The 288,358-nt window shown below is 40.1% G+C and overlaps 2 protein-coding genes across 5 annotated transcripts; one reads left to right on the forward strand and one right to left on the reverse strand.

The window, feature by feature from the left end:
- Window positions 1-36,418: 36,418 nt before the first annotated feature.
- MSH6 (mutS homolog 6) lies at window positions 36,419-58,273 on the forward strand. 4 transcript variants are annotated; one of them, XM_026486296.4, is made up of 10 exons: window positions 36,419-36,796; window positions 46,692-46,891; window positions 49,512-49,681; window positions 51,065-53,609; window positions 54,970-55,232; window positions 56,256-56,373; window positions 56,679-56,768; window positions 57,528-57,682; window positions 57,791-57,990; window positions 58,106-58,273. In XM_026486296.4, the coding sequence occupies exons 1-10, from the start codon at window positions 36,540-36,542 to the stop codon at window positions 58,185-58,187; spliced, it is 4,080 nt and encodes a 1,359-aa protein (XP_026342081.1). In that variant the 5' UTR covers window positions 36,419-36,539; the 3' UTR covers window positions 58,188-58,273. The 4 variants fall into 4 exon arrangements, with proteins under 4 accessions (XP_026342081.1, XP_057165459.1, XP_044234131.1 ...); XM_044378196.3 differs by lacking the exon at window positions 36,419-36,796 and adding an exon at window positions 37,584-37,628; XM_057309476.1 differs by lacking the exon at window positions 58,106-58,273 and having other exon boundaries at window positions 36,435-36,796; window positions 57,804-57,968.
- On the reverse strand, window positions 58,243-142,814 carry FBXO11 (F-box protein 11). The gene is made up of 23 exons (XM_026486309.4): window positions 141,819-142,814; window positions 83,616-83,743; window positions 83,399-83,480; window positions 82,851-82,995; window positions 81,603-81,732; window positions 80,799-80,882; window positions 80,588-80,720; window positions 78,566-78,672; window positions 78,364-78,475; window positions 78,171-78,277; window positions 77,954-78,091; window positions 68,508-68,725; window positions 67,483-67,568; window positions 66,296-66,390; window positions 65,144-65,266; window positions 64,972-65,057; window positions 64,147-64,223; window positions 63,912-64,055; window positions 61,520-61,630; window positions 60,776-60,883; window positions 60,358-60,466; window positions 59,650-59,748; window positions 58,243-59,566 (listed from the first exon to the last, which is right to left on the reverse strand). Exons 1-23 carry the CDS (start codon window positions 142,036-142,038, stop codon window positions 59,437-59,439), a joined length of 2,772 nt encoding a protein of 923 aa, XP_026342094.2. The 5' UTR covers window positions 142,039-142,814; the 3' UTR covers window positions 58,243-59,436.
- Window positions 142,815-288,358: the final 145,544 nt, after the last annotated feature.

Below are 288,358 nucleotides of genomic sequence, written 5' to 3' on the forward strand. Positions count from 1 at the left end.
TCATCTCATGTCATGATCTCTGGGCCATGAGATTGAGCCCTGCGTTGGGCTCTGTGCTGGGTGTGGAGCCTGCTTAGAATTCTCTCTCTTCCTTTCCCTCTGCCCTTCTCCCCACCCATGCATTCTCTCTCTCTCAAAAAAAAAAAAATTGAAATAAAAAAATAAAAAGATTGGTTATTGTGCAAAAATTTTTGACCGCCTTTTGCAGCCAGTTTTCTCCCCCAGCAGGACATTTGTATAATTTTAGATAGAAGTAGAAAGGAAATTATTTAGTTAGTTAGTTTGTTTGTTTATTTATTTATTTATTTTTAAGTAGGCTCCATGCCCAGCGTGGAACCTAATGAGGGGCTTGAACTCACAACTCTGAGATCAAGATCTGAGCTGAGATCAAGAGTCAGTTGCTTAACGGACTAAGCCAGCCAGGTGCCCCAGAAAGGAAATTATGATTCCATAATTTTAAATCTAGTTTTAGTAATACACCTACTTCACAGAATCTGAACCTCCCTGCAACATATTCTGGGAGCAAAGAGCAAAGACACAGGATTCTAGCAGTATTTGGGCAGCATACTCACAGGATTCTGGCAGATGATGGTCTCAGAACTGAGACATGTTCCTCACTTGGAAAAGTAGAGCTATGGACAGATCTGCTGAGTGAAAAGTGTATAGACAGATGGGGCATGACTAGCATAATCATTCAGACATTATTAGTTCATGATCATTCCATTTTCTGTGGCAGCTCATCTTCCTTCTGGGTTTCCCCCCACCTGAAATCTTGTTGTGGCCACAGCCATGGCCAAGGCCTCACTATGTCCAGAAACCACAACACCATCAACACTCATGGAAACTGGCTGATGCTTTTCTCCACTTTGGTGGTTTCCCATGACCAGCCAAGGGAAGGACCCAGCAACCATTCTCAATGTCCATAGGCTGACCTTCAATTTTTGTGTTATTTTGTCATTATTATTACCTTTTCCCAGGAGGAAAGGAAAAGGACCTACCTACTATTCTGAATTGTGTCCTGTTCCCAAATAAAGCCTTTACAAGGTCATTAAGGTTCAGTGAGGTCATAAGGGTGGACCCTAATCCAATAAAGCTGGTGTCCTTTTAAGAAGAGGAAGAAATACCAGAACGCTCTCTCTTCCACCATGTGAGGACATAGCAAGATGGTTGCATTCTGCAAGCCAGAAAGAGAGCTCTCACCAGGAACTGAATCAGCCAGCACACTGATCTTGGACCTCCCAGCCCCTAGAACTGTGAAAAAATTAATTTATTTTGTTTAAGCTATTCAATTATGGCAGCCTGAGTAGACTAATACAGGGCCATGCATTCATTCATTGTCCATTTACTGAGTATTTTTTATGAGACACTAAGGACTAGCCTTACAGTTGACAGGTATGGGTTTAGTCTTATAGGGGAGAGAAAGTCTTTTTCTCTATCCTCCTAGGTTCTATGGCTGGATCCCTAGAAATCAAACTGACAAAGGACAGTTGAATAAGAAAAAAACAGAGTTTATTGATTCATGCAGAATGCCCATATACGGGCAAAACTCAGTGATGAGTAATTCGAAGGGGTGGGTAGAACTTGGGACCTATACAGCATCTTAACAAAGAACAATAAATTTGTAGAGAAGTAACATGGCAAAAAAAAAGGTGGAGGTTAGGCTTTTGGGGGTGGCAAACTGTGGGAAGATAAATATATGGAAGGAAGCTAATAGATGATAAGAGGGGTTTTTCGTTTTTGTTTTTTGTTTTTTTAAGAGTTACTTTAGGGGCTCCTGGGTGGCTCAGTCAGTTGAGCATCGGACTCTTGGTTTTGGTTCAGGTCATGATCTCAGGGTCATGAGATTGAGCCCCATGTTGGGCTCTGCACTGAGCATGGAGCCTGCTTGAGATTCTCTTTCTCCCTCTGCTCTCCCCCTCCAGTGCCTCCCCTCTGTGTGTGTGTGTGTGTGTGTGTGTGTGTGTGTGTGTGTTTATGCATGAATGCCCACGTACACGCACTCTCTCTCTCTCTCTCTCTCAAAAAAAAAAGAGTTATTTTAGAAAGGTTTGTTATGTAGATTCCTCTTGATGCCTTGGACTGATAAGAGTCTAGCCTTGTCTCCAGTGCCTTAGGGTCTCAGAGTTGTCCTCCTCTTCCTTGTATGGAAGAGGGAGATACTTTAACAAATGGAAATTAATATCCTGCCTTCAGCTAGCTAGGGGGAGGGCAGACAGCTTTTTTTGTTTTTTTCTGCATCTGTTGTTTCTTAATTGCCTTCAGCTCAAAATAATCCTTATGCCGAAGTGACACATTTTGGGGTGGTGTATTCTGGTTTCCTTCACTCCTGACTCCACCAGCTAAGTGACCTTCACCAGTTTCCCTGGCCTTTCTAAGCCTAGAGAAGCTTACAAAATGGGTTCAATGAGAGTATTTTCTTCTTCACAGAGCTGTGATGAGGATTAAATGAAGTATTGCCTATAAACTCTGACATAGTTTGTTATTTTGAGGAAAAGAATGGTGCTGAAGTTAAGAACACGGACTTGGAAGCCACATGGCCTGCATTTGAATCTCACCTCTGTTGCTGTGTGAGGTACTTATCCTGTCTGGGCCTCAGTTTCTTCATCTGTAAAATAAGCAATATAATTCATAGGGTGTTGAGTTACAAAACATAAATATTCGTAAAGCACTTGCAGCAGGGCCTGAGGTATAGGAAGTTTTATGTAAGTTGTAGCTGTTCCCATCACCCTGGGCTCAGGGCAGGGGGAGTAACCCATCAGCAGCAGCAGCCTGACGACCCTTTCTGGCTGCGGTCAGTGGAGTCGACAAGGCCCGCTTCTGGGAGTCTGGGTCTCTAAGTGAGTGTTCACACCTGCTCTCCAGGTGTGACCTTGAACAGTCCCTCCATCTCCCTGGGTCTCATTTCCTCCTCTGTAAAATGTGGCACCTCAGAGCTTGGCTCTTGTATTCATGATGGGACAGAAGCAGAGGCAGGGAGTAAGATGACAAAGCAGAAATGCAGGATGACCTTTCGGAGCACCGTAAAGGTGGACTGGTGAGCAGGAATCCTGCTGGCCTGGTGACAGCCACCCACTCAGACTGCTGGGGCAGGTTGGGTGCTCGGGCGAGGGACGTAATTTCTGCATTGGATTGGAAGGGATGAGAGGCCCATCCTCACCACCACCTTCACACCCCAGACTCCTTGCCAGCACGCAGCAGTGTGGCATAGACGACTCCTCTTCCTTGCCTTAACAATCTAGTTTACTGCAGAAGTGTTAAATATTCATGCAGAGAAAGGCCTGGGAAGCTTTAGCAAATGCTTCCCAGGGGTTTATCTGTGCCAGGGGCTTGAATTCAGGGGAAAATGAACGGCTGCCTCCTCCTGTGAAGCAGTGCTGGGAAGAGCAGGACCCGACTGGCAAGATGACATGGCAACACCTAAGAGTCCGCCGAGCCCTGGCTCCCTAAAGGAGGGACTAGGGAACAGCTGACTGTGGGCCACGGGGAGGGGCCAGGCCCCCAGGAGAGGAGTCTTTTGAGACCACATTTCCATGGTGAACTAGAGGATCCAGGGGTTAAGCGGGAGGTGGCAGCCTCTGAAGGCGTAAACCCGCCAGCTGAACCAGATACATTAAATTTGGGAGACACTTCTTTGCTGGTGGTCCTCCTGGGGAAGGGTCTCGGGACAGGTCTTTGTAGGAGCAATCCTATGGACTAGAATTCAGTTCGTGGCTTTTACAACATGCCAAGGTGGAGCCAGTTGCCAGATAATACAACCAAAAATGAAATGCAGCCTGTGTCGGCCTCAGTTAGGTTGGAAACACAGTCCTGGACAATTAAAATACAGCTTAGCCCTGTGGTGAAAGACAACACACCTCAGCAGACTAAATGTCAGAGGACTGAAGTCATAACCCTTGGTGCCTCCACACAAAGGAACCCCGAGCAACTGTTGAAAAGGACGAGGCCTTTCTTGGAGCACCTGGGAGGCTCAGCCAGCAAAGCGTCTGACTCTTGATTTCAGCTCGGGTCCTGATCTCAAGTTCGTAAAATTGAGCCCTGTGGGCTCCATGCTGGGCGTGGAGCCTGCTTGGGATTCTCTCTTATCCTCTCCCTCTGCTCTTCCTCCCCCTCTCCCTCTGCTGCTCCGCCCACTAAAAAAAGAGAAAGAGAGAGAGAAGCCTTTCTTCATGTACTGATCTGTAAAAATGTACAAGATACATGAAGTGGAAAAAGCACTAGATGCAACAGTCCGTAGAGCAAGGTGCCATTACATAAAAACAAAGACACACATGTGGTATGTGTGTCTATGTGCACATGCTGGCCTATGCGTGTATGTCTTGGAAAAAGACGCAAGAAAATTAAAATGACTCTCTCTCTTGGGTGGCACTGGATCAATGACGGAAGGGAACTATAACTTCCCACTTGTACCCTTTTTCATTTCTTGAATGTTTCAGTCATAAACATATTGTCCTAACCCATTTGAGCTGCTGTCATAGAATTCCATAGACTGGGTGGCTTTGACACAGCAGAAATTTATTTCTCACTGTTCTGGATGTTGGGAAGTACAAGGTCAAGACACCAGCAGATCTGGTATCTGGTGAGAGTCTGCTTCCTGGTTCATAGATGACTGTCTTCTTGCTGTGACCTCGCATAACAGAAGGGACAAGAGAGCTCTCTGGGGTCTCCTGTACAAGGGCTTTAATTGGGGAGGTAGGGGGCATGGGGTAACTGGGTAATGGGCATTAAAGAGGTCACATGATGTGATGAGCACTGTGATGAGCAACTGATGAATTGCTGAACTCTACATCTGAAACTAATGACACACTATATGTTAACTAATTGAATTTAAATAAATAAGTAAGAAAATATATATAAGGGCATTAATCCCATTTGCAGGCTCTACCCTTTGGCCTAACCATCTCTCAGAGGCCTTCGAATTTAATACTATCACCTTGGAGATTAAGATTTCAACATACGAATTTGGGGTGACACAAACATTCAGTCCATGTCACATATATTAATAATTGTAAAATTGGGGTGCCTAGGTGGCTCAGTCATTAAGCATCTGGCTTCGGCTCAGGTCATGATCCTAGGCTCCTGGGATCGAGTCCTGAATCAGGCTCCCTGCTCAGCGGGAAGCTTGCTTCTCCCTCTCCCACTCACCCTGCTTGTGTCCCCCCCTCTGGCTGTCTCTCTCTGTCAAATAAATAAATAAAATCTTAAAAAAAAAAAAAAAGAGCTCATTTATATTAGGGGATATACTTAAAAAAATTGTAAAATTGTTCAAATATTAAAATAACGTGATAAATACAACCACAGATATGTACACAGAACACATTTTGGGGGTATAGAAGTAGGAGGTAAGGGAAGTCAGAGGCTGTAGAAGGATTTACCTATGAAATTTAAGAAGTTGGATGAGAACTTGAGGAAATTTTGTCTTTTTTTTTTTTTCTACGTACGATATTGAAGAAGTTGGGCAGGCAATGACATTTGGAGAAGTTAGGAGGGGAAATGGAATAGGTGAAAGGTTTCATCAGGTGAAAGGTTGTTGAAGGTCCCAAAAGCACAACTGAGCCAGAGTTGCAGATATTTGTAGGAGCATCAGGATGCTGGTTACAGTCTGGGCAAGGAATGCTAGGGCTTTCTATTTTAATCCCTATAATAACCCTTAGAGATAGGTAGTATCATCTTTGTTTATAGATGAGGAAGCTAAAGCACAGAGAAGTTAAGTGACCTGCCGGCAGGTGGTAAAATTGGAACTCAGATCAAACCTAACTGACTGCAAAGCCTATGCTTTTGCCACAAAGCTCTGCAGAGGTGCACTGGAACCCCTCCTCTGGCCATGTGGATGCACAGATCCCCAGTAAACAGTGATCTAGCCTCTACTTCACCACCAGCACTATGTCTTCAGGCAAAAGTTCTGATGCACAGAGAATTCTTCCTAGTATTTATGCTGATACTTATGCTGCTTTCCTTTCCCTTCATTGAACTAAGTTTTATCCTCTGCCACAGCTACTTTCTAATATGAAAAGATACCCATTACAACCCACCTCATCTTCTCCAGAACAAATGTCTCTACTTCTTGCAACTCTTTGATACGACATGATTTCATCATCCTGGTCTGTTATATACAGTGTTCAGCATACAGCAAAAAAAGAAAAAATAATAAAATAAAATTAAATTAAATTAAAATAAAATAAAATAAAATACTACACATTCAAAGAAGGAAATGGGGACCATAATTCCAAGGAAAATCAGTCAATAGAAATAGAACTTGAGGTGACAGAGATGATGAAATTAGCAGATGTATCAGTCAAGGGTCTGATCAGGAGACAGAAACCAGTAATTTGAACAGAGAATATTTAATGTAAAGAATTATTAACTATAACAGGAGAGAAACCATAAAGGTAAAAGGTGAGGGTGGGGGAGCATTCTAAGGAATAACCTAGTGCTGAGGAAGAAGGACTAAAGAAGAAACTACTTGAGATGGGGGTCCCTTCCCAAAATCAAGATTCAGATCTAATCTCAATCCACCCAAAGGTGGAAAGATTCTCTGGGCTGCCCAGGTCGGAGCTGGTCCACGATGGGTGGGGAAGTAGGAAATACTTGCTCAAGGGCTCAAGCGGACCAAAAGTGGTGGGTGCAGACGGAGCCAAGGCATTGGGAACCAACTTAGCAGCAGGGTGGTGTGAAACCTGGTGTCCATGTCAGGAGGGCCAGGGGAAGCAATCACCTGGGTACAGGTGGACCAAAGCTAGTAGATGGGTGCATGGAGGGAGTCAAGATGTAGGGAACCCACTTGCTGACAGGGCAGCCTAAGGCTTGGTATTCATGTTGTTGACATCAGGAATACTACAGTGAGGTAGTTAGTGGACTGGAGCCAGGCCTGCAAGTTTGCTGAGGGACTAAGTGCTTTGGACACAAGGCTGGCAGTCATGCAGCAATAGCAAATAAACAAAAACAGAAGCAGTGGAACCAGGAGAAGCTTCTTCCTCCCAATAAGTGCTTCCAGCTTCCTCTCCTCTCCTGACAAAAATTAACATTGTAGTTACTGCAAAAGAAATACTTAAAGGGTCTGGTTCATTATCATAGCACAGCTCATGAAAGGTTGATTTAGCACTAAAAGGCAGTAAATTGATAATTTGCACAGCAGCCAAGGACTTTAAAATAGCTATTATGAATATGTTTGAGGATGTAAAGGAAAAGACAAATAAAATGAATGAACAAATAGGAATTCTTAGCAGAGAAATTGAAACTTTTTAAAAAAAGATTTTATTTTTAAATAGTCTCTACACCCTACTTGGGGCTCAAACTTAAAATCCTGAGATCAAGAGTCATATGCTCTACTGACTGAGCCAGCCAGGTGCCCCTGAAGTGGAAACTATTTTTAAAAAGCCAAATAGAATTGCACTTCAAGGTGGGAAGCAGACAACTGATTTTCGACAAAGGACTCAAAGCAATTCAAAAGGAAAGGAAACTTTTTCAACAAATTGCACTGTAACAACTGGGCAAACATATAGGGGGAATATTAACTTACCATCAGACTTAAAAATTAATTTGAGATGGTTTATGGACCTATAGGGAAAAGCTTAAAGTATAAAGTGTCTAGAAGAAAGCATAGAAGAAAATCTGCATGCTCTTTCTTAGGCAGGACTCAACAGTAACAATAAAGATTGATAAATGGGACTTCACCACAATTAAAACCTTCTGTTCATCAAAAGATATCATTAAGAACATGAAAAAGCAAGCCATGGACTAGGCTATATCTGTATCCTACTGTATATTTTGATGAAACACATATCCAGATTCTATAAAGAATTCATACATCAATTTAAAGAAACACAAGAGATAATGAAAAGACCTGAACAGACACTTCACAAGGAAAGATATTCAGATGGCCAATAAACACATGAAAAGATATACATACAGTACCACTAGTCATCAGAGAAAGACAAAACCACAATGACATATATCATTCACAGCCATTAGAATGACTAAAACTTAAAAGACGGACAATAACAAGTGTTAGCAAAGATGTAGAGCAACTGGAATTTTCATAACTGCTCATGGGAACATAAAATGATAGAACCACTGTGCAAAACAGTTTGGCAGTTTCTTATAAAGTTAAACATATACCCACTCTATGATCCAGCAATTCCGCTCCTAGGCATTTACCCAAGATTAATGAAATTACTTGTGGCCAGATGTTCACAGCTACCACACTGCTGCTAGCCCAAACCTGGAAATAACCCAGCTGTCCTTCAACAGATCAATGGACAAACAAATCATGGTAAATCCATAGGCTGGAATATTACTCAACATTAAAAAGGAACAAAATGCACCTGAAACTGATGTAACATTGTGTATCAACTACACTTGAATAAAAAAATTTTTTAAAGGAACAAAATGTTAATACATGAAACAACATGGATACATCTCAGAAACAGTATGTTGAGTGAAAGAAGCTAGAGACAATGGAGCACATTGTATGAAACTATCAAATGTGCCTGTTATTCCTAAATTATACTTGAATAAACCTGATTTTAGAAAAAGATTTATTGAGCATCTCCTAGATGCCAGGTTTGTAAACTGTGAAGAAAGAGTGAACAAAAAGGAAATAGTTCAAAATATACAAGAAAAGCAACCCTGGGGAAATGAGGAGGAGGAAGACCCAGAGCCCAGATGGAGGTGCTAGGCGTGGTCAGCGCAGAGGACACAGAGACTGGAGAAGGGGGGCAGTGAAGAGAGAGCTGGAAGGATTGTCAGGCGGCGCCAGGGACCCAGCTGAGCCTGCCGACCTCAGATCCGTGAGCTCCCCAAGCCTGAGATTTTGCCAGCATTGCTGTATAACCTGGAGGAAGGGACAGGAAGAGGTAGCATGGAAGGAAAAAGTGGTTAGAGTTGAAGGCATGTACAAGTAGTTGAAATGATACATCAGGGCTCAGGAGGGGGCAGGAAGTGAAACCAGAAGGGGAGAAGATAGAGGAAATGGAAGCAGAGGGAGGCGCAGGGGGAACAAGTGAGAGCCTTGAGGGGGCAGAGCTTGTGGTCAGGCTGGATGGGGAGCTGAAGATGGCGGATCTGCTTCTCTTTCCCTTGCAAAGCACTTCAGCTTGCTTTGGCGCTGTTCATTTCAATGAATTCCACACGTTTTTGAAAGCCTATTGTGTAGTAATCCAGACTGTCTTGTAAAGGAAAGTTTGTGTAGGTTGTCTCCACCCAGTAGAAGGTGAATTCTCATGAGGCTGTGTTCAGGCAGCCTTCTCATCTGCCCACCTTGGCAGTGCACTTGACACTCATTTTTTTTTTTCTTTTTCTCTTTAGAGGGAGGGAGAGAGAGAGGGAGCGGGCACTTGTGAGGGGGTGAAGGGGCAGAGGGCGAGGGAGAGAAAGAATCTCAAGCAGGCTCCGCGCTCAGGGCAGAGTTGGAGACGGAGCTCAGTCTCAGGATTCGGAGATCATGACCTGAGCCAAAATAAAGAGTCAGATGCTTAACTAGCTGAGACCCCCAGGCGCCCCTGACACTCCATTTTTGAATGGAAAAAGTTCTCATACCCTTTAGCCAGCAATTTCACTTTTATGAATCTGTTCTTACTGGTGTGTTTTATACACGGGTGCAACAACTTCTGTCCGAGGCTAGTCATTTTCAGGCCATTTGCAGCCATAAGAGGAATAACTTCATCAGGAGTCTGATTAAATAAAAAATGGCACTTCCATGCAACGATATACCATTGTACCCATAACAATAACAAGAAAATGTTTTAAGTACTGATATGAACTGTCTCAAATGTGTATAGTTTAAAGTGAAAATGGAAATAGGGTGCTAAACAGTGTATAGCGTTCATCATTCGTGTAAAAGTAAAAGCACATGTATCCGTAGAAACTGGAAGCTCGTTACTCGTGGGACAGGTGTGCAGGTTGGTGGGAGGAAGACTTATTTTCTTCCCCAGAGACCCTTGTGTACCCTTTTTATCTTTATGACTCTGTGTCATTTTACCCTTCGAATTTTGAGAGAACACTCACCTGTTACCATCTGGAGGACTGGGGGGGCGGGGCGGGGGGATACTTCAACCTAAGGAATGGTTGGAATTTTAGGACTTGACCGTCCCAGGGTCCCTCCGTGGTCACCACACTGCCAATCTTTCAAGCACATCTTGGAGCTGATGGAAGACCTGTCCCAGCTCTAGACAACTGGACTTCAGAGGATTGGCCTCTGGAAATGCAATCCACAGCTCATCTCTGTACAGATACCACCCCCCTCCCCCAGCCATTACCCGGCTACCTGGCAACCAGGACACAGCTAAGGATCAGAACTTTTTTTATTGACTCTGAAGTGTTATCACAGATGTCGCTGAATATGTTTCTTCCATCCTCACTCAGAGCCCATTTTCCCTTTGTGGGGACTCACTTGGCCCCACAGAATTGGGGTGGAGTTTTATTTTAAACCGAAGACATTTGAGATGCAGCAGATGCAGAAAGAAGCCTTTCGGGAGCTTCCCTTATCTGACCTAAAGACAGATCGCTTTGGAGAGTGAAGTCGCCACAAATTCCCTTCCCCAGGAAGAAGACCAGTCACTCTGACCGGATGAGAAATTGCATAAACCAACACTGTTGCAATCGGCCTACCTTCCATTTGTTTCCACGAAAAGTCCATTTGTCTTCCCTATAAAAGGCCCATTTGTTCTTCCCATAGAACTCCTTTCCCCTGTTAAGTTGGTATAGAGACCCCTATTTCTCGCTGTTCAGCGGGCCTGTTCATCTGAGTGCTCCCACATGCATGTGAATAAAACTTGTTTTCTTTTCTCCTGTTCATCTGCCTACTGTCAGTTAATTTGCAGGCCCCTGACTCCTGGACCTAAGTTGGCATAGTGAACGTTTTTTTCTCCCTTGCCAGGTTTCAGCTCCATTTGATTAACAGGTTTCCAAGCACATAGGAGAAAAGAGGTAGGAAATTATGAGGGGAGAGGAATGTTATTTCCGGCACTAGCCTTCCTTCAGCTTCACAGAGTGACGGATGACAGCCTAACCGTTGAAGGGGAGAGACAGAAACATCTATTTAAGAAAAAACAATAAGCACCGCAGACAAGTTCTGGTCGTTCACCCCTCGGTGCATTGGCTCAGGTGTCCCGAGGGCATCCCGAGTCGCCACAAAGCCCAGCCGCGAGCGTCTTTAACCAAGCCCATGTTGAGCACAGAGGGCTAGTTCTCCTTGGGCTCGGGGGTCCTTGGATGGAGAAGACGAACACCAGACACTGAATCAGGAGGATATAGACCCTTCAAACTGAGGCTTAAAGGGATAAGCTCCATTGTCTAGAAATCTTGGCTTCTACAGAATGACTCCTTGCCCCCAAGTTTCACTTCAGATAGAAGCAAGGGACAGGGTGAAGGGAGGAATGTTTGGACAATTATAAGATCACAGAATTCAACCAAGTAGACAAAGGAAGACCAGCAGCAGCTTGCCCCTGTGGTGTGCTTGAATGAGCCCCGCAGGGGTGTTGTCTGTCCTGCCCCAATGGCAGAAGGGCTCAAAGACAGGGTCCAAATTCTTGCTCTGCAAAAAACCTCTAGATACACGCAGTCACCTAACTCTCTGTGCCTCTGTTTTACCTTCTGTACAATGGGAATAGCAACTTTTAAACTCCAAGTGTTACCAAGTCATTGTGATGGTTTAAATCAACTCAACTCATTTTAACGAACATCTTTTGAGAAGCTGTATGCCCTGCGTGGTACAAGGTAAGCCCTGTGGAGAACAGAAACACGAATAAAACACAGTCTTTAACATCAAAGAGCTCATCATCTGAACTAATAGACGGTGTGAAATAATAGAAAATATTTATTGGTCTCTGCCCCCTGGTACCTGGCACAGAGCTCCTGAAACCCTTATCGTTTCCTGGGTGACAGGAGTGAATTTTGTCTTAATGAGGTGACTTAGGATGGGCTCCTGGATGGAAAGACCAAGCTGTGATTAGAAGCTTAGAATTTCCAGCCTCGCCCCTACCCCCCATTGTCTTGAGAAGCGAGAGGGACTAAAAGTGGAGTTGAGGATTGATCATGCCTATGTAATGAAGCTTCCATCAAAATCCCAGTAGCTTGGGGTTCAGAGAGCTTCCAGGTTGGTGAACACATGGGGATTTGGGGAGAGTGGCCCCTGAGATAGCAGGGAAGCTCCACGCCCTTTCCATCTCTCCCATTTGGCTCTTCCTGAGTTCTATCCTTTCATCATAAACTGGTAACCTAGTAAGTAAAGTGTTTCTCCAAGTACTGTGAGCCTTTCTAGCAAATTCATCAAACTGGAGCAGCGAGTTTTGAGAATCTCAGATATGTAGCCGGTCAGAAGTGCAGGTAACTTGTGACTGGTGTCTCAAGTCCAAGGAAGGGTTGTTGGAATATCCAATCTATGGCCTGTCGGTCAGAAGCACAGGCAACAGACTGAACTTACAACTCGAGTCTGAAATGTGGGGAGCAGTCTTGTGGGATGGAGCCCTCAGTCTGTGGCAGCTGATGCTGTCTCCGGTACTCGCTGTTAGAATTGAGGTGAATTGTAGCATACCCAGCTGGCCTCCTGAGAATGGCTTGTTGCCTTGGTCCCAGAATACATTTTAGATGTGAAAGTATTCTAGAGGGGCTCCTGGGTGGCTTAGTTGGTTAAGCATCTGCCTTCGGCTCAGGTCATGATCCCCAGGTTCTGGGATCAAGCCCCGCATAGGGCTCCCTGCTCAGCAGGAAACTTACTTCTCCCTCTCACACTCCCCATGCTTGTGTTCCCTCTCTCACTGTCTCTCTCTCTGTCAAATAAACAAATAAAATCTTTATACAAAAAAATAATTATTGTCCCACGAGACTCAGCGCTTCTTCAAGGCAAGGTCCGTGGTTTTGGTCTCAGTGATCCCAGCTTCCAGAAGACGGTTTGGCACAGAGCTGTTGCTCAATAAATATTTGATAAGTGAATCATGAGATGGGTGGAATCTTAACAGCACATCTCAGAGAGAGGATAATCTCTTTGATTACTAAAACAAACAAACAAAACCACACACAAAAAAAAAACCCACCTAGGCTCAAGACTCCCATTCCCACTCTGAAATCCAGGCCACAGCCCTGTCTTGAAGCTAAAGGAAGCCTGCTCGCCACTCACTCTACCCGAGGAGGACCCGTGAGCGGGCAATCTCTGATTCTCAATGATACTTTGACTTTACTGCATTATTTAGGTGTTATTTTAATTACCAAAAGCTTTAACTGCCTCTCTGTCTTTTTGGGAGCCTTCCCACTCCTGCAATTGGTAATGTGGAAATTGGTGTCAATATTTACAATCTGACTCAGTAGTTTTCAAAGCTGCCGTGATCCTTCAAGTTAACAAGAAACAACAGCCGGGCATGATGTCTCTTCAGCCTGTGTCTTTGACCTTGACAGAGCCCGCCTTGCAGGGAAGGGGAAGCTGGGAATCTGGCAGCTGCCGCATCATCCTACCAGGCCCTGTCCCAGGCCCACCACCCAAGAATCCATCTTTCTTGTACACCTTCCCAAGAAGGAGATGCGATTCTACCCTTTCAAGCCAAGAGACCACTGGTCCTGCTGATTCTATCTTCTAAAAGCCTCTGGAATCAGTGTCCTTCTCAATAGCCCTTTTGCATTTACCGTATTTCAGAGTCTCATAACTTCTCCCTCAAGCTACAGCTATACCCTTCCAACCCCAGTCTTCCTCTGTGCCACCCCAGTCCCTGGAGCCCGTGCCATGACCCAAGTTGCTTTTCAGTTTGCAACCCTCCAAAGACTTCCCACCGCCTACAGGTTAAGTCCACAACCCTTCACGTGGCCTCCATGGCCCTTTGCTGAGCTCTCATGGCCAGCTTTATCTCTTACGTTTCCTGCCTGACTGCACTACCTAGAGCTGCTCTGCTGTCTGGGATGGGAGCCACCAGCTGCATGCAGCTCTTTAAATTTTAATTAAAATGAAATAAAATTAAAAATTTAGCTTCCCAGTTGCACTATCCACATTTCAAGTGCTTAATAGCTGGAGCTTACATAATGGACAACATAGAGAACATTTCCATCACCACAGAGAGTTTTGCTGGACACTCCTCTAGAAAAACCCAAAGGTTTGTGTTTCTCTGCACACATCATGCTGTTCCACCCACTAGGGCTCTGCTCATGCTTCTGCTCAAAACACCCTTCCTCTGCCCTTTTCACCTGGGTGATGCTTAATTCAATTTGGCAGACATCTCCAAGATGCCCTGTTTGAAGCCCCAGGCTGGAGTGAGTGCTGGGCTTCTGGGTTCTAATAGCTTCTCACATTAGCTAACCTTTATCTGACATTTACCATATGCTGAGCTGTCTGTCTCCTCCATGAAGTTCCTCCAGGCCAAGAACTGTGTTTTCCTGGACCCTGTGTCCCCAGTGTCTGGCACAAAGCAGGTGTCGGTTACCGTTGGCTGAACTCATGTGAATGGAATTCTCAGAAGTGCATGACCACGGGGCAATATTTACCTGTGTGCCAGTGAAGACTCTCAGGTAGACGGAAAGCAGTCAAGAGGAAAGAGGATTTAATGGTTCAGTAACTGGGAAGCTCAGCAGTGGTTCTTGCTTCCTGCATGACTGGATTCAGGGGCTCAGAGCATGTTATCAGGACCCTGGCCTCGTCTCTCTGCTCTGTTGATTCCCCTCTCCAGGCAAGATGACCACCAGTAGTCTTGGTTCTAAATATCCCCAATTTTGTAACCTCCATGAAGAGAAAAATTCTCTCTCCCAACGTCTATCTAGCAGTCTCCAGGAAGATGCTATTTGGCCTTGCCTGGGTCGTGTGCCCTCCCTGGATGAATGATGGTGGCCTGCAGAAAGGAGTAGATGGCTATATTACCTTGGCTCATGCGTCTGTTCTTGGGGTGGGGGTGGGATCAGCAAATCTCATCATGTTTGACAGCTACCCAGGCCACTTGGAAAAGGAAGGCATCACCTAAAGAAACCAGAATGGGATGGGGGAATGCTGAGAGACAGGAGGGTCAGCTGGCCTGGGTGCTTGCTCTGTGAGCTGGACTCCAGCTTGTATTCTTATGCCCTCAGCATTTTCCCCATGTGGACCAGTGCCTCAGGGGAGTCCAGCCACCCTCAGGTTTTAAGTCACCAATTAGCAGGCAGCAAAGGGTCTGGAATTTGGAAGGTTTCTCTGGCCTGGAAATATATAATTGATGGAGCTTCTAAGAACACCAGCCATATTCTTGAAAGATCCCTCATAGAATTTGCCAACTCTGGTCAGTGCTCCATAATGGGGAGGAAAATTTTCCTCTGCCCTTCAAGGTTCTTTTGGTCTGGTCTAAGAATTAAACTGACATGAGACAAGTCAACAGGAGAAAATAAAATTTAATTACAAATAGTACATAGGAGGGCTCCCTAAGGATATGAGGCCCACGGGCAGTCAGGCAATTGAGGCTTATCTACCATCCAAAGCTAAGGAGGAGGGGGTGGAAGTCTGGGGCTTGAAAGGGAAGGAAGACAATTCACAGAAGATGAAAAAGAATAAATGTCTGGTAAACAAATGTTTGCTGTGCCATCCAGAAACAATGGGCCACGAAAAGGAACTGTAACAGACTTTGCTAGGTTCCTCCCTGTCTACCATCCCAGTTTCATAGATTGTAGTTATCTACATGACAGCTCCTTGCCTGGAGCAGGTCCTCCATCTAAATCTTTTAGGCAGTTGGGGGGCAGGCAAAAAGAAAAACCTCTTAAATCTTCTGTTTTTTTTTTTTTTAAATAATCAGCCTAAAATAATTTATATACCAAAAAGACACATTTTGGAGTTGCAAATTTTGCTCCCCTATACCCACAAGCTGTTGCAACCTCCTTTCCTCCTTCCTTTAAAAAAATTAATTAAGGTATAATTTACATAGAGTAAAATTCACCCTTTTTAGTGTTTAGTACTGTGAGCTTTGACTACAGTCATTCATCACAATCAAAATATAGAATAGTTCCTTCAGTCACAAAAAAATGCTGTGTCCCTTTGTGGTCAACCTTTCCCCCAACCCAGTCCTTGGCAACTGTTGATCTGTTTTCTGTCCCTATGGTTTTGCCTTTTCCCAAATGTCATATAAATGGAAACATACAGTATGTCGCCTTGAGTCTGGCTTCTCTCACTTAGCATAAGGCAATTAAGATTCATCCATCCTTTTCCAAACATCAAGAGTTCATTCCTTTTTATTGCTGAATAACATTTTGTTGCAAAGATTTATTTATGCTCTATTAGAGGGGTATTTGGATTTCTGGTTTTTGGCAATTGTGAATAAAACGGCTATAAGCAGATTTTCATTTCTCTCGGGTAAAAAGCTAGGTGTGTGTTCTCTGGGTTGTACGGTAAATGTTTAACTTTATACAAAACTGCCAAACTGTTTTTCTGAAAAGGCTGTGTCATTTTGCATTCCTACCAGCGATGTACGAGCATTCTGGTTGCTTTGCATTCTCACTGGAGCTTGGGTTTCTGGGTTTTTCGTTTTAGCCATTCTAACTGAGGTGTAGTGGATCTCACTGTGGTTTGAATTTGCATGTCCCTGATGACTAATAATGTTGCACCTTTTTGCATGTACTTTTTTGCCATCCATATATTGGCTTTGGGGAAGTGTCTGTTCAAATACTATACCCATTTTTAAAAGTTAAATTGGTTTTTTATTATTGAGTTTTGTGAGTTCTCTGTATATTCTGGATTCCTTTATCAGATACACATTTTGCAAATATTCTCTCCCAGTTCATGGCTTGTCTTTTCATTCTTTTAACAGTATCTTCAGAATAAAAGAACTTCTTAATTTTGATGAAGCCCAGGTTTTTAATTTTTTCCTTTATGGGTTATGCTTTTCACGTCATATCTCAGAAATCTTAGAGTAACCCAAGGATGCAATGTTTCCTCCTAGAAGTTTTATATTTATGTCTATGATCTGTTTGAGTCCATTTTTTATAGGGTACCAAGTATGGATCAAGGCTCATTTTTTTGCATATAGGTATCTAATTGTTTCAGCACTATTCCGTAAAAAGTCCATTCTTTTTCCATTGAATTACCTTTGCATCTTTGTCAAAAATCCGTTGGCCATATGTATGTGGATATCTTCCTAGACTCTGTCTCTTCTGTTCCACTGATCTACATGTGTCTCCCTTTTTCTGATACCACACTATCTTGACTGCGACAGCTTATGGTGAAATTGGAAATAAGGTGGTGTGGGCTCTCCAACATTGTTATGGTTCAAAATTGTTTTGGCTCTTCTGGTTCTTTTGTTTTTCCCCATAAATCTTAGAATCCACCTGCAGATTCTGCCTTTGTTTGCAGAACCCATAGGCTTACCGGCGCCGCCTGATCAGAATCCACACCGCTGTTCATGGTTTATCAAGAGGTTCTAGTGTAAGGGAGACGGTTAGAACAAGACTCTGGGACCCGATGGCTTAGACTCAAATCCTCGCTCCAAGTCTCACTAGAACTTGGGAAAGTTACTTGACCTCCCTGTGCCTCAATTTCCTGTTCTGTAAAGCAAAGGAAATGGTAATGCCTATTTCATGGGACTGTTGTGAGGATGGCAATAGCATGTGGAACACAGAACAGTGCCTGGCACATAGGAAGCCCTTGATAAGTGTTCGCTGTTAATTGTATTAGCTTTACGTACCTCAATCGTTCCCCTTCTCTCCACGCTCATGCTAACATTCCACAACCACTGAACTATAGATTTTTCTTTCCAGGACAATGTCTCAGGTTTATAAGCTATTTAATGGCCAGCTTATCACATGGCCATGGCCCTCCTGGAAGTTCAATATGCAGCTCTTCTTGGCTGTTTCACCTGAGCTGAGAGCTCCCTCCCATTATGAGATTTTGTAGAAAAGTGGCTTTGTAAGCCATATGATTTGGCTGGTAGTGAAAGGCCAAGCTGAGCTCTGCCTACTATGTCCCACACCACCGAGGCTGAGGGCCGAGCCACAGTCATGGACCCCCCACCACGAGCAAGCAAGGCCTGTGTCTCTCCTGTTGGACTGCTTCCATCCTTTCTCCATCAGCCTGGCATAGCCCCACAGGCAGGGGCTTGGTCTGTCTGGATCCATCAGGGGCTCCCCAACAGCGGGAACTGCTTCCCTCAGGGGACCAGAAGTTGTGTGCGAAGAAAGTCCAGTGTTCCTGATCTACCAGGGATCCCCCAGAGGGTTATTCAGACCTTTCCCACTGGAATGGGAAGGCCAAAAGCTAGGGGGCTACAGCTACTCCAAAGCTGAATACTTTTTTCCTAAAATATTTTAATAATTTTTATGATCATAGTTCTAAAATGGATTGCTTTTTAACTGCCTTCTTTAAAAGAACTCAATCTTGGGGCATCTGGCTGGCTCAGTCAGAAGAGCATGAAACTCTTGATCTCGGGGTTGTAAGTTTGAGCCCCACATAGGGTACAGAGATTACTTAAAAAAGAAGAAAAGAAGGAGAAGGAGAAGAAGAAGAAGAAAGAAGAAAGAAGAAGAAGAACTCAGCCTTCCCTTGATAATTCAAAGCCACAATCATATCCACCAATGGCTGTGGACCACCACAGTGATATCATGACTGGGGTCATTTAAGGCACCTGGGCTGTTTGCACCCTGCCCTAATGTCTCACGTACCTTCCTACAGATCAAGTGCATGGGCTTCCTCCTCTGCCAATGCCTACCTGTTTTAGGACCCATCCCTTTGGTTCTCTAAACTGAGAAATGAACCTGAACACTATCAATATCCCATTATTAATGGCAATAATGAGAAAGAGAAAAGCAGCCCCCCAGAGCCAGGAGCTGGCCTGACCCCCAGAGCTAGGCTGTGGCGTTCTGTCATTGGACATAAATGCTGTCACAGAACATCAACATCAGATAAGACCACTTTGTGATCTGAGTCAGAGCATGACCACAAACAAGACCATTCATCCCTTAATCGTGTCAGAACACAGACCAAACAACACAATTGGCCAAACCACGAAAATGGCCAAACGTCTCTCTAATTTGTCTAATACAAGTGGTTGCTGCTGCTTTACCAAGGAGAGCTTTCGTCTCCACTCCATTCCACCTGTCTTCTAGATCAGAGATGTGAAGATTCCCAATGATACAATAGTGGAGGTAACTCCACTTTCTGACACTGTCTCATTCAGAGCAATGCCCCACTTCTTTGAATACACCTTAAAATCACCCACATGAACCCAAATACTTAATAAGTCCTCAGGATACAGTTCTGAATATTGATACAGTGCCTTAGTTCAAAGAGGTCACCCATGGGATTACAGGAATATCTGCAGGGCCACTGGGAAGCTTTCTGTGTCCCTCAAGTCTCAAATATTTCTAGAAACCTGTGGGTGAGGATTAATCTGTGAATCTTTAAATATATATAAATTTTTAAAATTTTATTTATTTGAGAGACAGAACGAGCAGTGGGGAGGGGCAGTGGGGGAGAGAGAGAGACAGAGACAGAGAGAGATAAGCAGACTCCCCGCTGAGCTGGAAGCTGGATCCCAGAACTCTGGGATCATGACCTGAGCTGAATTCAGACGCTTAACTGACTGAGCCACCCAGGCGCCTCTCTTTTATATATTTTGAATCAACACAAAATCCATTTGGGAACACAATATCTCTCTCTTACCATCTCACCCCTGCCCCGGCTCCAGATTATCCTGAGAGAGGGATGCACTCAGTTCTATTGCATTAAGGAGAAGAAAAAATGTAACTGCTCAAAAAATTATTGGTAGAACAATGTCTGCCAACAGAGATTGCTTCCATAATGGAGCCCAAAATAGAGTGAGCAAATAAAGCTGTTGAGACGTCTATGGGTTTAGTTTCAGCAAGTGTTCCCGCTATGTAGAAGACATAAAAATGATCTTTGTAATGAGCAAGTAGTGTTTTATTTCCGTCGGGGAAGTATTTCTCATTTAGCCCATTTCATTTCCTCTATGAAACAGGAAGCAAACATCTCACTCTTTTGGAAGGTGATGGCATATAAAACCACATCTGAGTATAAATGTGAGGCTACTCAGTCTGTTATAGTTGAAAGTTTGAAATTTTCGCCAATTTTTTTTCTTTAAGATTTTATTTATTTATTTGAGAGAGAGAGAGAGCATGCGCCCGAGTGGGAGGAGGGGCAGAGGGACAAGCAGACTCCCCGCTGAGCGCAGGGCTGGGTCCCAGGACCCCGAGATCATGACCTGAGCCAAAGTCAGACGCTTAACCGCTTAACTGACGGAGCCACCCAGGCGCACCTTAGCGAATGTTCTAAATATAAGATAGGGCAGATGATGGGCTTCGTGTCAGTCTTCTGTGCTCCGGGTCATTTCAGAAAGACTTTAGGGCCCCTTATGCAGACAGGAAGTTTGCATTTCATCCTGAGTGGGGAGAGAGCAAGTCTGGACCCTAACTACAGGGGGTACTGCTCCCCACCCCCTTCTCTCACTTTCTCAAGAAGAAGCCCCAGTCTGGACGCCCAGAGTCATGTTCCATCCTCCTGCAGGCTGTCTTCCTAGCTGCCCTGCCTCTGCAGTGCCCGTGTCTGCTACAAGCGGGAGGAAATAATTATTTTCTCCTATATGGCAGAGTTTTCTTTTTTCATTCCTTATGGAGCTGTCATTAAGTCAGGCTTCTCTAGGGAAATCACTTTAATCTCTTTGGGGGTGTCTCACCATCCCCTGAGGGTGATTCGAGTACATCCAGGCAGTATTTCACTACTGAATCAGGGAATGAGCTGTTGGAAAAACGCATTTACTGTTTGACTTGCATGGCTCTGGCTCAGCTGACAGGCACGGCCTCCTCCCCCGGCCTCCTCCCCTCCTGCTGCCTCCTCCACAGCTGCACCCCCCATTTCTGCCCCCCACTCGCTCACTCCTAATCCCTGCTACCATCTTGTCTTCGCAGCTTACTGCCTAAGGCTCGGGAAGACCACAGTGGGAGCCGGAGACCCCTTTAGGGCGTTTCTACCATTAATGACACAGGGAAAACCTTCAAGGATCAAAGTCATTGCGGTGGGATCATGGGGGAGGAGAGACATCTCTTCCTCTAGGTTCTCTGCTGGGGCTCTGTAACCCAAGGCATTGATTAGCAAGAGAAAAGCATACAGATTAATTCAGTATAAATTTTACCTGACAGGAGAGCCCTCAGAAGGAAATGAAGCCCTGAAGAAGCACTTAAGCCAAAGCACCATTACGCCAGGTTCGATGAAGAGTGGGAAGGCATGGGAAAGTGTGACAAGGCAGTGGCTAGTAAGCTGGGGGATAGTTAGCAAGGCCTGTTTGTTCAGATGCCTCTTGGCTGTCCCTCCATCTTTGGAGATAGCAATGTTTCTTGCAGGGCGCCTGGATGGCTCAGTTGGTTAAGTGACTGCCTTTGGCTCAGGTCCTGATCCTGGAGTCCTGGGATTGAGCCCCGCATTGGGCTCCCTGCTCAGCGGGGAGCCTGCTTCCCCCTCTCCCTCCGCCCCTTCCCCCTGCTCGTGTTCTCGCTCACTCTGCTCTCTCTCTCTCAAATAAATAAAAAATCTTAAAAAAAAAGATAAACTGAGGCATATTTAAAATCTTTAAGAGTTTATTTGAGCAAAAATTGACTGGAATTTGGAAGTGCCGAGCTGGAAGTGTTTGGAGACTCCGTGGATGAGAACTCAGGGAGAGACCTTGTAGAGAAAAGGCAGAAGCAAAGTAAGCAAATTGATTGGCTATAGCTTAAAGCCTAGTTGGCCATTTGTGATTGGTTGTTCTTAGGTTTCAACTTTGTAACCTTGAAGCCTTTGCAGACTTGGATTTGGGTTTCCTTATACAGACCCATTTGTGGGAAAAGAAGGTGAATTGTCCAGGGGCTGTGATCATAGTTCACATGCGTAAGTAGAAGGCCACAGTGAAACACACCCAATGTTAACAGGTGTTGGGCACTGGGTGCTTCTGTGGTTGAGAATAGGTGCTTCCTCTTTTTTTTACTTTACTTTACTTCTTCCTTCCTTTTCTCTTTCAGTCATTTTGAAATGAGCCAGGCCAGGGAGTTGGAACTCACCTGATGAAGGATGGGAGCCATTCCTTGCCTCTGTCATCTTCAGAGAGCCTTGCGCTTTGTGTCTCATCAGACCTGCCAGAGCTCTCCCCCAGGCTTAACTGGACAGTCAGGGAGAGAGAGAACCCAGGTCTCCTACATGTTGGTCTGAATCTGGGTGGGTCTGTACAGTCTGAACACGGGGGCAGACCCGAGGGGTAGATGGGAGGCTGTGATGATGGGGTGTGCCCAGTCGGGGGTGGGGGCGGCCTGTCCCCAGAGACCAGGGCTGGATCCCCACCCTCCTCACCCTCCCACACAGGAACAGAGACCCCTGAGCTGCACGGCTTACAACCAGATGATACGGGGGAGGTGCCTGTGGGACGCCTGCTCCGTGAAATGACCATCAAAATGGTGGAAGTTCGGTTTGTTCTCGACATGGCAAGGCAGAACACTACCAGTCACAAATAGCCACCTAGGCTTCAAGCTGTAGCCAGTCAACAGTTTCCTGAGTCTCTGGTCTTAGGAGCATCTTGGCGGAGGAAGGGCCAAGGCTGGTTTAAAGTGGATATTTCAGCGCAGGGACTTGATGGAACTGGGTGAGAGAGTCATGTCACAGGAATTTAAGATGGACACAGCAAGGCAAGGGTTTGGAGGCAAAGATTTGGAAGAGTCTTGGGAAGCAAATTGTCTCTTGACGTTCCTATTGAAGAATGGAACAGTTTGATGTTCTTTTAAATCAGAAGTTTCTTAACCTTGGCACTTTTGACGTTTTGAGCTAAGTGATTCTCTGTGGCGGTCCTGTGCATTGTAGGATATTAACAGAATCCCTGGCAATTACCCACTAGATGCCAGTAGCCCTTCCCTCTACAATAGGGAAAACCAAAAATGTTTCCAGGTTGGGGAGGGGGGACTTTAATTAATTAATTTTAAAGATTTTATTTATTTGAGAGAGAGAGAGAAAGCAGGAGGAGGGGCAGAGGCAGAGGGAGAGGCAGAGGGAGAGGCAGACTCCCCGCGGAACACGGAGCTTGACCTGGGCCTGGATCCCAGTACCCTGGGATCTCGACCTGAGGACCTGAATGGAAGGCAGATACCCAGGAGCCCCAAGGGGGGATTTAAATTTAAATGAGCCTTCCAGGAAATTCCTGGAATGAATAATAAAATTATTTGCAACTTTGGCCATCTTTGGCAAGAGATTCCTGTAACAGTAAAGTCAGTTAATAAAGACAGTGAACGGAAAAAGTTAAAAAAAAATACAGTGTACGAGTAAAGTCATGCTAACATGGATTGCAAGCCTGGTGGGTATAGATGGCCTCCGTTCTCACCCTGGGGTCCAGTTCACCCTCCTGCTCCTGCCTCTCTCCCACTGCTGTCTTTGGTCTCTCGCAAGTCTCCTCTTTCTGGTCAGCTTTTAGCTAGACGATATTACATCTCTAAAGTCAAGAACCAATAGCTTCTGAGAAATGAGAACATGCTACGGTGTACTGACCCCTTAGCTGAAACAACAGACTTTACATAACTCCGTGAGTAAGTATCACTGCCCCTTTTACACCTAAGGAAACAGGCTCAGAAAAGTGAAGAACGTTGCTGGAATCTGAATGCAAGGATCTGACTCCAAACTAGGTCGACAAATTTAACGAAACTCTCGTGTGGGACATACTTAACTCAAAAAGCATTTGTTGTTTATCTGAAATTCAAATTTAATTAGTCGTTCTGTGTTTTACCTGGTGAACCTACTTCAACACCCCATCTGTAGCTCCACGGGCGCAAGGCAAGGGGTGTGGGGTGCTGGTACTGAATCGATGGATGGGGGGGCCAGGCCTGGGAGCGCAGGGAGTGGCGGTGGCGGAGGAGGTCGGGGTAAAGCCCGCACACGGTCCCTGGTTTGAGCGACTGACGAAGAGTGACCCCTGGTGGCCGCGCGCCGCCCTGCAGGCCCGGCAGCCCAGACCCAGCGGTGGGGCCCGGGCCTTTAGCGGCGAACATCTTTTCTGGGTTCTGACCTCTACCGAGAGCCGAGCGCACCGGGGGACTGTGGGGAAGCGGGGCGGGCCAGGCTCAGAGCCTCCTGCAAGCTTTTTGAATCCTTTCGGCTGGACAGGAGGTCCGCTCCCCGCTCTGGGTCGGCGGCTCTATCGCCCCCAAGCGGCTGACCTGCAAAGAACGGACCCTCCAGCTCCTAAATCTTCAGGGCGCAAAAGAAGAACGGCTGAAATTCTTCCCCCTCCTCCCTGCTGCCCCCCGGCCCCCTGACCCCCCTGCCCACTCCAACATGAGGGAAGTCAAATCCTACCGAGGGTAGCACCCGAGCAGAGCTCCTGGTTAAAACCAGTTTCGGGGAGTCCATTTCCAGGGTGGAGTTCTATGAGTTACCTTTGTGTAAATCTGCTTGGTTAGAGGGTCCGTCTGTCCTCCCTTGGAGACTCCTTCCTCCCCCAGATTTTCACTGTGTCCTACTCTGTGGCAGGATTTGTCATGTTCTGAAGGTCACAAACACGGTCCATGTGGGCCCCCCTTTCTCAGGGCTGCTGAGGAGGCCCGCCTGGCTGCTAGGCCCCCCACAGCACCCAGGGTGGCTTCCACCCCAGGCTGGAAGGAATCCCACCTGCTGGCCCTTTCCTCTGGGAACTGCAGAGGCCAGAATGTCCTGGGGTGGTCGTGAGGGGCTCTTCCCAGGGGCACCTCTGCTGACTGGACCCAGCTGACTTGTCATACTTTATTGTGTGTATGTTTGGCCCCGAAGGTGTCCCTGGCACTGCCAGCTTGGCCAGGACTCATTCAGGTCTCAGCGTGCAGCCCAGGGCCGTACAGAACTTTAGAGAGCCCCCACTCGGGTGCCTGTACAGCTCATTCTCCTTCTTCCCATCCTGTGTATTCTCTACCCACCTCCTCCCTACTCCGTGCCAGCAGGCCGACTGCTTCACCGGGGCTCCCTTGTCCCCCGGCTTCAGATTCGGGTCAGTCAGGAGGGGAGATAGAGGGGGAAGGGAGTTGCCTCCCACCCTCCCCACCACTGGTCTGAGGGTGGGCAGTGGCTGTGTTCCTCTACCCCAGGCCACAGCTTTATGGACACTTTCCTACAGCTGTAGGTCTCCCCCAGTTCCTTCCGAAAAGGCTCTTTTCCTTGACCTTTTAGGCCTAGGGCGTAGTGGCTTGAGGGAAAACTTTTCTTCAGTTAAGTACCTGGGGGCCTGCAAATTAAACTAACAAAAGACAGATTAACAGGAGAAAAGACACACTTTTTATTAATATTTGCATGCATGGGTGTTCCCAGAAAAGTAAAATTCAGAGAGTGTTTGACTTGGGGGCTTAAATACCATTTTAACAAAGGAAAGAGGGTTTGGGCTTGAAGGGATGATAAACTGTAGGGTAGTGACTAGGAAATATATGGGGGAAACTACTAGAAGATTCCAATTATTTTAGTAAGTTTTGTGTATGCAGATTCATCTCGGTGCTGATTCTGTCTCTGATGATAAGAGTTACTTCTGATCAGGAGAGGGGGACACTTTCCCTAGGTAAATGGATGCCCTACTTTGAGGAGAATTAAGGCAAGGACAGAGAGCTCTTCCCGCATCCCGATTCTTAACTGTCTTCAGCTCAAAATAATCCTTATGGCAAAGTGACATATTTTGAGGTGCCATCTCCTGGTCCCTTCACTTACTACTGCTTACCCTGGCGTGCTTCGTTACCATCCATCACTGATTGCTCTTAACCTGCCCACGCGACTGCAAACAGCCCGTCATGAAGCTGTGCTTCTTGCCCGGGCACCAGAATGCCACAGCCGGCCTCTCCTTTGCAGCATCAAACATATATATGTGCACCCAGGACATGCCCGTGTGGAGACCCAGACCCTCCCGGCCCAGTAGGGAGAAAGACCGTGACAGGTCCGTAGGCTATGGTGGGAGTTCAGAGAGCCACCCAGCCCTGCCTGGATGTCAGGGCCGCTTTCTGAAGAATAAGGAAGGATGAGCCAAGTGGAGGAAAGCAGACAATGCAGGGAGAAGGGCAGCGTGCACGACGGGCTGGAGGCAGAGATGTCATGCATCAGGCACCAAAATGGCCACAGGAAGGCCAGCCTGGAAGAAGACTGGTCATTAGGCATGACTGGAGCCCAGTTCTGGGCCCTGGTTCTCAGGCACTCACAATCTGCTCGGGGAATGGCATCTATGACACAGAGGGAGTCCATCTTGAAAGGAGCCAGATGAGGCCCAAGCAGTGGGTGCTGAGGATGTTCTTGCTGTGTGTGTGTGTGTGTGTGTGTGTGTGTGTGTGTGTGTGTGTCAGGGGAGGGGTCCAGCCAGACGTGATCTGTGCTTTTATTTTATTATTTTTAAAAGATTTTATTTATTTATTTGAAAGAGAGAGAGAGAAAGCACGAACCAGGGGAGAGGCAGAGAAGCAGACTCCCCGCTGAGCAGGGAGCCCAATGGGGGGCTCGATCCCAGGACCCTGAGATCATGACCTGAGCAGCCGCTTAACTAACTGAGCCACCCAGGCACCCTGAATTGTGCTTTTAAAAGGTCACTCTGGCTGCTGCCGGGGGGAATGGGTGAATGTTAGGGAGACAAGCAGGGAGACCAGTTGGGAGGACAGCACCAGTAATGGAGAGAAGGGAGGGGACAGCTTTGTGCTGTTTGGAGGTAGAGCTGGCGACAGTTGCTGAGACTTTGGATGTCTGGAGAATAAGGGAGGGGAGGTACCCAGGTTTCTGGCTTGCGCACAGAAATGCCACTTACTAAAATGGAGAGGAGGCAGAGGACAGGCTGGGGGAGGGATCAGGAGCTCAGCTTTGAATATGTTAAGTGTGAGATGCCTCTGAGACAGCCTGGCAGTGGGATATATGACTTTAGAACTCCAGAAAGAAGTCTTGTGAGCTGGGTCTTGCAAGGGAAGAAAGTGGTCAGGTGAGGAAGAATTTACCACTTAAAGGATTGGTGGGTCCTGGAAGCAAGGGTCTTGAAAGGGTCTTGGTGAACAAGCTGTAGTGAGACAGGGAAACTGAATGGACCCCATTAAAAAAGCTGTTTTTTTCTCCCTTCTCTCCAGCTTCTATTCTTGCTGGGGCCTGACCCCCCCCCCCACATATGCTTGTAATGCAAATAACGCATGTCCTCCTTGTGAGGGACCAAGAGATAATGCTATCTTTGGAGCCTTCCAGCATGATAGATGACATCTAAGGAGTGAAGTGGTAGAGGGGTCGTAAATGTTCGCTAAGACCACTGACTCCCAACACCTAGATGCCAAGACCTTGGGCTTCAGGGAATGAATGACTTACGAAGGACACCTGGACCCTGTCCTTGTTCTGTACCAGACCACAGTAGCCAATAAAAACTCCAGACCCTAAACAAAGACGAGATTCCTGGATGCTCCTTCTATCCATCTCCATCTCTCTCCATAGATAGATAGATAGATAGATAGATCAATCGATCTTCAATAAACCCTGCTTTCACCTTCTGCTGGCTCATGTCTGATCTCCCTCCTTCGAGAAGCCAGGAGTCGTCTTAGCTAGGACCCTCTCTCAGACCTGGCCTGGCTGCATCAGTAATCTTGATCAGTCACCTGCTTAGTTGGTTTACAATCTTATTTTTTAGTAGCAGATATTTCCTGGAGCAAACAGCCAAATTATTTTTGCTTGGTCCCGGTATTTAACACAGGGACAGAAAAGTGCATTCATTTCAGTTCTCATCATTAACTAACTGAGTTAGTTACCTCAAGCAACCACCTTAAAAAAAAAAAAAAAACAATTACTATATAGTGCTTACTCTGCTGGACAGTTGTAACTCATTAGATTGTCACAACATGAAAGACGGATATTGTGAGATGGGCATCGTTATTTGCCCACGTTATCGATGTGCCTCTTGTTTCAAACACAGACAAGTTTAAGTAACCTGTCTGAGGTCACATGGCTGGTTAGTGGTAAGTCTGGGCCCCAGGGCTTGATGCAGGGCTGGACATGGCTCGATCCCAGAACCCTGAGGTCATGACCTGAGCCGAAGGCAGACACTTAATCACCTGAGCCACCCAGATACCCCTCCTATTCCCTCTCTTGTTTAATTGCCTAACTTCTTAGTTTCTCCTTATATATAGTGAGGGGTTGGCCCAGAAGATAAGGGCTTTGGGTGGGGGGCGGGGGTGTTAAAGAATCATTCAGGACACTTGTTAAAGATGGCAAGGCAGACTTTACTCAAGAGGGGCTACTAAAGTGGGGTTTTGTAGTAGGAAGAGAGACCATGCTCAGTTCTGAATGCAATGAAGTAGGGGTTTATTGCCAAGGAGCAGGGGGTGGTCAGTGGATAGAAATTTACTAAAAGATAGGGTAATTCTTGGCTAAACTGACCCCCCAGGATTTTTGCTGAAAGCAGGCTGAGTGAACAGATATTAAGGGTGGTCAGACCAACAGTAGGGGATTTTCGCTAAACCTACCCAGCAGGATTCTTGCTAACACTGGACAATGCAGAGATGAGCATGAAGTCTAAAACGTCAGGGTCTCAGAGTTTGAGGAGGGAGTGCAGAGGAGCCTGTCTAAATTTGGTCAAGGAGAGAATCTCTATGAGGAGGGAAAACTTTTCCTCTCTGTCTCTTAAGTGAATGGAGCCTGCAATTAAACTGACAAGAGACAGATGAGCAAGAGAGCAGACAGAGCTTGTCTCCGCGTGCGTCACGCACACACGCACACACGTGGGAGTGCTCCGTGAGTAACTCAAAGGGGTGGTTAGAATTTGGGGCTTTCATATCTAATTTAGTAGGAAAAAGGGAGGGGGAGAAAAGGCTCCTATGGGAAGAGCAAACTCATCTCTATAGGAAAGACAAATGGGTTTTCAGGAGAACAAACCTGAGATAAGAAAGTCTGCAATGGTGTTTGTTTATGCCAGTGGTCTTTCTGTCTTCAGAACCATAAAACTTCCCGGGGGAGGGGACTGAGGCCATGTTTGCTGTCTGTCTGTCTCCTGGGAGCAGACCCACACCAAAGAGGTGATTTATGGCCGTCCTCAATTCTCAGGAGTTTCTGCTTTTAGTCAGATAAGAGAAGTTCTGGAAGGCATTTTTTTCTATATCTGCTGAATCTCATATGTCTTCAGCTTAAAATACTCTTTATACCAACTCCGGGGGCCCGAGCGGGTCCCCACAGGGCTCATCGAGTTCCATCATTCTGCGGCGCACCATGAAATGGCAAACGACAACCTGTGGTGTGTCACAAGGATCAAACGCACGCCACGGATGTTGGGCCCGCAGCTCACAGACCACCACATGGGGGCTTCTTTGAAACTGCAGCTCTCCTGATCTGGGGACAGTGTGTTCAGAGGAGGGTGAGGACTTCAGGTGAGCTGACAAAAGCTCCTGGATTGCGACTGGTGAAGAGAAGTGGGCAAGAGCTTGGCAGAGGCTGAGAAGGTATGTGGGAGGGAGGGAGTGGTATTTTTGTGCTAAGTGGTCTGTTGATCTTATCTCATTCCATTTTCCCAATAATCCTATGAGGTAGGAATGAGTTGATCCCCACTGATTAGATCTGGAGACCAACCTCAAGACACTGCCACGACTCGTATGTGGGGTCCCCAGGGTTGAACAGTGAGCAGTGAAGGCGGAGGAAAGGATTGCCGTCCGCTGGGAGGGGAGGCTGGGCCCAGACTGGAGATCAGAGGCTGAGGCCCTCTGAAACGTGCGAGGGCCTCTCTAGTTACTAGAAAAGCCATCCAGCCAGATGGCTCTGGGGGCCAGGGAGAGGCCTGCGCCAGCCCTCCCCACACTGCTGTTCCAGGTGTGAGAAGAATGCTGGGGCGGGGAAGAACCGGGAGCTGCTGCGGTCTCTCCCGGGGCGGGGGGGGGGGGGGGGGGGGGCTCAGCCCGGCTGTCCCCAGCAAGTCACTCGGTGCCTTTACACACCTTGGGCACTTGGAGGAATGCTCAGGTGCCTTTGATATCAAACCCCTTGCTGCCAGAAAGGCAGACCAGAGCCCCTGTCTCCCATCTGGCTGCCACAAAGTTCCTCCCCTCCTTATTTCTGGGAGTTGAGAAAGTAAAAATGAGCAAGGAATGAGAAGTGAACGATGTGCCCTGCCGTTCACAGGGCAGGGATAACAGAGATGAAGCCAGCTACAAAGTTCAAGAGGAAACACTATTTCTCTGAAGGCCAAGCTGCCCCTGCACGGTGGTGTGGGCCTAGCACTCACTTCCTCACGGACAGACCTTGTTCTCTAGCTTCGTAGTCCAGCAGAAACTCTGCTCTTTGAAATTGTACCCGTGGGAACGAAACAGCCCCGTCTTGCCTGGAGTGTCTAATTCACTTTGACCCCGAGAAGCAACTTTAACTTACAACCCAGGTGGACAGCATTAGATAAGGGCTTTTTGGACACACCGTTCTCCATCTTTCTTAACTTAGTGGTTTCCAAGGAAACACGGCCTTGGGCCCATTTTGCAGTCTAGATTTTGACTTTGCTTTGAGCCCGTCCAAATACCACTTCAGGGAAATGTCTCCTAACCTCCGCCCTCCCCCCTCCCCCATAACAACTGTAGCTTGTCCTTTGTTGGACCAGCCGCCCACCCCCACGGTCCCTGTTGTGCTAGGACTCTCCTTCCTTGCCACTGGCCAAAGAAACCTGACGTTGTCAGACTATAGGCACGGGCTATTGGGTGAGAAGTTGACTTTACCTCCCAAAGCCCAAGATCGTGGGCTGACTGGGTTAGGACTTGACCTCATCTCCCAAAGCCCAAAACAAAGGCAAGGATTGTTGAGTCAGTCTGCTCCTGGGATGGGCATGTGCGGAGAGGGAGCACAGACAGAGCATCCCATTCTTCTGGAAAATCCTTAGAGCTTTCTCTTTATAAGGGTCTCCTTTATCCGGTGTTCTGCCGTGGCAGGCAGGCGCTGGGCTGAGGGCTTCACAGTGTCATATCACTCAGTCCTCATCACACCCCATAAAGGACGTCCTCTTGTCATCATTCCCATTTAATAGGTGAAGAAATGGAGGCCCAGGGAGAGATTATATGGCTTGCCCAACAACGGCCTGCAGTTAGGAAGTGTCTTAGTTGGAATCTGAAGCATCAAGTTTGAGTGCAGAGCCCTTACCCACTAGGTCCTAAACCTCTAGTGCTCTTAACATCTCAGTACTGTCTTCACCGCTCCCCTCCCTATCCAAAAGAAATACTTAACAGTTCCATTTATTACGTCCATACACCGTAATGATTTATGTCCTAATAGTTTTATAGCTATTTGAAAACAATATATAAGTAATAACATAAATTTAAAAAAATATATTGTATTTATGGGAGGGGGAGAGAGAGAGAGAGCCGCGCACAAGCAGGGGAAGTGGCAGGCAGAGGGATAAGCAGGATCCCCACTGAGCAAGGGATCTGGCAGGACTAGAACCTAGAGCCGTGGGATCATGACCTGAGCCAAAGGCAGATGCTTAACTGACTGAGCCACCCAGGTGCCCCTGTGTTTCATTCTTAAATAACCTATACCAAGTGATGGGATATGTGTGCTGTTTGGGCACTATACAACTTCTCAAACTTTGGAATCAGATTTGGACACCATCATCCTCATTCCACATTAATTTTTCTCATGTGTTAAAAAAAGAAATTCAGGGGCGCCTGGCTGGCTCCGTCTGTAGAATGTGCAACTCTTTTTTTTTTTTTTAATATTTTAAAAGATTTTATTTACTTATTCGACAGAGATAGAGACAGCCAGCGAGAGAGGGAACACAAGCAGGGGGAGTGGGAGAGGAAGAAGCAGGCTCATAGCGGAAGAGCCTGATGTGGGGCTCGATCCCATAACGCCGGGATCATGCCCTGAGCCGAAGGCAGACGCCCAACCGCTGTGCCACCCAGGCGCCCCAGAATGTGCAACTCTTGATCTCAGGGTTGTGAGTTCAAGCCCCATGTTGGGCACAGAGATTACTTAAAATTAAATTAATTTTTTAAAAAAATTCAAGCAAGTGAATTTGAAGATCTAATTGGCTTTATTAAATGATTCGTGAAACGTGCAGCACCCTGTCTAGCAAGTAGAGGGGTGCTCTGAGGAGTTGGACAAAATGGAAAGGTTTTGTAGGAAGGGGGTGGGGCAAGAAAGTTCCCAGCAAAAGGAAGGATTGTTTCAGGCAAGACCACCTTTCCTTAGGGGGAAGGGCAGTGGGCCTTTTTGTGCAGATTACTTTTTCCTTTGAGTGGGTGGGGGTGGAGAGGGCCCATGAGGCAGATTACCTCATTGGTGCTTATTAGAACTCCTGGGGGTCTGGTTGGCTCTTTTGGAGGAGCCTGTGACTCTTGGTCTCGGGTTGTGACTTTGAGCCCCAAGCTGGGTGTAGAGTTTACTTAAATAAAATTAAAATTTTAAAAAAAGAAAAGAAAAGAGAAGAAAGAAAACTCCTGATTGATAAGTTGAAAATTTCTGGAGAAGGTTGGAACTGCAATTAGGTTAAGTCTTAAGCCCTGGTTTGGTGACTTGGCCTGGCCCAAGTAACACCATTTTCGGCCTGTTATATATACCCCAAAATTTGTATAAATATTTTAAGCTGAAGACATTTGAGATTCAATAGATGCAGAGAGTACTCGTTTTGGGGTTTCCTGTATCTGACTAAAACCAGCAACTTCTGGGGCGCCTGGGGGGCTCAGTTGGTTAAACATCTTACTTCTGGTCAGGTCATGGTCTTGGGGTCCTGGGATGGAGCCCCATGTGGAGGTCCCTGTGGAGCAGCCTGTTGGGCTCCCTGCGCAGAGTGCTTTACCCTCTCCCTCTTCCCGCGCCTCAAATAAATAAAATCTATAAAAAAAAAAAAAAAAAAAACTTCTGCGAAATGAAACTCTCATAGTCCTGCTCCTGGGGAGTTTCAAGGCCGTGAAAAAGGACGCTTGTAGCTGCATAAGTAATTACCACAGACTTTTTTGTATCCTCTTTGTTTTTGTAAAAACCCATTTATCTTTCCTTTTTTTTTTTTTTTTTTAAGTAATCTCTACACCCAATATGGGGCTTGAACCTACAACCCCGAGACCATGAATCACATGCCCTACCACCCGAGGCAGCCAGGCGCCCCTTCCTCTCCATTTGTCTTCCCTAAAGAAACCATTTGTTCTTCCTCCTCTCTTTTCCTCCACTGAGGTAGATATATAAACCCGAAACGCTAACCACCTCTCTGTTACTAATCACTGAGTACTCCCCCATGAATTCCCCCTGCACGCAAAAAATAAACGTTTGGTTTCTTTTCTCTTGCTAATCTGCCTTTTGTCAGTTAAATTCACAGACTCCCAAGTAGTGAACCTGAGAGGGTAGAGAAAATGTTGTTTTTCCTCCCCAGGAGTATTGCCACAAGCAATCTAACAGGATTTAATGTTCAAACTGTGAACTCCCTGAAGTCAGTAGTTTTGCATGGTATCTGACAGATATTGCTGAGTTTCCCGTGAAAATGTAGAATACCCGTGCCCCTGTGAGTCTGCTCTTGCCTCTGCCTTGCCGCGCGGTTTGGGAACCATGGTCCCAGCCTAAATCCCGACCGAAGAGGATGTAACATCACCTCCAAGTCCGCCGGGACCAGGCTTGCTTTCCCGGTGGTCTCCACCTCCTCCGGACATGGCCGTCGGGGTCCTGACTGTACCCCTTGTGCCAGCATCACTAGCCTGGCACACAGTAAGGACTCAGCTGGAAGAGGGGTCGCATGAGCTTGGGGAGCACAGGTGCCGAGCACACATGATTAACTCTGGAGGGACATCCCACCCTCCCCCACTCATGAGTTATCCCACAGTAAATGCATCCACAATTTTGGATGTAAGTACCACTAATTTCTCCTGCTCTCCTGGCTCTTTTTTCTTAAACTTTATGCAGACCACACCCTCCCTATTTCCACACTTTCTTCTGTTGAGAATAATAGAGCTGAATTAGGGTACTGTTCATCGGACTGCACTGTCTCATCAACATAGCAGTCTGTATCACATGAGTTCACCGGTCTGCTCTAAATCTCCAATGGCTCCCCAGTGCAGAGTCAAAGCCAAAGTCCCATAAGGGCTCAGGTGATCTGCCTTTGCCTTTCTTCCGTGACTTCACGTCTGGCTGCTCCTCCCAGCTTATTCTCTAGCCAGTCGGGCCTCCTTCCTATTTCCAAACTCAGGGTGTACTCTTCACTTAGGAGCTCTTCCCTTGGCCTGGAAGGTTCTTCTGTCAGACATGTGGAAATAGTTAGGACCACCCAAATGAGAACAAGTAAACACTATTTATTCGGTTTGCTACAGCAAGGCAGTCAGCCACCACCATGTACCTTCGACAGAGACTCAGAGGCTACTCAAAGGCTATAGGGGATGTTGTGTGGCTCCCTGGACTGGTTGCTGCAGATTGAAGCCCAACCCCGCCTCTTCCAACTCAGGATCAATCAGAGAAAACTAAATATGCTCCCAAATCAATCCCAAAGGATGTACCACTCCTAGGGAGCCCATCTCTAGCTTCCCCATGCAAGCTCCTCCCAATCAGAGGACACCTGAAGCCTAACCTTTGTTCACTGTGAAGCTTTCCTACGCCTTAGCCTGTCCTGGAATCGCTGCCCGATGATGGCAGCTGACTCTCTGGCTCTAGCAAGCTCTGCGTAAGTAGCTCGTTCTCTTTGTTCCTATTTGGGCGTTCTTCATTTATATTTACAGAGTATGTGCCTTCTGGAGATGGCTGGGTGATCTCACCTACTAAAAAATTGTGTTTGATGATTCTAAGCTGTGTGATTTCTTACTTTTTAAAGTCTTAATGGAGTTTGTGGGAGACATCTAACTGTAGCCTCCAAAATTCGGCCCAAAGTTAGTATCGTGCTCAATAACAATGAAGAAACAAGTCCAGAAAAGTAAAATTGTTCAGTTACCTGGCTGGTGGGCTGGAATGGAGCCCAGCTCTTGATCTAAGAGCTCTGGCACTTAAGTTCTGTCCCATAACTGGCTCATTCTCTCTGAGCCTCTATTTCCTTTTGGTAAAGCCATAATAATGATAGGTTGGACCAAATGAAATAGCATTTTCATACTTCAAAAAGGGTTCAATATTGGCAATTTCAAACAGTTCAACCTAATCCAAGTTCGTGAGGATTAAGTGAAATAAAATGTTAAATTGAAGGCAGTGTAACATTTCTGTTGATAACACAAGACTCACGAACAGCTTCCCAGGATTAAAATTCCTACTCCATCACTTTCTAGGTGTTTGATTTGGGAACAGTACCTGACCCATGTGTACCTTAGTCTTTACAACTATAGACCTATATATGTAAGGTCAATAATCCCTTACCTGCAACTCTGAAATGGAAAAATCTCTGAAAACCGAAAGTTTTGTGGCAAGCTCATTTGGTAGCAAATTTTCACCTGAGTTTACATGAGGCTATTGGTAGTCCATATTTATTCCACTTACTGTGAATAAATAGGTTTTGCTGCAGAAATACTGATTGCAGGGTGTTGCCCCACAATCTCTGGGGGTGTCACATATCGTACGCATGAAGGGAAGAGAGCACCTCTCAAATATATTTGAAACAATGCTGAGTTTTTTTTCTTGCCTAGCAAAGGAAAAGTTGTGGCACAACACGGCTTCCCTCAACAAAGCAAAGAGCTGATCTTACGTAGATTTTTACCAAAGCACAGCTATCGCTGATTGGGGCTGGTTTCCAGGATTCTAGATTCCAGTTACTTATTCACAATTTGGGATCAAGGCCAAAGAACTGTCAGTCTTCCTATTTCTTTTTTGAATTTGGAGAACGGGAACTTTAGTCACACCCTGTTCCCTTTCTAAGTCTGAAAAACCCTGCATCCTGAGACACACCTGGCCGGAAAGGTTCAGATGAGAACTGTGGCCCTGAAGTACTTCGCTCACAGCTACTGAGCAGATTTAATTAATCTATGTAAAATTGGAAAGCTCTGTGTAGCTGGCAGATTTATGAAAAACACGTAAAGTGCTTGCCACTTAGTATCCGTTTAGCACGTGTGTGAAGTGCCTACTAAGGGCAACGCTCTGAGAATACAAGATGAACAAGGGGACTTGATCCACCGCTGAATTAAGTCTGAACCCCCCCCCCCCGGAAGTGCTCTAACCACAGGATTTTTCTTGCAGGCGCGGGAAGGCGTTTCTCCGCAAGGGCCTCATTTCGCGACCCTTGGGTCCGCCTCCTGCAACCGGGCCACTCATGCCCACGCGGTGCGTGATGTCCGTACCGCACGGTCCCCGCTCGCAGTTCCACCACTGCCAGCCTCCCTTCGAGAGGGCCGGCTTCCCCAGAGCGAGGCTCCGCGGCCGCGCCCGCCTTCCGGCGCGGGCGTTCTAGCTCTGACCTGCCCGGATCAGCGCCACGGAGTGAGCGCGCCAGGCCCACCCACCGCCGCTCCGCCCGCCGGGGCCTAGGGCCCCGCGCGGCCTGGCGCCCCCTCCCCTCCTCACGTCGCCGGGCGCCCCGAGGGGGCGGGGCCGGGCGCGCACCGCCCGCGACGCCGCCGGCGCACGCCCCGGCGCCTGCCGATTGGCCGCCGGGGCCAGTGTTCCTCCGGCGCAGCGCGCCTCCCCCCAGATTTCCCGCCAGCAGTCGCCGCGCGGTTTATTCCGTGTCTTTAATCGCTCGGTCCGACTGAGCGGTTGGGCCTCGCCGGCCTTCGCTATGTCTCGACAGAGCACGCTGTACAGCTTCTTCCCCAAGTCTCCAGCGCTGACTAATGCTAATAAGGCCTCGGTCAGGGCGCCAGGTGAAGGCGGCGGCGCCGCCGCTGCTGCCACCGGGGCCTCCCGTTCTCCCGGCGGGGATGCGGCCTGGAGCGAGGCCGAGCCTGGGCCCTTGGCAGGCTCCGCGTCGCCGCCGGAGTCGAGGAACATCAACGGAGGGCTGCGGAGATCTGCCGCCCCTGCGGTCCCTGCCAGGTAGCGGGGTAGGGGGGAGTGTTGGGGGGAGCACAGCGGTGGGGCACAGGGAGCCTGGGGAAGGGAGGCTCGCTTTGGTGGACTTGGGGGGGGGGTTCGCAGCCAGGCCTTAGGCTCGGAGGAGGTGGGGCTGCAATACTTGGCTTGAAAGCTTGCAGGGCCCGAGTTTGTAGCCTTGGCATTAGGGGGCGTAGATTGTAAACAGGGTAGGAGGAAATGGCCTGCAGGAAGAAAGCGGGGGAGGAGACGCGGAGACTTTGGAGGAAGAGAAGGGTTCCACCTGGTGGGAGGCCGGGTTAGAGAGCGAGTGCAAACTGCTCCGGGTAGCGAGGAGAAAGGGGAGATGGGAGCGTTGGGGGTGGGGCAGGAAGAGAAAGGAGCTTTGCACACTCCGTGCGGGGTGCGCACCCAGGCCGGGGGGAGGGGGTGGTGCCTGCCTGCAGCGGGGGAGGGGTGGCGGGAAAGAGGAATGTCTGCGGGGAGGATGAACGCTTGTAGCCCAGAGGCTGTGGGGGCGCGGCGTGCAGTGAGTGGGATCGAGGAGGAGGTTCCTCGTTCAGATCTGGGAGAGTGAATTGAGGTCTAGCAGACGTTCGGGGAACACCCTTGGATCGTTGGCTTTGAGCCTGGGGCGCCTAGACACTGAGCGGTGGGCCCTAGGCCTGCTTGTGTGGGCTGTGCAGGAGGTGGGGGTGGGTCGCGAGCTGCGTGCACCGGGGGTGTGTCGCGCTGCAGACCGAGGAGTCTGATTGGTCCGAGTGAGGGTTGCAGGGGCGGGGCGGGGCAGGTTGGGGGAGCAGAAAGTCCTGGGATCGGCTGGGTCATCCCATAGGTAGGCCGAACATGGACCAAAACAAATGAATTTAGAAGCTATATTAATTTTGATACACGTGGAAGTATTGTGTGGAGTTGAAAAAGGTGCTATTTTATGATATAGTGTCTCTTTTGTTGACAATTGCACGGGAGGATGGGGCCCTGCAGTTCTTTTCCGAGTCGAGAAGGCTTTATCTAAAGGCCGTGATCTGGCCCTGGGGAGGGATATACGGACGCGACTGTGGTCCCCAGCCTGCCGGGAGGCGTCTCGCTCTCTGAGCAGTTCGGTGCCGTTCCACTGCTTGGCCGGCCTTTTGTCGGAGCAGCGGGCGACATTTTGAAAAGCTCGCATTTGCTGTATCCCAGGTATTGTATTAGGCACAAAGGGTAATCGTAGCCCTTTGAAAGGATGAAGAAATAGAGGTTTAGAAAAAGTGAAAAACTCCCTTCAAGATCAGAAAGTTGGTTAGTGGTTCTGAGTAGGCTGTTTCAAATGTCTTGAGTTCTAGGCGTCCTACACATTTTGCAAAGTCCTAAGTGTCATTACAGTATTACTTTCCTTTAAGCGACCCTTTCAGGCAGTGAGTTTATGTAGTTGTGTGACGAGCAGTAGGATATGCCTCTGGCTTACAGATTATTAGGAGCTCTTTTTTTCTTTTTTTAAGATTTTATTTATTTATTTGACAGAGCAGAAGCCAGGGGGAGAGGCAGGGAGAGGGAGAAGCAGGCTCCCCACTGAGCAGGGAGTCGGTCGTGGGGCTCGATCCCAGGACCCTGGGATCATGACCCGAGGGGAAGGCAGTCGAGGGGAAGACAGCCGGGTAGCCGACTGAGCCGCCCTGGCGCCCCTGAGCCCATCTTTTTGAGAAACAGTAGACATGAGAAGTAACCGAATGTTACCCTCTGTGAGGGGCATTTGAATTTGTAAAGGAAACCTCCTTTTGTAAGGATGTCTCTTGTTCTGATCCAGGAAAAGGAGGATGAAATCAGGAGAAACTCTTAACTAATGGAGCCGGTTCTGGCTTAAATCTGCTTAACAACCATAATCCTTGTTGGCTGTTCTTTCCCTGGTAGCCTCCCATACCTGTCTGTCCCCACCCCCCCATTTTTCTTTTGTCTTTTAGCTGCAGATGGTATTTAAGGTGGTGACTTGGGCTATCTCTGTGAGTTACTGTTTTCCTTAGTATGTCCGATGTATACAGGGGCTATACATGTTAAACTTTGGTTTTCTCTCATTAACCTTTTACTACTAAGGAGGTCTTAGCCCAGAGCTCAGAAGGATGGACGGAAAAACATTTTTCCTCCCCTACGTGCATTTGCATCCTCCATAACACTTTTTCATAAATTTTTCATCATTCATCATGAGACCTGCAAGATGTGTTACAACGTTTACTTGAATGTGAATTGATTATTCCTGCATCCATGCTAATAAATGTCCATGTACGTACTCCGCCAGCCACAGAATTAGGCATTGTGGATCCTGGATACACCCTTGAATAGGACAGGCAAAAAGGCAGGTCTTGGAGCGGAAGCCGTGTGTGTGAGCTCTGTGAGCTTTGGTCAGGGGAAGAGGGGATGTGTGTGTCAGGGGTAGGCTTTTGGCTCTTAAGGATGAGACCCAAGAGAGCGGTAGGAGTTAGCCAGGCTACAGGGGGCGTAGGGGTGTTGGGAAGCTGGTTCAGGAAGAAGGTCCTGCTGACTGTGGTTAGAAGGAAGAGAAGTGACAGAAGCCTTGGAGAGGGTATGTAAGGATCCAGCCACGAACAGACTGATGGGCCACAAAGACATTTGGATTTTGTTGAGGGTCAGTTGAAAGCTTTAAAAAGGAGTTGAGCAGCTTCTAATGTTGGTCATGTACATTTCCACTTGTGTTTAAGTGTTCCAAGCGTTTTGCCTCTTTTGTTTTTTTTCCTAGTTCTTTGCCGGTGGTGTGTGATGCAAAGTCTTTTTCCACCCTGGGTCCTCCTTTTTGCCAGCTTATGGCATCTTGTGAACAGAAGTTACCTAATTGTAATGTCAGATTTGTCAGTCTTTTCCTTTATAGCTAATACTTCTATAGGTTTTATTTAAGAAATCCATAGGGGAGATTGAGGTTTTAGAAAGCTCACTCTGTGGGTGCCTGGCTGACTCAGCCCCTAGAACATGTGACTTGATCTCGGTGGTGAGTTTGAGTCCCACGTTGGGTGTAGAGATTACTTTAAAAATAAAATCTTTAAAAAAAAAATCTCACTCCGACTTAAGTGTGTTTGGTGGGGAGACCTATTGATAATGGAGAGAGCATGTGGGTAGTGGCAGTGGGGGTAGGATTTAGAAGAGGAGTTGAGAGACCAAAGAGCTAGAATAGGCAGGTGTTGGTGATGATGTAGGTAATGGGACAGAAGAGCAAGGAGACAGGCAAGATGACACCAGTTGGAAGTAAATGGGTATAAAAAGAGGAGAAGGAAGGGCGCCTGGGTGACTCAAGTTGGTGAAGCATCCCGCTCTTGATTTTGGCTCAGGTCATGATCTCTGGGTCCTGGGACTGAGCCCCCGCACTGGACTCCACGTTCAGCATGGAGCCTGAGGAGTCTCTCACTCCCTCCACCCCTGCCCTCCCATGCTCTCAAATAAACCTTTAAAAAAAAAAAAGTAGCAGGATATAATGTACGCCCTGGGCCTGCTTCTCATACTTTATTTTTTCTGTAGTTTATTAAGATCATAATTGAGAGAGCTGTAAGGCTTCTGACCACTTAAATCTGGCTTATTATTACTACAGATCTTGGCTAGTTTATTTCTTACAATCTCACTTCAGTGATAATGGTCTCTCGTATGCCCTGTTCCCATTCACAGACAAGGAGTGGTCAGACCTGGCAGATCTTTTTTCAGCACCTTTATTTAAAGATAACTATCTGCACTGGTTGTAGGTGCTTTCCTAAGAACTTTCATACAGTTAAACATATTTATAGCAATATGTTTTCCAACTAATATCACGTCTAATATTAGTTATTGTAAGAGAAAAGAATTAAATTCAAGCTCTTTAAAAAGTATCCTGTGGACTCTGTCACAGACCTAACTGGTTTTAATTGACATAATTAAAACATATTAAAGATATTCACCTTGGGGAGCCTGGGTGGCTCAGTCAGTTAAGCATCTGCCTTAGGCTCAGGTCATGATCCCAGGGTCCTGGGGTGGCGCCCCGTTTAGGACTCCCTGCTCAGCGGGGATCCTGCTTCTCCCTCTGCCCCCCCCCATTTGTGCTTTCTTGCGTTGTGCTCTCTCTCTCTCTCAAATAAATACACAAAATCTTAAAAAAAAAAAAAAAAGACGCCCAACGTGTTATAATTTGGTCTGTGGGAGCCTCTTTTGAGCTGCTTTTGTGGCTTAACATTACTTCAGGGCTTTTGAAAAACCTTCATTGTGATGACGGTTTTCCCTGCTCTAAGGCAGGAAATTAAGCTGCTCCACAAAGAACCTGGTTTCTGGGCCCCTGGGGGGCTCAGTCGGTTAAGCCGCTGCCTTCGGCCCAGGTCATGATCTCAGGGTCCTGGGGTTGAGCCCACATCTGGCTCCCTCCTCAGCGAGGAGTCTGCTTCTCCCTCTGCCCCTTACCCGGCTGGTGCTCTCGCTCTCTCGCTAGCTCTCTCTCTCAAGAAATGCATAAAATCTTAAAAAACAAAAAAAAAGATTTAAAGAACCTGGTTTCTTTTAACTTTCAGGTTTCTTTTCCAGTGCTATTTAGAAAATAGTATTAGACGCTAGTTTGGATGATAGTTCATATGGTCACCCTAGACCCTAGTGCATAAATGATGGGCCATAGCTGAGCTGAAGAAGAGAAGAAAAAGGTATATGGGCAGAAGTGTACTGGTAGGTGGGTAGGTATTGTGGGGGCCTTGGAATTAATTGCTATGATGGAACTGCATTTAGTTATTTGAGGGTAGGGGAAGTCTCCTCTAATGTCCACCTTGAAAGTCAGGTGCAAACACTGATAGCTGATTTCTGAGGTTGGTTTGAGAGTGTTTCATGATATGACTAAATATTTATATGCACAAGTTTTTGTTAGACAAGCCCAGTTTATCTTTTATTGCTTAGAGAAGCAAATTCTAGTGGGGCTTTGGTATCTACTGATTTTTTTTTTCCCCTTAAGTAGATAGCCTAAAAAGTTGATTATGAATTTGGGGCACAACCAGTAATTGACACCAAGATTATGGACTAAAGAGAAAGCAAAATGTGATTTTAAAGGAAAATTTAAAAAATCTGTTCAGTGTATGTTTGGCTTTACTGAGTCTTTAGTTGTAGGAAGGCTTTATTGTTGTTGTTATTTTTAAAGTAAGCTCTACGCCCAATGTGGGGTTCGACTCCGAGATCGAGTCACATGCTCTACCCTCCGAGCTAGCCAGGTGCCCTAGTTGTATGAAGGCTTTTACATTTGTTTTTCTGAGCTGTCATCTTTTCCTTTTTTTTTTTTTTTTTTAACTGTCTTTGGAATCCCAAGAATAGCAAACATTTAAGATATATTAACAGTTTTGGGGGCTCAGTCGGAAGAGTGGGCGGCTCTTGATTTCAGGGTTGTGAGTTCGAACTCTAGAGATTACCTAAATAAACTTAACAAAAATTTTAAAATAGATACATTAACATTTTTAAAACACACTTAAAGTCAGAACTGGATCTTCTTTGTAAGTACATTGTAAGATAATTGCAATATTTATTTTGGCATTTTAGCTTGGGCTTTAGGAAGAGCCAGTGTATGTTACATTGTAATAAAATCCTTAGATATGAGGTGAGTTTTCAGCCTATGTATTTTCAAATTGGATTTACATAGGGTTAATGATCCTTGTTAATACAGTTATATGAAAAGAGAAAGATGTTAAGGTTGTCAGAATATGTAGCCAAATATTAAAATACAGTGAAGGTAATGTATGAGTGTTGTGTAAGCTGTAAGGAGAGCCGGTGGGAACAGGTGGGTGTGATTTTATAGGATGATTAGGCTCTTAAAAGGACCAGTGTGACAGATTATAGCACATTCCAGCTGTGACCCTCAGGCTTGCATTATAGTTCCATACTTTATTTTTTTAAAAGATGTATTTGAGAGAGCAAGAGAGAGCGAGAAAGTGAGTACGAGCAGGGAGCAGGGAGAGGGGCAGACAGAGAGAGAGAACCTCAAGCAGATTCTGTGCTAAATGCAGAGCCCAGCTCTGGCCTCAGTCTCAGAACCCATGAGATCATGACCTGAGCCAAAATCGGGAGTCGGATGCTTAGCTGACTACACCACCTAGGCATCCCTTCTATATTTTAAAATACAGTACTTAGTGTTGGTAGGAAAACTTGAGTATTTGCATGGATTAAAATAGGTGTTTCTTTTACTTCGGCATTCTTTGGAAACTATACAAATACTAGAAATTAAAATTTTAAAATTACCCATAAAGAACTTAAGTTTGCCCACATAATTAATAGATTTAAAAACTTTGTTAGCATTAAATGAAGGAAAATTTTATTTTTAAAGATTTTATGTATTTGAGAGAGAGCTCCCTGAGCAGGGAGCCCTGCGTGGGACTCGATCCCAGGACCCCGGGGTTATGAGCTGAGCTGAAGGCAGACGCTTAACCCACTGAGCCACCCAGGCACCCTTACACAGTATATTTTATTACCTGCTTAATTCTCATTTTGAACCAGAATTTTTAAAGTGTCAATTTTTAGCAGTAGAGGAACAGTGCTTATTACTAAATTTTTTAGTCTTTGCATTTTATACTGTACTGCCAATTGCTAACATCAGGAAAGTTAGGTTGTGTGTAAGATTCTGTAAGTATAAGATTACATTTAGGGTAAGGTGATGTTGAAAAACAATTTGAATAGCTCTTTTTAACTTTACAGATAAGGAATTTACTTCAAAACATGATTGTAGGGGCGCCTGGGTAGCGCAGTTGTTAGGTGTCTGCCTTGGGCTCAGGGCGTGATCCCGGCGTTCTGGGATCGAGCCCCACATCGGGCTCCTCCGCTGGGAGCCTGCTTCTTCCTCTCCCACTCCCCCTGCTTGTGTTCCCTCTCTCGTTGTCTCTCTCTTTCTGTCAGATAAATAAATGAAAATCAAAAAAATTAAAAAAAAAATTCTGATCTAGGGGCACCTGGGTGGCTCAGTGGGTTAAGTGTCTGCCTTCAGCTCAGCTCAGGATCCCAGGGTCCTGGGATCAAGCGCTGTGCGGTGCTCCCTGCTCAGCGGGGAGTCTGCTTCACCCTCTGTCCCTCCCCGGCTCATGTTCTCTCTCTCTCTCTCTCTCTCTCTCAAATAAGTAAAATCTTGAAAAAAAAATTTTTTTTTGATCTAGTCACATAGTTTCTCTGGGAGCCCCCAAGACAACTGAGATTCCTGCAAGTGCACTGTTGCCTCATACCAGGCAAAATAGAATTCCACTGGATTTGAGGCATCCTGCTCCCCTGAACTTCAAACGTACCACTAAGATGTACATTCTTGTCAGTCTCTTAGGCACTGACTCCATTCTTGAGAATTTGTAACTTTTATAAGACATGTATGTAACAAACAGCTGATGTCCAGTTCAGCACTTAGTCCTTCTGTAACTCTGTTCACAAAGGCAAGAAAAATAGCCATCTTTAATTTTACAAACCAAGAACACTTTGTAAACCTCACCCCATACTGGTCAGGCTCAGGGCTCATCCACATATATTTAATAAATTCAATACGTAGGGCAGGGACTGCCTCAAACTGGCCAGACGGGGTTTAGGCTTTGCTACGTACATATCAAAATGTTACCTGGGTCTCTATCTTTTAAGGGATTTAGTTGCCTTTAAGAAGGGCAGCCAGGGGGCACCTGGTTGGCTTCGGTTAAGTGTCTGCAGCTGGCTCAGGTCATGATCCCCGGGGACTGAGCCCCGAGTCGGACTCCCTGCTTAGCGGGGAGTCTGCTTCTGGCCCCACTCGTGTGCACTCTCTCTCATAAATAAAATCTTAAAAAAAAAAAAAAAAAAAGTCAGCCAGGTTGACAGTATCCCTACTGATAGAAAAATCTGCTTGGATAATGTAATTTGAAGCCTAATGTCTCAAGACTATATAGCCAGAGATTCGTCCCTGACAGGGGACATGTTCATTGAAGTAACGTGCCTATTACTCTGTTTGGCCAGTCTTCTAACTAAAAATTACAGGCAGCGTTCAGACTCAAATCTGATAGTGTCTTTAGGGAGACAGTTATTTCCCTCTGTTAGCAGCGGAGAAAGTACTGCTTTCAGGTACTTCATACAAAGAAAGCTTGTGGTTTTCTGATACTGGTGATAGGCTTTTTGTGGTTCAGTGGCTGCCTGGCCAAGAGTTAAGGGAAAGACCGACAATAGGGAGGCCTGTAAACCATTCCGCACAGCTATGAGGGTCTTTGTCTCCTGGCGGTGGATATGTTAGTAAGGAGGAAGGGCTTATGGTAGAAATTTGAATTGTGTAGACAGAGCTTCCTGTTTGAAGATGACCTCCGTGGTGAGCTTGAAGGCGGTTTTGATGGATTTTTGCTTGTGGAAGTTGCTGTAGATTTCTGGAAGAGTGCACATACCATAAAGGCCCTTGAGAAGAGCCCCAGCTGAAGTCATGCTGTTGTTTTTGTTTCTTTGCTAATTGTCTAGGCTAGGGGTTTTCATATTCACATATTTGAAGAAAGGAATACTTCAACATTGTGATTGGGTCTGAGTAAGGTCGTCCCAGTGTACTAATGCAAGCTGATCTAAAATGTTCTTGTTTGTAATGTACTTATTTTACTTTTGCAGTTATTCAGTGAAAACCTTTAAGCAAGTTTAGAAAATCTTGGTATATAGTACTCGAGCAGAATTTATTAGCTGTTGTGGAATCTCCATCACTAGGGGACTTTGCTGTAGTCTTTAATTTTTACTTTTTTATTAAGTTTTATTTATTTATTTATTTTATTTATTCGACAGAGATAGAGACAGCCAGCGAGAGAGGGAACACAAGCAGGGGGAGTGGGAGAGGAAGAAGCAGGCTCATAGCGGAGGAGCCTGACGTGGGGCTCGATCCCATAACGCCGGGATCACGCCCTGAGCCGAAGGCAGATGCTTAACCGCTGTGCCACCCAGGCGCCCCTTATTTATTTTTTAAGAGAGAACACGTGTGCAGGCAGGGAGGGGTGGAGGAAGAGGGGGAGAGAGAATCTCAAGCAGGCTCCCCACACCCAGTGCAGCACCCAGTGCAGGGTTTAATCTCCTGAACCTGAAATCATGACCGGAGCTGAAATCAAGAGCCAGATGCTTAACCGACAGAGCCACCCAGGCGCCCCTATTAAGTTTTAATTCTGGTTAACATACAGTGTTTTATTAGTTTCAGCTATACATCTGCTGTAGCCTTTTCAGCTAGATTCTTCCTCTTTCTCTCCCTTTCCCCTCCCCTTTCCCTTTTCAGGAGACCTTCAGGACCAAATTAATTTTGTTTTTGATTCTGCAGGCATATATACTCGTTATTTTTGGGCATGTTAGGCGCTTCTCTGTTTACTTGACTTTCCATAAAACTAGATTTTTAGGGGTGGAGGTTAGTAGTGTGCTAGGTAGCTTGGAAACAGATGCCAAGCAGAGTCTAATGAGGTAATATTTATTATCACTAGCAAATTGCATAGTATGTTTGGTATTTTATTAATACCATGGGTCAGGTCCTGTTCCCGATACATACCACATTGTGGTATACAGGTGCGATGCATAATTTGGAGAGCATGTACAAATGAGTCTGCCTTTCTCTTTGCATCAGTATTCTACCAGAATTTGGCCATAGTTTATAAACTTTGATTATTCTGAGAAATAGTTTCTCACCTTTATACCAGAATTCATTATATTCGCATTTGTCTTAATATGTTAAATAAGCATTGTGATATTTGCTTATGTTTTAAAAAAATGACTTGAACATATGATTTTTAAAAATTTTACTTTTTATTTTTTTGAATATCTGACTTAAAAAAAATAACTCTAGAATTTCTGTGCTTATTAATGCCAGAAGACTTCAAAGGAGTGTTAATGATGCCTTCCTTGGAATTGCTTATTTGTAGGTAATTGCAACTTAATGCAACTTAATCAAATATTAACCAAGTTATATATTTCCTTTTGGCAACAGTTCTTGTGACTTCTCACCAGGTGATTTGGTTTGGGCCAAGATGGAGGGTTACCCCTGGTGGCCTTGCCTGGTTTACAACCACCCTTTTGATGGAACATTCATCCGTGAGAAAGGGAAGTCTGTTCGAGTTCATGTACAGTTTTTTGATGACAGCCCAACAAGGGGCTGGGTTAGCAGAAGGCTATTAAAGCCATATACAGGTAAGAGTCTCCACTCTTGAGGAGTGTGTGTGAGCGAGTGTGTGTAAGAGAGCAAGCACGCAACACATGAGCACAAGTGTCTGCGACTCCCGTGCAGTGAACTTAAGTGTATTATGTCAGTTGCAGGAGTGTCCGGGCGAACGCTTCCAGCATGGGACAGAGATAAGAGGCAGCTGGTCTTCAGCTGGCTTGTTGTGGAGTGGAATTGCGGCCTTTTGAAGTTGACTTATGGCAGTATCATGCCCTCACGGGAAAAATGTTTTCATGATTAGATCTCATTGGGACCAGAATACCAAATTCAGTCACGAAAAGGGTGAATGAACAGTGCCCCATCTTCAGAGACCTGAGGAAGGCAGTGCAGTGAGGATGGGTAGCAGACGGGCCGGCGACATTGTCTAGGGCACATGGAGATGCGTGTTTACCTGGCCTTCAGAGTCCTCACTTAGGAGCACATCTGAGTGGAGTTTCACATCAGACTCCTGGAAGCGTAACGTTCTTTTTCCATGCCCAGCTTTTTTATGTCCTAGGCAGCAGTCCTGCCTGTGGAGCTTCACCTGGGCCGGGTGCACCCTGTCAGTTGCCTGAGTCACACGGTGCACCGTGCGTGTGCAGGGTTCGGCGCTTGTATGCGCGTGAGCCCGAGTAAGGCCTTATCCGGTATCCTCAGGTTCTCCAGGATAGGGTGCTGTTGAACTCTGTTTTGGAATCAGAATAAGGGTCAATTTCCCAGGAATCTCTGGGAATCCTGCCTTTTGGTCACAGCGCTCATCCTGCAAGGCGAGGAGAGCACACTGAGGAAAGTTAAGTTGCACGGAAATCTGACCTGCAGGGTGGAAAGAGAATCTGGAAATGTGGTTCTGTTTTCTGCACTAATTTGCTGTATAATCTTGGCCAACAAAGTAACTCAGATACTGTTTACTCATCTATAAAGTGAGAGTGTTGAACCAGGTAACAAGGTCTTTTTTCTAGGACTAATTTTGAGATTATTACCATTATTTTTGAGAGAGAGAGAGAGAATACGCCAGCAGGTGTGGGTGGGAGAGTGGGAGAGTCTTAAGCCCAGGGCTTGCTCTCCCGACCCGGAGGTCTTGTCCTGAGCGGAAACCAGCAGTTGGATGCTTAACTGATTGAGCCCCCAGACGTTTTTGAGATTCTAAACAATTTTGAGATTTGAGATTCTAAACAAAGCTTTGGCAACGCGACTTTAAGAATACCCAAAAAAGTTTACATTTATGTTGTCATTATTTTGTAAAGGCACCCCTGTTGTGTACTGCCTTTGCTCTTTAAAGTTCCAAATTGTTGCAATAGCATGGATGAGAAAAAGTAGGTTTTTAAATGTTCTCTTTTGGGGGGGGGGGTCCTTAAAATTGTAAAGTAGTTTGCATCAGGGGTTTTTTGGGGAGTGAGGATGCCCTTACATAGGTGTGGGGGTGAGTGCGCTGCGAAATAGCACTGGAGGGAGTTACGAGCCACCCTCCGTGGATTCTGATTGTTGCAGGTTGTGGTGTTGGCGCAGCTCTGTAGAAAAATGGGAAACCGCACCTTTATTTTAGGCAGCCCATGAGGTTGCTAATGTAATGGCACTTTAGGATGTCCCATCAGTTTTAGTATACGTGGAAAGAAGGAAGTAATGTAATGTTTGGATCTGTTAAATTTAGACAAGTTCAGGTTTGTTTTCTAATTATATTTGGTCAGAAGAAAACAAAGGTATTCCTACTTCTCTCAGAAAAAAACTAAACAGTTTTGTGCCATTAGACGTGCGTCATCTGCATCTAATCTCTTGCTCAGGGGATAGGAGTGTCATTTACAATTAAGCTCTTGGGGCACCTGGGTGGCTCAGTTGGTTGAGCGTCTGACTCTTGGTTTTGGCTCAGGTCATGATCTTGGGGTCCTGATATGGAGCCCCGCATCCCACTCAGCGGGGAGTCTGCTTGAGATTCTCTCTCCTCACCCTCTGCCCCTTCCCCCACTTGCAGGCATGCTCTCTCTCAAATAAAATCTTTTTAAAAATAATTTAAATGAAAGGAATAAAGGAAGAGTTTTACTTGAAAACAAAATTTGATTCAACCTAAAGAAAACAAAACCATTCAAAGTTTGAACTGGGTTACCCTTGCAAAATGTTAGTATCCTTACCAGTAGGGTTTTGTTTGTTTTTAATATACCCTATTTAATTACCTTGGGGGTAAACTTAGTGTCATAGCTTCATTTAACTGACAGTGTAGTTTCTGCCTTGCTGAAGTAATTTTTTTGTACAGAGGGTCGCAGAACAAACCCCTTTTACATCTCATGCTTTGCCTGAAGCGGTGTGCCTTCTCTGTTTAGGGCCACAGCCCCGGTCATTAGAAGAGAGATGAAGTAGTCCTCGGTGACCCAATAGTTAAGGCAATTTCAAGGAGGTAAAATAGGTAATTTAAGTTTCACTGGTAGTTTTCCCCTGGTAATTCCTTCTTTGTAGGCTTTATTGATCTATTATCAATCAGAAGTAATAGGACATTAAAAACTATCCTTGATTCTTGTTCATTAGGACAGGTGTTGCACATTGAGCCCATTACCTAGCTAACGGTTTTTATTTATAAATGAATAAGATTGCTTAATAAGAAATATAAATTAAATTTTTTAGGTTCAAAATCAAAGGAAGTGCAAAAAGGAGGTCATTTTTACAGTTCAAAGCCTGAAATACTCAGAGCAATGCAACGTGCAGATGAAGCCTTGAATAAAGACAAGATTGAGAGGCTAAAATTGGCAGTGTGTGATGAGCCCTCAGAACCAGAGGAAGAAGAAGAGATGGAGGTGGGATATTGTTAAACAGTCCGTTGTTAATTCTGTTGGGAAAGTGATGGGAAAGGGGGGGGTATTAGTGATATTCTCTTTTTTTATTTATATGTATTTGCATATTATATATACTTTAATACTCATACACATGTTTTATTTTTTATTTGTGAGAGAGAGCACGAGGAGGTGGGCAGGAGGAGAGGGGGGAGAGAGAATCTTAAGCAGACTCCACACTCAGCGTGGAGCCTGATGAGGGATTTGATCTCACAACCACGATCATCACCTGAGCCAAAATCGAGAGTCTGGATGCTTAACCGACTGAGCACCCAGGTACCCCAAATACTCCTACACATACTTTTCCGCTTCTGTAGGACTGTAGGCTAAGTTAGATTAGAATCTCAGCAGCCATTGTGCTTGAGTTCTCAAGCTTCAAGCCTGGTGGAAGACACATGCTAAGAGGTCGTACCATTTTGGTAACAAGGACATGGTGATAAAATTGGTCATGATGTCTGGCAGTAAGCCTCTGTATGAGGGTGTGGTCAACCCCTGGAAATTAATTACCAAATGCTCTCAGTACTTTTTTTTTTTTTTTTTTTTCTGTATTTTGGATAGGTAAGAAGGTTAAATATCCTTGAAATACAGCCTGGGTTTCAAATGTTAATGGTCAGTATTTGAAAAGTAAGTCATTCTTTGATTTAACAAATTAATGAACTGTGTGCTTAAGAGATTCATTTATGACTAAGCCTGATTTTATGTTTTATTCTATTATAGATAGGGAAAAAGCAAACTAATCTAATGTGTATTTTAAGAGAAATGAAAGAAAGTTTTTAATCTTATTTTTGAGGTTGAGGCCAGGGGTTGTAACATTAATGAAAGGTTTAGAAGTGGACGGTAATACAGAGATAATTTAACCTTATATAACTGCACATGTGTGGGAGATCCACGGTAAGTGAAGTGTGCCTTGCTCAAGAAGCCCCAGCTGGTTTGTGGAAGAGCAAGGATGAGAAACCCATATAGACCGCATTGCTTTCTTAACTAAAGAATTTATAAAAGGGCAAACTTCATAATATGTCCCTCTGGAAGAGGAGAGATGACCCTGGAAGAAAGATAACAGAGATTTAAAGTTATTTCCACAGATGACTGTTCATGAGGGTATTACCTGTGGATATTTGGGATGTATGGTCATGCTAATGGCTTCCTCCCTATTGTATAGGATAAAACTATCAGAATCATTTAATAGTGTGATACTACTGAAATTGATATTTTTCTGTTTCTCATTTCTGGAGCTGGATTCTTCTCTTGATACAGGATATTACAGCATTATTGAGAGATACTGCACAGCAGTACTGTAACTTTCCAGATTTTGTTTTGTATTTAAATAACTCTTTCTTTGCCTGCCAGGTAGGTGCAACTTACTCATCAGATAAGAGTGAAGAAGATAATGAAGTTGAAAGTGAAGAGGAAGTACAGCCTAAGGTCCAAGGATCTAGGCGAAGTAGCCGCCAAGTAAAAAAACGAAGGGTCATATCAGACTCTGAGAGTGACATTGGTGGCTCTGATGTGGAATTCAAGCCAGATGCTAAGGAGGAAGGAAGTAGTGATGAACTAAGCAGTGGGGTGGGGGATAGTGACAGTGAAGGCCTGGACAGTCCTGTCAAAGTTGCTTCAAAGCGGAAGAAAATGGTGACTGGAAATGGCTCTCTCAAAAGGAAAAGTTCAAGGAAGGAAATGCCCTTGGCCACCAAACGATCAACTGGCATTTCGTCAGAAACCAAGAGTGCTTTGAATGCTTTCTCTGCCCCTCAAAATTCTGAATCTCAAGCCCACATTGGTGGAGGATGCGATGATAGTAGTCGCCCCACTGTCTGGTATCATGAAACTTTAGAGTGGCTCAAGGAGGAAAAGAGGAGAGATCTACACAGGAGGCGACCTGATCACCCTGATTTTGATGCATCCACACTCTATGTTCCTGAGGATTTCCTTAACTCCTGTACTCCTGGCATGAGGAAGTGGTGGCAGATTAAGTCTCAGAACTTTGATCTTGTTATATTTTATAAGGTGGGGAAGTTTTATGAGCTGTACCACATGGATGCTCTTATTGGAGTCAACGAACTAGGTCTGGTATTCATGAAAGGCAACTGGGCTCATTCTGGTTTCCCTGAAATTGCATTTGGCCGATATTCCGATTCTCTGGTTCAGAAAGGTTATAAAGTAGCACGAGTGGAACAGACTGAGACCCCTGAAATGATGGAGGCACGATGCCGGAAGATGGCACATATATCTAAGTATGACAGAGTGGTGAGGAGGGAGATCTGTAGAGTTATTACCAAGGGTACACAGACCTACAGTGTTTTGGAAGGTGACCCCTCTGAGAACTACAGTAAGTATCTTCTTAGCCTCAAAGAAAAAGAGGAGGATTCTTCTGGCCACACTCGGGTGTATGGAGTATGCTTTGTTGATACCTCACTGGGAAAGTTTTTCATAGGTCAGTTTTCAGATGATCGCCATTGCTCCAGATTTAGGACTCTGGTGGCACACTATCCTCCAGTACAAGTCCTATTTGAGAAAGGAAATCTCTCAACAGAAACTAAGATGATTCTGAAGGGTTCATTATCCTCCTCTCTTCAGGAAGGTCTGATACCAGGCTCCCAGTTTTGGGATGCAGCCAAAACTTTGAGAACTCTCCTTGAAGAAGGATATTTTAAGGAAAAGTTAAATGAGGACAGTGGGGTGATGTTACCCCAGGTGCTTAAAGGTATGACCTCAGAGTCTGATTCTCTTGGGTTGACACCAGGAGAGAAGAGTGAATTGGCCCTGTCTGCTCTAGGTGGTTGTATCTTCTACCTCAAAAAATGTCTTATTGATCAAGAGCTTTTATCAATGGCTAATTTTGAAGAATACATTCCCTTGGATTCTGACATGGTCAGTGCTACAGGACCTGGTGCTTTTTTTGCTAAAGCCAATCAACGAATGGTGCTAGATGCTGTGACATTAAACAACTTAGAGATTTTCATGAATGGAACAAATGGTTCTACTGAAGGGACCCTGCTAGAAAAGATTGATACTTGCCATACTCCCTTTGGTAAGCGGCTTCTAAAGCAGTGGCTTTGTGCCCCACTCTGTAGCCCTTATGCTATCAATGATCGTCTAGATGCTATAGAAGATCTCATGGTTGTGCCTGACAAAATCTCTGATGTGGTAGACCTTCTAAAGAAGCTTCCGGACCTTGAGAGGCTGCTGAGTAAAATTCATAATGTTGGGTCTCCCCTGAAGAGCCAAAACCACCCAGATAGCAGGGCTATCATGTATGAAGAAACTACATACAGCAAAAAAAAGATTATTGATTTTCTTTCTGCTCTAGAAGGATTCAAAGTAATATGTAAAATTATAGAGATTATGGAAGAAGACGTTGACAACTTTAAGTCTAAAATCCTTAAGCAGGTTGTTACTCTACAGACAAAAACCCCTGAGGGCCGTTTTCCAGATTTGACTCTAGAGCTGAACCGATGGGATACAGCCTTTGATCATGAAAAGGCTCGAAAGACTGGACTAATTACTCCCAAAGCAGGATTTGACTCTGATTATGACCAAGCTCTTGCTGACATAAGAGAAAATGAACAGAGCCTCCTGGAATACTTGGAGAAACAGCGTAGTCGAATAGGCTGTAGGACCATTGTCTACTGGGGGATCGGTAGGAACCGTTATCAGTTGGAAATTCCAGAGAATTTTATCACTCGTAATTTGCCAGAAGAATATGAGTTGAAATCTACCAAGAAGGGCTGTAAGCGGTACTGGACCAAAACTATTGAGAAGAAGTTGGCTAATCTGATAAATGCTGAAGAACGGAGAGATACATCATTGAAGGACTGCATGCGGCGACTGTTCTATAACTTCGATAAAAATTACAAGGACTGGCAGTCTGCTGTTGAGTGCATCGCAGTATTGGGTAAGACTTTTTGAAAAGCTTGTTCCTAGGGCTTTGGTTAGTCATGCCTTGTGTCCCAGTTATGCATTAAGATTTAAATCCATTGGACATTTGCCATTGAGGTATATGTCTAAACACAGGTAACAAGGTATTCGTTTTGATGGGTTATACTGTATACTTGCCTCCTCACTAGACAAAATGACTAGTTTCCCTGTAGCAATTTAAGTTCACTTTTTGGCCTTAATCTGGAATAATTGAAAGATTGATAGGTTTTTAGTTTAGTTTTTTTTTTTTTAAAGCAGGGGCTTTTTTTTTTCTTTGTTTTTAATAGGGGCTTGAACTCACAACCCTGAGATTAAGACCTGAGCTGAGATCAAGAGTCTTATGTTCCAGATGCTCAACCGACTGAGCCACCTAGGCATCCCAGATTTTTAGTACCTTTAGTAGCTGATACTGGTTTTTTTTTTTTAATACTGTTTTCTTCAGCTGCTTTTTTGTTAGACTGAATTAAAACTATTTTGGTCCATCACTTCCTATATTTCAAGATTTTAATCTTTTTTCTCTTAGCCCAAATTACCACACTTACTTTCTTATAGTTGATTTCTAAGAGCCCTGATTTATATATTTGTAATTTGGCAACCTTTTCAGTTTAACTTTTTCCTTGAATTTCTGACTTATTTGGAGCCTTTGCTGTTTTACAGTTTGGTTTTTTTTCCTGTGTTTTAAAAATACAGTAACCGTAGTTTACCCAAATTTGTAACAGAACTGTTTTGATCTGAATACAGCTGTCCAGAATTGAATAGCATCCTTCGGTTTGTGCCACAGTTACTCCTTAGACCAATACAGCTTCGAATGGTTTGGTGGGTAACTTAAATCTTCCCTCAGCACAGGTGTTCAAAATTGGTGAATTTATTTTCCTCTTAAGATTCTTTTGTATCAGTGTGCCTGTTGTGTTAACATTCCATTTCTAAGAAGTGTTAGCTCCAGGTCAAGTAAAAGAGGTCAGTATAGCATTTCCCTGTTGGATCTCTTAGCTTCCCCTTGGTATTCCTCTGGTCCAGGTGTTAAGGGGACTAAGTCTTACTTTGAAGGGAGAGATGTTGGGATGAAAATGAGTTATCTCTCATTTCACAAGTGCTACAATGAAGACACATGAAACATTTAGGCTGGTGACTCATTTTCTGTTAATGAATGCATTAACAAAGCATTTTATGGATTCTAGAGTGCCTACTGTTAGGGAAAAAAATGTATGAAAAGCAACCAGAACATACCACCCTCCACTGAAAGTGTTTTTGAAAGACTTTTTATATTAGTTGGATCTTTGTGCTTCTCAAGCAGCCTCAAAAATGATGAAGCCTCACTTTTACCCTCTCTTTAACAGATGTGTTATTGTGCCTGGCTAACTACAGTCGAGGGGGTGATGGCCCTATGTGTCGTCCAGTAATTCTGTTGCCAGAAGAAGGCACTCCTCCCTTCTTAGACCTTAGAGGATCACGTCATCCCTGCATTATGAAGACTTTTTTTGGAGATGACTTTATACCAAATGACATTCTGATAGGCTGTGAGGAAGAGGAAAATGGCAAAGCTTACTGTGTGCTTGTCACTGGACCTAACATGGGGGGCAAGTCGACGCTCATGAGACAGGTAAACTGAACCTTAAGGTCTTGGTACACAAAGTCATTTGTATACTTCAGGAATATATTACCTATTTAGGCCACCCTTTTCCAAATAGCACATAGAGTCACCAGCAGACTAGGAAGCAAAGGGAAAATGCTTTGTATTGTAAAACTGGGAATTGTATTTATCAAATATCTGCTTCATGTTATGGGGAGCATACATTAAAAATTCAAGAGAGATTTCAGGTTATGATTTCTTTACAAACTCTTTGACTTGATTGGATTCATTTCCTCTGAAGGTAGATGTATTTATAATGAAAAAATGTTGGAGGTTTGTTACTCAGACTCATTTGTGGGAATCCTTGTAAAAGAACCATGAGAGACTTGGAGAGCAAATAAAATTCATGACCTCTAATTAAACTGTTGGAAACTGCTTTTAGGAAAGACAATATCTGTTTTCTCTTTATACATGAGGGGTTGGCCAGCCACTGAGCTAAAAACATGATTTACATTTTTTAAAGGGCTGTAGAAAGGAAACCTGACAGATATTGGGCCCTTGACTAAAAGTTTGCTGACCCCCTGCTCTCCTCCTGTATGATCTTATACTTAGGTTCATTAGATTTGCTAACTAGCTAGAGGCAGTATAGTAAAGTCCAGTGGTTTTCAATCCCATTTTTGTTTTTTAATACCACTTGGGAGAGCTTGACCAAAAAAGTACAGAGGGGGTTCCATCGTCCCAAATGGATGCATTTGGTTTGGAATTTGTTCTAGGCATCCGTAATTTTAAAGAGCTCCCAAGGGACTTCTTTGTAGTCAGCCAGGGTTGAGAATCACTAATGCAGTGGGTTAAAACCTCACAGGCTCTGAGGTTTTAAGGCCAGTTAGGGCCTAAGCCTCTTGCTCTTCTGGGCTTCACTTTGCCTACTTTGGATTGTGGACAATTTTTTTTTTAAAGAGTGCCTGACTCCTACATAATTGTTCTTATCTATATCTATCTGTATGTTTTTCTTTGATACCAATTAGTAAAGACCTTTTCCTCCTTCCTTCACAGGCTGGCCTGTTAGCTGTAATGGCCCAGACGGGTTGTTACATACCTGCTGAAGTGTGTAGGCTCACACCAATTGATAGAGTATTTACTAGACTTGGTGCCTCAGACAGAATAATGTCAGGTGAGTTTTCTTTTTCACCTAGGGCTTTATTATTGGACAGTTCATTTACATTATACAAAATGTATTTATACAAAAATACATCTGCCTTGAAATTTGTATGAGCCATTTAAATTTGATGTTTGATTTTTCTTGTGTTAGGCGAAGTGGAGTGCTTTCAGGCATTTGAAAATATTAAGAATTGCATAATCTCTTAGTGAGATGTAACCTTTAGTACTGGGTAGCTCATGATATGAACCAAAAAGATGAGCGTACTGTTTTAGGATTTTTAAAAAAAGATCTCCTGTGTGTGTTTATTTTCCCTTCAGGTGAAAGTACATTTTTTGTGGAGTTGAGTGAAACTGCCAGTATACTTACGCATGCAACAGCACATTCTCTGGTGCTTGTGGATGAATTAGGTAAGACATTACAATTTCCATTTGAAGGCTATTTTTAAAACTTTAATTTTTCTTGAAGATGGTCAGACCTTTCTTAAAGCTTGAATGTACTCACCTTTGTGCCAAAGACTCATAATTGGAGATAAAAGATAATGTGAAAAAGGTGTTTGGTTGATTATCAGGGCTCTAAATTTCTTCATCCTATTAATATACAGTTGTTATAAACTTTAATAGGACATTTCTGAAGATCATTGGTACCTGAAAAGTACTCTAAAAAGAGAAATGCAGGGGCGTCTGGCTGGCTCAGTCCGGTAGAACGTGTGACTCTTGATCTCAGGGTTTTAAGTTTGAGCCCCATGTTGGGTCTAGAGATTAAGAGTTAAAAATAAAATCTTTAGGGGCGCCTGGGTGGCACAGCGGTTAAGCGTCTGCCTTTGGCTCAGGGCGTGATCCCGGCGTTGTGGGATCGAGCCCCACATCAGGCTCCTCCTCTGTGAGCCTGCTTCTTCCTCTCCCACTCCCCCTGCTGTGTTCCCTCTCTTGCTGGCTGTCTCTGTCTCTGTTAAATAAATCAAATCTTTAAAAAAATAAAAAAATCTTTAAAAATAGAAATGCACCCTACTCCCCAGGGCTGATAAGTGGATCTAAACAGGGCCTATTATTTGGTTGCGCTAATTGATGTTACTGTTTTATCCTCCTCTTTTTGTCATTCCTTCGTGAGGTATATCCTTTTTGGTATAAGGCAGGTCAATAACTTAGGCATATTTTACTTTCACGTAGGAAGAGGTACTGCAACATTTGATGGAACAGCAATAGCAAATGCGGTTGTTAAAGAACTTGCTGAGAACATAAAGTGTCGTACACTGTTTTCTACCCACTACCACTCATTAGTAGAAGATTATTCTCAAAATGTTGCAGTTCGCCTGGGCCACATGGTATGTATAAATTGCTTATTTAGAAGTTTAGATTTTTGAGGGAATCAAGTCAGGTACTTCCACTGCTAGCACTTGAACAGAACATAATAAAGTATTTTCCTTTTTTAGGCATGCATGGTAGAAAATGAATGTGAGGATCCCAGCCAGGAGACTATTACCTTCCTCTATAAATTCATTAAGGGAGCTTGTCCTAAAAGCTATGGCTTTAATGCAGCAAGGCTTGCCAACCTTCCAGAGGAGGTTATTCAAAAGGGACATAGAAAAGCAAGAGAATTTGAAAAGATGACTCAATCACTGCGATTATTTCGGTAATTATACTTGGATGTAATTTTGCCATGCAGCTGACCTTATTAAAACCGTAAAGGGGGATGGTTGATGCACTATGAAAAACGAGAACTAAAACTTTTTTTCTTTAATTTTAAGGGAAGTTTGCCTGGCTAGTGAAAGGTCGACTGTAGATGCTGAAGCTGTCCCTAAGTTGCTGGCTTTGATTAAGGAATTATAGACTACATTGGAAGCTCTGAGTTGGCTTTTGACAAAGGTGGTAAATTCAGACAACATTATGATCTAATAAACTTTATTTTTTAAAAATGACCATTTTTCCATTTTCTTTCTAGGAAATTAAACCCTTTTAATTCTTATCTACCTTCTACATAATGGTTATTGAATACTCCACAATATATTAAGTCTAGATGTTATGGTACATGCATACACTTTCAGGCTGTTTATACCCACTGTCACCAATACACATAAATGGGGGGAGCTATGAAACTGTATAGGGCTGTATATATACTTGTCTCAGCTTAATGCAGGAAATTGTTTTTAATTTCCAGCAGTTTGTCTGTCTAAACTGTTCAAAAAAAAACTATGAACAGAGTTCAAATACAGGACTGTTTTGAAGAGACTTTCTAAAGTGTACTTTAAAACATAGTAGTTTTTACCTTTCACAAAACTGAGTTACAAGAATACTTTTGTTTTACAGTGCATCCCTTCCTAGGAAGTCTCATTAAAACACTCACTTTTTCTAGGGGTGATTTTGAATGCTGCACAGGGAAGGGAAGGAAATAATAAGTCTTAACTTTTCTTAAAGGATACCAGAAACATTGCTGGATATAATTTAAGATTAGTGTTTTCTCTTTCATAGAAAGAACGTACATACTGGGACATGAGTACAGTTACAGCAAGTCTAGGTGTGCTAACAAAACAGGGCACATTCAAGTACAAGAAGATTTGCTTGAAATTAAAAACAAACTACATGAGATTAAAGCATTAAAATCATATTTCTCAATCTGAATACATGTTAAAAAAAAAACAAAAGAAACGCAGAAGTGCTAGCTCACATTTTTACCATATTACAAAAGCAATTGGTACCCATGTCCATAAAGGCAGCAACAAAGCTGCTTGTCTATTGAAGAGTACTACTGCAAATTGGACTGCATTCAATGCTAGTTGTAAAAACACCAGCTTTTTTTCAGAAGTTGGTATCTGTACAAAATTGCAGCTTATTTCTTCACTTCTGTCCCTTCAAAAGTCTTTACACAGTAATGCTAAAACACCCAGCTTTGAGATCCTGAGTCAATATATTGCCACTTTCTTTTTGGTAGCTTGAGCTTCATAGTGTCAACTGACCTCGTGTATCCATTTTTAATACAGTCTCTTCCTGTAGCATGGGCAAATATTTTAAATCTTCTTCCAAAAAAAATGTTTTAAGTTATGATGTTAGAATGGCAGGACTTTTTCTTTAGGGAAGGAATTCAGTTGTGCTGCAATGTATTAGATTCTATAGGTGGAGCAGAGTCATATAGTGTATCTGTATCATGTGTAGGCTCACCAGCTAATGTACAAGGATTAGACAGTGTTCCAGCACCACAGTCACAGAAAAACCTAAAGCAAAATGAAAACCCAAAAATTAGGAAAGTGAGGGGGGAAAATAAGTGGGTAATAGAGCAAGCAAGTGTGCTACATACCTATCATGTCTAATAAATTCTACATCATGTCCCTGATGGCACTTCTTAATGCAGTTCACACATATGGCATTTCGATCTGTGGTGTTACAAGTGTGACATCTAAAAAGCAAAAGCTTACGTTATTTTTCTTGAAATGTTATTTCCTCAAAATACTGCATTTTACCCTATGACCTATGGCTTAAAAGAGGACCAAAATTTTTGTGGCTCTAGCTCAGATTAATTTCTGCAAAAGGACTTTAATGTAGTAAGTCCATCTCCTGTTCTGTCTCTTCTGAGGAAAACCACAGATTTGCAAATTGTAGAAAGGCAGCTGAAACTTTAATTAAAAAAAATTTAACCTGGGGGCGGGGTGGGAAGGGAGTCAAAAACCACTCAGTGACTGGGGTATATGGGACACTTAATTAGAGCTTTACTTTGTAACTCCTGAGCAAAAGCATTATGTTCCACCTTTCCAGTGATAGCAGCAGTTGCCGCAGTATACGTTCCGGTATTTATGGTCCCAAACAGAACCCTCAAGTAGACTGATCACAGAACTTAATGTGGACAAATACAAAATTCTCAATTATATTCTCTTTCCATTGGCAAATACCCAATTTTCTCTACCTTTAGCTTACATTTAAGAGAAACATCTAAAAATGTCTTGCCGGTTTAGAAAAGAAAATCACTATCTCCCCCTTTTCAAGACTCACAAGTAATTCAGAAATATACCTGTAGAAATCATGCATGGGATAGCTGGTATAACTTGATATTTTATATAAACATTGGCCTCTACTAACAGCCTTTTCTATGGCGTCTTGATTGTTCATTATTTTGTTATCTGTAATAAAAGAAAAAAATGAGGACAAAGACTTAAGATAAAAGATATAGGTTATAGGATTATTCTAATAGAAGAGTCCCTTTTTAAGACCTTTAAAGGAGGCTAACCAATTAAGTAAAAAAAATCAGCTTAAAATAGAAATGGATTTTCCCTGTGGAAGATATTGCCAACTGTTTAGAACAGTCGAAGCTTTCAAAATAGTTCCCTGAGTTGCAGTTAACTTGATAGAGTGACAGCAATGGCTTCTGATACCATTATCTTTTCATGGCATATCTTGTGTATTTATAGGCAGAACAAACTCCAACATACCTTTCATTGTCACATTAACACCAGATGCTAAAAATAAGCCTCCAAACCGGTTGTTAAAAATCTGATTGCCTTCTAGTGTTGCAGTTGCATGATTTGTAATTTCAATACCTGAAGTAAAATTTACAAACAGTAGATACATCATCACGTTACAGTTTCTTAACGTACAAAGAATAAGATGAAAATGTTTGAGTCACTGAGAATAACATTTATTTTTCAGTTAATAGTCCACTATCCTTTAGAAGAAGGAATGCTACTACATATGGTTCATAACTTACTACTTATTTTCTTGGCAAGCAAAAGAGGATAATGCCTGCCCAGAAGTATGTTTAGGTAGCCACTAGTTGTACATATGAAGAAAAAAAAGTGTCGTCTTCCCTGGCAAAAAGTTGAAACATATGCGCGATACTTGGATTTCACTTACCAAGATCTTGAAGAAAAAAAAAAGTTTGAAGCCAGAGGGCTTGAATTTGTTTTCCAAATGGTAGTACAAGCCTGCATTCTATCCCAATTAAGGTTTCATAATTACTAGTAAATAGCAAGAGAGAGATTTAGTTTGGCTTAGAAGAATTCAAAACTTGGATTAGGTGCTCTTATAAGCCATTGGTAATTGACAGGCGTTCAGCCACTCTTACAACACACTTTGCACACCTTCAGTTATTAAGCAAAAAGAGAATTAATGTACTAAAGATCAAACACTTTAATGTATTAGAAAACAAGCTACAGGTAACAAAAGAAAATACAAACCTGCAGCAAATCCATCAAATATTCTGTTTTTCCTTAAGACTGGATGACTATTAGTGCTGATGAGAACACCTGCTTGAGCATTCCTGAAAATATCATTTTCTTCAAGGAGACCTATAATAAAATATTTCCTCAGATTAAGGCTAATGCACATAACAAATTTTACTAGCCTTTTTGGTGGTATTTAGGTTTTTAGTTTCTTATTAACTGCACTGTATAAAACTCAAAGGACTAATTTTTCAGCTGAAATTCAGAGTTTAAGGGAGGACTTAACCAGAAACTGCTGCTTAAAATGGCATGTAACCATTCTAACCAATAACTGGAAATTCCATGGTTATCAGGAACCATGTCAAGTTCACTCACCAATGCATTCCCAGTGACTGGTACCTATTTCTCACTAAAAACACTGAATTAAAATTAGTTCCTTTGAAGTATTTTTAGAACCACTGCAGCCTCAATGCTTTCATTCAAGCCCTGATTATTTCTGGCCATTATTATTATAATCATTACTTGATAATTTCCTTTACTCTCTCTCCTGCTATTCTTCCCAATTTCCTACAACTCTATCATGTCCCTTCTCTGCTTAAAAACTATTTTGAGAATAAAGTTTAAAATTAAGTTGCCATTTAAAGTCTTTCAAGATATTCCCCTAACCTAGTCTCTTGTCTTAACTACATTACCTATGTTCTGAATATGCTATACATTTTTATCTCTAATGCCTTTGGTTTCTATTTCCTCATCCTGGAATGTCCTGCCTTCTTTCTTCCTTAAGTCACTTCCTCTAGATTTCAGTTTCCCTCCATCAAATTTATTCTCTCTTCTGAGTATAACATGATTAAAAAATGAGCTGAGGAATCAGACTTCAAATACGGATTCCACCACCACCTAGTTCTGAGTAAGCAAATTACTTACCTACTCTTTGTCTCAGTTTTTTTATCTAAACTGGGCATAATGGCACCTACATATAAGGTTATAATGAGGATTAAATGAATTAATACATGTAAACGTATGCCGCACTAAAGAATTAGCTAGTATTACTCCTATAAAACCTACTTATGTATAGTGAATTACTAGTTGTGTACTAGCATTTCTCTGCTCTCTGAAGACAGGAGGAGTTTATTATTTCTGTAGACATTTGACCCGCCTTTGTCATTTCAGTTTTGACCTCTAAATTGCTTTTCCCCTGGAAAAGACTACTCCAAGTCCCTATCTCTAATCTTTGTTTTTGCAAAGATCCGGTCTGAATTCCATATACAAAGTCTCTTAGAATCTGGGCTTGCCCCTTCTCTAGGCCCAACTTTCAGTACCTCTTTGCGCCTTACTGTTTCCTTTAGACTTTTGTTTACAATATGCCATTAGACTATAAACTTTATGGATGTAGTACTGTTTTATTCATCATTGTATCTTTAGCATCTGTATCAGTTGTTGGTACAGAGGTGTTCGATTAATAAATATGTACAAAACAAATGAAAGTGTGAATTATGCTTTCTGCACCGGGAATGGCCTCCCCACCTCACATTTACCCGTGAATACTCATTTTTCAAGACGCAGCTCGAGTGATTTTAGTCCATGAACCTTTTCTCAACACCTTACAAATAAGACCATCCACTGTATTGTGTTTCCTCATTAAATCTTGTAAAGACTCCTATCAGATATGTCACCTTACTGAATTGCTAGATTATGAGCTCTTTCAGAGTCTGTCAGTAATGGAAGCATCACTGCTTGGCTGTAGTAGTAAATTTCGTTGATTATGTTGTAGTAAAAACTAGCTATTCCTTTCACATAAAATATGTACAGTGCTGGGTTACTGACATTTCAGGAATGGTGATAAATTTGCATTTGACATTCTCCCCTAGTCTTTTTGAACAACATATATTTGCAAGGGGCAGGGACTGTGGAACTCTTGCCTCAATGCAAAATGAGTTGACCTTTATGTATACAAAACCAGGCACACCTTGGCTTCATTAATTCCACTCTCCAACAAACACAGTTGTAAACAGGTACAAAGCAATACTTATTTACTACAGACATTTTCATATATTTACAGGCCAGTTAATTTCTAACCTAGTTCTATAACTGGACCTTGATATTTAGTATAATCATATCACTAAATAATAGAAAGTCCAGAGAGAAAATGTAAACAAATTCTACCTTAACAATGCCTAACAATTAGCACACTGAAGATGGTCACAAAAAGAAAAGAAAAATTGTGTAAACATCTATCTCCTTTACCTCTAGGCACTAACCTAAACCATCTCAAGACCTGATAAGGAAAAAGACTGAGATTCACTCATTTAAAGCTTATATTAATTGGCAATGTCACTGATCATTAAGGATATGGAGGAAGAATATCGAAAAATTGGATTTTTTACTAATGCAAAATTAACAACAATACCTCGACCCCCATTAAATATACAGATGCCACCATCTCTTCCATCATGGATTTTATTTCTTCTTAGTGTAGGATTACTATCTGTCTTAATCCAGACTCCAGCCATTGCATTGTCAAATATTTCATTGTCTTCTATACAGCCTAGACCTACAGGTATAAAAATTTAGGTTATGTTATTTGGGAAAGTGTATTTCTAAAGGCAATTAGCAATAAGAAAAAGATGAAAGATTAAACATACCAGAATTATAAACAAGAATTCCACCATTTTGTCCTCCCCAGATTTTGTTTCGTCTAATTTTGGGGTTGCTTCCAGTCCTATGGATACAACAGAAAATAATGCCATCTTAACTGCTTCTACTCCCATATCCCATGTTATATGAGGTAACAGTGAAAAAATTCATTAATCACAGTAAGAATGAGTCTTTCCAGATGCTCTGAGAAGTTTGTCGGTAAAGACACTGGTTTAATTTTGCTTAATTCTAATTCCCACAGAATACACTTAGCTATAGATTATATTATTACTACAGAGTCTCCTAATATGTAAATTAAACTGAGGAGGTTAGATTAAGTGACTACTATTATTGTATACTCACCTCATATACAAAATGAAGGGCTGAATTATAAGTACTACTACAGTTTCTAAAACTTAAAATACCGGAAAGAGGGATGTAAAAAACTATTACTTTTACAGAAATAGTGTAAAAACAGAAGCTCCCATATACTGAGTGCCTATAACATGCCAGGTATAGCTCACAAGTGTTTTTATACAGCCTTCTACTTTCCAAGTACGATGGGGTACATTGGCAACTATGACTATTAGAGTGGATGACAGAACACTGGAAACACACTCCTAAGGCGGGCGGCGTATGTGCCACTGGCTGCTATCCTCAGCTGGTTCAAGAAAAGCTTGTGGTAAGCCAAGCATGTGGTAAGAGTATGAATATATATACAAAAGGAGGAAATTTTATTGAGCATTAAATAACAAGGAAAGTTCTTCTACATACCCCACCATACTCCCACACAACTCCCTCCCAAAAGAAAGCCAAATGTGAAAAATGTTTACCTTATCTGAACCCCTGAATACATATGATTATATATATCATTGTCTTCTAGCACTCCATGTCCATTGTCATAAAAATAAACACCAACCTAAAATAAAAAAAAATTGCTTTCAAATGACAAAAAAAGTTTATAAAACAATGTATTTCCCATATAAGAGTCCAGAATAATTTTACCTGCTTTCCACTATGTATCCTGTTTCTTCTCAGTACTGGAGTGCTGCCAGTTGTCACCCAGACCCCAGCCAGAGTATTACTATAAACTTCATTCTCTTCTATTACGCCTTGTCCTTTCTCATGCTAAATAAAAGTTACATTGATACAATATATATTTTAGAAACAAGTAGTTTATAGTGTGTTTCCCCCTTTAAAGACAGTTATAAAAAAAAAAAAACACCTAAATTTTTATTTTTTAATCTGGATGAGGTGGTAGTAACATTGTTTTTGTGTAGCCTCTACCTGAGTTTAAGCTCCAGAAGTATTTATACTGTTCTTTATGTGGTTTTGTACTTTTAAGCTTCTTACTTCATTCTAAAATATATAACAAACTAAAGCTCTCTCATTTAGTAAACTAACAGCTATTTCAAATTACTGGTGAAATCATTCAAAATAAGGTCTCAGGTTACTAAAATATTTATTTTTAGTTTGAGCAGAAGATTTAAGACAGACATTTCTAGAACTGAAAATAAAAATTATAGTCACACCTGGCATTACACAAGGACCTTTCTGAAATTTCCTACATTTTCTCACTTGAATCAGTGTGCAACAGTTTCAGTTATACCATGGAACAGAAGCTATAGGACCAATACATGGTTTCAAAATTCTGTAAGGTGCTCAATTGTGTTTCAATAAAAATTCAAATGAAATATTGACTTTTCAAAAAATATTCAAAAATATTCTAGTATTATTAGTACTTTCAGAGATATTATGGATTTACTTACTACTTTTGGAAAATTTCAGACTCCTAAGTGCAGTCACACCAGCAAAACTCCAGTGTAAAAATATAACTCAGCCAATCAGTTGTTGTTTTGAGTTCAGCCCATAATGCCAATTATGAATAAAGACTTTAATAAAAAGGTATATTCTCTATGCCTAAATTCAGTCAGTTGATTGAATTTTACAGAACACCACACATACTATAAAAGTCATTCATATACTGGCAGGGAGAACAAGAGTCTTATTTATTGTATAAATATTAAAGAGAGTCATAAATTCATATTCTGTAAGCTGAATATGGCCTACCTAAGGCTAGACATAATTCTGTCCTCTTCCACCCTTTCTCCCCTGGTTTTGATGCATGACATTCTAGAACTATATTCATTAACTTACCACATAAATCCCACCATGCTGGCCATCATGAATTTTGTTATGTCGAACAATTGGACAACTGTTTGTCCTAATCTGAATTCCTGCTAATGCATTGCCTATTTAAAAATAAAAGTTACAATGTCAACATATGGAGCCTCATTGGAACACAGCAAGAGTTTTACATTACATAGTAGTTAAAATTTTTAGAATTTTAGGAAAAGCACGATTTTGTGAAATATGTCATATTCAGAAAGATATTTATGGTCTAAGAGCATTAAAAAACAAAACTAAGGGAACTAGGAGTATAAAAAGAAAAACTGTAGGCAGTATGGGCATAATAGTTATGGGTAGAGACTCTGAAGCCAGGGTACCAAGTTTTGAATCCCAGGAACTCTCCCTTCCTGTATGACTCTGAGTAAGTTATTTAAACTCATTATACCTTTGTTTCCTGATCAGTAAGTGGGGATATTTAACAGTATCTACTTCACAGGTTAATGTAAATATTATATGACTCAATTCAGGTAAGATGTTCAGAATAATACCTGGAATTAAGTAAGCTTTCTGTTTATATAAGTATTATCCAGGTAAGTACTAGCAAAAGAGAAAGCCCAGAAACTTACAGTGTCTAGCACACACACATCTAATAATGGTCCACTGAATTAATATCTCAGAAAGTTTTAATGAGGAATAAGTATTTTCCCTTTACAGTTTTTTTTAAAAAAGATTTTATTTATTTGAGAGTGAGCGAGAGAGAGCACAAGCAGGGGGAGGAAAGCAGAGGAAGAGGGAGAAGCAGACTCCCCATTGAGCAGGGAGCTCACTGTGAGGCTTGATCCTGGGACTCTAGGATCATGACCTGAACCACCAAAGGTGGACACTTAACCGACTGAGCCACCCAGGCACTCCTCCCTTTATAGTTTGTACCAAACTGAAAGGAGTGAATCTAAGGAAACTGTAGATACTCCCTGAGACTAAGGTCTTATTTATATTTTCATCACTGGTATCTAGTATAGTTCTTGGTACACAGTGGGTACTCAGTAAATGTTAAGTGAGCAATGATTGTTAAGCAAATAAATATCACAAATAATCTTTATTGAGAATTTAAAGAAACTGGATCAGTTCTCCTACTTGGTTTCAAAGTGGCCCACTTTGCTAATGTCAGGAAGATAGGCCAAGCTCCAAAATTTTATAGAACAAAACATGCTTACCATAAATGTCATTTCCTTCAATAAGGCCTCGTCCATCACCAAAGATGTAAACTCCCCCTTGATTTCCATTAAATATAGAATTCCCCCTATAATTATGAGAAATAATAAACATCTATTCAGCAAGAGCTTATTTGTTTAACACAATCAACTGCAGAGCTACTCATACTCATGGCACCTTAAAAATTACTTATCTTCTAGGAGCCATAGTTTCCTAATCTGTAAAATGAGGAACTCAAGACTAGCTAATTTCTAAATTCCCTTGTTTTCCTTCTAAGACCTAAAGCTGAAAGAGCCACCGAGTATTTGAGACAAAATATCATTCTTAAAAATTCCCCTCAAAATAACAAATACACTTGGAACTTTTTTTTTAAGCTGATCTAGACACATTTGCTAAATATTAAGCAAGATGGAAATCCCATAATCTACTTTCATAAAGCCAGTGGAAAATAAAACTTGGCAATTAAAAATAATTCATCGTTACTGATTAAATTATAATAGTTCTGTTCTACAGTCTTATTAGCCAACGCCTTTCAGACTGGATCTGTTTATTTCCTTACTGTAGCCAGAGGGAATGGTAGGAACTATTAAAAGTGATGGCCTGAAGTTTGACTTTTTGTTATTTTTGGTCTCTCTGTCCAAGAATCTTTGAGATAATTACTTCCCTGAGTTATGCTATCTGCAGACTCTCAGACAAAAAAAAAAAAAAAAAAGAGAGAAGACAAGGTCATTCAGGTTCCAAGAGAAGAACATGGCCCTATATACTCATTTATAATGCAGTTTGATGAATTTAAAATAAAAATCACGGCATTTGCAACTGTTCATAAAATAATTTAATGCATGACTTAGATAACAAACAGAACACCTAAAAATAAATGCAGTAGCTATGTTCACTCAGAAGCATAGACATTTACTAGGAAAATCTATTTTGCAGTAGTCAGGTGACTAGAAAATAAGAGTAAAGCTTGACTTTTCTTGTAACACAAGAAGTGAAAAAGTAATTTCCATCCATAATTACATATAAATACCTTATTGTTGGGTCACTATTTGAGGTAATCCATACACCTGCAAAGTTGTTTGCATAGATTTTATTCTCTATGAACTGTCCTCTTCCTTTTTCATGCACATATATTCCTCCAGTCTGCCCATGATGAATTTCACATCGAACCACTGTGGGGTTAGCATAGGCTTTTACTTCAAAGCCTGCTATTCGGTTTCTGTGTATGTTGCAACTTTCAAAGTAACCCTGAAAAATACAGAAATCAAACTGTAGGTAAGGCTGCTTTCCAAAAAGAAATAACATTTAAAAAATGACCTTTTTAGTGTATGCCTCAAAATTAAGTATCAGAAATGTTCAAGAGTAAGCATAAAACATACATACACACTAAATTTCAAATGATAAACAAGGAATAAAAGAGATTTAAATGTTTTAGTAAAACAGAGAACCACAAATCCTCTAATTAGTCTGAGTATACTCAAAGCCAAGAAAGAAAAATAGGGAAAGACTTATTCAATAAATGCAAATAAATACTATTACCCAATAAATACACATATCCTTTAACAAAGATTTATTGAGTATTAAAGAAAACAAACCCTCGGAGATTTAAAAATGTCCCAAGAAAACAAATTCTAAAAAGGTGACCTAAGGACATAATCAGAGACTACAGAAAAAGACATACAAAATAATGTTCATCTTAGCTCAATAATGGGGAACAGGCTAACTTATATTCATGCTCTACGTGCTATCGTGTTAGATAAAAGGAACAGTACATACTTCAAGATAGTATACATTAAGGATGATTTCAATTTCATTTCAAGAAAATACAACTTGAACAATAAAAGTATGAGGGTGTGATTATCTGAGAAATATTATAGATGGCCTTTGTACCCTTTATATTTCTCCCAATTTCTTAAAATTTTCTGTAATGGACAGACTTATTTTGTAATGAGAACACAAGTTACTGTAATACTGATATCCTAAATTCTAAGATTCAATCAAGACTAAGTATTTTTTAAGATTTTATTTATTTATTTGACAGAGCGTGAGAGCTAGCAAGAGGGGGCACAAGCAGGGTGAGCAACAGACAGAGGGAGAGGGAGAAGCAGGTTCCCCGCAGAGCAGCGAGCCCAATGAGGGGCTCAATCCCAGGACACTGGTATCATGACCTGAGCCAAAGGCGGACACTTAGCCGACTGAGCCACTCAGGCACCTCCAATCAAGACTAAATATTAAGAGAAAAAAGTAAGATATTAAGATATTCCTAAGATGGCACTCCTAAAAGCCATTTCAACTCCTGGTCTATCTCCCTTCAAAAACTAAGTATGTGGGGCGCCTGGGTGGTTCAGTCATTAAGCATCTGCCTTTGGCTCAGGGCATGATCATGGCGTTCTGGGATTGAGCCCCATGTCAGGCTCCTCCGCTGGGAGCCTGCTTCTTCTTCTCCCACTCCCCCTGCTTGTGTTCCCTCTCTCACTGGCTGTCTCTCTGTCAAATAAATAAATAAAATCTTAAAACAAAACAAAACAAAGTATGCTCTCCTTTCTTTAAATTCCCCTTAAGTACTTTCTTATGGTACCTCTATGTACTGCTTTGTACGATTCCTGTTAAATAGTCTTATCCATTCCTCCCTAATCATAAGCTCCTGCATAGAAATGACTATACTACCTTCTGTTACATTTATACAGGACTTCATGTATAGCAAGCACTCAAGCAGGAACTAACTCACTACTTTTTGCAAATTCTAGTGGAGGTTAAAAACAGATGTAATTCTGAATACTACATAAACTCTTTAAGAAAATAGACCTCTGAGAATAATATTCAGAAGTAATTTCAGGTTTCATTTTCCAAAAATAAAGTACAAATTATCTATAACTTCTTCATATTTGGATTAAATACTTTTTAATTGGGGGCATTATATTAAAAAATACCTTCTTTAAATATAATAAAATTTCTTTGATTTTATACCAAATAAAAATGAATGTACACTGGGTATATATACAGACTATTATGGCAAAACTGAGAATCAAAGAAACAAAGATTTAAAAAGTGTTTAGACTAAAAGAACTTAATGTTAGACTGGAAAAATTCCACAGTTCTGATGTTTTCATTATTGAGAAAGGAGCTCAATTAGGCTACTTTCTCTCTGCTGGGAGCTGCATGACATAACTGGTTGGTAAACTTGGGAATGAATAAACTGGGTATGACCAATAAGGCTTCGCCCTTAACCTCAGGGAAGTGAGTTGCCCTAAGGGAGCATGCCTTCTGCTAAGTGCGTAAGCTTATTTAATTTTGGGGTGCAGTGAAGCAGACCCATTTTGTTCTTGTTTGAAGGTGTATTCTCCAATTTAACCTTTTAAGGGCAATAAAATTATTTCAGCCTCCTCATGCTACTTCATGGCTTTATTTCATAATTTGTTCAGAATGTGGCAAGAAAAGATACACTGCTTATTGGGTTTCCATAAAGATTTCATAACAGGCCACTGTCATGTCTTGACTATACTAAACACACAGTACTGCAAGTATACTTTGCTATGTACTGACTAAACATGATTCAAATGCAGGGATGCTCTATTTTCTTTAGGTTTTGATTTTGTACTGTTAGGAGAGTCAACAAGATCCACAAGTTTACTAAGGCAAACAGCAGCCTCCTCTCATTTCCCTTACCCAGAGGTCCCCACCTTCAATTCTTTTAACTGATTCTTTCTATCTACCTCTATATTTTTAAGTAAAGACTTGTATTGCTGTATCTTGAGTTTGCAGTTTAAGGTACTGTCTACTGACTTCCTACTTTGGCAGATAAGAATTTAGCTCTATCTCCCATCATACATTCACACTATATCCTTCCAATGCAGTGATATCACAATTTTGGTTAGATTAGTGTGCTATTCAAGAGCTGAGTCATAAAGTATAACTACATATTCTTTGCTGTACAACTTTTTATTAAAGTTGGTAATTATGTTATTTTTCTCCTTTGCTTATGCCTCTAGTGATAATTCTATCCTAAACTCGTTACCAATTGTTTAAAAACCTCAATATATTTATACTCACATCAGGTTTACCAGTTTATCTTCATGAACATAAGGTTTTATAATTTGCTCTAATCTGTAATGGTTGGCTTCACTGGCACCTAGTCAGTTACCATGTTGTAATTTAAAAATGTTCCTTAATTCCATCAAAGATAAAGTTTGTAACCTGCATCTTTTAAGATATCATTGAAGAAAAGAAAGCAGTAAAAACCATTTTTTTCTTCATGCTCTTTTTTTTTTAAAAAGTAAACTCTACTCCCACCATGGGGCTCGAACTCATGATCATGAGATCAAGAGTCACATACTCCACTGGATGAACCAGCCAGGTGTCCCACTCTCCATGCCTTTACAACCAGAAGCCTCTACACTGCTACAACTGTCATTTTACCACATTCAGACAGAACAGTTTTATAATTTTACAAGGAAAACCATCTCTTGTCACGGGCTTAAAGGGGTTCAGTTAATGTAATTTTGCTTTAAAACATGTTTTAATAGAATGCATCTGTTTTAAGAGATGCCTTTAGTGTAAAATGTCATAATAATACAGAAATGTGAAAGTATATATAGACAGAATTCTACTTTGCCTTGTAAGATGCAAACCACGAAAATTCCAACGTATATAGACAAAACTCCAAAAGCAGGGGCCTTTTTTTTTTTTTTTTTAAGATTTTATTTATTTGTGTGAGAGAGAGAGTGTGCGCACAAGAGTGGGGGTAGGGACAGAGGGAGAGGGAAAAGCGGAGCAGGGAGCCCAAAGCCGGCTCGATCCCAGGACCCTGAGATCATGACCTGAGCCAAAGGCAGACACTTCAACTGAGCCACCCAGGTGCCCCCAAAGTAGGGACATTTTATTGGATGACCCCAGAAAAATCATATGTCCCTATCAAAAGATACTAAATTGTTAAGAGCTTCTTCTATATTTAAAATAAGGGCTTGGGATGCCTAGGTGGCTCGGTGCTCAGCAGGGAGTCTGCTTCAGGATTCTCTCTTCCTCTGCCCCCCTCCTTCACATGCACACAAGCTCTCCCTCAAATAAATAATCTTTAAAATAAGCGCTTGTTAGCTTCTCAGAACAGTGTTTCTAAATCCTTGCTGTACACATTACCTCAAATTTTTGAAAATTATCATTTAAGGTTAAGAACTTTTTTAAAAAAAGATTTTATTTATTTATTTGAGGGAGAAAGAGCACGAGTGGGGAGGAGGGGCAGAGGGAGTGAGAGAAGCAGGCTCCCCCACTCAACAGGGAGCCCCACTCGGGACTCAGTCCCAGGACCCCGAGATCATGACCCAAGCAAAAGGAGATGCTTAACTGACTGAGCCACCCAAGTGCCCATAAGGTTAAAAACTCAACATTGATTATCAAAATAAAAGGTGAAGCACTTTTTCATTTAAATGTTTTTTGGAAGTGCAACAGTCTTTATTAAATATGACAAAGTAAAAGGCATTTAAGAGTTTCTCTTAAAACTCTCCAAATAAAACAAGAATGAAAAAGAGGAAAAAAATGCTATCTTCATTAAAATAAACTTCCACAACCCCAAACTATTATCTATGAAACACCTGCCAAATACTGTGGAATCTGGATAGGAAGAGTAGGGTGCTGAAACCTAACAAATGTTATCTTAAATCTTCAGCTAGGTAGTTTCCCCCACGAAACTGAAGGTTCTCATAAGCCTAGCTAATGATCTTCTAAGGTGATCGGATCTAGTGGCATGAATAGAATATGGAAAAGAAATATTCCCATGTTATTATTTTCATAAAAATAACTCAGGCACAAGAAGTAAATGTGAGCAAGAATACACACTAATGTGCAATTTCTATCATCTAAAACTTACGTTTCCTATCTAAGGGAGACTATCCAAAGTAAAGGAAAATGAAAGGAGGGAGAGGACAGCCAGATTTTATGATAGATAATCTGTCATCTGTCAGTCTGTCATGTGTTAAATTCATAAATTTAGAATAAATGTCTCCAAAAGTTTACAGCAGTTTGGCATTGCTATGGCATTCTAATTATATTTTACAAAAATAACACTCTGCAACAGATTTAATATTAAACAAAGATAACTGGGAACCTGTGAACACTGATAGGAAAATTATTTTTAGGAATGAGACTGGCACTGTGGTTGTGTGAAAGAAAGAAAAAGAAAGAATCCCCATCTTTTAACGATGCATGCTGAACTATCTGCAGATAAGAAGATGATGTCCAGGATTCGCTTCAAAATAATCTAAGGAGTACAAAAGACAGTAAAGAGTGAATAAGTATAGATGAAACAAAACTGGCCATGAATTGATAGCTGTTGGAGAATGGGTACACGGGGATTCATTCATTATACTACTATTCTCTTTTTTCTGGATGTTGGAAAAATTCCATAAAACAAAACACATTAAAATTAGAGATTAAAAAACCAAAACAAAACTATGGAGACACAGCAAGGGGCACAGATTTGAGGAAATCACATAAAACTTAAAGAACAAAGCAATACACAGACAAGTTTCTAAAGAAAGGAACACATGGAAGAGAAAACCAGCAAAACAACACATCAACAACAAAAACCTACATTATGGATACTGAAAGCAGAAAAGCAAATCATCGCAAGAAAAAAAAAAAAACAAACAAACCCAGGGGCGCCTGGGTGGCACAGCGGTTAAGCGCCTGCCTTCGGCTCTGGGCGTGATCCCGGGCGTTGTGGGATCGAGCCCCACATCAGACTCCTCTGCTATGAGCCTGCTTCTTCCTCTCCCACTCCCCTGCTGTGTTCCCTCTCTCGCTGGCTGTCTCTATCTCTGTCGAATAAATAAATAAAATCTTTAAAAAAACCAAAAAACAAACAAAAAAAACCACCCCAGGATAATCTCAGACAAAAACCAAAATGATCTCAGACTTGTCAGCCACATTTAATGCTAGAAATATAAAAATGACTACAAAATTTGGAGGGGAAAAAGTGTAATCAAAACCGTGTATACATTTAGCCAAGTTGAAAAGTAATGGATAGGCATTCTCGAGTGGCAAGAATTCAAGCTACAATACCAGTAAACCCTTCTTTTAAAAATAAACAAATAATGGCTAGATAAGAAAATTCAGCCATACTAAGAATGAATCAAAATAAAAAAAAAATCAGCAACGGAGAAACTGTTATAAAAGGATTAAAGGTAAACAAATATAGAATAAATACTGACCAATAATTATAGGAATGTAAGTTATAAAACTTTACATAAGAAAAGCAAGAATATAAAGAATGGGAAGGAGATAGGCTGAAATATAAAGTGCTTATTTCCTCATTTTTCACGGGGGAAGTTCGTACTTCAAAGTTTAAACATGAAGCTAACAATGACAAATGCTAGAGTCATACCCTGAAATCCTAGAGGATTCCTTTATACTTGTGTAGTATTTTTACATAAACAATTCTTTAAAATAAAAAAGAGTAGAACATCTTTTACGATTCATTCTTATGAATATAAAATTTAAATTTTAAGTATGTCAACAAAGAAAAAGGAGCAAAAATTCAGAGAATAAATACGTGTATATTTAAAGAAAGTGGACAGTACAGAAACTAGTTTTAAGTGTTCTGATGTTCTTTGAAGGTCTACAGAAAACAAAGTAGAATTTTAAAAAGATTATCTTCAGTGATGTTATCCTATCAATCATGGGCTGTCACCACAAAGAAGACAAAGAATACAAGCCAAAAGAATATCTAAAATGGAAAAACATTCTATCAAGGGATTTTAAAGGATTGTGTCACAATACTGAAACAGAGGATAGGCCCAAGATGTTAGGTTTTAATTTTCATCCCTCCTTTACAAATATGTAATACCTTACAAATCTCTTTATTAATCCTTCATGGGAATATCTATGTATAGCACTGCCTAGGAGTTGTTTAAAAACAACTTAAAAAATTTGTAAACCCAAATATATATATAAACTGTATCAGGAGTGTATGATGAGGAGTAAATTATTATGATGAACTTTAGTAGTGACCATCAGCATAGGTCTTTCAAAAATAAGGAAGCTTACTCAGGTTAAAATTAACTTGGTACCTCAAATGTCTCTTGTCAGTGAGACCAGAGGCATGCAAAAATATGATACTGGAATTGCATATAACTCTGGGACAAAGTCTAAAGGCAACACAGGCAAAGAAATACTAGCATAGTATAATGCCATTACAAAATAAGAGATCCATTTAGGAACTACAGCTAATATAGGACTCTAAGGGAGGTGAGATTTTCAAGATTCTTATGTTTTGACATCCTCCATACCTTTGCCCTCCAGACTACAATTCCCATGCTCCCTACTTCCCTACTCCTTGGGAAAAAGGAAGTATGATCTGCAATGAAATGTCAATTTCTTTACTTCAGCTGGAGAGGGGCAAGTGGTCATCTCCACTCTGCTTTCTTTTTATTATATTTATTTATTATTCCCCCCCTACTCTGCTTTCTTATTGATAGGTCCAAGCTATAGCCTACATTGTTTTCCTTATTTTTAGAGTGAGAGACCGCAGGAGCGGGGGTGGGGGGGGTGGGGAGTGGCAGAAGGAGAGGGAGAGAGAATCTTTTTTTTTTTTTTTTTTTAAGATTTTATTTATTTATTCATGAGAGACACAGAGAGGCGGGGAAGAGGGAGAAGCAGGCTCCCTGCAGAGCAGGGAGGCTGATGCGGAACTCAATCCCAGGATCACGACCTGAGCCAAAGACAGACGCTTAACTGCCTGAGCCACTCAGGCACCCAAGAGAGAGAATCTTAACCAGACTCTGTACTAAATGCAGAGCCTGATGGGGGCTCGATTTGATGACCCTGAGATCACGACGAAAGCAAAAACCAAGAGCTGGATTCTTAACCAAATAAAACATAGGCACCCTAAGCCTAAGGTTTAAATGAACTGTTCTTCTCAGGTTGCACTTACCCCAGAATATGATGCATTGGATGGCCTCAAACTATTTCGCTCTAATCAGAACTTCATAGAAGGAGTATTACCTCCTGTGGTCTAGTTTAGTTTTAAAAGAGTTCTACATTAAGGTTTTAGGCACAAACAACAAAAAAATTTCCTTCACTGACAATTTGTATATGTGAATCCAACAATCCTCTGTTGCATGATTCATACAACAGCAATAAAATTTCACCACAATCCCATTTGGCCACCATGCCATCACCTCCTCTCCCATCTCTTACTCCTTAACAAAAAATGTTGCCTATGTTGTAACAGGACTTGAAAATTGCCTCAATGAAAATTAGACATTAAATGAAAAGAATACCTGAATAGACATCAAAGGGATTATTATTTTTTAAAGATTTTATTTATTTATTTCTTTGACAGAGAGAGACAGCCAGAGAGAGCTCACACAAGCAGGGGGAGTGGGAGAGGAAGAAGCAGGCTCCCAGCAGAGGAGCCTGATGTGGGGCTTGATCCCATAACGCCGGGATCACGCCCTGAGCCGAAGGCAGACGCCTAATGCCTGAGCCACCCAGGCGCCCCAAAGAGCATTATTTTGAAATAGTGGCCTAAAAGACCTCAAAAAGTTGCATCTCTAGAAACTTGTGTAAAATGACACAATAGTACTTAAAATACAATATCATCCACAAAGATGCCTAATTAACTGCTGTGTAAGTTTTAGAACTGGTATTTTATTACCATTATATCTCTTATTAAAATTCTGCCAATTAAAAAAAATTAAGAGGAATAAAATGGAAGTCAAACTAATAGTGAAACCATTAGTTCTCAAAGTGTAGCCTACAAATAGCTTGCATTGAACTCACGGTGAGTATTAAAGATGCATACGCTGGTTCCCATTATATTATGTTACATTATATTTATTCTATCTGGATGGCTTTTTTTTTTTCTTCTAAAGATTTCCTTTATTTATTTGACAGAGACAGAGAAAGAGCACAAGCGGGGAGCGGCAGGCACAGGGAGAGGGGGAAACAGGCTTCCCGATGAGCAGATAATCTGACATGGGGCTCGATCCCAAAACCCCGGGATCATGACCTGAACCGAAGGCAGACGCTTAACCAACTGAGCCACCCAGGTACCCCTAACAGGGGTGACTTTCAGGCACACTTACATTTGAGAACTACTGGATTAGATCTTACTCCTGTCACAGATTACATCAATTCCCTAAGGACTCCATCTTCTCTACATGCACATAATATTAGACTCATGAATTATAGAATACTGCATATTGATTTTAAAATATGATGCTGAAATGTCTTTTAAACCAATACTCTTCAATTCACCTAGTTTGGTGATGAGAAAGTGCAGAAACCTATTTGAAATTTAATGGATATGGATCACCTGGCTGGCTCAGTTGGTGGAACATGTGACTCGATCTCCGGATTGTGAATTCGAGCCCCACAGTGGGTATTCAGAGATTACTTAAAAATAAATATCTTAAAAAAAAAGAGAGAAAGAAATTTAACTGATATGAAGTCGGTTTTTCTATTAAGAATAAATGTTCTTACCATGCCATGATCAAATGTGAACACACCAACATCTCGTCCATGATGGATATGATTCCGTCTAATAATTGGGTTTCCATGATTTTTAACCCAAATCCCAGCTAAAGCATTATTGGAAATTTCATTATCTTCATATATTCCCTACAACAATTAATCAGAAATAGGTATTAGCAGAACTTAAAAAAAATTTTTAGAAAAAACCCATAAAAGTTAAAAATACCTGTGCATGATCTGTTATATAAAGTCCAACATTTTCACAGTCGCTGATGTTACAGTGCTTGATAGTGGGACATGCTCCTTGACCACTAACACATACTGCAGAGCCAACTGTAAGAAAAATTATTTATTTAAAAAACCTATTGGTCAACAACACAATGACTTATTTTGTAATAAAACGTAAGGGAAACACTAACCTGTACATGTACTTCGGATGATACAGTGATCAATAATAGGGCTACAGTTTACCGTAATCTCTAAGCAGTGGTGTGCATTATGGTGTTGAGCAGATTTGTCATCAGGGTTAAACTGAAAAGTAGAAATTTTGTTTGAAGTTTTGTATGAACCACTACCTTAAATGATTTTAACATACTTATTCTAAATCTTAAAATTCCTTACCCTTATTGTCATATATCCAACATAAGCATCCTCAGAACCTTCCATAAAGACAAAGGTTGAATCTCTAGTGTTTTCAATTATAACTTTGTCTGCTACTTTTCCAGGTGCTGTGGAGAAGATATTTTAAAACATATTACTTTTATTTAAAAAAAAACCAACACATTATTTATCAGAGGAAATTCAAATAAAATTCAATTTTTTAATCAGTAAAAATACTCTGTCATAAAACTAGTAACAAAGAAACTTTCTTTATTGTTTTTAGGTTGGGTCCTTTAAGGGGAATTTTTTTTTCATTTTTCAAGAAAAATTTTAATTGAAGTATATATATAGTTGACATATTCGCCTCAGGTATACAACATAGTAACTTGACAATTATATACATTACGAAATACTCACTATGGTAAGTGTATTCTCCGTCAGCACACAAAGTTGTTATTTTTTTTTAAAAGACTTATTTACTCGAGAAAGAGAGAGCACTTCGAGGGCAGAGGGGGCAGAGAGGGGAGAGAATCCTCGAGCAGACTCCCTGGCTGAGTGCAGTTGCCTGAGGACCATGAGGATCATTGCCTGAACCAAAGTCAGGAGTCGGACACCCAACCGACTGAAGCACCCAGGCGCCCCATTATCATAATATTACTGATTATATTCCCCATACTTTTCATTTTGTGACATTTACCTTATAACTGGAAGTCTGCACTTCTTAATCCCCTTCACCTTTTTTGCCTGCCTACCCATCTCCCTCCTGCAAACCACGTATAAGTTCTCTGTATTTATGAATGTTTCTTTTTCGTTGTTTTGTTTTTTAGATTCCACATATAAGTGGAAATCACTTGGTATTTATCTTTCTCTGACTTATTTCACTTAGCATAATATGCAGAGGGAGCTTTTAAAAAACATTAGCATTAAGTAAGAATAATGTTCATTTTATGAGGTAACTATGTTTCACTGGCCTTTACTACAGGCAGTCATATTTAATGTGGATATTCTTTGAGTACCATTGTACTCAAATTCGTGTATAACAATACTTCTAATAATATTTAACTACTAATAGTATTTAGTATCAAATACAATGACATATTAAAAAAATGGTTTCTTATGGAAACAAGATCAAAAATCACTTCCAGCAGCACCAGAAAAAGAGCTCAGGGAGAAGAAAGGAGAAGGAGATGTTGAGTAGGTAGAGAAAGTGAGAAATGTCCTAATTTAAACTTATTTCTAATATTGGCCTTGATTTGGAAGGTACTGCAAATCAATAGGCAAAATTTTCTATACCTTCCTCCCCTTTTCTCTGTGGTGGAAATGGGGGAGGGAAGCAGAAGGCGCAGTGAATGCAAATTTCAAAAACAAGTAATAATTTTTAGCTATCTTCAAATGGTCCATGTACTGTGTCCTTAAAAAATCAGAAAGCACAAATCTTGAAATGACTGATCAGTGCTCAACAACTGTTTCATTACATTTATTCTTAGAAACTTGACTATAAAAATAGCTTTGAAATAGTACGAAAAATTTACCAAGGGCATCTGTTTCATTAAAAACACAGCAACAGAAACATTAACCATCTTTACTTTCAAAACAAAAGATGTAATAAATATCTTTTTTCCTTAATGAATAACTAAGGTGTTGGACAAAGTATGGACATCAAGACATACATCTTAAAAAAAAAAAAAAGAAATTAGGGAGTCTGGGCGCCTCAGTCAGGCACCCCACTCTTGATTTTGGCTCAGGTCATGATCTCAGTTGGGAGATCGAGCCCCTACTTCATATTCTCTCTCTCCCCTCTGCCCCCCACCCCCATCACCGCTCTCTCTCTCTCAAAATAAATAAATAAATAAAATAAAAAAAATAAAAGATACATCTGTAATTTCTGAACTCTCACATTTTCATTGCAATAGGCAATATTCCTGTTCTTTCTTAACCATTAAGCTATTATCAAGGTTCACCTGGATTTTAAGTCACTAGCATTTAAAAAACCCATCATGTAAATAATACATTAAAATTTTAATGACAATGCCTTTAGAATACCTGCACCAATCATGGTGATTGGAGATTCAATATATATCCATTCATCAGTGTATATTCCAGAATGAACAAAGATAAGTCCATCAAAATGAGCTTCTTGTACCCCACCAAGGGCATCTTCAATTGTATCATAATACTAGAAAAAAATAAAAGTGTCAGTACAGAACTGAAAGATTACCATTTTAAGTCTTATAAAAATACAAATCAAACATACCAACATATTTTCTCTTCCTTTATATCTTGCAGGATTACTGTAGAAATGTTCAGCAAATCCTGGCTTTACATGTGCACCTTTATACTAAAATGTCAAAAAACAAAACAACAAAAAACAAAACAAAACAAAAAACCAGAAACAAACATTGACTACTCATGTAAACATATTCTAAATTAATACCGTATATTTTTATTAAATATTGAAAACAATTATCAATTATTCCAACTAATTTTCTGTTGCATAGTGCAATGTAGAATCTGAAACAGCTTATGACTCAGTATTATCCAGTAAGAAAGGACAAAACTTGTTAATCTCAGCACTACTGATATTTTGGTACAGTAATTCTTCGTTGTGGGGGACTGTCCTGTGCATCATTTTAAGGTATTTAGCAGCATCCCTGGCCTCTACCCACTAGATACCAGTAGAATCCTCTTCTCCAGTTGTGACAACCAAAAATGTCTCCAGACATTGCCAAATGTCCCCTGTGGAGCAAAATCACCCCCAGTTGAGAACCACTCATAAAGGACCATATAAAAATTAAAATAACTACTGAACACTAACAATTTAAGAAAAGGTTCAAACACACCCAGAAAAAGTATAATGCTCTCAGGCTACTGATGCTCACTGCCACTGTTTAAATTATTAATAAATATGTCAGTAGTGAAAAGCATTGTTGAACAAATATTTTGTGGAGTGATAAATACATTCATTGCTTTGAAACCTATTCTTGAGTTTAAATTAATTTTTTAAAAAGAAACTTTTATTTATGGATATAAATCAATATTTTCCATTTATACTTCATACCAACTGCTGGAAACTCTCTTTCCAAGGATTTGGGTGTTCATATTCTTCTGGATTAATCTGGTAGAATTTGCCAGGTTCAGGATGCATCATAGGGCGAGTATATTCGAAAACTTCCATGTATAATCGTTTCCTATAGGAGGAAAGAAATGAAAGATTTCTTCATAAAAAGTCCTTTAAACAACTAGAAAAATTATCTGATGCTTCAAAAACATGTAAGAATATAAAAAAACCAAAAATTTTAACTGTAAAATAGTTTTTGGCTAAAAACAATGTAACTACATATAAAAAACAGTCCACCTCCCAAAATATAGTGTCAATTCTCCAAAATTTGTTTAGGGGAAAAAAAGGCCACCCTTACTGTAAAAGCCTCATAGTTATTAAAAGGATGGCTTTCAATAAAATACACCGAACTTAACTCGTTATCATTTACATCCTATTATCAAAAACCATCAAATCTCACAAATGTAGTCATAGTAACTATTATCACTTCCCGTACAAAGCAGGGTTCCTTCCGATCTTTTTATCTACAGATAGTTTCATTTATTACAGTTGTGATTATATAGCATCTAAAATTTTGTATTCTGCTCTTTTCAAAAACTTTTTTAGAGAACATAGCATTTTCCCATGTTACTAACAACTCTGTAAAAATCACTGTTAAATGCCTTTATCACCAAGTTTTCAAGTAGACATTACATTGTTAGTTGATTACCTTATTGCTGGACATTTAGATTATTTCTAATTTTCCCCCACTATTAACTGTGCTATTATGAAAAAATTGGACATAAGAAAACAAAATTTCCAGAAGTGGAATTACGTGGGTCAAAAGGCATGCATATTTTAAGGTTCATGAATACAACTGTCAAACTATTTTCCAAAAGTGATATATCAAAATCTACTTTCACATTAAACTATTAGATTGAATTAATTACCTGTTTTAAATTAGACATAGCTGTTTCTAAAAACAGCTCAAAGCTTAGATTTAAATGAAATACATTTCCCAGAATCACTCAGTTGCTATTAACTGATAAATAGCAGAGAAAGTACTTCATTTATTGTTTTAGAAATACCGCTCAGACCAACAACCTACATTTGTGATGAACAGGTAACTTGGAATTTATAAGCATTCTAATTTTGTTCCAACTATTTAATTGTAACTACCAACTCGCACTTCAACTTCCCTACCATCTTTTAGCATTTGGGGCGGCAAATAATATATCTCAAGATAATAAGAAATAAATTTTAACTTACCACAAAATTGGATCATTAGCAAGCTCACTGAAGCGTTTACACACACAAGCTGCTCTACAAAGATCCTGTTCCAGCAAGTAAGAGAAGATTTTTAGAACTACTTCATCTGGTAGTTTCTCCTGAAGATACTGTTCAGCAGGTGCTGCTATAAAGAGATTAGGAAACAGAATATAAACAATCTATTTGTGTGATAGTTTCTCACTATTTAAAGAGCATAATTTTCATTTTATTTAATGAATAGATTTTTTGATGACCATCATTTTATAAGCATTTTGCTTTGACAGATGACACACACATCTACCTTCTTTTGTCTGACTTAACTATTCTTTTAGCTGTTATGCACCATTTCAGAAACTGGTTAAATACATTAATTGTTGTATAAAAATACATTTTAAGTCAAAAGAGAGGTCAAGGTTCTCATGCTTATTCTATAATATCACCTTCTCAATCCCAAATGCACCATTAAACTATATTTAATTATTAATTTTTTGGTATCAAACAAAAATTAAAAAGATTTAACCCTATCCTAGTTTTCCCAAAGGAAATACCTGACAGATCTTGTGATTTTCCAGATACTCTTGCGCGTTTTGCACGATGACCAAAGTTTTCTGTAGTTGAAGTTGAGGCACCCTTCAAAAACAAAATGAAAACTAAGCAAATATTTTAACCATACATAATCATTACTTCAAAAATATAGTGACATGTCCCTTTCTGTTTCAAACAATTCTTTCATTACAAAAAGAAAAGCAGTTACTTTTAATTTACCTCCATACTGCTCTTTGTAGGACACGCTGTTCTTTTTGGCAAAAGTGTTTTTCTACGAAGTTGGTATGGACTATTTTGTGCACCAGGACCTGATTCTTCAGCAACCATATCTGCAGGTACATCATCATCTGTTATAAACAAAAGCAACATGAAAAATGACACCCAGTTTTTTAAAAAAAGCTCTTCATATCGGGGCACCTGGGTGGCGCAGTTGTTAGGCGGCTGCCTTCGGCTCAGGGCGTGATCCTGGCGTTCCGGGATCGAGTCCCACATCGGGGTCCTCCACTAAGAGCCTGCTTCTTCCTCTCCCACTCCCCCTGCTGTGTTCCCTCTCTCGCTGGCTGTCTGTCACATAAATAAATAAAATCTTAAAAAAAAAAAAAAAGCTCTTCATAAATGTTTTAGGGGGAGAGGCAGTACTTTTTTTTTTTTTAAATTTGAGAGAGAGGGAGAGATAGGAGAGAGAACGAGCAGGGGGAGTGGCAGGCAGAGGGAGAGGCAGGCTCCCTGCTGAGCAGGGAGCCCGATGTGGGGCTCAATCCCAGGAACCTGGGATCATGACCTGAGCCGAAGGCAGATGCTTAACTGAATGAACGACCTAGATGCCCCTAGATACAACTTTTATGTAAAAGTCTAGCCAACTGGGGGCACCTGGGTGGCTCAGTTGGTAAGTGGCTACCTTCGGCTCAGGTCATGATCCCAGGGTCTTGGGATGGAGCCCCGTGGCTGTCTATCGCACTCCCTGCTCGGGCAAGCCTGCTTCTCCCTTTCCTTCTCCCCCTGCTTGTGCTCTCTCTCTCTGTCAAATAAATAAAATTCCAGCCAACCGGATAAACATCTGAAAGGAATGTTGGACTTCATTTCTTACTTCACAATAAATTCCAAAGTAGAACATACACATATTTTAAAAGATTTATTTATTTATTTGAGAGAGCGTGAGTGAGCGAGTAGTGAGAGGGGCAGAAGGAGAGAAGAGAGAATCCTGAAGCAGACTCCCAGCTGAGTGCAGAGCCTGACCCAGGGCTGGATCCTAGGACCCCAAGATCATGACCTGAGCTGAAATCGAAAGTCAGCCGTTCAAGTGACTGAACCACCCAGGTGCTCCAGAACCTATAAATACAAAAAAATCAAACCACTAAAAGAAAACGAAAATTATTTTTTATAATGTTAAAGTAGAGAAGAGGTATAACACAAATTTTGGAAGGCATTTAAAAAAAGGTGAGGAGCATGTTCACTTGATGAAGGGAATGGAAGACTTACTACTACAATGGTTACAGTCCAAGTGGGGTGAGAAGGGTAGTCTTGCAAGAGGTGTCAGAATCAAAGCAGGGTGAGGTGGGTGTCCATGGAGAGGGACAGCTCAGTGTCGAGCATCAGATATCAAGTAGGATGAAAAGGGTACCTACGCAGACAGTGCACAGACTCAAACTGTGGCATAAAGTGCTGGAGCTCAAGAAGGGTAAGAAGGAAGTCTGCAGAGTGGGTGGGTGGGAAGGTGGCCTAAAATGGAGAATCAGAGCCAAGAGCAGGGAGAGAAGAACATCACACAGAAGAAGGGATGTTGGAACTGGAAGACTGGTTGCATACAACAGAGGGATTCATCATATAATTAAATAAGAGTAATGGAAGCCAGCATCACTTCTATGATAAAGATACATAACCTAAATCTAATTTAATAATCTTCAAAATTGTCAAAGTCATGAAAGTCAAGCAAAGTCTAAGGAACTGTCCCAGGATGAAGGTCATAAAAAAGATATAGCAACTAAATGCAACATATGGTCCTGAATTGGATCCTTTTGCTAAAAGGATGCTATTAGGACAATTAGTGAAACTTGAATGGGAGGGGTGTCAAAGGATTAGAAGGTAGTAATGTGTCAGTGTTAATTTTCTGATTTTAACAGCTGTAGTACAGTGATTTAGGAGAATATCTCTTTTTGTAGGAAATACACACTAAAGCATTAGAAGGTGGCAGGACAAGAGACTGGCAACTTCTGTAGGGCAATGAGAGGGAAAAAACCTTCCTTGTACTATACTTTTAACTCTTCTTTAAGTATGAATTGTCAAGAAAAAAAAAAAGCTGATAGATTTGAGTAATATATAAAAAGTTTTAAAATTCCACTTAGAAAATGAACTCGATAAACATAATGAAAGGAGCAACACAATAAGGAAAAAATATTTGCAATACATGTCACAGAAGGCTAATTTCCTAACTCTATCTGCATGCCTACAAGTCAGTATGGAAAAGATGAACAATTCAATAGAAAATTAGGCCAAGGATATGAACAGATAACTCAGAATTAAGTTTAAATGGTAATAAAAACTACAATGAGATTTTTTTATGTAGCAGATTATCAAAGATCAGAAAGTGTAATCACATACTAGTATCATCAAAGGATAATATAAGGGGGAAAAAAGTTCCTAATTGCTTTAAGGACAGCGATTTGGCAACAGCTATTATTACTTAGCAATTCCACTTCTAGGAATTGATTCTGTAACTATATTCACACATGTGGGCAAAGTACTATGTACCAAGATATTTACTGTAGTACTGTTTATAATACTGCAGGGTAACAATCAAAATGTTCATCAATAACTATTAAATAAACTATGGTGCAGCTATACAAGAGACTATTATGTGGTCACTACAAAATATAAAGCAGTTCTATACAGACTAATTAAGAACTATTGCTAATATATAATAAGTATAAAAACCCAAAATATACAGAACAATGTGTTTAGTGTACGTGTGTGTTTTGAGGCTATATAAATATGCTTATAAATACATATATTTACTAAAATATGTGAACTCCATGATGGCAGGGAGCTAACTTGAAGAGGCTCCTATTGGCCAAAGATGGGACAACGTAAGCATCCATAAGAATGACTAGAATGAACTGAAAAAAATATATTTAAATCCATGAGTAATGACACTTAAAAAAATAAAAATAAAAAAGGTTATTTTGAAAGATGCTAGTGAAAACCAAGTCATCATTTTGAAAACTGGTAAATAACAGGAATTAAACTTTTATTCTTCGTTTCTTACATAAACTGAACCTCCAGGTAACCAAGTATTAGCTGAGAGGAAGTTTCTCTAGAGAAACATTTCACTAATAAATGAAGAAATAATAAAAATTTGCAATCTCTAAAGAGTTAATGGATTTAACCACTGAGTATCAGTAGTTCCTAATATCACAAGAAGAAAAACAACCCGACATAATAGATTTCCTGCTGAAAGAACACAACAGCACTCACCAAGTTTTGCCAAAACACCTAATCTGAATCTGATCAATCTGTAAGAAACTCCAAATGGTCAAACTGTTAACAGTTTCCTCAACAAATATACTGCATGGGAAAAACAGTGGGGAAGATATAAGCAAATCTAAAGCATACTGCTTAAGAATGTACACTTTGTTATTAAAATTAATAAAGAAAAAGTAAAAAAATTATCATAAAAATGCTTTTTGTGGGGGAAGGAAAAGGATTATAACTGGAACAGGGCACATAAAAGGGTATTGCAGTGGCCAGCAAAGTTCTATTCCTTGACCTGTTGGTATTAAAATACCAACTTTAATAATAACTCAATCCCTTAATAATAATTTGATAACCTATATGTCTGTTTTATATGAGTTTCTCTACCTGGCTGTGTTTTACAATAACAAAGATATTTTTTAAAAGGTGGGGTTTAAAGCAGTATAATATTAAAAAAACAGGTTTTCCCAATAGCAGACCTTGGGCAAATTAACATTTTTAAGCCTAATTCCTCTCATTTATTAAAGATAGTAGTATCTTAATAATTCACAAGGCTACTGAAGGGGTTTAAATAGAATAACACATGCAAAACACTCAGCAGTGTGCCTTGCTCATCTGAATGTTCAATAAATGTTTTCGCTATTATTTCATTTAAATATTATTCTATTAACATCACTTTCAAATGAAACCTGGAAAACCAAGCAAGTTTTCTATGAACCATACTGCAGCCAATGTGATGTGCCTATTTGTGGTGTCATCCCTTTGTAGTTTAATATGTGGTTAACGTCTATAAATGTTCCATGTGTGCTTGAATGGAACATCTACGTTCTATTTTTTAAAGTTTAAACATATCTAAAAGATCAAGTTTGTTAACTGTGTTGTTCACATAATTTATGTGTCTACTTTTGTTGGGGATGGTGGTAGTGGTGATTTGATTTATTAGCTTCTGAATGAAATGTGGGAAAATCTCTCACTATATCTGCAGGCAGTCCTTTATCTGTAGTATGTAAAATTTTGTTTTGTATACTTTAAGACAATGTTATTTGGACATACAGGTTCAAGATTATTACTTCCTCCTGGTGAATTATTTTATCATTATGCAATGGCTCTCTTTATCCTTAATAATGCTTTGCCTTAAAAACCTATTTTTGCCTGAGGGCCGCCTGGATGGCTCAGTCAGTTGGTTAAGTGTCCGACTCTTGGTTTCAGCTCAGGTCATGATATAGCAGTTGTGCGACTGAGCCCCGAGTTGGGCTCCACACTCACTGTAGAGCCTGCTTGAGATTCTCTCTCTCCCTCTGCTCCTGCTCAATCTCTCAAATAAAATAAAATAAATAAAATAAATCTATTTTTGCCTGACAATATTTTCCTAATGGCTTTTTGTTGTGTTTTATGTCAGCCTAGTATTTTCTCAACCTTGTACTTTCAACTTTTTACTGCTGGATTGCGTTTTAGATTTAGTTCTTAACCATTTGTTGCTAGATTTTCTTTCCTTTTTTAAAATTAAAGATCTTAGGGACGCCTGGGTGGCTCAGTTGGTTAAGTGTGTCTTCAGCTCAGGTCATGATCCCAGGGTCCTGGGACCAAGTCCCACATCGGGCTCCTTGTTCAGTGGAGAGGCTGCTTCTTCCTCTGCCTGCCACTCCCCATCCTTGGGCTCTCTCTGACAAATAAATAAATAAAATCTTAAAAAAAAAAAATTAAAAAGATTTTATTCCTAAATAATCTCTACACCCAACATGGGGCTCAAACCTAGAACCTTGAGATCAACAGTCACATGACCCACTGACTAAGCCAGCCAGGTGCCTCTAGATTTTCTTTCCTTTTCAGCCAAAGCAATGATATCTAATTTGCTATTTAACCCATCTCAAGCCAATTTTTATATACATACACACACATTTATATATATACACACATATATGTAATTTTTAAAAAAGATTTTATTTTTAAGTAATCTCTACACCCAACTTGGGGCTTGAACTCACACCTGAGATCAAGAGCTGCATGCTCCACCAACTGAGCAAGCGAGCCAGGTGCCCCTCCATTTTTATATTTTTAATTTCTGAAAGTTGATTTTTCTTTTTCAAGTCTTATTGTTTCTTTTTAAAATACGCCTATTACATCATCATGCCTCATCTCCCTTTTTTTAATCCTTTTAAAATTACACATGCTTACTTTATATTCTTTTTTGGATTATCACTGGTCACTTTTTTCACTTTTTAAAATTTTCGCACAATTAGGGAAGCTGTTTCAAAGTTCTAGGCCGTATGCCTGGGTCTTAGTTCTATTTTGAAAAGGTCCAAGGCCACGTATCTCCCATCCCCATATACGCATTAAAATTCCACCCCAGATCCCTTAGGAGATATATCCCAGGACCAAAAGGTCCCTGTGCTATTTTATACAGCAGCACCAACTCCCACTTACTACTTTGATTTGACTTCTCTCATTTCTGGTTTCCTTCTTTTCTTCCCTTCTTTAGAGCTTAGCTACGCATTTACAGCTTTGCTCTTGTTTTGTGTTACATTTCCGTATGTTTGTAGTGTGTATGCATGTGGGGATGACACCTTTATCAGCTTGGTTTATAATGCTGATAGCAGTTTCTATAACATTCAAAAGTACATTCTTAAAACTTTTCATCCTATACAACCCTCTCTCTCACCCCACTCCCACTCCTATTTAAAATCTATAGATCTTATTATTACAGATACCTACACCTCACCCACCCACCCTGGAATCCCTTCCTTCTCACCATCAACACAACAAATATTAAAGACTGAAAAGTAAGGAATTCAGAGGTACTAACGGAAAGAAAAGGTGTTGGGTTAACTCAGCTGCAACCTGAAGTTCACACCAAACAAATGCGTGAAGCTACATAATTTGAATTGTGTAATGCCATCTTAACCTCAACTTCCCACTTGTAAACACTGTCCTGTTCTAAAGCACTCAAAGCTCAGTTCTAGAAGAACTGTATTAAATTCTTACTTGTGCTGAGGTAAAGAATCTGTGCTAAATTTCTAATATAGTTCTCATAATAAGTTACCACTGACAGTTCTAAGTTACAGTGCTAGAAGGTATTTAAAAACGGGTCATTCTGAAAAGATCACTTGGCCACTATTATAATAAGAAACAAACTCTAATCATTAGTGTTCTCTTCATTTTTTGAATTCCTGTAGAATTGTGTAAGAATCTGTAGTATTGTGTAAGTACCATATATGTCATAGCTGCCTTACGTTGTTATTTACTTTTTTGGTTTATGCCATATTTTCCTAACAAAAATATAAGCTCTGAGGGCAAGGCCTCTCTCTCTCTCTCTTTTTTTTAAGATGTATTTATTTAAGAGAGAGACAGCAAGCAAGGGAGGGGCAGAGGGAGAAGGAGAGAATCTCAAGCAGACTCCCCACTGAACACAGAGTCTGGCGCAGGGCTCGACACAGGGCTCGACACAGGGCTCAATCCCAAGACCCTGATATCATGACCTGAGCCAAAATCAAGAGTTGGACGCTTAACCGACTGAGCCACTCAGGTGCCCCAAGGCCTCTTGTTTATATTCTTCCTCAGTGTCTACTTTGTTGTTCAGTAAGTAATCAATAAATGCTGATTCACATCTATGGAGAACACTAGTTTTATTCAATTCAAGGAATTTTTCCTAGAAACCATCACTAGTGGTAAACTATGATGATCTTACATACTACTTTACAGAAAACAAAAACGTGGACAGGAACTGCTTTGTTTCTTTGTCTCCAACTCCATGAACTCATTTACAATCACATCCATTTTTTTTTTTGTTCCCTCCTAAAATTACGGAGAAGCGTTCCCCAAGATATATTTGGCACATATGAAGCAAACAAAAAAAGTTTTTATTAAAGAAACAAATGAGACAACAAATAAAATGAATGGTTAACAGTAACTGCCAAACAAGCTCCAATCCAAGAATCAAGAAATCATAAAATATTAGTTATGCTTTGTTCCAACAACAAAGTCTAAAAGCAAGCCCTCAAAATAACATTTTGTTAAAAAATTTTTTAACTTTATACCTTCACTTTTACATCGAATATTAGAATGCCAGTATTTAGATGTCAAGCTGTAATCTAAGACTAATAAAAAAATAATTCTCAATACCAAAAATGCTCAATTTCAACCATAACTTACAGAAAACATAATTTTCAGTTAGGAAATACTCAGCCAGCGATGTCTAAGTAGAAACAGAATGTGATCCACATACGTAATTTTGGAAAGTTACTTATTTTTTTAGTAATCTCTCCACCCAATGTAGGGCTCAAACTCATGACCCTGAGATCAAGAGTCACATGCTCTTCAGGACAGCTGGGTGGCTCAGTCCGTTAAGTGTCTGCCTTTGGCTCAGGTCACGATCTCAGAGTCCTGGGAACCTGTCCTACATCAGGCTCCTTGCTGAGCAGGGAGCCTGCTTCTCCCTCTGCCCCTACCCCTGCTTGTGCTCTCTCTTATTTTTAAAAGACTTTATTTATTTATTTGACAGAGAGACAGCCAGCGAGAGAGGAAACACAAGCAGGGAGAGTGGGAGAGGGAGAAGCAGGCTTCCAGTGGAGCAGGGAGCCCGATGCGGGGCTCGATCCCAGAACGCTGGGATCGTGACCTGAGCCGAAGGCAGACGCCTAATGAATGAGCCACCTGGGCACCCTTAAAATAAAATCTTAAAAAAAATTAAAAAATGAAATGTTCTTTGAAATACATACATATATATAGACAGACAGATACCTGTATCTATCTATCTATATATCTATCTATCTCACACGCTCTTCCAACTGAGCCAGCCAGGTACCCCCACATATGTAATTTTTTAATTAATTTTTAATATTCTAGTAGCTATATTTTAAGAAATCAGTGACACACACACACACTTTTATTAAGACCTTATCAGTGCTCTAGGGCACCTGGTTGGCTCAGTGGGTAGACCATGCAACTCTTGATCTCAGGGTTGTGAGTTTGAGCCCCATGTTGGGTGCAGAGTTACTAAAAAATAAAATCTTAAAACAACAACAACAAAAACCTTTTTCAGTGCTCTAAAAGATAAAAAGTTAGTACCATGCAATTTAAAGGGATGCTATACACATACACATTAATTTTTTAATTTTTATTTTTTATTTATTTTAAAAAAAGATTTTATTTATTTATTTATTTATTTATTTATTTATTTATTTATTTGACGGAGATAGAGACAGCCAGCGAGAGAGGGAACACAAGCACGGGGAGTGGGAGAGGAAGAAGCAGGCTCACAGCAGAGGAGCCTGATGTAGGGCTCGATCCCATAACGCTGGGATCACGCCCTGAGCCAAAGGCAGATGCTCAACTGCTGTGCCACCCAGGCGCCCCAAATTTTGTAATTTTTAGATTTTACTGTAAACCCTACACAAATATACCAGAGTCTTTGCTATTAATAGGAGCTAAGGTTTAAGTAAAGCTGTCTGGAAAATAAGCATACTTCTTTAACTAAAAAATAATCTTTGATATTAAATATGACTGAAAATTTATATTAGGATTCATCTCAAAAAAAGAAGAGACTTAAGTCCATACATTCTGAAGTCAAAAGAATACCTTAATTATTATATACTTAACTATCTTAAAGGCTTACAAAAAACTATACTACTGCTTGGCTGAGGTTCAAAGTCCTTTAGGTTATGCAGTAACCTGAAGTTAGAGTTTACGGAATTTAACTTACAGTAGTTTTTCTCCCCCACAAATATTATACATATTCCACATTACTTACCCATAGCCACAGATCAGAATGGAAACTTAAGCAAATCTGTGCTAGTAACTGTGTGTTTAGAAACAGCTCCCAGTCTCACGTTGTAAAGAACCACACTTGACAACTGTTTCTAACACAGTTGGGAACTACCACAGCTTTTTCCAACTACTAAAAAAATCCACTGAACAAACTGAAATGAAGACAAAATTCATTTGAAATGTTTAACTTAAATATTTTACTTAAATTTTTTTCTTAAATATTTTAAGGTAGGGAGTTCAGAAATAAAATCATAATAAAACGCTGCTTTTTAAAAGCATGGCTTGCTATAATCAGGTGTTTCTATTCATATACTTACAAACTTTAAAAAATATAATTATTCAAGATACTATTACATACTTCCATTAATGTATTTAGTTACTATTTACACACATACATACACTCTGTGACCCTCAGCCACAACATCAACTATAGGGATTGTATAAGATTGGTCAAAGAAAATATATTTATATGTTGACCCTTGAAATAATAATCTTTACAAGCCACTTCTTTGATATTATAAAAACTTATTGAAAACTCAAACAGGACTTATTTTCAGAAGAAAAAATTTAGACCAACTCATTCTAAACTGCCTGACAGGGGTCCCTGGGTGGTTCAGTAGGTTAAGTGTCCAACTCTTGATTTTGGCTCAGGTCATGATCTCAGTGTAGTGAAATCCAGCTCCAAGTGGAGCCCTGCTTCAGGTTCTGTGGGCTCAGTGGGGAGTCTGCTTGAGATTCTTTCCCTCTGCCACTCCCCCCCGCTTGTGCTAATAAAAAATTAATCTTTAAAAAATAAAATAAACTGCCTGACATAAAGTATGTTCAACAAATATTTGCTGAATAAATGAAGACTAAATGAATGAATGTGCCACGAACGATGTGAGTTACTGGTGAAACAGAGCAACTATTAATGCTTTGAATGTTCAGAATTCACCAGTGGAGCAGTCTGATCCTGGACTTTTGTTTGTTGGGAGTTTTTTGATTACTGATTCAACCTCCTTACTAGTAAGTTCATCTGTTCAAATTTTCTGCTTCATCATGATGCAGTCTTGGTAGGTTGTGTATTTCTAGGAATTTATCCATTTCTTCTAGTTGTCCAATTTGTTGGCAAGTAACTTTATTCTATCTCTTCCAATCCTAACAACAAGAAAATCTCTTCTAATCCTTTGTATTTCTGTGCTATCAATTGTAATATTTCCTCTTTCATTTGATTTTATTTGACTCCTCTCTCCCTTTGTCTTGGTGAGTCTAGATAAAGGTCTGTCAATTTTATCTTTTCAAAGAACCAGGTATAAAGTTAGGTTTTAGACCTCTCTTGTTTCTTGAGGTAGGCAATTATTGCCACAAACTTCCCTCTTTGAACTGCTCTTGCTGCATCCCATAAATTTGTCTGTTATAGTTCCACTTTCATTTGTTTCAAGGTATTTTTTGATTTCTCCTTTGATCCACTGGGTGTTCAGCAGCATACTGGTTAATATCCACATATTCATGAATCTCCAGTCTTCTTTGTGTAATTAATTTTCTAGTTTCATACTACTGCAGTTGGAAAAGATGCTTGATATGATTTCGATCCTCTTAAATTTATTAAAGACTTGTTCTGTGGCCTGACATATCTATTTTGGAAAACGAGTCTTTTAGAAGGCAGCATACTGATAGGTCTTCTTCCTTTTATGATGGGTTCTTATTGTTATGTTCTACCAGCCATTCGAAGAAGAATTAATATGAGTCTTTCTCAAGCTCTTTCAAAAACAGAAGAGAACTCTTCCAAACTCATTTTACATTACCCTGTGAGCAAACATTACTCTGACAGCAAAACCAGATAAAGATGCCACAAGAAAAGAAAATTATAGGTCAATATCCCTTATGAACATAAATACAAAAATCCTCAACAATATATCAGCAAACTGAATTCAACAATACATTAAATGGATCATACACCATGATCAAGTGGGATTTATTCCAGGGATGCAAGATGGCTCAACAGCTGCATATTAGTCAATGAGATATACCACATTAACAAAATAAAGGATAAAAATCAGATGATGATCTCAACAGATGCAGAAAGAGCATACGACAAAATTCAACATCCATTTATGATAAAAACTCTCAACAGTGTGGGTATAGAGGGAACATACCTCAACACAGTAAAGGCCATATATGACAAGCCCACAGCTTACATACTCAAGGGTGAAAAGCCAAAAGCTCTTCCTCTAAAACCAGGAAAAAGACCAGTAGCTCTGGTCTTTTACTCAACACAGCATTGGAAATCCTAGCCAGAGCCATTAGGCAGGACAAATAAAGGCATCCAAATTGGAAAGGAAGAAGTAAAGCTGTCACTATTTACAGATGGCATTGTTATATACAGAACACCCTAAAGCCATAAAAGTTGCAGGATACAAAAATCAATACACAAAAAGCTGTTAAATACATGAAGAATGAACTATTACAAAATAAAAAAAATAAAATTAAAAAAAAAAAAAAAGGAAGAACCATCTTGGGGTTGTGGGATAGAGTGCCATGTCAGACTCCGTGCTCAGTGTGGAGCCTGCTTGAGACTCTCTCTCCCTCTCCCCCACAACTCGTGCTCTCTAAAATAAATAAATAAATCTCAAAAAAGAATTTAAAAAAAGTCCAATTTACAAAAGTATCAAAAAGAATAAAATACCTAGGAATAAATTTAATCAAGGAGGTAAAAGACCTGTATGTTGAAAACCATGACATTAATGAAAAAATTGAAGACACAAATAAATGGAAAGATACTCTGCGCTCATGGATTGGAAAAATTAATACTGTTAAACTGTCCATACTACCCAAAGCAATATATAGATTCAATGCAATTCCTCTCATAATCCCAATGGCATTTTTCATGGAAATAGAACAAACAACTCTAAAATTTAAATGGAAGCATAAAAGCCCCTGACTGATTCTTGAGAGAGAACAAAAGCTGAAGGCATCACGCTCCCTGATTTCAAATTTTATTACAAAGATTCAGTAATTACAACAGTATTGTATTGGAATAAAAAGAAACAAAGATCAACAGAAGGCCCAGAAATAAACCCACACATATAAGGCCAATTAATTTATGAAAAAGGAGCCAAGAATATAAAATGGGGAAAGGACAGTCTCTTCAGTAAATGATGTTGGAAAAACTAGACAGCCTATATGCAAAAGAATGAAACTGGACCATTATCTTACACTATACACAAAAATAAACTCAAAATGGATTAAAAACTTGAAACCATAAAACTCCTAGAAGAAAACATAGGTAGTAAACTCCTTGATACAGGTCTTGGCAAAGATTTTTTGAATCTGACATCAAAAGCAAAAAAAACAAAAGCAAAAATAAACAAGTGGAACTACCTCAAATTAAAAAGCTTCTACAGAGCAAAGGGAGCTATCAACAAATTGAAAAGGCAACCTACTGAATGGAAGAAAATATTTGCAAATCATGTGTCTGATAAAGGGCTAATATACAAAATATATAAAGAATGCCTACAAATGAACAGCAAAACAAAAATGAAACCCAAACAATCCAATTCAAAAATGAGATTAGACATTTTTCCAAACACACACTAAGGCCAAAAGGTACATGAAGAGATGTTAACATCATTAATCATTAGGGGATGCAAATTAAAAGCACATGAGGGGAGCACCCAGGTGGCTCAGTTAAGCACTGGACTCTTGATTTCAGCTCAGGGCATGATCTCAGGGTCATGGGATTGAGCCCCCTGTCAGACTCTGCACTCAGAAGGCAATCTGCTTGAGATTCTCTCCCTCTCCCCCTCGCCATGCTCGCTTGCTCTCTCTAAAATAAATAAATAAATCTTTTTAAAAAAGCACAGTGAGGTATCACTCATACCTGTTAGAATGGCTATTATCAAAAAGACTAGAAATAACAAGTATTGGTGAGAATATAGAGAAAAGGGGCCCCCTGTGTACTTCTGGTGGGAACGTAAACTGGTACTGCCACTGTAGAAAACAGCATTGAGGTTCCTTAAAAAAATAAAAGTGGAACTACTATATGATCCAACAATTCCATTTCTGGGTATTATCTGAAGAAAACAAAAACACTAACACAAGAAAATATACATACCCCATGTTCACTGCAGCATTATTCACAATAGCCAATATACGGAAACAACCTAAGTGTCCACTGATTGATGAACGGATAAAGAAATTGTGGTATAGACACACAATGGAATATTATTCAGTCATAAAAAAGAATAAAATCTTGCCATTTGTGACAACATGGATAAACTCTGAGGGCATTAATGCTAAGTGAACAAATCAGATGAAGAAAGACAACTACTATATGATTTCTCTTACATGTGGAATCTAAAAAAACAAAACCAAAAAACTACAAAACATAAAAACAAAAAAACTCCTGAAAAACAAGCTCATAAACAGAACAGATTGATAGTTCCTCGAGGCAGGGGTGGGTGGATGATAGGAGAAATGGATAAACTGTTTTTTTGTTTTTAAAGTCTAAGTAAGTTGAAAAAATAAATACAATTTTAATTGAAAGAAAGAGGGGGAAGAGGGGTGAGAGGGAGGAAGGAAGGAAGGAAGGAAGGAAGGAAATGAACCCGATGAAAGTAGCTCCAAAGTTGTTGACAACTGTAAAGAAGAAAAAAAAAAGAAACAGAGCAACCAAATAGAGTATTGTTATTTGCTCTCCAGGAATTTAGGAGAGATACAGACAACTAAACAGGCAATAATACAGTATGTCACATGCTGTAATAGGGATAAGCAGAAACTACTATGGAAATACACAAGAATATCGAATCAATATTAGATGATATTGGGGTATTAGTTAAGATTTTTTTGAAGAAAGTCCAAGCTGACATGAATAACAACTGGGAGTTAGTCAAGCAGAAAGAATAGTATATGTCAAGACCTAAAGGTGCCCATGTCCAGTACAGGTCTCAAGGAACTGCAAGTCACTCCATATGGCTGCATCATGTAGCAGGGGCCAGATTATGAAGGGTGCCATAAACACTTCAGAGAATTTAGATTTTATTTTGAATGCCAAGGATAGCCACTGAATGTTTTTAAGCAGAACAGCGACAGTTCTGATTTGTTTTAGGAAAACTATCTGAACAGTGTAAAAACAATTAGAAATGGATGGCATTGATGGTGGGAGACCAGTTAAGGAGACTATGGCAGTAATACAACTGAGAAGAGATAAACATGGCTTGAACTATAGTAATAAAAAGGGAGGAGGTGAATAGATTTGAGATATATGTACGAGGTAAATTCATAAAACTTGATGACTGAATGGATATGGGTGGGGTGAGGATAGAGCCAGAATAATACTGATTTGAGCAACCCAATGGATGATGGTGTCATGTACCAAGGCAGGGATCTTTGTGGGCAAGCCACGGATGGGGAAGAGGGGAAAAAAATTGATGAGTTAAGGTTTGGGTTTTTAATTTTGAGGTACTGTGGGACATTCAAGTGGAGATTCTCAACAAACTCAAGATCCAGTGAGTGATTTAGAGATAGAGAATTTTACCACTCTGTAAATATACTGTAGGAGAAGTAGAGAGCCACTAAGTACAGATTAGTTATCATTATTTACATACTATGATATAATACAGAAGCTTCACGGCAATGTGCTATCCAATCCTTGAGGGAAATCTACGTAATGTAGAATGGACTGTTACCTATTGATGTCAAAATTATCAACACCATATATAAAAAATATCTGTGGGCCCAGAATTGGCAATAATTCATAATTCTAGCTTGATGAAAAAAGAAAAGAAAACCTCCAATGACAACTATTAAATCAAAGATTAACATCCTTTGGGAATAGCTTAGCTTTATTTTCATTCTTTCCTGTTACATATCACATTCTGTTTTCCTAAGACATACTCTCCCACTGCTTTCAGGGAAAGTGGGAGTATAGAAAAGCCTCACCCCCAAAATGGAACATTTACATTTTTTCTTCTATTCTTGTATTTTTACCTCCAGTTTTACACTTTCCGTATTTCCTAAACTGACAAAACTCACAAAATAATGCAATCGTTCTTTTCTAAAAAACAGGAAAAAATTCCTTTTAAGTTAGTAACTTTCATAAATTTTAAGTAGCTTTAAGTTCATTTGGACAACAATATTACTCAAAACTAGCATTACATCTAGAGTAGAAGCTGATAAGACCAGGGAGTCAAGTGCATCATTCATTTAAGGTCAGAATGACCATGGCCTCAAATCAACAGTAAGATAAACCTAATTAATTATAGGCTAATCTAGGATTCATTTAAGTCAGCAATTTTAAAAATGCTGTTAGTTTTCATGTATTTGCTACTCACTACGAATACAAAGATCTGCCAGAGTAGCTTGACCCTGCAGGAAGCTAGACATACAAATAATTGAAGCACTGTAATAAGCACTGTTTAAAGGCACACACAAGGTGTTAGGAGAATATAAAATAGGGCACACCAAGCGCCATATGCACACAGCTTTAAAGAAAACAATTTAGCTTGTCCCTAATTTTATTTTCACATTAAATTTAGAAATGTTTAGAAATGCCTTTTATTAGTTTAGTTTTATAGAGTAGGAATAGCCAAGACCAGGAGAGTAAAGTATGAAGATCAAAATGAGAATAAGACTATTATAGTTTAATAAGCATTAAACGCTTAACCTGTGTTACTAACTCACATAAGAAACTGTTTTTCTGAAAGAAAGAAAATGGACCTCATGGAGAGGTAGGAAGGCTGAGCACCATCAGTTCTCTTTCTTTCACGGTTTGAAGTTAGACCATAATTTCTGGAACTGTAAGATTTCTAGTAATGTTTTACAGATCAAGAGATTACCTGACAGAAAAGGTATTATGACACTATTTTACTGATAGAGCACCTGAGGCCCATTAAAGTTCACTGAACTGTTGAAGGTTAGAAAGTGGTAACAAAATAAGTTTTAGATCAATGGACTCCAAGTACAATGTTAGTTATGTAATTTGGATGTCTCAAAAGTTTATTTTATAATACAAATAATAACAATAATAGACACTGGACTAATGGTAGTAGTAGCAGCAATTCCACTACTGCTGCTACTACTACTATGACTAGTACCTAACTACTACTACTACTATTACTAATACTAGTGTACCTAACACTGAACACTTACATATGGCAAGCACTACTGTTCCAAATGTTTTATATATGTATAGGCACACCTCAAAAATGTGCCAGGTTTGGTTCCAGACCACTGCAATAAAGTAAGTATTGCAATAAAGTGAGTCAAACGAATTTCTGGTATCTCAGTGCATGTAAAAGTTATGTTTATACTATACTGTAGTTTATTAAGCATGTAATAGCATTAGGTCTAAAAAAACCCCATACATACCTTAATTTAAAAAATCTTTTATTGCTAAAAATTGCTAATCATTATCTGAGCTTTCAGCGAGTCATAATCACTGATCACAGATCATCACTACAAAATAATAATGAAGAAGTCTGACCTACTGCAAGAATTACCAAAACATTACAGACACAAATGAGCAAATGCCATTAGAAAAATAGTGGTGATAGACTTGCTCAGTGCAGGGCTGCCACAAACCATCAATTTGTAAAAAGTACAGTATCTGTGATATACAATAAAGTGAAGTGCGATAAAACAAGGTATTCCTGTATTAAGTCACTGAATCACTATATCAACTCTATGAGGAACATCTTCCTAGTTTATAAATAAGGAAATGAGGCAAGGAGAGGTTAAGCATCTTGCCCAAAATCACAACAGTATTAGGTAGTAGAGGCAGAATTTGAACTCAGTCTAGCTCCAGAGCCCCATACTCTTAAACACTGTGCTATCTAAATATAAATTAGTCTTGCTAAATACCAGTGGATACAGAATTATTTGGCATATAGGAGAATACTAGGAGTATTTATTACTACAAGTATTTAGCATATAAAAGAACACTATGAAATAAAAACATTCTTTTGGAAATGTTTATAGATTTTTTAAAAAATCATATTTTCACATCTTATTTTATTGTAAGTGTTAATAACATTTTATATAAAACACCAGAACATATATATCGGACCCTTTATTTTCATAACGGGCATCTCCTTAGATCTTTTTGTATTGTAAGTATCAATATTTGGATATACCATATCCAAATGATTAGGGATACAGGCTCTGGAAAAACTGGCTCTTGGTTAGAATCTTGGCTTAGTAAGCTAGCTGTGCAATCTTGGGACAAGAGTCTCAGTGCATCCATAAAATGGAAATAACAGTGCCTTCCTTATAAAATTTTGTGAACATCAATACAGTACACCTTGCAGAGACATCCAATTTTAGTTATTATTATAAATGAGATGGGATGCTGAAAGTTAGCAAGGTGCACTCAAAATATTCTAGCTACAGACCTTTTTCATACTATCCAATTCAATCCTCAAAAAAAACTATGAGGTAGAAATAATGATTACTAGTGCAAAATACTACTTATGATGGGTGTTCAGAGTATTTCTTGAATAGCAGAAAATACAGTGTGAAGTTGGGGCACCTGGGTGAGTTAAGTAGTTAAGTAGTTAAGTAGCTGACTCTTGACTTCAGCTCAGGTTAGGATCTCAGGGACCTGGGATGGAGCCCTGCATCAGGCTTCACCCTTAGAGGAGAGTCTGCTTGGGATTCTCTCTCTTCCTCTGCCCCTCCCCTGGCTCATGCACGTGCATGCTTTCTAAAATAAAAAAAAAAAATCTTGGGGCGCCTGGGTGGCACAGCGGTTAAGCATCTGCCTTTGGCTCAGGGCGTGATCCTGGCGTTCTGGGATCGAGCCCCACATCAGGCTCCTCCGCTATGAGCCTGCTTCTTCCTCTCCCACTCCCCCTGCTTGTGTTCCCTCTCTCGCTGGCTGTCTCTTTCTCTGTCGAATAAATAAATAAAATCTTAAAAAAAAAAATAATAAAATCTTAAAAAAAAAAGAAAAGAAGAAAAGAAAAGAAAGAAAATACAGTGTGAAATCCACAAATGCCATGTGCTGAGTACAGAAAAAAATGAATAATGTCTCCTTTAAGGTATCACTAGTCATTTGGGGAGGCTATAAAATTATTTCAATAATCTTGCCACAACCGAAGTTATTCGTCACACTAATTTTTTTCTAATTATAAAAATATGTTCACTTAGAAAATCTGAAGAAAAACACTAGATGAAAAAAAGTTACTGAAAAATCCCATCACTCAGAGTTTATTCCCATTAATATTTTAGGATTCTTATAGTTATTTTTCTCTATACAAATTATATAATTTAATTGAAATACTCTGTGTACTGCTTTGTACCTTGCTTTATTTCATTGCATCATGAATATGAAATGTTTATGATATAGGTCATAAAATTTTCTGAAACATGGTTTTCAATGACTACAGAACATAAAGGTTCCATTATTTCCTTAATTAGTCCCTTGTTAAATTTAACCAGTTCCCTCTTATTAAAGTTTCCACTTTTTTCCCTGGCCATTTTTGTGAATTCTTTCAATTCATGACAAAAATTTACCCTTTCAGGACAGATGATTTTTGACATTACCTTTATGTCATTCAGTGTCAAATAACTTGTTAAGCTAGGAAGTATTAAATAGTTGGTTTAGAGAGATTAACTTCTCAAACAGCTAGTAAGTAGCAAGGCTGGAATTTGGTTCAGGAATCCAGTCTTCTGTTCCATACTGCCCCAACAACAACAACAACATCATCATCATCATCATCACCACCACCACCACCACCAACAACAACAACACAACCACCACCACCACCAACACAATCACCACCACCACCAACACAACCACCACCATCATCAACACCACAACCATCATCATCATCGTCATCAACACCACAACCATCATCATCATCGTCATCAACAACACAACCACCACCAGCAGCCAACACTAATAAAGTGCAGCTAACATTTTATCAATGTGTCAGGTATGCGATCATTATTTTACATATATTATCTCTCCACTCCCTTTAAAGAACACCTACTATTAGTCCAACTTAGTCTATTCTGTTTATATATGTATTTATATCTATGTGCCTTTATTCACTGTGGTTGGTCTTCCTGCTTACTATATCCATCTCTTTTCTCTCTACTTACATAAGGTTATAGTTCAGTGTTCTGGCAAGTCCCAGGTTTTCTACCCAAAAAGCCTTTCCCAACATTCCCATTTCATACTGCTTTAATTGCAACTTATAAAAAGTCAAATCAAGTGTAGAGTGTTAGAACACTAGTTATAACACTTTGGGAAAAGCAATTAACCTCTCTATACCTCAATTCTTTGCCTGCGAACTGAGAGGGATGGACTAGATCAGCAGTCCTCAAATTTTAGCATACATCAGAATCATGTGGACATCTTATTAAAACACAATACTGAGCTCTACTCCCAGTGTTTCTGAATCAGAAATGGAGAGGGGGAGTAAGAATTTACACTGCCAACAAGTTCCAAGGGATGTTGCTACTGTTGGGTCAGGAGTCTCATTTTTGAGAATCACTGGGGCTGCACAAAGACAAGTCCTTGAAAGCCAAGGTAAAGGGTATGCTCTTTATTCTGTTAAAAAAAAACAAAAACAAAAAACAACCATGGAAAATTTCCAGTTACTGTTGTAACATTTAATAAACCTTTGTTAAGAGGTGGTTTAGGCAGCAATGTGCATACAAGAAACTAGGATAAAATCAAAAGACTCCTTCAATGATGGCAATAAACCAGAAAGCCCTGGATTAAGGTAATGGTAATAAAGAAGAGGAAAAAACAAAATAAAACAAAACTCCCCCAAATTACAGATCAGTCATTCTTTTCTCCTAAGTTTTTGCCATTATCCAATGAAAAGCTGTATGTATGCATACTGCTATTATCTAGACACAAACATGAAATCAGGACTCATTTTCTGCCACAGTAAAATCACTATATTATCAATAGGGATCTAATGTTCAAGATACTTTCTTAATATATGTCAACTTTAAACCTTTTTTTTAAAAAAGGTTTCATTTATTTATTTGACAGAGAGAGAGGGAGAAAGGGAACATGCGTGCACACAAGTAGGGGGAGTGGCAGGCAGAGGGAGCGGGAGAAGCAGACTCCCCGCCGAGCAGGGAGACCGATGTGGGGCTCCGGCCCCATCTCAGGACTCTGGGATCATGACCTGAGCTGAAGGCAGAGGCTTAACCAACTGAGCCACCCCGGCATCCCAACTTTTAACTTTTTTAAAGATTTAATTATTTAGAGAGAGAGAGGGTGAGAGAGTGCATGCATGTGTGAGAACAAGCAGGGGGAGAAGAAGAGCTCAAGGAGACTCTGCACTAGCCTGACACAGGACTCGATCTCAGGACGCTGAGATCATGATCTGAGCTGAAACCAAGAGTGGGACGTTCAACTGACTGAGCCACCAGAGTGCCCCATCAACTTTAAACTTTTAAAAATAAAAACCTGGGGGAAAATGGCAGAGTAGGTAGACTCATTTTATCTCCAAGACTCCTCAACATTATTAGTAAGGAAATAAAAAGATACAAGCACTACAGCAGAGGGAACAGGATAAAGCCATCAGTACACAAGAGATTTCAATGGACTTCTAGAAGAAGCAAAAATAAACAAGTATTCACTACAGAAGCGAGAAAGCTACCGCCTACTAAAGACGCTAGAACAGAAGAAGGAGCTGTCAAATTCTCTCAAAACCTCAGAGGAGTTTTAAACTCTGAAAAATGCAAGTAAAGGACAATCATGATATGTGGATCTGAAAGCAATGACATTCATTATAGATCAATAAAAGGAAGTCAAGTCTTCTCATCAAACCACCAAATAAGAGTGAAGGTAGAATAAAGAAATTTCCAGACATTCTGAGACTTACAAAGTTGGTCTCCTATATAACCTTTCTTAGAAGTTACTTGATGATGTATTTCAACAAAACTTGGGAGTAAATACAGAAAGAAGAAGATATGGGATCCAGAAATAAATGAAGTCATCACAGAAAAGCAACGAAGGGAAGAAATTCCAAGATAAAGGGTGTGAAGCAGTCCCAAAGAAACTACAGATTGGAATAAGACTCCATAGAGCTGCAGTAACGAAATTTCCTAATTTCATAGGGTAAATTAATAGGTTAGAGAGCAAGAAGCTTAGAACAACTTGAAGACATGATAAAGGCAACAGGTGAAATGTAAAAAAGAATCCATCGGAACAGTTAGGAATGGTCTCTTTTGAGAGGCCTAGGAATAACAGTACTAAGCAGAGGAGAAAAAGAAACTAGTACATACTTGGTGCTACAGAGAAAATATTTCCATATTCATAGTAAGATGAACACTTATTTTTCAACTTTTAGAATCAACCCATGTACAGATCACTGAAAAATACTTTACTAGCAATACGGTATATTCTCAATGCAAACTAAGATTGATTATGACAATGCAGAGCTAAAACAAGCTTAGTGGTCAAAGTCAAGAACCATGAGTATCCATACTCACCTTACAGAAGAGGGAGTCTATAGATATTATTCCTAGTTGAGGAAATATAAAATTAAGCTTTAAGTATGTGTTTTAAAGTTATACTGGGTTAAGGTGGGTGGCAGAAATGCTGTAAGTAAACCAACACAACAGAAATCAACAATGTTTAAATTGATGGAGAAATAGAGTAAGATTTGATCAGCCAGGGGCACCTGGGTGGCTCAGTCGGTTGGGTGTCTGCCTTAGGTTCAGGTCATGATCTCAGGGTCCTGGTATCAAGCCCCACATCAGACTCCCTGCTCGGGAGGGAGTCTGCTTTTCCCTCTCCATCTGCCTCTCCCCCAGCTCATGCTCTCTCTCTCACCCTTGCTCTCTCTCAGATAAATAAATAAAATCTTAAAAAAAAAGATTTGATCAGCCAAAGTAGACATCATGCTACTTATGCACAGAAACTCATCAACTTGACTCAAAGTTCACTGTTCAGGATTCATTTATCTTCACTCTGCACACAGTTTTTTCAATTAAGGCAACAGATATCCAAGTCTTCATATCCAGTAGTACATAAAGATTTGTTATCTAAGGACTACATAATCAGTATATAAATTGCCCCAGTTAAGAGAGAACATGCCACTTCTTTGGGGAGAAAAGACATACACGGCAATTAATGAACAAACTCCCTCTCTCCCTCTCAACGTACCAGAGTAACAGATCATGTCTGACGATTAGAGACCATGAATATAAAATAAGATGCTATTTCTGTAGTGCAAATAATTTATATAAAAGAAACTATAGACAAGCAGTAAAAATCAAAGTAAATGTAGCTCAAAATCACAGGGAAAGATTTCATAGAATGTACAGTGGTGGGGCTTGAGGATAATACATGGGCAGACTATGAAAGATGAAAAACTAGGTCTTCAGAAAGGGACATTAAAAAAAAAAAAGAAGAAAGAAAGAAAGAAAGAAAGAAAGAAAGAAAGAAAGAAAGTAAGTCAGTCCAGGGAGTCTGTCTTACTCAGGAGCTTTCTGGGAAGACAAAGGAAGCTAGAGGAAAAGTTTTCAGGAACCTAGAGGCATTGAATGAATATGCAAAAGTGGCAGAGGTAAGAGTACATAATTTTTTTTAACTTTCACTTTTTATTTAAATTCAACTAACATATATTACTAGTTTCAGTGGTAGAGGTCAGTGATTCATCAGTCTTTATATATATATATATATATAAAATACCCAGTGCTGATTACATCATGTGACCTCCTTAATGTCCATCACCCACTTACCCCATTCCTTCACCACCCGCCCCCTCCAGCAACCCTTAGTTTGTTTCCTATGATTAAGAGTCTCTTATGGTTTGTCTCCCCCCGACAAATATTTTTCAATACGCTTATTTCCGAAATTACTGAGGAAATAGCCTCAGCACCAGAAACATAGCAATCACAAGGCAGCTCACGCAGATTAAAAAAAAACAACTCCATTATTTTTGTGCTTTATATGGGCAAATCGAAAATATAATATATTCAAATCTACCTACGAGTTTTACCAAAGTAGGTGAAAGACCATATTAAAGAACAGCAGATGGCGCCAAAATATATATATATTTTTTTACACTACTGCCTTGAGTCACATAAATCATTAACTAGAACCAAAGGAAAAAAACTTTTCATATTAGAACTGAAGAATATTTTTTTTTCTAAGATTTTATTTATTTATTCGACAGGATAGAGACAGCCAGCGAGAGAGGGAACACAAGCGGGGGGAGTGGGAGAGGAAGAAGCAGGCTCACAGCGGAGGAGCCTGATGTGGGGCTCGATCCCGTAACGCCGGGATCACGCCCTGAGCCGAAGGCAGACGCTTAACCGCTGTGCCACCCAGGCGCCCCAGAACTGAAGAATATTTTTAAAAATTTACCAATTACCCAGATTTTCATGTGGTATCCCATGGACTGATGTCACAACAATGTTCTAGAGCACGAATACTTACTGAAAAACCCAAGACTGGATCAAATGCCAAAAACCTGAATTCAAAGTACTTTGGGTTTTACTAAAAGTTGAACCATACTTCTTACAAAGGAATTACGGAATAAACAATGGCACTAACATAACTGATTAGTAATATGGCTAATTTAAGGCTAGTCTTTATGGAAATGTATTTCCCTTCTTGACTCTAAAATGTGTAAGGGGTAATACTAACATAAAATATATCTACTCATCTCAAGATCATCCAGAATCCAAAATATTAAAATATGTAAAAAATAAATTGGAGATTTGGGGAACAACTTATGTCAACATCAATGATTCGCTCTGATGATGTCTGGGTTAGGTTAAGATTAAACTAATTTGCACTGATTGGGGTGAGGGGAGAGAGAGGGAAACCTGGCAAAATTTAAAATAGGCTCTGGGTGATTTACACAGAGGAAAAACAGCACATTTTCATAAATTCATAAATAGATGAGACCTCAAGAAAGATTTTGGTCCAATTTTTTCTATAAAAATAGCTAAAGCTTTACTGTGTCTTTCTTATCTGTAGCCCTCAAAGAAAATGTTTTCATAGCTTTTTCAGGATAGCTCAGGGTTTTACACCCCTCGAATACCAAAACAGAATTTTAACTTATTATTTTTAAAATCTTTTTAAAAGATTTTACTTATTTGTTAAGGTGCGTGAGAGAGAACGAACAAGCAAGGGGAGCAGCAGGCTCTTCGCTGAGCAAGGAGCCCCATGCGGAACTCAATCCCAGGACCCTGGGAACATTACCTGAGCAGACACTTAACCGACTGAGCCACCCAGCTGTCTCCAGAATTTTAATTTTAATCATTCTTTTTTTTTTTTTTAAAGATTTTATTTATTTATTTGACAGAGATAGAGACAGCCAGCGAGAGAGGGAACACAAGCAGGGGGAGTGGGAGAGGAAGAAGCAGGCTCATAGCGGTAGAGCCTGATGTGGGGCTCGATCCCATAACACCGGGATCACGCCCTGAGCCGAAGGCAGACGCTTAACCGCTGTGCCACCCAGGCGCCCCTAATTTTAATCATTCTGACTGAAAATACTTCTAAAGTACATTATTTTATTTTTAAAAGAATATCCTTAAAATAACACTTTGATAATTATAAGATAATCATCACGATCATTAAATAAGTCTCCTGTTTTATAATCTGATGAGACCCTGAGGACCCATTTATGAGTACGAAGTGATTTTCTAGAATAAACTGGCCTAAACTGGTGGGTTTCTTGTGTTACTCCCGTAGTTTATAGACTTCCCCCCCCTTTCTTGCTGTCATCTGTCACTTCTTCCAAGCTGTCTATTAAACTACAGACTTCTATTTTTTTCTGATAAACCAAAATAATAGCTTGCTGGAAATATTTATTTTAATAGTAAGGGTAAACAGGCACTGAATAGGAGTTTAGGAAATTTTTCTGAGAATAAAGTACATGAGTATTAGAACTATGTGATGCTGCTCAAAGTCTTTATTGCTTCTGCCTTAGTGTTAAGATAAACAAGGTTGTTGGGCAGCTTTATTCCAAAAAGTTAACATACTTCTTTTTATCATTGTGCTCTGAATGGTTAACTCATTTGTCAGAGAACACACAGCCAAAGATCTCTAACAACAGCCCCCACGTTAGAACTATACATTTCACATGAATGGTTAATAAACTTAAATGACAATTATGAATACGCATTTTCCATCCTAATCCCCAATTAACGATTACTTTACCCTAGAGCCTTAACTAAGGCTAACCAAACTCAGCCTCTTCACAGCAGAAACCAAGATAAATTAAACCAAACTATCCTTTGTTCCACTGGAAAATGATTAGTTTTTTTCCTCCCTCATTATTTTTTGAACTGGGAAGTGTAGCCGTGCTCAAAATTAGTTATGTACTAGATCACCTGTAGCTCTTGTAAAAACAAATATATCCACAATTCACTCACTATGAAGTGGACATTGTGATTGACTTCATAATATCCATTCCACCACATATGAATAGTCTGGTTACTTATGGTAATTCCATACTCAAGGATGAGCAGGCAAAAGCCAATTTGGCCCAGTGAGACACAAGAAGTAGCTTGGTTTTTTGGCTTCTGGCTGAGAGAGGACCTTCTCTCTTTTCTCCTAGTAGATACAAAAAAAGGATAATTTTTTTTTTATGGTAGACAGCCATCCTAGGTCCTTGAGAACCTGAGCCAAAACTTGTCATTTGAGATAAATTTTCTTATTAAGCCAGTTTGAGTGAGATTTACATTACATTCAAAAGCATTTTGAATTCTGAAAAAGCCCTACTGTTCATGGTCTACAACCAAGGCTGAAAGGCACAGGGCTATAGAAGTAATAATCAGAAATTCAAAAGGAATTAGAGTGATGTCAAGAATTGGGAAGAAAAGGCAACAGTAAGAATCCAAACCTATCATAGTGATTATCATAGCACTAGGCATACCAATACCATTTAATAACTAAAACAAATCTAAAGCAATTAGTCCAAAGATTTATATTAGCTTCAAATACAATGTTTCCCTCCTGCTTTCAAACCTACTTCAATATAGAAAATGAAGTTTTCTTCATTCTTCTTCAAGAGAGAAGGTCCTCTCTCAGCCAGAAGCCAAATGAAGTTTAAAATGCTGCAGATTTGTTAGTACCACAGGAAAGCTAATGAGCTAATTATTAAATCATAATTCTATTTATACAATTTTTTTGGCAAGAATAATCTCTAGTTGATTTTATAGGTGTTCTGCTTTAAGGCTAATAAAGAACAGAATTAAATGAGAATATACCTTCATTTCCACTGTTTTTTTTTTTTTAAAGATTTTATTTATTTATTTGAGAGAAAGAACAAGCAAGCAGAGGGGCAGAGGGAGAGGGAGAAAGAGACTCACCGCTGAGCAGGGAGCCCCACGCAGGGCTCGATCCCAGAACCCTGGGATCATGACCTGAGCTGAAGGCAGACGCTTACCTGACTGAGCCACCCAGGTGCCCCTCCCACAAATGTTTTTTTTTTTTTTTAAAGATTTTATTTATTTATTCGACAGAGATAGAGACAGCCAGCGAGAGAGGGAACACAAGTAGGGGGAGTGGGAGAGGAAGAAGCAGGCTAACAGCAGAGGAGCCTGATGTGGGGCTCGATCCCACAACGCTGGGATCACGCCCTGAGCCAAAGGCAAACACCTAACCGCTGTGCCACCCAGGCGCCCCCACAAATGTTCTTAAACAGCTCATTTACATGGCTCTGAAACAACCCAGTTACAGAAAACTTAAGGGAAAACTACAATCAAATCATGAGGGCATTACTTTTAAAAAGTGTTCAAAAACAAAGGGTTTATAAACGGATCCTAACTTATGAAGTACCCAAGTTATAATTTTATTTCAAAAGTTTCACAGTTTTCATTAGAGCTAGTATTTTGGGGTTGTGGCACAAAATTTTCAAAGGTATTTTGGTTGACTTTGAAGAAATATACCATGTTTTATTGGAGCATAAAGATAAACCTAAAATTGGATGTATGGGTTTTTTTCTTATATATGTTCAAAGAAAACATCTGGGTACTCTTTACTTCAGCCTACTTAAAGTTTTCCTAAACTGTAAATGAACACAAGAACTAATACAGTTTACTGTCACATATATTTATGAATCACAGTGTTTGGTACATAATAAGCACTCAATAAATACCTGTGAATAAACAATTTGAAACAAAATTACACCATTGTGAGAGAAACTGCTATTACCCCAAATCTAGTCACCTTGTATGTGACAGACCCTAGATTTTTAGCTGAGTAGATAACCATCTAAAACACTGCCCTTATTTTTCAGCCTCCCTTACTGCAGAGTTGGCCATCTGACTCTTTTTAGCCAATGTGATATTAGCAGAAGTGTCCTATCTAATGCCTGAGATATGTTCTAAAGAGAAGAAGAGGGACCTTCTTCTTCACACTTTCTGCTTCCTGCTAGGTAGAATGTTGGAACATAAGCAGGTATTCTGAAGCATAAACATCATGTGTTTAAGGACAGTGGAATAAATAAAACAGAAGGCCAGGGTCCATAATGTCATGGTGGAGCCTTCATACCAATCTCAGATGCTTCCTCCTAGACTTTAATCACAACAGTGAGGAACAAACTTCTATCTTTCTATCTTTTTAGACAACTGTTGCCTTGGGTTTCCTGTCACTCTGACAAATTTAATTTTAATTAATAGTCACACAAACTAAAACATTCTTTACATTTGTACAAAAAAATCTTAAATACAGTTAAGACGTTAGTGGAGGGTGTCTAGGTGGCTCAGTCGGTTGAGCGTCTGCCTGGGGCTCAGGTCATGATCCCGGGGTCCTGGGATCAAGTCCTGCATCAGGCCCCCTGCTCAGCGGAGTCTGCTTCTCCCTCTGCCCCTCCTCCTGTTTGTGTCCATCCTCCCTCCCTCTACCCACCCTTGCAAAAAGTAAAATCTCAAAAAAAAAGAAAAAGAAAAAGAAAAAAAAGAAAAGACAGTAAGTGGAAACAACACAGACTATTAAGAGTCAACAGAACTTGTTCAAATCCCAGCTCTGCTACTTAGCCATATGATCCTGGGCACATTACCTCACTTAAGTCTCAGTCTCCACAACTGTAAAATGGCAGAAAAAAATTTACCTCTTAGAATTACTGTGAGGATTAAATATAACGAAGAAAGGAATGAGGAAGCAAAAAGAATACAAATATCAGAAGAGTGCTAAGAAAAATATTAGCTGGGAAAGGGATTAGCTGGGATTTCTCAAATGGTATTTTAAGATCTAAAAATAATGTAAAAGTAGATAATTCAAACATGTTCTTTATTTCATCTTTTATAACATATAACTTCTATAAACTATGGCTGTTGTCTTATACGGTATCTAAGGGTTCTTCCAGCTCTAAAATTGCGTTATGTCACAAATATCTACAACGTATCCTGCAAGTTTGCTTAAAAACTTTCAGCTCCGGGGCGCCTGGGTGGCTCAGCAGTTAAGCCTCTGCCTTCGGCTCAGGGCATGATCCCGGCGTTCCGGGATCGAGCCCCGCATCGGGCTCCTCCGTTGGGAGCCTGGGAGCCTGCTTCTTCCTCTCCCACTCCCCCTGCTTGTGTTCCCTCTCTCGCTGGCTGTCTCTGTCGAGTAAATAAACAAAAATCTTTAAAAAAAAACAAAAACAAAAAACTTTCAGCTCCATGGTACTCTGGTGAAAAAAATACACACACACACCTCTTTGATAACAAGCAGGATTAACTAACCACGACAGGCCTTGATCATCTTCGGACCATTTTTATGTACACAACACAGTGCTGACTATGCAAAATGTTTTGTGATCTCTGGCATTTTTAGTGTGTACTCTCAAACAAAGTTGCAATTTCTAAGATTTAAGGCCTTTGATGACACAATTTATAAATAAATAAGAGTTACTCTAAAGACTAAAAATTTGCTATAGCTTGCAGGTTATGGGTTTTGTTTAGCATAGCTATCTATAATTAATTGCTTTAATAAGTTAATTACATTCTTTTCACTTTACTGCTATAATGTAGATATCAGTCAGATAGGCTAACTGCAGTAATGAACAACTCCAAAAATCTGTGGTTTAAAATAACAAATTTAGGGGTGCCTGGGTGGCTCAGTTGGTTAAGTGACCAACTCCTGATTGAGGCTCAAGTCATGATCTCACGGTTTTGAGACCAGAGCCCTGCGTCAGGCTGATCTTTAGATTCTATCTCTCCCTCTGACCCTCCCGGGCACCCCCTCCCCGCCCCCAGCCCGCTCACATACACACAGCTCTCTCAAAAAAAAATAACGGATTTATTTCTTGCTCACTTTACGTGTCTATCATTGGCCGGTAGAGAGTTCTGCTCTGTATAATCATTCTCTTCTGGAACTCAGGCTATGGAACAGCTATTCTGTGAAACACTGCTAGTGGCAGCAGCAGAAGGAAAGAGAGATCATACTGGCAATTAAATGACTGGCCTGGAAATGACACACTCATTTCCATTCACAACTCTTTGGCCAGAACTGTTGACATGGCCCAATGACAGAAGGTTAAGAAATGCCAGATGGAAGAGAGCCAAAAATATTTAGTAACCAGTATAAATAACTACCCAAGTGCCCAGCCTAATGACACAGAAAGAGGTTAAATAAATGTTTTTTAGTGATACAGATTTGAAAAATTATTACTTCTAATAGTCCTATCATCACTGAACAAAATTAGTACTTAACAAACCTCACTGAAGTCACAACATTCTTCTTATAGAAACTACCAGAGTCTAGGAGAATCCATAGCAAATGCTTTAATGAAGAGTTTTTTTAAAATAAAGAACTGATAAGCATGTCTATATATCTGTATCTATATAAACAGATACATACATAAACATATTCTCCTAAAGACATACTACAGTTCAGGGAAAGAGAGATGACAATGCTAGCCCAAATTTGAGGTTTTTAAAAACATTTAATTTATCCTAATCAGCGTTAGCTTCCCATGCCATAATCAGAAGCAACAAAATTTTTACAAAGGTTCTGTACAGGGACACCTGGGTGGCTCAGTCAAGCGTTTGACTTCAGCTCAGGTCATGATCCCAAGGTCCTGGGATCAAGTTCCGCATAGGGCTCCTTGCTCAGCAGGGAGCCTGTTTCTCCCTCTGCCTGCCACTTTCCCTGCTTGTGCTCCCTTTCTCTCTGACAAATAAACAAAGTCTTTATTAAAAAAAAAAAAGGTTCTGTACATGGGTAAGTTAGCAAGCATCACAAATTTAAATGTTATGTAGGTCACAGGTAAAGAAAATGAGTGAAGTGAAACATTAAGAAATGGTGGGGGAATGCAGACAACTGGAGAGTTTATGGTTCATGCAATCCTCACCCAGTGCTAAATCCTGGCCAACTCTTGCCATGTTAGAATTCAAGCCAGTGATATCAGACAATCTGAAATGTTAAAGGAACCTAGGAATCAAGATTATGTGAAATTTCACATTTAAAATGTTGGAAACCAACTGAATTTATTTTTTAGGAGCACTGTGCAGAACAAATAAAACATTCTGTTGGCCAGATCAGTTTTGCTGGCTGCAAAATCTGAAACCTCTGGGCTAGGCAAAGTCAAAGACCTTTTGTGCACACATCTTTTGTGAAGCTGCCCAATTCTTGACTGCTGTCTCAGAGGCATCTCAGAAAAAAATAAACCCTTATTTTATTGGAGGGATCTTGAAGTAAACTAGGAGTCTGTCAAAAGAGACCTAAAATACCTTATACAATTCTGGTTTTGAACTTTTTAAAATATATAAAATGTAAACATTACTATAAGCATTTTTAGCAGTAGCTGCTAAAGTAGTATTTTAATGAAGTCAAGGCATGAGAGTTTAGTTCTTTTGCAGGGATTAAACAAAGAGAACCAACACACTTATATCCAAAGATCATCTTCCAAATCCAACTAAAGAGTTCTAGATTTTTCTGATGTCTTTCAAATCCAGTGCTATACTACGGAACACCAACAGATATGACTTTGGGTTGTTTTGGGAGTAAAAAAAATTTTTTTTTGTAAAGCTGTAAATATTAGTGCATCCTAATAATGACTGATAGGGAAGCATTTATGAGATTGCTTATCTGGAATTAAGAATAGGTCTTTCTATGTAAATTAATCTATATGACTCCTGCTTCATTTAGCACTATATTCAAATTAAACTTAACTCCCAGCTCATTACAACTTCAGTGTTATGCTAAAGATACTGTGCTATAATAATTAATAAGCCTATGGAAACAGCTTATTTTTTCCCTTTAGTCCTTCTGTGAGAGATAAAAGTTCCATGAAGAAAAAAATTATGTATATGGGCAGTCTCTGAATTCCAAGTTTTTACTAAGAAATACAACTTCCATATATTTATACTTACTCCATACATTTTATTATAAACTATAATTGATTGTATTAGATTATAAATATGCTATATATTATAAATGTTCATATTCCAATATTATCACTCCTAGACACACATTTCAAATTTTAAGACTGAGTTATCACAAGACAGATCTTGCTAGCCAATGAGTCAATTTTACCAGGTATCACTTTATTTTCCATATAGAAATATCTGATTATCTTATTATTTTACAGCATTCAGAGAAATGTAAATGACAAACGGACGCAGAACAGAGATGCAAAAAAGAGGACTGAGGGGGACGCCTAAGTGGCTCAGTCAACGCGTCTGCCTTCGGCTCAGGTCATGATCCCAGGATCGTAGGATCAAGCCCTGCATAGGGCTCCCTGCTCAACGGGGAGTCTGCTTCTCCCTCTCCCAATGACACCCCCCCAACCCCGCTCCTGCCCTCAGACTTGCTCTAATGAATAAATTTAAAAATCTTACAAAAAAAAAAAAAAGAGGAGACTGAAGGTTTATATTTAATGTGCGAATGGTTATTAGTAATAATTATCACTCTCTGTTCCCTTTATCTGATTTAGGTTTCTTCAGAGCATTTACCATATCACCTAACATTACTTGTCATTTGCCTTACATTAGACTGTAGACTCCATGCAAACAGGACTCTGGTTTGTACACTGCTAACCCATTAATGCCTAGTTCCTGGTAATATGGTGGATGCTCAGTATCTGCTCAGTGAATATACTACTTTTTTCTCCTTTAACTTGTTGAAAGCGACGGGTTACATTAAGATGTTTTCCAGTATTAAACCAATTTTGCATTTCTGGGATTAACCCTACTTGACTGTGATGTTTTCCTTCATTAACATAAGCTGGGTTTAATTTGCTAATGTTTTAAGATTTCTGCATCCCTATTCATAAGATTGTTATATCTTTTCTTATACTGTCATTGGCTACTTTAGGTATCAAATCGTTTTGTATTATTTCACTAATGTATGCAATATAAACACTCTAGAAATACTTGTTGAATGATTAGTCTTATAAAATGGACAGCTCTTCTTTTTCTCTTCTCTGTAACTATAAAATTTTGAGGTTTGGTGTACCTTTGGTGAGGAAGCTGGTACATGTAAATTTGTTCTGTTTTCTACTGAGTGTTTACTGATGATTAACTTATTAGTGTTGCGTATTTCTAAGGTTAGTTTCAGCAAATTACATTATTCTAAAAAACTATGCCATTTAAGATTCAAATTTATTGACATAAAGTATTCATGGAGTTACCTTAGGATTCTTAAAATTCTTCCTCTACTCTCAACTGGTCTTCTTTTTTTTTAAGATTTGATTTATTTATTTGAGAGAGAGTGAGCAAGAGAGAGCATGGGTTGGGTGGGTGTGGAGAGGAGGGGCAGCAGAGGGAGAGGGAGAAGCAGACTCCCAGATTAGGGAGCGCAATGTGGGGCTCAATCCTAGGACCCTGAGATTACGACCTGAGGTGAAGGCAGACAATCGAATGAGCCACCCAGGTGCCCCTGTTGTGTACTGGTCTTTATACTGATCCCATTATTTGTTTCTTATTTCATTAATTTCAACTTTATACTTATTTTCATTGTCTTTGGTTTTATTCTTTTGTTATTTTTCTACTCCAAGAGTTGAAGACTTAATTATTTTATATCCAATCTTTTAAAATATCAGTCTTTTTAAGCCAACAAATGTCTCTTCACATTAGTTATAATTTATAAGTTCTGACATGAAATGTTTCTGTCAGAGTTCTAGTATTTTGTAATGTCTATTATATTTTATCTCAATAAGTACTACAGTTAGTTTTCAAAAGTTGTTTAAGCTCATCATTGTTGCTGATTTCTCATTTAAAAGTCCAAGAACATGCTCTAAATGACACCGATGCTATGAAAACTGGTAACATTTCCACTGTGACTCAATACAGATTGAATTTTTCTAACTTAAATTTTATATACTTGAAAATAAGGTATATGTTCCACTCACGTGCATGTGCTTGTGTGTATACGGGGTTCTGTATCTCGTAAATGAATCTTATCAATTGTATTGTTTAATTTTCTATATTCTAAGTTTGTGAGGTATGACTAAGGTGGACTTGTTTACTTCTCTGTACTTTTAGCTTTATAATTTTCTTCATATATGTCAAGACTATTATACTTTATACTTCACACTTTTTGACAGTGTGCCTAAATAGAATTCTAAGGCAAAAATAATTTTTCTTCATAAATGTGAAGACATTTGCTCAATTGTCTTTCAGTTTTTTTTTTTTAAAGATTTTATTTATTTATTTGACAGAGATAGAGACAGCCAGTGAGAGAGGGAACACAAGCAGGGGGAGTGGGAGAGGAAGAAGCAGGCTCCTAGCGGAGGAGCCTGATGTGGGGCTCGATCCCAGAACGCCGGGATCACGCCCTGAGCCCAAGGCAGACACTTAACCGTTGTGCCACCCAGGCGCCCCTTCAGTTTTGTTTTTGAGAAGTCCAAAGATATTCTGACTCCAGATCACTGGTATGTGACTCCTCTCTCCCAGAAGCTCTAAAGTTTTTCTCTTTATTCCTGGATGTCCTGAAATTTCATCATGATATACCACAATGTGGGCCTCTTATTATTCACTCTCATGAATGTGTGGTGGACCCTTCTAATTTGCATATTCATGTCCTTTACTTTTGAGAACATTTTTTTAAAAAGATTTTATTTATTTATTTGACAGAGAGAGACAGCCAGCGAGAGAGGGAACACAAGCAGGGGGAGTGGGAGAGGAAGAAGCAGGCTCCTAGCAGAGGAGCCTGATGTGGGGCTCGATCCCAGAATGCCGGGATCATGTCCTGAGCCAAAGGCAGACGCTTAACGACTGTGCCACCCAGGTGCCCCTTGAGAAATTTTCTTGAAATATTTGTTTGAATTACTTCCTCTCAATTTTCTTTTTCTGGAACTCCTAATATTTCAGAGCTGGGTGTCCCAGACTAACAATTCTACTTTACTTTTCTACTATTTCTCTTTTTCTTACCCATATTCCATATTTTTGGTCTTTTGATCCTAGTTTCTGGGAGACTTAATTTGCGTATTTTAAATTCTTGTATGTGTTTTACTTACTTTCATTTTCCATTTTCATTCTCCCACTTATACAAAGATAACTATTCTAAAATGTTTAACATCAATCTTTCTTTACCACAAAACAAGCATTAGTTTATATAGACGGTGTGTTGAGGGATCTTGATCACCTTTCCCTTTCACAAGATACTGCACTGATAGGCTTAGTGAGCAAGAAGCAGCAACTACCAGACTTAATTGTAACACATGTACACACCTGGAGATGGGAAATAAATCTGGCAAAAATTCAGGGGCCTTTAACTTGTATGAAATCTCTATGGGTCCACTGGTGTGAGGCATGTTGAGATATCCTTTCTAAGGTGAATGATAAGCTGTTGCATCTGGCCCCCTACAATTAAAAAGCAAACAAACAAACACACAATGCCTAGTGGGCCTCTTCCGATTTTGGAGACAACACGTTCCTTCCTCATTTGGGTGTGTTACCCTGGCCCATTTATTAAGTGCCCGAAAAGGTGCTAGTTTTGAGTGGGGCTCAGAACAGGAGAAGGCTCTGCAATAGGTCCAAACTGCCATGTAAGCTGCTCTGACATGCACTACATGATCCAGGAGATCTAATGGTGCAGGAATTGTCCGTGGCAGATAAGGATGATGTCTGGGGACTTTGGCAAGCTCCTATAGGAGAATGGCAGCACAGGCCTGCCTTTAGGTATAGAGTGAAGCCCTGCCATCCTCTGCAGATAACTCCACTCCTTTTAAGAAATAGCTTTTGGCCTGCTACTGGGCCTTAGCTGAGACGAAATACTTCACCATGGGTCATCAACCCATGTGACCTGAGCTGCTCACCACCACCTCACCCACCAAGCCCTAAAAGTTGGACCTATATACTGCAGCACTCCAGCATCAAATGGAGGTCCTGAGCACATCCTGAAAGCACGAGGAAGTTCCATGAAGACGTAGCCCAAATGCCCACGGGCCCCTACCCCTGCCACACTACCTGCTCTCTCCCAGCCTGCACCTAGAGCTTCAGAGGGAGTTCCCTCACATCAGCTGACAAGAGAAAGAGCTCAAGCTTAGTTTATACGGATGGTTCTGCAGGATACAAAGGCACCCCCTGAACACAGACAGTTGCAACACTACAGCTTCTTTCCGCGGCATCCCTAAAAGACAGTGGTAAAGGGAAATCCTCCTTGGGGGCAGAACTTTGAGCAGGGCACCAGGCTGTTCATTTTGCTTGGAAGGAAAAATGGCCAGACATGTGATTAAATACCAATTCATGGGCTGTGGTTCATGGTTTGGCTAGATGGTGACTTGGAAGAAACACAATTGGAAAACTGGTGACAGGGAAGTCTGGGAAAGAGGTATGTGGATAGACCTCTCTGAATGGGTAAAAACATTAAGATCTTTGTGTCTCATGTCAAGGCCCACCAAAGAGTGACCTCAGCAGAGGAAGATTTGAATAATCAAGTGGATAAGATGACCTGTTCTGTGGACACCACTGTCTTTTCTCAGCCATCTCTTTTCCCATGCCATGAGCCCTCAAAGGGCTCATGAACAAAGTGGCTGCGGTGACAAGGATGGAGGATATATATGGACTCAGCAACATGGACTTCAACTCACCAAGGCAGACCTGGTTACAGCCACTGCTAAGTTCCCAATCTGCCAGCAGCAGAGACCAACACCAAATCTCTTATATGGGACCATTCCACATAAGCCTGGTAGCAGGCTGATTACACTGGACCTGCTTTCATCATGGAAGGCGCAGCATTTGTCCTTATTGGAATACTTATTCTGGATATGGATTTGCCTTCCCTGAATGCAAAGCTTCTACCGAAACTACCATCTGTGGACTTAGAGAATGCTTTATGCATGTTCATGGTTACAGCGCTGCTTCTGTCAAGGGAATTAACTCCATACAAACAAAGTACAGCAATGGGCCCACACTGGTAGAACCCACTGGTCTTACCATGTGCCCTAGCATTCTGAAGCAAATGGCTTGATAGAATGATGAAATGGCCTTTTGAAGACTCAGTTACAGTACTAGCCTGATGGCAATACCTTGCAGGGCTGGGGCCAGATTCTCGAGGAATATCAGTATTTGATATATGGTGATGTTTCTCTCATAGACAGGATGCACATTCCAGAAATCAAGGGGTGGAAATGGAAGCGGCACCACTCACTATTACTCCTAGTGACCCACCTACAAATTTTTACTTTCTGTCTCCATGACCTTATGCTCTACTAGTGGTCTAGAGGTGTTGGTTCCAAAGGAAGGAATGCTTCCACCAGAAGACATAACAATGATCCTACTGAACTAACTGAAAGTTAAAACTGCCACGTGGACATTTTAGACACCTCATGCTCCTGAATAAGTAGTCCAAGAAGGGAACTACTACTATGATGTTTGGATGGCTGGACCAAGGGGAATGTAGACTGTCACTTCACAATGGAAGTAAAAGAGTATGTCTGGAGTACAGGAGATCCTCAAGGGCATCTCTCCATGTTACCATGCCCTGTTATTAAAATCAATGGAAAACTACAACCCAATTCAGGCGAGACTACTAATGGCTCAGACCTTTCAGGAATGAAGGTTTGGGTCACTGTACCAAGAACTATGACCAGCTGAGTTACTTGCTAAAGGCAAAAGTAATATAAAATGGGTATTGGACAAAAGTAGTTAGGAATACCAGCTATGACTATGGGACCAGTTACAGAAATAAGAACTGTTTGTGTGCCTGTGTATGTTTGTATATATAAAGTATCTTTTTCTTCTCTCTTTTATTTCCTTGTCATTTAACATAAGATACATATAATACTTTATACTGTACTTATTTATCATAACTTAAAGTATATATCAAAACAACATCACAATATTTAAGTTATGGGATATCAAAGAGAAAAGTTAAACATCAAGGATTTTGCATCCTCTTTGACGAAAGGTTTAGGGTGTTTTGGGTTGTACATAGGATATTTGTATGTTGGGTAGAAGTATGACTTTGTTATTATCTATCTGGATTCTAAGTATGGTTTAAGGAGAGGTCTATGGGTGTCAGTTTGACAAGGGGTGGGCTTATGATGTTTAATTTTATGTGTCAACTTGGAGGATGTTTTGGACAAAATTAACATTAAATTGGTAAACTCTGCGTAAGCAGATTGTCCTCCATAATGTGGGTGGGCCTCAATGAGCTGAAGGTCTGACTAGAACAAAAAAAGCTTTGCCAAGCAAGGGAAATCCTCTAGCCCACAGTCTTTGGACTTCATCTGCACCATCAGCTATCCTGGGTCTCCACTCTGCTGGCCCACACTGCAGATTTTGACTTCCCAACCTCTATAATCATGTGAGCCAGTTCCTCATAATCTCTCTCAATCTCTCAATACCTCTCTCTCAATCTATCTATTTATATATAGATTTATTATCTCTCCTATTGGTTTCTCTGGAGAACTCTAACACATTGATTTTTTCATTTATATATAAATGTTATTGTTACTATCTCATCATTCTGTTTCTTGCATTTCCTGTGATATACTATGTGCATGCGTACATCTAATTTGTTTCTTCTAACTGCTGCATATAAGTCCATGTGTGTATGGATTGACTTGTATCCCTCAAGGATATGCTGAAGTCCTAACCACTGGTAGGTGGTGACCTAATAAGTGTGACCTTATTTGGAAATAGTCTATGTAGATCTAATCAAGTTAAAATGAGGTCATTAGGGTGGGCTCTACTCCATTACAACTGATGTCCTTATAAGAGCAAAACACCATGTGAAGAGACACAGTGAGAATGTCATATGACAACTGAGGCAAAGACTGGCTTGATACAGGGCAATCCAAGAAGAGCCACCACCATGATCTAGGAACAGGTAAGGAAGGATTCTACCCACAGTCTCAGAGGGAGCATGGCTCTGCTCACACCTTGATTTTGGACTTCTAGCCTTCAGAACTATGAGAGAATAAATTTCTGTTGTTTTAAGCCACCCAGTTTGTGATACTTGGTTATGACAGCTCCTGGACACTAATACAATGTGCATCCACAAATTTTACCCATCTACACTCAGACTAGTATAAGAGACAACCTGACTGCCTCCAACTTCTGCTACTCCAAACAATACTGCAGTGAAGATCCATGTACATATCCCCTATGAAATTCTTACAAACACCTTGAGACAGAAATCTAGAAATGAAATTACTAGGCTATAGAGCGTTCATATTCTTAAGTACTGCTAGGCTGAACTCTGGAAAGGCTGCAGCATCTATACTCCTATTAACACAGGGCATTATCCAGTGTAGTAGTTTTAGAAATTCCACAAATTCTTTGATACTTCTCCCTTCACCAGTGAAGCCTTATTCTCCTCCCCTACTGGCTGAACTTAGTGACTTGCCCCTAGACTAGAAACGTCACTCAAAGAGGTTATAAAAGGCACAGTGGCTTCCTGTTTGGTCTCTTTTAGATCACTTGCTCTGGGGGAAGCCAGATGCCATGTGTCTTAGTCAGCTCAGGCTGCTATAACAAAATAAACTGAGTGACTTAACAGAAATTTATTTTGCACAGTTCTGTAGGCTGGAAGTCCAAGATCATAACGTCAGCGTGGTTACGTTCTGGTGAAGGCCCTTTCCAGGCTACAGATGACTGACTTTTTCTAGTATTCCAACATGGTGGAAAACAGCGAGCTAACTCTCTGGCCTCTTCTTATAAAGGCACTAATGCCATTCAAGAAGGCTCTACTCTTGTGACCTAATCAGCTTCCAAAGGCCCCACCTCCAAATACGATCACACTGGGGGTTAGATTCTAACACAGAAACTTTCAACAAACTTTGGGGGAGACATCAGATTTACAAAAATGTAAAACAATGCTACTCTATTATTTGTTTTGAAAAGGTTATTTTTCGGGTGCCTGTGTGGCTCAATCAGTTAAGCGTCTGCCTTTGTCTTAGGTCATGATCCCAGGGTCCTGGGATCGAGTTCCACATGGGGCTCCCTGCTCAGCAGGAATTTTCTCTAAGAATTTTATTCTCTAAGGACTTTCTGCAATGATGAAAATGTTCTATGCTTTTCAGTCCAGTATGGTAGCCATAGTGAAACAAAGCTAACAGACTGCTACATTTCCTCTATATAACCACTTCATGATTAATGTGACAGAGGAACTGATTTTTAAATTCTACGAATTTTAATTAATTTAAATATAGTCATTTGTGGCAAGTGGCTATCACACTGGACAGCTCAGGTCTGGAGTGCCACTTCTCACCCTGTATTTATCTTCTTATCTGTATGTTTCTCATCCTCTTTTTTTTATTTTTAAAGATTTTATTTATTTGACAGAGACCACGAGAGAGGGAACACAAGCAAGGGGAGTGTGAGAGGGAGAAGCAGGCTTCCCATGGAGCAGGGAGCCCGATGCAGGGCTTGATCCCAGGACCCTAGATCATGTCCTGAGCTGAAGGCAGAAGCTTAATGGCTGAGCCACCCAGGCACCCCTCTCATCCTCTTTTACACCTTTTTTGAAGGATGCAATACGTGCAAAAATAAACTGAAAAATGACTATTTCACTATTATATCTTCCTTCTAGTGTATTCCATCATTCTTGCTTTCTTATTCTTTTTTTTTTGCACAGCAGGAAATAATTGGTGGTAATGATAAAACTCTTAGAAACAGCAAAATATTTCAAGATACACACAAAAAGATCATGAGATTCCATAATGTACCTTAGATTTATAAAAAGGACCTGATGGATTCATGCAACATAGAACGATTTTTTAAAGATTTTCTTTATTTGACAGACAGCGAGCACAAGCGGGGGGGCAGCAAGCAAAGGGAGTGGGAGAAGCAGGCTCCCCACTGAGCAGGAAGCCCAGCATGGGGCTCAATCCCAGAACCCTGGGACCATGACCTCAGCCGAAGGCAGACACTTAACTGACTGAGCCACCCAGGCTCCCCCATAGAATGATTTTTTAAAAAGTAAAATTTTTCTGCTCTTTGGAAGATCTCTAAGAAAGAATAAAAATAATAAAATACCAATGCTTTTAAGTGGTTAGAACTGCTCAAAAAAGAATATAACAAATTAAAATTAGTCCACTTGGTCTTGATGGTATACTAAGAGGTAAGCTTTCCTCATTCCCTTATTTGAGTTCTGCTGGCCTGTAAGTCATAGATTTTATTTCTACTCTTTTCACGGTTACCCTTAAGATAAAGGAAATATAAGCAGCAGCAGCAAACATGTATTGAGTGCTTACATGTACTGAGTAGTGTTCTAATGGCTTTAGGTGTATTGCACTTAATCCTCCCCATAAGGCTATGAGGATTATTGTCATCCCATTTACAGATAAGAAAATTCAGGCACAGGAAGTTGTAGTCACCTTAATGTCACATAGCTAGTAAGGGATAAGCTAGGATTTCATCCAGATAGTCTGGCTGAAGCCACACAAAAATAGCTATTTTTGTAAGATTTAGCCTTAGAATTCTCAGTATTTCCGTATTCACTTCTTGTGAAAAGAAGAATTTTAGCACTTTTCTTTTTTAAAATTTTAAGCAATCTCTCTACCCAACTTGGGGCTCGAACTCACAACCCCGAAATCAAGAGCTGCATGATCTATCAACTCAGCCAGCCAGGTGCCCTGAATTGTAGCACTCTTTACTCAATGTAATCCCCCTTCTTCCAACTTTCTTGTAATTGTCCAGTATTTTGGTTCTATCTTTAAAAACATTATACATATTTACAATCAATAGTCCACCTGATTTATTAACATATTTTACCAATTCTTTGCTCATGATGTATTTATCCAATTCCTCCCTCTCTCTAGTTTCCTGCTCAAGTATATCCTTTGGTTCTTGCATCAAGCTTTTACAGGTAATGAACTCTTAATTTTTGTGTATATACTCACTTTGGGCCTCATTCTTACTGATAACTGATAGTTTAAATGGGTACAGAATTCAAGTTAAACAGTTATATTACCTCTACATTTTGAGGAAAGAACATTCTACTAACTTCCGGAAATTACTGTTCTGGTAAATAGACTGTCAGTATAACTGATATTTTGGTATAGGCACTCTGGCTTTTTTCATCATTTTAAAGAACTCTTTATTTTATTATATGCTACAATTTCACTATGGGGCATTTAGAAGTAGTACCCCCTTTTTTTGGTATTTATCCTGCTAAACAATTGTTCACTAATGTACAATATCAATATGGAAACTTAGGTTTTATTTCAATTCTAAGTCCTCATATGTAAAAGGGATAAATTATACAGGATGGGGGCTATTGTAGAAATAAAACATGAATTTACTATCTACCTAGATCAATAAATGATTGCTATTAATATCACAACCACTACATAGTAGTTATTATTACCAAAATCCCTTGTGTTTTCCCATGTATATAAAGATATCTAATTGCTACTGAAGTGTTTTCAAAAATATTTTCTTGTTATGCTTAATATAAATTATACATCATTTCCATTGTGTATTATAAGTCCATACACTGATATCAGATATCTACTAATATGGAAAATAGGTTCTGGCGAGTTTTCAGAAACTTCAGCGCCAACTGTATTATAAATAAAAACATTCAGGATATCGAACAAGATTACATAAAATATTATCAAATATTTACGGATAATCCTCCACATATTAAGCATAAATGGATCTTTATGCTTACATAAATTTATTACAAAAATGTAAATGACAGTAAGCACCTGAGGCTGAGATATGCGTAGCTACCGCAAAAGCATGGGAATTCAAAAATAAGTGAAGGAACAACTGAGTTCAAAAATTAACAACGGCGCAAAAAAGAAAAAAAAGAAAGAGTAGCAAACTATATGGTTCATTCAAGAACAATGTGTAGATAAGCCTGTCAAAAAAGAATCATACAAAAGAAAAATGGGCAGCCAAAGTATAGAAGACTTTGAATCTGGACTAAAGAATTGAGATTATTTTACAGTTGGTAAAGCCTTGAAGAGAGGAGTGTGTCTAACCCAACTTTAACTTCTTTCTGGAAAAGAAACACCAAGACAAAGTGAACTGTGAGATGAACAGAGTATGATGATGGGAGTTAAAATTCTGTCCTGGTAACTCTTCCATGTTCTCTGTCTGGCCCATTTCCTCTTACTAAGAATATCCTTTATTTTCCCTTTTCTTTATCTGTGACATACTCATTCTTCAAGATCTAGTTTAAGCATTCACTTTCTCTGGCAAGTCTTTTCAAACCATTTCAGCTCTCAGACTGTTTCGCCTCTACTCTTTAGTATTTCATGTATACACTCATTCAATAACATTTAACCTCATACATTAATGGTGGGATTATTTTTTTAAAAAAACCAATTAGGCAACATTTATCAAACTTTAAAATGCAAATATCCCTTTAACACAATAACTCACTTTTATGAAACCAAAATTGTGACATAAACATGTTAAGATATTTGTACAAAGATGTTTACTTCGATACTGTAATAGCAAAAAATAAGAACCTAAATATTAATCAATAGATGTACATTTAACATAAATCATGGTCTATTCATATAATGAACTATTCTGCAACTATAAAAAATAAATAAGGTAATTTTAGATTTATATTGACACAGAAAAATGCCCAGGATATATTTAAGTAAAAACCAAAACCTAACTTATAAATTAATACATACAGTGTGGTTTCTTTTTAATAAGGTATGTGTATTTATATGCACATACATTAAAAAAAAAACTCACCAGTAAACATACACGCACACAGTTAAGAGTTATCTCTCAGGAGTGGTAGGTCAGGGGAAGAGAAAATAGACCTTTTCTTTAAATATTATATACTTCTATATTCATTAATTCACTCGACAATCGCTTAAAAATTTCTAGAGTGCCAGGCATTCATGATTTATACCATTCACTTGGCACTTACACATTAAACATTCAGAGAGACTATTTTATGTTCCTGTTTACTGCACTGAAACATCCTGAAGGCAAGCTTTTACTTCCCACAGTAACAACCACAACAATGCAACTACCTGTTTACAGATTCACACAAATATGTAAAAGTATTTAAAAATGGAATGAACAGGGACGCCTGGGTGGCTCAGTTGGTGAAGCAACTGCCTTCAGCTCAGGTCACGATCTCGGAGTCCTGGGATGGAGCCCTGGGTCAGGCTCCCCACTCAGCGGGGAGTCTGCTTCTCCCTCTCCTTCTGGCCCTCCCCCAACTTGTGCACACACACGCGCTCTCTCAAATAAAATATTTAAAAAAAGATAAAAATGGAATAGTAAGTTCATATCTAATTCATGATAGTTGCTGCTTCTGAGAGGGTAGAAGTGAAAGGGAATGGGATGAAAGGTACTTTTTAAAAAGAAGATTCAGCTCAATAAGCAATATTTTATGTATAATTTTTTCATAAAAACTCTATATTAATCATTTGTATGTTAGAGAAAGTGCAGATTTTTTCCCAGTCGATTATTTGCCTTAATGCTTTGTTTATTAGCACCCTTCACTGCACGGAATTTTCCACTTATGTAGTCAATTTCTTGATGTTCCCTTAATGACTTTAGATTTTTTGGCCCTGCTGAGGAAGAAGTACTTTCTTCCAATTTCTTCTATGACTTTCTAAAAATATTGAGCTCTTAGTTGGAGGACATTATGTTAAGTGAAATAAGTCACTTAGAGTAGGACAAATACTATATGATTCCACGTACATGAGGTATCTAAAATACCAAACTTATAAAAGTATAGGATGGTGGTTTCTAGGGGCTAGGGAGGAAGGGAAAATCAGGAGTTGCTCTTCAACGGGTATAAAGTTTCAGTTATGCGAGATGAGTAAGTTCTTCAGATCCGGTGAACAACTTACTTACTTACTTTCCCATTCATTCATTCATTCATTCATTGTACAGAGAGAGAGACAGCAAGAGAGGGAACACAAGCAGGGGCAGAGGGAGAGGGAGAAGAGGCTTCCCGCCAAGCAGGGAGCCTGATGCAGGGCTCAATCCCAGGACTCTGGGATCATGACCTGAGTCCAAGGCAGACACTGAACAACTGAGCCACCCAGGCGCCTCTGGTGAACAACATTCTTGCCGATAGTTAACAATATTGTATTGCACACTTAAAACTTTGTTAAAGGGTAGATCTCAAGTTAAATGTTTTTATTTTAGTAAAAAAAATTTTTTTAATTGGAAAAAAAAAGCTCTTTAACCATTTGAAACGTATTTTTTGGTATTGTACAAGGTAGGAAATTAACTGAATGCTTCTCCAAATGAATAATCAATAGTCTCAATATCATTTATTGAATAGTACATAATTTCCTTATTGATCTGAAATACCACCATTATCATAAATGGGCACAGTGGAAAAGAACTTTGCCCTGGGAATCTTTACATAAATCTATCATCAATATGGTTCACCTTATACTGAGTAATATAACTGCCTTTTTTTAAATGCCAGTATAGACTTAAAATATTAAGTCAATCTATAAGAAACAAGCTATTAAAATTTACTTGCATATCTTTTTTAAGTTACTGAGTACAAGTATTCTAAAAAATTAATTTTTGTTTAGTTCAACTAAGGAATTACAGAAAACTATGAGATCACAGCTTAACAAATCACTAAATGAAAAATGAACAGAATGATAACAGAATTTTGAAAGAACAGATACCACCATCATTGACTGGGAGTCAGGAAAACAGGGCTCTAATTCCAACCACCACCCTGAACAAGTAAACTAACCTCAAGAATTGGGACTACAGTTCTATATCCAACATTCTATAATTTCTAACTAATTTACCATCTCTAAAATAATTAAAATATCTAATCCTAATAGCTGACACGGAAAATGCAGGGTATATAGTCTTCTTTAGTGGCCTACTTTAGATGTTTACCAGATGTTCTTTATACCAGTGTAAAACATCAATCTAATAATTTAATTTCATTTTCCCTAGATATCTTCTGAGCATACAGAAAAATAACTGAACAACATCCTTAAGAATTACTTTCAACCGGGGCATCTGGGTGGCTTAGTCGGTTAAACTTCTGCTTCAGCTAAGGTCATGGTCCTAGAGTCCTGGGATCCAGCCCCCAGGTCGGGGTCCCTGCTCAGTGGGGAGTCGGCCTCTCCCTCATCCTCTGCCTGCTGCCCCCCCCAATTGTGCTGTATATGTGTGTGTGTGTCAAATAAACAATATCTTATAAAAAATATTACTTTCAACCATGTGAAAGGTTTAGCCACCCTTTAGCTTATCCCTCTTTAGAGTTAACACTTAAATTTTTCCAATAGACATATTTTCAACCACTTCAACATTTTACAAGTCTTATTACTATAAAATGGTTATCATATGTTTACACACACATAAACACATTCTAGGATGATTCATTCAACTGTAGTCCATATTGTTTTCTGCTATACTTAGTTCTGGTTCAACATTTCTAAGCGACTACTCACTTTTTTGTTGTTTCTACAAAGATGAAGGCATTTTTTTCTTAACACACCATTCAAAGTAATTTGATTTCTATACTTGGTTTTTCAGGTACTTAACCTAGCCCATTTTTTTTTTTTTATCATTTATGAACTTAATATGCTCAATAACTTAAATTAGTAATTACATGAACAATCTTGGTCCAGAGAAGGAAGCTGAAGGGAAACAAATAACCATTTACTAAATGTTTATTTGCAAGTGGTTAGTACTATTTTTGTAATTGGTAGCTTCCATATAATACAACTTTTTAAAAATTTCCCAACTATCACAACACCACATGACTACTTCATAAAATAAAAGCTGTATTTAAATCCACCTATGCTGCTCTTGTTCCTTCTTCAGCTACCAAAGTCAGTTTCAGGAAAATACTGTAAATTCATCTGTAATCCGCTCTTCATAAAACTATGTTGATTACTATCTAGAATCTACACTTAATGATTGATTTGCTCCAAACCATAACAGTAGTCCCTACTTTTTTTTTTTTTTTTAAGGTTTATTTTAGAGAGCACGTGAGGGGAGGGAGAAGGGGGGAGGGAGAGAAAAGCAGACTACCACTGAGTGTGGAGCCTGATGGCCGGGCTTGATCTCATAACTCTGAGATCATGACCTGAGCCAAAATTAAAAGTCAGATGCTTAATTGACTGTGCCACCCAAGTGCCCCTAGTAGCCCCTACTTTTTTTTTTTTTTTTTAATATTTTATTTATTTATTTGAGAGAGAGTGAGTGCAAGAGAGAGCACAAGCTGGGGCAGAGGGAGCAGCAGACTCCCCAGTGATGAGGGAGCCCAACACAGGGCTCAACCCCAGCACCCTGGGATCATGACCTGAGCCGAAGAAAGACATTTAACTGACTGAGCCACCCAGGCACCCCATAGAACCTACTTTTAAAAACAAAACAACACAGCTCATCTATTTCAATAAAGCTTTTTAGTACATTTTCTAATAAAATGTTTTCTCTTGGTTAAGGTTTACAAGTAGTCTATAAGATGGTGAGAAGACTGGTCAAATGTGAGATGAGTTAACTCCAAATCTAATAATTAATTTTCGGCTGCAAAGAACTGTATTTTCTGAAAGCCACTGCAGGTTCTTATTTATTCTCAAGCACATTAGGTCCCACAATCCAAAAGGTCTAAGAATACAGTATCCTATAAAGGGAAGGTTGGTTTGTTGTTTTTAACTGATAATGGTGAAACAATTTCCCTTAGCAATCTGTTTCAACTTAATAAATTGATAGTCTCTAATTCTTTCAGGGCTAACTCCAGTTTTATGAGAAGATACCTTCCACATAAAATTAACAAACAGACATGAATCCATACCACCAGGATACAAAAGAAATAGCCACCTGTTATGACCAGTACTAAGTTTTGCTTTTCTTTCTAATATCCAGTTTGTTTGCACACTAAATTTCCATCATTCAGCCAGGAATGTAATTAAAATACTGTTTGTATGTATTTGTATTTACATAACCCACAGTCACAAACTTATCCTAGAAAGACAGACTCATGGCTCAAGTCTCGAGTAACAAATTTGTTTTTCATTCTGAATTAGGACTTTCTTATCATCAGTTATCCTCATCTCCTATAAATGATATACATAAGCAATTATTATCATGAAGTTGCTATGGATACAAAAACTTAAAATGTCCATAAATTAATAAGCACTTAAAACACAGAGAACTGAGATATGTAAAATTTTAAGCTTTTATTCAAGTTTAAAAGGACCTATATGAGGACTTTACCATCAGACCAACTACTATAAATTTACATCACAATCACAGCTATTAAAATCTTTTTAAAAATACAAACCTCTTTCCTTCCAGATTCCATATACAGGATTTGAAAAACAAAGAAATGTAGAAAGAGTAACAAAAATCACCTCACCTCCACCATTCCAAGACACTACTGCTAACATTTCACCAAAAATTTTTAGACACTTCACAAAATCAAGAGTGCATATTCCAAGTTTCAGAGAGTGTATTTTATGTGTTCTCAATGCATGTCTATGATTGATATGTGACATTTTTCCAGCCGTCTAAAATCAGACTTAACTTTACAAACCCTGGACAAGCTCACTACACCCAGATCTCTCAGCTTAGTTTTTCAGCTTTAAAGATTTCAGCTAGGAGGTTCTCAAATCAAATGACTCAGAAATAGAGGACAGGTTCTCTGTGAGATGTTGCAGTAGAGACTAAGACAGCATCAGAAAAAAATCCATAAAGGCACCCTAAGAGTTACAACTACTTGTCTGGGGGACTACAGATGCTATGAAGAAACTTAAAGTGTTGTTTTATCTCTGCAATTGAAGATTAGATTCTGGCAACATATGATCTAACTTAAACCTGTCTACTTTCAGTTTCAGGATATAAGGGCAAAACAATGAATGCAATGATGAAGGAAGAAAGACACCATGAAAACAAGAGAAATGACCCCAACTCTGCAGGTAATTTCCTTCACTAGGCACAAGTTTCTTTCTTAATCATTTACATAAGCATGCTATAACTTAGCTTAAACTTTGGGCTGCAACGATTTTTTTTTTTTTTAAGTAGGCCCCATGCCCAATGTGGAGCTTGAACTTACAACTCCGATATCAAGAGTCGGATGCTCTACCAACTAAGCCAGCCAGGCACCCCCTGCAACAATTTTCTAACTGTGGCACAAAGGTAATTCAATAAATGATTAAAGGGTAGAACACATATGAGACATCGGGGGGGGGGGGGTCATAAAAAACCCTTCATCTTAACATCATAGAAGACTCTCCAACAGACTCGGGTCTTGGAAACACTGGACAGATAAGGTTACAAACAAAACTCTGGTGTGGGGTGTGTGTGTATGTATGTATGTATGTTTGTGTGTATGCCTGCACGTACACGCGTGGCGTGTATCCTTAAAAATATCAGAAGACAGTGAAAATATGTTATTTAAATTTAGTCTCTAACTCAAGTATAAGTTCCATAAAAGCAAGAACCATGTCTGTATAGTAATACCCAACAAATTCAGGCCTCAGTGATTTATACTGGTAATTTAAATGATACAGAAAGTTTTAGCATCTCAGAAGTCACCTCATTCAAAATCCCCTACTTCAGAAATGGGATTAAAAAATCATTCTAGAAAAAAAAAAAAGGCACTTTTTTTTTTTTTAAATCTTCGGTTTTATTAAATTCAAGTTAATTTCAGGGTAGAATTTAGTGATTCATCAGTTGCATATAACACCCAATGCTCATTACATTGAATACCCTCCTTAATGCCCATCACCCAATTACCCCATTCCCCAGCAACCCTCACTTTGTTTTCTACAGTTAAGAGTTTCTTTAAAAAAAGCCATTTTGCTGAAAAAGCTCAGGCTCCTTCTTCCCAAACTTAACAGCAACATTTACTCAATGTGGCTATGTTATTTAAAAAAGGAAGGAAGGAAGGAATGAAGGAAGGAAGGAAAGAAGGAAGGAAGCAGTCTCTCCACACTGCTTGTTGTAGACAAGAAAGAACAACTGTTAGCACTAACACTGAACTGGTAAGTGCTAAAAGAGGAGACACAAAATAATAAGATCTTACTCTTTTTGGTATCTAAGGCTACCATATCATCAGTTTCAAGCAAGTGGTTCCTTAAAAACAAAGCCCTGTCCTAGTCACAGACGGCCTGTCATTCTGGGGATATTTGTATGGTGGGGAATAGGAGCTTATAAGCCACTAACTAGCATCAACTACACATCAGGAACTGATAGATCTGGCCAAGGACTAGAAAAACAACTTGAAAACAAAATGTGCCCCAATTTTTCTATAGAAGTTTTACAATTTTATATTTATATTTATAATTTTATATTTATAATCAAGATATGCAGAAAAAATAAAGTGAAACAATCAACCAAATAAAATATTTTCACAGGAGTTAAAAGGATAAGCTTAAAAGTAGTAAGAAACAGGATTCCAAACTGAAATGGAGAAACACAAGTATTTATGACAGTAGCAAAAATAAATAATTTTTGGAATGAAGGCTTAGAATCACACAGTAAAGTCCATAATATTTTTGAAAATTCCTATATTAAAAAAAGATTTCCCTCCTCCTCAAAATAAACTCAACTTACAACCTTTGGGGAAAATTACAGTATTTTAAGTTGATGGGTAAACTTCCTAATGCTGGACTTACAGCATACAGACCAAAAGACTTAAGAAAACCACTAATATCTGAAATAAAATCAATTGTTTTAGCAACATTATTTATGAGATGCCATATTCATATCTGTCTTAAAGCTATTTTACTTTCCATGTAAATGGAAGCTCTGCCTCTGGGAAAAGAAAACTAATGGTATCATTTGAGGTATAAAACTTACCAGGAACGTGTACATGTGTTCACCAAAAGATATACATAAAATGCTCATAGCACCACTATTTCTGACAGCCAAAGATGAAAACTCTATGTCTATTAATTATACAATGAATAAATTGTAGTATACTCATACAATGTAGTATTATACAGCAACAAGAATGAACAAACTATTGCTACAAGCAACAACATGGATGCAACAAACAAATATTGAGTGAAAGAAGCCAGACACAGGAATACATACTGGGTGATTACATTTATATAAAGTTCAACAGACAAAACTAATCCAAGCAGTTAGAAAAACAGGGTTGGGGATAATGAGTGGGAAGTCCCGGAGGGTGGGTGGGTGGGAGAAGGCCGGGATGGGATGAATACTACTTCTGGGATGCTGGTAGTGTTTATTTCTTGATCTAGGTATTACTGGCTACACAGATGTGTTTACTTAGTGTAAAGTCATCAAGCAACACACCAATAATTCGTGCACTTGTATACTTTCATTAAAACCTTAGTTTAAAAAACCTAATAAAATTATTTTGACAATTTAAGTAATTATAGTTATATATAGTATACACACATATATATAATTATATATAGACTGTTTCTAATTCAAATGACCACTGCTAATTTAAATGACCCATACATACTGCCACTCCCACTTGCTCTAATTCTTTTTCTTCTCTCCATCCCCCATCCCCAACCCAAAATCAAGGCTTTTGAAAAAATAAAAAGTGAAACTTTTAAGAAAAATTTTAGAGTCAGAAGTAGATTAGGAAAAACAACAAATGTGTAAGGTAAGTGATTCTTGCAAGACTCTTCTACCCTCTTCCTCCCCTACATGCTTATTTTGTCTACGAGGAAGAACTCCGAGCCAAAAAGTCTTTGTCCAAATCACTTATGTCTATCTCTTTTACTGGGTCTAAAATACCAAAATTTGACAAAGTGATCAGTTTCTTAAAAATGCAAATGCATTTCAAAGGATTATGAAGTTACCATTTACACACAACTGTTCATTAGATCTGTGGCTACTTTTAATAGAAAAATGAATAATTCCACAATTTCTTTTACTATGCAATCACTTTGCCAATAACATTCAATTTCAAAATACAATGTCCTCACCCACCCCCATTTCTTTCAAACACGTCTTCTTTGATCCTTTATCTCTGCCATGATACAAACCTGGAGTGATTTCTACTTTCCATTTGTTAAATTCTACATCACTTCTAATTTTTCTTAAAGCCTGTCTTTTTTCCAAAGATGTATGATTATGTAGGAAGAAACAATTACTAATGATATAAATATACCAATCCTGTCCAACTCAAAATATAACAGGTGAATAAAAAAGAGCTCTATGTTCTTCCTCTTCCCCACTTGCTTACTTCCTAAGTGTCAGATTCTCATAAAGCCATGTGGTCTTATACATACTGTGTTATACACTGTGGATGTAAGATACAAAATCAATACTTGAGTGTAAAAAAGAATTCTTGAACCTAAACTCAAGTAAAGTCAGCAAACCAGCAAAGGCTAAACTGATTTAAGTCCGTTATCAATACATGGCACTAAAGAAATCAATGTCAAAGATTGAACCCGTATAAAAGCCAGTTAATTCCACTCTGAGGAAAAACTTTCAACAGTCAAAGATTTTGACACAACCTAACTCAACCATCTGGAAAATGAGTGTTGTTGCATGCTAGAAGAAAACAGTGAAGCTAAGATTTTCACTGTTACCAGAAAAATAATTTTAAAGCACAGGTTACTACTCCATTTCTATCACTCAATTTCAAAGCTTTGAGAAAACAGAAAAGCAGGCTCTCTTCACAAAAAAAAAAAAAAAAAAAAAAAAAAAAAGATTGGTATCTCTTCTCTCATAAGATGTGGAAGTATTCCATAATGTTTTTAAAGGTTTAGCCACCAGTTGAGAGAATAGCATTTAATCATTTTTTCTCCTTTTTCTGAAGTCACACAATTATCCATTCGTTAGAAGGGCTAAACATTTGACAAATGGAACTTTAGAAATTGGGAAGAGTAAGCAACTACATACAGAACTTAAATTTGCTTTAATATACTCTCTTACTTGGGGTTTTTTAAAACAAAAAAAATACACAATTAATGTATTTGTTTTTAAAGTAAATATTTTTGATATTTCCTTAAACTAAAATAAATTATATAAGGGAAGTTAGTTGGTTTCATTTCTCTGTTTTCTAAGGATTAAGTTTACACACATTTCTTGTGTTAACCTAACATATATAAAAGCCCCAGGCTATATATCTAAAGACATCAAGCTTTGGTGACAAAAGCATATTTAGCCCACAAACCTGTCAAAACTACTACTGAAGTATAATTTAACTCATATCTTTTTCCTTCCTGAAATAGTCTAGTCTATAACCATGAGCTAAAATGACTTAACACCTTTTATTCATAGCTTATGAGTTATTCAAGGGAAATCTACCCCTTTTTGTACAATGGATGCTTAGTAATCTCAACAAGCTGGAAAAACATGCTGGCCAATCAGTGAAATCTTTTCTGGAGACAAATGTACATTAGAGGTAAAATTATGACCAGAGGGTTACTTAGAAAATGTGAAAGCAGATGTTTAACAATCAATGGCATCAGACTACTGTACCAGCCTTCAATAAAATAGAGGGGATAAAATAGGGGACAGATGTGCTTCAAGGCTAGATTATTCCCTCCCCTAAATGTAATGAAGACATTCTGCCAAACCCATTTTGTTATCTCCTCTTGTTTATGGGAAGACTCAGTGATATAAATCCATTTTGAAATTCTTCTCTGCTATTTACTATGAATATTCAATGCTGATTAATGTCCATCTTACAGAATTGTTGTAAGGGTTAAATGACAGTGTATAAGAAAGTATCTGACATAGACTCTAGTACCTAAGCAGAAACAGAGACCTAAGTTTATTATTATTCTCAATACCCATTTCTTCCATTTCCTTACTCTTTCTTTAAAGAATATTTCAATTCATTAGGTATAAAATAAATGACTTATAATTATAAACCAGTCTCTCTAAGGTTATACGAAGTCACCTAGATTCCATTTTGGGGAATGCCAAAAACTAACAACTCATGCACATTTTATCTCTTGGGTTTAGTTTTATATACAACTGATTCCATTCCTTACTGTTATTTTAATATTTTTTAAAGTTGCCATTCACTGAGCATCTATCAAGTGCTAGGTACTTAAATCTCTCAGCAATAACTATTCCATAAGGCAAGTATTATCACCCCCATCTTAAAGCTAATGAAGTAAGGCTCCAAGAGTTTACACTGCTTGCCCCATGTCAAATAGCCTGTTGATGGTGTATCCACGATTAGAATCCTCATTTAGCCAGCTGTAACTCTGAGCTCTATCATACTGCCCAACTGCCTCAACTCTTATATTTTGCTTCTTTGTAATTTTATTTTCAAAGGGTAAAAACTACAATTTGGGGGTACACTGTCAGCAATCTCACATAAACTGGAATTCTCTGGAAGTTGAGAAGGCAATTCAAAGGGCTGATTAGATTAGTAGTCTAAAACAAAATAACCCTTCAGAGACTAGTGGGACAAGATAGACACAAAATAAGAGTAACTCATTAGTAAGGAATAAATTGGAGGACAATAAAAACCCTCAAATTGAAATAATTCATTATTACAGATTGTTTAGCTTCAAAATTAAGACAAACAGGGAAGGGGGGAACCCTGAGAAAATACTCACTAGCCTTGAATTCTGCCAAATTTAAGTCTTGGGGTCCTAACAGGTCAGAATCTACTGGTAGTTCTTGCCTTACCTGATAGGTCTCCAAGCTGGCTGACCTGTCCCTGGGTTTGCCAGAACTTCCAGTAAAGAAAGAGAAAAGTAGTATAGTGACAACCCATAGGCCTCGTCAGCGGAACTTTAACATTGGCAGTGTCACTATCTCATTCCTATACCTCAAATAATTTGTAAGCTTTGAGAAAACAGGCTCTCCTCCACCCCACCCAAACACACAAGAAAACTGGGTGACATCTCTCCTTTCATGGATGTAAATATTTTGAAGGTATAGCCACAAGAAGGGAGAGCAGTGCCCCACAGTACTTAATTCCTAAAACAGGGAAAATCATGTCCCTTGTCCAGAACTCTTCTATCAAAAAACGTTGCAGAACTTCCTTATTCTTGTATTCTTTAAGTTCCTTATTCTGAAGAACCTGAAGGTAAAATATCATGAGCTAGAATAAGCCCACAGAAACTATGATTAGCATGCATGACTAGAACGCTAAGGAGTTTCCTGGCTGCTGAATATTATAAATATGTAGCTCCATCAGGAATATTTCATGTAATACTATATGTACTCAATTACTTCAATAAGTTTAGTTAAAACAAAACAAAACCCTGTAATTCCAGGGTCATAGGTGGGATTTTCATCCCACAAATATGAAATTAAAAAGACTGATTACTATTTTGCTCTATATGATTATTTCAGACTAGAAATTAATAGCAATACCCATTAATATATTGTATTCATTAAATTTCTTTAACTATAAATGATTACACAGTTAAAATTTCAGCACTTCAAAAGATCTTATGAATTTTCCACCCAGAAAAAAAATTACATCTATTTTCAAAAACTTCCATATCAAGATTTTCAGTTGTCAAATTTCATCTTTTATTAAAACATAATGAATGAGAAACTAATAATAGTGATTAATTCCAGGTAGGAGAATTTGGTATGTGAGGCAAGTGGAGGCAAGAAACTCTGGAATTTTAAATCATGTGCACTTATTACCTATTCAAAGTAATCAATTTTAACTACAAGCTAGAAGTGCTCAGAATATATAGCACTTCTGAGGCTTGTAAGCTTTCCTCATACTTCTCCTAGAAAAAGACTGCCAAAGAGATATTAAAATAAATTCAGCAGCACAAGTTGCAAAAGCGAAATCCTTTTAGGATTTTTAAAAGAAAATATAAAAAATCTAACCCCACACTACTTCCAAATTCACTGAGTCTGAAATGTTATTACACCAAAGTGTCCCTATGTGCAACACAAGTTATTTTCTACTAAAGTGGTATGTGAAATCCTAAACTCTGGAACTTAAACTAAAAGACCAAAACATATAATGATTAGTATTCCATCTTAAGACAGTGGGCCATTTCAGATAACATGAGTGAAGACAGCATTCCATGAAACATCCAGGCCAATTATTTCCCAATGTGGGTTATAAGTAATTCTCCCCCATGGAAGGCTTTGAAAAGTCCTGGTAAGAATTCAATCTATAACACTGTTTCTTTCTACTTCAAACATTGGCCATTACATATATAAGAAAGTGTGTGTGTGTGTGTGTGTGTGTGTACGTATGTGTGTATTTAAGGACATATCAAGAAAGTTTTTAGACCAATTAACTTGTGGGTGAATAAGCAACTAAAAACCAACCCTGACAAAATTTTTGCTTGGGGAAAAAAACCCCAAACTTTCTTGTAACGATTCTATTACCACTAAAAAGCCAAAAGTCCATCCTTTATATGAAATATATAGACTGAATTAAGTTGTCTTAAAAACAGTAAGTCTGACTTCAATTCTTGGCCAGGAAAGCTGTCTGATCTACTGTTATGTAACTCTATCCAAACTCTAATGTAAGAGTTACATATCCATTAAGAGTTAGTAAAAAAGTAAAACACATACACGTGTTAGCGGTAGTTCCTTAATTACCTTGTCAAAATTATGAAACCCAGCATATTCTTAAACAAACAACAACAAAACCTCTCCTATACAAATCAGAAATAGTGACACTCGGCACGCTCCACAAAACTTTTAAAATAAAGAGTATTCCTTTTGGCTAACTTCTGATTATGTGAACTGTACATTTTCAAAAAGTAATTAAATTACCAATTTCTGAAGAATTACATATTTTACATAAATCTGGCAAAAACTTTATCAGTCTTTTAATTTAACTTAATGTTTTATTCATCTTAAAGCCGTTTATTTGCCCTCTACAAGACCCACAGCATTTTCCCTGAAGGCTAATCAGCAAGTTCTTTTCCCCTCTGTGCCAACACAGAATCTCCAGAACAGTTTCTACTAGCTGCAGCAAAGCAACAATTCCACAGTGCATCTGATTTACTATCTGGTTAGGTACATACTGAAATCCTGATTTCATGAACATCTTTGTCAGTTTATGCACATGAATGAAAAGAAAACTGACACTCTGGCATGCCAATGCCAACAACCAAGTCACTTTACTTCAAAAGGAAACAGACTTTAGCAGCTAATAATTCACACAAATGAAGAAAAGTATCCAAGATTAAAGTACCTCGACTAAGTTTGAAATTACATCGCGAAAAGGAGATTCAGAATGTTTTAAAATACACAGTGAGACTAAATTAAGTTTGGCCAAACATTTGATTCAGCCCTAATGCTATGAACAATCAGTACGTCTTGAAAACGCTTACTTATTTCTAACAATTAAATCCTTACTATGCTAGGATTTCAATCTAATGTCACTGTTTTATCAAAAAATTTTGTGATACAAAATACAGTGGAAGGAGACTTGAGTATTATTTGAATGGAACACAGGAAAACCCTGATATGCAAATATGAAAGGAAATGATGAAACTACAAACATTTTTAATTTACAAAAAAATGGTGAATGTATCAAAGAATCATTAAAACATATTCGCCAATAATGTTACACAAGACCTCTAACTGGCTTGAAACATCACATTCTTTCAAGCAACATATAGCAAACTGCTTTCTCAAGGACTATCTGTAACAGTGACTAGTGAAAACCCTTTGAACTATTTTTCAGATTATCATCTCTCTTCCATTTAAGTATTTTCGTCAAGTACAACACTGAAACAGTTTTTAAGGAAAGAATGTATAATTTTTAAAAGGCATTTAATCTCAATTCCCTTAATCAAAGGAGGTGTGACAACCAACGCATGTAAAATTAACCTTAATCCGCCAACGAAAACACGCAAAATGTCTCCTAACAATTCCCCTCCTCCTTAAAACAACAACCGTACACATAAATATGGTACTGACCTCCACCCCCACTGAGAGCAGCTAATTAATAAAGAGAATAGTTATGTTTGGAGACCAAGGTGCAACACCCTACCTCATAAACCTCCCAAAATAACCACAACATCAAAGTAGAACCGAACATTATTTTTGCTAAACCAAGAATCCAACCCCCGGGAGCCTCAGCCCTTAGACAATGGTGGTTACCAGACAGAGCTGCACAGTTGGGTCCAAATGACACATTTCACTAGGCCTTGGACACAGTACACACTCACACTCTCCCAAGGGGCCAGTTCGAAGGAAGGGGCGTTCAAACCCCACTAGGAGACAGAGGGTAGCACGGTGGCGTAGGGGTTCGCTAGGGGAGGACAGGCGAGAGGGGTGGTCGATAGAGCGGAAGGGTAACTGCACTGCACGCGAGGGAGGGGGCTGGAAATGGCCGATGGATTCTATATTTATTTATTTAAAGGTCTTGATTTAACGGGTCCTTCCCAGGGGTTCTGTAACTAAAGCCAAACTGCGCAGCAAACATTGTGGGGTTGGGAGAGTAGTCGCTGCTCCCCCTACCCCGTGACTAGGGAGGGGGGTGGGGGAAACAAGTTCCCCGGCCAACACCACAGACCACTCGGATTCCCCCCCTTCCCCCTCCTCCACAGGAAGGGGGAGGCTAACAGAGAAAAGGGGGAAAACAAGTTCCCCAGCCAGCCCCACCGCCCGATCACTCCCAGTTGTTCCCCCCCACCTTCTGTTAGGAAGGGGGAGGCTAAACCGTGGAAGGCAGTAGAAAAGGGGGGAAATCCCACCCTTTGCCTTCCCCCACCCTAGCTACCAACAGACTCCTGCGGGGTCCGTGAGCCAGGCGAGAAGCCAAAGGATGGGTGGGGGTAGAGGGTGCCGAGCCCCCGCAACCAAACAAAGCGCGGCCTGAGCGAGAGCCCGGGCGAGTGGGGAAGCCGCGGCTTTTCCTGCCGGCCGGGGCCCGGGCCGGGCTGACACTGCGGCACCGGCGGACCCGCCTCCGCTCAGCCTCCGTCTCCCACCCCGGGGGCGCACAGGCCTCCCCCACCCGCCCCGGCCTCCCTCCCCGCGGGTCCCGGCCAGCCGGCGCCCGAGCCGGCGGGCGGCGGGGAGGGAGCGCGGCCTTACCCCGCTCGCCGGCGTTGTTCCGCTCCTGGGGCAGCGGCGGAGGCGGCGGTGGCGGCGGCGGAGGCTGCTGCTGCTGCGGCGGCGGCGGAGGCTGCTGCTGCGGCTGCTGCTGGGGCGGCTGCGGCGGCGGCTGCTGCGGGGGCTGCTGCTGCTGTTGCTGCACCGGGCGCGGCCGCGACACTCGCCTGGGTCTCCGGTTGGCGGCTCGGACGGAGTTCATTTGCCGGGCTGAGGTGGCGGCGTTGGCGGAGGGACACACACACACACACACGCACACGCACAGCGAGCTCCGGGGCAGGAGAAGGGGGTGGGGAGGGGGAGGAAGGAAAGGGGGCGAGGGGAAGGGGAGATGGGAAGGGCGGAGGGGGCGAGCGAGACCCCGAGTCAAGAGAAAGGCCCGCGGAGACAGAGACCGAGCAAGGCCGGGCGGGCCTGACGCACGGGGAAGGCCGAGGCCGCCGGGCGGGGCGGCCGCGAGGGACGGAGACAGAAAGACGGGCAGAGCGAGAGAAAGAAAGAAAGGGCGTCCGCCCGCCTGGGGATCCCGAGGCGAAGCGCGGCGTCGGCGGGTGAGGAGACAGACTCCGGTCCCGCCGACTCCCGAGCGGCGTCTCCGGCGGCGGGGGGGAGTGGGCGGGCGGGCGAGGAAGGGAGAAGGAGGAGAAGAGAGGGAGAGAAGGGAGGGAGGGAGCAGGGGGCGCCCGGCTCTTTTTTTTTTTTCCCTCTTCCTCCCCCCCACACCCCCTGAAAGAGATTTCTGTGAGGAATTTTTTCTTTCTTCGGCCTCTTCTCTCTCCTCCCCCCCCTTCTCTCCTCGGCGAAGGGGAAATGAGTGTGAAGGGAGGAGATAGAGGGAAAAAGAGGCGTCGTCGTTCCTCCTCCTTAAAGGAACCTTTCCTCCTCCTCCTCCTCCTCCTCAACCCCGTCGCCGCTGCTTCTGCTGCTGCTCCGTGGCAGGAGGAGCCATTGACACCGCCGGAGCCTCCACTCGCCCAGTGGGTCCCTCCCCGCCGTGGGGCTGGCCAGGGGCGCGAGGGAGGGCCGCGGGGCGGCGGGGGGAGGGGTGAATGGGCGGGGAAGCAGAGGGGCGGGGATTCCAGCCAAGCAGCCAATGGAGAGATCCCATACAACCTTCAGGCCAATGGGGCCTCCGCTCTTATGGCGAAGTCCCTTCCTTCAACGCCCTGTTTCCTCTCTCGGGTTTCCTCCCTCCCTCGCCAAGGAGGGGGAAGGAGGGAAGGGGGAGTGTGGTGGGGCGGGTGATAATGGGGAGGTATCAGGGCATATAATAGAGCGGGGGGTGGGCGAAGAGAGCGCTAGTGCGTAGCGACGATTCTAGGAGAGGAGGTGCTCGGAGGAAAGGGCGGGGGCTGCTGATGTAATGGGGAGAAGTGATTAATCCTTTGGTTCGCCTTTTCAGTCCCCCCCTTCACCCGATTTTTTTAAGCAGAAAAAAAAGTGGAGCAAGGGAGCCGATCATTGGTAACTCGCGTTTTCTGTGGTAGGTAGGTTCAAAGTGTGAGCTGTAGGGAGCGCTAGAGATTCTGTGCCCTTTAGCCCAGCTGAGGGTATTTGCAAACCTTGGCGATACAATTCACTGAGCTTTCAGCTTGTAACCGAAGTTTGGAGCACTTTCCTAATCGTAGCCTAAGAGGAGTCACCTAAGTCTTGAAAAGGTTTTGGTAAATAGGCAATAGACCCTTGGTCAATTTATTTTTTGGAAACGTCGCCTATATAATGTTCAGGAAAATAGTATGTGAGAAAAGGAGGGAATGTGCTGAGGTTGTGATTGTTTATGGGATCAAAAAAAAATTTTTTTTTAGATCCCATAAACTCAAAGGAAAAGAAAAAAACCCCAAGAGGAATTATCTTTTGTATCTGTATCTGGTCTCCTCAGTATAATCTGTCCCCAAGGAAAACGCGTTTTTATTCCCTAGCTTTTGTTGTGAAGACGGAAAAAGTACCCTCTCTCAATTCGCTCCGCTCTCCCTTTTGTTTATCATTTTATGAATGTGGTAAAACTAGCAGTTTACCTGATTCTCTGGTTTTCAGTCCTTTGGGTGATTTCTCTCTTGAGTTTGATCAATTGCTGTCTAGGTTTGAGATAGATAATTAAGCGGTTTACAAAGTATGATAAAGTAAGGCTGAGAGGCGAAAAGTGTGTACTTGGGAAAAGAGGGGGGGTAAGGGGCAAGGAGAGATGAGCCATTATTGTGCAGGGTGTTTGAATCCCTGATTTGATGATGCGATTCTAGGCAAATTACCTTTCTAGATAATGAAGGTTCCTCACCTTTTAGTAAGAACTTATTTTGGATGACATAATCCTGTTTTCAACTTTTAAAAATTCTGTAGTTTTGAGATGATCTTTCTTTGGTCCTGAAAATGTTGAAACTTAGATATTAAGTTTTCTTCTCCAAAAAATATTTGAGGAAGGGGTTCGTTAGGAAACAACTGAAGAACTCCACATTTTTATGGTTCTTAGCTAGGTGCCAATGGGTAAAATTTTAGATTTGGTTCAAATAAATATAAGGGGAGGGAGAGAAATCACTTGCTATTATATATATAGGTGGATCCATAATTTTGATTTTTCTAAAAATTTTCTATTCAACAAGCACTTATTGGTTCCTTCTGTTCCATCTGCATTACTATGTAAGGTGCTGTGGGAAATACCAAAAATAAACATAAAAGGCAAAAATCTTGGGCATAAAGCTTTGTAATTTTGGCACGGCAGAGGCAAAGATTTACTTACATTCATTCAGATGTACAAAGAAAATATAGCTTGCTTATTTTCTTAATGTTTAACCTTCTCAAGTCCCCACATTATCTCTCTCTTTCTTTTTTAACGTAAATGTTGAATCTTTAGGATTTACCCACCTCCCTCTCATTCCAAGATATATATGGGGGTTGAGGGTTGCTGTATAAGGTGAATAGATTTCATATCTTTGGCATCCTAGATTTTTAAGTTTATTATGACAGTTCTCTGGCATGTGACAGTATGATGCCTTGTTCTAACAAAACCAGTATATTATGAAGATTTTCTGATAGGTGGAAGTAAAGTGTCTTGAGAAAGGAAGTGTCTTTTTCTAATTTATACAGTGACTAGTGGGTTGATAGCAGCCCTGAGGGAGGGGAAGGCCTACATGGCATCAGGGAAGCCACGCTTGCCACCGCTTGTGTTATCTACACAAGGTGTAGAGTGGCTGCAATGGTCTGAACACAGGACTGATAGCCTCAGAGGTAAAATAGGTTGTTTCTGGGTTTTTTTGAGATACCATGCTGGTGGTTCCTTTACTGAAGTACATACAGGAGCCATTTGCTGTATGTAGTGCAGCCTCAGTTCTCTGCCGGTCCATTGATTCTCACAGTGCCACTCTCTCTTCTCACCGAGATATATGGGAGCTTCTGGATTCCCTGAATACCACATGTAGGCCTTGATGAGCCGGGAGCCTTGCTTTGAGCTTATCTATTGAGCCATCTCCCTCAACCAATGTTGCATTATTCTCCCTACATCATATTGAACATGCCATCAAGCTGAAAGCTGAGTTTCTAGAGGACTCAGCTTTTCACAGGCATGCTCGGGGATGCCAACCACTATCCCTGGTTTCCTTGGATTTTCCCAAATCTATGTGAACTATATACCTCCAACTGTAGTTTCCACCCTAAGAAGGGGTGGAAGGTAAGCACACTGGGTCTGATTACCTCTTCCTTGTGCCCCTTTCTTCTTAACATCATCCCTCAGAGCTACAAGAGATGAATTTTTCTCCTTCTCACATGTCAGGAGCTTTCTTTATGTACCATATCCTGTTTATTCTTGTGATGGCATCTGCTGTGCTCCCTTTCTTGGAGCCATGATGGCTGATGGAGTGCAAGAGAGAAACTAGTTTAATGATATTGGAACATCTATTGGGAGATAACAAAAAATATTATCCTATCCCCATACCATATTTTTAGTCTATCTTATGGGATTAAATGTTTGAATCTTTGTGCAGAAGTTTTCAAAGCCATCTTAAAATTGTGGAACTTGGGAGTTGTTAGAATGGGCCTTGCAGATCATTTAATTCTCATTCCTGTATTTGACAGACTGGAAAACTGAAGTTCAAAGAGGTAAGGTGACAAAAACAAATCCCATAACTACTTAGTGGCAAAGTTACTGTGTGCCAGTACTGTGCCCATTCCATTCACAGGTGTTTATAGGCTCAGTTCTTCCATGAAAACCCCCAAGTATTCCAGATAGCGTTATCCATTGCCAGGTCCACCTGTGTTAGTAAACAATCCTGTCAATTAGCCATTATAGAAATTATGTGTGATAGAAAATAGGAGAAAAACGTAAAGGGGGTTTTATCTGGGATGGGAGTCTCCCAGAATGAGTGCCGTAGACACTTAGCATAAATTTCAGAGGACTAAATTCCCTCAGGGTTTGCTCTCTCTTTGAGAACATTTGTGTTTGTTTTTTTCAACTAATTACTGGTGCTTAACAGGTTAGTGTACTTAAAATTATTTGTTTATGAAACCTATCACAATAGGAGTATGAAAAAAAATAAGCCCTTTAATCATTTTAAACCTGGCAGGTGATATTTACTGTGATTTTTAAATGGCAATTTGTACCATGTCAAAGATTCAGCCTCCCTTTTCTCTGTCATCCCATCATCTAGTCCCAAGCCATCAGCACTCAGTCAGTTACATAAGACACCTCAGAGCTGCTCACTCCTTTTATGTCATTTAGGAAATTAGTTTGATCTGAATATGGTTTTCCTGAAGGAATAACCAGCTGTTTAAAATATCTTTGTTAGAGTATGAATGACTTATCTCACTAAGCTGCAGAAATTCATTCTTTAGTACATGCTCAGATAATATTTTATCAGTTAGGCAGTGAAAATTAACTTGGAACTAAGGATTTAAATTTAATGTATATGTGGGAAAACCTGGTAAGCACGCAGTCCAATGATACTTGTAATAGAGGTTATCTTTAAAGAGTTATAGATTTGAACTTTAATACCCTTCCCTGTGGAATAATAGAGACATAGCACTTAAAAAAATTAATTATGTGCAAGGTTTAGGATGGGCTGTGATAGGCAGTTGTAAATCTTTATTTTTGCTTTTTAAAAGCAGAAGCCAATTTCCAAGTATTGAGAGAAGATGAGGCCAAACGGTAGAAGTGTGTTATACTATGGAAGAACTGGTAGGTGACCAATGTGTGGGTGGATGTCAGAGCAGAACACTAACAGGGAGCGCTGCCATTTACTAGCTGTCTAGCTTTGGGCGAATTACTTACCCTCTCTGTGCTTTAGTTTCCGCATCTGTAAAATGGGGGTGATAATAGTCCTTCCTTCATGGGATTGTTGTGAAGACTGAGTAAATCAATACCTATAGTATGCTGAGAACCGTGCTTGGTGCGTAGTGGGGACTCAGTAAACTGTCAGCCACTGTGGCTATTGACATTGGTGCTGGTGTTATTTCAGGCCTTACTTGATGACTTTCAAAACTACACAGACACGGGACGCCTGGGTGGCCCAGTCGGTCAAGTGTTCGACTCTTGGTTTCCGCTCCGCTCGTGATCTTGGGGTAGTGAGGTAGAGCCCCACGTCAGACTCCACGCTGAGCTGGGAGTCTGCTTGAGATTCTCTCTCTCCCTTTTCCTCTGCCCCTCCCCCCTCCATCCTTTTGAAAATAAACAAATAAAATCTTGAAAAAAAGAAACTACACAGACATTGTATGTAGGGAGGCAGGTAAGGCTCTTGTTATAAGGAAATGTGCCTAGAAAATGGATACTACTAGAAATTTTTTACAAGGTACATTGAAGACAACACCGAAGGGAAGAGTTGGGCAGAATGACAGCAGGTGCAGATCATGCAGGGGTTGGTGGGAGACCTCCCTGCAGGATTCCCCCACTCAGGCAGTATCTGAACTGAGCATCTTATGGCAGCTGCAGAATGCTCCAGCATTTTTTCACTAGGGAGCCTCTCAAGTGAAAGTCTAAAGATTAGGTCAGGAAACGAACACGTAGGCCTAGCAAGAAAAAGAAAGGTGACAGCAGTTGGAGGTTTATCTGTGTGAGTGGAAGAATTGGCTGTGTTTAAGTAACAGGTTAGAATTTAAAAACTCACTTGGGCCTTGACAGGAATCGGAATGATAGAAAGACATGGAACAGAGCAGAGAAAGAAGTGGCAGAAATTAATACACGAAGTAGTGTAAGTTACTCAAGGACTGGAGAATCTGAAAGCTGGAGGAAGTGGGGTTTGGGGGGGAGCGTATGTCAGGGGACATTTTAGACCCCTCTGTGGTCCTGAGACAATCATTTCTGGAAGCATCAATAGAAGCTTCAGATTCAGCAATCTGTGGAGAGTGATAATCCAGCTAAGATACATTTCAGGAAAGCAGATCTTGCCAGCAAGGTTAATAGACCTAAAGAGTTCTAGAGCAGGAAACAGCGGGCAGCAGCTGGGTCATAAAGTTTAAAAAGTCTTGGGCCTGGAGTGGACAAGTGCAAAGAAGAGCAGCTGCAAGGTTTATAAGTGTGGACTACGGGGTCACCTGTTATAAATGGGGGCTGTGTTCACCCATGGATGAAGGAAGCTATGTCATCTGACAGAGACCAGGCTCCATTTGACATTGGTCTTTCAGGCTAGGAACACCAGATTTCAAAAGGGAAATGGAAATAGAAGTGTTCAAAACATTGGAAGAGAAAGAAGAAGATTTGGGTATGATCTAGACTTCAGAGATGCTGGCGCTGAAAACCTCATCATATCTCTTTGTACCTAATTGCGTTCTATGTCCCTTCTTGAATGAATCTCTGGCAAGGATGAGGATTACTCTTAGACCAATCAGACTTTCCCCGATAGCTTCAGATGTGGTCAGACGGATGGAGAAAATGGGAGTCCATAGAAAAAAATTCAGTTTTTTGAGGAGAAGGAGGAAGATGTTGTATAGGAAGTCAACTATGTCCTTATTAAAAGCAACTGTGTTCTATGCCAGAGTTTGGAAGTTTATTGCAACTGAATTTAAATTCACATGTAGCAATTGGAAAATTGACATGTTCTAATGGGCACCCCTGCAAGGCGGAAACCAAAAAGCTGTTCTCTCTTCATCTTTTGTTTCCCGTGTATCATTCTCTCCCCCAGGTAGCACTCAGTCTGCGGCCGTCTCTGATAGGCAACAGCAACGAGGGGCTGTCTTCACAGGGTCCTAGGAACATCATCTTGCTTGCAAAATGCTGTCCCTGCAAAAGTCACATTTGCTTCTACATTTGTGGGACTTGAGAGATTTGGGTGAGTTACTACATTTTGAAGGTGCCGAAGGTGCTACACCTTCAGGAAGGAGGCTCAGGGTGCAGTGGCTGCCAGCGGAACCCAAACCCCAAGGCCCTGGAAGGAGAATCTTCTGACAGGGGCTGAAAGGCTCAGGAAACCAGGGAGAAGAATAATTGGACTTTTAAAGTCTTTGGAGTTCAATTTACGAAAGAAAGAGGAATTCATTTTGGATTGAATTTCTCTGTTGTTATTATTGTCATCTTTCCATTTTCAATCATTCTTTGTTGTTTTATTTGGACTTTTGAAAGTAATCTTCTCTGTTGACCAGTTTTGGACAGTATGACTAGGTATGATTTCAGATGGGAAATGCACTGGGGAGTGAATATTTGGCGGAGGGTACAGTGCGGCCTTGAATTTAAATTGATTAATGATCTGTTGTGACCCGTTACGGAAACTCTAAGGGGGACCAGCTTAACTGTGTATCTCAGTGGTCCCAGGAGGCTATAGCGAGGAGCTGGTAATGACCAAGGGAGCTGCTGATCTCTCTTAGTTGGACAACCTTGGCTGAACAAACGTTTGCTTATTAAGCCAGTTGTTAAAGAGAAAATAAACAATGGGCTACGTGGGGGGTTGTTCAGCTTTTCTGCCAGAGCTCAGAAATGAGGAAACTTCCACTCCAACTTTTGCTTCTATTTACCTCCTTCTTAGAGCCTCCGCATGGAAGAAGTGATTCGTCTGGTCAGGGATTCTGGGGGACACTTCACTAGAGGGAAGGATCATAATATTGAAAGATACTTTCCTTTCTTACGAGCCCTACCGCCTGCTTTTTTATTTCCTACCCTGAGGAGCAGCAGGCTGCTTTGCACCTATTGTCTCCAGGGGAGTGAGGGTAGGGTGGTAGGAATGGGCTATCTCCGGTCAGGAGGCCTCGTTGTCCCCTCTCCCCTTCCTGTTCTCAACTCCGTAGGTCTGGAAGGCCAACATCATCCTGGCAGCTGGTCAGGTCGGTGGACTTGTGCTCAGCTATTCATACCTCTCTCTGTAAGTCTTGTTCTTATCCTCACTCCTACTCTTCTTTCTTCTGGCATACTTGAGGGGGTCACAGGATTTAGATTTGGCGTTGGAAAAGCAAGAGGCCTCACTTCGACCTCCTGACCTCTGCCAGCCTTGATCCAAGCTTTAAGTTTGGGCATTTGTCTGCTTACTCATTAAATGGCACTGGGGTTCTCACTGGGGCATAGACACAGGCATGCATTGTTCCCTCACGTAAGTTGATCAGTAGAAGAGGCAGGGTAGCATTTGAATTTGGAATTCTACCCCCAATTTTTACACTGTTTGGGGGGGACAGATGGTTATTTTCTACATCTTAAAGCCATGAATGTGTCTTACAAGATGTTGCCTAGCTCAGAAATTCCCAAAAGAAAAATGAAAAAAGAACAAGAACTTCAGAAAAGTTAGAACTGTTTTTGTGACATATAAACTGGAAAAGAACACAAGACCATGTAAATATATTTTGAGCAAGATTTTGTAGTTATAATTTACCTCTGTGCTTGGTGAGTAACTATTGCTGTTCAAGTTATAAATGAATGAAAAATGTGAAATGAAAGACAATTCCAAATAAGTGGAAATATTGTTATATTCAAAGCATGTAATAAATTCTTTATTTTAACCATAAAGAGCTATATATTTTATATTAATAGAAAATGAATTTTTCTCTGCCCTCAGCTATTTAAAGAATATTGGCTTGAAAGGGTGCCAGATGACTCCTTTCCTCAGGGCTCCCATGACTCGAGCCAGTCCTTTCTCAGCCTTTCACTCAGTCATTTATCGAATGTTGCTTTGTTTGTGCCGCCTACTACACAGCCCTCGGATTCCATGGGTCCATTTGAAAAGACAGGCTATTGCAAGGAGTGCTGGGGGTGGAGAGGACAAGGGTAAAAACTGAAAAGATAAGGAGACTCACTCCACACCTATTAGAACAGCCAAAATCCAGGAAGCTGACCACAGCAAATGCTGGGGAGGTGAGGAGCAACAGAAACTTGTATATTGCAGGTGGGAGTGCAACATGGTGCAGCGACTTCAGAAAACAGTTCGGTGGTTTCTTACAAAATGAAACATACTCTTGGGACGCCTGAGTGGCTCAGTCGGTTAAGTGTCTGCCTTCTGCTCATGTCATGATCCCAGGGTCCTGGGATAGAGTCCCGCATTGCACCCCTTGCTCAGCAAGGAGCCTGCTTCTCTGCCTGCCGCTCCCCCTGCTTGTGTGTGTGCTCTCTCTCTCTCTGAGAAATAAATAAATAAAATCTTAAGAGAAATAGAACAAAAAAAACCTGAAACATACTCTTACCATAAGATGTAGTAATCACGATTGTTGGTATTTACCCAAGGAGTTAAAAACTTACGTCTACACAAAAACCTGCACACAGATGTTTATAGCAGCTTATTCATAATTGCCAAAACTTGGAAGCAACCAAATGTCTTTCAGTAGGCGGGAGGGTGAAATAAGCCGCTCAAGGTCATGCATGCGTGAGCGGGTTTGCTACCATGGCTGACTTCAAAGCCAGCGCTTTCTGGGACCCTGGGGTCCCAGAGAAGGGAGCAGTGTCCCCTCTACGGCTCACTACTCTGCAGTGCTTTCTCCGGTGGGTAAACGCACTGGGATACATCAAGACAGTGGAATATTATTCAGCACTAAAGAGAAATGAGCTATCAAGCCATGAAAAGACATCAAGGAATCTTAAATGCATATTACTAAGTGAAAGAAGACAATCTGGAAAGGCTACGTACTGTATGAGTCCAACTATATGGCATTCAGGAAATGGCAAAACTATGGAGACAGTACTGATCAATGGGTTAGGGAGGAAGAGGGTGTGATAGGCAGAGCACAGAGGATTTTTTGAACTACTCTGTGTGATACTGTAATGGTGGATTCATGTCATTTTCAATTTGTCTAAACCCATAGAATGTACAACACCAAGAGTGAATCCTAATGCACAGTAAACTATGCACTTTGGGTGATTAGAACATGTCATTATAGGTTCATCAATTTTAACAAATGTACCACCTCTCTGGTGGGGGAGGTTATACCTGTGTATGGCAGGGGGTATATGGGAAATATCCTACTTTCTGCTCAATTTTCCTGTGAACCTAAAACTGGTCTAAAGAAAGTCTATTAAAATCCACACAAACTTTTAAAGAAAAAAAATAAGTTTTTTGTTTTATTTTCCAAAATACTGTATCGCCAAACAGACTGCCCACACATATGATGGATGGTCACTCCCTCAATGCTGCTTTAGAGGGAGAAGGGTGATAAGCCTCATACATGTGTCAACCATGTCAAGTAACTTTGGCTTTATGAAGCTCCTGCCCCGTCATATTTCTATTCAGTATGCAGTGAGTCATTAAGGTAAGCTCTTAAATAATTGTTGAGAAAATGGTGTATTTTTGTTCACTACACAACTGGAGAAGGGGCCTTGGTGTGGAGGCTCAGGTTTTGGGGTGTGAACCAGTGGGGAGTCTTACCCAATCCATTCTCATAACTTCCCCTCCCCCACTTCAAGAGAGCCTATGACACTGCAAAAATTTACACTTACGGAAATTGAAAATTAAGGAACTGATCTTTTTGTATAAGTAGAACCCTCCAAGCTACTACTTACCTAGGATCACAAATGAAAGGAGTCAGACTTTTGAAAACAAACAGATCAACAGATGAAACACCCTGGAGTTCTAATGACCCTAGTTAAAAACCCTTAGTTAAAAAGTAAACAATTAAGAGATACTCATCAAAGGTGGATAGCTTTTAGCATAGAAGCTTGTAATTTTTTTTTAAATTTTTTTTTTTTTTTTAAGGAAACACTACTTGGAATCCATCTTGTCCTAACAAGAAGGTAATAGAGCTTTCCAGTCATTACAGACCTCATTTAAAGGAACAGGCCCCACGACAGGATGTGTCTCCCTTTTCATATAGGTCAACTTTATTATGTGACTTATTTTAATGAATGTTTAACATAGAATTGAGGGTATTTTTTCTTTTAGAATACAGTTTGTTTTAGTCTTCAGGTCAAAATCCTTTGGGAAATAAGTGGGCAGGGCAAGAATTTTTCACCTACAAACCAGGGTTGGGTGAGCAAATACAACCAGATATTCTTGAAGCGTCCACTGTTGAGACCCCTTTCAAACCTTACTTCTTGAACCCAAATGTCTTTCCCTATTCCCTTGACTTCTACGTCTAGTGTCCAACCTTTGATGATTCGGATTCTGATCACCTTACCGTGTATCCTGTTTGTTGAATCTGCACCTCCCAAGATCTAATCTGGACCCTAGGCTGATAATTTGACCAAGACTTCCTGTTTCCTTGCTTGATAAATTAATCTGGCACTATAATGAAGTAGAAAAAACCTAGGCTTTGCAGTCACACAGCCTTCGGTTTACATCCCGACTCTACAACTAGCTATGGTCTGATTTGGGTAACGTTCCTCTCTGAGGATCAATTTCCTTTTTGGTACAATGAGGATGTTAATACCCACCTCAAAATGTCATTATAATTGAAAGTAGATAGTGGTAATGGTTACACATATTGTCACTGAATTCTACACTTATAAAAGGTTAAAATGGGCAATTTTATGTTATGTGTATCTTACCACAACTGTAAAAAAAAAAAAGAAAAAGAAAAAGAAAAAATATTGTTGTAAAAATTCGCCTGTAGAATGCACACTGCAATGCCTGGCACATAGTAGGTGCTCAACAAATAGTAACTATGGCATAGAGTATTTCATGTTGCAAGTACCAAAAAGACACAACTCAAACTGGTTTAAACAAGGGAATGTTCATGAAACTGAAAAGTCCAGAGGTAGGGTAGGCTTTTTGGATTAGTTTATTTCACTAAGGATTGTTTAAGCCTTTAGTCACTAAGGGCTCAGTTTCTTTCCATCTTTCCACTCTGCCCTCTGCATCACTAGCTTTATCGTAAAACCAGTGACTCTCATGATCACAAGATGGCCACCTACAGCTCCGAAAAGTACATGTTCCCTCATTCACATCTAAAGAGAATGACCTGGTCCCCGCGGCCTAGCAAGTATCCTGATATTCACTTGCTTAAATCACATGCCTGCCCTGGCACCGAAATTTGTGCATGGGATGATGGAGTGTGATGGTCGGTTTAAACTAACCAGGCAGTGGGTCAGCATCCCCGGAAGTACATGGGCTGCGTGGGGAGAGGTGGATTCCTCAATGACAATCAAGAGACTGTGGGGGAGAGAGGGCAGAACTGAGACACGAAGGAGACAACCAACGAAAGTCCATTTTTGTAGCTATTATCCTTATTATTGGCTTTCTTGGCCCTTAGCCCTTGGCTCTTGGCTATTTCTTTGAAAATCATTAAAAGAAAAAAAAAAAAACACCTAAGATCTTATTTTGAGTAAGTGTATTCTTTCTAGCTAAGAAAGATCAGTAAGTATAAAGGTAAGTTTAATGTAACTGGCTATTAGACATCTGGAACACCAGCCAACAAGCAGCAAAATGCACTGAATAAAGAGGCTTATCAGGAATGAATGTCAGAGATGGAGAGCAAGGAGGAAGCTAGAAAGGTGGTAACTTGCCAAAGTGCCAACCCCAGAGGGTGAGATTGGTTACTGGCCTATTCTTCACTGGTGCCTGGTTAGAAGCCATGACCTGGGTCAGGACAAAAGGGGTGTTCCCCAGAGCAGAGCTGACAGAAGAAAAATCGAATTAAAACCCGGCTTTTACTGTTCTGCCTGTGCCTTTGCAGCCACCACCTGCCCATCTATAAGATTCCTCTCTTTTTGAACCAGCCCCCATCTAATGACTCACTGATCTCTGCCAATTTTATTTCTGTCCCTTCTGCCAAGAAGACTCTTCTGCATTCCTTTGCTGCATTTCATCTGGCTAATTTCTACTCATTGGTTAAGACTTTAAACTGTGTCTTTTCTTCCCAGGAACGTCTTCCAGTGCACCACCACTGCCCCACCTCCCGCCCCCAAGACACACACCACAGGCTGATTTTGGTAATACTGTTTGCTACTCCCTACCTGTAATCAATACCCAGTAGCTTAATGATTTGTTTACCTGTCTGGTCCCAACCCCTGATGACTCTCTCCACACCACATTAAAGCTTCTGAAGAGTAGGGACTTTATCTTAGTCATCTTGGGTTCCATGATGTCCAGCACAATGGCTGGCACATAGTAGGAGTTTAAAGAACGAAAGAGGCAATACCTTCAGTTGCCATCTGATATCTTCTTGCCCAGGACTTAAAAAATTGAAGGACACATAAAAACCAAAGTGTTCTCTCTACTTAGACAGGAGTTGGGAATGAGGAATATGGAGGCACAGAGATGTTTTGTAGCAGTTTGTACCCATTTAGACTTTGAAAGTGGTGAAGGCAGAATCAAAATTTTCAAGAAAATCTGGAATACCTCCTTCCCTTTTCTATTCTCTGTCTTCAAACACTGTTCCAATTCCCAAATTGTTAAAAGATATTTATTTTTCCTATTTAGCCACATAGTGTTCACAACTTCTATGTTGTTTTTTCCCCCACAGAATAAGGATGCAATTATTACCTGAAAGTGACCATTATAATAGTTAGACTTCTAAGCACTAGTTGTTGGCATTTATAGAGTGAAGCAAGCCACCTGAACAAAATACCAGGTACTCAGTAAACTTACTGAAATACCTCATTCTGGTTACAAAGAGCTCATATGACCTTTATGTAAGGAATTTGTTTACTGTTTATTTTTCCATTTTGAAACAGAGATTCATCCATTATAGGAAAGGAGCCAATTATTGGGGAAACACAGTAACACCTAATGACTATACTCTCTGGTATTTAGTCTCAAAACATTTTGCATTTCTTAGCATACAGAATTAAAAATATTTTAACATTCCACTAAAATGAGATTAAATGTAATTTTTAATGTCCCGGGAGGTAGAACACTCAGCCCTGTTTCTCAAGCAGACTAGCCGAAAGGTCTGTGCTTTGCCTGGTGGTTAGGTTTTGACAAGAACCTAAGGGGATAAGTTACAGAACTGAGGCCTCACCTTGATAACTTCTTGTTGGTTTCTGGTTATTTAGGATCATTTGGAGGCAGAGCCAGCCACAGGCAAGTTTCCTAATGTAATGGAATGTGTCTTTACGCACCATTCGTGCATGACCCATGACTGCTTTCAAGCGCCTTCTCCCTACTCTTGGTGTCCTTCCTGCCAAGTCCTCATGCTCTCATGCCTTTCTGACCAGAGCAGAGGGCCACCGTGCTGTTCCTACATAATGACCCGCATGTACACCTTTCTCTGACTCCCATCACTCCCCAAGGCCTCCCATAAGAGTTATAATAACTTTCTTACTCTAAAGTGCACTTCAAAAAATAATATTTTAGTGTTTTCTCAATTTGAAGACATACTCTCCCACCTTCACCCCCCCCCCCCCCATTTTGGTGTTTAAAGAATTAGTTTTACAGTCTTTTTCTTTTATCTCCTAAAAAAGTGGTTACTACATTTTTGGTCAATCCTACAATCAAAAGTGTCTTAGAATTGGAGAGCTGTGGTATGACCATACTTCACTGGAGATAAGTTTTTTTGAGTCCAACATGGTATGTGAAGACTGGAGCTGTCACACAGCTAATTCAAGCAGAAAAAGGACTTTTGAGTAGGAATATATGAATAGTTTAGACAAAACAAACTATTTGTTTGTTGGTCATCTAGACTAATCGTTGTCTGGGTAATTATCTTACCCCACCCCTCACCCCTTTACATTATGTCATTTGGGAATTGGAAGCTAAGAAAATATGAAGCTAAAAGTCTCTATCGTATAAAAAATAGGGTTCATAAACTTTCGTTCTGCACAAATCATCCTAAAGCCATTTGTATTGAATAAGAGGCTAGGGTTATGAACAGAACTCTCCAGAACTTTTCCATATGGATGACCAGTTATCTCAAACTATCCCTAAGGTCTTCCCTGAAACAACTGTAACTCGATCTCATCTATTCTTGCCAAGAAGGTGATGACTGTTTGGTCACTGGTCTGTGGAGAGGGCAGACTGTCAACATAACCATTAACACATGTGGTTACTGCCATGGGTGGAACATTCAGAGATATCTGAGCCCCATTTATGATATGAGCAAAAATACACAATACTTTCCTAAAATATATAGGGGGAAATAATTATAAGTTGAAAAAGAAAGCATTTTCTAGGTATTCCCTGCCAAACCATCTTAGTTGTTAAAATAAAGAATAAAATGGAAATTCTGAGAGCATGCTTGTCCTTAACATTTGCAGTACCCAGGACAAGAGTGCAAGTAGAGGGCTGTATACGATAGGTACAAATCATTAAGTATTAAATCAAGGTAAAAAAACCATTAAATAAATGTGTTCTATCCACCTTCCTTGACAAATATACCTTTATTATGACAAAAAAAATTTTAACATATAAGGCAATGGTTTTTATATGACTGAAAGTCAGCTAAACAGCAGAAATGACTGTGCTTAATTATTTTTATACACTTAGGTTTTGTGTTGACGGGCTTGTGATGTTTGGATGAGTAATAAGATGTACCGAAGTCATAAATTACCACGTATTTATTTTGTACTTTTTTCCAGGAAAACCCTAATTATAATGTTATAATCCACATAGTTTGAGTTCTGTTGACACCAATAACAAAACTTTTCCTAAATCAACGTACCTTTTAGCTTTTTGTTTAACTTTTATGTGGAAATTTAAAAACATTTACAAATAAACATTCACAAATGTAGATATAAAGTCTAAAGAAATCCACTGTACCTGTCATCCAGCCTCAATAATTATTCACTCTTAGTCAGTCTTGCTTCATCCATACTCCCCAACTCTCTCTATCCAATTATTTTTTTAAAGCCCCCCCTTTTTTCTATAAAGATTTTATTTATTTATTTGACAGAGATAGAGACAGCCAGCGAGAAAGGGAACACAAGCAGGGGGAGTGGGAGAGGAAGAAGCAGGCTCCTAGCGGAGGAGCCTGATGTGGGGCTCGATCCCATAACGCCGGGATCACGCCCTGAGCCGAAGGCAGACGCTTAACCGCTGTGCCACCCAGGTGCCCCTCTATATCCGATTATTTTGAAGCAAATCCTAGATATTCTACCATTTTATACATGAATGTATCAATATGCATTTCTAGAAGAAAGGACCTCTTAAAAAATTAACTTTGATACTATTTTCATATGAAGAAAGTAATTCCTTAATATTAGATGTTTTAAAAATTTGCTTTGAGGGGCACCTGGCTGGCTCAGTCAGTTAAGCGGTTAAGCATTTGCTTTCGGCTTGGGTCATGATACCAGAGTCCTGGGATTGAGCCCCACATCAGGCTCCCGGCTCCGTGGGGAGCCTGCTTCTCCCTCTCCTTCTGCCTGCTGCTCCCCCTGCTTGTGCTCTCTCTTTCTCTCTGTCAAATAAATAAATACAATCTTTAAAAAAAATTTGCTTTTTAGAATTGGAGAAATTTAGTTCTGCTGAGGCAGTAGCAACTAGAATTGTCAATAAAATTTTTAAATCAATACTTATATTTGGAAATGAACCACAAATTTTACATATCATGTTCAAACACTTTAATGGGGTTGCTCTAATGATGATTATCACAGAAAACACCATAAAATTTTAATTTTATCATAAAAATTCTATCACCTGTACTTTTTTCCACCAGCTTATAAGCAATATCTATATCCATACAGTGTTAAATCTTCTTTCAACTTTTTCCATGCTGAGATATGAAGAAAAACAAAATGAAAAATATGTGGTTCAATTTGTTCAAATCTGTCTTCATAGGGGACTATACCTCTACCTATAATATAATAGAATATATATATGACATATAAATATTATATATACTTATAATAGAAAATAGTCTATCTCTCTAGATATAGATATATAACATATAGATATGTAGTTGCATACAAATAACTTAATAATTATGCAAACATTTTTATTTCCTTCCAATTTTCTGTTATTTTATTAAAATATCATTTTTGTTATACTTGTCACATTTTGCATTTTTTTAAAGATTTTATTTATTTATTTGTCAGAGAGAGAGAGAGACAGAGAGAGAGGACAAGCAGGGGGAGAGGCAGGCAGAGGGGGAAGCAGACTCCCCGCTGAGCAGGAAGCCTGATGTGGGACTGGATCCCAGGATTGAGTGGGATCATGACCTGAGCCGAAGGCAGCTGCTTAACCAACTGAGCCACCTCGGCATCCCTCACATTTTGCATTTTTCTATTTAGAGAAATAATTTTCTCTAAAAATTTAAAAAGTATTTTAAATTATTTAAAAATTGAAATAGGCAAGCTTAAATCTATGTCTTATATAAGTTTCTGCCAACATCATTAATAGAAAGCAATAGTCCATACAAATAACTGTCGTTAGCACAAAATAAAAAATGTTTTCCACCATGGACCACAATTCCTTATTTATTTGAGTATCCTCTATTATTTTACTTAACTATCCTAGTGCAGCTTACCATCTTGTCTAAATTAAATCTTACTTCTCTAAGAGCATTCAAATGGCGTCTCCATTGTTAACCAGCATGTCTGTGAGGTCAAATTTGATATGCATTTGATCAAGATGATCCCATTTAGGTCAGACCCGGAGAGCACTGTATATAATCTTTAAATCACTCCAAAGAATATTGTTGCTATTGTCAGTGTTGAGGCCATACTAGGAACATGCTGATAGATGTTTAATGGAGTTGAGTGTGTTTGTGTTTGTGTTTGTGAAGTACAGGGCTCAGGGCAAGGGCTCCTTGTGCCTGAGTCTCAGAGTGGCGTTGCAGACCAATGAGAAACGTGTGTATTAACGCTACCTTATAATATGCACGTGCTACATTATTTGAAGTGCTTCCACATTTATGATTTCTTTTGATCTTCCCAATAACCTATGAACTAGATAGAGCAATTAGAGATGAGAAACAGAGGTCTAGAGAGGTTAAGTGATTTATCTAAAATTACACATCTAATTAGTGGTAGAGCTAAGAGTAGAACCTAGGTCTCCGTACACAAGTTTTCCTCTAATGCTGTGTTACACTGTGCTTTCTCCTTAGTGTTTCTAAAACAAAGAGACCTGACAGTTGGACAGGTTGCATCTCCACATTTTTCATTCCATAACACCCTTTGGATTTTAGAAAAGAAAATAAATATGGGACAAGGCATGAAAAAAAAGTCACATGTTCCTTCATATCCGTCCACGTGGGACCAATATATACTTATTGACCAATGTTTCAGAAACGAGATTTATCTCCTTTCAGGCAAAGGTTCACTTGAGTAATACCGAATAAAGCTTCTGAATGGTGATGATCGTAGTCCTTAACCTATTCAGAAGGTCCTAAGTACAACTCTGGAAACACAAACTTTGGAAGCATCTTCTAAGAGCCAGGGGTTTGGGGAATGCAACATACATTCTTAGGGTAATATACAGCACCTGGAAGTATAAAACAGTGGTATGAAAATGAATATAATCCTCTTTTAATCATGCCAAGCCAGATTTCTTACGAATTCTCCTGTACAGTTGGCTCGGGACTGCCTTAGTGCCTCTGCCTTCTGCTCATATAGACCCGAGACTTCAAGTACTTACTAAAATCCTTTTGTTCTCTCCACTTTTTAGCACCTTCGGATTTAGGATGCTATTTTAGATGAACTAGAACACAGTGAGCTGTTAACGATGGTTAACTCTGGTGAGTTCGGTATTGCTTGCACACTCTATAAGAAGAATGCATTATTTTGGTGATGAAAACAAATTAAAAAATTTTTTAGACACAAAATGCTTTGTGGTTTATACACCCTACCTATTAGTACTAAAAGAATGTCAAGAATGTAATAACAGTAATTAACATTTCATAAGGTTTTATATTCATACTGGATTTCATAAGTCCCTACGTGTTAGCAATAGACTTGATACTTCTGAGATATTCCTCACAGAAGTCAGCTGTGAATTATCCACATGGAAACACTCCTCAGAGCTCGCCGGTACTCACCATATTGTATTGTAATTATCTGTTTACTTGGTCATTCCCCAACCACCACTCCCCCACCCCCAAGTGAGAGCTCCCTGAAATCAGGAACTGTGTCCATTCATTTCTGTGCTCCGGTGCCTAACACAGAGCCAAATATCAAGTTCATAAAATAAATGATTGAGTGAAAGACCAGCAGACACTCAGTATTTTTTTTTAATGTTATTTCCACCTATGCAGTTTAACAGTTTGCCTGTGAAGAGGGTGATTACTCTCTGGTAGGATATGGCTTGTTCATTTTTCCTTTGTGGATGGTGAATGGCAAGGCACAAACAGGAAATGTTATTTTTTAAAAAGTGTCTCTAGTTTCTCCCCTCAGGCATATATAACTTTAGCTTTTGTTGTCAAATCTGTTAATCTACCTAATTATTGTATAAGCAGGTAAAGAAAAGCACTTTCCAACTTGCTACTACATTAAATACCTTACTGAGATATGTTGTGAGTAGGGGAAGTTTGAAGTCTTTTTTTTCATATTACTTAAATCAGAAGAAAAAATTTTGCCAATGAAAATTTCTTTTTTTTTTTAAAGATTTTTATTTACTTACTTGAGAGAGAGAGAGAGGACAAGCACAGAGGGAGAAGCAGACTGAAAAGAGAGCCTGATGCAGAACTCGATCCCAGAACCCTGGGATCATGACCTGAGCCGAAGGCAGATGCCCAACTGACTGAGCCACCCAGGTGCCCCCCAATAAAAATTTCTCCTCTGGTCTTTAAGCTATGGTTTCAATGTCTATATCAAGAAACTCTGCTTGGGAGAGTGTTCCTAAAGTTCCATGGTGAAGGATTGAGCATATTATTTATAGGATCTGGTACGTAAATGAAAGTTAAAATATTTGGCAATTCATGCAATGGGAGAAAATGTTTGCAAACCACATATCTGACAAGGGATTAACATACAGGCCATATAAAGAACACTTATACTCAACAACAACAGATCCAAACAACCCAATTAAAAAATGGGCAAAGGACTTGAATAGATTATTTCTCCAAAGAAGATAAACAAATGGCCAATAGCTTATGAAAAGATGCTCAACATCATGAATTATTAGGGAAATGCAAATCAAAACCATAGTGAGATACTACGTTATAACCATTATGATATAATATATACATGTATTATATATATATATATATATATATAAAAGAAGTGTTGGTGAGGATGTGGGAGAAATTGGAACCCTTGTGTACTATGGGCAGAAATGTAAAATGGTGCAGGCTTTGTAGAAAACAGTAGGGAAGTTCCTCAAAAAATTAAACATGGAATTACCATATGATCCAGGAATTCCACTACACGGTGTGTCCCCAAAAGAATTGAAAGTGGGGACTCGAACAGGTACTTCTACACTAATGTTCATAGCAGCATTATTCACAATAGCCAAAGTGGGTAAACAACCCCACTGTCCAGTAATGAACAGACAAATGAGATATGGCTTCTATATACAATGGAATATGATTCAGTCTTAAACAGAAAGGAAATTTTGATGTATGTAACAAAATAGATGAACCTTGAAAGTGTTATGCTAAGTGAAATAAGTCGGTCACAAACAGGACAAATATTGTGTGATCCACTTATATGAGGTACTGAAAGTAGTCAGATTTGTAGAGGTGGAAATTTAGAGCGGTGGTCGCCGAAGGCTGGGGAGAGGGAGGATAGGGTGTGTTTACTGGGTAGTGTTTAAGTTGAGGAGGGTGAAAAAGTTCTGGAAACAGATGGTGGTGATGATTGTACAACAATGTGAATGTACTTAATGCCACTGAACTGGACACCTAAAATGGTTAAAGTGGTGAAATCTATATGTAGATTTTACCACAATTAAAAAAAGACATGACATTTACTTAGCACTTGTCTAAAAGCACTTTTACGCGCAGTATTTTATTTTGTTCCTCACAACGACTCTGAGAGACAGGCAGGGCCATTATTCCTATTCTCATTTTACAGATAATGAAACGAAAGCTCATGTGGTCAAGGGACACAATCCTAATAAGGGGCAGGGTCGGAATTAGGACCCACAACTCTAGTCTGCTGCTCTTTCTTCTATACCAAACTGCCTTTCACAGAAGGGTTCCTGGACCCTGACAGTTGACACTGACGTTGAATTCGCTGGCAAATGCCCAATTTTCACTTGGAGTGCGCACATAAAGCCTGATTCCAAAGAACGGTCTTGAAAGAGCTTTCTGGAGAATGTGGGCAAAACAACAGGCGCAGAAATCATTAACAACAGGCACCCTTCCCCCATCACAACAATAACATTGTCAAGAGCAAGACAGAAATACGAGAACTGAAGCCACAGCCAGGAAATGTCCCACCACCATGTGTTAATTTTTCACAACTCTAGTTCCTTTCTAAACAATTTTTAAGGGACAATCCCTTGTTAGACTGGAATTTTTATTTTGTCAAATATTCCTGAAACTTCATTTGTAGGCCATAACATGGTCCTTGAGAATGTTTTTATTGTGGTTAAGGGAGCTTTATTGGTGCCACGTAATACAATTTTGATCTGTATCTGATAGCCTCTTTGAGAAATAGTGATGGTTTTTTAAAATATAGAGACGTGAAGAATAACAGCACAGACTTTTATCGTACAACTGCGTGTTCGCATTGTTAAATCAGTCCTGTGAAATCTTTCCAGTAAATTAATTACAGCTAAGAATCAGAAGGGACCATAAAGCATAAACGGCAGAGGAGTCACAGCCAGCTGTTCTTTAAAAATGGAACACTGATTTTTATTTTTAAGTATTCAACAAACAGTTCTTGAAGCACGTCCTCGAGAATCTCAATCAGATATTGTTGGTGGACTGTGAAGTTTTGTTTTGTGTACCAAAGAAGAAAAATGTCTGTTCCATCATATTAATACATTTCCATATGTTCAGGTTATTTTTTTTAAAGATTTATGTATTTATTTGGGGGCGAGGGGCAGAGGGAGAGAGGAAGCAGAACCCCTCTGAGTGCGGAGCTGGACTCGGGGCCCAGTCTCCTGGCCCAGCCATCACGAACGGGACATCAGGGCCCCGCTATCACAACCAGAGCCAAAACCAAGAGTCAGATGCTTAACCGACGGAGCCACCCGGGCGCCCCCCTGTTCAGGTTATTTTTCTGTAAGCTGAGAGCTGAAGTTCTGTGGGGGCAAAAAAGCTTGGAAATTGAAAATATAATAATCCTAGAAAGACAAAAAATGCTTCGAAATTGTAATAGTGATTCAAATTAACTGAAAAAACCCAAAAGGTGGAAAATTTGTTCTCCAGCTTTCAAATGAGTAAATATATCATTAGTTCCATTTTTACATAAGAGAAGGGTGAGGCCCAATAAAGTTAAGGGTTTGGGTTAAGTTCAACCAACTAGTAAGCAGCAGAACAAGAAAACCTCTGCTAGCAGGGATGTGGTTTAGAAGGGAGGACTGGTAGTCCATTTTACTCCTCAGCCTACATTCTGTCGGGTGACTCTAAGCAGAATGGGAGCACTCTAAACACATACGTCGCTACACCATGTTTATCTCTGGTTTGATAAGCTTGCATATAATCAAAGAAGCTCCTCTATCACAAAAATATGGTTTATTTGCTCTGAAGCATCTTTTGTATTAACAATTTAAGATCTTAATTCATGGACTGCAAATGAATCATGCCTGCAACCACAATGAGTTTCCACATATGTTTTGCAAAATTAAAGTATCATTACATCTTGTCATCCATGTGTGCATTTCTAGTAATGATCACCAAGGATGTCTTGCTGGTGCCTTTGGGGCCCCTCCAGTTGCCCCCGATCTTTTTTCAGTGAAGGCCTCATTTATCCTCTTTCTTCTCTTGGTTTAGCTATTGCTAAATCTTGTGATCGTAGGTCTCAGTTTTGACTATAAATCTCACTCTCTTAAAGTTGCCTGCTAGTTCCCTTTCTATGACACATCAAATCGATAATGATATCTACTAGTTATTGAGTGCATACCATGTACCAGTCAGTTTACACCTAATATTTCTAATCCACGACGTAAACTCTGACTACTTCTGCAATTTTATTTTCCACCGCTCCCTAATTGCGCGCTACATTCTTCTAGCTCAGAAGTCAGCGAACTATAGCTTGTGGACTAAATCTGGCCTGCTGCCTCTTTTTGTATGACCTGTGAGTTAAGGATGGTTTTTACATATTTAAGTGAGTGAAAAGAATCAAAAGATGACTAATACTTTGTGACATGTGAAAATTATGTTAAATTCAACTTCCACTGTCCATAAATAAATTTTCATTTGAACACAGCCACTCTCAATTCACTTAGGTATTGTCTATGGCTGTTCTCATGCTGTGACAGCAGAGCTGAGTCGTTACAAGAGGCAGTATGATCCAGAAAGTCTAAAATATTTACCCAGCTCTTTACAGAAAACTTTGTCAACCCTTGTTCTAGCTTAACCAAACTCATTTCTGTCCTTACCTTCTTGTCCTCATCTTCTTGTCCTCACATGTCTTCTTCTCTGTCTGGAATGCTTTTCTTTTCTTTCTTTATTCCTCTTTGTTCTCCTTCATATTCTCATTCTCTCTAGGTGATTTTATCCAAGCTCATGGCATAAATTCAATCAACATGCTGGTGGTGCCCACATTTATGTCTCCATATCCAACCTCTGCCTTGAACTCCAGACCTAAATATAGGGGCGCCTGGGTGGCACAGCGGTTAAGCATCTGCCTTCGGCTCAGGGCATGATCCCGGCGTTCTGGGATCGAGTCCCACATCAGGCTCCTCCGCTATGAGCCTGCTTCTTCCTCTCCTACTCCCCCTGCTTGTGTTCCCTCTCTCGCTGTCTGTCTCTATCTCTGTTAAATAAATAAATAAAATCTTTTAAAAAAATAAATATAAAACTGGCTATTTGATATCTCTGGTTGATTTCGTAAACATCTCAACCTAACATGTTCAAAGTGGAATTCTAGATCCGTCCCCCTAAACCAACGCCTGTCAGTCTGCCCCATTTCAGTTGATGGCAACTCCACATTTGCAGTTGGTTACACCAAAAACTGGTGCTTTCTTGATTCCTTTGTCTGTCTCACATTCAATGTATCAGCAAATCATGTTGGCTCTACCTTCAAAATACACCTAGAATTTCACCGTATCTCACCATTCCCATTGCCATCGCCCTGGTGCAAACCAGAATCTTTCAACTGGACCACCGCAACGACCTCCCAGCTGTTCTTGCTGCTTTTGGCCCCAAGAACATTTCATGCAGTGTCAGTTTCTCAGATCAGGTCACTCCCTGCTCAGATCCTTCCCATGACTTCCTGTCCAAAGTCTGCCCCCGTTCTCATCTGTTGCCTCTCAATCTCATTTCCCAATACTCTTTCCCTCACTCACTCTACCGTAGGGATGCTGACTTTGTTCTTCCTCAAGTTTCTCCAGGCATTTTGTCCTTCAGGGCCTGTGTGCTTGCTGTTCCCTCTGCCATATTGTCCATGGCATTCCCATAGACGTTAAGACCTAGATATCTCACTCTTTAGATATTAAGCATCACCTTCTCAGTGAGACCTTCTCATCTACAATTTCAAATCTGCGTTTGCGGTTTAATTTTTCTTCCTTAGCACATTTCATTAGTTAGATAAATACATCATGTATTTACTTGTCTTCATTATTGTCTACACAATAATGTAAGTTCACGGGGACAGGGATTTTCATCTGTTTCATTCACTACTGTATTCCTATTACCCAATGCCTGACGCATAGAGAGTACAGTAAGTATTTGTAGCATGAGTGTATGGATGAAAACATCCAGCTCAAGGGCCAGTATCAAGAACCCAACCTGGATGCTGGGTCCTTTCTTCTCTGGGCCAGCGAACATCTTTGATTGTATTTACTACACTCTAGAACAATTACTTGTTTGACAAATCTGTTTCCTCTACTAAAGTGAGCTTGATTCATTTTTGTATCCCAGTGCCTAGCACACTTCCTGGCATAGAACAAATTCTCATTTAATGTTTCCTAAATGAATGAATAATTCTTTACTTTTCAAGAAGATACTTCTCAGAGATTTATTTATTTATTTATTTATTTATTTATTTATTTATTTATTTTGAGGGGGTGGCAGGGGGGGCAGAAGGAGAGGGAGAATCTTAAGCAGGCTCCATGCCCAGTGGAGAGCCTGATGCAGGGCTCATCTCACAACCCTGAGACCATGACCTGAGCCAAAATCAAGAGTTGGATGCTTAACCCACTGAGCCACTCAGGCACCTCAGATATTTATTTAAATAGTGAATGATACTTAAATTGGAATAGGATTTTTTTTTAAAACCCACAGAGGTATTTAGGATCATGCTTGCTTTTGATTCTGAAACCACTGGAGGCAAGCTGGAGGTTTTAATGAGATGTAGAACCATATTCTACGTATTATAGAGCATGATACTAGAGACGGGCAGCTTAAAAATCAAGGTGCGGTTCCTTGCCTGGGGGTGTCCTGGCTTACATCATTGCTTATGCCTTAAGTTAAGACTATTGGTACGTGGAGAAAATACTTTTATTTGTTTGTTTTCAATCAAGACCTGTAAGACCTGCTAATTGGTGAAGTGGAAAGGATTAACGATCCCTGATCACTGTTAGAATGAAAAATGCCCTTATTGTTTTCCTGTCTCTAAATAACCTTTTTCCATCTGTGTTCAGGAAACAGTCACAAGTCAGCTAAGTAAAAATCTTTCAGTTGTTCTTTAAAAACAAGCATTTACTGGGAGATCATTGACTCCAGTCTGGCTGCCACACTCAGCGAGAGCTGACTGTGGGGGTGAGGGTGGGGGTGGCGGAGCGGTGAATTTGCAGGAAGGCTGGGCAAGCAGAGCAGCCTGGGAGAGAGCCTGACCTCAGGCCCTTTGCTATTCTAGTCTGGGGTCACTAGTAAGATGAGATTTGGATTTATCATTTTGCGGTCTCCTCCTGGTGATTTCATGTACATTTCCTTATTTGGGGTCTCATATACACGCGAGGTAGTGAAGGCATTAACTCTGAGAAAGAAAAGTGGAGAAAGTGAGGGCAAAAGGCGAAGTGACTTGGCTTGTCAGTTTACTGACCAGGATGAGAACTCAGGTATTCGTGCAGTGCTCCTTCCATTGGCCCTTTCTTCCAAACTATCTGCTTGCCTCAAGACTTTTTTTAAATTGCATGTATATAGGGAAAGAACTAGAAATGTTTTAGATGGCAGTGACATGGAGTGTCTGCTTTGTGCTCAGCACTGAGGTAGACACCAAGAAATGGAAAACACTGTTCCTGTCCTCAAAATAGTTACAGCCTAGCCGGAGGGAAAGAACATCTAAACAAAACAAAAAAAAAAATAATAATACTGTAGGGTGAAAAACATCAGGTTACAAAAACGTGTGTGCTAACAATACTTACAAATTTTTATTCCTTTTCCTGTATTTCATTTGCTTAAAATACAACATCTAGAGTGAGGACACTGCTCAGAAGCTTGGGCGGGTGGCTTCTTTACTTGTCTTAACTCCTCTAATCTTCACACACACTCCCACCCTTCCAATTAAAGTTATCTCAGTCTCCTGGATTTTAAATAGTTTCTCAGGGTTTAACAGTCTATTTTGATTTAAAGTGGTCTCTATCAGGCAAATATTCATCAATTCAAAGTCCAATTCCCCCAAACAAGGCTGTTTCTCCCCCTCCCCCAGATGGGGGCTGTGGGAAGATGGCGGTGGGGACACTGGGGAAGCCGGTCTGGTCGAGGCACACTGGCTCCTCCCCAACTAACGCTGAGCTGAGTTTTAGATTTCCCCCTGGAGGGGTCCCTTCTAGGTCACAGTGAAGCGAAGACCAGTTTGGGACTGCTGCTCTGCCTTATCTATCCAGCCACAACCCATTGTTCTGCTCTTGCTCCACCCCCGCCCACAAAGGCATGGGATCTCCCTGAGCTGCAGTCTCCTCCCAGGTTTCTTTCGGTGGGCAGGGCAAATCCCCTTGGCCTTTAGTTTACCGGTCGATTTGTCCAACACACTTCCCCTCCAGGAATTCAGTCCAGAGAGCATCGCTCAGAATACACCTGTCTACCTCCTCTTCTCCCAGTTCCTTCTTCCCACCCCCCTACCTAGCCCCCATTAACCTGGAACCAAAGTCGTCCCTCTCCCCCCAGTACATGTCCCTCATCCTTGGAGTTTCCCTACTGTTGGCTTTCAGGAAAACTTTGTATCTCTTAGGCTGATGAGAAATAAAAGCATTTAAAAAAATCTTGTGTGTTCTCAACTTTGGGGTTTCAAAACTCTTCATGTCTAATCAAAAATCTTATTTTAGAAGTCAACAACTGGGGGCGCCTGGGTGACACAGCGGTTCAGCATCTGCCTTCGGCTCAGGGCGCGATCCCGGCATTCTGGGATCGAGCCCCACATCAGGCTCTTCCACTATGAGCCTGCTTCTTCCTCTCCCACTCCCCCTGCTTGTGTTCCCTCTCTCGCTGGCTGTCTCTATCTCTGTCGAATAAATAAATAAAATCTTAAAAAAAAAAAAAGAAGTCAACAATGAACATTGACTCTTTTTCCACTCTTTGCATTCTTGCCGTAAGAATCCAATGGTTTAAGGAAAGAGGATGCTTGGTGCAGAATGATGGGTGCTGACATACAAGGAAGTGCACAAGAGAAAAACACATTAATACAGTTCTAAAATATTTTCCCTGTTACATATGCATAGAAAAATAATCTGGAAAAATGCACACCAAAATGTTAATAGTGACCTTCTCTGGGTGGTGGTTTTTTCCAAGTTATTTTATTCTTTATGTCCTCTTGTATTTTCAGAATTTTAAAAAATGCCCATGTATTGCTTTTGTAAACAGAAAAAGCAATAAAAAGATCTCCATTGACGTGGGGGAGAGGATAAAAGCATAGAACTCCACACATGAGAGAGATCTCAAGACTATGCCCCCAAATTAATTATCAAATAAGCGATCAAGCCATAGTTGTGATGAATCCTTTTTGAGTCACATCTTTTCTTTTCCCTTCTTTTAAAAATTAAGATATAATTAACATATCATAAAATCCACCCTTTTAAAGTACACAACTCATTGGTTTTTAGTCTATTTGCAAAGTTTTACAACCATCACCACGATTTAATTCCAAAGTATTTTCATCACCCCAAAAAGAAACCCCATACGCATTAGCAGTCTCTCCCTATCCCTCCTTCCCTCAGCCTCTGGAAACCACTAATCTATTTTCTGTTTCTATGGATTTGCCTATTCTCCACATTTCATGTAAATAGAATCATACAAAATGTGGCCTTTTGTGTTTGGTTTCTTTCATTTAGCATAATGTTTTCAAGGTTCATCCATGATGAGTCATATTTTTCTTGATCTCCTTTTCTGGAAAGCTTTTCTCTCAGTGCTGCAGTAATACTCATACTGGTCCCCAACCCTTGCTGTACAGTCCACACAATGCAAAAAAGTCAGACTACTTCTTGCTCCAAAGTTGCATTTTCTGCTCTATGGATAGGCTCTGTGGAATAGAAAATTAATCACAATTAACCACCAAAAAAAACCCTATATTTGGCTCTGGAATATAGAGCCAAATAATATGGGAGTCGTGTGGGAGGAGGAGGGGAAGCAGGGGTAGGGTGAGGCCCAATAACTTAGCTTCCTTGGAATCTGAGGTTGACATTATTAGAAGTTATTGGGATGGACACCTGGGTGGCTCAGTCAGTTAGGCGTCTGACTTCAGCTTGGGTCATGATCCCTAGGGTCCTGGGATCGAGTCCTGCATCAGCCTCCTTGCTCAGTCGGGAGCCTGCTTCTCCCTCTGCCTGCTGCTCCCCCTGCTTTGTGCTCTCTCTCTCTTTCACTCTGACAAATAAAAAAAGAAAAAAAAAAAAACGCTTATAGGGTAAGGAGCCCTATAGATTGGACTCCATATTTTATTGTAAAAATAAACTTTCTCAGGTGTGTGGGCATTAACAATATTGGACATAGAATATGTATATATCCTCTTGAATCTTTCTTATTTCATATTTGTTAGTACTCCCAGATATTGGTCCTTTCTTCAAGTAGGAATGAAGGCCAAGACTGGGGTTCCTAATCCTGAAGTTTCCTGTAATCCTACAGGGTAGAAACACAAGAGTCACTCCAAGTCAGTGGTCTTTAATCTTTTGGTTTAGTCTTTTGAATCTCTGAGAATTATGGACCCTTTTCTGAAAAATTGTTAGTTATAATTTCCAAGGGTGTGTAAGTCCCTTGAACCATCCAAGGTATCCACAATGTCTTAGCTTGAGCTGCTCTTGCAAAATCCCATAGACTGGGTGGCTTTAACAACAAAAATTTATTTCCTTGCAGTTCTGGAGACTGGAAAGTCTAAGATGAATGTGCTGGTGGACTTGGTGTTTGGTGAGGGCCTTCTTCCTATTTTGCAGATGTCCACCATCTTTCTGTGACCTCATATTAGGGGGGACATGGTTCTCTTGTTTTACCTCTTATAAGGGCATTAGTCCAATCATGAGGGCTCTGCTTTCGTGACTTACTCTGATTCCAATTACCTGCCAAAGGCCCTACTTCCAAATACCATCACACTAAGGATTAGGGTTTCAACATATGAATTTTGGAGAGACACACACATTTAGTCCACACCACAGAGATAGCCCCCAGATTGAGAACATCTGCCCTAGGAAAATTCCCACTTTATTACTCACTAGAGTTTCAGCCTTAGGTCCCAATCTTGTCTCCTGCTCTGATGAACTGGGTGGGACAACATGGACTTGAAGACCTCTTGGACCTATAGAGAAGCCTGTATGTCTTCTGCTGAATCCTGCTCTAGAGATAGGAGGCACTGTTATGTGCCAGTTCTAGATACATAATCCAGAGGAGGAAGTGAGTGAATAACAAAGAGAATGAGAATTTTTATATCACTCCTAATACAGTCCCCATATTATGTTTTACATATATCCTTGATTTCATCCTTGCTCCTCGTCAGAACTTCTCTCCTTTGAGAATGTGGGAAGTAGACAAAAGCATTAGCTCCTTAGTGTGGGTTGGAGAAAGACTTTTGGTAAGCAGTGGATGCCTCCAACCAGATTCATGAATAAATTGAGGGCACATTCAGGGTCAGCAAGAAGGAAGTGACTCTGGAGGATAGGAAGAAACATCTAGAAGACATGGACTTGAACTTGAGCAGCAGATCTTTCTCAATGGATGCCTCAAGTCTTTGAATTTCCTGTTTCAGGGTCTGGCAAAGCTCAAATTTGTTAAGTTTTAAAGCATTACTTAAGTTAAACATTTGTTTGGTGTTTCAGGGAAGAGATGAGGGCATTTTCTCAAATAAAGAGAAAGAGTTCTGTTTTCTTAGTGACTACTCTTCTCTGTCCTTTTATAAGTAGTCCTCTCTGACTCACTTTGGTTGGTTTCTAGGAGTGGCTGGATGAATTTAATGTCCTTTCTCCTTGGTAATCAAGTTGAAAGATCCTTTTTCACTCCGTCTCAGAGAGGAGGTCCCACATAGTTCAACGTCATCTGCAGGCAGCTCGGTCTGGGACCAAATCACCAACTGACCTTGTTCTGACTATTGAGTCGTGGGTGATGCATGAGCAAGACACAGCAGGTTCGAAAACTTCTAATGGGCTCTGCTGTCAAAAGGTGCTATTTTTAACAACTAGACATTATTTTTAATATAAATAAATATGATAGTGCCTATCAATAGAAAAATCTCTCTTTAACACACCTCAAGAAGAGTTGTCAAGGAAAATGAAGAACTATATTTTGCTAAATTTGATGATTTTTCTTTAGTCCTTTTCTTACCTGACCTATCAGTAGTATCTGACAGTTATTATTACTGTCTTCTGGAAATATTTTTTGCACTTGGCTTTGGGGATATTCCACTTGTCTGGTTTCCTACTATTTCCTAGGCTGTTCCTTTCCTCTTTCTTTTATGGTTTCTCCTCATCTTCCCATGTTCTAAACACTTGGTATATTTGTTAAAAATACTGGTGCCCAGTCCCTACCCTAAGAAATTCTCATTCCATTGGTCCAGATTGAAACCCAAGTGTTTTTTTTTAAGATCATTAAGATGACAAATTTTATGTTATGTGCATTTTAGGTGATTCTTATTGGTAGCCAGGACAGAAACTTCTGGCTTATCTGTTAACAATACTCCAATTTGTATCTCTAGCCTGAACCTCCTCCATGCAAGCCTGAATTGTCTGTCCCACTGACAGCCTGACACTCTACCTAGATGTCTAATAAGCTTCTCAAACTTAACTGAACCAAAACCAAATTTCTTATTACCCATCCCACACCTGCTCCTCCCACAGTTCTCCCCCAAATCCTTGGAGTCCTTGTTGACTCTTCCCTTTCTCTCACATTCCACACCCAAACCATCAACAAATCTTGTTGGCTATGTCTTCAAAATACATTCAGAATCTGAAAATCTTTCACCACCTTTATTTCGCATTTAAGCTGGCCAAGCCACCATCATCTCTCGCTTGGATTATTGTAGTAGTTGCCTCTACCCTTGCCCATAAACAGACTCTGTAAAAGTTAGAACAGAAAACATTTTTCCTCTGTGTCACATCCTTTGACTAGCTTCCCTTCTCACTCACAGCAAAACCCAAAAGTACTTAAAATAGTCCACAAAACCCACCTAATCAGCCCCTTAATCTTTACTTCTCTCACCTTTCACCACATTCTGCCTACTCTGTGCTGCGGGGACTGCGGCCACCCTGCCCTGCTCAGCATGCTCCCATCTCAGGGCCTTTGCTCTTCCTGAAGCCGCCGAGGCTTCAAGTGATTGACTTGTGCAATGTCACAGAACTAATAAGTGGTAGACGTGGGATTTGAACCCACTTCTCATTCTAAATTCAGTGTTTTTAGTGTTGTGCCGTGTGGCCTCTCTACTGTGAACAGTATTTACTCAGTCGTTCAGCAAGTGCTTTGGGGATGAGGTATAGCAGCCAACAAGGCAAAGTCCTTAACTTCGTGGAGCTCACGTTCCAACTAGAGGAGATAATAAACAAGTAAATTTAAACATAGTGTGTCCAATGGCGTTAAGTGCTATGGAGAAGCATAAAGCAAGGCAAGGGAGATAGAAAACCCAGGGCAGGAGTTGCTATTTTCTGAATCCATGGGAGGTCTCAGGAAGGCCTCACAATCAAGTGACATTGGAACAGAGACCTAAGCCAGCAAGGAAGGGTAGGGATCAGCCATAGGCATAGAGCAGGGGAAAGCATTCAAGTTAGAGAGTAGTCAAAAGTTCACATCTCCTTCTGATTTCAGTTCTTTGCAATGTAACTATTAACATACTGAACTATTTCTCAACTATGGCTCACCTGTGTTTTTGAATGTTTTTGGAAGTGGTATGAATGGATTGCTCTTGTCCAGACGTGCTTGTGGCTGGGCAGCTGGTAGGGGTTTAAGTCTGCTACTGAAACAAAGTCCCTCTGGCTTAAAGAAGCATATATCGAGTTGCTAAGAGGATGGGCTCTAGAGTCAGAAAAATCCCAGCTCCACTCTGTGTACCATTGTATAACCTAAGACAATTTACTATCTTATCCTAAGTCCCAGTTCCCAAATCTATAATGTGGGGATGATCACACGAGGTCATTTTCAACCACTGTGCACCTATTCTTCGTTCTAATTGATTGGTCATATCAGTTGTCAATTATTTTCATTTATTTATTTATTTATTTATTTATTTATTTATTTATTTTGAAGAGCAAGTGTGAGCAGGGGGGCAGGGAAGGACAGAGGGAGAGGGAGAGAGAGAAACTCAAGCAGACTCCCCACTGAGTGTGGAGCCCAAGGTGGAGCTTGATCTCATGACCCTGAGATCACGACTCCAGCCGAAATCAAGAGTTGGTTGCTTAACCAACTGAGATACCCAGTTGTTAAGGATTTTCGATATCATTCTTAGATAAGGGTATTATCTTACTCCATGGGAGACATTGTGATAATTGAATGAGATAAATACTCATTATTATTATATTTATCATTATTATTATAGTCTAAATCAAGAGTCAATGAACTATGGCCCATAGGCCAAACCTAGGCTTTCCATCTTTATAATATGGAGATGTCCCCAATGAATTCTGATGTCAAATTTCCAGAAATAAAAAACTACATATGGGCCCATGATGTTCAGGTAGGCAACGAGATGTGTAAGTGTGTCCACTTTCTGGTTTCTCCTTGCTCCTTAATCTCATATCCTGGTGTTAGCCTTTACCTTGCAATACTAGATTAAGGCAGAGGACAGAGGGGTGCTTCCAGAGAAGGCAGAAGGAGGATATTTTCTTTGCTAACCTGGGTAGGGCTTAGGGTCAGATTTACTTTTCACAGCACCTGGGTCCTTCAAAACATTATTTGGGCTTTACTTTTGACTTTGCTTCTTTAGACCAGTAGGTATTTTAGGAATTTTAGTATTTTTTACCTTTTATTTTTTAATTTAATTAAATTAATTTATTTATTTTAAAGATTTTATTTATTTATTTGACAGAGACAGACAGCGAGAGAGGGAACACAAGCAGGGGGAGTGGGAGAGGGAGAAGCAGGCTTCCCGTCGAGCAGGGAGCCCGATGCGGGCTCGATCCCAGGACCCTGGGATCATAACCTGAGCCAAAGGCAGACGCTTAATGGCTGAGCCACCCAGGCACCCCAAGAATTTTAGTATTTTTTTTAAAGTTAATTTATTTTGGGGCATCTGGGTGGCTCAGTTGGTTAAGCGTCTGCCTTAGGCTCAGGTCATGATCCTGGGGTCCTGGGATCAAGCCCTGTGTCGGGCTCCCTGCTCAGTGGGGAGCCTCCTTTTCCCTCTCCCTCTGCCTGCCCCTCCCCCTTGTGCGTGCTGTCTCTCTTTCTGCCAAACAAATAAATAAAATCTTTAAAAAATAAAGTTAATTTATTTTATCCATATTTCTTTAAAAAGTGGACACAGTTCTAAGCCTTCAAATAAATCACGCTGAGCCCAAAGGAAATCAAACAGTGGTCACAAAATTATAGAGGTCAAAACTCAAAAACACCAGAGGTTCATATACTCCTTTCTATTTTTCTTTAGTTTGATTTGACTCTGGTGGGAATTTATGACTCTGGGAATGCTGAGAGTAACTGAGCTCTGGTAATGGTCTCATTTTACTTCAGCAACATGCAGCAGACTAAGAGGGATGAGTCAATAAACACGGTTAATTGATTACTATTAAGTGACTACCTACTACGCACAAAGCATTGTCTTCACCCAGGTATTTTAGAGGGCCTCAAAGACTTTTTGAACCTATGTGCAAAGTTGTATTACTCTGCGTCCATAATTCAGCTAAACTCAAAAAATCATGACTTCAGTGTTTTGAAAAGAGAAACTTGAAGTGTTTCTTAGTTAATTAATGTTTATTTGGTTTCGGAAGAAGATCAAATATATTTTCCTCTTATTTAGGATATGATTAACTAAATGCCTTTATCTTAGTTTGTAAATATCTAATATCTTGTGATCTTTGTTTTCCAAGAAAGATCTGATTTCTAATCAATTGTTCATAGAAGATCAGTCAGAAAAGGTGAGAGAAATCATTCTTTTTGATGGCTGAGTAATATTCCATTGTATATATGGACCACATCTTCTTAATCCAGTCATCTGTTGAAGGGCATCTCAGCTCCTTCCACAATTTTGCTATTGTGGACAATGCTGCTATGAACAATGGGGTGCATATGGCCCTTCTCTTCACTACATCTGTATCTTTGGGGTAAATACCCAGTAGTGCAATTGCTGGATCACAGGGTAGCTCAATTTTTAACTTTTTAAGGGACCTCCACACTGTTTTCCAAAGTGGCTGTACAAACTTGCATTCCCACCAACAGTGTGAGAGGGATCCCCTTTCTCCACATCCTCTCCAACATTTGTTGTTTCCTGCCTTGTCAATTTTTGCCATTCTAACTGGTGTAAGGTGGTATCTAATATAACAAAATAAAACTTATAAAAAAAAGAAAAAGAAAAGTTGAGAGAACAAGTTTCATGAAAACTCCCCTAACAGTGGAGCAAGTGTATGGGGTGTGCCTTTGCCTGGATCAGAACACAAACTAGGTCCAAACACTTGACCTGCGGCCTGAGGCCTAGGAATTGCTGAACAGCTGAGCGGCTGAGCCAGGGGGAGGTCCTCACACAGGCGCTGGGAGCCTCAGGCTTTCTCTGCAGAGACCGCGCAAGAGAACTTCTCAGTCTCGAGGGACCCTGAGTGTGTCTCCTGCCAGGAAAGGTCTCCTTGTGTCCCATTTCCAGAGTCTTTCCCTTCCCAAAATAGGGGTTTCAATCCTTACCCCAACTTTCTCCTAACAGGAAAAAATCACTTATCCTGTTGGAAGGAGAAAGGAGGCATAAAACAACAGGGTATTTTTGAAGTACGTGAGCCTGCATTGTGCCTTCTTTCTGCTTGTGGCACCGGTTCTGTGCCTTCTCCCTGCTCCTTCCGGCTTCCTTCTCAGCCCCCTCAGGTGAGATTTGCTCCCAGCAGAGTCTGTACCTTTTTCCCGTCAAAACTAGCCCTGGAGAGTAGGCTGGGTAAAGTCATTCGTGCTGAGGTAGCAATGATTAGTATTAACTTTGAAGAATATTTGCATTTTTCCTGGGAAAACCTCATTAAAAGGTGAAACTCCGGTATGAACTTACAGGTTTTAGACAGTAGATGGGGGGACTCATCTAAGGGCAATAGAGCTTCCTCCTCACCATTAAAGTAACAGTCGACAAAGGCTGCACCTTACTGCAGTTAATCTCCAATATGAGAGCGTATGTGAATATATGAACATAATTTAACATAATTTGAAGAGGGAAAAAAGCTGTCGCCATCTAAACTGGGTTATTCTAGCTTTTCCAAAAGCTAGAGATGTAGAGTCAAACAGCAGAGCCAAAGGAGATAATCATCTTTTAGTCTTTCAGAAGAAGGTTTCAATCCCTTTTGGCTTTCCTCCAAGGATAACCGAACAGGACATTAAGTGGCTGAAAAGCCAAAGTTTTCAATGTTTCATAACTGCAATCAGTCCTATGAACTAATTTTGGGGAAGGACTAAGTTATGAAAACTTTCATGTTGAGGGGAGCAGCTCTATGACTCCGTGGGTTTTTCTTTTTCTTCTCCTTCTTCTCCTTCTTTTTGTGGGAGGAGATGAAAGATTTTGTTTTAGTTAATGTTTTTGTTTTTAAAATGATGAAAAATAAAATGCTTCACTGGCACACAGCAAACTTTCCCATAAAACTCTCTTTGGCCATGGACTGAGTACACACATACTGCGGGTCAGTGGGTCAGCGGCGGGCGGGCGGTTATGGCTTCCATTTTTTCCCCTGCGAAGAAAAGAAAAACGAGCACACGATCAAAATAAAGCGAGAATGCAAACCATATTTCAGCCTCATCATTTGGGCTTCTACTCTGCCTCTTAATAATCACTACAAGGATTTGGTTTCGTCAAAAAGAAATCAAATAACTATATTACCTTTCTTTCCGTGCTGGGCTTCCAGAACAGGTGCAAACACGGGGAATTCTGTGAGCTGAGCTGCCACTGCTGTGTCGGTCAGGCATATTTATAAACCTCTCTGATTTGACCGGTACCTCCCAGGAAGCCTCCCGAGAGCCACACGACGGTCCTTCTGAAGACAAGGACGCTGCTCTGTCCTCGCAGGCTCTTCGTCACGAGTGCTGATCACTCAAGGAGCAGCAATCCAACCAGCAATCCACTCTGTGTGTTTTTTTTTTTTTTAAGATTTTATTTATTTATTTGAAGAGAGAGAGGGAACACAAGCAGGGGGAGTGGGAGAGGGAGCAGCCGGCTTCCCGCTGAGCAGGGAGCCTGATGTGGGGCTCGATGCGGGGCTCGATCCCAGGAAACGGGGATCATGACTTGAGCAGAAGGCAGACGCTTCATGACTGAGCCACCCAGGCGCCCTGTACTGGTAAGGGATTCTTATATAGCAATAAGAAAAAAAATCCCTAATATCCTGTTGTAAAAGTGGACAAACAGGGCAATCTTGAAAAATATGCCTGAAGGACTTACACCATTGTGATATTGGCTCAATAATACAAAACCAGTCACCCAATGGAACAGAATGGAGAAAGAGAACCACATATATATGGTCGCCTGATTTATGACAAAGGCAATAAATATTATAGACAGAGGGTAAAAGGCGTTCTTTCCATTTCATGATGCTTGGTGAATTGACTATGTGTATGGAATAAACTGTATCTGGACCCATACCTCATACCACACACAAAAATCAATTCCAAATGTATTACAGATCTTAATATGAAAGAGAAAAAAAATAAAACTCTCAGAGGAAAACATAGAAGAACACTCTCATGTTCTTGGAATGGGCAAAGATTATTTAAGCAATCACAAAAAGCATTAACCATTAAAGAAAAAAATTGATAAATTGACCATTTTAAATAAAAAACTTCTGCCATCCAAAGCTATTACTGACAGAGCAAAATGGGAATCCACTGACTGACAAAAGCTATTTAGATGCATGTATATATCCAATTTACTGGACAGAAAGAAGAGCAAAGATTTGAAAAGATACTTTGCAAAATAATATATCTAAATGGCCAATAAACATATGAAAAGGACCTTATATCAGCCATCAGGAAAATTCAAACTAAAACTACAACGAGATTCTGTTACACACCCATCAGAAGAGCTAAAATTGAAAAGACTGATGATACTAAATGTTGGCAAGGATATGAAGCGACTGTAACTCTCATACATGACTGATGGGATATAAATTGGTATGACCACTTTGGAAAACTGTTTGACAATATCTATTAAAACTAAATACACACACACACACATATTCAGCTCTATGTATATCATATACATGTTACATATATGTATAGCAATTCCAGTCCTATGTAACTATCCAGCAGAAATGTGGACATACATTATTCTCCAAAAGACATGTCATAGCAGCACTATTCATAGCAGTAGCAAATGGGAAAATGCCCAAATGCTCACCATGAATAAATTGTCATATATTTACACAATGGAATTCTATTAGCAATAAGAAAAAACAATTTACAACTCTATGGGACAACATGAATGAATCTCACAAACAGATATTGTGGGAAAGGAGCAGGATGTGAAACAGAACACACCTTGTAATTCCATTTATATAAAATATAGAAACAGGTAAAATAATCTTTTTGTTGTGCTAGTGTGAGTAGAAATCACCCATTCTGAAAGGTGGTTTTGCAAAATAACAGAATGGATCAAGGATCTTAAAAAACTTCCTGCCTGTGGACCTTCTGAACTCCATCCTAAGGAAGGAATTGCAGGTGCCCATGCAGATTTACATTAGAACATATCCATGCTGGAGTTCTTATAATAATAAAAAGTTGAAAACTGATAAATATATATAATAGAGAAGTAATTAAACTTTTGTATATCAACATTGCTGAAGTATTATCCAACCAATAAATATCAGGTTTTTGAAGAATATTTAATATTATCCAATAGTCAATGATTTATTTATTTAAGATTTTATTTATTTATTTGAGATAGAGAGGGAGCACGCACACGTGCCTGTGCATGCACATGTGAGAGGGAGGGACAGCGGGAGCAGGAGAAGCAGGCTCTCTGCTCAGCAGGGAGTCCAAAGTGGAGGGGGGCTCCATCCCAGGATGCTGGGATTAACCTGAGCCGAAGGCAGATGCTTAACGGACGGAGCCACCCAGGTCCCCAGTAGTCATGATTCAGTGTTCAGTAAAAAATGTAGAATAGAAACCTATTCATATAATGCAGCCCCAGCTTTATTATAGATGCACGCACATACATATATACATACATAAAAGAAGGAGGGAAAAATGCCGCCAGGTCAATAATGGTAATTTCTGTGAAGAACTTCTACATTTTCTTCTTTAAAAAATTTTCCCTACTAAGTCCCTAGGGCTAACTCCAAGGTTCTGTCATGGCCTTGAACCTATCACTAAACATGACTCAATACCTCTTCCATTCCCCAGGTGGATTACAATAGGACCAAATGTTGATTTTTACTGAAGATTCCGTAGGAAAGATAGATGAGAGTTTCACACTGCACAGTTCAGAGCAACTCAAAGATACCCTTTGGGTGTGTCTTGGGATGGTTAATTTTATGTATCAACTTGACTGGACCACAGCATACCCAGATAGCTAGTTAACATTATTTCTAGGTGTGTCTATGAGGGTGTTCCAGAAGAGATTAACATCTGAATTTGTAGCCTTTGAGTAAGGCTGCCGGCCCTCCCCAATGTGGGTGGGCTTTATATAATCCATTGACGGTCTGAACAGCAAAAGGTGAAGGAAGGGGGAATTTCTTTTGTCTGCCTGACTACTTGAGCTGGACATGGCATTATCCTGCCCTCTGGAACTCACTCCATTAGATCTCTGGTTCTCGGGCCTTCAAACTTGGACTAAACTAGACCATCAGTTCTTTTGGTTCTCAAGCCTTTTGACTTGGACTGGAACTACATCACCAGCTTTCCTGAGTCTCCAGCTTGCTGATGGCAAGTAATAGGACTTCTCAGGCTCTAGAACCATATGAGTCAAATCCTTATGGCAAGTCTCTTTATATATATCCTACTGGGTAACATACGTATCACTTTACATATATCCTATTGGTTATATATCTCTTTATGTATATATCCTATTGGTTCTAATTTTCTGGGTAACCCTAATACATGCCTCATCTCTCAATTCTCTCCAGCTATAAGCCACACAAGGTTTCCTCTTTGTTGTCTTTCCCTGGGTAGCACCAGACAGGCTGGTTTCTGGCTTCTTCAATTCCAGAGCTTGCCCATCCCAGGCAATTTCTCTCCCTTTCTTAGGCAGAACAATTCACTTCTCCAAATATGCATGCAACCATCACTCACTCGGCAAAAACAAACAAAAATTCTTGTTAGTTTGCAAGTTTTCTACAATAAGTTTGTAGTACTTTCAGAATCGGAAAATTCTGAAATACCCATAGCAGCTCAGTAGGGGGAAATTTTTCTCTAGGAGGCACCAGTATTCATGAAAACATGTAATCTGCAAGATCAAGTCCAACTGGTTAAAATTAATCTTAGGGCCAGAAATTCCTCAACCTAAAAAAATATGCATATCAGGTACAAATTTGTCCGATAATTTGAATTATCTGTGCAGCCACTTCTGGTGGTGACAGCCGAGATTGAAGAACTATTTGTATTAGTATTAGCCTTATATAACATGGATCAATAACCAGATGAATCAGTTAATTCTGGACTCAGAGAAAATAGTGGCATGAGCAAACATAAGAATTAGGTGGTTCAAAGCTGATTCCTGCTTAGTTTTCTTAGTGGTAGCATAATTATCTTCCTGAAATCTCTAGTGTCCTAAGAGGCTTAAATTATTAATCTAGACCTTTCTCCTTTTCTAATATATGAATTCAATGCTATAAATTTCCCTCTTAGCATTGCTTTCACTGCACCCCACAGATTTTGTGAAAGTGTATTTTCATTTAGTTCAAAATATTTAAAACATTGTTTGAGACTTATTCTTTGACCAATGTGTTTTATATAGAAGTGTGTTGTGGGGCACCTGATGGCCCAGTTGGTTGAGTGTCTAACTCCTGATTTCATCTCTCCCTCTGCCTGAAGCTCTGTCTGCTGTGCTTGCGTGTGCTCTCTCTCTCTCTCTCTCTGTCAAATGAATAACTAAATAAAATCTTGAAAAAAAATGTTTGCCCTAAAGTTTCCAATATACATTTACAACTATATCTAAGTCTATTTTAAAATAACATTGTATTGCTCATTGGCAGGATGGGTACCTTATAAGAGTATTCCCAGTTCTGCCCTCTTGTCTCTTATAATTTGCTGTCATTCATTTCACTTATTCATAAGCTATGGTCACCCAAAACATTATTGCTAATGTTATTCTTTTAAACAAGCAGCTATATATTAGATTAATTAAGAATAACAAAAATATAAGATTTTATTTTATTTTCGTTAGTTTCTTGCCTAACATCCTCTCTCTTTGTAACGTAGATTCGAGTTTCTGGCCTCTATAGTTCTCCTCCTCTGTGAAGAACTTCTAACATTTTTTCAAGGGCCCATCTACTGGTGACAAATTCCCTAACTTCTCTTTATCTGAAATAGCCTTTATTTCTCCTTCACTTTTGAAGACAATGTCACAGGATACAATTCAGTGGTTTTTAAATGTCAACACACTAATTATTTCATTCCATTCTCTTCTTGTTTGTATGGTTTCTAAGGAGAAGTCTGACGTGATTCTTATCTTGTTCCACTGTAATTAAGGTATCCCCCCCTCCCTTTGGCTTGCTTCAGGAATTTTCTTTTCTAAAGGCGAATATCAGATAGATTTGTCTAAGCAAAAATAATAAAATGTTATATGATCAAGAAGGACAAAGCAAAACGAACACCACAAACAATGATAAAGTTAAAGGACAAACAAAAAAAATAGTTGCAAAGGTGGGAAAAGGGTTAATAGTCTTAAAAAATAAAAAGCTTACTTATAAGATAAAGCTTAATGTTGTAAAAGAAAAGTAGGCAAAGAACATGAAAAGGAAACTTGCAAAAGAAGGAATTAAAATGGACAATAAACATATGTAACAAAAGAAAATCTTTGGTAACTGCAAATGAAATTAATTTAAGAAGAAGATAGATTTTTTTTAACCTCTCAGAGGATTGACAAAGATGTGACAATGTTTGCTGCATCTGGGAGAGGGTACTATCCTAATCAGCTGATGGCATGTATATTGTTATAATTCTGGAGGGCAATTTGGTAAATTTTATTAAATTCTTTCAAAACATCCATTTCTTTTGATTCAGCAATTGCACTTCTAGGAATTTATTCTGAGGAATGAACTGGACAAATAGACAGCAATGTATGTATAGCGCTGTGTATTATAGTAATGTTTGTAATAGTGAAAAATTGACAAAATCTTAAAGGTCTAAAAAGTGTTCAAGTTGATTTAAAAAAACAAAAAGTAAGAGATGAGAGATAAGAGAGAAAAAAAAAACAATTTAAAATAGGCAAACAGGTCCTTATGTCATAAAGCCTTGCCTTCCTAAGTGGCAGTCCTTCGTAGACAGAGAATGGGAGCAGCAGAATGTAATGAGACATCCTGTACGTATGGTGTCCTCCCGTGTCTGGAGGCCCAGAAGGTTGCACCCCCTGACAAGAGGGGGCTTACCGCCTTGGTTCCACAAACACACATCACTCTGTCCTCAGGTTCTTTAAATAGCATTGCCCATCACTCCCTCCGAAGGCTGGAAATGTAGCTCCTTCATTCAAAAACATCCTGTTGAGACCGGAAGAGAGCGTCTCCAGCTTTATCAGTCCTACCTGGGGAAAACTACTCACAGCAGAATGTGACTTCTCTGGGTCAGGAGGTAAGGCAGGGAAATCAGAATATAGGTTACCCAATAAATCCTTGGATGTAGACAAGGCAGCCAGGACACGATGTCAGCATGCCCAGTTCCATCCTGGCCCCACTGAGTGGAATGGACTACCTACAAATGAAGGGCATGGAACTCAGAGCAAGGCTCAAATACCTGGAATTTTCCCATATCACTTCCCATTTTGTACCAATTCCATTACTCATGGCTGTCATGTTCTCAAATCCTCTGACCTTCCTTTGGCTCCTGACCTAGGCTCCTGGGTCTCCTCTCAGGTGCCTTGGCTATGGAGACTGTTTTCAGGAAAGCCACTCCAGCCTGGCTGGACTACCTGGCCTCCTGGCATCCTGGCTCTCTCAGTAACCAGGGAAACTAGGATGTGCCACTTCTGTGCTTCTCCCCAGTCTCAGTGGGCCCGTACACCACATAACAATCTCTCCTCCACCTCAGGAAAGAGGGATCAGAAATGAAGGGATATATTTATTAGATCAAAGAACATCAGTGTTAGAAGGAACGATATTCATCATTTAACTAATCTGACCTCATTTAAGGTGAAATGACTTACTCATGGTCACACACCTAATTCCAATGTAACATGACATCTGGCTACCAGGCTGGGCTTTTTTACTTTATTTTATTTAAAACAAAATCTTATTTATTTATTTATTACCAATTCCTATGATTCCTGAGATCTGTAAGTCCACCTACCTGTGATTCAGCCTAAGTGGAAATGGACCATGGGTCTAGTGCATGTCTGCGATCCTCTTATAAGGAGGAGGGAAATGTGCCGTGTCTTTTTCAAAGCTCTCTGCTCCCTGATTGTTGGACCCTCCTTCCAGGAAGAATGAAGCAGGTCTGGTGGGGTCCCAGCCTGGAAATTGATGCGCAGGGTGGCCAGGAGCAGAGAGAGGCAGAATGAAGGAACACAAACATACCTGAAAGAAAGTTCAGGGTCCAGCCAGCAGAAGCCCCATCTCTTTTTGAAGGGGAAACAGGCCACAAAGGTTAAAGTCCAAGTAAATACAAGAACAGTCTTTGGTTGTTGGGGCTGGGGGTTGTGGAGAGGAGGGATTCGAAAGATGTAAGAGGCGAATTGAAAGGAATTAAGGTGTGGTTGGTGAATGGTTGAATGAGGCCAGAGGACAAATCCTTCATGGATGCTGAATGAAGGTAGGGGTGGGGTACAGCGGACTTAACTGAAGATTACAAAGAGGGGAGGTGTGGAAAACCACCCAGTTATGACCTCCCACCTGCAGTCAGAGAACACAGCCAGTCCTGGTAACCCAACTGAATGTCTCCCAGAGTCCAGTTTTGCAGACAGTCATCAAGTCTGTACAGTCAGTGAAAAAGTTCTCCAGAATTCTTCCCACTACTGTCCCAGCCACATTGCCTTAGACGGGTACAGTTCTCCTATAATCCCTAAGGCATTGTACATCTCACCATACTTTCTGACTCAACCATGGAAAATCTGTAATTATTTTTTCCTGAAAACAGATTCCCTAAATGTCTTTACCACTAGTGTTAAAGTCACCCTGCTCAAACCTTCCGAATCAGCTATGACTTTCTTCCATTCATTCATTCCGCAAATATTATTGAGTCCATCATGTACACTGTGTGTGAGGTTCTGGGGTATCCGATGGTCTATAAAACAAACTGTTATTTGCCTCATGGGACATACACTCAAGCCCTCACCAAACTATATTGAATCTGTCTTCATAATGATGGTCATATTAATTCTTTTCCTCTACCACCATTCCAGTCTAGTATTCCAGCACCCTGAACTTTTCCAGTAGCCTCCTGTCTGTCTCCCTGTTTGCATTATCTCCTGCCCTCTGAGCTATCATATACTTTACCCATTCCTAAGTATGATAGAGCATCTGTAACACATGAGATTTACAAATAGAAATTCCTGGATTCGAGCCCAGACCTACTGAATAAGAAGGGTGGTGGGGTCCCAAGAATCTATAGCATTTTTAAAGCTAACTCTAGGATTCTGATGTACGTCCAAGTTCAGGAGCCATTTTCCACATCACTATCCAATGCAATTCCACTTGCTCAAAATTCTTGAAGAAATTTTTATTGTCTACAGAAGAAACTAACATATTAGCCTGGCATTCAATATTCCAACCTGTCTATTCCAACTTGCTTTTGCTAAAATTCTAGTCTACCTTTAATTACATAACCTTGATAGAAATCACTCAGATTGGCAGGTAAAAAAATCAAGGACCCAGTCTTTATTATCCTGTGCTACAAAAACTCTTCTGCAACTAGTTCAGTAAAAAATTTGAAGTAGTAATGTATTTATGTTCTTTGCCAAATACCATTGTGGTGATGAGTTTCATGCCCCATTCTCTGTTCTTTTCCTCTCCTGTTTCCATTCCTTTCTGCTTATGGTTCTCTTCATGATTTTTTTCTCATTTAAATAGTCATACTCACACTTGCTAAAGCCTACTAGTTCATTCTTAAGTTGTTAATCACAAAGTAATATGTGTTTGTTGTAAAAAAAAAAAATTCTAATTACATGGAGGAAAAACACAAAAAGTAAAAGTGCCCTCTCCCTTCCACTCCAAGCCCACTCTTGAGAGGTATTGCCTATTGACAGCTTGGTGATGCAAAGATCTTTAATTTTACTTGTATTTCCACTTTCCACAGGGATTTTGCACCTGCTCTCTGAAATGCTTTTACCCTCCCCAACACCTCTGTTCCTGTATCGGCTCAGATCAGGTTTTCTCCCTGACTTCAGCACCCATCCAAGTCCTACATGCCCCCTGAGGACACTGAGGACAATTGCTCCTTTCCTGTACCTTCTTTCTGACTACAGCAAAGAGATTGACTAATAATGCACCATTATTTTCCTGGCTTCCTCTCAAAAGCTTCTTAATTGCCATTAAATCTCTTTTTTCTACCATCACCTATTTTGGGGCCTCCTGTTGCGTGCAGGATCGTGCCTTTCCCCAGCACATTTTACCAACTGGCAGACAAGGTGACTAACTACAAGAGATGGTTTCCTGAGTCCTAGAAAGATTTCCCATCACCCTTTCTTGCAAATATTTCTTCCGCTAGAAGCTGAAGTTTGGAATCCCTCCAACAATTTTTTTTAGTAACAGCTTTTATTGAGATATAATTCACACACCATATATCTAAAGTATGCAGTTTGATGGTTTTTAGTATATTTACAAACTTGTGTAACTGTGACTATAATAAATTTTAGAACACTTTCATCACCCCAAAAAGAAACTCATACCCATTAACAGCCACTTCTAATCCTCCACAACCCTCCCAGTCCTAGGTAACCACTGACTAACTGTCTCTCTTTATGGATTTACCTATTCTGGATATTTCACGTAAATGAGAAATCATACAATATGTGTGGGGTTTTTTTTTTTGTTGTTACTGGCTTCTTTCAGTTAGCATAATGTTTCAAGTTTCAGCCACACCATAGTGTGTACATGTATCAGTACTTCATTCTCTTTTTTATGGCTGAATAATATTCGGTTGCATAGACAGATCACATTTTATTTATCCATTCATCAGCTGATGGGACATCTGTGTTGTTTCCACTTTTTGTCTATTATGAATAACGCTGCTGTGAATATTCATGCACGAGTTTGTATATGGACATGCTTTCGTTTCTCTTGGGAATATGCCAAGGAGTGGGGTTGTTGGGTCGTATGGTAACTCTATGTTTAACATCTTGAGGAACTGCCAGACTGCTTTCTAACATGGTTACACCTTTTCACAGTCCCACCAGTGTACAGTGTATGAGGGTTGTAATTTCTCCACATCTTTACCAACACTTGTTATTTCCCATTTTTAAATAGCCATCCCAGCGGGTGTGAAGTCGTATCCCACTGTGGTTCTGATTTGCATTTCCCTAATGACTAATGATGCTGAGCATCTCTTCATAAGCTTATTGGCCATTTTAATATATTCTTCAGAGAAAGGTCCATTCAGATCCTTTGCCCATTTTTTTTTCTTTTAAAGATTTTATTTATTTGAGAGAGAGACAGGGAGCACATAAGCTGGGGGAGGGGCAGAGGGAGAGGGGAGAAGCGGACTCCCCGCTGAGCAGGGAGCCTGACACAGGGCTCAATCTCAGGACCCAAGATCATGACGTGAGCCAAAGGCAGATGCTTAACTTATCGAGCTACCCAGGTGCCCCCATTTGCCCATTTTTAATTGGGTTATTTGTTTTTTGTTATCGAGTTATAGGATTCTTTACATATTCTAGATACAAGTCAATTATTAGTATACTATTTGCAAAATTTTTTTCCATTCTGTCAGTTGTCTTTTTTACTTCCTCAAGGGTGACCTTTGAAGCACACAATTTTACGATTTTGATGATGCCCATTTTATCTATTTTTTCTTTTGTTGCTTGTGCTTTGGTGTCCTATGCAAGAAACCGCTGACAAATCCAAAGTCAAGAAGATTTACACACATTTTTTCTTCTAAGAGTTTTATAATTTAGCTCTTACATTTAGGTCTTTAATTCATTTTGGGTTAGTTTTTGTATATGGGATGAGGTAGGGGGTCCAGCGTCATTCTTTTGCATGTGTCTATCCAGTTGTCTCAGTACCATTTGCTGAAGAGACTTTTCTCCCCATTAAATTGTCTTGACTTTCTAACAATTAAAAGAACAGAACACCATAAAATTCAATGTTTTCAGAGTTGGAGGGTATCTTATGAATCTGCCCTGGTCAGGTGTTTTAGTTGCAGACGGGAGTATGCATCTTAGCTATTACAATTGGGGAGAAATTTATTAAATCATTGTTGGAAGGAAAAGAGGCAGAACCTCTGAATCAGAAGTTCTCAAACATGGCTGCACAGTGGGATTGTCTGGGAGCTCATGGTCACATTATACCCCATGCATGCATCGATATTTTTTTTTTTTTAAAGTCTCCTTAGGTGACTCCAATATACAGCCAAGATTGAAAATCACTACTCTAGACCGAGCTCCTAGGAATAACATCTAGGTCCACACTGCTGAATTTGCCTGGTGAGGGAGCTGTTGCCATCACATACCTCAGAACACACAGCCTCTGCCATAATCTGCTAGCTGGCGGATTGTCACCACTGACAATCTCAGAAATACACTGCCTTTGTGGTTACCCGTGGTAGAAAAACTGGAGCCAGTGCCTAGGCTGTTTCCTTAGGTAGCTCTTTCTGAATCAAAATCTCATGTGGTAGAACCTGTCACATGCTTACATCTAGCAGCAAAGGAATCTGGGAAAACAATTTATTCAGATCTTTTAATGGAAAGGTGGGATTCCCAATGTGGAGAACTATTAAAATATGATAAGTGTTAAAAAAATAAAAATGGAGCAGCCAAGAAAGGAATTGTTCACTACAGGGTCAATTGGTTGGTTACAAATCTGGACATGCATCAGAGCTAGGGAGGTGACTTTGCAATAATAAAGGTTTGCAGGCCACACCACTGGAGAAGCTGATTCAGTAAGTCCATGTGGGTTCTGCATTCTGCCAGGCTTGGGACTTTTGATAATACAACTTTGAGTGTTTGCCCCTCAATCAGAAGCTTTTAACTTCTGATCAGAGATAAGGCACAATCTGCACATAACTCTGGAGAAGCAACGGAGTGACATAGACTCGTACAAAAGTGTAAATGACCAGCAGAGTTTTTGGCTACAATCTTAATCACAGGAATGGTGCACAGAGGAGGGCAGGAAAGGAGTCTAGACTAGTGAGTGTTAGGAATGTGGACTTTCCTGATCCTCTATGATATCCATTATTCACCCTCGGGAGAACTGTATAGTTTGAAAAGTCATTTTCAAAATTGGAAGACATTTTTAATATTTGAGGGCAAATAAAAACAATCTTTTATTATTTTCATAACGAAAACAATTGCAAGTAAAGCTAATAAAATTTCCCAGGCTGCTGAGTGTGTGCAGAAGGTAACGATTTCTAAGTTAGAAATGTGTAGAGGCTGTCAGAATCTCTGTGGGAGGATGTGTATGAGATTTTTACATTTATCTAAATAAGGTGTGTGTTCAAAAAGATTGGGTAATGCTGCCCTACATCAACTTGCTCTTCCTTTTTGGGGAAGAGAGGGTATGAATTCAAAGCAAAGCCAAGAGGGGAGCCCTCTGATGGCCACATACTCCAACAGCTGCCCCTTGTGCCTGGCGAATGAAATTCTTCCAAAGGACTATATATACTTTTAAAGTATTCCCTGGAGTCTTCAACATACAACTTTTAAAAATTACTGGAGCCACCTCCCTGTAACCCAGGTGACCATCGTCTCTTATTTTATGTGCTGTATGTTCACCGTGTCCTGGGTCAAGGCTACTTCAAATCACACCTTCCCGGAAAGCACATTGCTTTTTATCAACAGCTTGATTCATGACCCGCAAAAATCCATAGCCCTGCATGACCCTTCTAAAGAGCCTGCCTTTCACACCATGTCCTCTTCAGAGGGAATAAAACACCCTCATTTCTTCTATCACTGCATTGGCTGGAAACACTACCTGGACTAGTGGTTTATTTGAGAGACTTGTGTTCAGGGGAGAGGCCCCACAGCTAGAGAGCTGATCTCACAGTACAGCTGAGAGCAATATGTTACAGGCTGTTCTCTGCAGAGAAAACGGGAATAGGAGTTTGCACACCATCATGAAGGCAGCTTGGGTTGGCAGATAGCACGTTCTGAGCCTTTCTGGTTCTCATAACCTCTCCCCATCTGTTTTCATAACCTCATGACTGTTATGTCATGGGGGGGGGGACAGGTAAGAGAGGGAAAATTGGCCAGAAGAATAAATCAGGTATTTAATTTGCTGGGGAAAAAACCCCCTAGCAATCTGATAGGTCTTTGCCAACACCTATTAAAACGAATGTTTTAAGAAAGAAAAACAGTTACCTATGGTATGGTGATTCCTCTGTGTTTGGCTAATTGTAAGTCAGGCAGCTAGCAGGAAATCGTAATTGAAAGGAATCCAAATAAAACAGAATCTCCTCTATCACTCATGGCTGGTTGGTAAAGCTCACTTTATACCAAAAAAAAAAAAAAAAAAAAAAATCAAGTGTTAATTGCAGAATTGGGGTGCAGGAAGGCTTTATTTTATACAGCCAAAACAGGAGCAGTGATGAATTAACTTTTAGCTGCTTGTGATTAAGGCGATGATTTGAATGAGTACTTTCTGAAGCTGGGAGCCGGGCGCTGAGGTGGTGTGCTGGTTTCCTATAGCAGCAGGACAAAGAAAGGGAGAAACTCGCCGGGCCTGCAGCGTCCTGACTCTAAGAGCTAGGAGGTTCAGGTGACTTGTGATAGATCCTGTTCCTCGGAAATGGAGGAAGGAAGCTGCCGCCTCTGGATAAACTTACAACGGAGTTACAGCACCTCTCAGGTACAGAAATGCAAGCATGGCATTACAGGAGACCCTGTGAAAGGTTAGGAAGGACTGATCGGCAAAGACTGAAGTGAACGTGAACTCCCACTTTGGGAAGGATGTAGTGACAAAGGCATTTTCATACAGCGGTAGGGGAGTGTGAATTGCCAGTCTTTCTGGAGGGCACTCAAGCAGCTTTATCAAAACTTTAAATGTACGTTCCCTTTGACCCAGAAATTCCACTTTTAGGATTTTCTTGAACAACTAAACAATGATGTGTGTACAAGGGTGTTCCCCCCAGTATTTTCACAGTAGGAAACTACCCAAGTAAAAAGTATTTAAGTAAATTATAATGCATTCATACAAAGGCATACTGTATAACCATTACAAATGATACCCGAAAAGACATTCAGAGAAAGGTTAAACGAGGGTTTGTCTGGAAGGCAAAATTTGGGGATTTTTTTTTTTTAACAAAAGGAAAGGAAATTTAGGAGGAACCTCTTGCCCTTCAATAATTGCAAAATAAAGCTGCTTTCCTTTTTCAATATTAGGGCCCCACCTCATGAGGCACCTATGACTAGGGATAGAGAGAGATATTTGTTGCCCGTTTCCCATTTGGAGAAGAAACCCTGAGTAACTCCCAACCTTGAAGTGAAGAGGCAGATAGAGAGTTCTGCGGAGGAAAAACTTTCTAGAGATTTTGTGTTAAACAGAGAGGTAGAGTTCTTTGCTAGCTGTAGATGTATAAAGGTTATTCATAGAATAAATATTCATCCAGTGATAGAAGGAACGAGAGAAATAATCTAAACTCTCATTCCACAAATGGGGTGCTCAGAGTCAGCAACTAGAGACAGATGCACACAGCTAATAATTGGTCGAGCTAGGACTAGAGCCCAGGTCTCCTCACCACTGCAAAGACGATTGCGACTTCACAAAATCAAGAGCGATCTGTGATTTCTCAGGTTGCTTCCATATCCAGGAAGAGGTGGTCCCCATGTTGTGTAAGGGCTACTTAGATACAATCACTAACTGTTGGCAAGACACTGTCTAAGGCTGTGATTTCACTTGGAGCTGCCAATAACCACAATATTTTCTGCATGGTTGGCGCCCAGTAAATGTTTGGCCACTCGTAATCGGCTTGAGGATGCTGTTTCCTTTGCCCTGGGAGGGGATACACTGAGTGTCCCCTACCCCATGATTGTAGCTAAGGAAGCAAAGTTTTCTCTCTCTTCCTGAGGGCCCTGCCCCCAGCAAAGTTGTGAACTATGTGGTTTTAGACTCCTTTGGTGTTCTCTTCTAGTATTAATCTTCTCCATCTCTGCTTTTCCTTCTCCCTATCTCCTTCTCTTCTTATGTTTGCTAAAAACCTCCCAGGCACCTATCCCATGTCCATCTTGAAGGACCATAAATGGCATTAAATAAATCTATGGTTTCTAAATTAAATTAGATGTATTTCATTGTGGATAATTTTAAAAACACACAAAAGTAGCAATAATGCCCATGTCTCCAGTACTTAGCCTTAATCAATTGTCAAAATTTTACTAATCTTGTTTCAGCTATTCTCCCTCTCAACTTTTTTTTTTTGGAGTATTTTATTTTATTAAATATTTATTTATTTATTTATTTATTTATTTATTTATTTATTTAAGAGAGAGAGTGCCCGTGTGGTCACGTGCAAGCAGGGGGAGGGGCAAAGGGAGAGGGGGAGAGAATCCTCAAGCAGACCCCCCAATGAGTGCAAAGCTCGACTTGGGGGGAGGTGCACAGGGTTCGATCCCAGGACCCTGATATCACCACCCAAGCCAAAATCAAGAGTCCAACATCCAACTGACTGAGCTACCCAGGTGCCGTTTTGGAATATTTTAAAGCACATCCTAGATATCATATTATTTCATTCAGAAACACCTTAGAATGACTCTCTGAGAATGAGTTTTCAAAAACACAATCATAGGGCACATGGGTGGCTCAGTTGTTGGGCATCTGCCTTCGGCTCAGGGCATGATCCCAGGGTCCTGGGATCGAGCCCCGCATGGGCCTCCTCTGCTGGGAGCCTGCTTCTTCCTCTCCCACTCCCCCAGCTTGTGTCCCCTCTCTTGCTGGCTGTCTCTCTCTCTGTCAAATAAACAAATAAAATCTTTAAAAAAATTAATAAAAATAAAAATAAAAACACAACCACTATGCCATTAGTTCACAAAAAAATTACCAATAATCCCTTAATATCATCTATCACTCAATTCCTGTTCAAGTTTCCCCAATTGCCTCAAAAATGTATTCTTATAACTGTTTTGAGGGACTCAGAATCAAACCAAGGACTACACATTTGATTTGGCTGGTATATTTCCAGTCCTTTTTTTTTTTTTTTAAACTTATGTCTCTATATCTATTTATTTGTTTATCTATCAACCTCCCCTTGTTGAGGTAAAATTCACATGGTGCAAAATTAATTATTTTAAAGAGAACAATTCAGTGGCATTTAGTGCAGTCACAATGCTGTGCAGCCACTACCTCTCTCTGTTTCTAAAACATTTCCCTCACTCCAAAAGGACACCCAGAGCCCCACTGAGCAGTGGCTCTCTAGTCCCACCTCCCACCAGCACCTGGCCACCATCAAACAGATTTATCTGTTCTGGATATTTCATAAAATGGAATCATACAATACGTGACATTTTGTGTCTGGCTTTTTACCCTCACCGTAACATTTCCAGGGTCCATCCTCAATCCAGCATGTTATCAGTACTTCATTCCTCTTTATGGAATAAATAATTCCATTGTATGTATACACCACAACTTTTTTACCCATTCATTTGTTGATGGAAATTTGGGATGTTTTTGACTACTGTGAATACTGCTGCTATGGACGTGCCTGTGTATATATTTGTCTGAGTGCCAATTTTCAGTTCCTTTGGATATATACCCAGAAGTGGAATTGCTGGGTCATATGATACATTTATGCTTAAATTTTTGAGGACCTGCCAAACTGGTTTCCACAGGGGCTGCACTATTTCACATTCCCACCAGCCATGCATGTATGGGGGCTGCCATTGTCCCACATCTTGCCAGCACTTGTTACTTTCTACATTGTTTATTACAGCTGTCCTAGCGGGTGTGAAGTGGTATCTTGCGGTGGTTTTGATTTGCATTCCCCTAATGACTAATTACAGCAAACAGCTTGGCCATTTCACATCTCTTTTTAGATAAATGGTGTTCAAGTCCTTTGCCCCTTTTTAAATTGGCTTGTCTTTTCTGGGATTGTTGTCTTTTAAAATCAAATAGTTCCCCTCCCCCACCCCCTTTCAGGTTCTTCATTTGCACAACAAACCAGATCATTTGTCCTGTAGAATTTCCCTCACTCTGTATTTGGCTGTTTCCCCATGGTGTGATTTAACTTGTTTCTCTATCCTCTTACTTCCTGTAAACAGATACTTCAGAACTAGATGTTTGCTTAAGTCCGTCTGTCCTTCCTTCCTTCCTCCCTCCCTCTTTCTCTCTTTCTTTCTTTCTTTCTTTCTTTCTTTCTTTCTTTCTTTCTTTCTTTCAAGATACTTCACAGGTGGTATAGCCTTCCTACTGCATTATGTTGAGAAGCTCATAATGCCTATTTTGTCTGGTTTTAATGACCCAAGCTGTATATTAAAGAACTCTAAGCTTCTTCAGGGTTACTTAAGGGGTCCTGCATATGTCCAATTCAAATTTCATTTAAAAAATATACAAATGACTACTGCTTTTCTGGATTTTCTCAGATTAAAAAGGAAGCCATGGAAGTGAGCCCCGGCCCTCCACCTGCTTCAGCCGGAATTACTCTACCTTTTATCTTTTGGGGTCCTAGATAAGATTTCATTAGAAAAATATTACACTAATTAAAAAAATAAAATGAAATGAACCCCTTCTAAAATGTTAGGTGATTGTGTAACCCTTTCCAGAGGTAGTTATATCATAATCGGGGACTCTGGAAGTCGGAAAGGCCTTAAGACGCAATGAATAAAGTTCCTCACGCATGCAGTGGGCACAGCTGATGGGAGACAGCGTGGAGTCTTTCTGGTACCCCTTGAATCATACAGGGAACTGTTATGATCCCCCAAAATCTATGGCTGCCTCCCATTCATATAAAATATCCTTGCCTCATATAAATGAAAGTGGACTTTGAATAACAGCTTTAAAGTAGAGATAAAGCTTTATGAGAGGACCGCGGTTCAAAAATGGAAGGCGTGTGAGGTAGAATAGCTGAGAACCTAGCAAATGCCTCTGGCGTAGTATACAGATGTCCTTCATATGTCTTTTGCTGGAAATATCTCTAATTCTGGTCATAAGAAAAGATCCTCCATCTTTCTGACACAGAATATACACACTGTCTGTGATACCTTAAATCAATACCTGATTGTCCACTAGACTCTTTTTCTGGTATTCATTAAAATTGAGCTTCTCTCTATAACTAAATGTTGAACACATCAAATTGATGGATGGTGCATCAGCCCCTTATCCCTAGGATTTTGGAGGCAAAGTCTTCAGTCTTCTTATGGCTAAAAGGAGATTTATGAACCTTTGCCTCAATTCTAGTTTAATCTTCAAGTGTCTGCTTTTTAATTGTCAAAGAGTTGTCAAGTCTGCCCTTCGTGGAACTAGAACAGCAGGATGGATACACAGCTGGATCCCATTGCAGGTGGATGAAGGGAGCACTGAGACCTCATATTTCCTCTGAGATGAGAAGACACTAAGTTCTGATTATCCTGTTCCTCTGATCTGCAGTATTGTTTCTGGAATAAAATATTTGCCAGTAGATGATCTATTGTGTTATCATTACCATCAATATCATCCTCCTCCTCCTCCTCATGCCTATATTCCAATATAATGTTGAAGAGATGGACAGCTACTGCCTCTCTTGACTTCTAAAGCTCAGAAAAAAGGGCTTACAGAAGCAAAGGAAAAAAAAGCAGCCAATCAAGGCTCAGATCAGCTATTGGCCTCACAGACTCCAAATTCACTGCAGAAACTCAATTACCTTTCTGATCGTCCAAACAGAATTCTCACGAGTTTTCCATGATGATTTTGGTTAAATCTTACCAGCTTTTATCCAAACTGATAAATAGAGATACATACAATGAAAGTGAATTTTTAGACACAAACGTCAAGGTTTATCAGTTCCCAAGTCCTTTCCGTAAGTCCGTCCCTAACTAATTGGTTTCAGAGTGATAATTACATGCCAAGGACAGAGATGCTGTTGGAAGGAGGCTTGGCTCCAGGCACACACAGAAAATGAAGCTGAATAACAGGCCTTCCTCCCTGTTCATTCATTCCTTATGATATAGAAATCACACTTTGCACGAGTTTAGATATAAGATGTTCATAAGATGAACAACTGGAAAGAAACTAAATGCTCATCAGTGGGAAGAGAAGGAAGTATACCTGAATTTTGAAACTTGAAAAAGGATGCCGCATAAAATTGATTGATGTGGGAAGATGTTCAGGATAAATTAGTTGAAAAATAAGGTGGGGAAAATTTTACATATTTATAATTTTCTTTTTAGTTTTGGATATTTTTAGTCTTGAACGAACTATGTGTGCTTTATTTGGGAGTAGAAGGGAGGTTCTATTCTAAGCCTTTTAGTATATTTGCATGGGTTGGCTTATCAGGCTAGCTTACTGTGAAAGGCACAGACATCTTGAACCAATGGAAATGAGGCAGAGAGTGAGAACATTTCAACTTGGGGAGAAGAGGGGAAGGACAAGCCTAGATCATTGTTGGAGCAGCATTGGGACTGTCCCCCATGGGACAATGGGGGAGATGGTAGATGGGAAAAGGAATGAGTAAATGAAGGCTTGGTTTGATGTACCAAACTCTAAGCTTTGAACCTTTCACTGTTTGGGTTAAGTACCTCCAACATGAGGGTGAGTGGAGTAATGTCAGGGCCTGGGCCGCAGCTGACATAAAGTGGGACAGGAGTGATCTTGTGATGTTTCTTTCCTCTACCTTTTTGTTTGTTTGTTTGTTTAGATTTTATTTATTTGAGAGAGAGAGAGCACAAGCAGAGGGAGCAGCAGAGGGAGAGGCAGGCTACCTGCTGAACAGGGAGCCTGATGCAGGACTCGATCCTACAGCTTTGCGATCCTGATCTGAGCTGAAGTCAGATGCTCAACAGACTGAGCCATCCAGGATCCCCTATCCTTTATCTTATTACTTTACCTACTTGGTTCTGGGTGGGGAGGCCGGATGTTTCTCTCTTGCACAGGACAAAGCCCAGGAGTTCAGGAGTGACGATTCCAAAATCAGCTAGACCAAAAACAAAACAAAACAAAACAAAAAACAAAGTGAGTTAAATAGAGAGAGGGTGATAATGGGGAAACCATGCACATGGATCTTCTTTTCAAGTGGCAGTTCACCACCCTAAATGCACGGCCTCAGGTAGAAATGCAGGTTAGAATTCAGAGCCCAACATCAAAGATAGGGTGCTTTGTTTCAGCAGGTTAAAAAGCAACTCATGGTATCACTGTGAATATATCTGGAAGGAGTTGGCAACTTCAAAGGGATTCATTAAGAGATCTCCCCATTAAAGTCCCTGGAAGTTTACTAAACTGCACAAACGTGCTTTTATTAAAAGCTAAAAGCAGGCCTAGGAGGCATTTTAATAAAGATCTCCAGTTAGCTAACTGGACCACGACAGCTGTGTCGAGGGCCTAGAACAGAGAGAAGTCTGTTGTGATGTATCTCTTAGGGCAAAGTTCCTAACATTTCTCACTTCAATTTTTTCTTCTTTAAAACCCAGCCTTACAGGGACACTGAGAAGATTAAATAATATTGTTTGCAAATTAATTCATTAATGTTAATTCCTTTACAGGTAAAACAAAGTGCTCAACATTACATCTGAACCAATGTCTGTGATACTTGCTTTGGAAAGATTCTAGGTTCTTCCCAAGTGTATCATGCCTAAAAGACAAGCAGCAGGAGAGGAAGGTTAAACTCAACCCACTCCTTGAGGTTCAGAAAGAACAAAATGGTGGGATGTTGAAGGAAGGAGGCTGTTGGAAGGTCAGAATTTGAATAAGAATTGAAAGAGGTATTCTCTCATCCCCCTAATGCTTAAATGATCTCGCTTGGTCTTAAGAAGTGAAACCTACAGGGTCTGGTAAAATTTTGAAGCTTTCTGAAAGGTTGCTCAAAAAGATAAGAACACAGAGAAGAGCCATTGTTGGACAGACAAAGTGACATACGCACACTGCCATCTTGAATCCCAGACAAAAAGATTCGCCATGATTACAATTGAGCTTTCAGTCTAGAGGCCAATTCAGCCAAACATTTTGTTCATGCTTTTTAAAACTCAGTGGCGAGTACATAAAAATGTCTGCAACCCAGATGAGGTTGTTAAATTCTTTCTTAAGAATAAGACAGAAAGGAGAAGTGATTTACTAGAGTATGTTGCTGGGTTTGTGTTTTATTTTTATTTTTGCTCTTCTAATCCCCAAGCCCGCAGCAGCCCGTCTCGTTGAATCTTGATTTGTTTTTGTCTTATATGAATGTGAACATCCATCCTCCCAGCAGAAATGGTAAATAGCTATACACATCTATGTCACGAAGTGGTCATAAATAACAATCATTTATGGGGCTGGTGGGAGGGCAATCTTTGGGCTTTGAGAACTGCCTGCAGTAACATTGTTCTATGAAGTTTCCTGTAACTAAAGGGGCAAAAAGCATGGATTCCTGTTGTTACTGTTTAAAATTATTATTTTAAAGTAATACATGCACACAGTAAAAAATTGTTATGTCACAGAGTGGTGGTATTAAATGAAAAAGCTCTATGTCTGCCTCAGTGGTAACCACTTAAAAATGATAAGTTTCACGCTACACAAATCCTATATGAACACTTTCTTGCAAAAATGTCAAATCACACAGACAAAGCTAGAGTCCTTCTTGACCATCACCTCAATTACATTCCCCTCCTCAGAGGTAGCCACCATTGTTAACAGGGGTGGGTTTCCTCCCAGAGCTTGAGAATTTTCACAGGGATTCTTGTTTTGGTTTTTATTTTACACAAATGGTATCCTACATTTATAATCCAACAACTTGCTTTTTTTTGACTTAATAACATGTCTTGGATAGGGGCACTTGGGTGGCTCAGTCAGTTAAGTGTCCGACTTTTGATTTTGGCTCTGGTCATGATTTCAGGGTTGTGAGAATGAGCCCCATTTTGGGCTTTGTGCTGGGTGTGGAGCCTGCTTAAGATTCTCTCTCTCCCTCTGCCTCTCCCCAGCCTTCCTCTCTAAAAAAAAAGGTAATGAAAAAACATGCCTTGGATATCTTTCCATGTCAGTGCATTTTATATGTACTTCACTCCTTGAAACTGTTGTATGGGGCACCTGGGTGGCTCAGTCAGTTAAGCGTCTGCCTTTGGCTCAGGTCATGATCTCAGGGTCCTGGGATCAAGTCAGGCTCCTTGGTCAGTGGGGAGTCTGCTTCTCCCTCTCCCTCTGTGCGCTCTCTCTGATAAATAAATAAATAAATAAATAAATAAATAAATAAATAAATAAAAACTATTGTATAATATGACTGGGCCATAATTTGTTTATGTGTAGTGAACATTCAGATATTTTCAATTCTTTAATATTACAACACAGAGCTGCACTGAACATCATTGTCCCTACTTCCTGGACACATGTAGAAGTATTTTTCTAGAATAGATAGGAAATACCCATTTTTAGCCATTTCTATTTTTAGTTTTTCTGTTGTTTGTCATGATCATTCAAAATAAGACATTTATCATTTATTTCTTGATTCATCAAATTTAAATCTTATCAATTCACTACTTACTATAAGAGATGGGGAATTCAACTCACTTATATGACCTTTCACTTCCCTTCCACTGCCAACTTTTGTTACATTTTTATTACAGTAATAAAATATATATATAATACAACTTATATAATACACTTGAATATCTAGTTTTTATAACATCAACTTTAGACAATATCTCTTGAGTCTCTATCACGAATGAGGGTATTAGCACTTCCGTCCCCCTCTTCTCTCTTGCCGACCTCTGTCAGTTACAGTATTACTTTCACCTTGTCCAGGTTCATAACCTTTACATTCTATTCTGTAACTGTACAATCCTCTATGGTTTCTCTGTGGACTGATTCCTAAACGTTGGAAACCTTTTGACAATGTTTTAATATCAAGACTCTTTAAATAATATTCTCCTCATACCCAAGCATTGTTGTCGACCCCTTAGAGAAGGAGCGGTATTGTTCAAAGAAAACTGTTCAAGCATCAAGGTCAAAGGGATTGTCTTTTCTTCCTCTTTGTCACATGCTGGAAATCATGCTGCATTTTAGTTTGCTTTACAGATGGAGCTTAACTTTCTAACAACATCCTTCCACCTCTGACATTTCTAATCTTTCTTCCTTCCCTCTTTCCTTTCTTCCTCCCTCCCCCACCCGCCTTATTTCTTATCCAACTCTGCCTTTATCTTCCATGTGCATTGGGGTTACAGTTTTCTTTGCTCTATTTTACCTGTAAATAAGTTCTTATCCATTTTCTCTTTTCCAGAAAATCATCAAATTCTCTGGTCTGTGAACAACTCCTCCTTTCCATTCTCTTTTGTGCATTTTCACTCTTGTTTTAGTAGAGGTTTGGGGGAAGGGAATGTAAATACGCCCACTCTGTCATCCATCCTGGACCCGACAAAGCAGGAATTTTTAAAAGCCACCATTAAAAACCACCGTTTCTTTGAAGGCATTTTCAACATATGGGTGCCAATTTCAGCAAACAAAACAACTCTTGGTTTTCTAATTAGCCAGAGACAGGTGAGAGAGTCTATAACCCATACCACAAAACGAAACACTAGAACCTGTCAGAAATGGTGTTCACTACTAATTCCGTTACAAGGCATCTAGTCTAAAAACTCGATCTCTACATCCTTGTTTGTCAGTCCTGGCTAAGAAGGGGAGGGACTGAAGAAGGACTCCAAGGTCCATGGCTGAGCTGTAGGGATAGGTTGTTTAATGGTTCCTCATTTTTCAGTGCTGCTTCCCCAGAGAACCGGTCCTGCCAGCAGCCCGGGGAAAGTCAGGATAACATAATGGATAAGAATTGGGGACCCAGGGGGCACCTGGGTGGCTCAGTCGGTTAAGCGTCTACCTTCAGCTTAGGTCATGATCCCAGTGTCCTGGGATTGAGCCCCTGAGTCAGGTTCCCTGCTCAGTGGGGAGACTGCTTCTCCCTTTCCCCCTCCCCCTGCTTGTGCACTCTCTCTGTCAAATAAATAAATAAAATCTTAAAAATAAAAAAGGAATTGGGGACCCAGGGATTCTGACACTTCATAGCTGTGTGATTTCTTTTACTACTTCATTCCTTAAGCTTCAGTTTCCTCGTCTATAAAGTGGAGGAATAGTTTTCATCTCGTAGGGTTGTTATGCTCATTAAACACAATAATACATGTAAATCACTTGGTGCCAACACCAGCAAGTACCAGTAAATGTTAGCCACTTTTATAAAGAACTTTGCATTTTGAATATACAGTCCTCTGTGCGAAATTGCAGAGGAAGAAAGGCAAATGGTCCCCATCCTCACAGAGTTTCTAGTCTAAGGAATGGCAAATATTTTCACTCTATGATTCTTCACATATGGCAAGAGGTTTAATGGATATCTGCTGGATAAATAATTGAATAACCTAGGTTGCAAAGGCAGACACAACTCTTTCTTTCAAGGAATACTCAAAGAGAAATAAGACACATATTGTATAAACAAATACTGAGTACGTTTAATCCCAGTTCACTAATGTGATAATTCATTCAACCAATATTTGTTACTCATTGACTATGTGAAGAAATTATGTTAGGTCATTTAACAAGATACAGTCCCTGCCTTCAAGGAGTTTAAAATCTAGTATATAAGATTTATACACAGAGCTAAATACATTAGGATGAGGGCTTTACTGCCAATCGAGGCAAGGGAATTTGCTAAGATGCATTATTCCCACCATCCAAGTCCTCTCTCCCCTCCCTGGCCACCTTCTATCTCTCCCGTGTGTCTATAGCAATGTTTATTTCTGAAGTAATTAAAAAAAAATCATGTGGACTGTGTCTGAAAAAAAAGGTGATAGGTACATAGTTCCCTATCTTCCTGAATAAACCCATGGATTTAATCTCCCCGCAGGCTAATGAACTTTGCAGAAAGCACACATTTTTCCCACTGACTTCCTAACCCTAGCCACTCAGCGCCTTCTTTCTCTGTGATAGAAACCCTTTCCTCCATTAGTCATCTTATAAGCACATACCTATGGGGAAAGATCTTTCACTTGCAAATTCCACCATTCCCTCCAACTCAGTATATTTCTGGAGGTAGAGAATGGTATGGAGAAAAAAAACCTTTGAAGCCAAACAAACACGAGTGCAAATCTCAGCTCATCTCTTTACTAGATGAGTGACCTCAGGCAAGTTAACTTAAGCTCTCTGAGTCTCAGTTTCCTCCCACATAAAATGAAAATGATAATGCTGTGTCAGAAACTGCTAGTTCTTCCCCTAAATCCAGCCTATCCTTTGCCATAGGAATAGAATTTTTAGCTGGTCACAAGGTTGCCTAGAATAGAACAAGCATTCCTTGGCCATGTGAATAAATTCTGGTTAAAGGGGTGTAGGTGGAAGCAACGGTGTGCTGATAAAGGCTTCACTGGCTCTACACACACACACACACACACACACACACACAGTGTGTACACATATGCACCTAAGTTTGTTATAAATGTTACTGATATTAAAGACATACAATTTACAAATAATGAAATATACAGTACTGTATTACAAGTTCCATACAGCCAACTGAACCTTACAGAATGTTTTGGTTAATTGTTGGGGAACGAGAAGTTCAACCATGGTTTGACAAACGGAGTTCCGTTTCAAGTCCCTCTTTTCCCAATAAATGGATTGCTGTTCAATCTGAAATGTGATCTACTACTAACCTGTTTTTCATCCTCATATAAATTATATTCACTAAACTGAAATCTCTTTCAGCCTTAGCACTACATTGTGTCAAAAGCTCACTCATTTGCCAAGGAGGTAAGTGACTTCTCTGCAGAACTGGAGAATGGTATTCTAATGCTGGAAGGATATTGCCTTAATGTTTTGCGCTATTCATAATGTAGTGACCACACATACACCACACTTTTAAGTTTCGTCTGCATTTTTGACCTTTTTTTCCATCACTTTCCTAAGTTTAGACAAATAACAAAATAATAATTCAAATCCCGACTTGTAGCCTTTGCTGATGTCCGTGGTGTAAACATTCTCATCATGGCTGAGTTTAAACTACCAGCATGAGGTCACTGAACACAAAGTTGGAAAGAAATAAGCAGGGTTTCCTTCATATGAAAGCAACAAATATAATTTCACGTTATGGTTATTTGGAATTCTCTGAGTTGTCAATTTATATTTTCTTACCGTTCTTAACACTATATTCTCTCTCATTTTTGAGAACTTTCTGTATGTTATCAGTCATATGTCCTATCTCTCACTGGAAGGTAAGCGCCATGAATACAGGTACTCAGACAAATGACAAAATAATAAATCAAACCCTGACTTGTGGCATTTGCTGAATGTTTTATTCAGCACTGCCTCTGGTTACACCCATCCTATAAAAGATGTTCAAAGAAATATTTGTTAAATAAATGAATTTGATAAACCAATGTTGCAAATATTTCCCGACTATAATTTGTCTTATTTTATTTATATTTATGCTTTTTGCCATACAAAAGTGTTAAATTGAATGTTGTCTAATATGTCTGCCTTTTCATTTATTGCATTGGAATTTTCTGTTCTATTTAAGAACGCCTCTCTCAACCCAAGGTGGATTATTCTCCTAAAATTTTCTAGAAGTTTTATTTTTTTGTTGTTACATTTAAATCTGGAATCCATCTGGAATATATTTTTGTATATGACATGCATTTCTTCCAGATGGCTAGCCCATTGTGCCACTTCTGTAAATAAATTATTTTTCTCTGCTAAGCTGAAATTCCACCTTTGTGGTACATTAAGTTCCCATGTGTGCTGGACTCTATTTCCGATTCTCTAATCTGTTCCAGTATCTATTTGCCTACTTCTGGGCCTTTATGACACTCTTTTGATACACTGACTTTATCATAATGGTAATATAATAACAGAGCACAATTATAGTGTTTACTATATTCTATTCTAAGCAATTTAGATTTAATCTTCACCAAAACCCTATGAGATAGGTACTATTAATATTCTCATTTTACTGATAATAAAATTAATGGCAGAGAGGTAAATAGACATGCTCTGCCCCGTACCAGCAGCAAGTAGCAGAGCCTGGGTTTGAACCAAGGCACTTGTTCTTAGCCATTAGGTCAAACCACCTTTGTGTAGAACATGTAACCTTTTACTATTCCTTCACAAAATAATTTGCTTATCTATTCCTGGAAATTATTCTTCCGTAGACTTCTTTAAAATAATTTTATTGAGCTTCCAAACAAAAATAAAACCTCTCTATTGGGATTCTAATTAGAACTGTATTAACTTTATGCATTAATTGTGGGAGGCATATGGTTTTGTGAATTAAGTCTTCCCCTTTAGGAACGTGATCAACTTTTCTGTACAGTCAGGTCTCATTTCATGTACTCTTTATTAAGAGTTTCTAGTTTCCCTTCTATAGGTCCTGCATCTTGTAAAATTTTATCCCAAATATTTTGTAAGTTTTGTCATGGTTGTGAATGAAAATTTCCCCCCATTGTTGAAAAACCTATTGTTTTTCTGTTTGTGCGTGTTGTATGTGGTCGTATGTATATATACAGTGTTCAGTCACCTTACCAAATTCTCTTATTAATTCTACAGGTTTTTTTTCACTTGAGTTTTCTAGGAACACAGTTATATCACTTGCAAACTGAGATAATATTCTGTCTCTTCTCCCCTCCTTTGCTCCCTGCCTTTACTCTTTCCTTCCTTCCTTCTTTCCCTCCCTCCCTCCTTTTCTGTAATCTAGTTTTTGATTAATTGTGGAAACATTAATATAAGAAAGATTCTTTCTCTTTTATTTACCAGCTTTTAGGATAATAAATTACTGTCCTCTAGTTCTCTGAAGGTGATCAGTTAGAGTTTTTTCCCAGTGTTTTGTTTTGTTTTGAGAGGGAGAGGGAGAAAGGGGCAGGGAGAGGGACAGAAAGAAAGGGAGAGAGAGAAACTTGCCCAGCACAGAGCCTGACGCAGGGCTCCATCTCACAACCCTGAGATCATGACCTGAGCTGAAATGGAGAGTTGGACGCTTAACTGACTGAGCTGTCCAGGCAGCCCTCTAGGTTTTAAAAGCTGCGGTAAGATGTACTTAACATAAAATTTACCATTAGTGATATTTAGTACATTCGCAGTGTTGTGCAACCATCACCCCATCTAGTTCCAGAACATCTTCATCACTCCAAAAATAAACCCCCTACTCATTAAGTACTCACTCCCTTTTCCTCCCGTCCCCCAGCTCCTGGCAACTACTAATTTGCTCTCTGTCTGTACAGATTTACCTATTCTAGATATTTCATATAAATGAAATCATAGGAGGTGTGGCCTTTGTGTCTGGTTCGATCAATTCGTTTTTAAAAATATTATGGGGGCGCCTGGGTGGCTCAGTCGTTAAGCGTCTGCCTTCAGCTCAGGGCGTGATCCCAGAGTCCTGGGATCGAGCCCCACATCAGGCTTCTCCGCTGGGAGCCTGCTTCTTCCTCTCCCACGCCCCCTGCTTGTGTTCCCTCTCTCTCCGGCTGTCTCTCTCTCTGTCAAACAAAAAAATAAAATCTTTAAAAAAAATAAAAAAAATAAAATATTATGAATTTATGGATTTAAACATATTTGATAGGTTTCAATAAATTACAATTATTACGTTTCTGAAGCTCAGATTTTCCTATCTTTGGTTAGTATGAGCCTCTTCTAGTTGGCTTCTGGGTTCTTTTGACACATTCAGACTATTCCTTGCTTAGTATTACAGGACATTCTAGGCTTTTTTGGTACATTTCTTGTGACAGACTTGGAATTGGCCATTTCTCTAAGAAACACAGATTTCTTTTAGTGAGAGATGGTATTTTAAGACCACATTTTGGGTACTTGTTTAGCTCATTGCTATTGGGTTGGTTACTGTTTCTAGGCTTTTTTAGTGGACAAATCTAGGTAGTATATATGTCTATATCTATATTTATATTTTCAAAGGTAAACTATCTCATGAGTTTATAGTGATATTTCTAATTTGAATTCAGGTCCACAAGTTTTTACTTAGCTTCTTCTATATTACAATTGTATGTCCTTTCTTCTGCACTATGAATCTGGTTCTCAAGGAAAAAGGGTATGATAGAGTCAGAATATGCCATGATTACTCATGTACTTAATTCTACATATCAATATACGATAGTCTCAGTAAAACAATACTATTTACTGAGAATAATTAGAATTGTTTTTTGCATTATGCTCTCCTTATACCCCCTCATTTTTTAAATAATTGTATTATATCTATATTGCCTGAGCACATAAACATTACATACTAGACAGACTCTCTTCCTTTTAATACTCATTTAGTTTTGGTTCTACAGTTAATTATATATTCTTTTTTTTTTTTTTGGAAATTGGTATTTGTTCATGAGATTTTCATCATTAAGAATTCTACAGAGTAAAATTACACCCAGTGGTCACACACTTGTTTGATCCATCATTTTGCTTCTTTTCTTGAAGGTATCCAAGGAGAATTTCACAACTAAGTCCGTAACATAATACCTCTTACTTAGGATACTGTATTTTTTATTATTTTTATTTTTTTATTATAATAATATGTTTTTTATTATATTATGTTAGTCACCATACAGTACATCCCTGGTTTTTGATGTAAAGTTCGATGATTCATTAGTTGCGTATAACACCCAGTGCACCATGCAATACGTGCCCTCCTTACTACCCATCACCAGTCTATCCCATTCCCCTGCCCCCCTCCCCTCTGAAGGCCTCAGTTTAATTATCATATGGTTTCTCTCATCTATGGAACATAAGAACTAGGAAGATCAGTAGGAGAAGAAAGGGATAAAGAAAGGGGGGGTAATCAGAAGGGGGAATGAAGCACGAGAGACTATGGACTCTGAGAAACAAGATAATTATATATTCTATATTTAATGTTCACCAATAGTCCTTATGTCAATGTCTCCCTAATGCTTTTGATTGTTTGAAGTTCATTCTCTAGTAGATTCCTCAGGAAGGGCTCATGGGTACAATATTCTCTGAATTACTGCATTTTGATGATCGTTGATCTGTGCCCTTTATACTTGAAAGTCAATGTTTCTGGATATAAGATCCTTGGCTCACATGTTCTTCTTTTGCGTATCTTAATTATTTTACTTCCATATCCTCTGTTATATGGTGTTGCCGTTGAAAGGTTTGATGCTAATCTAATTTCCTTAACCTTACACATCACTTTCGGTCTTTGCTTAGATGACCAAACCCTGAGTAGTCCCAGTGGTTCTTTGTCATTGTGAGGCCTTATCCTGCAAGGGAGCCCTAGGAGGCTGGACTGGGCAGTGCACAGGGGCAGAGGGCTTCAGCCTTGCAAGGGACCCCTAGCGTTCACCTGCTATTCAGTTGGGTCAAACTCCTCACAGTTTTACCTGCTCCTCCTTCACTGTCCTTCCATCCTTTCCAGTAAATACCTGTAAGCCATTCTGGGGTCTTCTGTTTGCATATCTATCTGATGCTATGTTGCTTCCCTCTGCTTTCTCCTATGCAAGGTCTGTGATACCATGCGGGTCTGTGGCTCCTGACAGTTTGTCCTCAGCTCCTTGTATTTTGGGACTTGTGTGGATATCCTGTCAATTAGTTTCACTATAAGTGTTATCCACGCACGGGTGTTTCATTCTGCCAACTATTGCTCTGTCTCTTTTTAAATAGGGAATCAGAGAGATTAAAGAATGACACTACCACCACCATCATCACCGGGGAGAAATCTTTTCTCTCTCTTACTCACCTCTACTCAATTATTAGTTGCTATTTCTAATCCCTTTAGAGCTGAAATGTTCCCAGAGGAAGGAGAGAAAAGATGGGTAGAAAGTTCATTTTTGACAGATACTGTTATAAGCTGGCTTCACATTTCCTAGGCCTGTTTTTTTTTTTTCTTCTTCTTCTTCTTTTCTCTCATGGCCACTTGTATAATTTTTTCAGATTTTTCCAGCTGGGTCCTTCTGATAGGAAATCTAGTGATGTGGGCAATGAATTCTATGTATCCTCTCTGCCCTGGATCTCTACTTTCCCTATTACCACTGTATAAACTCTTTCTGTTGGATTCTCATAGCTCTCTCACACTGCGCTCTTGGCAAGAATCAAAAAGGCTGATTTCTCTCCCTCAAGGCTTATGTCTGGTCTAAGGGAAGAAAGTCCAAGCACTGCAGGACAGATCAGTCCCAAAACAGCTAGCTGCCTATGTTCGAGCCACTGGAATAGCCAGTCTCTTGCTCAAGAGATTTCTTAGATGGGACTAAGACCCCAAACAACTGTGCTCTTCTCTCCCTCCCCTATTCCCTCCCAACAATACAAATCAAGCTTTCTGGGTTGTCCAATTGAAATCTTCTGGAATAGACTTGGGGTCAGGAGGTAACATTCCCCTCCTCTCTGGTGGAGGAGAGTAGGAATCACAGCTCGGCTATTTCCAAAGAAAAGACTCCTGACAAATTTCTCTTTAATTTCCAACTCTTGACCCTTTTGTGACTTCAAAGTGGGTGAGAGCTTTAAAAATTATGTAATAAATTATTGCTTTTTGACTTTATAAATTCTGCATGTGCTTTAGTCCTTCCTTTGGGATATAGTGATACAGAGTCTGATGTACTTTGCAGCATGAGCTGAAACTTCAATTTTAATGTAGTGTTATGTTTTAATAAGAAAACATTCATTTCCTCTATATTCTCAAAGCATAGCTATAGAGTTCAATTTAATATTCACTCATCATATTTTCTCATAATATCTTCTCTCTTATTCCCAGTCTTGTGGTTCTCTTTTTTATGTTTGCGCCTTTATTAGGTTTGAGAGAGATTTACCCATTTTATTGGTCCTTTTGAAATATTAAACTTTGAGGATTTAATGGAAGTTCCATAACCTTTTATACATTTCAATAATCCCAACCTTGTCTTTATTATCTCCCATTACTTTCTTTTGGTTTCCTCATTCTTTCACTACTTTCTTAAAAAAAAATTCATTGCAAATAAATGTATTTTTGGTACTCAGGCTATATAGTTTCCTCAGAGTACAGTGTTAGCTGTGACTTATTGGTTTTCCTCTTATTTTTTAAAAAATATTTTATTTATTTATTTGACAGAGAGAGCGTAAGTTGGGAGAGGGGCAGAAGGAGAGGGAGAAGCAGGAGCTGCTGAGCAAGGGGCCTGATGTGGGACTCGATCCCAGGACCCCAGGATCATGACCTGAGCAGAAGGCAGATGCTTAACCAACTGAGCCACCCAGGCACCCTGGTTTTCCTCTTTGATCAAGAAAATTTCATATATGGAGGCACCTGGGTGGCTCAGTCGTTAAGTGTCTGCCTTCAGCTCAGGTCATGATCCCAGGGTTCTGGGATCAAGCCCCGCATCAGGCTCCCTGCTCAGCAGGAAGCCTGCTTCTCCTTCTCCCACTTCCCCTGCTGGTGTTCGCTCTCTCAGTGTGTCTCTCTCTGTCCAATAAATAAGTAAAAATCTTAAAAAAAAAATTTCATATAAAAATCAATGGAACGAAAGCAATGCAGACAAGCAAAGACAACAAAAAGTGCATTTGACCCCCCCAAATTTGCAGTTAATTAACTAAATGGAAGAGATGCATTTTGAATAGTAGTGATAAATAAACTCCTGTATTGTTTGACAATCCAACTAATGAAAATGAAAAAATCATATGAACATACTGGCAAAAATTTATATGACTTTGCGATTTGGCAGAAAATACTAGATAACAAATAATTATATAAAACGCATGCAAACTTTACAATGAGGGCATTGATGACAAACTGGTCAATGGATATCATCAATTTAAAGATGATTTAAGATTAGTCATTGAATAAGAAACTTTGAAATGACCTGAAATTTTATGGTTTGTATATGAAAGAAATTTAATAGAGATTTCCTCAAATTTGACAACAGTCCTACAAAATTATATGATAATACCAATATCACATTTAATCTGAAGGAAAATTTCTAAACTATCATTAATAAAAAATAAATTTTGATCAACCATGCTAGAGGAAGAACTGAATTCTTTCTAGTTCCTCTATGGAAAGTAATATTATAATACCTTTGCCATATGAAGAGGCAATCAAAAAATGTGCAACCAAAACATTATGGAGGAGTGTCAGAAATTAATAAAAATACTATTAGATTATTTCATTATGTTATTTTTCTGTATTTTCTAATATTTGTAGAAAGTATTCACTTTTCCATTTTTAAATTTGTTATGTAATGTCTCTTTACATTCTAAATAAGTATTCAGATTTACATCCAATTTTGTATTTGTAATTTTATATTATTTCTCTTGAAGAACACTTCTTCCTCTACCTTCTCTACAGATTTATAAGCCTTAGGCCTCCCAAAATTTGTCTGCCCAGATTTGAACTAATTCCAATCACCTTCCTTCACATTCAAACACATTCTACTTATAGTAGCTTATTTCTTAAGGGGTAATGATGTTGCTTTCCATGTAGTGTTTGGGACGGGTTTTACAAGGAATCTGAGGATGAAGGTAACACCAATTTCAGGTTTCTTAGTGTGCTTCTAAAGCATTTTCTTAAAAAAAAAAAGAAATTCAAAATGGTTTTTGAGCCACTTGATGGTCACTAGATCATTAAAAGCAAATTGGATCACTTCCTTTCTTCTTGTATCTAATTAATATAGTCCAGACAGATAAAATATTTAAATATAAATAAGGAAGTCTTAAACATATGCAAGAACTCCTATACAACATCAATGTGGGAAGAGGTTTTTAAGTTTGATACAAAAGATTGATAAATTTGAATGAATAAAAATAAGAAAATTCTGCTTGCCAAGAAATAATAAAGCTAAAAGACAAGCAACACATTGAGAAAAAAAAAACTATTAATAACACATATCCCATAGGGTTTATATCCTTAATATAAAGAGTCCTTACATATTAATAAGAAAAAATATCAACAACCTAATAGAAAAATTGGCAAAGGATATTAATAGGTGCTTTATCAAAAAAAGAAATACAGATGACTTGTGAACATATGAAAAGTTGCCAAATCACCCCTATAATAAGAGAAATGCAAATTAAAACTGACAGATTGGCAAAGATCCAAAAGTTTGCAACACACTATAACTTAAAGTTATAGGTGAAGATACCAAGAAGCAGGCAACTGTTGGTGCAAGTGTAAATTGGCAGAACTTCTGGAAAAGGCAGATTAAATTTGACACAATAGCTTCATTTCTAGATATTAATTTTATAGATATGTCTACATATGTAAATTGTTACATGCAGAAAGGCATTCACTGTAGCATTGTTTCTAATAGCATAACGCTGGAAACAACCTAAATGTCTATCAAAAAGGGACTGGTTAAATACATAATAGTACATCCATCAATGGAATACTATGCAGCCACAAAAAATAGAGAACAGCTCTGTACAGATATGAAAAGTCCCTAAAGACCTATTATTAAAAATGCAATGTTCAGAGCGGGACACTGACATTTCAATGGATTCATTTAATACTTATGCTTTCATGGAATACCTCTTAAAGCCAGTGGTTACTATCAGGTAGAGAACTAGGGCAGGAATGAGTAGGTAGGCAGGAAGACTTACTTTTCAAGTGTTATTCCACGTACCTATCTTACCTATTAAAGTGCTACAATTATTTGTTAAAAATAAGACGTGAACTGTAACTAGGCTAGTGAAATATTTGAGCATTGGTAGTTCTTTCCCTGAAGGCACATTATTGGGTACATGGAGAAAAAGCAAGGTAGTCCAAGGCTTAAGTATAACATTGTCCTCTGCAAATAAGGTTATCACTATACTAGTGATCTGTGAATGGTTGCTGAGGAGTTTCTGAACTATCCAAATCCCAGTCAAGGTCTAACCTCAGGAGAACACAAAAATTTAAAGCTGAAGCCTATTTAGCTGTGTGATAGTTACCAGTCCAAAGGAAGACAGAGCTGATAGATGGGAGCTGGTCAACATGAGGTCTAGAAAAAGGAGGCCAAGAGTAGAATTTGACAGTATTCGTCTAGTACTGACACAGGGAGATGTTCTCTGGAATGCTGTGTCAGTTGTGTATTTTACTTTTTCTATAGAATTAGTAACTACTGTTTAAATGATCTTTGAGTAGTGGCTAAGAACATGGCCTTTGGAGACAAACAGATCTGGGTTCAAATCCCAGTTCTTCTTTTTTTTTAAAAAATATTATATTTATTTATTTGAGAGAGAGACACAGAGACAGAGTGCGAGCATCAGCAGGGGAAGGAGCAGGAAGAGCAGAGGGAGATGCAGAAGCAGACTCCCCGCTGAGCAGGGAGCCTGACAGGGGTTTGTATCCCGGGACTCCAGGATCATGACCTGAGCCGAAGGCAGACACTTAACTGACTGAGCCACCCAGGCGCCCCCCAGTTCTTTTAATTATCTGGGTGATTTTAGGCACATGTCAATTCAGTTTATATATAGGTAAAATGGGGATAATAATCTTAACTTGAATAATCTTTACGTGAATATTGTCGTGGGTTAAAGAAAGTAACAGGAAAGGTGTAGTACAGTGGCCAGCATATAGTTAGTGCTTACTGAATAGTAACTACTTTTTAAAAAGATTTTATTTATTTATTTGACAGAGAGAGAGACAGCCAGCAGGACAGGGAACATAAGCAGGGGGAGTGGGAGAGGGAGAAGCAGGCTCCCAGCGGAGCAGGGAGCCTGATGCAGGGCTCAATCCCAGGACTCTGGGATCACGCCCTGAGCCGAAGGCAGACTGAGCCACCCAGGCGCCCCAGCAACTTATTTTTATTTATAGATTGCTTTTATCATCTCTGCAACTTAAAATCTTAAGGACTGGTTAATGATAGAAACAAATTAAACTGAGTCAAATGGATAGCATTTTGTCATTAACAAGGTAAAACAGAGCCTTCTAGACAGGGTCTCTCGGTGATGGGTATTAAGGAGGGCACGTTTTGCATGGTGCACTGGGTTTTATACGCAAGTAATGAATCATGGAACTTTACATCAAAAACTAGGAATGTACTGTATGGTGACTAACATAATATAATAAAAAATTATTATTAAAAAAAGAAAATGAGAGAAGCTCAGACCATTTTCTCTCTCTTTTGTTCTTCTATTTTTTATTTTTGAGGCTTTCGGTATTATATAATATAGAATGACAGAATAAGAGATACATGGTTGCAAAAAAATCGTGTGTTTTAAATGTCATTTACATTAAATGTAGAGGGATGTATTTGCATTTTGTGTTATTTGCATAATAATATTTGAGTTGTTAAAGTATAGTGCATCACAGGATGGCATGAAAGTTTTTTTACATGGATGTCCTCCTCTTTTTAGTCACAGTGCATCTCTGGGACTGGATGGATGGCCTCCTTTGATGATAACATCAAATGTCTGAACTGGAAGCCCTTCGAGAGTGTGAGAACCAGCCAAATGACGGTCCTGAATCCCAGCCCCAGTGATAGGCAGGCCCTGTTCTAAGGAGGAAGGCAGAACACAAAGGCAAACTCCTCTAATGGTCTGCAAAACTCAGACAGACACACTTCTCTCTTCGAATTGCGCAGCATTTCTAACTTGCCAATGACAAAAGCCAACGTTTGTGTCTTGTGTCTTCTTCTCAGTTGGCGTGACATAGTCTCTAACACTAATCTGGGTGGGTTGTCACTTGGGGGCCTAGATAATGCTCTTTGTAATGCAGGGAAAACTCAATCCACTCACATTTCCCGGTATCATGGGGAGCTGCTTCAGGCCAGTTAAAATCAAGAAATGATATAGTTAAAAGACTTTTCAAGAATCAGAAATTAGCTCCTAAGTGGGGTCTTTAGTTGGACACCAAAGAGAAATGGCCCATTTTCTCCCTGGTTGAGTGAGTTTTTGCTGCTGACCTGTAAATTCTACACTATTTCAAAGTTACCGGCTGGGAAATTAATGGAAACTGAGCTGGGAATTTTTTCTTTCTTAACCCTTATGTGTGATGCCTTATTTAAAATAATTCAGACTCAAAGTGAATTTCTAGCAAATGGTGCTCTGGCTGCTATTAAGTTTATTGATGGCAAATCCATCATCCCTGCTTTTTATGTATGATGTCGCTGATGTGGTGATTTTTTTTTTTTTTAAAGCTCCATGGTGAGAGTTTCTTAAAATTCACCTCTTCCTTCTGCCCCATAGTGCTATAAGTGACTTCAGGTTAAGATACTATTTAGCAAATTAATTTGCCATGTTGAGATTTTACGGCAAAGTTTTGCAAAACCATTAAGTAAGCCACGCTTCTTTTTTCTATATTAGGATTTTTTTGATGTGCTAAGATTTTATATAAATTTGTTATTTATCTTGATGAAAGCCAGATAAATAAATGCTCCTATCGTGCGTAATAACTCAACTCTTTGCTTTCACAAGGCCAGAGCAAGGCTGAAAGGAAATTCATCTCAAAGCTATTAAGAAAAGCCAGATAGAAAGGAAGCATAAAAATGAAATGAACTATGGTGAAAGGGCCAGACCCTCTTCCAGACCGCCCTACATCATCCCAGCTACCCAGGTGGAACAAAGATTTAGAGCTCCAAATAGAACTCAAGAATGGAAAGAAATGATGTGGGATGGTCTGAGAAAGGGATCAATCTATCCTGTGTTCATGGGAGATACAGGAAGAAAAAGAAATCATTTGGCAAAGTCTCAACAGCCTAAGCTAGAAATAACATGTCCCACCTCCAAACTGCCATCATGGTCCCCATTTGAATACACCTCAAAAGCAGCCCTTTTTTCCACTGCTTTGTTTCCTGCCCAGGCGTGCAAGGGGACAAAACTAAGGAAGTGAAGAAACCACCTGGGTGCCTCCTTCCTGATACTTGGGGGACTGGTTGGTTCTAACTTTCCAGTTGTCACTGAAGCCCCTGGCGACTACAAAGACTACAAAGAAATTCTGACAAGTGATTTGGACCTTGAGGGTTTCCTCTAATAACCCATCTTTGGTGACTTTTCTTTTAAAGTCTCTACAACTGCATAGCACGGAGCTTGATGTCACTCTGCCTTCTCTCTCATCCGTTGACACCGGCATGTCTTATCTTTCCATCATGTTGGAGGACCTTGTGAATCCCTGAAAAACCTAGGCTTTTATTCCCACTCACCCAATGGAATTTCCTTAATTGCAATGTTTTTTTCCTTATTTTTCTGGGTCCAAATCTTGTCCACCCCCCAAAGAGCAGTTAAAGAGGGACACCTAGATGGCTCAGTCAGTTGAATGACTGACTCTTGACTTTGGCTCCATTCATGATCTCAGGGTCGTGAGATTGACCTCTGTGAGGCTTCACGCTGGGCAGTGAGCCTGCTTGGGATTCTCTCTCTCCCCCTCCCTCTGCTCTGGCCTCCACCTAAGATAAATAAATAAATTTTTAAAAAAATTCAAAGAGCAGCTAAAACTATTTCCAATTTGAGAAACCTTCTGTAGCACCATTAGTCATTCTTTGTGGTGGCCTCCTTTCTATGTTTGGAGAATTAATTACCCTTATAGGGCACGGTCCATTTTCCCCTACAACCCTGAGAATGCCAGATACTCACTTTCCCAGCCTTCCTTGCAGCTAGGTAGGGTGTGGACAGGTGACCTAGGCTCTTCCGGTGAAATGTCTCTATCCCACACTAGCTGTGAGAAGAAGCAGGGATGGTGCAGAACCCATTCTGGTGGCCAGTGGGGACTACAGCAGTAACAAATAATCTGTCTTCCAGAGGCAGTGAGGGCTGTGCTCCCTGTAGCTGAATTGCTTGTGTCCTCTGGGCAAGCAACTTAGTCTGTGCCCAGCAGCAATGGCTGTGATGCTTTTGCCATTCCAATTGCCCAAATAATTTAGAACATTGTTTCTGCCTGCACAACCTCTAAATCCAGTTCTCCAGTCTCCCTGAGATTCTGTGAGCTACCCACTAGTTTTTTAAACAGTTTTATTGAGATATAATTCACATACCCATTTAAAGTGTACAATTCAATGTTTTAAAGTAAATTTACAGGATTGTGCAATGATCACCACAATCTAATATTAGAACATTTTGTCCTTGCAAAAGAAACCCCATACCTATTAGCAATTACTTTCCATTCTTTCCCCTACTCCTGGATCTAGGCAACCATTACTCTACTTCATACCTCCATAAATTTGCCTATTCTGGCATTTCATATATATGGAATTGTACAGCATGAGTTTTTTTGTGATTGGCTTCTTTCATGTAGGATAATGTTTTTAAATTTCATCCATGTTTAGCATGTATTGGTAATTCATTCCCTTTTATTGTTGAATAATAGTCCATTGTATGGCTAGCCCACATTTTATTTATCCGTTCATCTGTTGATAGGGTATTTGGGTTGTTGATAGATATTTGGATGTCTCTATGAGCATTCATGTATAAGTATAAATGGTTTATCTTCATTTCTCTTGAGTATATACCTAGGAGTAGAACTGCTGGCATGGTAACTATGATTACCCTTTAAGAAACGGATAAACTGTTCTTTAGAGTGGCTGCACTATTTTGTAATGTGTGAGGATTCCAATTTCTCCACATCTTAGTTGCCAAATAATCTTTCGTTATTATGTCTTTATTATTACAACCATTCTAGTGAATATGAAGTAATAAATCATTGTGGTTTCGTCCACTAGCTGTTAAAATAAATTCTTTCCGCTTAAATCTAGTTTCTTGCAACTAGATCCCTGACCGATCCATTCCTGGTTCAGTGCACACTGGCCTGTCCTATTTTTGGACTGAACTACACAATTGAACATTCATCCATTGCCTGAATGCAAGATGCTTTTCTCCTCTCCAAGGTCATAAGCTACTGAAGGTCAAAGAGCCCATTACCTACTTCTCTGTCTCACCTGCAGTGTCTAACTTGAAGCTCGACACTTACGAGGCTCTTAATTGGAAAACTGCCGACTGGTTCATCAAAACAGTCTTTTGCTTCCTACGCAATTCTAGAAATGTGTCTTTTATTCTTTCATTAAGAAGATTCCATCATGGAGACATGTAGCAGGTACTGGGGACATGGATTTTGGAGATTGGTCAGATTTGGGTTCTAATTCTATCATTACTGAGTACTAGCTCTGGAACCCAAGGACCAGTTAATTACCCTCTCTGAGCTGTGGCTTTCCTATTTACAAAGAGAGATAATAACAGATATCTCAGATAAGTATTATGAGAGTTAAACTACATCCTGTATGTAAAACAATAGAACAGGGTGTGTGGAAATCTCACAATAAATATTAGTTTCCTCTGCACCCCCACACTCCACCCTGCAATTCCCACTCCCAGTAATCTGGTTTAGAGATGCATCTTAGTTATGTTTACTGTTATGAATATTATGTTGAGGGGCCAAAGCAATGGAAATCAGGGGAGGAGGGAAAGAAATTGTCCAAACTCAATGGAGAGAACAGAGGGCTGTTGATTTTAGAGAGGTCAAATATGAAATTGCCATTGAGAAGGAAGGAACAGGATGCAAGGATGCCTGGGCTCTGCTGTTTACATGTCCTGTTTCCCCAAAGGACTCTTTTTTTGGGTTATGACCACATAGGCATAGAATCTTTTTAAAGCAAGGTTGATGTTTATTTCAGATGACCTATTTCTAGGGGCATTCTGGGATCTGACTGGAAGAAGCCATGTGTACACCACAAGCTGAAGGATTAATCGTGGGAGAGGCTGGCATGAATGTTGGTGTGTTATGGGAAGATCGCTGTCTGTGGCAGCTGTCTTTATCCTTAGCATATTCAAAGCAAGCTTTCATCCTGGAGGGCTTAAAATAAAGCACCTTGTTGAGTGAAACTTTTTGTAACGTAGTTGTGAAGGGGTTGAGCAGACATCTATATGATAAACTAATGGGAATTGAGTCTGGTTTTTGAATGAATCTTACCTGGAGAACCATATAACTTGCCGTTTACTTAGTGTTAAATTTTTCTTTATCTTTTACTTTTACTAGGTAATTTAAATTCTTTTAGTAGGAGTCAAAGTCCTGCTTTGGTTCTTCAGTGCAAGCTCAGATGCCAAATAAATCTGTAAGGGTTAACAGACTGATTTTTTTTATTAATGTGTAAATTGCTGGATGCACTGCCTTTGTGAGAGTGTTTTAGTGGTGAACTGAGGGAAGTGATCACAAGGGAACCAGCTTCTTAAAAAAGGCACACTATAAAGGAGAAAATGGCATACAGAATGGGGAGGCTGCAGACACACAAATTAACTTCTTGGTTTCCCCAAAGCCAGCCCTATCTGGCTTCATTGTCATTTAGCAAACATTTAGTAAGCATCTCCTATAGACTAGGTTCTGTGCTAAGAACTTGGATGACAAGGCAGGGCCTTTATCGTTAAATCCTTTATGTTGTGTACAGATCTGAACTTAATCTACCTCGTTATAGCTTGGATCCTGGAACTCAAAAGAATGAATTCTAGCCTAGCTCAGTCTGGTTGTAGTCAACCTATGGACTTGTGAACATGAGAATAAGGGACTGTTACTGTGAGCCTCTGATTTGGGGGTTGTTTGTTACATAGTATTGTTATAATAACTGACTAATACATCATGATAAGTTTGGATTGTCTTCTAAGAGATTAGGGAGATACTGAAGAATTTTGATCAAGGGAGAGCTTGATAAATTTGAAAATTTTAGAATGATCTCTCTGGCCACAATAGGCTCATGGGTGGCCATTACTTTTTTAGGTTGGGTGCCAAATGAGACGTATGGAACAATAGTCAAGCCCTAAGTAGCTGCTAGTCCAAAGATAATGAGAGACAAGTAGTGAATATCTGAGCCAACCTGTAGCTTGAAGCCTAAAGAATGAATCAAAGACAGCAAGACTGGATTTAGGGAGACCAGCAAGGAGATTACTGCAATCATGTAGGCTTGAACTTGGAAAGTGACTTTAAGGAAAGAGGGTTATTCAGGTGGTAGAATTGATTTGTCTTGCTGATTGTTTAATTGCATGTGAGAGTTGCAGGAGAAGAAGGTTAAGGGTGACTTGGTTGGTCAACATGGTAGATGAGAATGCCCTTCACTCAAAAAAAGACATTTTTTTCAAGGTGAGATGGCAGCAGAGGCAGACAGGTAGGTTCATTTAAAACATACTGACTTTATGTTTCCAAGTTATGTCCAGAAGACATTTAGATATTCAGATCTGGAGAGCAAGAGAGAGATCTGGCTGGAGACTTGCAGTTGGTTGTTGTCAACAAACAACAGTTAAGAGTTTCCCAGTGAATATATGAATCTTCCCAAGGAGATGATGTGGTTTGAAAATAAAAGAGGGCCAAGAACAGACCTCCAGAGAGTTCGGATATTTAAAGCATGGGTCTTAAAAGAAGGGCCTGGAAAAGAGACACAGTAGTTGTAGAGAGTAGGAGACAATGGATTCATGTAAACTAAAACAGTAAAGAATTGCACAAAGGAGGGAGTGGTAACAGGGTTAAATTTTGCAAAGAGAGAATGTATATGACCTAGACATCCAATCGCTGGTACTAGAGTCAAAAAGAATTGGGTTCAAGTCCTGGCTCAGCAATTTATATCTGTGTGACACATTACTTTACCTCTCCAAGGCTGTTTTCTGACCTGTAAGATGGGAATAATTTTAGTATCTATTTTATATGACTGATGGGACAACAAATGAATTTGTAGTTGTATGAGTACTTACCTAGAGAAGCACTGATGCATAGTGATCCTTCATTAAATCATAACCATTATTATTGTTAGCCATTACCTAGCAAAAGGAAGTCACTGGTGATCAAGGGGACAGCAGTTTTAATGGCGTGGTGGGACAGAAGTCAGGTTGTAGTGGGAAGGGACTGAGCAGAGGAACTGGAGACACCAAGGTAGAAAACTCTGTTGCCTGACTATGAGGGAGAGAAAAAAATATAGAACAATAATTTGAGGAGAAGTACAATAGAAGTCAATTTTAATTGTTCTGTTTCTTTTTTCCATTTATTTATATATTTTTAACAATATAATTTTAACATACATGTTTAAGACATACAACATGATGATTTGATAGACATATACATAGTGAAATGATTACTATAGTCCAGCTAATTAACAAGTCATCTCATCACATCTCATCACATTACCAATTTTGGTGTGATGAATGCACCTGAAATCTACTCTTTTAGCATATTGTCAATGTCCAGTGCAGTACCATTAGATATAGCAATCAGGCATATATATTAGATCTCTAAATTTTTTCATTCTATGTAACTACAACATTGTACACTTTGACCAACATTTCTGTATTCCCCCAACCAAGCCCCTAGAAGCCATCATTCTTTTTACTCTCTGCTTCCATGAGTTCCTTTTTTTTTTTTTTTTTTTTTTAGATTCCACATGTAAGTCGGATCACACAGTACTTTTTTTTCCCTCTGTCTGGTTTCTTTCACTTAGCATAATGTCCTCCAGGTTTATCCATGTTATCCCCAAAGACAGGATTTCCTTCTTTCTAATTGCTGAATGGTATTCCATTGTGTATAAATATCACTTCTTCTCTATTCATTCATCTGTTGATGGACACTTGGGTGGGTTTCAAATCTTGGTGATTGTGAATAATGTTTCAGTGAACAAGGGGGTGCCGATACCTCTTTGAGATCCTGATTTAATTTCATTCAGGGATATATCCAGAAGTGGGATTGTTGAACCATATGGTAGTTCTATTTTTAATTTTTTGAGGAATTTCCATACCATTTTCCATAATGGATATACCAATTTACAATCAACCAACAGTGTACAAAGATTTCCTTTTCCCTACATTGTCACCAACACTTGTTAGCTCTTGTCTTTTTGATTGTAGACATTCTAACAGGAGGGAGGAGATATCTCATTGTAGTTTTGATTTAGATTTCCTGGATGATTTGTGATATTGAGCACCTTTTCATATGTCTGTTGGCCATATCTATGTCTTCTTTTGAGAAATGTCTATTCAGGTCCTTTGCCCATTTTTTTAAATTGAGTTATTATTATTATTATTATTATTATTATTATTATTATTATTTGCTGTTGTGTTGTTTGAGTTTCTTATATATTTTGGATATTAGCTCCTTATCGAATGTAGAGTTTGCAAATATTTTCTCCCATTCTATAGGTTGTCTCTTCATTCTGTTGATTGTTTGCTGTGTACAAGTTTTTAAGTTTAATACTGTTTGTCCCTTTTAAGAGGAAATTAGCTTGGCATGTTAGTAGGCTGTGGGGAGAGTTGAAAGAAAGAAAAGAGGTAATTGGTAGAGCAAGGCCTCAGAGGATAATAGAACCCCAAGAATGAGTGGTGAAATAAGGCTTCAACTGTTGAAAAAAATAAAAGATGACCTTTCCACTGAAAATGGAAGCAAAGAAAAGTTTCAAAAAAGATAAGTAAAATGAGATGTTGAAAATTTCATTTTCCAGAATCCCAAAGATCTGAAGATTGGACCTCAAAAGAGAAGCATTAGAAAGTAAGCCACCCTTCAATGGCTCATGGTGTTGAAGGTCATGGATCAGGAGCAGAGGCTTTGGATGGTTTCTGATATAGAAAATAAGGTTTAAAGTCACTGTACTGGTGAAAGGCAGCATGTGTCCCATATGGAACCTCCCCATAACTCCTCAAACCTTCAGTGAAGTTATGAAATTCACAAAACCATTATTGTAATAGGATTTCCTGTGGAAAATAGTGAAGGGGTCAAGTTGAGCATCCTGGCTGTGAGGGGCTCCTTAGAGACAAGACACACTGTACAAAAGGAATAGATAAGGCAAAAGCAATTAAGTGTTGCATTTACATAAACCTTAAGGAGGATCTCCTGACTTACACAGGTAGAGAAATTAAGGGCTGAGGGCTTAGGTTAAATTACTTAGTCTCTGCTAGTCAGAGGGACACCCAAAGTCACATCTCAGTTATATAAGTTTCTTAGGGTGGGGATGTGGGCAGAGTTGAACAAAGCAGCAATTTTGTTGAGGTTGTTCCTATTTTATCCCCCACACACACACACTTGCATATTTTTTCCAGCTAAGTGGGAGGTGAAGTAGTCACCATGAGTTCTGGTGGTGGTGATACCACTGGAGAGGTAGTTGAGGAGATTGGTAATGGTGAAATCTATACGGCTATATGGTCCTGAGAGGAGCTCCATGTTTAAGGTTCAGGAGCTCTGACAGCAGAAAGTTGGCTTACTCCATTTGGAGTTTCACCAGGTGGGCTCTGAAGAGAATAAGCAAGAGTCGGGAGGGTACAAATCAGACAAAGAGGGATTTGAATGATGGATCACTGATGGATCTTCTCCATGTTGTTGGAGGATGGTGCAGGAGAAAAGTCTGGATTTATAAATATACAATTAGGGCAGAGTCCTTATTTCAAGTCAATATAATCTGACCCAAGTTTTTTTCTTTTTTTCAAGTTCCTACTGAATATTTAATTTCACAACTGACAGACCCATATCAAACTTTATTTTTTTTTATTTTTTTTTAAAGATTTTATTTATTTATTCAACAGAGATAGAGACAGCCAGCGAGAGGGGAAACACAAGCAGGGGGAGTGGGAGAGGAAGAAGCAGGCTCCTAGCGGAGGAGCCTGATGTGGGGCTCGATCCCATAACGCCGGGATCACGCCCTGAGCCGAAGGCAGATGCTTAACCGCTGTGCCACCCAGGCACCCCCCATATCAAACTTTAAATGATAAAGTCAAACAATAAATCAGTGGAAACATTTTTCATCCAATTTTTCAGAGCTATGTCACTTGTATAAAGTGAGGCACGCTTGTGCCAAGGCTTTACAGTAAGCTTATATTTAAAGAAATTTATGTCATATGATTAAAAAACTAATAACCACAACAACAAGCTTCTCATCTGCCAGTGTAGCAGAGACTAGCAAGTGTTGTTATCTTGATGCTGCAGTGGGAAATGGAAACGTGCTGAGACAGAATCACTTCTTCAAGGGTTCTTTGTATTCCAGAGCATCCCAGTTTCTGAATATGTGGCATATCATGTAAACTCCCAAACAAGAACAGTGAACAAATAAGCTATCATTTATTAATATTTATGGAGCCCTTGTGTCATGCTTAGCCTGTGGTGAGTGCTATAAATTATTAAGATGAAGATGTGCATTGTATATTCCTGGACTTAAAAATTCTATAATCTGGTTAGAGAGTCCAAACCTCAATATACTAGAAGCTTACAAAGCACATTAGAGATAAATAACTTGAGACAATGACAGGAAAAATCCTGAGGCATGTGTGAGGCGACCAGTGAGTGCAATAGACAGTAAATTGGAGGTCAGAGGAAAGGAGAGGTCAGAATGGGCTGGTGCTGACAGAGAAGACTTCACATAGGGGGTGAGAATTTGACTGGACCTTGGGGAATGGGTAGTGTTTGGTGAGTCATCTTTATCATTATCATCTTGCTTATACAAGAGCAGCTGTATAAATATGAACCCTCACAAGTCTCCATTTTAAAGGACAATTTCAGACAGAAGTCTGAAAATAATTCCCTTTGAGTAAGTATCAAGTCGAGGGGGAGATGGGAGAAAATACACTGAAGACTAATTTTAGTAAAATCACATTTTCCCCCTGAGAACTGGTTCTGCTGGATTAGATTGATTGATTAGATTGATTAGGATTCTCACTACCTCCTATCTGACTTGTGCCTAAAATCTGCATTTGTGACAAGGGTGAACCCTCCCATTGCCCTGGTTCTTAATGCTCTATTATGCCTTATTTCTTCATGAAGGAAAAGTAAGCCAAACCTTGCTGGCTTTCCAGAATGTTCACTTCAGTTTTCTGAGGAATTCTCCTGGGGATGGTAAATATTGTGGCCTGGACAGAATCATGGCAGGGCAGGGTGTTGCTACTCTTCACCTCTCAAGTGAGGTGAGCTTATGGTCAGGAGTTCCGAGAAATACACAGTTTAGAGTTCCTGCCCAACTGATGACTGGATAGTCAGCTGACAAGGATAGAAAGATCATTGAACAGTGACCGTCACTAGAGTCCTGTGCAGACTCTGTGGGGAGCACACTCACACTGGAACAGCTCTTCAAGAACTGGTCCTTGACATCTGTGACCTGAATCCAGCAGGTTCTGAACTTGTCTGTTCTTCAAATACACACCCCTGCCTTCTTTGTCTGTCCACACAAAAGCCTTATTCTCTCATTTTCTCCTAAAATGAGGTTCGGTGATCCATAAAAAAGAGCTTATCTGTTCATTAAATGCAAGCATTCAGCAATCCAAAGCTCTATATTTAGAAACACAGTTGACTTTGGTCAAGATGAGGACCAAGAAAACACGGGAAATCCTCTTTCCACTCCCAACACATAAAGTTGCCAGACACTAAAGACGTTTTTTAAAAAGTGTATAGCTGAGCATGTAAATAAGAAATAGAAATGTCCATGTGTCAGAAATTGAGAATCCATAGAGGTGAGCGCTACTTACGTCTGATGAGTAATCCCAGCATCTTTGGGTATGGATTTTAACAGCTGGAAAGAAAGTCAGTTAAGTCTTTAGTTCTGCACACGGGAGTAGGCTATAGTTAGGCTCCCTACAGATCATGGGCCAGGTTCCCATCTTTGGGCCATGGATATCAAAAGAGTCAGCTAAGAAATAAAGATCCTTATTCCATGCCACCTATGCAGGCTCAAATTCTCATAATAACTTCATCACATAGAAGCCTTGTGCCAAAAATTTAAACTAAGTATTTGTGTATAATCAGTGAATCCCATTGAACCCCCAGCAAAGGCAACCTTGGAAAAGCTTGATGGGTTCTTATCCACAACCCAGGACACCATGCAAAAGGGACTTTAAATGTGCTTAAAAGTATTTTTAAAAAGGAGGTGGGGGAGGAATAGAACTTGTAAGAATAGGACATACTTTTTTTAAAAGGAGGAATATGAAAGAGAATCATGTAACATGGCAGATTGTATCTTCCAAAACTGTTATCCATAGATGGCCACAGCAATATTTCCTATCCTACATGCTTTTCTCTTACAACATGTCCTTTATAATCCTTCCATCAAGAGGTGAGGTCTATGTCACTTCCCTTGAGGGACTCACTTGTAATTAATCTAATGAGGTGTAAGTGACACTGGGTGACTTCTGAGGCTAAGTCAGAAATGTGGGGTAGTTTTTGCCTTGCTAACTGGATCACTTATGCTAGAGTCCTGAGCTGCAACGTAAGAAGTCCGGCGGCCTAGGAATGGTCAGGGGTGAGGAAGCTGAAGTTAGCCCGTGCAAAGTGACCCCATGTAGAGGTCCTATGACTAAAGAGAGATCTCTGGCTATCTACAACTTCTCCAGCACCTGCTGTTCTAGCTCTAAACACTGTCTGACTGCAACTGCATAAGAGACCCTAAGCTAGAACCTCTGATGGAAACGTTTCTGAATTCCTCATCGACAAAAACACAAGCAAAATAAAAAGGTTGTTTTAAGCTGCTAAGTTTTGAGATAGTTTGCTATGTAGCAATCAGTAACTGGAACATACAGAAACCCTAGAAGTTAAAATATACAGAAAACTTATAAGACAGCTGGATTAATTAGTAGTTTAATTAGCTGAAGAGAAAATTACAGAATTAGAATTACAGAATATATATATATAAAGAAATTATACAGAACGCAGAACACAGAGAGAAAAATCAGAAAAATCAAAAGGGAAATTAGGAGACATGGAAGTTGAAATAAGAGGTTACACCAGATATCTGGTAGGGATTGCAGAGAAAGAAAAAAGAGATGAGAGGAGAGCAAATATTTAAAGAGATAATGGCTCAACATTTTCCAGAATCAAGGAAAGATATGAGTCTTCGGGTAAAAATTGTACAAATGAGTTAAGTAGAATAAATAAAAACAAATCTGAATGTAGACATAGTAGAGTGGAAATATAGGTCAAGGTACAAGAGAAAACCCTAAAATATCAAGACTGAAAGAACAGATTATCTATTGGATTAAGCCATGTGTAATAGAGATCAGCTGTAGACCAAAATGACTGAGCAGGGATTCTGCTTCTACCTATGAGGGAGTAACCGCTATGGGAATCGCCCTCGCTATGTAAATAGCTAGAAAGCAAGACAACTGTATTGACCCAAATGTCCACTACTTGTGAACAGATGAACAGACTGTAGTTTATCCATATAGTGGAATTTTAGTCAGCAATAAAAAGGAGCAAACTACTGACAAATATGATAACAAGAATAAATTTCAAAAACATTATGCTAAATGAAAGGAGCGAGATACAAAAGAGCACATACTGTATGATTCCACGTATGTGAAATTCTAGAAATTCCATCTGATCTATAGTGACAAAGAACAAATTAGTGCTTGCCAGGGATGGGAGGAGGGGATAGATTGTAATGGGTAATGAGGGAACATTTTTGGGTGTTGGAAGTGTGTGTGTGTGTTTTTTTTTTAAGGTTTGTTTATTTATTTTAGAGAAAGAGGGAGAGAGAGAGAGTGGGGGAGGGGGCAGAGCGAGAGGGAGACAGAGAATCTCAAGCAGACTCTCTACTGAGCACAGAGCCTGACTTGGGTTTTGATCCCACAACCCTGAGATCGTGATCTGAGCCGATATCAAGAGTCGGACGCTTACCCAACTGAGCCACCCAGGTGCCCTAGGTGTTGGAAATGTTTTATATCTTGACTGTGATGGTAGTTATATTGCTATACACTTGCCAAAACTCATTTAATTATATACTTTAAACTGGTGAATTTTATTATTAGTAAATTTACCTCAATAAAATATGGCCAGATACTGGAAATTTCAAATGATTCAATAAAACATAAAGACAGAATGGCAGCAGTCTTTTCATCAGTAACAGTAGATGCTAAAAGTTATAATATTTTTAAAACGTTGAGGAAAAAACTTAGTATCAACCTAGGAGTCTTTAATTAGTAAAATCAGTGGTTTTCCAACATTAGTGTATATCAGAATCACCTGGAGGGTTTATGCAACCACATAACCCCCAGAGTTTCTGATTCAGGAGGTCTTAGGTGGGCTGAGAATATACTTTCTAACAAGTTCCTACATGTTTCAGATTCTACTGTTGTAGGGACTATACTCAAGAACCACCATCTGAACCACCACATGAGACATGGTGAAAAAAAGAAAACTTCATTCTTAAACAATGGCTAAGAGAGCTTAGTATCCACAAACCCTCTCTGAAAGAGCTAGTAAGCTATTCTTCAATACCAAGGAGACCAAATCCAAAAGGGGTGAATGGGAGGCAAGAAGCACTTCCTTAAATATTACCAATGCATCTCCCCCCACCAAACTGCCCTCTGGCGGAGTCTCTTTTGTTCCACCCTGTGGAAGGTTTCCTCCCACTTGCCGAGGCTATGTTGGATGACTTCTCATCGCAGTAAAAAAGCAAAGGGGAAAGGAAGTTCTGTTCTACCCTTAACATATTTAATTATTTTAGCTACAAATGTAAGAAGCACCTAATTGTCTGTAGGAGAGACCAGTCAGGGTACACACTGCTGGCCAGATTTTTCATGTAGTAGCAAAGTAAGTGTGAGGAGGTGGAAGAGATCAACCCTGGGTGCAGGCAATAGGGGCTGTGTTTTCCCTCGAGGTGCTAAGAACAATTGTTTAACACGTTAGAGTAGATAAGCTTTTAATTATCACCATGTACGGCAATTCTAAATGATGTCGGTGATAAACTACTCATTCCCCCCAAAATTCTTCTGTTGGTCTAACAGTTGTTGATATTCTCTCAACATTTTAATAATATATGTAAACTTCAAATTAGCACATTTTTATTATTTATCCTTTAACAAATACGGCATTCTACATGAAAATTAATACAGAAAATTCCTAGTTATCCAGTTAGCTTCCTATATACTGAGACTTACCCACATGCTTTTGTTTCTTGAGTAAGTCAGTAATGGGACAGAATTATTTGAGTTTGCTTTCTGTCTCTAATCCCAGAGGTATTATGTATTTCCAAATTTAAATGGTAGATTAGAAATAAACCCTCATACCATAGTGCTTGTAAAAACAAAGAAACAAAACTCGAGTTACCAAAAGTCTGTCTTTCTACAGGACCACTTAGGCTTTTTAACTGTGTTTGAAATTTAAAATGGTAAGACAGAATGTAGAGTTTGAGGTGTAATATATTTGTTTAGTGAGTGCAAATTTTGTTCATTCAAAATGGTTTGTACTGAATATCTTTAAAACTGAAATTTCGGGGTGCCTAGGTGGCTCAGTCGTTAAGCATCTGCCTTGGGCTCAGGGCGTGATCCTGGTGTTCTGGGTTCGAGCCCCACATCAGGCTCCTCTGCTGGGAACCTGCTTCTTCCTCTCCCACTCCCCCTGCTTGTGTTCCCTCTCTCGCTGGCTGTCTGTCTCTCTGTCAAATAAATAAATAAAATCTTTAAAAAACAAAACAAAACAAAAAAACCCCTGAAATTTCTTTTTAGTTTTTTTTTCTGATTTGTTTTTAAACTCTGTTATTCATTATTACAACATACTATATGTAAATATAAGGTTTTTTAGTCTTCTGTTTTAAGATTTATTTGTTTATTTTAGAGAGATGGAGAGAGAGAAAGTGCGCTTGTGTGTGTGAGTGGTGGGGGGGGGGGCAGAGGGACAGGACTCAAGCAGATTCCCAGCTGAGCGCAGAGCTAGATGGCTCATGACCTGAGCTGAAATCAAGAGTCGGATGCTTAATCAACTGAGCCACACAGAGAACCAAGAGTTTTTAATCTTTGACTCCAAAAATGCATTATCATTAAAAATTATTAATCTATTACCGATTTCCTTTTATGCATTGTAATATTTATATCTATATATTTTTTACTGCCATGTATGCCAGTAAACACACATATTTAAGTAAAATACAGACTTTATTGTCTGTTTTCTTTTCTTGCCATCATGATTATTTGTTTAATTTTATGATTATTACTGAAATAATTTTGTCATCTAGAGGAGGGAATGTTAAGAATGATATGCCCTGTTGCTGGCTGGTAGTGGGTGTTTGTGAATTCTGAAATAATCTGGTGGAGTAAAAAATATACATAAATATAAATATTATGATGTATAAAAGGAAACTGGTAATAGATTAACACTTTTTAATGATAATGCACTTTTGGAGTCAAAGATTAAAACCCCTTATTTTTACATATTAATAAGTATGTTATGAATAATAACAGTTTAAAAACAAATCAGAAAAAATAACAACTAAAAAGAAATTTCAGTTTTAAAGATATTAATATTCAGTAAAAACATTCTGAATGAACTAAAATTTCCACTTACTAAACAAAAAATATTACACCTTAAAATCTACATTCTGTCTTACCATTTTAAATTTCAAACACAATTAAAAAGTCTAAGTTGTTGTGTAGAAAGACAGAATTTTGGCAACTCAAGTTCTGTTTCTTTGTTTTTACAAGCACTATGGTATGAGGGTTTATTTCCAATATACTATTTAAATTTGGAAATACATAATACCTCTGGGATTAGAGACAGAAAGCAAACTCAAATAATTCTGTCCCATTACTAACTTACTCTTGAAACAAAGAGGACAGAAAAGTGGAAAGAAGCTTAACTTTTTGGTTAACAAACTACCGTGGTTGAGAAAGCATTTCCTTAACTCTAGGGAACACAGGGGTGCCAGCAGTGTTGAAGTGGGAGACTGAGAGCTGAAGTTGGAGCAATGACAATGGCATGGTGGCCAGGGAGGTCCTGCAAGGAGAACAGCAACAAGAAACCCATAAACACTGAACAAACCCCATTTTTTTAAGGGGGAATGGATCAGATAAGAGCATAAACCACCTATGATCTCTAGAAGAGAGGACACATGGAGGCTTGGAGAGGAATCAAAGACGATTTCACTTGCCATTTAAGGGTATAATTGCCACTAAACAGATGTGGCTTCAGTAAACAAAGCTTGCCTTGGCTTGAAAGTAGTACTCCCTGACTGTAATCCCATGATATAAATCAATAATATTTTGAGTAACAGTAGCATGAAGGATATATTGTATTTAGCAGTGTATGTGTGTGTGAGAGAGAGAGAGAGAGAGAGAGCTTTACAAAAAAAATTTTGCAAGACACCTACAGGGCCACCCCTGGACTTAATTAAGAAGCTGATGACGTTCAACTTCTGTATCTGGCTTTATTCTGGTCCTTTAAACCTCTGGTGTGTGCCCACCTTCTTTTCACAAGGCACCTGGGGTCACCCTGTTCTCCCTGAAGGTTCCTCTAATAAAAATATTTTTTTACACTAAGGTCTAAAAACTGCCAAATGTCATCTCATCCAGTGTATTTACTTTTTTAAACATACGCATTTTATTTTGAGATGATTGTAGATTCACGTGTAGTTGTAAGAATAAAACAGAAATCCCATATACCCTCTGCCCAGTTTTTCCCGATGATAAACATCTTGAAAAACTGGAGCACAATGTTATAATGAGGTCGTTGAAATTGATACTAAAGATTTAGAACATTTCCCTCCCCATAAATATCCCTCATGTTGCCCTTTAATGGCCCTGCCCTATCCACTTCCCTCCCACTCCCTGCTACTTCCTTAACTCCTGGCAACCACAAATGTTTCCCCTTTCTATAATTTTGTCATTTCAGGAATGTTATATAAATGACATCATACAGTATGTAAACTTTAGGAATGGGCTTTTCTTACTAAGCCTACTTCTCTGGAGATTCATTCAAGTTGTTGTTTATATTATAGTTCATTCCTTTTTATTGCTAAGTAGTATTCCATGGCATGAATGTACCACAGTTTGTTTGTTTGTTTGTTTGTTTTAAACCATTTACACATTGAAGGACACTTGTGTTCTAGTTTTTGATTATCATGAATAAAGATGCTATGAACATTCATGTGCAGGTTTTTGTGTAAATGTAAATTTTCATTTCTCTGGGATAAATACTCAAGAGTTTAATTGCTTGGTTATATGGTAGTTGCATGTCATCGTTGTTGTTGTTTAGAAGAAACTGCCAAATTATTTTCCTGAGCGGCTTTCCTATTGTGCATTTTTACCAGAAATGTGTGAGGGATCTAGTTTCTCCACATCCTCATCAGCATACGGTGTTGTCGTTATTTTTTGTTTCAGCCATTCCAATAGGTATATAATGATATCTCCTTGTGGTTTTAATTGGCACGTCCCTAATGGCTAACAAATTAGAACATCTTTTCATGTATTATGTGCTATATATCCTTTTCATTAAATGTCTTTTGATGTCTTTTTCCCATTTTCTCTTTGGATTGTTTGTTTTTTACTATTGCATTTTGAGAGCTAGTGATATTTTCTAGATACTAGTCCTTTGTCAGATATGTGTTTTGAAAATAATTTCTCCTAGACCATAGCTTGCTTATCTTTTTATCCACTTAATAGGGTCTTTCACAGAGCAAGAATTTTTAATTTTTTGCTAAGTCTCACTTCTCAATTTTTCCTTTCATGGATTGTGCTTTGGAGGGCCCTAGGCTGGTGCCATGGGTTTTTTTCCTGTTGTATTTGGCTACAGTACAGCAGTTATTGTCTAAAAGTTTTTCACCTTTCAGGTTCTTGGCTAGAGAAAGCAAGTTTTTTTGGGACTTTTATGTCTATGCTTGTTGGCATTTCCATGTTCCCATCTTCTTCCAACACCCAGTCTGGGTATATGAGGCAAAAAAAAAAAAAAATTCAGATAACTCACCACCATGTCATTCCTTGGGTCCTGAGGTCCCTAGCCTGTCTAATGTTTTCTCTCTACCATTTAGAGTACTTGTGTTTTGAAATATAATGTCCAGAGTTTTTAGTTGTACTTAGTAGGAAGAATAGGGAAAGGTATGGTCCTTCTGTTTCCCTCAAAGCAGAAGTACTTTCTATTAGAGAGTTAGGCACAGAATCTGATGAACGAAAGTGGGGCATCAAATTTTTATTTTGATTAATTTGTTTGATAGTAAGGCCAGTCCTACTAAACTATGAGAACACAGTCCCTTTAAAATCAAAGACAGAGTCACTGACATGGATATACATATAGAAGATTCACAGTTGGATTTCGCACATTAAGTGAAGCCACAAATAAGTGGACAAATGCAGGTATTAACACAGGTCAAAAATGATTGCCTTTTAGGACAGGTTGAACCAAGTTAAATATGCACTAAAGGAAGTAGCTATAGGAGTGTCGTTCTTTCTTTGAATCAATCTGGGAAAAACGCCTAAAGGAAATGATGTTTCAGGAGTTGCTGTACAATATGGGAAAGGGGTTTGTCAATTGGATGGTGAATAAACCACAAGGTGTAATATTTTCCAGTGCGTTTTTTCACCTCCAGAAGTTTAATTGGTGTGTTTTTATATTTTTCCACTACTCTCTCCATTTTGTTAGTGTTTTTTCCCTACCTCCTTAAATGAACAGAGCTTATTTATAATAGCTGTCCTCTGTGGGAAATGGATTATGGAGCAGCTTTGAGGAGAGGTGAGGGAAGTGATTGAGATGCAAAAGATGAGAGAAATGAGGTAAAATCAGAGTCTTACAATTTTTGAGATAGAAGGAACTAAGAGAGGGGTGCCTGGGTGGCTCAGTCAGTCAAGTGTCTGCCTTGGGCTCAGGTCATGGTCCTGGGGTTCTTGGATGGAGCCCTGAGTCAGGCTCCCTGTTCAGAGGGGAGCCTGCTTCTCCCTCTGCCCCTCTCCCCTGCTTGTGCACTCCCCCTCTCTCATATAAATAAATAAGATCTTTAAAAAAAAGAAGAAGAAGAGGTGCACCTGGGTGGCTCAGTCGTTAAGCGCCTGCCTTCGACTCAGGGCTGACCCCGGCATTCTGGGATCGAGCCCCACATCGGGCTCCTCCGCTGGAAGCCTGCTTCTTCCTCTCCCTCTCCCCCTGCTTGTGTTCCCTCTCTCACTGCCTGTCTCTCTCTCTGTCAAATAAATAAATAAAATCTTAAAAAAAAAAGAATTAGAAGAAACTAAGAGATTATCTAGTCCCATCTCCTCATTGCAAATGGTAAATGTTAGGGTGGTGAGACACGTACATAAAGAGGGTCACTGTGCTTATTGCATTCATATATACATACATATATCTTTTGTAGAACCTTTTAAGAATATCATCTATACATAATACCCCTTACCCTAAATATTTTAATTTGTCTTTTCTAGGAAAAATGACATCGATATTCTCTTGCATAATTACCATGTGGTCATTAGATTCAGGAATTTAATATTGATACAACGTTATCTAATACTCAGTTCATATTTAAATTTTACCAGTTTCCCCAATAATGTCCTTTAGAGTCATTTTCCTTTCCCTCTGATCCAGTACCTGTCCAGGATCAGGTGTTGCATTTAGTTCTCATATCTTCCTAGTCTTTAAAATAGAGCACAGAATGTCCCTCAATTGGGTTTGTTTGTTTTATCATAATTACATTCAAGTTACATATTTTTGGCATGAGTGCTATATAAGTGATATTGTGTCTTTTTCAGTTTCAGTATGTCACATCAGGAAGTGCCTAGTGTCAAGTTGTGTTCTTGGTGTTGATAATTTTTATCACTTGGTCATGGTGATGTCCACCAGGTTTTTCATCTGAAATGTTACCATTTCTAACTTGTAATTAATGTGTGATCATTTCTAGTATTCTTCATTTCCTTGAGTAGATCCAAATTTCCATCTGTTATCATTTTTTATCTCCCTGTGTAACTTCCTTTATTATCTTTTTGTAGGAAAGATCTGCTGTAAATAAACTGTCTCAGCTTTGTCTGAAAATGTCTTTAATTCACTTTCATTCTTGAAATGTATTTTTGCTGGTTAAAGAATTCTAGTTTTCAGCTTTCTTCTTTCAGTAAAGAAGTAAAGAGGTAAAGAAGACCATTGTCTTCTGGTTGCATAGTTTTTGACAAGAAGTATGTCATCATTCTTCTCTTGGTTCCACTTTGTATCCCATGTTTTCCTCTGAATTTGTTTACAACTTTTTCAGGCTAGATTTCAGTAATTTGATCAAATTGGCATGGTTTTCTGTAGACTTATTCTGTTTTTTGAAGTGATAGCTTAGATTATTGATTTTAGATCTTTCTGCCTTCTAATATAATTAATTAAAGACAAAAATTTCCCTCTAAGTACCGCTTTATCTGTATTCCATAAATGCTGATGTGTCATGTTTCATTATCATTCAGTCCAAGATACTTTCCAAGTTTCCTTGTGATTTCTTCTTTGATCCATGGGTTATTTAGAAGTGTGTTCTTTATTTTCAATTTCTGATTTCCTCAAATTTCTTTTTGTTGTTGGCTTCTAACTAATTTGATGTGGTCAGAAAATGTACTTTAAAAAATCTCAATCCTTTTAAATTTGTTGAAAATTGTTTTATGATCTAGTATATGGTCTATCCTGGAGAATGTCCTATGGATACTTGAAAAGAATGCGTATTTTGTTGTTTGGAGTATAGTGTTCTGTAAATGTCAGTATGTCAAGTTGGTTGTGTTGTTCGAGTCCTCTATAATCTTGTTTACAATCTAGTTTTATCAATTACTGAGAAAGGAAAATTGAAGTTTCTAACTATAATCGTTGAATTGTGTGTTTTTCTTTTTAATTCTATCAGTTTCTGCTTTATGTGTTTTAGGGCTCTGCTGTTAGGCGCATATATACTTTTATAATTTTAATTTTTCCTCACTCAAGAAAACTATCCTCTCGAAATTTAACTCTTTTTATCCTCATGAAATTTCCCCCTTTTCTTCTAGTAGGATTTCTTGTTTGAATGTTTATTGGTCTGATGTTAGTATGGCCACCCCAGCTTTCTTATGGTTACTGCATGCATAATATACCTCTTTGTCATCTGTATTAGTCAGGGTTCTCTACAGAAACGGAACCAACAGCATACACACACACGCACACACACACACACACACATACACACACACGTGCATGCACGCACACAGACACACAGAGACAGAGAGACATTTATTTTTAAGGAATTGGCTCACATGGTAAGTCTAAAATCTGCAGAGTATGCTGGCAGGGTGAGGACCCAGGGGAATTGCAGTTTGATCCAAAGGCCATCAGCTGGGGTGCCTGGATGGCTCAGTCAGTTAAGTGCCTGCCTTCAGCTCAGGTCATGATCTTGGGGTCCTGGGACCGAGCCCCACATCGGTCTCCCTGCTCAGCAGGCGTCTGCTTCTCTCTCTCCCTCTGCCTCTCTTCCCCATCACTTGTGTTCTCTCTCTCTCTCAAAAACAAAAACAAAAACCAACCAACCAACCAAACAAACAAACAAAAAAACCCACAAAAAAACCAAACAAACAAACAAACAAAAAAATAAAGGCCATCTACTGGCAGAATTTCTTGTTGCTCAGGGGAGGTCAGCTTCTGCTCTATGAAGACCTTCAACTAATTTGGATAAGGCCCACCCATATTATGAAGGGTAATCTGCTTTACTCAAAGTCCATCCACTTAAATGTTAATTTCATCTGAAAAACACTTTCACAGAAACGTGCATAATAATGTTTGACTAAATGTCTGGGCACTATGGCCCAGTTAAGTTGACACATGAAATTAATAATCACACCATCCTTTTACTTTCAATCCATTTGCATCTTTGAATCTAAACTTTTTCTCTTGTAGACAGCATATCATTGGATCTTGTTTTTCCATCCAGTCTGACACTCTCTGCTGTTTGATTTAGTCTATTCACATTTCACATAATATTTAACATGGTTGGATTTACATACACCATGTTCCTATCTGTCTTCAGCATGTCTCGTGGCTTTTTTTTTCTGTGTTCCTCCTTTGTTGTATTTTTTTGTGTCAAACAAACATTTTAGTATGCAATCATTATTTCTATTTTGATTTTTTAATCACTATTTTTATTTTATTATTTTTATTTATTTATTTATTTATTTTTTTAATAATGATTTTTTATTATATTATGTTAGTCACCATACAGTACATCCCCGGTTTTCGATGTAAGGCTCGATGATTCATTAGTTGTGTATAACACCCAGTGCACCATGCAATATGTGCCCTCCTTACTACCCATCACCGGTCTATCCCATTCCCCCACCCCCCTCCCCTCTGAGGCCCTCAGTTTGTTTCTCATAGTCCATAGTCTCTCATGTTTCATTCCCCCTTCTGATTACCCCCCCCTTTCTTTATCCCTTTCTTCCCCTACTGATCATTCTAGTTCTTATGTTCCATAGATGAGAGAAATCATATGATAGTTGTCTTTCTCTGCTTGACTTATTTCACTAAGCATTATCTCCTCCAGTGCCGTCCATGTTGTAGCAAATGTTGAGAACTCGTTCTTTCTGATTGCTGAGTAATATTCCATTGTATATATGGACCACAACTTCTTTTTTTTTTTTTTTTTAAAGATTTTATTTGTTTATTTGACAGAGATAGAGACAGCCAGCGAGAGAGGGAACACAAGCAGGGGGAGTGGGAGAGGAAGAAGCAGGCTCATAGCGGAGGAGCCTGATGTGGGGCTCGATTCCATAACGCCGGGATCACGCCCTGAGCCGAAGGCAGACGCCTAACCGCTGTGCCACCCAGGCGCCCCAGGACCACAACTTCTTAATCCAGTCATCTGTTGCAGGGCATCTCGGCTCCTTCCACGATTTAGCTATTGTGGACATTGCTGCTATGAACATTGGGGTGCATATGGCCCTTCTCTTCACTACGTCTGTATCTTTGGGGTAAACACCCAGCAGTGCAATGGCTGGATCATAGGGTAGCTCAATTTTTAACTTTTTAAGGGACCTCCACACTATTTTCCAGAGTGGCTGTACCAACTTGCATTCCCACCAACAATGTAGGAGGGATCCCCTTTCTCCACATCCTCTCCAACAATTGTTGTTTCTTGCCTTGTCGATTTTTGCCATTCTAACTGGCGTAAGGTGGTATCTCAGTGTGGTTTTGATTTGAATTTCCTTGATGGCTAATGATTTTGAACATTTTTTCATGTGTCTGTTAGCCATTTGTATGTCTTCATTGGAAAAGTGTCTGTTCATATCTTCTGCCCATTTTTTGATTTGTTTATTTGTTTCTCGTGTATTGAGTTTGAGAAGTTCTTTGTAGATCTTGGATACCAGTCCTTTATCTGTAGTGTCATTTGCAAATATCTTCTCCCATTCCGTGGGCTGCCTCTTAGTTTTTCTGACTGTTTCCTTGGCTGTGCAGAAACTTTTAATCTTGATGAAGTCCCATAAATTCATTTTATCTTTTGTTTCTCTTGCCTTTGGGGATGTATCATGAAAAAGGTTGCTTTGGGTAATCACTATTTTTAAAGCTTTTTGTTTGTTTGTTTTTCTAGGGAGTATAATGTACATCTTAATTACCACAAGCTACTGCAGGTTAATCCCAACTTAACTCCAGGAAAATGTAGCAACATTACTCTAATATAACTCTATTTCCACCTCCTTCCTTTGTGATATTATTGTCATATAATTTTTTCCTAAGATTTATTTATTTACTTTAGAGGAAGAGACAGAGAGAGACAGAATGCAAGTGGGGGGAGGGGCAGAGAGGAGAGAAAGAATCTCAAGCAGACTCCTGGCTGAGCATGGAGTCCAACATAGGGCTTAATCTCATGACTCTGCGATCATGACCTGAGCCAAAATCAAGAGTCAGACACTTAACTGACTGAGCCACCCAGGCACCCTGTCTTACAATTTAATATATGTGTTATAAACCCAACAATATAGTGTTATAATTATTATTTTATACAATCCCATGTTTTTAAAGGAAGTTAAGAGAAAAAAGAGAAAATATATTTACTTATAAACTGTATATTTTTATAAATACATATTTCTTTTATATATCTGTTTATCTGTTCTATTTACCCACACATTTATTATTTCGTGCTTTTCATTTCTCTCTGTGGATTATATTTACCATCTGGTATTACTTTCTTTCAGCCCAAAGGACTTCTTTTAGTATTTCCTGTATGACAGGTTGACTAGTAACACATTCTCTGAATTTTTGACCATCAGAAATGTTCTTATTTTTAGTTTCGATGGTTATGGAATTCTTGATTAAAAGGTTTTTCTTATAGCACTTTGAATATGTCATTCTTCTGCCTTTTGGACTCCATTATTTCTGATGAGAACTTAGCTATTAATCATATTTTTGTTCCCTTGTACATGATGAGTCATTTTTCTCTTACTGATTTTGAGATCTTCTTCTTTTTTTTGGTTTTCAACTTTTTGACTATGATGTGTTTGGGGGTGGAGCTCATAAGTTTATCATTCTTGGAGTTTGTTGAACTTCTTGGGTTTAAAGATTAATGTTTGTCATGGAACTTGGAGAATTTTTAGGTTTTGTCTTTTCAAATGTTTTTTTCTAACTCTTTCTCTCTCTTCACTTTCTAGTGCTCCTATTATAGGTACGTGGGTATGTTTGATGCTGTCTCACAAGTCTTTGAGGCTTTGTTCATTTTTTTCTTCATTCTTTTTTCTATTTTTCAGATTGGAAAATTTCTACTAATATATCTTCAAATTCACTGATTTGCTCTTCTGCCAATCTGCTTTTGAGCCCACTTAGGGAATTTTTCATTTTTCATTTTATTTATTGTACTTTTCAACTCTAGAATTTCCATTTGGTTCTTTTTAATAGTTTCTATTTCTGTGCTGACATTCCTTACTTATTAGACATTTTCATATTTTATTTTTATTCTTTGAACAAAGTTTTCTTTAATTATTTAAATATATTTATAATAGCTGCTTTGAAGTGTTTGTCTGCTCAATCTAAAATCTGGGCTTATGGAGTTAGTTTCTATTGACTGATTTTTTTTTCCTGAATGTGAATCACACTTCACTGTTTCTCTGCATTTCTCATAATTTTTGGTTGACACCAGGCATTTTCAATAATACATTGTAGCAAGTCCGCATTCGGATATTTCTCCCTTGATTAAAAAAAAAATTGTCTGGACTTTAGTGGTGGAATCTTTCTCCCTCATGAGTTGCAGACCATGGCTGATGTCTCTGCCCAGATGATTTTTTTTTTTTGGCCTGACTTACTAGGAGTCATCTCTGTGTCAGAATAGCCTAGTGGTCAGCCAGTGATTTGAGCAGAGATTTTGCTCAAACACCTTGAATCCATAAGGCTTTAACTCGATCTGCTAACTTACCTATATGTAGACCAAAGAGTGCATTCAAAATTTAGCTAGTTCTCAAATATGCCTAGGCTTTTGCTTTCCACTGGGCTCTTTCTCTTTGGGACACCCTGTTCATGTGTGTAGTTTCCCAGTCAGCCAGGAATAGGTGGAGGGCTAATCTAGCCTTCCATGGCTCTGTCATTTTCAGGATCTCTTTGTTAAATTTCTGTCTAGTCAGGCCGCTTGCCCTAGCTGTGATCATAAACTCAGGCTAGCAGGGTTGTGAGTTTTACTGGTTTATTTCATACAAAAAAAAATTTTTTTTTAACGGATAATGCTGCCATAGCTATTTGGTTCCTGCTCCACGTCTGGTTTGCCTCTTCTTGCAGCAAAGCTGTTGGTTTTCACACCAGCCTCACTTTTTTACAACTACCATTTTCAGTAACTAATCTGGGGATGGGAGGGTGAGTGTGAACCCAGACAAGAAGGCCATAGACTCCTGTTGTTCTTATCTGAGGTTTTAATTTCTAAAAAAATTAATAATTGCTTCTCAATTTGGTGTTTGCCTTTGGTCATTTTCCCAAGGTTCTGAAATGGTTATTTTTGACAATTTTGTCCAGTTTATACTTATTTTTTAAAGAGAGGATTCACATACTTCTTCATTCTGTCATAGCCAAAAGTCCTGTCTGCATGCTTAGTAATTTTTTGGATGCCAGACATTGTGACTCTTATATTGTTTTGCTGGATTTTGTTCTATATCTTTAACTACAGTTGGATTTTATTCTAGTGCACAGTTAAATTACTTGGGATCATTTGGTTTATTTCAAGGCTTACTTTTAAGCTTTGCTAGAGGAGGTCTGGAGCAATCTTTAATCTAGGGCTGAATTAGGGCTACTACAAAGGACTCTTTATTTTTTTTTTTAAGACTCTACCCAACATCGCATGTATTAGGAGTTCTTTCTACTCTGGTTAGTAGGAACATGAACTATTCACAGGTCTATGAACTGCTCTGCCTACTCCTTTCAGGTGATTCTTTCTCTGACCTAGAGTAGATTCCTCTTACAAATCAGTGCCTAGTCAGAGACCTGATGGGATCTCTCTGCAGACCTTTGGAGCACTGTCTCTCATCCCCACCCCACCCCCACCCCCCACCACACACAGCTGCTCACTCTTATCCAGCACTCTGCTTCACAAATTCTAGCCACCTTAGCCTCCCCTAGCTAGGTCTCTATCTCTGCAACTCATAGGGATTTGTTTAGTTTACCCCTTTCAGTGATGTGGACTGAAAATTTCCTCCAAGAAGTAAGTTCATGCAATTGTAGGGCTCACCTTGTTTCCTTTCTCTCAAGGATCATAGTCCTGTACTACCTGTCTGAAAAATAGCTAGATAGATATAGATACAGATTTTTTGTTGTTGTCCATTTTCCTAATTACTTAGAGAAGGAAGATAGATGTCATCTGTTAGTCCATCCTGACTGAAAGTGAAAGCTGAAGAATTTTAATCAGGGGACAGAAGTTATTTTGTTCGTCATTTAAGATTACTGTGGTTGCTTTGCAGACAATGAATTATATGGGATAAGACTGGAAAAAGACAGATCAACTAGGAGGTTTAGCAGTCATCTAGGGCAGAGATGATGGTTGCCTTGTTATTGAAATTACCACAATAAATTCAATAAGTTTCAATGAGTTGTGGTTTTTGAAATTTAGAAGAATAGATTTGAGATGTATTTTGAACATAAAATGGATAAGATCTGCTGATTTTTTAGACGTAGGAAAATGAGGATACAAGGATGATTCCTGACTAGCACACCCAGCCAACTTTCATTTCCTTTATCCTTTTTAAACCCATAATTTGGCCTCTCATCCTGCCCGTACCATTCTGCCCTTTGAGCTCAATCTCCTTCCCTGTTTCTTGCTTCCTTCTCTGAAAACATAAAATGTATAATAGTTAAGCCAGCAACAACGGAAAGGATAACTTACTGATTATGTACCTGGAGGGTGTTAAGCCCCAGTAAAGACAACTTACTTAGTGGCCTACAACAAGGAGTTCCCAAGAATAGAGGAGGACCTGACAGAACCAAGTCAGGCAGGCTGTGTAGGATCTACTGTTATAATCCAATTAGTAAGATTTTGGGCAAACAAGGAAGATTCAAAATAGGTCTCATAAGACAGAGTTCTCTGGTTGGTTGAGGCTCTGGTTTGGTGAAGCTTGGAGCCACATGGTTGGCCTCATCTCAGGGCTGACAGTCCCAGCAAGTATAACTTTCCTAGATGTGAAGGGTTGTCCTGTTTAATCTCTGGAGCTCATGGCATTTGTGTTGAAAAGAAGAGTCACTTCCTTTGGGAGGACTGACCTTTAGCTGGAGGCTTTGTCGTGTGAGATCCCAGAGCACAGGGCCCGAAAGGCCAAGGAGATATAAACCACCTTGTGTCAATGCTATGAATAAAGTAATCCAGTCACCCCTGAGACTGGGCAAGAGGCTGGGTCTGGGAGTCTCTGGATCTTTTGCAGTTCCCTTTAGTGCCACACAGTTTAACAGTGCATTACTCTAGAGCTGCTTTGTGATGTCTGAGTTTTTACATCCTTAACCAGACTACTCTGTTTGTTTCCCAGGGCTGTCGTTACAGAGTACCACAAACTTGTTGGCTTAAAATAATAAATTTGTTGTCTTGGAGTTCTGGGGGCTAAATGTTCAAAAACAAGGTGCTGACAGGGCCATGCTCCAAGACTACTCAGAGACTGCCATAATTACTTTATTGGACCAATTATGAATGTAAGGCCACATTTTTTAATGAAATATATGGGGGAGAATCTTTCTTTGCCTCTTCTAGCTTCTGGTGTTTGCTGGCAATCCTTGGAGTTCCTTGGCTCACAGATACATCACTCCAAACTCTGCCTCTGTCACCACATGGCCATCTTTTCCCTATGTCTCTGTCTCTATGTCTCTTCTCTTCTTATCGGGACACAGTATGATCTCCATCTTAACTAATTGCATTTGCAACTACCAGATTTCCAACTAAAGTCACATTCTGAAGTACAGGGAATTAGGACTTCAACGTATTTCTTTCAGGAACACAATTCAACCCATAACAATCTTCCTTAAGGAAAAGGACAGTGTCTCATCCTTTTTTTTTCACTCCATGGAGAACTAACTCAGGAAATTCAGCTAGTTTCTTGTTTGGGCAGATGTGAAATAAAAGGAAGGACTGTGATTTTAAAAATGACACGAATTTTATGTAAGGCAGGAAAATGTATTTAATTGTAGTGAAATAATATTTTGATATTAATTGATATGTATTTTCCTATAATTCTTTTTATTTATCCTATAGCTTTTCCCCCATTCTTGAGATACGGATTGTCTTAGGGAAGGTTGTTACAGAAAAATCAGAGAACAAGAGTGAAATATTACCTATTGAGTTTTAAAAGCTCAGGTCTAGGAAGAAGACAAAAGGATTTAAAATAATATTTGGTTAGTCAAAGCCAGTTTGTCCCCTCTTCCTTATGTTGACCTGAGATTAAAATCTACAGAACTAACCAGAGAAGAAGAGGAGCATCTGAGAGAAAGCAAGACATTATTGGTTACTGAGCAGGAGTCCTGTGGCTTACCCTCAGGGCCAATTCCTGGGGCCAACGAAGGAAGTAGAATCTTCCCCAGAAAGATATAGGGATTTAGGAGAAGAGAAAGTTTGTACCTTGTTTCCAGGGAGATTACAAGATTTGTAGGATTTTCCTGTCCAGGAGGGGTAGAAGTACAGCTGAATGTTTTCTGTATCTTTGAGAGGGGTGCAGGAGTACCTGAGACAGAGTCAGGCTGGAGGGGCCTGTGGTCAGGTGCAAGGGGCTGAGAATGAATTTAGGACTGGGGCGCAACGGAAGACAGACATCTCAATAGATGCACATATAGGCAGATAATAACTAAAGGCCAAAGTCCTCTTCTCCACCCCACCCCCAACGCACCCACATCTCGTAAATCGCTAAGGATGGCTCCCTGCATTGACATACTATGTTTCTACTCCTATGCGGAATGAGACTCATAAAATAAATTATGCTTGGTTATTAAATGATAAAGTCTATTTCTTTCAACCTTTAATTTGTGGTCTGAGATTTATTTCAGCTACATAAAGAAAATGATGATTCTAAATGTACAATTTGCTTCTTCTTTGTGAGGTGGGCAGTGGGAACTGAAACTGTCCTCTGAGCAGCCAGGTACTCCCAAGTGTGACCTGGCATTTTCCCAGACTACAGAAATTATTGCTGAAATCTCACTCATTGGACCTCTAGGAGGGAAGGAAAGGGAAGTGGAAGAAGTGGGTGGGGAGGCAGGCGTGTGATTAAACCATTCAAGTTATATTTTAAACTTTGGATATATTGTTCTGGGAGTGACTCTGGACCTTTTAGAGGGGAAGTTCTGAGCAGCTCTGAAACTGGAGGTACCTGGAGGAAACTTAGTTGTTACCAAGGAGCAAGTGTGCTGAAATTGTGGTGTCAGTGTCACCAGCCCCTGCTCAGAAAGCATCAGAAGAGAAGAGAAGAGACAGTTCTGTGTGATAGGTCATGGGTTATCATTTAAAATCATCTCTTCTCTGAAAAACTATGACCTCACATTTGGGGGTATCTTATAATTGGTCCAATAAGGTAAAATATGCCAGTTCCTGAATAGTCATTCAGTTTCGGGGAAGAGAAATGGAGAGAAAAGGAGGCGGAAAGAGAAGAGAAGGAAGGGAAGAGAAGCCATCTGAAATTAAGTGATCTCATTAAAGGATATTTTGGAGGAGAAGTCAGAGTCAGAATGAGCCTTTGGAATTAGACTAAGATTTGACTGTCTGTTTTGACACTCACTAAATGACCTTGAGCAAATATTTTTAACCACTCTATGCCTTGAGTTTCCAATTTGTGGAATGGGATGTGTTATGGGAAAACCTGATGAATTTTGCTACTTTGGCTCTGAATATTTATTTCTAAATAAATTGTTCATCATTTTCATTTTTATTTTAATAACCCAGTGTGGTTGACAGCCTCTGATGTGGTCCCCGATGACCCCTATTTCCTGGTAGTCACAGCCTTGTGTAATCCCTTCTCCTTGAATGTGGGTTGGACCTAGTGACTTGTTTCTAATGAACAGAATATGGAAGAAATAATGGGATAATACTTCCTATATTAGGTTATAAAATGACTGGCTTCTGTCTTTCATTCATTCTCTTTGTCTTTTTTTCTCTCCCTCTCTCCTTCTCTTGGATTACTTGCACTGAGAAAGCATGCTGCCACGTGGTGAGCAACTCTGTGGAGATGGCCACATGGTGTGTGGGGGAACTGAGACCCTCAGAGCAACAACACAGAGAAACTGAAGCCTGCCAACGGACCAGGTGAGTGAGCTTAGGAGGGGGTCCTTCATTCCTGATCAAGTCTTGAGATGACTGGAGCCTCAGGAAACAGCTTGGTTGTAATGTCATGAGAGTCCTTGAGCTGGAGGCACTCAGCTAAGCTGTACAATACTTGTGTCCCACTTTGATGATTTTATGCTTATTGGACATGGTGAGCAGAAAGTAGCAACTATTCCAGACACATCAATAAGACATTTGTGTGCCAGAGTGGGAGATAAGTTCCACAGAAATTCAAGGCCCTGCCACACTGGTGAAAGTTCTAGAGGTCTAGTTATCTGAGATATAAAGAGATTTCTCATCTAAGGTGAAAGGCAAATTGCTGCACCTGGTTCCTGACCTATAGATAATGTGTGAGATCATGTTTGTTGTTTTCGACTTCTAAGTTTTAGAATACTTTGTTATGCAGCAATATATGACTGATACATGACTCTGGTCCATCTTATAGTGGGCCCAGTGTGTTTCCAGATTCACCGTGTAGTTATTTTTCCAGTTCCCAAATATATAATTAGAATAGATACACTCAGCAACTATCAGAGACACCATAGTGGATCTCTGACACATGGAATGAGAGCTATTATGGTAGGAAAGACCAAGTGGAAGCCACTAAAACTGTCTCTGCCTACAAAAACAGTTAACCAAAAGCAATACTGCATTCTTGGAGGAACTGCAGAGACTGATGCCACTTGGAAGGACTTACAAGATGCAGGGGTTGAGATTCAACCAGAATGACAATGGACTGTCATAAAATCACTAGGTGGTGGCACCAATTGTCATTGCTTTTTCGGATGTGGTTTTGTTGCTGGAGCAAATCAACACATCTCTGGCACACAGCTATTGATCTGGTAAATGCTTTTATTTTTGTACCTGTTGATAACAACCATCAGAAGCAGGTGGTATCATCTGGCGATGCAGCAACACACCCTCTCTGTCTTACTTCAGGGGTCTATCAACTGGTACTATATGTCACAATCTAGTCTGCAAGGACCTTGATTGCCCTCCTCCATAGGACATCACACTAGTCCGTTACTTTGATGATTTTATGCTTATTGGACATGGTGAGCAGAAAGTAGCAACTATTCTAGACACATCAATAAGACATTTGTGTGCCAGAGAGTGGGAGAGAAATTCCACAGAAGTTCAAGGACCTGCCACTTTGGTGAAAGTTCTAGAGGTCCAGTTATCTGAGATATGAAGAGATTTCTCATCTAAGGTGAAAGGCAAATTGCTGCACCTGGTTCCTGTTACCATCAAGAAAGAGGCACAATGCCTACTGGTCTTCTTTGAATTTTTGAGGCAATATATGTCTCATTTGGACATGCTACTTTGACCCATTTGCTGAGTGACCTGAAAAGCTGCCTGTTTTTAGTGAGTCCAAGAATAAGAGCAAGCTCTGCAACAGGTCAAGCTGCTATGCAAGCTGTTCTGCTAATTGGGCCATATGACTCAGAAGATATGATAGTACTTGAAGTATTAGTGTCACATAGAAATGCGACTGGAGCATTTAGCAGGACCTATCATACAACACAGACCCTAAGAATTTTTTTACCAAAGCCATGCTTTCTCCTTTTGAGAAACAATTTTTGGCTTGTTATTGGGACTTAGTAGAAACTGAATACTTGACCATGAGTCATCAAGTTACTATGATCTCATCATGAACTGGGTATCATCAGGGGCAGCACTGCATCATCAAAGGAAGTAGTATGTATGAGACTGGACTTAAGCAAGCCCTGGAGTCACAAGTAAATTTCATGAGGTAGCAGCCCAGATGCCCGTGCCCCCACTCCTGCTACATTTCCTTCTTTCTCTCAACCACACCGATGGCTTCATGGTGAGTTCCCTAGGATGAGTTGACTGAGGATGAAAGCACTTGAAATTGGTTTACAGAAAATTCGTCATGATTTGCAGGCACTATCTGAAAATGGACAGCTGTAACTACAGCCCCACTTTGGGACAGCCCAGAAAAACAGTTTTGAAGGGAAATCCTTCCTGTGGGTAGGACTTTGGACAGGGCATATAGTTGTTCATTTTGCCTGGATTGATAAATGGCCAGACATATGGGTCTACATCAACTTGTGGGCTGGGGCTAATGATTTGGCTAGATGGTCAGGGACTTGGAAGGAACACATTGGAAAATTGGTGACAAGGAAATCTGGGGAAGAGATATGTGGATAAATCTCTCCAAATGGACAAGGAATATGAAAATACTTGTGTCCCATATGAATGTTCACCAAAGAAAGATTTAAATAATCAGGTAAATAAGATGACCTCTTCTGTGGATGTCAATCAGCCTTCTCCGGTCACTCTTGTTATTGCTTATTGGGTTCATTAGCAAAAGGCCATGGAATCAGAATGGAGGTTATGCTTGCTCAGCAACATGAATTTTCACACTTTCAACATGAACTTGTTTGGATGAAGCCACTGCTGAATGCCCAATCTGCCAATAGCAGAGGCTAACAAGGAGACCCTAAAATGGCATTTCCTGGGGGATTAGCCAGTCACCTGATTGCAGGTTAATTACATTGGTCTGCTTCCATTATGGACTGGATAGCATTTTGCCCTTATTGCATATGGATTTGCTTTTTCTGCTTGTCTTCTTGCAATGCTTCTGCCAAAGGTACTATTTGTGAACTGATCAAATATTTTATCCAAAAACAAGGTAGTCTACACAGCATCACTTCTAACCAAGGAATTCACTTTATAGCAAATGAAATTAGGCAATCGGTCCCTGCTCATGGGATTCACTGGTCCTATCATATGACTCATAATTCCGAAGCAACTGATGTGGTAGAATGGTGTAATCAGTTTTTGGAAGTTCATTTATGGCACCAAGTAGGTGGCAACACTTTGTGGGGCTGGAGCAAGGTCCTCCAGATTGCAAACAATGTTCTAAATCAATATCCATTATATTGCTGTTTCTCCCATAGCAGAATTCACAAATCTAGGAATCAAGGGGGTAGAAAGTGAAGTTGTTGCTCTCCTTATTACCTCTAATGATCTTCTAGTACAATTTTTGTTTCCCATTCCCACAACTTTAGGCTCTGCTCCTCTGGAAGTCTCAGTTCCAAAGAGAGGAATATTTCTACCAGGAGATGCAACAATGATTCCAATGAATTGGAAGTTGAGATTGCCACCTGGCCACTTTGGGCTCCTAAGGCCACTGAATCAATAGGCAAACAAGGGATTTACTAGATAGCTATGAGGACTGATCCTGACTATCAAGAGGAAATTGAGTTGCCATCACACTATGAGTATTTCTGAAATGCGGAAGATCGTCTAGGGCAACTTACCAATACTTTGTGATTATTAACTCAATGGAAAACTACAACAACCTCCAATTCAGGTAGGATTGCTAATGGCCCAGACTCCTCAGGAATAAAATTTGGAACCAAAGAAATGTGACCAATTGCAGAAAAAAGACTGTAATCATTATGAGTATTTTTTCTTTATTTAGGTATGCATATGTTTGTGTATATATATTGAGCAAATATTTTTGTTTTCCTCCTCTTTTATCTTCTTATCTAAGATATGCTGTGTGTAATTAACATCATATCTCAATATTTAAGCTATAGGATATCAAAGAGTGATATATGAATTGATAGCAGGAGAATAAAGATTACTCAACACAAAAAGGATTTTCATTCTCCTTTGGTGAAAGGAATAACACAGGGATTAGCAAACTATGGCCCAAGGGCTGGCCATCTGCTTTTGTAAATAATGTTTATTTGGCATACAGCCACATTCATTCAGTTACATATTGTCTATGGCTACTTTTATGCTACTATGTTATCATTGAATAGTTCCAACAGAAACCATATGGCCTGCAAAACCAAAAATATTTACTATTTGACCCTTTAAGAAAGAGTTTTTTGACCTCTGGGTCAGCATGTTACTGGTTTTATGGGGATAGTTGTATTATGTTAGGCAGAAGCATGACTTTGCTTTTATCTTTATTTGGAGATTAAATATGGAGGAGATAAGCATGGGTCCCAAGTTGACAAAGGTTGGATTGTGGTGGCTTTGTAAGGTGTCACCTTGGCCAGGCTGAACTACATTTCTCAGAATTTCCTTTATTGTATGTTTCCAGTTAGGCTGGACCACAAGAGAGACTTTCGTGGGCAATTTGGAGCGTGTTAAGTGAAGCAATAGCTCACTTTTTTGTCGTTTACATACATTGTCTGCTGGCTCTCCTTGGGGTGGGACAGTGGCCAAGGCTGGAACTGCTCCATCTTCTGGATCCTTTTTCAGCTTCTCTTTCATTTAAAGGAATACTAGATGTCTTCACTCCTGTCGTGAGATTCACTATTGATTGCTAATATGTACTCATATTAGCGTGTGTGCGTGTGTGTGTGTTTGTGCATGCGCATGTGTGCATGCATCTGTATGTGTGTGTTTATCTCCATGACAAAAGGCCGAGGCTTCTGCACGAGCAAGGTCAGAAGCAAGAACTGATGTAGGTTTTTTGGGCCAACTTGTGTTCTCCCCGCTTTACATCCTGACTGCCTTTCCTGAGGACTTCAAGTTCCAATGTCAGATGCAATGACAACAACCTTAGAGAGACTGTATAGCCAGATTCTACAACTGTATCAGATCAAATCTCTGAATATATGGATGACCAACCCATTATGTGTAGATATTTCAAAGAGGAACAATGTCTCTGACTAAACCCTGACTGATATGCCCAATAGTCATTTATAAAGGTGTTTAAAATATTCAAGTAGGTAGATTTATTTTTTTACTATACTTCTCTTGTTAATTTCTTTCTTTTTTAAAAAAGATTTTATTTTTAATTAATTTCTACACCCAATGTGGGGCTCAAACTTAAAACCCTGAGATCAAGAGCCGCATGCTCTACCAACTGAGCCAGGCAGGGACCCCTTCCGTTGTTAATTTCTTTTTTTCTTTTTTTTTTTAAAAGATTTTATTTATTTATTCGACAGAGATAGAGACAGCCAGCGAGAGAGGGAACACAAGCAGGGGGAGTGGGAGAGGAAGAAGCAGGCTCATAGCGGAGGAGCCTGATGTGGGGCTCGATCCCATAACGCCGGGATCACGCCCTGAGCCGAAGGCAGACGCTTAACCACTGTGCCAGCCAGGCGCCCCCCGTTGTTAATTTCTAAGTCTTATCACATTTTGTTCAATGAAAGTGCTTGTATGAGTACTGCCTTTTAGAGTTTGTGAAGAGTTTAAAGTATTGCCTTTAGAGTTTTTCTTCATGACCTAATACACGGTCAGTTTTTTTTTTTTTTAACTATTTCCACATATGTTTCAGAACAATGTGTAGTCTCTGTTGCATGCAAAGTTCTATATAACTTGTTACTATGCTATATAAATTCCGAATATACTTAATTTTGTCTGTTTGATTTATCTCAAAGAGAAGTGTGTTAACATCTTCTAATACAACTGTGGCCCTGTCAGTTTCTCTTTGTATTTCTAGTATTTTTGTTTTATACATTTTTGAAACTATATTGTTAGGTACATAAAAGTTCATGACTGGTATAACTTCTTGAAGGACCATACATTTTATCAACATGGAATATCTATTTTTATCCCTTTTAATGTTTTTATACCATCTTATTATCCGCCACTACTACTTAGTTAGTAATTGACATAATATGTAAAGTGCTTAGTGTCATGCCTGAACAGTAGTACACAGGCAATAAATGGTAGCTGCTGCTATTATTGTTATCATTATAATAATCATTATTCTGGGTCCCAGTGTATACAGGTTGTCTGGTTTCTTCGGGGGACAAAGAGGAAAAGAAAGGACCGAAGGGCTTAAGAAAAAGAGCAACTGCCTTGCCGGCGCTGCATAGTGATGCTTAGGGCTCCTTCTCCCCTGAAGAAGGTGATGGAAACTCCAGGGAAGAGAGGCCCCAGGCTTGGACAAATCACCAGAAAGCCTGCCAAGAGAGGTCTCCTAAGCAGCCAAGAGAAAATAGCAGAAACAGATTTTCTTGTTGGATTTTGGCCTTTCTGCTTTTAAGGCCCAGCTGAAACCAAGAATAGAAAAAAGCAAAACAAGGTCAGACCCAGTAGTAGGCATGTTGCTGTGCTTGGAAGGTCAGATTGATTTCTTCTGAGATCTCCTCATATTCTGGCACATACAGGCCTATAAAAGCAATGCCCACAGCAGTTATAATTCTCCACCCTCAGTGAAATTCTCAACTCTGCCAAACTTGGATGTATTTAAGATTCTGGTCTCAACGCCTCATTCCCCACATCATCATCTCTTAGGTCTGCCCTGCAGTTGGACCCATTTTTATTTTATTAGATGTTCTGTTTCTGTTGTGATGCTCACTATCGACTGCTAACATGCCCTCAGTATGTATGTATACTTATGCATGTGTATGTCTGCCTGTGTCTGGGTGTGTCTGTGTGTGTGTGTCTGTCTGTCTTTGGAGTAAATCAGGGTAGCCTTGCTAACTGGACACTTGATTGCTTAAAATCCCTTGCCCCAAATCCCTCCACCTGCCTGAAATTCTTCACTTCTCTTTACCTTGCTGCCTGAAATTCATAGATTCACAAAAGATTAAAGCTTAAAGGAGCTTAGAGATTAAGTAGTCCAAGCATCTCATTTCACTAAAGGGGGAAGTGGAATCCAGAGAGGTGAAGTAATTTGCCCCAAATGACACAACTAGTAAGAGGCAGCATGGAGTGTTCATTCCAGGAGATAGGAACAAATACAACAGAGGCTGAGAGGCACATGGCCTCTGCTGTTCTGGCCCTACTACTAACAACACAACATACTTTAAAAAGAAAACCCCACATACAATAGCAGCACAGCAGCAACAACTACAACTCATCTGTATACTGTTTAAAATCCTTCCATATACATTATCTCAAGTAAGTTTACTCCATGAGAAGTAGCTATTATCCCTGGTATAGTGAAGATAAAATTGGAGCCAAGAAAATTGGAAAATAGATAACGTATCCTTGGGAATGTGCTGGATATGCTGGTTGTCTGTCTGTCACTATCCCCCCCCCCCCCCCCGCCTTTCCCCTTTCTAAGAAAACTGCCATTTTGTCAGGTTTCTCTGTTCCTCCCACATCCAGATGACCACACCCCCAAGTTCTAGGGACGGCTTTGATTGGCTAAAGGGTAACTCCATCTCCTTGGAAGTAAGTGATATGGGAATGGGCATGTGAGGTTAATTGGGCCATTTTGATGGGATGAGAAGCTGCGTGTACAGTATAGTGTTCAGGAAAAGCTTTCTTTACTCTTTTGAAAGAGCGCTGGAACCTCTTCTCCTTTCCCAGTAGAAGCGAATGAAGAATCACGTGGTTCCAATTGCTACAGACCACGAGGCCAGCCAGCTCAGGACGAAGCTGACAGATGACAGCAAGCCAGAGAAGCAGAAAGAATCTGAGTCTTTTAGGATCTCACTGAGTTGCTAGAGCAACCAACCCTACAGCTTGCCTTACTTTTGGACTTATAGTTAAGTGAGCCAATATATCTCCTCTAGAGACTGGTTTGGGAGAATGTGCTATTACCTTTAGCATCTTACAGCAAGGACAAGGGGATGGACCTCATGGCTGAGCATAAATTCAGTTTACTTCTATAAGGAACGACTCTGCTGGTTTTTCTGGTGCATTTAAACATCTCTCTCTTCAATAAATATAAAGTACAATATGAAGAAGCTGGAAAAATATAAAATATTTTTCTTACAGATCCCTTAAATCCACCATTAGAGTAAGCATTCCTGTATGGCCTCTAAAGTGTGCCAGCTTTGAGCCAGACTGTATTCAAACCCGGCTCCATGGCTTCCCGGTGTGCGACCTTAGGTAATTTAATCGACCTCTCTGTACCACAGTATTCTCAGCTGCAACACTGGGTTAGTCATAATGCCCACCTTACAGAATTTTGGAGAAGTAAATAAATTAATATATGTAAAGAGTTTAAAAGTATAACTTCAGGGGCGCCTGGGTGGCACAGCGGTTAAGCGCCTGCCTTCGGCTCAGGGCGTGATCCCGGCGTTGTGGGATTGAGCCCCACATCAGGCTCCTCCGCTATGAGCCTGCTTCTTCCTCTCCCACTCCCCCTGCTTGTGTTCCCTCTCTCGCTGGCTATCTCTGTCAAATAAATAAATAAAATCTTAAAAAAAAAAAAGTATAACTACAGAGCAAGGGCTCAAAACATTTAAATATTTTTATGGTGAAAAGCAGAAAGAATAATCCAGAGACCTAATTATTATCAATAATACATGCTACTAATAATACATACTAATGTGGTTCTGGTATATTTATTAATATATTACCTATCATGTGCCAAGCATCTGGGTAGGTATTTTACACATTTTCTCTAATTCTGATAATAACTCTCTGAGGTAGGATTGATTCACTTCATTTTTAGATGAGGAAACTGGTGTTCACAGAGCCTAAGGGATGTGGCCAAAGTTACATGGCTAGTGACTGCAGAGCCAAGGTTTGAACCTAGGTGTAACTCCAGAGCCCATTCTCTTTCCCCTACCATGCAGCTTCCCAAAGCACCTTTTAGTCAATCATCCTGGTGGGGAACAATGAATTTAGGGTCAGGAACAACCCTAAGAAAGAGCAGAGAAACAAGCATGCAAACAGAAAGTCAGGCACAAGAGAAATAGACATGTTTGGAGATGGGAAAAGGCTCAGATCCATACTAAAGCCATCCCCTGAGCTCTGTGCCTTTTTCCAAATGACCAGAATTGCAGTAGAAGGTACTTTTTCCTCTGAACGATGTTTCCCAAGTCTGAGAAGATGGGATGCACTAGAGATTCTTTTAGCGTTGCCATTTGAGAATGGAAAAGCAGGGAAGAAGTGAAGGGGGTGGAATTAGAAATTCAAATGGCATCTGATGAAATCACTTTGGACTCCACAGTTATTAATCCCACGTTGGCTCATTCCTCTAAATCTTGAGCTCCCTCTCAAGTGTACTATACATTAAGTGCAAGAAATTATTGATCCCTGTCTTCATACAGCTAGTACATCTCCCTATCACTGAAATGCAGAGAAGCAATAAATGCTGAATAGATGTTTCTTCTGGAAAGACCAATAGTGAACACGTTCTCAAGATGAGGCAGTGAAAAGTATCTTTCTGAAAAATGGAGACTAGCTATAGGAAGACCCACCTGGAGGATCTGCTAGGGAATTTTTTTACTAGGGGGAATCACTCCAAGCACATTCACTCAAATAATAAAATGATAGTGGTGTTTGAAAGAATTTAGAAAGGTCTCTAAACTCCTTTTTTGTCAGAATAGATTGTTACAAAATGTTCCAGATAGTTCCATAGAGCTTCATTTGAAGACCTTGACATAGTCCAAAGCAAATCTCTGCCTTAAAGTTCTATTGGTAGAGTGATTAAGAGTTACATGGTATTCTTTGCAGAGAGGTGTTCATTTGATGAGGAATTGGGGAAAGCTTTTTCCTAACATTATGCAGCTTTTTTGCAAGGACTTTAGTAAATTCTGGCTTCTGTCCTTGGTCAGAAGTTAACCACCTCTACTTAAGATAATTAGTAGTATGTAGGACAATGCTTGAGGTTTAACTCAACAGAGGGTGGGAATGGAAGGATGCAGGGGAGGCAGAGGCCAAGTCCCAGACTTAATTGCCAGAAGCAAAGTGAGTGTGGTTGGTTTCTGAATAGGCCACAGGCCAGACAGTAATCCGAATGATCTGATCTACAGAGATGTTGGTGTTGGTTCATTGTTCAGGGGATTCCTGGGATAGAAAGAGATGTGCAGCCTACTAAAGCCCTAACTGATTTGCAATTTTTTTAAAATATTTTATTTATTTATTCGACAGAGATAGAAACAGCCAGCGAGAGAGGGAACACAGCAGGGGAGTGGGAGAGGAAGAAGCAGGCTCATAGCAGAAGAGCCTGATGTGGGGCTCGATCCCGTAACGCCGGGATCACGCCCTGAGCCGAAGGCAGACGCTTAACCGCTGTGCCACCCAGGCGCCCCTGATTTGCAATTTTTAATTCTTTTTAAAGATTTATTTATTTGAGAGTGGGGGAGTGGCAGAGGGAGAGGATCTTCAAGCAGATTCCCTGCTGAATGCGGAGCCGGACGTGGGGCTTGATCTCAGGATTCATGAGATCATGATCTGAGCTGAAACCAAGCGTTGGATGCTTAACCGACTGAGCCACCAGGTGCCCTTGATTGCAATTTTTAAAAACATAGGTCTGGGGAAAAAGAACTTGGCTTATATTACCCTTAAAGTGAGTCACAGAACCTCACTCAATAACTAGACCTAGATGAATTCACAATGCAGAACCCCTAGCGTGCAGATGTGATCAAATATACCTGAGGATGGAGTTTACACCAATGTCACAAAAACAAACTGTGAATCTTCCCCCTATAGATCTGAAACCACTTAATGGGTAAATGTGATCAAAAGAAAAGCACACACTCAAAACATTCACAGGCTCTTCAACACCGATCCTGGACTTACACTAATTTATTGGGGCCCTGACTATTAGTAATGAGCCTTATGAGGAACAGGTACTAAATGGAATTTTGACCCAGTGCAACTCATAGTTGGCCCTGTGGGAACTCAAACTCTTTTCCCATGGCTATTTCCCCATGATCTAAAGATACAGACAGAATTGGACAACCTCAGCAACTGGAAGCATCCTCACATAGACTTGTTGACTCAGGGAATATGAGCTATTATAACAGAGGGCCAAGTGTAAGTTCTTGGAATACCCTCTCATTAGCAAAATACAGAAGAGCAATGTTACTGCATGACACCTATTATCACCTAGCAATATATTGTAAAATTGTTTGCTTGTGTATGGTCTTTTTCCCTCCCTAGAATATAATCTCCTTGAGGGCAGATATTTTACCTGTCATTGTTCATCTTCAGTGTCTAGGAGAATGACTGGCACCTAATAGGTGCTCAATTAATATTTATTGACAAGATAGATGACTAAATTCCTGAAGGAAAATTCAGAAGTCAATGCCATCATCAAAGATTTGAAAGATACAGGTATAGTGATTCCTACCACATTTCTATGTAAGTAAATATGGATGGGTCTTGGAGTATAAAAGTGAACAATCATAAGCTTAATCATCTGGCATTTCAAACTGCAACTATTGTTCCAAATGCAGTGTTCTTACTGGAAAAAAATAAATATTATGAACACCTGGAACACAACTAATCATCTAATAAATGCTTTTATTTTTACCCCTAGTCTAATAAAATATTAACACTGAGACAGGTTGATCTTACTTGGCAATGACAACACTACAACTTCACTGCTACCTCAGCTATACATCAATTTTTTGCTACTGTACTATATTTGTAAAACCAAACTTGACCATCTCATTATCCCACAGGAGATCATTATGGTTTGCTCTATTGATGACAGCATGCTTATAAGACTGTGTATTAATTAACTACTGTTGCATATTAAACTACCCCAAAATTTAGTGGCTTAAAACAAAAATAAATATTTATTTCTTACAGTTTTTATGGATCAAAAATTCAAATAGGAAAGGATAGGGAGGGCTTACCTCTACTGTGATGAAGCGAGCCTCAGCTAGAAGACTCTAAGGCTGGAATTGGAATAATATGAAGGCTTCTTCACTTGTGTGTCTGGCAGTTGATACCAGCTGTTACCTAGCTAGGTTCCAAGGGCAAGTGTTGGGAGAGAAAGAAAGAGGGGCCAGGGAGAGAGAGAAAGACATAAGCTGCATCCTTTTTATTTATAACTTAGTCTTAGAAAGCACATAGCATTACTTAACTGTATTTCTTTGGTTGGAGTAGGCACAAGATCCCATCCAGGTTAAAGAGCGGAGGAAACATCACCCACCTCTTAGTGGGAGCAGTGACAATCACATTGTAAGAAGAACATGTGGGATGGGATAAATATAAAGTGTGGATATATATTTGGAAAATACAATCTGCCACAGATTCAGAAGTAGCAGGTACTCTAGATACATATGCATGCCAAGAATTGGGAGATGAAGCCTTTGAAAATGCAGCAGTCTATTAGTGATCAATTGCAATTAATGAACTATGGCTGGATTCTGGTTTGAAAAAAACAGCTATAAAACAATGTAGTCTCCATCCATAATTCCCAACTTGAATATAAAACAAATTCCCTGTTCTTTCACTGTTCTATATAGGTGTGTTTATGGTGTTTAAATTCAAAATTTAGTCCATAGGTTGTAGAATATCAATATTAGGTCATATTGGACTAAAAAAGAAATGGACAACACTCAGAAATTCTGCATGCAGTGTCTAATGAAACTTTGGATTGTCTCCCTTCAGAGAGGAGGTGAGTACATTTTTGGTTATTATGAAGAAGAGATGCATTATATTTAGTAGGGATTTGTGTGTGTGTGTGTGTGTGTGTGTGTGTGTGTGTGTGTGTGTCTAAGTATGGAAACAAGGGTGCATGTGGATATTGAATATTCAAAGGGCTGAGTAGTAGTACCTAATATTACACAGGAAAATTAATTTCTTAGTTAAAATAACCTGAGTCCATTTCTGCTGCTCGTAACCACAAAACCCAATGGATAGACCTCCCCATGTCAGAGAGAGTAACAGCAACCACAGGATGAGAAGTAAACTCCATCATCCAGACCAACAGATGGGAGAGAAACAGCAATGGCATTCAGTGATGATGGAGGTTTTTGCTACCAACTGAAGACACCAGGAAAACTGTACCAGCAACCATCATAAGGATTAAATGAACCTTTGAAAACCATTTACAACAGGCTATGTAGTAAGGACCATACAAGTGGCGTTCAACAATAACAAATTAAATGGTGCTAGCAAGAAAAATTAAACAGCATATAAGTTTGGGGGGGGGGGGGTCCACAAGGAAAAAGAGGGAATTTAAGAGGTTAAATGTCCCAGTCATTCTATGATGGTGGTTCAGAGCCAAAGATACTTTCGCTACCTTTGAAATAGTTGTCCACCTCAGTCTACCTACCAAGCTCTCTGCCTAGATGATTGCAGTATCCTACTAATTGCTCCCCATAAATTCCACTCTCAACCTCCCTACAGCTCATTCTTCACAGTGCAATCAGGATGATGTAATTGAAAGTCCAATTATGTCATTCTCCAGATGAAAATCCTCCATCATTCCTGCACTACTGATGCCTGCCAATGTCTCAATGTTATTTCAATTCTCCCTCTAATTTTGTAAAGTTCTCTTCAAGTGATCATGCTAAAAGAATAGTAAGCTCTAAACATTGAGCATATCTCTAGAGAGCTTACTATTCCTAGTGAAAAACAACATCAACAAAATTAATCTAACATCCATTGATGATATATGTTACTATGCAGTATGCAGTCAAATATAATCAGCGTATGAATGCATCAGGATATCAGGACTCAACCAGAGAAGCAGACCACCTTGAATATTATAGAAATAAGGATCTATTATAGAAACAAGACCTATCACAATTAGGGAGAAATTTGGAGAAGTAAAGCCTAAAATACAGAGTTAGAGGATGAGAGAAAATTGCTAGCCAACCCTCCTGACACATTGGCATGACTGGACAAGTTACGTCCTGCTGGGGAATTTGAGAAGCCACGTACATCAACTGCTGGAGTGGGTCTGTGAGGAGCTAGTGGAGAAATCTACGGTAAGCTATTGCCTTTGCATTTGAGGGCAGGCCTGGGGTTGCTGTTGGTCAGCAGTACCAGCTGCTGGAAAGAAGAGCTAGACACCCAGGGGGAAGAGCCAGGCTTATCTAGAACACATCAGCACTTACATCATTTCCGCCTTCTAAATCTCATGTACATTTTTGTTTGGACAACTTTAACATTGAACCAGCCAGTGAAGGAGATTCTGGACAAAACTGTCCTAGGTTAGTTAGGTTCATACAATATGAATTCATTACAATCAATAAACATTTAGATAAATTACTCATTTATATCTCTTTTAAACCATTTAACCAAATTGCTAGGTTTTGCTTTCTCATTCTGTTGGTTCATGGACTCTTTAGGTAGGAAAATTTTTATTGTTTTCTCTGATTTTAGATATTCTTTCATCATCACCACCATCATACTAATGCACACTGTCTTAGTCAACTTCAGCTGCTATAACAAAATACCACAGACCAGGTGGCTTAAAAAGCAAACATTTATTCCTAACAGTCTGGAGGCTGGGAAGTCCAACATGATGGTGCTGGCAGATTTGGTGTCTGTTGAGAGCTTTCTTCCTGGTTTGCAGATGGCTGCCTTCTTGCTGTGTCATCACACAGTGGAGAGAAAGAGGACTCTGGTCTCTTTCTCTTCTTATAAGGACACAAATCCCATTTTGGGAGCTCTATCCTCATGACCTCGTTGACACCTAATTCCCTCTCAAATGCCCCAATTCCAAATATTATCACGCTAGAGATTAGGGTTTCAACATATGAATTTGGGGGGACACAAACATTCAGACCATAACATGCATGCACATATGTAGATGCACATAGACACACATACACACACACATACCAGAAAGCACTAGATGTCTTTAAGGTGTGTTGTAGTTTGGGTTCCCTAGAAGCAGATCCTGAAATGGGGATTCTTGTTCAAGTGATTTATTGCAGTACTCTTAGGAAAGAGGAGTGAGGGAAGCAGGTTAGGGTAAGGGGAGAAATGTAGTCTCAACAAGATTCTAGCTTAAATTTGATCCCCTGGAAAAGCTCTAGAGCATAAATTGCAGCAGTTAGCTCCATCTCAAGGCAAGGACACTAGCTCTTTGTAACCTCATGCCAGTTAGTCACTGGTTGAGATCTGTTGGTGGGGTGATGGATGGGTGAAAGCATTTGGCTGAGGGCAGTTCTCCAGACAGCAGGCGGCTTCAAGAGTTACCAGCTAACACTTAATTAATAAAGGGGATGGGGTGGGGCCCAACCTCATCCACTGCAAGGTGTGTTAGGAGCAGAAACGTCTATATGGAGAGTGTGTGGGAACTCAGCCAGCTGAAGCAGAAGGCCCACAACAGAATCTTCTGTTTCTACTCCCCTTGTTTCTGTTGTAACTTCAGACATGCTATTGATTCTACAGCAGTTTGGTGTCTTGGCTCCTACTTTTAGATATCCTTTTGTGGTTCAGTGCTTGGTTATGGATGCTACATTTGCCATTGAATTCATGGTTCCTGTCTCTTCTCTTGTGTTACCAGCCTTAGGTTGTCTGGGGCTCATGTTTGGATGCCCACTTCTTTTTTTTTTTTTTAAGATTTTATTTTATTTATTTGACAGAGAGAGAGACAGCCAGAGAGAGAGGGAACACAAGCAGGGGGAGTGGGAGAGGAAGAAGCAGGCTCCCAGCAGAGGAGCCTGATGCGGGGCTCGATCTCAGAATGCCAGGATCATGCCCCAAGCTGAAGGCAGACGCTTAACGACTGAGCCACCCAGGCGCCCCATGGATGCCCACTTCTATTTCATTGTCTAACAGGGTTCCCAGGCCTCTCCCACCCTAGTACCCTCCCTCCCACTTCAGCATTGTTATATACAACATAACATAATCACACACATAAAAAGAAAAGGGTTCCCACACATAACTGGTTTTCCCCTCATTCCAAAGAACTGCCTCTATGGTTTGCTTATTTGCTCTATCCTACCATTGTTCTCCTTTTTACTCAGTATTTGTTATTTATTGCTGTGTAACAAATGATCCCCAAATGTGCCAGCTGAAAACAACAAACATTATCTCATCGTTTCTGTGAGTTGAAAATTTGGGAGCAGCCTAGCTGGGTAGTTATAGTTCAGAGGGTCTCATGAGGTTGCAGTCAAGATGGTGGCCATGATCGCAGTCACCTGAAGGCTGACTGCGCTGGAAGATCTGATTCCAAGATGGCGCCTGCATACAGCCCATTTGGCAGAGGCCTCAATTCCTTGCTGGCTATGGGAAAGAGGCTGTGGTTTCTCACTACATGGAATTGTCCATGGGGCTGCTTGATTGTCTCCATGACATGGCAGTTTACTTCCCCCAGAGTGAATGATCCAAAAGCAAGTGATCCAATATCTTTTAAGACCTAGTCTCAGAACTTACGGACAGTCACTTTTGCCAAAATTATTTGTTAGACATGAGTTACTAAGTCCAGTCTATACCCAAGGGGAGTGGAATTAAGCTCCACTTCTTCAAAAGAGAAATATTAAAGAATTTGTGGACATATATATTTTTTAAGAATTTGTGGACATATTTTAAAACCAACACATACCTACCACATTAGCAGGGTCCCTGGGCAGCTGTTCCCTGGTCCTCACCTACCTGGGATACTTGCAGGACTGAGGTAACAGATTCTGAACCCAGAGAATGAGATCTACCTCCACAAAGGGATGATCACATGACCACTATTCCAGGGCATCTAAGAATTGGTGAGGTGACAGGGATGCACAGTGAGGGAAAAAAGGTAAGAGAAAATGGGCTTAGGGGTCAGATAGATTGGGGTTCAAGTCTTCACCTTGACATTTCTAACCTGGCTTGGGAAAGTCATTTAATTCAAGCCAATAACTTTTTTTATTTTGAGTATTAATTGTGTGTTACTCGGTGCACTAGATAGTGGGGACAGAGTGCTGAAAAAATTCACTTTTGTGGTGCTTATAGTCTGGTTAATCAAACAGACATTAAATAATCATTTCAATTGTGATGGGGATTACGTCTATCAGAGCATATCCCAAGGAGATTTAGCCTTATGTAAGGAATAAAGGAAAACCTCCTTGGGGAAGGGACATTTTAAGTTAAATTCAGAGGATGATTAAGAGTTAGCCAGGTGAGGGGTGCCTGGATGGCTCAGTCAGTTAAGTATCTCCCTTTGGCTCAGGTCATGATCCAGGGTCCTGGGATCAAGCCCCACACAGAGCTCCCTGCTCAGGGGGTAGTCTGCTTCTCCCTCTCCCTCTGTCCCTCCACCCCCCAACACTCTCTCTCTAAGTAAATAAATAAAATCTTAAAAAAAAAAGAGAGAGAGAGTTACCCAGGTGACAGGAACAGATAGTGCAAAGGTTGTGAGGTACCAAGACCCTTAAACTTCTAAGGAGACAAAAGAAATCAGAGGGGCAGGAGTGTTGATGTTGAAGGAGACAGTGGGGAGAGATGAGACTAGAAACCCGGCTAGAAACCATACTTCTCTGAGTTTCAAAGGCCATATTAAGGATAGGGACCCACACCTACAGGTCCCCAAAAATGGTCAGGCCAACTACAGACTTTTTAATATTCCACCAATAACTTGGAGCAGGTCATTTAATCATGGATTCATTTTTAAAGTTTTTAATTTTAATTCCAGTATAGTTAACACACAGTGTTATATTAGTTTCAGGTGTATAATATAGTGATTCAACAATTCTGTACATTATTCAGTCCTCATCAGATAAATGTGCTCTTTAATTCCCATTGCCTATTTTCCCCATCCTCCTACCCATCCCCCCTCTGGTAACCATCCCGTTTGTTCTCTATAGTTAAGAGTCTCTTTCGTGGTATGTCTCTCTCTCTTTTTTCCCTTTATTCATGTGTTCTGTTTCTTAAATTCCACTTATGACTGAAATCATATGGCATTTGTCTTTCTTTCACTGACTTATTTCACTTAGCATTATACTCTCTAGCTCTGTCCATGTTGTTGCAAATGGCAAGATTTAATTCTTTTTGTGGCTGAATACTATTCCTGTGTGTGTGTGTGTGTGTGTACGCATGCGTGTGTGTATGCCACATCTTTTTTACCCATTCGTCTATCAGTGGACAGTTGGGTTGTTTCCTTAATTTGACTATTGAAAATAATGCTGCAGTAAGTATAGAAGTGCATATATCCCTTTGAATTAGTATTTTCATAATCTTTGGATAAATACCCAGTAGTGCAATTAGTGGATCATATGGTAGTTCTATTTTTAATTTTTTGAGGAACCTCCATACTGTTTTCCACAGTGGCTGCCCCAGTTTGCACACCCACCAAAAAACAGTGCATGTAGGTTTCCCTTTCTCCACATCCTCGCCACCTCTCGTTGGTTCTTGTGTTTTTTATTTTAGGCAATCTGACAGGTGGGAGGTGATATCTTATTGTGGTTTTGATTTGCATTTCCCTGATGACGAGTGATGTTGAGCATCTTTTCATGTGTCTCTTGGCCATCTGGATGTCTTCTTTGGAGAAATGTCTGTTCATGTCTTCTGCCCATTTTTTAGAAAGATGTTATTTATTTATTTGACAGAGAGAGAGGCAGAGAGCCAGCGAGCACAAGCAGGGGTGGTGGCAGAGGCAGAGGAGGAGCAGGTTCCCTGCTGAGCAGGGAGGCTTAATCCCAGGATCATGCCCTGAGCCAAAGGCAGGCACTTAACCAACTGAGTCACCCAGGCGCCCCTCTTCTGCCCATTTTTAAGTTGGCTTATTTGTTTTTTGGGTGTTAGGTTGTATAAGTTCTTTGCATATTTTGGATACTTACTAACCCTTTATCAGGTATGTGATTTGCAAATATCTTCTCCCATTTCAACTACTGACTGTTTAAGTAGAGGTGTGGCTTGATAAGAATTGTACAAAACCTGAAAAATGAGTTAAAGAGGGACAAAGTGGATGTAAGGAGCTCTTTTGGGGGGGCACTACAGGAACCTAAGTGTGGAGGCAATGGTAGAGTAACAGATAGGACTTGGCCAATGACTATGGGCTGGAGACAGGAATCAATGAACACTGTCTAAAGGGCAGATTTTCAGTGGTGATGGTGGGTGATGGGTGGGTGGGGGCAGACTTTGCATTCTGCTTTAGACATACAGAGTTCTAGGGACTTGTGAGATATGAAGCAGAAGTGTTGGAAAGGCTTGGAGTTCAGGGAGGGCTGGGCTCTGAAGGCAGCTGTGAGAGTCTAGATATGCATGTTGCAGTATCTTCCTGAAGGAGTGAGAGATGGTCAGGGTGAGAGTGTAGCAAAAGTCCAGGGAACCCTTGCATTTAATGAGCAGGGAGAAATGGAGCCTGTAAAGGTCTCTGAGGAGAAATAGAGCTGGGAAGAGAAGGAAAACCTGGAGGGTGTAGCACCTGAGCTAAGGAAATGGTGTTTCTAGAGGAAGCGTTAAATGGAATTACTGTTTTAATTAGGATAATTATAATCCTTATCTCTTAGGACTCTTGGGAGGATTAAATGAGATAACATATACAAAAATTATTTTAGTAATTCATAGAGGTTTACAATGTTGGATGTTCTCTTTAGCAGAGAATGGGAGTGTACGGGGTAGGGTTGGGGGAGGGGAGAAGAAGGCCAGAATGTTCCTTCTGAAGTTACTTCCCAGCGCCTGATGCATCTAAAGTAAACTTGCAGTCAATTACTGACATTTGGGGCCAGCCAGCCTTTGATACAGTGCAGTGTGATTTTGGAAACCAGGAAAAACTACCCTGCTTTAAAAAAAAAAAAATCTTTACCTGCTTAATAGTCCTTAAAAATCCCTTCCAGGGAAGACCTACAAAGCCATTTCATTCTATAATAAAAGGTTTTAAAATGCAAATACCTGGGGCAGTTACCAAGCAATGTGAACAAGACAGTTAAGTATAATTATGCTATCAGATCCTTTAAAAAACAAAAACAAAAAAAACTTCATAAAGGCACCCAGAACCAGGAAGGAGCAGGGAGGGGAGGGAATGTTTGGTCACTGAGGGAGAAATAGGAGGTGGGAGACACCCAAGGCAAATTTCACTGACTTCTCAGTTTCACAATTTTGCTTCAGGCAGGATCTGTTTATCTTCACATCTGTCCAGAAAAAATACAACTTGCATCTCTCTGGGTAGCTAGTGCGGACCCTTACCTCAGCAGGAGGAATGCACCTCTCCTGTGTGTTCCACACGAGTGCATTTTTCTCTGGCAGGTGTTGGTGACCTAATGTCTAGAATCTAAATACAGATTCCCAACCCTGCCCAATTTAGGGTGCCAGTGGTGTGGAGTGGATCCTTCTGGGGGGTTGCCATATTGAACCAGTGCAGGAATCACTAACGTGGGCCCTTTAGGAATGGAGCACCTGGGGACTGATCCTGGGAAACTGACCTCCCCTTCACCTTTCCAGTAAGCACTCAGGAATGCGCCCGGTTGTCAGGTTCACTTGTGCCTGGTGGGCAGGCATGTCCTAAACTAGAGTCTCCAGAACAGAGCAGTGGGCTAAGAGAGTAAGGAGCCCCACTTCCCTCCCAAGGAAACGGGGAAAAGGAACTTCTGAATGCATGGATGGGCTCCTCAGACGAGCTGGTGGCATCATAGCATGGGCAACAGGGCTTGGGGGCAGAGGCCAAGGAAGCCTCTCTGAAGACGGGAAGATTGCCGGGTCTCCGTTTGTGGAATCTGTGTAATTGGCAGTGTCCTTTGTCAGGGCCTCTGAGGTTAGTTCTGTCAATCACGGTCATCTGCACAATCAGGCTGTTACTCTATGCAACTGTTCCTTTTCTGGGGACCATCTATGTCTTGCAGTTCATTACATCCAGGAGGCTGTTTGTTCCCATGAGATTCTGAATAATTAACTGAAGATGGCCCTTTAATTCAGCTCCATTGTATCTACACCTAGGAAGCATCCATTAAACACTCCAATTGGAGGCCAGAGGAGCAGGACAGTCCTTGCCCTCAAGGGGGCTTGTCTCAGTCCAGGTGGGAGACGTCAGGCTCAACTGGCCACCTCTCCCTTGACGCCACACTTCTCTCCCCACATGCCTGTCTTCTTTATTTCTCCCCCCAACCCCCCAACCCCAGCTTCTGGACTTGAGGCAGACGTGCTGAAGAAGCTCCATGGAGACTTAGGCTCACCCTGGCTGCTGGTGTGCTTGCTGCCTGAGCCCAGCACTGATAACCAGATACGGGCACCATCTCCTCTGTGCCTCAGTACTGCTTCAGACTCTGCCTTGTATCTGCAGTACAAGCTTCTGATTTTTCCTCATCAGGAGCAATGTCATCATCTCCCCAAACCGCTTAGGCATGAACCACCCCAGTACACATTACATCGTGCAGTGCTAATGTCGACCTGGCCCACTCCTGTCTGTCCCACTCTTGCTCTGCACGCAGACCGAACTGACATCCATAGCTGGGTCGAGACTCTTAGCATATGACTTGCCTCCTGTTCCCAATTCCAGTGAACAGACCTAATTCTAGAATTTACTCCTTTAATAATCAGTCCTACCCCATTTCAGTTAATCATAGATGTGCAGCTGTTTCTTGAGCTATGTCAGGGAAAAGTGAGTTTAAAAAAAGAAAACAAAGGCAAGACAATGCGCACACAATGTACAGTGGTGTGGTACAGGGAACACACAACACGGACGATTCCAAATGGGAATACAGCACGTCTTGTGCTGGGACGGACCTGTGGACTCCAGTCGAGAAGTCAATCATTCAGCCATGAAGGCACACTGTTTCTCAAGATACTCCAGTAAAGTAAGAGAAAAGAGAGAAAGAACAGCAAAACGCCGAGGTATTCAGCTAAAAACCAAACCAACGACCGGAAATCAAAGTGGCTGGCAAGCTGTGCACTAAATTCCCAATATGTAAAAGATAATTCCACACACTGATTTGAAGAATTTCGGTTCCACGAACACTTCAAACACAAAATCAGAATCGGAATTTATTAGCTTTTCTCCGAGTTTCCTGACTTGGTTGACCATCACCCAGCCATCCAGACTAGAAATCTGGTCTTAGAACAAAAATGAAGACTCAGACTCCAAAGATTGAGAATGGAGTGGAAGGCACTGTTGCCAGGCAGGGGACTGACCCAGCAGAGCTGAGACTCTGGGGAATGAAGTTCTTTTTTTTTTTTTTTTTAAGATTTTATTTATTTATTTGACAGAGATAGAGACAGCCAGCGAGAGAGGGAACACAAGCAGGGGGAGTGGGAGAGGAAGAAGCAGGCTCATAGCGGAGGAGCCTGACGTGGGGCTCGATTGCATAACGCCGGGATCACACCCTGAGCCGAAGGCAGACGCTTAACCGCTGTGCCACCCAGGCGCCCCTGGGGAATGAAGTTCTAACAGGTCACAGAGCTTCCTGTATTGTGAAGGCAAAATCTCTGAGAGTTGCTGACAAGGCTGACAGAGGTGGATTCTGTTGGGTGCATGAAGCACCTTGTTTGGGATAATGACTCTTGGCTGCTTCCGTTGTGAGTCTCAGAGGCTGAGGAGAGATTCCAACACCCCCAGCAGGACTGGACTGCTGTCAATATCCTAGGTGTGGGTTTGGATGTGTTGCTCTTGTCTTCCTCTTCCACGGACCCTGATATCCAACTGATAACCAAGTGATTTAATCACCTGTGTCTTTTCATTTCTCATTCGTCTCTTCCTTTCCATCCTACTTGTGTGGACTTAGTCTAATCTCTTCAGATTCCAGCGCACGTCAGTACCCCCTGCATCCCATTGTTTACACATTCTCCCATCCAATGCTTGGTTTGTGGCTCTCCTCTGTTTATGAGTCTGTCTTCCTCTTTTGGACTGTGAGAGCATGGATGTTCCCATATCTTATTTTTCCTTATATGTTCAGAAACTATTATAATCTTGACGTCCAGTAGGCACTTAATAACTGAAAGTGAATGAATGAAGACCTATTGGCATTTCTTCACAAATTACATCATGTTGACATCATATATGTGAATAAAAGTAGTATGTGTTTTAAACTGAGTCAGTGATCTCATGTATATGACTCAGCTCATCAATATAACCCTGGATGGTGATGGTGGGAAGATTTTGCTACAGGGTGAATAAAGATTATTTTTCCTCTTTAGCCCTATTGCAGCCTGTCCTTTTTATCAAATAGTTTGGGCATTCGATTCTTGTAATTTATGAGTTCCTATATATTCATCTTCTGGGAAAATTCACAGAACGTACTTGCAAATGGAAAATAATTTGCTGGTATTTTTTCCCCTTTTTGGCACACGAATAAACGGAATGTTCTGACAACTTCAGTATCTCTTGCTTTGCCGACTGCCTTGCCCAATATTTGTCTTCAGCAATTTCACTGCAGTTATTTTTTTCTCACAAAGAAATACGTTTCTTCACATTTAAGAGGCACAAATTGTTGCTCCCACTTTTCAAAGGAGATGTGGTGTTTCCAGATTTAGAAAGACACTTCCAGCTGCCAAGCTCTGTCAGACCCTGCCTTGGCTTAACGAGGAATGTTTCTGTTTTTCTTAGGCACAGAAAAGAAAAAGTAAAGTCCCCAAATTATTTAAGTATCTTTCAGTTTAGTTTAGAGGCCAAGAGAGGCAGTTACATGAAAATCTGAACGAATCAGCTTGGGTTGAAGACTTGGACTCAACTGCCTAATGCCATGCCTGGCTTTGCACAGATGGGTTAAGCCTCTGGTCTCTGCTTCGTGGCTGGTATAATGGAGAGGTTGACCTATATGGTTTTTGGAGTCTGTCCTAGTTCTGAAGGTCTATGACTTGGTGTATTAGTCTCCTCTATTGCTACATAAGTTTTGGTTGTGTATACCCTCTCCAAGTGAGGGAGATGATGTTTTATTGTAATGAGGTAGCCAGGGACAAAGGGAATGTATTGTTTGATAATTTTTGACTCCCTGTTGAGGAAATGGGGCATGACAAATGGGTCATACTGGGACAAGAAATGAGGAAGGCATAGACTGGGACTTTCTCTCCTCTCTGGCAAACAGATCTGATTGTTCATGGAAGAGGTCTAGTTTGGGGGTCTATCTTGTGGCTACTTTGGAATCTCTACTGACTTGTTCACCCAAGTTCTATGGCATTCCTTAGCAGGGGTGGACTTTTGGTATGTGGAGGTTTCCCTAAAGATCTAGAACCCTGGTCTCTGAAACACCTGAAGTTGACAAGGCATTGAGAGAGAGAAGTGTTCTCATCCTCCTTCAACTTCCAGGAACCACTGCTAAATGGCAGTGAACTTCAGATTAAATAGTGATTCCTCAAGGCACAGGACTAGTATTGGACCACTGGTTCTGGTGGCAAAGTAGTCACACTAACCTCAACTGTTTCTGCCATGGACCTTGGCCACTGTAGCACTTCTTCTGGCTAAGGAATTGAGGGACTCCCTGTTTTCAGCAGCTCTACAGTAAAGCCACAGCCACAGCAATGGTGGTGGAGAATGGTTTCTTCTGGCAGACAAATGGATTTTCTTTGAAGTGATCTGGGTAAGCACTCATGGGTTTCTGGAATGTATCACAGACAGGAAACCCCGGGAGAGGAGACTAGATTTCCTGCCCTTGGAATTGGAGTGCAGAATTTTATTGATTTGATTATGAAAAAGGAAGATCTCATTTTGAGCTGCAAATGGGTGAAATAGGACATTTAAATTGTGCCATATTTAGTTTCTCTCACAGATGATGATTATTCAATAAGTGCTTACTGACTGACTGGATAAATGAAACTGCTGTTGAGAAGAAACTGAGGATAAAGGAGTTCTGCCGGCCATTAGCTGTTGGTCTTGATTCATCCCGTAAGGTGTAGATGATGCTAAACAACGGGCAGAGCTTCCAAAGAGCAGATGAGAGTTGGCCCATTTCTTCACCTAGAGGTTTTTACTTCATTCCTTCATTCCTGAGCAAATGCCAACCAATCTGAAACCTCCTCTTCCTTTTCTTCCCATTTTCTCCCTTTTCTATACTTCATTCTTTCCTCTTTCTCTCTACAACCTTGGTCTTCCATATTGAAAAACTGGTCAAGAGGAAGGAGTGTTTAGGGTTGAAGGAAACCAATCAATTTCTAGACTGAGCCTGGAAGCATTCTTTGGCATATCCCTGAATACATATACCTTGAGCCCTGAGATGGTGAACAGGCAACAAATTCTAAGCCCCTTGAAATCTCAGTCTAATCAAGCCTTCAGGGTGCCGAGTCATTTCAAGTCCTTAGGGTTGCCTGGGCACCATACAAAGCAAGTTCCAAGGTAAGACTCTTTCCTCAGGGTTATCTATTCCTGTACAATGAACTACTACAGAATTTAGTGGCTTGGAACAACAACCATTTTATATTTCACTATTTTGTCAGTTGGAAATTAGGCAGTTCTTGGTTGGGTGATTCTTCTGCTCTACTTGGAGTTGCCTGGATTTGCTCAGGGTATCCAGCCACAGCTGGTCTGATCTGAAGGGTTCAAGATGGCTTTTCTCACATTCAAGGCACCTTAATGGAAATGGCACTGACTGGAAGGTTGGCTTGTCCATCCCCTCTTCACATGATCTCAGGGACTTTCCACATGGTCTCTCCAGCAAGGCAGCCAGACTTTTTATGCAGTTACTCAGGGCTCCAAAAGAGCAAGGAGGAAGTAGCTGGTTCTCTTAAAGGTTAGTCCCAGAACAAGCACAACTTCTCTTTCAGTGTACCCTAATGGTTAGTATTATGTATCAACGTGGCTGGGCCATGGGATGCCCAGATATTTGTTTACACATTATTGCTGGATGTGTCCTATGAGAGTGTTTCTGGATAAGTGGATCTGAACTGGTAGATTGGGTAAAGCAGATTGCTCTTCCTAATGTGAATGGGTATCAATCAATCCACTGAGGGCCTGAATCAAACAAAGAGGCAGAAGAAGGGAGAATTTGTACTCTCCGCCTAACTACTTGAGCTAAGACACTAGTCTTTTCTTGCCTTCAGACTGGGACTTACACCACCAGTGCTCCTGGTCCTCAGGTCTTTGGATTCAGAATAGAACCCAACACCACTGGCTTTCCTGGCCTCCAACTTGCAGATGGTAAATATTGAGACTTCTCAGCCTCCATAATCATGTGAGCCAATTCCTTATAACAAATCTCTTTCTCTCTTAGGTATATGTACTCTCTTGCTTCTGTTTCTGTGAATACTCTAATACAACTGTTCTAGTTTAGAATCAAGGAGAGGGGAAATAGAGCCCACCTCTTAATGGGAGGAGTGTCAAAGAATTTGCAGCCATCTTCGACCCACTCCAGGGGTTTATAGGTTGCACGCTAGTACACACACAACTGGGACTGGCATCTACTGGGAATCAGCAGAATGAGGACCTAATTCTATGTGCCAAGGGATACCTGGCATGAGAACATCTGGGTCCACCGAATCAAAACTGTGACTAGATAGAATGCAGCAGAGGCTCGTGTGCTATTAGATGTGACACTAATATTTGCAGAAGGTTCTGGCCCTAATAGCCAAAGTTAAGAAGAATTTTGAAAGTGTAATCCTGAGAATTAGGCTGTTGGATGATTTTCATTTTGATCTCTGAACTGTGTTTCCTCATGTTGGCAATAATAGAGAGGAACATTGGATTCTTAGCCTAAATTACTCTTCAGTGTGACCTCGACTTCTTCATTTCATTTTATACTGCTAAACTCAACCCGCTTTTGGATAAAACTAACAGATGCAAGAACTCCCAATGATAGACTTGCTGACCTCCAGGACATGGACAGGGAGGGGGCTCCAGGTGGGACTCCAGACTTTATCTCCAATCCTCCCAGTAACTACACATGTTCCATGTTCTAGCCCCATTTTGCAGATGAGGGAAGAGCAGCTCAGAAAGTTTATTCAGAAAGTGGTACACTTGTTATTTGAACCAAGACTTGCTTGGTTCCAAAGCCTCTTTCCACTACCCCATGTGAGATCTGGAAAATCAGAGAACCTTAGAAAACATCCATAGTGTACTGCCCAAGAAAGCACAAAGCCAATGAGGCTGGACTGAGCAGCCAGCGAGAGGCCCGAAGCTCAGTACTGCGCTCAGCCACCACTCCATGGAGTCTGCTCCTGGGCCACCAGTGTGTTTTCATTCCACCTGCATCCCTCTTTGAGTAATCTTGATATACACAAAAACATAAAGGTGCAAAGTGATCTGTTCTTTTTCAGAATTTTTTTTAAATAAAATATCTCTTTGCTAAATTCCTTTGAACAGAGCCCTACTAGGGTATTTAAAGAGATTCAGTATGCAAAGAACTGTAAAGAAGAATCACCTGGATATTATTCCCTCCTCATAGTACCTAATAGCTTTAGTCTGGGTCCTTAGAAAAGCTGATGTGAAAGAACCTGGGGAGGTTGTTAGTAAGTCTAGAAGAGTCAGGCTGCGATGTTATCTAACCCTCTAATCAGTGAAGGTGAGTGAAGGGAGGATGCATGGAAAAGTGCTAGCAGGCTATGTAGTCTCAGGAAGGTTCAGCATAGCTGCTAAGGAGTACATGAGCCAAAACTGGTCATCAACTAAGTCTGTATCTTCTCAGGGAATGGGCCTCTCTCAGAATTCTTGTCCTGCTCAGTTATTGGCTGGGAGTGGCCTGTGGATTGCAGAGTCTGGCAGTTGGGTCCTTGGTCCATTAAACTCCCCAGAGCTGGAGGTCTTTGAGGCATGTTCTCATGGCTGCCATACTAACAATGTTCTGAGCATATAGAAGATGCTTAATAAATATATGTGGCAACATGGTGTCCAAAGCAGTCTTCTAAGACTCTGTGCACTTCCTATATCTGTGCTTTTGCTCAAATTTTCCTGTTTTGCTTGCTCTGCTCTTCTCTTCTCTATCTACATCCAGAAATCAGTTCAGATCTCATCTCCAAAATGTCTTCTCCAATCCCCACTGCCAGAATTAATCTTGTGAATTCTTCTAGGCACCTATGGTACCATCTCTATACTTCTATTATTGCATCTAATATAGACTAAAGCACACTGGAATTATTCATTTGTATATATGAGGTCTTCGGGATCCAGGGTAATGTCTTATTTACTTTTTGTGTCTCCCCACAACCCCCAGAGCAATCTAGGTCAGGGCTTTGCATATAGTAGGTGCTTAATAATTAGTTGTTGAATTTAATGAGATTCTTGCAATAGGGTGTACCTGAATATATCTTTAGGAAGAAGTGGTAGTATAGTTCTGCCCAGAGTCTCTTATAAGAACTTGAAACAGTGTGTCCCAAACTGATCACCTTATCAGCTTCCTGAACCTACTTCATGTCTGCTGTTTCAGTGCTCACTGCCCATGCTCCAGTACCTAAGCCAGTCAACCTCAGCCTCCTGGGCTTCTGCCCTAGGTCACATGCTGGCTTATGGTGCTACTTTGGAAGGGTCTCCCTGATCCTGAAGGAAGGGCCTCCACCCCTGAAGCCTCCAACCTCTCTTACCTGGACTGTCATACTGGCTTCCTTGTGGCCTGTTCTGATGTATGTCCTCCCCCTCTCCAAGTCCTTCCACTGTCCCCACATCAGGGCTGGGACTAACATGCAGTGAGTAAGGTGCCAAAGGCATGGGATTTAAGGAGACCCTACTCTCAGGATCACGGAAGAGCTGAGAGTGAAGGCTCCTTAAATTTTGCTCGCTACATGCCTCACTCACCTCACTCTGGTCCTGGGCCTACCTCAGAGTCCAACTGTGATAATGACTTTCCTTTACCAAAAGTTCTTCCGGCAATCTTCACTGCAGTATATCCCAACCATGGCTGTGCATTGCCTGCAGACCTCGGTGAAAAGAGACTCTTTGATCTCAGCCCAGATTGAATCCGACTGGTAGTGGACAGGACTCAGGAATCTGCATGGCCAGGTTTGGGAACTGCTGGCTTACAGCACCAAGTCTAGACTTTGGAATAACATTCACACTTCCTCCCAGTTTGGCATCTGCCTGTTTCTGGCTTTATTTTCAGTCGGTTTCCTCTTGGCAGACACTCAATTGGCCAATCGTACCAAACCACTCATTGGACCCAGGTATGCCCTGCATCTTTGTGTCTTTGTGCCTTTGCTCGGGTTGCTCCCTCTGGCCAGAATGTTCCTCTTGCCCATTCTCCAAGGCAAAATTCTACTTGTTCTTCAGGATCCACTTCAAATGCTGTCTCAGCTCTGAAACCGTTTGGGATCTTTCTTCTTGACCTTTGCCAGGGCATCTCCATCTCTGCTTTCATGTATTTTACTCATAACACCAGCAGCACCTCTCACGCTGTGTCACATGGGTTCTGTGAGGGACCCCCTCCCTGCCCAGGTCCTGGAAGTCAGCAATTACTTATTTCTATTGGATATGTAGCACCTCATGCTTTGCCCGGAGCACAGCAAGCATCTATTAGTTGTTTGTTGAGTTGAATGGAAATAAATACTAACTAGTTAAATTTAACTTTTCGTAGTACTTAACACAATGCCTTGAACATTAGTCTTTAAAAATATTTGTTGAATAAATAAATGAACAAAGGACTAAATAGGGGCCAGACTTTGCCATCACCACCGAGTCACTTCTAGGGAACTTGTGTATGTTTTGATGTCACACAGTAGAGCTCAAATGTCAGTATGTATAAATAAGAGTCATCTAGAATGTTATCAAATATGCAGACTCCTGGCCACACTCCCAGCGATGGTGATTCAGTAGGTCTGGGTGGGGCCTCGGAATTTACATTTGTATTAACTATCTCAGGTTATTTTGAGACAGGTGGCCCACAGACCACATTGAGAAACACTGCAGGGGACACTGGCTGTTCAGCAGGTGGTGTTCACTCTCTGGAGGGATTCTCAGACCAGCTGTATTGAAGTTCAACCCTTAAGGTTGAAGGTCTTGTGGAGTTTTGTCAGGAGGATGTGGTAAAAGCAACACGTCCGATGTGGCATCTGATGGGTTTCAGATTCTGGGCAGGCCATTCTTAGGAGAGTCACTGAATTCTGCAATAGCAGGAAGAATGGCAGGTTCTGCAAGCTTCACTTTGGTTGCAGAGACCCTGGTTTCTGGCTTGTGGCTCTGTTTGAAAGCCTCCAGTTCCTGATGCTGACTGGATCTGGGTGACTCCCTGGCTTGCTTCTATTCCCTAGGCATGGCTTCTGCGGTGGTTCCCACAAAGCTCTTGCCTTCATCACCATTTACTTCCTCCAGCCTCACCTCCAAAGGGGTAATTGGTGGGTCTGGTGGGTCTGAGCGAGGCCAGAAAGATGAGCCTACAGCTCTCGTCCTGGTCTGAACTCTGCCACTAACCATCCACCAGAATTGCCGCAGGCCAGTTAACACAATCAGCAGGCACTTAACGAGCACCTGCTGTGTGAAAAGCATGGTCTGCAGATCCTCTAGGACCCTAGCTAGATTCCTCAGGTGTGAAGTCCCTTGCAGTCCTTAACTACTGCTCACCATTGAACACAATCTCACAGGGAGTCCATCTTTCCACTTGACCAACCTAGCACTGCTCTTGGTGCCAAAATCACCTCTCACCTTTTTTTACCCTTTCTCTTCATACTAAGTGTTAAAACATTTTAATTATATACTGCACTATTATTTGACATCATATGAAAAACAGTTGTTCCCATAGTCTCTAAAAAATGAGAATGAAGGGATGATCTTCAAAGAAATTTTTATTGAAATCGACTCAGAAGGGGATTTTTAAGAAACCTAAATCATGGAAGAAATTGACAATGCTACCAAAAACTACTTAACCCCAATCATTTAACAAGTTAGTTATTTTGTTTTATTTTATTTTATTATTTTATTTTTTAAAAGATTTTATTTATTTATTTGAGAGAGAGAAAGCGTGAGTGTGAGAGAGAGAGATCATGAGCAGGGGGGATGTCTAGAGGGAGAAGCAGACTCCTTGCTGAGCAGGGAGCCTTTGTGGGACTCGATTCCAGGACCCTGGGATCATAACCAGAGTCGAAGGCAAACACTTAATCAACCGAGCCACCCAGGGACCCACAAGTTAGCTATTTTAAACCTTTAAGGGAGAGATGATTCTGATGGTATTTAACTCATTCAGGGCATAAAGGAAAAAGTCTCCTTCTTATTTTATGAAGTCAACACATGATTGGTACCAAAACCTCATAGTGATCACATATATGTACCACACACTTCATACAAGCATTGCCCAATACACACACGCACACACCACATATCCCGCACCACACACACACTGTACGAATACAAACATATCACATGTACACACCATATAGCACATACTACACTCTACTCAAATATAAACATGTCACACACAGATACACCATCCACACACTATAACACCACACCACACAGACTCACATCATACTTACACCATGCACATATCACACACACACACACCCCCCCCCACACACTAAGTTATTCTCACATTTAAATATATTAAAATTCTAATCAAAACACTAACAAGTAGAATTCAGTAGTCCATGAAACAAATGCACTGTGACAAAGTGGGGTTCATTTCAGGGTGATTCAATTTTAGAAAATCTATTAGTGTAATTCACTCTATTAATAGTCAAAGGAGAAAAGCCATGATTACCTTTGAAGATACAGAGAAGGAATGTAAGAAAATTGAACATTCATTTATAGTAAAACAATAATAATAAGAGCTAACATTTATTTTGCTCTCCTTATGTCCTGAGTCCTGTCTGACATGCTCTGCATGCATTTTCTCATTTAGAGAAATGAGAAGGTACCAACGATAAAGGTACTATCATGCTCACTTTACAGATAAGGAAACTAAAGCTCAGCAAGGTTAAAGATCTTGCCTCAGGTCACAGAGCTAGGAAGTGGGTTGTATATAGCTGGCAGATGGCATATTCTTAACCACTGTATCAAACTGGAATGTAGAAATACTTCCATCATATAATAGACATATGTACGCCAAATCATAATTCAGCATCCTAATTAGTAGGAAAACAAAGGAAACATTTCCACTATAATCAAAAATAAGACAAGCATGTCCTCTATCATGGTTATTATTTAACATTTTACTGGAAGACCTAGCTAATGCAATTACAAAAGAGAACCAATAAAAGATATAAACACTGTAAGAAAGGAGGCAAAACTCTATTTACTGCAGATGATATGGCAATACACCTGACACCTAAGAGAAACGACAGAAAAACCACTAGAAACAATATGAGAATTCAGGGAGATAGCCAGTCACATATTTTTTTTTTAAGATTTTATTCATTTATTTGAGAGGCAGAGTGCACGCATGCGTGCGTGCAAGGAAGTGAGAGAGAGAGAGCGCGCATGCACGAGCTGGCAGGGGGTAGCAGAGGGAGAGGGAGAAGCAGATTCCCCGCTGAGCCAGGAGCCCAATGTGGCACTCGATCCCAGGACCCTGGGATCATAACCCAAGCCGACGGCAGACGCTCAACCGACTGAGCCACACAGGTGCCCACCTGTCACGTATTAATATTTTAAAAAATCAGCAAGTTTCTTGCATACAGTGACCAGGTAGAAAATGCAATGGAAGAAAAGATCTTACTCACAAAAGCAACAGGAAATGAAATAATTAAGAATAAGTTAACAAGGGGCGCCTGAGTGGCGCAGTCTGTTAATCGTCTAACTCTTGGTTTCGGCTCAGGTCATGATCTCAGGGTTGTGAGATCAAGTCCTGCGTTGGGAACTGCACTCAGTGTGGAGTCTGCTTGAGATTCTCTCTCCTTCTCCCTCTGCCCCTCCCCCCAACTTGTTCTCTCTCTCTCTAAAATAAGTAAATAAATCTTAAAAAAAAAAAAAGAAATAGAAATAGAAAAATGGGCAAAAGATAATACAGGCAAATCTCAGGAAAAATGCAAGTGTTCAGTAAAGCAAGTAAAAATTTGCTCATTTCACTAATAAAGAAATGCTAAATAAAATAATGAGTTATAAGTGTTCGTACAGATATTTAAAATAATTTAAAAAGTAATATCCAGTGGGTGAGAAGGTGGGAAACTAACACTCTCATCAATTATTGGTGAGAATCTAAATTGGCATGATATTTTTGGAAGAAAATTTGGCAGCATGTACTAAAATTTTGAAAGCCCTAAAGATGTTCTGGGTTAAATTGTGTCCCCTCTCCACACACAAAAAAGAGATATATGTTAAAGTCCTAACCCCCAGAACCTCAGAATATGACCTTATTCTGAAATAAAGTGGTTACAGATGTCATCAGTTAAGATGATGTCATAGTGGAGTGGGATGCTGACATAGTGATTTGGGATTTGAACTTTCAAAACTGTGAGACAGTATGTTTCTATTATTTCCAGCCACTCAGTTTGCGGTCCTTTGTTACAGCAGCCCTAGGAAACTAATACGAAGGAAAACTCCACAAGAATTTTATTTTCCCACAGTATGGAGGTTCCTCAAAAAGTTGAAAATAGAACGACCCAGCAATTGCCCTACTGGGTATTTACCGCAAAGATACAAATGTAGTGATCCAAAGGGGCACCTGTACCCCAATGTTTATAGCAGCAATGTCCACAATAGCTACAATAACCAAATGATGGAAAGAGCCCAGATGTCCATCAACAGACGAATGGATAGAGAAGATGTGGTATAAATATACCATGGAATACTACTCAGCCATCAAAAAAATGAAATCTTGCCATTTGCAACAATGTGGATGGAACGAGAGGGTATTATGCAAAGCAAAATAAGTCAATCAGATAATTATCATATGATCTCACTCATATGTGGAATTTAAGAAACAAGGCAGAGGATCATAGGGGAAGAGAGGAAAAAATAAAACAAGACGAAATTAGAGCGGGAGATAAACCATAAAGGACTCTTAATCATAGAAAACAAACTAAGGGTTACTAGAGGGGAGAGGGTGGGGGGATGGGGCAACTGGGTGATGGACATTAAGGAGGGCACGTGATATAATGAGCACTGGGTATTATATAAGACTGATGAATCACTTACTGCTACCTCTGCAACTAATAATACATTATATGTTAAGTAATTGAATTTAAATTAGAAAAAAGAAAAATACTGAAAGAAATCACAAAAAAAAGAATGGTGGAAGAGTGGGGGAAGGGTGAAATGATGGTCAAAGGCAAGCATTCAGTTGAAAGGTGAATAAGCCCTGGGGATCTAATGTACAGCATGGTGACTAGTTAATAGTACTGTGTTGTGTACTTGACTTCGCTAAGATAGTAGACTTTAAGCATTCTCACACACACAAAAAGTAGCTTTATATAAGTTGATAGATGTGTTAACCTAATTGTGGTAATCCTTTCATGAAGTATATGTATGTCAAATACTCACATTATATTATGCCTAAATAAAGCTGAGAAAAATTAGTAAAAAAAAAGAATTTATTTTCCCCCAAATACTTACTCAATTATATGTATTCAAAGATGTCCATTTCATCGTTGCCTGCAATGTTGAGACACTGGGTACTCTCCAGATATTCACCAGCAGAGACCTGTTTAAGGAAATTATGATATTTCTTTAATGGAATACTAAGCTGTGATTCAAAGCAATAAAGTAACTAAAAATGTATGAATTCATGGGGCTCCTGGGCAGCTCAGTTGGTTAAGTGTCTGACTTTGGCTCAGGTCATGATCTCAGGGTCCTAGGATTGAGCCCCGTGTGTGGGCTCCCCACTCAGTGGGGAATCTGTTTCTCCCTCTCCCGCTGCCCCTCTCCCTGCTCTCTCTCTCGAATAAATAAATAAAATATTTTTAAAAAATGTGTGAATTCAGGGGGCGCCTGGATGGGTCAGTCATTAAATGTCTTCCTTCAGCTCAGGGCATGATCCCAGGGTCCAGGGATTCAGCCCCGCATCGGGCTCCCTGCTCTGCTGGGAGCCTGCCTCTTCCTCTCCCACTCCCCCTGCTTGTGTTCCCTCTTTTGCTGGCTCTCTCTCTCTCTGTCAAATAAATAAATAAATAAAATCTTTAAAAAAAATGCATGAATTCAGGAGATAGTCAAGACAAACTGGTAAGCTGAGAGATAAAGTTGTAAAGTACAAGTAGTATATGACACTAAACATATCTTTTTAAAAAGTCATAATAATATGCTAGTATGTGGATAGAAAAAAACATTGATGTATTTTACACAAGTGGTGGAGGTGGAGATAATATGAGGGACTTTGCTTTTTCACATTGTATATAGCTATAAGATTTAAATATTTTAAACTTGGCACATGCTGCTTTTGTCTTCAGAAAAAAAACATTGTTATTATAAATTCTGTGAGGGAGATTCATATGTCAACTTAGCCTCCCTCTGAGTTTTCAAATCAGCTTCCTGGAGCAGCCTCAGTGATCTCTCACTTTTCCAGAATTCAGCTTTCTGACAATCTCCCTATCCAGAAGGTACCATACAGAGAACTGAATGAGGAAATTTGGCAGAAAGTCCTATTTGCTGTGCCTATGTCCTCCATCAAAGTCTATTTATCTTTACACCCAAGATAGACACCCTAGTTATTCTAATTTCTAGAATGCAGCAATTTCAAAGAGGGGTAACAAGAACTGCTCATGGTAAGGGCTCTGACCAGAGAGAGGGAGGTTTCACAAAAACTACAAAAAGCCATGGCAAGGACTTACATATGTACAAATCTGGGTCATTTAATATGGGAATAAACCATCATACATGGCTCAGCAACCTCTGACATCGTCTTTCTATTGTATTTCTATTACAAGTCAATGTATAATTGTTGTGACTCAGTCAAGAAAATGTTAAATTATGTCCATTGTTTAAAAACCAGGGAAAAGTGACACATTTGATGTAGATCGACATTTGAAATGGTTAATATAAAAACTTCAGGCCTTAAAGAAGCAAATGCTCAGTTATCTGGGAAATTTCCACCACCCAGAAAGCCTCATTATCCAAGTGTTCTGGACAGTCAAGATTTTCCTCTCTCTTCCTTTCTTCGTAGAGCATTTAATCAAGGCCACCCACAGCCTAGAGGTTTTAGAAGTCTCTAGTTGAGCCATTTGTTCAATAGCAGAGTAAACAGAAAGGAGATGGACCAGGAGGATAAGGTGCTAGGTGAGGCTTCCCTTGCAGGCCCTCCCCTGAGACAGATGGGCAGTGAGGGGCTGCAGGGGAGAGCTCCACAATGGGAATTCTCCACCCTCCTCTTGGACTTCTCTCCCCTAGTCAAGCCCAGAAATGGTTGGTGAGGTTCCAAAATAAATAATGCTTGTTAAGCTTAATTAGCATGTAATGCAAAAACAATTAGACAAATCATTTTAAAAGATCAACTTTGTTATAAGTGCTTCTTAACGTCAGGAGTGGCTCTTCTTTCCAGTATGCTCAGCTTTCAGAATTCATTGTTTTCCAGTCATCTAGGCTACTTTAACCAGCTCCCTCCATGAGAGGAGAGAGAGAACATTGTCCATAAGAACATTTCCTTATCAGAAGGGATCTGCACAAAAGTAGGACCCTGGCAGCATGGTTGCAATTGCTATAATTACACCAAAATGCATGTGCCACATTCCATTACCTCCTTGTTCTAGAACTAGAGCTAAGATTTAAGCTAGGCTGAAATTCAGTGTGCAATTCACTTTTTGCTTCTCTCTCATCTCTTTTTAAAAAGCTGGTAACCAGCATTAAAGACAATGTGGTCAGTATCCTTATAACTAAAATATAGCTTCATTTCTGCTCATGGAAATATGTAGTCAATTAGCCATAATGTGGTCCAGGCTTCCTTTGATATTCTAAAATAAAAACATTCCAAGTTATTTACTTGAGAAGAGTTATTTCCAAGCACGCCCAGTAGCTGCTGTTTTTAATAATGCTGCTTTTAATGGGTGTGGGGCATTCTGCATAAAGGGGGGATATGTGGCTCAAAGTTCTGAACTATTATCACTGGATTTTTTAGAGTAATAATCATGAAAGTTTACATTTAGATAGAACTATTACTGAACTGTATCTATTCACATATATTTAACAACTTTTGTAATCCTTTCTCTTTTCAGGCCAGGGAAGAGAAGCAGGTGGGGAGATCCCTTATGAGGATGCCTTGCCTTGGAAATACTCCCCACAAGAGCAAAGAAAGGAGCTGCCCCCTACATAGCATTGTCTGAGAAGTAGTTCCCAAATTGTTTATTATTGAACATGGCAAGGCAAGATGCTCAAGTATCTCCTGGAGAACATTAATTATGAAAACAAAGCAAAACAAAACCCCTGGTTCCACCTTGGTTAGAAGTAGGGATGGGGTGTGACAGAGGTACAGGGGACAACCACAGATTTGGAAAACAAGGCTTCTCATTGTTGCATAGATGGTCAGGCTCTTTAGCATTTCCCTGATGTGTGAGTTCAAGCAAATCAATCAACTTCTCTGAGCCTCACACTGGCCATTTATAAAGTGATGATGATATCAGTAAGTCCTACCTCAAAGGGTTGTCTTGAGAATCAATTGAGATTAGGTATGCAAAAGCACTTATTAATCTGTCAAATACTTTGCAATTTTGGCTAAACTTAGATATTGAAATCCTAGTAGAATTTGTGCTAAGTAATTTGAGAGACAAAAAATGAACCAACACAAACAAATGGCAAGATATTCTATATTCACAAATTGGAAAAATTAATATTGTTAAAATGTTCATACTACCCAAAGCAATCTACAGGTTCAATGCAATCCTTATAAAAACACCAATAGCATTTTTCACAGAACTAGACCAATACTAAAATTTGTATGGAACCACAAAAAACCCCAAACAAGATTGCCAAAGCAATCTTGAGAAAGAAAAATAAAACTGAAGGTATCACAGATACAGATCTGTATCTGTAAGATCTGTAATACAGATTTTAAGATACAGTACAAAGCTGTAGTAATCAAAACAGTATGGTGCTGGCACACAACAGTTAAATAGATCAACAGAACAGAACAGACAGCCCAGAGATAAACCCATGCTTATACGGCAAACAAAGGGCAAGGGGCAAGAATATGCAATGGAGAAAAGATCGTCTCTTCAATAAATGGTACTGGAAAAACTGGACAGCTACATACAAAAGAATGAAACTGGGCCACTTTCTTACACCATACACAAAAACTCAATATGGTTTAAAGACCTAGTTGTGAGACCTGAAACCACTAAAATCCTAGAAGAGAACACAGGCAGTAATCTCTCTGACATCAGCCAAAGAACATTTTTCTAGATATGTCTCCTCAGACAAGGGGAAAAAAAGCAAAAATAAACTATTGAGACTACACCAAAATAAAAAGCTTTTGCACAGTCAAGGAAACCATCAACAAAAGAAAGACAACTTACTAAACAGAAGATTTTTTTCAAATGACATATCCAATAAGAGGTTAATATCCAAAATATATAAAGAAGCTATAAACTCAACACCAAAAAAACCCAAATAATCTGATTTAAAATGGGCAGAGGACCTGAACAGACATTTTTCTAAAGAAGACATCCAGATGGCAAACAGACACATGAAAAGATGCTCATCATCACTAATCATCAGGGAAAGGCAAATCAAAACCACTATGAGGTATCACCTTACCCCTGTCAGAATGGCTAGAATAAAAAAAAACAAATAATAAATGCTGACAAGGATGTAGAGAAAAAGAAACCCTCGTGCACTATTAGTAGGAATGTAACTTGATATAGCCACTGTGGAATACAGTGTGGAGGTTCCTCAAAAAGTTAAAAATAGAACTACTAGCAATTCCCTACTGAGTATTTACCCAAAGAAAATGAAAACACTAATTTGAAAAGATAAATGCACCCCTATGTTTATTACAACATTACTTATAATAGTCAAGATATGGAAGCAGTCTAATTGTCCATCAACCAATGAATGGATAAAGAAGATACAGTATATACACACAATGGAATGTTACTCAGTTATTTAAAAAATGAGATCTTGTCATTTGCAACAAAATGGATGGACCTAGGGTATTATGCTAAGTGAAATAAAGCAGAGAAAGATAAATATGATAAGATTTCATTTATATGTGTAATCTAAAAAACAAAACAAAGGAACAAACAAAAAGCAGGAACAAACTCATAAATACACAGAATAAATTGATGGTTGCCATGGGGATGGGGGGCACAATGAGTGAAGGGAAGAGGGAGATACAGGTGTCCAGTTATGGAATGAATACGTCATAAGGATAAAAGGTATAGCATAGAGAATATAGTCAGTGGTGCTGTCAGGGTTCACTGGTATCAGATGGCAGCTGCACTTGTGGAGAGCATAGCATGAAGTATAGACTTGCTGAATCATTATGTTGTACAACTGAAACTAACGTAACACTGTGTGTCAACTATACTTCAATTAAAAAAAAAGAGAACCAATGTATAGTTTGGGAGGAGTTTTCAATCTATCTGGAGAGACAAGGTAAAAGGGAAATGGAATAAATAGTATAAATGGTAAAAACAAACAAACAAACAAACAAAAACAACAACAAACTACATCTAACAGCCTATTAAGCCACTAAAAAGCATTTTTAGTGTGTACTGTGTGTTCTGTGCTACAGTAAGTCATATGGTTGACTGACAAGTATTATACCTAACCTGGATATTTTTCTAAAAGGGCTTCCAGTTTTGATGGAGAGAAGAGTTTCCTCTATAACAGCCAAATAATACAAAGATAATATAATCAAAGTAAATTCTAAATTTTATGGTCCCATCTATAAAGGGTTACTTAGAAAGCTGTGAGTAAGGGCAATAGGAACTGCTGTAGTCCAGAAAGAGATGAAACTGTAGTGGGCTTGGAGTTAGAACAGCAAAGGGGAAAGAGAGAGGATCATTAGGGGAATAGCAAAGGCCAAGCAGAGAGGCAGAAATACACATGGGGTAAGGAGCACGAGCAAGACTAGCCTGGCTTCAATGGTGGAGCCTATTAGAGAGGGCCTTAAAAGCTCAGCTGAGAAGTTTGTACTTGATCTATCTGGACATATTTTGGATATGTGGGAGAGGCCTATTTATATACCTACCCTTGAAACTCTAGGACTGTATTGTCTAATATGACAGCAACTAGCACTTGAAATGTGGCTAGTTTGAACTGAGATATTCTGTAAATATAAAACACATACTAGATGTCAAAGGGATTTATTATTTTAAAACCTCACTAAGTTTTTTTATATTGACCATTTGTTGCTATGATAGTATTTTAAATATTAACATTATTTCACTTGTTCCTTTTCTTTTTAATGTGGTTGCTAGAAAATGTAAAGTTACATGTGGGTGTTGCATTACATTTCTATTAGACAGCCCTGTTCTAGAATGTCAGGACTGGCTTTGAAGAATTTTATTTGCATGAAGATCCAACAGACACAGGAACCCTGGGAGAAACAGGGAGGCTTTGAAGGAGATAGTTTGGGAGATGCCCAGGAAGCTGGAATTAACAGTATTATATCCCTCCACCCACACTCTACACACCAAAGAGAGCCATGGATGACACTGAATTAGGAGAGAGTCAAGGCAGTGGGATTTGGCCTTGGAATAGTGCATATAGGTTGGTATTAAGGGCTATCTTTGTGTTTGACACTGAGGGATATACTTCAAAGAAAAGAACCATTAAGAAATTGAGAAAGCAAGCAATGTGCAAGAGTTGTAGCAGGAGGGCCTATGTTTAAGGACCAGAGCCACAAAAGTCCTAAGCCTCAATGAGAGACAGAGACTTCCCCTACATCAAGAAAATATCCCTCGCTACATGGGCCACATGGTCTACCACTGGACAGGTCCCAGGGAGCAGGATGGCCCTTGGTCAGAAGAAAGACGTATAGGTGGCTCCAGCTATCACATAGCAGAGTGCAGTAGCTCTGACCAAAAAAAAAGAGCAGTATTCTCCAAGGAAAAGAAGCAAACTCCTAGAAAAGACAGAGGCTTACAGGAGTTTGTTTGTTTGGGCCCAGAGTCAAAAAGTGATTTCTACTGTTACTCACAAGATACACATATATATATATCCTGATTTTGGGGGAAAGATTTGCCATCTGGAATAGGACTGTGCTCTAAAAAGAGTGAATTGTGTTGATGAAGAGGCATTAGTTTTTCTGAGCATGTCCACAGATACGTTTATATAAATTTGGCGTAGAATCTAGCCGTAACTCCTTTCCTGCCTTCCCCTCAACCACCCCACCCTCATGCAGGGTTGGATGTCAGTTAGCACTACAAGAGAGAGAGAAGAATTTAGAGGGGGTTGTGGGCAGACAGGAGGGAGAGCAGAGGGGAGGAGATAAGACTCCTCATCTTATGATGTGATCATCTTCTTGTAACTCCACCAAATCTTGTGAAAATTTTGACCAAATCCACCAAAATTTGGCATGAGTGGATTTCTTGGAAAAACCAGCAGAGACTGAGTTTTGCCTCTGGGGTAATCTAAGGAGAAACACACAGCATGTTCAAAGGGCCAGCCAGACCTCAAAATATAAGTCCCTCTCTTCCATTTCATATTAGTGAGTGAGACAGAGAAAACAGGAAGAGAAAGAAAGAAAGAAAGAAAGAAAGAAAGAAAGAAAGAAAGAACGAAAGGAAGAAAGGAAGAAAGAAAGAAGAAGAAAGAGAAAAGAAGAAAAGGGAGAGAGGGACAGAGAGAGAGGAGGGAAAGAAAAAAGAAAAGAAAAGAAAGGAAAGGAAAAGAAAAGAAAAAAGGAAAAGAAAAGGAAAGGAAAGGGAAAGGAAAGGAAAGGGAAGAAATGAGAGAAGAAATTAAAGATTTGGAGTTTAGAGATACACAAATTGTGCCCAGGGATGGCATGTGAGAGGAGCTGGCCCTGTTGGCCTCCCTTCTTGTCCTGGTCACCTGGGCCAGACCAGAGGGGCTCACAGGGAGGCCCTGGCTCTGTAGACTGTGCTGTTTTAAGGCACTGCTGTCTTTCTGGGAAAGTACACTAAACTTTTCCAAAGCTCTTTTATCACATCCTTTTCTAAAAATTGCTTTTGGTTTTAGTATAGCCCTCATTGGCTTGAAGACCATATGTTGAAAGGCTGAAAAGTGAAAGATGCCGGGTCTCCAGCCTGAAGGATCAGAGTTGCTTCAGATGCAGGAATTGGGGGAAGAGGAGGAGGCTGGGAGGGTCTGAAGAGGGAGCCAGGGAAAATGGGAGGGGTGGGATCATGACACTTGCCTTCCTGTTCTCCTACTCATCTGTTAGTATTGGAATGAGTAGGCTTCTGGAATTCAGCTGAGCATTGAGATTTTTTTCCTGTTGCTTTTTGGGCTCCATGTGTTAACTGAGGATTCCCACACACAGCTCCTCAGACCCTGAGCCAGCTCTGCAGCTGGCAGTGTGCATTTCTGCCTGGCATTGGGGAGGGAGTGGGCAGGAAGAAGGACCTCAGGAAAGGGGAGGGCTTCCAACAGAGGACTTGAAGTGTCCTAAATGAAGCTCTGTCTGAGTTGACCAGCAAAACTGTGTTTACTCCAGCAAGGATCACCTTGGCAACCAGCAGAGCCAAAGGAGTCCTAGTTTTTAGGAGTGTGTTATGATGGGGCAGCTTAGAGATACAAAGATAAATATGAATTCTGAATGTGCCTGTTGCGTATACAGAGATAATACTGCGTGTGCATTTTTCTGTCTGTGTGCTTGGCTCCACCTGTTTTCATACTAAAGAAGAAGTCACCAGTCTGACATAATGAGATATTCTCAGATTATTTCTTGATTGCCTGTATTGTAGCCATGCTGCCTATCTTTTGATGATATATTGGATAACACTGAAAGCACAGTGAATTCTGTTTAGAATCTGGCACTATCATCAAAGTGGCAGAGGGAGAGGGAGAGAGGAGGAACAGTTGCATTTCCCCAGAGCATCAGAGCTTCCTGGGGTCATCATGGACTTAGGACCTGGGCCTCAACTCATCAGGTCAAACAGATACAGTTCTCTCAACAGTCATAAGTTTCCATGGTTTCCAATCATTAGACCTATTGCTTATTTTTCAATAATAGTTGCCAATAGTACAATGCAGGCTCTTCTCAGAAGGAAGGAAAGTGAGAAATAACATTCATTCCAGGAAATTCTTTGATAAGCACAGAAGATCAGGATGAAAGGAACGAGTTATCCCAAGAAATACTGTTATTTTGCTGTAACAACCATCTATTAGAGGATATCAGCCAAATGACCAGGCATGCTCACACTGGGGCATATTCTCCTCGTCAGGACTGACACATAAAGGCAAATGCTCACTTTGGGACTTTCTCCCACACTTCGATTACAATCTCTTTTTTTTCAAATGGTCCAAGGAAGAGGGCTAGGTCTAAAATGGTATTGGTGGATATTTGTCCAGGAGATATTTAGAATATGACAATTAGTTAGACCTGATGTACAATTGGATGAGAGCATGAGGAAAAAAGAGAAATGTAGAGTGACATACTGATTTCTGGCAGGTGGGAAGAGTGGTTAATTATGACACTAACTGAGAGGGAAATTAAATAAAGACTCAAAAACAAAGAGGAAGAGGAGACATTAGCGCACAAGAGATTCCACCAATTCCTTGCAAGTTAGAAAGCTAATGGAGGAAACATAATTGATTACAGAGTGCAGATAGTTATGAATCACAAAAGGGAACACTGAGGAGAAGGGGATTAAGAACTTGGAAATCCAGGGGCACCTGAATGGCTCAGTCGGTTAAGAGCCCTACTCTTGACTTCCTCAGGTCATCATCTCAGGGTCGTGAGATGGGCCCGCATGTTGCGCTCCATGC

This window comes from Ursus arctos, unplaced genomic scaffold (assembly GCF_023065955.2).
Source record: "Ursus arctos isolate Adak ecotype North America unplaced genomic scaffold, UrsArc2.0 scaffold_8, whole genome shotgun sequence".
Taxonomy (NCBI): domain Eukaryota; kingdom Metazoa; phylum Chordata; class Mammalia; order Carnivora; family Ursidae; genus Ursus; species Ursus arctos.

Coding starts and splice junctions, on each gene's coding strand:
- MSH6 (XM_026486296.4), top strand. CDS start 36,540: ATGTCTCGACAGAGCACGCTGTACAGCTTCTTCCCCAAGTCTCCAGCG. Junction 36,797..46,691: donor GCCCCTGCGGTCCCTGCCAG/GTAGCGGGGTAG, acceptor TTTTGGCAACAG/TTCTTGTGACTTCTCACCAG. Junction 56,374..56,678: donor CTCAGACAGAATAATGTCAG/GTGAGTTTTCTT, acceptor TTTTCCCTTCAG/GTGAAAGTACATTTTTTGTG.
- FBXO11 (XM_026486309.4), bottom strand. CDS start 142,038: ATGAACTCCGTCCGAGCCGCCAACCGGAGACCCAGGCGAGTGTCGCGG. Junction 80,883..81,602: donor AAGAGAGTTTCCAGCAGTTG/GTATGAAGTATA, acceptor TTGACATTTTAG/TATAAAGGTGCACATGTAAA. Junction 60,884..61,519: donor ATTTGATGGATTTGCTGCAG/GTTTGTATTTTC, acceptor ATTTTACTTCAG/GTATTGAAATTACAAATCAT.